Genomic DNA, 288,358 nt, shown 5'->3' with positions numbered 1-288,358 from the left:
TAAGAATAGATATATGTTGCCGAGGATTGATGATTTGTTCAATCAATTGAAGGGAGCAGCAATATTCTCGAAGAATGATATGAGATCCATATATCATCAGGTACACATTAAAGAAGGTGACATTCACAAGACAACTTTTCAGACCAAGTATGGACATTGTGAGTTTGTTGTACTTCCATTTGGTTTGACTAATTCTCCAGGTACTTTTATGTGTTTGATGAATAGTGTGTTTCATCCTTATCTGGACAAGTTTGTTATTGTATTCATTGATGATATATTGGTATATTCTAAGAATCAAGAAGAACATGCCAAACACTTAGCAGTAGTATTGAGATTTCTAAGTGAGCAGCAATTGTATTTTAAGCTTAGAAAATGTAGTTTCTTTTAGACAAAGTTACATTAGTTGGGACATGTGGTTTCCAAGAAAGGCATAGTAGTAGATCCAAAGAAGATAAGGGCTACCATGGAGTGGGAAGCTCCTAGGAATGTGAATGAGGTAAGGTCGTTTATAGGGTTAACAACTTATTACAGGAGGTTCATAAGGAACTTCTCACAGATTTCATATCGCATCACAACATTCCAAAGGAAAGGTAATAAGTTTGAATGGACAAAGGAATGTGCAGAAATTTTTGAGCAGTTGAAACAATTATTAACACATACTCCAGTGTTAGAGATTGCAGATCCAGACAGAGAATCTATGGTATGCACAAATTCTTAAAAAAGATGACTTGGTGGAATTTTTATGTGGGAGGGAGAAGTAGTAAGCTATGAATCATGAAAATTGAATGAGCATGAGTAGAATTATCTGAGACATGATCTTGAGTTGGCAGCGATCATCTATGCATTGAAGATATAGAGGCACTACCTTCTTGCCAGGAGGTTTGTACTGATGAGTTATCATAGTGGATTGAGATATATATTTGAGAAATCGAATCTGAATTCCAAGCAAGCTAGATGGCTGGCCACGATTAGTGAGTTTGACTTTGAGATCACGTACATTAAAGGTAAGGAAAACAGGGTTGCATATGATCTTAGCAAGCGGATACCGGTAAACCATATAGAAGTTATGAGTTCTTATGGGACAGATCTACATGATCAGATCTTACAGGCAGGTTAGTAGTATAACAGGTACATGGAGCTCAAGAACAAATTTTTGTAGAGTACAGGTACAAGTACATATATAGGCACATGTATAGGTACAGGTATAGGTGTAGGTACAGGTGCAGGTACAAGTGCACATGATGTGGACTATCATCTCATAATAGATGACTTGATTAGATTTAGGGATATGATATATGTGCCAGATGATAGCAAGCTCAAGAAGCTTATCTTGAGAGAGTTTCATGTGAAACCATATCCAGGTCACCCGATATATTAGAATACATTAGCAATGGTGAAGACATTCCACTAATGGTCAAACTTGAAGAAAGAAGTGGTAGTGTTTGTGGTGAGATGCTTGGATTGTGAATAGGAAAAGGTAGAGTGTAAGCATCCAAGTTGGTTACTACACTCGATATCGATTCCAGAGTGGAAATGGGAGGGAATTTCCATGGAGTTCATCACAAGTTTTTCGAGAACATATAGACAACATGATTCCATCATGTTTGTGGTGGGCAGGTTGACTAAGGTAGCACATTTCATTCCACTAAAATCTACTTATTCAGCTAGTGATGTATCACAGGCTTTCATCAGAGATGTAGTGAGGTTGCATGGTGTCCCGAAGAAGATTGTGTCTAATAGGGGTGTTAAGTTTACTTTAAGGTCTAGGAAAGAGTTATTTGTAGGTTTGGGTACAGAGTTGGCCTTCAACATAGCTTATCATCCACAGACAAATGGACAAATAGATTGGGCCAAGAATATATTGAAGGATATGTTGAGGATGTATGTGATGCATTAGCAGCGAAAGTGGAAATAGTATCTTCCACTGGTGGAGTTGCTTACAACGAAGGGTATCAAGAGTCCTTGAGGATGAGTCAGTTCAAGGAACTCTATGGTCGGAGTTGTAATACTCCTATTAGTTGGAGTGATCCTATTAATAGGGTATTGATAGGACTATATATGTTGGAAGAAATGGAACAGGAAATGTAGGTAATCAAGAAGAATATAAAGGTAGCACAAGATATATAGAAAATTTATGTAGATCGGAATAGATTGTTTAAGAAGTTTCTGGTTGAGTACCAGGTGTAATTTTTCATCAATCACAAGAAGATATCCTTGTATATTGGGTCATGTACGAAGTTGGCACCTCAGTTTTGTGGACCTTTCAAGATTTTTGAAAGGATTGGACCAGTAGCCTATCGATTTGCACTGCCTCTGACATTGAAATTCCATGATGTTTTCCATGTGTCATTGCTTAAGAAGTATGTTAAAGATGTTGATCATGTGATTGAATGCTCTGTATTGCAGATGGAGCCAAAAGGAGAATTCCAGTCAGAACCTCAGTGCATTTTCAATGAAAGATGTTCATGCTCCAGAACCGAGCAATCGAGTAGGTTAAAGTGTAATGGAAGCACTTTAGGCCCGATGAAGATACATGGGAAATGGCCGATTAGATGTGGGATATGTATCCTTATCTATTCGTTGGTTGAGCGAATGTTTTATTAGATGTTTTGGTATATGTGTTGGTGTGGTCTTTTGGTATATGTACATATGTATATGGATGTAAATACTAACACAAGTTGTGTTATAAAGCTCCAATAAGTGGTATGGGTGTCATGTCATTATGGTTGTCATGTTGCATGTTGTTATGTTGTTTTTCTTCTCAGTAGGTTGATCATTGTAAATACTACAATGAAATAAGTTATAAAGCTTCATGGGCAGTATGTTTTGATTTTAGCAGTCTTGTTGGTTGTAGGTGTCATTGAACATCGAGGCTGGTGTTCCCCCAAGGGGGAGGGTTCTGTAACAACCCTAGTAAAAAATCCATGTAATAAAAGTTAATAAAGGAAAAATAATTACCATGGTCACAAGACATGTATTCCAAGTTGAACGTTGGAAAAAACATCCTAGTCTGTGTGTTTGTTTGGTTTATTAATGGTTATGGAAATTGGAAAAGGTAATGGTTAAGGCTTTGGAAAGGAAAAGTGACATTTATTGGCATTTGTTTATGAATATAATGAACATTAGGAGAAAATGAAGGTGAACGGTCACAGGTCATGTGAAGCGGAAAATGAAGGAAAATAGTGGAAAATGAAGAAATTAGAGACCTCATTAATAAAAAGGCTTATGAGGATTAGTTCACAAAATTTTTTCAGTTCAGTTTTGGAGATCGCATTCTATTCTCTCTCTCTCTCTCATACTCTTGGATACTTAGAGTTTTCTTGGATCACTCTTGGAGGAGTGTGGCATACTTGGGATCTGTAGCAAGAAGGAAAAGGAAGAGCAAGAAAGTGTAAGAGGACATCAGTATCAACAACTACAGTGGATTTTTCTTGTAGGTATCAATTTGTATGTATGATTTCTTTTCTAGTTTTGGCATGCATGGCATCTGCATGCGGTTATTTGGTTATGATTTGTCATTGGCATGGAGGATTTCCTAGATTGACAGTGGTTTTATCTAGCCTTGCCATTTCCTGGATAGCCATGGTGTTGTGGGAGTGTTTCCCTCTCATTTTCTGGTTGGTTCTCATGTTCCTTTGACTGTGGGTTGAATTATTAATTCCTAGAGCCTTGGTTGGACAAACCCTCTAGAGCCCTGTAACAACTTTGGTTGAGTTATTATTCCTAGAGTCTTGGTTGGAAAAGTGCTCTGGAGCCCTTGGTGGGTTGAGTTACTAGTCCTCGATCCTTGGTTAGACAAATGCTCTGGATCCCGACATCAGCTATGGATTGAGTTACTAGTCCTAGAGCCTTGGTTAGACAAATGCTCTAGAGCTCGACAAATGTTCTGGATTGAGTTACTAGTCTTGGAGCCTTCACTGGAACAAACACTCTAGAGCCCTAGACAGCTTGGGTAGAGACCAGTTTGGTGATGGTTACTGATGTTCGAGCGTGAGGTGGAATAATTGATTGAGGGTTGAGGTGGTTTTGCCTTTAGAATCCTTGGTTTGATATTGATGGTTTTGTTCTATGAGATCCCATGTTCATGCTTGGAATATGGCATGGGGGTGATTGGTTGAAGAGAGATTTTGTTCAGCCAATCTATGATCGAGTGGAATGTGGAAGTCCCGAACTTGGTTGGCCTTTGCATCAATCAATAAGATATATCTTTCTCCCTTGTATTTTATGGGTAAATATACTTGTTTATATATGGCTTATATGATCATTATATCCTTGATATTCTTGTTGGTTATATGTTGGTTATGAATGAGTTTTATGACAGTGAAAATGTATGGACCTTATCATGTTTTGGTTAATCACTTATTGTACAATGAATATATGGCTTAATATATGGTAAGTATGATACCCTTATGCTCAGATTTGTTATTTAAACATGTAGAATGCATATTTGTGGCATATTTAAAAAAATGCCTTTCATGGCTAGTAGGGGTCCATTCAAGTCCTTGTTCAAGTATTTAAATTTGTATCATTGTTTCGATGTTACTTTTCATTTTTGTATGTTTCATGGAGTTTTGGGTAGTGGCCTGAGTCCTGACCCTAAAAAAGTGGCATGAAATCAAGATTCACTACCACAAAACTACCTGGAAAAGTTCCTAGTCGCACACATGCCTTGTTGTGGGAGTGACTAGAGGGTCCCAATCACATGAATTCCCATGTAAAGGGAGCAACTAAATATTTAATGCAACAAAATGTCATTTTGTCTTATTGGTTGGTCACCTAGATGGATCGGATGGCTCTAAGGGGTTCAGGTTGGTTGCATTCTATCAATTCCACTTCCTTAACTGATACATAAGGAGTTGAATCATATCATAGTAAATCTTTGTCACGTGTTTATCCCAATTGGCCAGTTACTTGGGCAGATGTGGGAGGAGGTTATTAAACCATGCCTTTATATGTAAATTTGTGGTGGTTCAGTCATCAGAAAGAGACATAGTGAAATGGATTCAAACTCAATGGCAACCTAAGGGATAGATAAATCTGAAACTAGGAGCCAAGTCTTTCTTCATAATGATTTTCCATAGCTTAAAAGACTGCAACAGGGTGCTTGAGAATCATCCTTACTTTTTTGGTATTGTAGGCTTATATATTCACTTATGGGAGGAACGATACAATCCAAAGCAATATAATATTTTGGTCGCCACAATCTGGTTCTGATTATTCTCGTTACCAAAAGAATTATGTTAATTGGCTATTCTTGAAAGCATTGGCAATGTTATTGGATACTTTTTCAAGATTTTTGAGGGTAAAAAGAGGGGATGATATGTCTCATATGCTTGAATTTGTGTATATATAAATATATCCAATCTCTTCGAACATTGATTGAACTCTTCTATCATGATGTGGTTTTGTAGCAACCTACAGATCATGCGCATGTGTCATTCGATTTTTGGCGATGTCATGAGTATGGACATATCTTCAGGGATTTCTCACTCACTAAAGTGGAATAACATTCGATAAATCATCAAGTTGACCCTGATGGATTTCAAATACTTGTCACAAAATGACATAACCCTTGGAATACACAAAATTATCCACAGATTAATCCTTCTGTAGGAGAAAATTGTTATGCAGTACTTAAATGATCCTCGAAGGATATAGCGCTTCCCAAATATATCATGAATTTGGATCCCATGGAGAAGGAAAATCAACAAAATAATCAAGCCAAGTGAAAAGCCACAGGGGATCCGTCAACTAAACCAGAGATGGAAGAAGTACCAGAGTAGGAACCAGAGGTGATGGAAGTCGAGCACAAGGTTTCTGTCATCAGCTAAGATGAACAGGTTTTGGTAGTCCTTCCGAATTAATGGTGAAGCAACGGTGACTTGGAAGTCCCTAAAGTGCAACTGAAACAATTTCAACAAATTTCCTATAGAGTGAAGAAGAAGAGAGGGAAGGAAGTTGTTGTAGCAACTTTGTTTTCTTAGGCTGTGGGAATTCACACTCAAGAAAACTAGAGAAAGGGGTAAGAGCCTAAAGATACTAAGAAAAAATAGATGAAGAGAGCCCAAGAAGGAATTCGACTAGTTGGGGAGAAGATGGTTAACGTTGGACAAGTTGTGACCCTCACAGTAGTGTTTGCCTCCATCAAACAAATTTTACAATGAAAATTATTTCTTGGAATATCCATGACATTAATAGCTAAGGTAAAAAATTATCTGTTTCAAGATAGAATAGCTAAGGAGAAGCCCTTAATTGTCTTGATTCAAGAAACCAAAGTTTTATGTGAGAAACTTAAAATTATTGCTATTCACAGTTGGAGGGGATGCGAAGGTATGGTTGTGTACACCAAAGGTAGGGCCGGAGGGTTGGCTATCTTTTGGAACCCTCTGGAAATAATTTTCTTAGATTGGATGGATTTACCTCGAATTATCTCGTGGTGGTTTTAGTGTATTGGTTTAAAGGAACAGAGGTGCATATCAGTGGTTTAAGAATCCCATATCTTGACAAAGAAGACGGTATTCTTGGAAGACATTCAGACCTTTTGGTCTGTTCATTTGGACAAGTTGTGGATAGTTGGAAATGATTTCAGCATAATTAAATCTTTAGAAGAGAAGACATGGGGGATAAGGCAGATTGAAGTAGAGGCTCAACAATTTAGGGCTTTTATGCAAGATATTTAGTTGGTAGATATCAACACGAATAATGGGATGTTCACTCAGAACAACAGGTGGGGAGGATAGCACCAAGTGGCTAGTAGGTTAGATTTCTTTCTAGTTTCAGAGACTATCATGAACAAGGATCTCTTTATCAAGGCAGTTATTTTACCCATGCTAGGCTCAGACCATTGGCCAATATGACTTAATCTGGACTTAAAGATGACCCCTCGTAATTGCCCATTTAGGTTCAAGAGCTTCTAGTTATAGGATATGAGTTTTAAGGAGAAATATTGTGGTTTGTGGGAGGATATTCAGACTCAAGGGATAAATAGGAAATACATGATTTAGGTTAAGCTAACTGAACTTAAAATAAGGATTAAGGATTGGAATCAATGGGGATTTCAGAATATATTCAGAGATAAGTAAGCTTTTGAAAACAAGATACATTAGATCCAACAACATATCATTCTCAATGGTCAGTCTGAAGAATTGATCCAAGATTATGGGACTACACTTAATCAACATGAGAAATGTTGAAAGCAGGAGGATATTTTATTGAAGTAGATGTCACAGTTTTAGTGGCTTCGGGAGGGTGAACGTAACACCAAATTCTTACATAGGGCCATGATCAAACATTGGTATAATAATAATATTTTCTCACTCTCCTCTAGAGATGGATAGTGTCTGGTATAACACTCTGACATAGACGAGGACTTAGCCTCTTACTACAAATCCCTTTTCTATGATCCTTCACCTGATCGGGAAGTTGTAATTTGACACATTATAGCCCATATTCCTCATGTATTTCTCCTGCAATAGAATGAAGCATTGATACGTGAGTTTACTTATGAGAACGTGGAAGAGATGGTGATGGCAATACCTTCGAATGAGTGTCGAAGTCCTTATGGATTTACCACTAATTTTTTCCAGGCTTGTTTGTCTTTTCTTGGCCATGAAGTTCATACCCTGGTGGAGGAGTCTCTTCACACCAAGTAGGTATGGTCATGAAAATCTGGTAAGTCTAATGATCCAAGTGGTTTCTGCTCCATTTCCCTTTGTAATGTAATATATAAAATCATCTCCTCTATGATTGTCAATTGTCTTCAACTACTCCTTAAGGATATAATTTCTCTCGAGCAAACTTACTTTGTAGAAGTAGGAAAATTTTGTATGGTGTGTAGCCACCCATGAGGTAATCCATTCCTTGAAAAAAGAACCAAAAAGTTGGAATGTTGATCAAGTTCATTCTCTCCAAGGCCTATAACCAACTTAATGTGAAATACCTTTTGTCTTCCCTTAAGGACTTTGGCCTCTCTCCTTCCTAGATTACTTGGATAAAGGCCTTTATTTTTACCTCCTTATACTCTATTTTTGTTAATTTAGATACCCTTTGATCCCCTTTAATCCCTCTAGGGGTCTCTGATAGAGGGATCCATTTCCCCTTCCCTGTTCATTATTGTTGTTGAGGACCCTAGGAGATATCTTAAGTAATTTGGTCATCACTTGAATCTGTAGGGCCTAAGGTTGTATGGAAATGACATTCCCGTCACACACCAACAATTTGTTGATGGTATTTTGTTATTTTCCTTACCTACGGCAAAGGAGGTGCTAGCCTAAGTAATCTAGGGACAAGTCAAATATTTTCTCCTTCAATGAAAATGAGGCAATTTAGCATCATCTAGATTGGCTTCTAGAGTTCAAGATAGGCTCATTACCTTTATCTTATTTGGTAGCTCCCTTAGTGGCCAATTCTCTTTGTTCATCTTGCTGGCAGAATATTCTTCAGAGGATGAGTTCCAAGTTGCACAATTGGGCCTTTTGTACTCTCAAACTAGTTGGTTGTGTTGTTTTGATGGCTCTTCTAATGTATCAACTATGAATGTTGGTGATCCCAAAATGATTTGAAAAATTATTTTCCATTTTCAAAGACATTATTTGGAAGGGAGCAAAGAAGGAAAAGAAATGGTCATTAGTGGCATGGGGTAAGTTATGTCTGCCAAATCTAGAAGGTAGTTTAGGTCTTAGGGATCCAGAGATTCTCAACAATATGTTGGGTGCTAAGATGTGGTGATGATGGTTAAAGGGGGGAACAAAGTTATGGAAGAAAATATGGGTTATAAATATATAAAGTCCTTATCACAAATCAAGTAACTGCATAGAAATGATCTCCCCCTAGGGTCTTCAATATGGAACCTTGCTCGAAACAATCATTAGGGGAATTTTGAGGTATAAAATGGGCCTCCTAAGGAAATTATAAAATAATATTGAAAATAATAAACTAATATTAGATTACGTCATCAAATTTTAGAGGGAAGAAAGAAAAAACTATTTTTTCAATTAATATTTTCAACTTATCTCCCAACAGGTGTACTCAAATTTCAAGGGACAACACTCATTGGATGCAGAATTTGATTCCTCATCCAAGGAGTTCCCATGTTGCATACTTTCGATGGACCTTGATACATGAAAAATGATAAATACATGAAAACATGTGATTTCATTAAATTTTGCATCCAACGAGTACTCCTACTTGAAATTTGAGTGAAAATTTAGGGAGATAAGTCGAAAATGCGAGTTGAAAAAGTAGTTTTATTATTTTATTATTTTTTAATATTTTAGTTTTTTAACTCCAAAAATGGTGAATCATCCCCCATGGTTGACGTCATCATCTTGAATCCTATTGGTTCTTACAAATTTTAATTTAGTTGTACATTTTACGTAGGAGGCCCATTTTAGACCTCAAAATTCCCCTAATGCACCTCTAATTCAATTTAATACCTTTTAGGAAGTAAAGGATGGGAAAAGTTATTCATTTTGGTGGGACACGTTGTAGAAAATTCCATAGTTAAGCAACTACGAGAACCTTAGAGACTTGAAAAGGCTACTCCAATGAACAACAATGTGTGATGGTGCCATATTTTTATAAATAACACCAACCAGCCACTCTGTGGCGCATTTGGAAGAGGAAGGAGTATTGGGATCCCCACACATCCTTGATTTATTGGGTTACCTTGTCATTAGATCTCCAAGATCAGAAAATATATTTCTCTCTAGACCCTGACAAACTTCACAAGGGGTACCACCCATGTGGAATGTTTACCATACAAGAAGGACATACTATTTTTGCAATGTTATCTTATCTTTTATGCAACGACAAATGGAGGAAAATATGGACCAATCACCTAATGCCTAAAGTTCCTTGTTTCCTTTGGCTTATGAGTCAATGACATTTACTAACATGGGACCAACTAAGGGGGAGAGGGTATGAGGGTATGTTATGAAACCAGCTGAAGAAAAGATAGAAAAGATAGATCAACGCCTTAGAATTCAGCCTCTTCGAGGGGGTAACCTCCTTTACATTACATAAATGAACAATTCTTGGATGATACAAATGACAAAACCTCCTTTCTATATATATGAGTCTAAGGAGTCACAATATAATCCAGCCGACCTAACAATAATAATATAAAGCCACAAAAATAACAATAGAGGGATTTTATGGGGCACAGAAATAACAACATGGGGGTAATAGGGGCACAACAATATAAATAAGGGGTATAACTACAATAGTAATGGGGTAATCACTAGTATTATAGGGACCCAACAGGGTATGTCTCTTTTCTAGTTGTGTTGGAATAATGCAAGGAGATAATGGATCATATAATGAACTATTGTTAGTTTGTGGAAAGTTGCAGACTAACTTTGTCTCCTTAGACCGCATAGGAGATAATATAAGAGCAACTCTAGAGCAATAGAGAAAGGGGATGGGTTCAAATTCAGTGATCAATCATGCATGGAACATAGACCCGGGCTTCCTCTTATGGGTCTTATGGAAAGAAAGAAATAGTAGAATTTTCTCATAGGTGTGTTATGAAAGAGAAGTGTTATGGCTTCAAATCAAACAATATATAAAGGAAAGTATCCTCTATGAATCATGGTTACCTGATGATTTAAAAATAGATCCATTGGAGAAAAAAAATCTATCTTTGTTAGAGTTATCTCAAATGATGATATCTTCTTTTTCTTTTACCCCCCCCGCACCCTCCCGAAAGGCATGGCCCCTAAAGGTTTTGTGAAATTACATTTTTATGGGGCCTCTAAAGGAAACCCTGGCCTAGCTGGGTACTATGGCATTTTCTATGATGGTAATGGGAAAGTCCTAAGGGTATATGTTTCCCAGTCTGTTCATTCTAGTAGCAATATGGAAAAACACCTAGGGTTGGATAGAGGTTTGTTGGTGGTGATTAAGATGGCTATTCCTAAACTTTAGATTGATGGGGACTCTCAACTAGTGATTCCCTCTATTAAGAAGCTAATAAATGGAGCACCAATGGAAAAGATATCCAAGAGATGGAGGATGGAATCTATCATTTTGCGTATTAGTTCCTTATTCTGCTCCATCCCCTATATCTTTTCCTCTTATTCTCGGAAATTGCATAACTAGGCACTTAATCTCATAGCCAATGTTAGATGTCAAAATGTTAACTCTACTTATAATGTTTCCTAACTTGAATCTAAGCAATTTTATCGATATGGTTCTTTCTACACCATTGTGGAGGCGGACAAGACTCCATGATCAGGGTGATCTATCTGACAAGATAAGGTATAGGGAGTGGCGCTCACAACCCGATCAACTCCTAAGGGTATTAATGGAAGGGGGTGGCATGGCCTGCACCCCTCAAGACAATTGCATTTATGAGCTACATTTTCACATGCCTATCATCTGGTGTAATAACACCCCCTTGTTCGCGATGGTTAAGGAAATAGGTTTCCATTTCAGTATTTGAGATTTCATCGAGGCGAGGAAGGTGTGGGGAGGCATCCATATCTTACCAATAATATTGGTCTGTTTCTAGTGGATGGCATGGAAATATTCTATTTTGGATATCTTTAGCTTATTATTTGTGGGGAGCATAAAAACTTTCCTCCATTCTTCCCTGTAAATTCCCTATGTATTTTTAGCTTGGTGCTTAACTGGATGTCTTTTTTCTACTGGGGAAGATACTAAGCAGTTTGGGGCTTGATAGTTTTTATTTTGATTCTTTGAGCTCTTATAGAGTAATAATTGGGACTCAATGGAAGAGGGGATTGACTACTAGTCTCTATCTAGTGGACATATTTTTTCCTTTTTATCCTCCTTTCAGGTTATTACTTCTCCTCAATTCCATTTCTTTCTTTTTCCGATGTTGAGTTTTATTCTGTTGCTACCATATTTTGAAGTGGTTAGTGTGCCAAGTAAGAGCCTTGTTGTCTCTCTTGGGGTTTCATGTTTTTTTGGTCTATAGTGTTGGAACTTGGTTAGGCTCTGAGTTATCTCTATATCATGGATGGACTCACCTTTTGAGTCAAATTTTATCTTCTTATAAAATATGTTCTTCGTTTCTAGATTGTGTGGTGAGTTGGATAATGTTGGGGTGGGTTGCGGGTAACAAATTTGGTGCCTTCTGGGTTGTTTGCATTTATTTTCCTATGGAGGAGAGGGTGTTTTGTTTCTATCATCTATGGGTATGTGGATGTGTTTCCTTTTTATTCTGGTTCAACCTCCTTTGGTTCATTGGAAGCATGGCCCATCTTAAAACATGAGGACATTGAGGTGGGGGCTGGGGGGGTCGAGCTAGTCGTGTAGTCTACAAGTAGAGGTGCAAGAGAAAGAGGTTGTTTCTTTCTTCCATTTGGAAAACCCCTATCATGCTAAAAGATATTTAGAAGTGGGAAACTCTCATTGCGAAGGATAATTTTTCTCATTCAGATACTATGGTGTTAGATGAGGTATCCCACTAGCTTCTTGACCCTGGTCACACCAAGGGAATTCAAAACCTATATATGCATTCATTCACTCTCCATTAGCAGTGTAATATGTTGTTAGTTTATGTTCTCAAAGAAAAACATGAAGATATAACTCTTATCATCTCCTTCTTGAACATAAGTCAGAGGAATCAGTGGCATATGTAGGACAGTTTGAATAAAATGGATGCTCACATTGTTCATATGGAAAATCATATATAGTGTGAGGCCAAGCTCCAAGAGCCCCCTAGTTCAAAGGTGGATAACCTCATCCCAATGACTTCTTTAGATTCTTGAACTATTTTCTATGCAATGGCCTTTTATGCATGACTTCTTAATCAATGTTTTTTCTATACAAATGTTGTTGGTTTGGTTTTTAGTAGCCTCATAGACTTATATTATGTTGTTATTCATTTATGGTTTCCAATATGGTGGATTGATACCAGGAAGATTATGACTGGAAACAACTATTTAAGGTGATTTTTGCAGGAAATATAATTTAACTTTTGTGTGCGTGTTGGAATAGGTGAATAAATAACATAAGTGAAAACAAATAATTTAATAGTAATAATAACAATTAATATAATTAACACTTAAAATAAAATGAATGAAGTTTAATATAATTTATATATAGGTTTGGATATATGAAAAAACTCTTTATGTATAGAACCACCACCCATAACTATCCATAAAAGGTGGAAGTAAAATTATCAATGTGAACATAGTCAACTTCATGTGTCATTTCATTGGGTGGTTAACTCCTTCTAATGGTTAGCTTCATATTCTCACAAGGTGAGAGAACACGTTGAACTATTAGTTCCAACAACCCCCACTTAAACTCGTCTTTGGAGGAAAAAGCAAATGATGTATGTTCTCCTTTTCATTTGTTTTGAACGGGAAATGTTGATCACCAAAGAAACAAATCTACCTAGATACAATAAGAAATATCGTCATCTCCAAATAATAACTTGTAAGTAGCTATCATATTGATCAATCTATGGTATAATACCATTTCCTAAATAAAATTCTAAAAAATTAAAACCATTAAGGTCCTTGACCTGATGTACTCTAAAATCAATGAAATAATCCATTATGGTAAGTGAGCGCATATGCAAGTAAGAAAGTATCAATTTTTTTTTTCCAAACTATTATCCAAGCAGCCCTAATTGATAAATGGACTAGAGAAACAATACAATGTCATCTATGTGGATGAGTTGATTGGATAATAATGCATCGACAATAATTAATCCATGTTGCACAGACAAACTCTATTGAAACAATTATCAAATAGCAGCCCAATGTGACACACAATAGTACTCAATCTACATATCCCAATGATCCATAAATAACTCACTTGAACTTAATTAGTTGGTCCAAGAAATGAGTCTCAATCAATTAAATAGCTAGACATATCAAGTTGGGTTTACTCATTAAAACATCAATATCACCTCCCCCCCCCTCCACTCCTCCCCTTAAATACAATTAAGGGAGAAATACAACAGTCCACAAATCAATACAATTCTCAAATATAACCTTCAACAACGTCTTTAGCCAAAACTTGGTTGAAATAATCATCTAGTCAAACCATGGTTGACAATTCCAATGGATAAACAACAAGAAAGAAAACTATATTTCTATATAGTCAATAATACACATATGTAGTTCTCAAACACTTGTTCAAATGTTTCCATGGTTATTCATCAATCCTATCACTATCCACCTTAGTATTAGCACTTGTCCGAAAAAAAATATTCCACATCTCTTTTACAAAGATCGCAAAGAATAATTGTCACCATTGTAAGAATGTTGATTCCTAAGAAAATTCCTTTGATCCTCATGTTGAGGATGTTGATGTGGAAGGGAATTTTATTTCTACTAGACAAGATGTGCAATTTGAGGTTCCTTTATAGTCAAAGGTTAGTGATAATATTGCACACCAATAATAATGTTATCTACAATAATAGTTTCAAATCTTTTCATCTTATGATCAATCAAATCTTTAGTGGAATTAACATAATCAATACACTTAGTTTCCTTTCCTTTAACTCAAAGAAATGGATTATACCTACAACAAATAAGAGTCGTCTAGTCTTTGTAAATCCATACCTATATATCAATAAATTCTCATCATATCTAAGGTCTTTCCTAGATGATTTTAGTGTAATAGTAATGGGAACAACATTACTCTTTCCACTTTTCCCAAATCCAACTTTAGTATAGCCTATCTTGCTTAATGGTTAGGACCCAATCTCTATAGTATGTTTCTCAACACTAGGAGAAAACATGGTGCTAGTAGCCAAAAAAATATGAGAAGGTTACAAAACATCATCATCTTCATTCTTACAATCAACAAGGCTATAAGAAAGAGCATCAAATATAGAAAAAATAATTAGAGAATTGGTAATCTCAACATCATCACATTTCTTCATAGTGGTCTACAATTAACTCATTTCTATTTCTGGACTTTGTTTACAATCTTGTAATCCTTTTTAATAGTCTCATATTTCTTAGTGATTTACAACAACAAGAGATCATATTCTTTCTTTAAATCTCAATGCTCATCAAATAATAAGACATTATTGGATGAAAGAGGAACAAGTTCCTCACAGAGGAGCCTCGTTCTCCCACTAAGTTTTGGCTATCTCCAACAACTAATCTTCTTCTTCAAACCATTAATTTCTATGAGAAAGGATTTAAAAGTCCTCCAAACCAGTAACTGAATCTAACTTATTCCTAAATTCATCCATGATGTCTTCAAAGACATGCTTCAATGTTCTTTCCAGGATATTAATCTTTCTATATTTTTCATCATATCTTTGAAAGAGAGCAATATGTAAGAGGGAAGCCTCATCCTTCAAACTCAATATGGGTTCTCCTATTGATCCTTAAATATTCTATTCTATGATCACAATACAATGATAATAGTTTGCAAGACATTGACATCTCATTGACATGGATCATAAAATTCTTGTAAGGTACAAGTTTTTTCTCACAAATCTATTTTTAAGAAATCATTTCATCTTCATTAAAAAAACCCATTTTCAAATAGACTTTAAAACTCTTTAAAAGTTCACTATAATGATTTACTAATATAATTTTAACTATGTTACAAAAATATTCACACTAATTTAAGAACCATATAAATCCTAACTCTAATACAAACATATTGATCCTAATACTCTTCCCATTAATAATAAGCAACAAACAAGAAAATATGCTACCATCATGGCTCATAAGTATGCAACAACAATATATATCATTTTAATGTGATTGAGATGAAATAGATCATATGTAATAATTAGTACTCATGAAGGGTTCTCTCCAATAATTGAGCATAATAATATAACTGATTGTTCAAAAGAGGTATATAACTACACAATATATCTTCAGCTCAAGGAGGACAATGTGACAAGTATGTCTTTACGCTTAATCATAATGTATGAAGGGATGGGACCTTGATCTCCCATTTCCAAGTAACATGATATAACCAATTGGTCCAAAGGGCCTTTGAGCATAAAAACCAATCCAAACATGTTGGAATTGTAGTCCACTAGTGGCTAGTCAATACTACTATTTTTCTCTAGTCTATCGACAAGTGTGATCAGATCTTTATGGAAGGATATTCTTATTTTGATTGTAGATTCTATTTTGGAAATAATATGTTATCATCTATCAAATTTCAAATATTTTAAAATTTATAATCTAATCCAATTAAATTAAAGTTTTATAAAATAATTCAAATATATTGTTTATTCAACCAAGTGAAATCCAAAAAATGATATGCAATTACTACCAGAGTGAGTTGATGGATAAAATGAACATTCAATAGCACGTATAATATGTAAAAAAATTAGTAGCAAATCATGCACCTAAAAACTTAATAACTAGTGGAATCAGCAAACAAAGACCACCCCAAAACTTATGTAATGAAGAAACAAGAGTAGTTTAAAAATTATTAAAAATGGAATACAATACATAGATATTTTTTCATAGCAATGATATTACAAAGTTTTTAGCACTATAAAAAACCTTGAATATTGAAAGTGACAATAAGTTGAACCCACATTTTTTCAGAGAGTAAATCCATTGTAGGTTGGTGCCACTCAGAGTTGAGATCACTGCAGACGAATTAAATTTTCAATGTACAACAAGTGATGCATACTTTCCAACAAGAAATACATTCTTTTTACCAACTCTTTAACGACAACATTCATTTCATCCAACCTATTGGAAAAATAACCAAAATAGATTGGTGACTGCATGAATCTATAACTTTCATTTTACCTCTCTTTGGTTGCTTTGATGTGCTTTTTCATAGTTGAGTTGTGTTACATGTAACCACAAGGTCTCAAATAGAGCTTGAAACCAATTTATTTCTCTCTGTTTTGAGTATATTCATCATTTTTATTACAGGGTCGATACACACAATTGTTGAAAGAATAGTCACACTAATGGAATGCACACAGTGAGTCCACTATCTATGGGAATTGCATGACCATGGGTCATTTACTCATATGTGTGGAAAATTCTACCTAAACTTAGTGAGAAGCCCAAATCCCATGTCATGATGTACTGGTAACTGTAAGAAGATGAGGAAGGACTTTCCCAAAGATGTGAAGTTGACATGAGTGCCTACTTTCTCATTTTCATATCATTTGTTCAATGGGCTAGTTAAGGCTCTTTGAAAAAGTAATAGGTGAATGGATTCATCAATGATGTTAAAGAGGAGAACTTCAAATGAAAGGTCATGGTGTGAATATCAAAGGGAAGTTTGGTTGGCATGGTTGATGATGTAGGGTCATGTGCAACAGGATCACTTGTAAGCTTCATTAAATTTGGTATATTTAATGATGCTACAAATGGAAAATTTGGGGTTGTACCTAACATTCTATGTATTTAGTGAGTGTTCTTAGGCTAGTGTAAAGGAGGGTTAGTGCTATAGATTTTCTCCCATGTTATTGAGCCAAGTACAATGGTGTTCAAGGATGAATGTTGAGGTGTATATATCAAGTGAAGTAGAAAAACTAAGAATGCCTCCCAATACTAGTGGGAAGCCTTGCACGCATTAAGAGCATCTTGGCTCTAAGGGGCCTCCAATTGTTCTCAATTTGCAATGAAGTCTATGAGTTTCTGTGGAATAGGGCTAAAAATTGCTACAAAACGGCTTGGGTAAATCAATAGTAGTAGAACTAGGGTTTAAAACAAATTAAGTATAATGGACCACACAATTTACATTGTAGAAAGCTTTTTGGTCATATGAAATTCCTTCTCAAACTGATGTGATTAAAATTACACAAGAAAAAGCTAGATCATATTAGACCTAATATCCTTCCACTAAAAAATAATGGGACCTTCTAAAATAATTTAATACTAAGGCATGAATTCACCCAAAGAATCCTCCTGAAGGTTTAGGAGAGGACTATAATGAGGGGTATTGGGAGCACATTTTGAAGTGGTTGGCAAGGTTTCCCTATAGCCATTCAAAATTTCCTGCAAGTGTAATCACAATACATGATCGCTACCTTTGGTAGATGCCCTGTATTTTTGTCATTGGGCCACTTTCATCATTGTAAATAGAGGGGTTGTAGAATATTAGTAATACAATCATGGTTCGTGGACCTCATAAGATATGGGTGGCTCGATAAGGTGCCACATGATCAAATGGATATTCGTCATCTACTCTTCACAAAGATCCCTTTACCTTGGCTTTTTGGCACAATAATGAAGGAATATTTAAATTCCCATATAAGATAACTACTAATTTTCAAATGTATAATGACAAGGGGGATTTATTTGGATGCCTTCCCTAAAATCCCTAACCAAAATATAAAAAAAAAATTGTGAGCCCATGATGGATGGCTTTAGTTTCTTAGCTTAGGGTTGTTTCTACTAAGTCTTTGATTTGGAATGTTGGTCAAACTCGTTTGAATTAATGAGTAATTGAAACAAGATCTACATTTAAGTTAACCTTTTGGTTTCCTGAAGATCACTCTTAGGCACATGGAGAATAGCATACTCATCAATAGTTGCACTAAATAACTTGATGTGTGTGAAAGTGGTTGTGTGCAAGTGTGATGGTGTCAAAATCATATGTAAAAATTATCATAAATGTGTACTGTGAGATTTTTTACTTTGTTGGCTAATTATTATAGCCTTAAAAACCACCCCTATGAACAGTGAAGGATCCACTCATATCATACACTGAGATGCCACATTATTTTCCCTTGTCAGTTTATTTTTAAGCATATTCATTCTCATCCTTCAAAGAAGAGTGTGATTGGCCATAGTCTACACCACTTACAACATGCAACAATCATGGGTTGCACCAGTACCAGACCATGAGCACCTTCTCAACCTTCATAATTGATAATATCAAGGAGAATCTATGTGGGATAAGAATCATGCCTCGTGTGCATCACCCTAAATTATCCTTTTGAATCTATCTTTTTCCAGGTCACTCAATATTTCAAGCTTATCCATCCCAAAATACACCATCCTAGATCTATATAATGAAGGTCATACCAAGGGAAAGAGGAGAAAAAAATATGGTAATTTTATCTTGTTGGAATTCAAAAAGAGGCTCAAGGAAGGACCAAGGTAGGGAGCTAGAGGGTATCTCATCTTGGTTGAGGAAAACTTGATACATGTATTGTACCCTTCATATTTTTAATTTACATGTAAGGGATATGTGCAGTCTCCTCCTCCATTGAATCTTTTTCATTTCATACATGTTAATTTCATAGTTTCATTTTCAACTATTCACCTATATGTTAATGTTCATTTGACAATATTAAGTAGCTTGGAGATTTCTTGTTGCTAACAATTTATTGCTTACAAATTTTAGAATTGTTTTTCATCTCCTTGTGTGCAAGAATGATCTATAAACTACCAAGGATAATCCATTGGACAATTCAATGCAACAAATCCACTAAAATATATTAAAAATTCTAAAATCCACTCTATGAGGGTTTATGTTCTACTTATATTTCCAGATATGTTAATTATTTTTTATTGTTTATGCATGCAAATTATAATTATGCAGAAAATAGAGAACAATGAAAAGAAACTCACAAAATGAAAATTAGCACAAGATATAACCTCAGAAACACTTTCAAGAGAAAACATAGGCTTTGGAAGGTTAGGATGCTCTGCTCTCTTTCTATAAAGAAAAAATGAATGCAAGTCCAAAGAAGTGAGACATATGGCCCATGGGATACTATAGTGCACAAATCCTACCTATTTTATATCTCCCTATCCACTCTCGGCTATTTTTCTCATCTATGGAACAAAATGCACTTGAATAGAATGGAATCCATTTTCCTCCTACTTGCTCGGTTATAACATTGTATGATAGCCTGCTAGTGGTTAAGTTTGACTCCTTCAACTTTTCCTAAAGTTACAATATGAATTATTCTAGAATCTACTTCATCATGATCATGTGGTTAGCCCCTTTTCCATAAATAATGGGGGTTGGCGTGGCATTGTCTTGAATTATGGTGGTAAAAACAGGAAGGTCAACTTCCGAGTGGCATAACATTTGCATATGGTACCTGATTGAGGTGAATCTTTAGCCATTGGAAAAGTATCTATGTGTAGAATAGAAAGGAAAGGTGCATGCTTAAGTGACATCATTTTAACCCCCAAAAAAAATTGATACCTCAAACGACTCCTGTAAAGTTTCAGACCCCAATCTTCTAAACTGGGTCCCACTAGTAAAAATGGTTTTGTAAGTTGATTCCTACCATTGTTCTACTCTAAAAGCATAAATATGTATGGGAAACAATATAATGATCCAATCTGGATCACACCTCCCCATTTTGGGAGACATTTAGTCCCTAAAAGCTTCTACTAAATTAAGTCATGAAGAAGTTTTCCCTCTACCTTCTCTTTAGTGTACCATTTAGCCTTGCCTAGAAGTTGTCCTTTCAACTCAATCTGCCAAAGTACATGTTGCCCCTATCTTGTAGTTTTGGACCTATTATAAAAAACTATATCCTTTGTCAACTATGCATGAGCATCTAGTTCCAAATCCAATATAGAAGGTAGGACATGTTACTCTTGTTGATCTAACATGGAAGGCATATAAAGTTTCAGATTCTCTACATTAACCACTGAGAAAATGCACATGTATAGGGGTAGAATGAGTTTATAGGATTTATCTTCCACATTTTCTGATATCTTAAAGGGACCATATTGTAGATCCTTGATTTTCTTTTCAGGACCCTATAGACTCTCCTTGCTCAATTGTAACCATACTATGTCTCCCACCTTGAACAACCTCTTTGTTCTATGTTGATCATGCATGGAATTGTATTTTTCTTATGACTTTTGTACTGTATCTTATACCTGTAAATGGATTTTACTAATATTCTCAACAATTTTTCCTTCCCTCAAGGCATACCTTGTAAGATCCTCCCTCACTCCTCCATGGTTTCTCTATGCAATATCTAAAGGTGAAGGTGGAAAATATCCAAAACAAATTTCTACCAATAGAAGTGCAGACTACTATGTTATGAGTGTTGTATATGTACCAAGTTCTTGTCCCATGTCTTCAAATTCCTCTGATTGTAACCCATTAAACTTTGCACCAAAGTCTTGTTGACTACTTTTGTTTGCCCATCTATCTCTTAATGGAATGTTGTAGACCTCTTTAACTTCATTTCCATCTTCTTCCACAATGTAGTCCAAAATGCACTAAGAAATATTTTGTCCCTATTTGAAATGATACTCCGTGGTATCCCAAAGTGATCCCAGGCCTATCCAAAGAATAAGTACATTGCTTCTTATCCATTGATGGTATTTTTATAGGGAATTAGAACACACATATTTCTAAACCTATCAACTAGTAGCATGAATAGATATTGTTGTCCCTTCTTGGTTGTTGGTAAATACCCCACAAAGTCCATGGAAATATTTTCTCAAGGATGGGTGGATATAGGTAAGGGAACTATATAGACCATGTCTCCTATTACTAATCTTGTTGATACAATAAAGCATACATCCTCTTATGAACCTAGGTTCTTTTTCTTGCATCTTGGGCCAATACACATACTTCTACAAGTCGACCACTATCTTCCCTACACCAAAGTTCCCCACAAACTTAGAGGTGTGAACCTCTCTAAGCATATGAAATCACTCACTTGTAGGAAAACATAATTTATCCTCCTGTAGAGTAACCCATCTTACAAATGGTATTCAATTGTGTTGTCACCATTGTGCACATTACTTTGTCTCTACAACTATTGAAACACCTCTTTAAATTCCTCATCCCATGAATATGACTCCTTGTATGCATCATGGGTGAATGGTTCTATGTGCATGAGTGTTCCCAAAGTTGTCATATTTGATGTGGGTCTCCTTGAATGCATTCCATCGAACTTGTTTGTGCTTCCCTTCTTATACTTTATTATTAAATGAAACTAATGTAGAAACCCCATCCACTTGTAATCCTTGGCTTGTTGTAGCTTACTCTAGGTCTATAAGTATTGTAGCGTTTGGTGATGTATGTGGATTAATATCTCATTTCCCATCAGATAGTGTTTCCACTTCTTCATGCATAGATCTCCTTATCGTAGGTAAGATAGTTGAGAATTTCCGAATGAAATACTTCAAAATGGTAGCATGCAGGCCTTCCTCCCTGCATCAATATCACTCTCATAGCATACCGATTCGCATATGTCTCCACTTCAAAGATTTATTACAATTTTGGCAATTCCATAATTGGTGCTTGACTAATATTATTTTTTAACTCCTCAAAGGCCCTCTCTTGACCCTTCCCCGCCAGAAGCTCTTGTCACTCACTATTATGTGTGGAGTGGTGTTGTTATTTTTGAAAATGAGGCTAAGAATTTCTTCAAGTATTATGCTACCCCAATGAAACTATTGGCCTTAAAAACAATAGTAGGCATAGACCACTTCATGATGGCCTCCATGTTGGCATGATCTCCCTTTATCTCTCCTCCACCTATCATATACACCAAATACACCAAAGACTATTGCGCAAAGTCACACTTATTGAGATTTTCCAGAAGTTAGTGCTTCTTTAATGTCTCTAGCACCTACGTCAAATGTGAGATGTGCTCCTCTTAGGTAGCACTATATACAAATATATCATCCAAGTAGAGCATAACAAATGAATTTATAAAAGGCCGAAATATATCATTTACTAACCACATGAATGTAGTTGGTGCATTTCATAGGCCAAATGACATGACTAACCACTCACAAAAACCTTGCCTTGTTTTAAATATGTTCTTGTAAGTATCTTCTTCTTTGACTCAAACCTAGTATATCAAGACTTCAAGACCAACTTGGTGAACTATTTGGATTAGAATGAAATTTTTCACAATTCAGGTTTAATTTTGTTATATATATTGTTATCATTATAATAATATCCTTAATTACTCAATAATTATCTAATATTTATTTATGACCTTCCCTTTCTCAGTCTTACCCACGATTATTTCTAATTTATTATTTTATTATTAATTCTTTCTTCCAATTTATTTAAATGTTCAACCTTTAAATTTATTTAAATTATTTATGAATAAATTTTCAAAACATTTTAATTAATTAATTAATTTTTCCTCCAACGACTAATTATAATACTTATGTTTATGTATTTTTATCATTATAATATTCACCTTAATTACTCAAAAATTATTTAATAATTATTTATGACCTTTCCTTTCTTGGTTTTACCCACTCTTATTTCTAATTTATTATTTTATTATTAATTTCTTCTTCTAATTTATTTGAATGTTCAACCTTTAAATTTATTTAAAATTAAATTATTTATAAATAAATATTCAAAACCCTCTTTTAATTAGCAATTAATTTTTCCTCCAATGCCTAATTAACAGTAATCCTTTTTAAAGTAATTGATATTGCTCTCTATTCACCATGAGTTTTCAAGTTTACAATCCCTAAAGATGGATGAAGTGTTCACCCAAAATGTGGAACATTGCAATTTATCCAGAAATTTTGTCTGCAACATGAATTCGAACTATGAGATTTTGCATTCCAAGATTCTTACCCTCTATGGGGAGAAATGTCTCATTGAGACTAATATTTTTGAAAAGCTTTATGAGAAAATGTCAAAGAGAGTAGCATATCTAAATTTCTTGAAGCGTTATCATAACTCCTCAGTCCTTCCATTAATCACTCAATTTCTTGACCAATAACATAGACCAAATCTCAATCTATTCTTCACAATGCTAGCATTGTGCTCCTTGGGAAAAGATCCATCATACTAGGTCTATTCTTGCACACCTCTCCCTTAAAATGTTTAAATTACTTTTACAACTATATTTTTTAATCAACAATGAGCTATGGGACTTGTTAGATTATAGATCATTTATCACCGCATCTAATATATTCAATCATTCTTGTCATAAACTCATTTGAAAATTTGATTCATTATGCTCAAAGCAACTCCCTCACACAGCTCGGCCCCATCCAGCGTCGTTCAATTCTTCCCTTATAAATTTTCCTGTGGCATCCAACTCATCTCCTTTCATTTACCACTCTACTACCAACCCTTCTCCCAGTCTTAATTCTTTCTCTCCTTACCAATCATCAACCCACCATTCTTCTACCACTGAAATCATAAATTTGTATCCCCTTTCTCATACCGATTCTAGCACCATATCTTTCTCTTCTCGTAATTTGGATTCTCCTCGACCTACACCTTTCACCTTGGATTTCTAGTGTTTGACTTATGCTTACCTAATCTCATGTCCCCTTTCTCAAACCGATTCTAACACCTCTACATTGCATTATAGTGTAGAGTTCATCTTGAACCTTTTGTTAAACCTTCACACATGGCTTCTTCCTCCATTATGATATTCCCCCTTAGCAAGGTTACTAAGTGAAATATCAATTTTGACCAATTTTGTTAAATTTTGGATAGCAACTTAGGAAAAGTGGGTTGAGGGGCCCCACTTGCAATTTTGAGGTGAAAGAAGGCTCCAACATAGGAAAAAGGGAAAAATAGATTTGATAGTGGATGGTGGGCACCACCCCAAAGAGGAATACATTTCCCTTGGCTAGTACACTTTCATGGAGGGAAAAGAGAGAGGGAAATCGATGGATGGGACCCACATGGAGAAATTGGAAGCCCAACGACTAAAATAGGAGGAGCACTCATCATTCAGGGATATTTTAATCATTTGATATTCACACTTGACTAGCACGCTGAAGCTAAGGGCAAAGTATGCATGTGCTATTGAGCACACAATATTTTCAAGCGAGAATCTCACCCTACCTTCAGTGGACTTCGAGTACCAGCCCAAGGAGGTGACCTACATCACATTGATTTGATCTGGGAGCTTCTCAAGCATATTTGTGAAGTTGGTTCAGTAGGTGGGACATTGGATGGGGAATACGCAACCTTTGGAGGAGTTGATTGTGAAGCCGAGGATTTGTTGGGATTTCAAGGACAATCTAGTGGCATCATTTTTTGAAGATTTGGAGTGTTTACAGGGCTCTATTTGGTGTGATTTTGTTGTGCCAAACAACCATCATCAGGGACTACATGGTCTTGCATAGTGGTACTTCGTACTGTGCTTGGGTGCTTGGGAGAAGGAGAAATAGAGGGCTGAGGCTTGTGGGTTAATTCCGAGAAGGAATCTGTTGAGTATTGCAGCCATTTTGGGGACCATCAATAGTGATATTTCCAAGGGGTCGATATACCCAATAGCTAGAAACGTAGGTGGAAATTGGGTCGAATTTCAAAGGTAATCATTTGGCCAAACCCTTTATAGGTTTTGGTGGGTTATTGGTGGAGAGACTGGGGTTAATTTCTCATAATGTTCTGAGCACCAAAGGAGGATCTAACAGTCATTTCTTGCAGCCAATAGTGTAGTTTTTTGGGGCCAACGCAGAGCTTTTGTGGGGGTCAATTTCCTAGTGGTTGAGTAGATGATTTCATCACTTAGGTCTTGTTAGCTTGCCTTGGGCAAGCCTAGGTGCAAGCATTTTGATCTCATATTGTACCCATTACTTATCATAATAAAATGACTCATTTGTTTGTAGATTTTAGAGTTTTTCTAGGTGTTTAATATTGTGTGTAAATTTGTGTATGTTTTGTTATGCATGCTTGGTTTATACTGTTAATTTTCCATTGTGATAGTACAGTGGTATCAGAGCAGGGGAAAGAGTGGAGGAGGCTACACACATGGCATTGATTTATAGCGTGTGATGGGGAGGTTATTCCTCCCACCTTTTTAGGGATCACCTAAGAGCTTAGCCAGGGCATGGGTTGAGAGGCTAGATTTTTATTTCCAGCTCAACCATATGACAGAGGGGGAGGTAATCAAAATTTCCACACTGCACTTAGAGGGCGAAGTCCATGATTTGTGGTTCCATGGGTTGACCATGATGGGACATGTGAGAGTTACAACTTATAATGATTTCACTCGAAAGGTACTGGAGGATTTTGAGAGGAGAGACCCAGAGGATCACTTTGGAGAGCTGACATGGCTCAAGAAGAATGGGAGTGTTGAGACCTATATCTCAGAATTTCTGAGATTGTCGGTGATGGTACCATATTTCTCGAAGGCCAAGAGGGTCTTCATGTTTTTGGAGGGGTTATTGGAGCCATTGAGGGGCTTTGTGAGGTACAAAAGACCAGACCCACCACTTTGTAGGATGCAGTTGGTAGAGCCTCGGACTTGCAGAATGCTCTACCAAGGGCTAGAGCACAGATGCCCACTAGGATTGTATTACACCAAAGGGGAAGAGACACGAGACCCCCACCATAGCAAGACATTCAGAGGCATGGGCAGTTGGATGATGAGGCTAGGAGAGACCTCTGACAGAGGAAGTTGTGCTTCACCTACCAGGAACTATGGCCAACTCGACATCGATGTACTAAGGGTAAGGCCCACTTCATAGAAGAATTTTTTGATAGCAAGCGAGAGGATGATGTGGAGTAGGAGGTAGATGTTGGATATGATGGTCCACCTATGGCTGAAGGAGGAGGTAGAGGTCCATCACCCCCACCAGGGGGAGCTCCTTTCTTTCTAGTAGCGGGCGTCATCACTTCATTTCAGGGAGTGTCGAAGTACCTCACTTTGAGGATTAGGGGCATGGTTCAAGGGCAATGTGTTTCAGTACTAGTAGATAGTAGAATGTGACTGAGTTGACGGGTTTTGTGGGAATATGCACTTATTACAAGAATTTTGTGAATGGCTTCTAGCAGTTGACAACTCCCCTCACTGATCTAACTAAGAAGGGGGCATTCACATGGACCGGTAGGGAACAGGAAGCCTATGAGAACCGCAAGGATGTGATGAGTTATTTCCTGGTATTAGCACTTCCTAATTTCACCTAGTCGTTCACATCGGATTGTGATGTGTCAGGTGAAAGCATTGGTTTAGTACTATCATAGGGTGGACATCCCATTGCTTTTGAGAGCCGAAATCTCCTTTCACCCAAAGGGTTGTAGTTGAACTATGACAAGGATATGTTGACCATTATGCATGCCTTAGCTAAATTCTAGCGGTACTTGGTGGGAAACAGGTTTAGAGTGAACACTGATCACAATAACCTTCGTCATTTTCTAGGGAAGAAGGGCCTCAACGATAGACATCACAAGTGGGGCAACAAGATCTAGGTCTATGATTTTGACATAGAGTATGTCAAGTGCAAGCATAATGTGGTAGTGTATGCACTATCCAAGAGGCCCATAAATATTTCACTCATGAGCATCTGCCATGATTGGAAGGCACAATATTTGGTGGAATACTCAAAGGATCGACGGGCATGTGATATCTTGGAGGGCACTCATGGGGATTAGTGTTACTGATTGATAGAAGATGTTTTCTATTACAAGGGGCACATATTCTTGGTACCAGGTTTGCAATTGAGGGATAGGATTCTCCAGGAAGACCATGATTCAACTGTGTTAGGGAATCAAGCATTCCTTAAAACTTATAGGACCATCAGAGAGTGCTTCACATGGAAGGGCCTCAAGGGGGATGTGTTCAGTCATGTACAGGAGAGCGAGGACTTATAGAGGAACAAGGGGGAGTTGAATTATCTAGTAGGGTTATTGCATGCACTTCCTATTCCAGAGGAGAAGTGGGAGAGAATCTCGATGGACTTCATCACAGGCCTTCCCATGGCATAAGGTCATGATTTCATCTATGTCGTGGTGGAAAGATTGACGAAGTCTTCCCATTTCTTCACAACTCATGCCAGGTACTCTACTTCTCAGATTGTAGAGTTGTTTTCTCAGGAGGTTGAATGGTTGTATAGTTTTCCCAAAATGATAGTGAGTGACAAGGACAATCGATTCATGGGGGATTTCTGGCAAGAGCTCTTCAGGTTGGTGGGCATAGAGCTTACACCTAGTACCAACTACCACCAATAGACTGATGGGTAGACCGAGATTATTAAGAAATTGTTGGAGGGTTATATGTGGAACTAGTTGAGAGAGCTAGAACATACTTAAGTCTCTCAAAGATAATTTGCAGACAACCCAGAACCAGTGAAAGATGTATGCAGAAAGGAACGAGTTTGAGAGATACTTTGAGGTGGGGGGTATATTCTTCTTGCACCTTCATCCTTACAAACAAACCATGCTGAAAATAGAAGTGGGTTGATAAGTTCCATTCATGCATTTATGGCCCATACCATGTGACCAGGAGGGTTGGCGAGGTGGCATACGAGTTAGAGCTTCTTCCTGGGAGAAAGGTGCAGAACGTCTTCGACATTTCATGCCTTAAGGCAGTACTTAGAAAACATGTGATAGCCACCGTGGAGTTTCCCCCACTGGATGATGATGGGAGTCTAGTTTTGGAGCCTAAGGCTATTCTAGAGAGTAGGGAGAGGAGATTGAGGAGTAAAGTCATCAAGGAGTTCCTAATCAGGTGGAGGAACCTACCAGATGAGGATGCTACTTGGGAAGGAGAGCATATATTATGTTAGGGTCAAACCCTAACCCTCTTGTTTATGTAAAAGGGTCGATTCATAGTTATAGTTAGTTAAAGAGTCAATAAAGTCCATATTAATAATTGTAAGTTGTTGACCTGCATTTAAAGAAGGGACCACAGTTAGTTGCAAATGGGCCATGGTATTAGATAGATGGTATTAATAAGAACCATGGTACTGACCCATGGTATTACCTGTATGAATTCTATATAAAGGATAGAGACTCCCCTTTAGGAGCGTCGTGTCTTATTTTGTAATCGAGCCTAGCTCTATTGGAGGTTGCCCCATCGAAGAGGCAAGTGAACATCTCTTTCCTTTTTGAATAATACAATACATGTTGTTATTTCTCATTGTTCTATGTTCTGGGTATATTTCTTTGCATATTTGGTATTCTAGTATCTTTTCATAGGTCAAGAGCATAACAAGTGGTATCAGAGCACTTTCTAGGGCTAGTGGGATCTCCATTTTTAGCATAATTTTTTTGTGGCTAGAGACATGTTCCAGCGTCTTTAAACTACGGGATCTGTCATTGAGCGCATAAACCTGCAGATTTAGGGAGGCATGCACGTAGGAAATACAAGAGATGGTCATGCTTGTTGGACTCCCTTGTAACCCCTGTGCGTACCCCTTCTAGTAGTAGCGCATTAAACGGAACCATGCACGGACTGTCTTCCAAGTACCCTTTGGGTATATCGGAAGCCCCCTAGGCTCACCTAAAACCTCACCACAGATAAACTATCAGCCATCTTGCTGCTATAGTAGACCGAGAACAACACTCGGGGAGATTACTTGCACGTACGATAGGGTGGTCGAGTAGTACGACTAAGGGTACAGTTGATCCTCCTTAGTAAGTGCCCTGAAAGATTGGGCCGAGTACTACTATTGGACCCTTATGTATATTGCGATCTGTAGCACCTGGAACTCCTTGGGACCATAGTTCCCTTGTCTCTCTCTAGATCACACCTCATCTTTGCTAGATCAGATCTAGAAGATTGGGTTCTGTTGTAGCTGCAACAATCAGATCCGCCATTCAGATCTAGCAATAGGGGTTTGATCACTGCCACATTCCTACTCATACTCTATAGTTGAGGGTTTCACCGATAGATCTGACTATTTGTGCAGGGAGGCTTGTGGCTCCTATACTTGGGCATGATTCTCGCAGGACATTGGGAATAATTAACTTTTCTGGGAATCGACTACTGTAGTATTCCTAAGCAAGGAGTAAAACTCCTTTCAGAGTAAAAAAAAAAAGTTTGAGACTCTCTTGGGACGCTTGTAGGAGACTTAGCCCATAAGAATCAGGTCAACGGGCTGAGCAAGGTGGTATCATTCACTTGTTAGTGTCAAAATTTCGGGTGGTCCCAATTTTTTTCACATTAATGAAAAGTGCACCAGATTTGTGCATGGTAGAAACCAGAGCTCAAGCTATGGCCAACGAGAAGATAGACACCCTTGAACAAAATTTGGAGGAATTAACAAAGTAGATCTAGTACTTAAATGACACAATCACAAAGGGCAAGTCAGGGGAACAATCAAAGGTGTATGCTTTTAATGAAAATCTTGAGGGTGAATCTAGCCATTCTCTTCACTTATATGGAAACCACTAACAGTCCCAGCCTCAACCACCCAAGCTGGACATGTATAAATTTGATGGCTCTCATCCAGCCATATGGCTATCACAAATGGAGCAATATTTCACATTGAATCACATCATAGATGATGCGACTAAGCTAAGTGTGGGAAGCCTATAGTTGGACCAAGAAAGATGGCAATGGTGGCAGTGGTATCAATGCTGCTATGCAAGGCCAAGGACTTGGAAGATATTCTCAAAAGCCCTTTCTAATCGCTTTGACCATGAATCTAACTTTTTGGGTCATCTTACTAAGCTCTGATAGATAGGCACAGTGAAAGAATATATTAAATCCTTTGAAGCATTAGCCTTTCGTAGAGGAGGTCTAGCAGATGAATTCTACTTGGAATATTTTATCACTAGTCTCAAAGACGCCATACAAGCCCACGTCCAGATGCACTACCCAGTCACATGGCTGACAGCTTACACGACAACTCATGAAGTATAACGTGCGTTAGCGGCCCAGTCGACTTGTCCAAATTTCATAGCCAAGGGATGCCCCACCCAGGCTCTAAGCACTACCCAAACACTTAAGGTTCAAAAGGTGTCACCAGCAGAAATGGCGGAAAGAAAAAAGCAAGGATTGTGTTACTACTGTGATGAGAAATACTCCACAGGGCATAAATGCAAGGAACCCAAATTCTTTCAAATTGATGCTACTGATCACAGTTCATCTGAGGAAGCCCCACCATTTGGGGTACCAGAGGATGAAGATGAGGACAACTAGGCAGACAATGAGCTCCCAGCTACACCAAAAGAACCAGTTATCTCGCTCCATGCTTTGGAGGGAATTTCTTCTCCCCAAACTCTCAAAATCAGAGGTTTTATTAAACATCACCCTATAGTAATCTTGATTGATAGTGATAGTACGCATAACTTTATCCATCAAAGAGTCGTTGAAGCAGTGCATTGTTTTGTTAGAGAAATCTCTAATTTCCAGGTCCAGATTGTTGATCGGGAGATAATGAAATGTGGAGGCCACTGTGAAAATGTAAAACTTTAGATGGGGGATTGTCACCTAAAGACCCACATGTTTGCCATCAACATGGGTGGGTGTGACATTGTCTTTGGTGCTGAATGGCTTCGCACACTTGGCCCAATCACAATGGATTTCTAGGAGTTGTATATGAGCTTTAAGCAGAATGACCACACACATATGCTCCATGGACTCTAGGTAGGTGCTCCTTCTATCATCAACTCACATAAGATGGAAAATTTGTTAAAAAAGGGCCACCATGGAGTTATAGCCCAATTTAATTCCATCTAGGCCTTTGAGCCCACTTCTCTTCATATTCATCCTAAGATGAAATAGGTCTTAAACAACCATCTGTAGGTCTTTGATAAGCTTCATGAGCTTCCACCCTCGAGAGGGGAACATGATCATAGAATTACTTTGGTCCCAGGGGCACAACCACCAAATGTGCACCCATATAGATATCCTTTTACCCAAAATAAGGAAATTGAAAAAATCATCAAGGAACTCCTGGAAGCTGCTGTCATTCGTCCTAGCATTAGTCCTTATTTATTGCCTGTGGTCATGGTGCTCAGGAAAGATGGGGAATGGTATATGTGTCCAGAATTCAAGGCCCTCAACAAGCTGACGGTCAAAGATAAATTTCCCATCCTAGTTGTTGATGATTTTTTGGATGAACTAAATGGGGCTCAATTCTTTACTAAGCTCGACCTTTGCTCGGGCTATCACCAAATTCGTATGAAAGAAGTAGACATTCCAAACACTGCTTTCCAAACTCATGAAGGCCATTATGAATTCGTGGTCATGCCATTTGGTCTCTGTAATGCCCCATCCACTTTTTAGAGCCTCATGAATCACCTTCTCAAACCATATCTCAGAAAATTTGTCCTTGTTTTCTTTGATGACATTCTCATCTATAGCCTCACTTGGGACAAACATCTTCAACCTGTAGACCTGCTCTTGCAACTGCTCTGGAAGCATAAATTATTTATCAAATTGTCCAAGTGCTCTTTTGGCATGAAAGAAGTCGAGTATTTGGGCCACATTGTGGGGCATGAAGGTGTTAGGGTGGATCCCAAAAAGATCCAGGCAATGCAGGATTGGCCTCAACCAAAGACCTTGAAGAGTTTGAGAGGATTTTTGGGTCTCATCAGCTACTATCGCAAATTTGTTCGCAATTATGGTCGCATTGCTAGACCCCTCACTCACCTTCTCAAGAAAAATTCATTCCTCTGGAATGATGAAGCACAACAGGAATTTATAGCTTTCAAAAATGCCATGTGTTCCACTACCTTATTGGCACTACCTGACTTCACCAAATATTTTGTGATTGAATGTGATGCTTCAGGTAGGGGTATTGGGGCTGTCTTAATGTAGGAAGGTAAACCCTTGGCCTTCACCAGCCAACAACTAAGCGGGAAAAATTTGGGATAATCTACCTATAAGAAGGAGATGATGGCCATCTTACATGCAATGGATACCTGGCGACCATACTTATTGGGGCAGTGTTTCCAAATCTGCATAGACCATCAAAGCCTTAAATATTTTTTGGAGCAATGCTTATCCTCACCACAACAAAACAAATGGCTAGCCAAAATGTTGGGATATGATTATGAGATAATTTACAAGAAATGGCATGAAAATGTTGTAGTGGATGCTTTATCATGCCAATTTAAGGAGGAAAGCACCCTGCTAGCAATCTCTCTTCCCATTCTAGGATGGATTGAAGAGGCTCGCAAGGAATGGTTTTCACATCCTTCGCTCTGACAACTCATTAATAAATTGCATGAAGATCCAAATTCCACAGTAGGCTACTCTTCAAAGGATGAGATTCTTCACTACAAGGATAGAGTAGTGATATCACCAACATCCACCCTCAAAAGTCACATTTTGGTAGAGTTGCACTCATCTCCCACTGCAGGCCATTCAGGCTTTCAGAAGACTTATGTTCGCACTCGACATTCATTATTTTTGACAAGCATGAGAAAGGACATTCTTACTTTTGTAGCTAAGTGTGATGTGTGCTAGCACCAAAAAGGACAAGCAGTCAAATCCCTAGGCACCTTACAGCCATTGCCCATCCTTGCCTCAATCTGGATGGAGGTTTCTATGGATTTCATTATTGGTCTTCTGAAGTCAGGCAATAAGTCAGTCATCATGGTGGTTGTGGACAGACTTTCTAAGTATGCTCATTTTTGTACCCTACTCCACCCTTTTACACCTGCTTTGGTGGCTCAATCTTTCCTCGACCATATCTTCAAATTGCATGGCATGCCCACTTCCATTGTCTTTGATCGTGACCCGATCTTCACCAGTAACATTTGGCAGGAACTCTTCAGGGTACAATGTGTCCAACTACAACTCAATACTTCCTATCATCCCCAAAGTGATGGTCAAACTGAAGCAGTCAAGAAATGTCTCGAGACTTACCTCAGATGTTTCACTTCAGAAAAGAAACATCTATAGGTACAGTGGTTATGTCTAGCCGAATGGTGGTATAATACTAACTATCATGCCACCACCAAGATGACTCCATATGAAGCAGTTTATGGTCAACTCCCCCCTTCACCTACTTCTTATATCTAGGGATGCTCTAAGGTACAAGCAGTGGATCAACTCCTATAGAACCGTGCAACCATGCTTGCACACCTCAAAGATAATCTCCATCAAGCTCAAAATTGCATGAAGCAACAGGCAGACCAACATCGTTCAGAGCGCAAATTTCAAGAAGGGGATTAGGTATTCTTGAGGTTGTAGCCATATAAGCAAACATCATTTAAAGACAAGTGTTGTCAAAAACTATCTCCAAAATTCTATGGACCATATCAAATACTTTAGCGCATCAGAGAAGTAGCCTACAAGCTAGCCTTGCCACCCACTGCAAAAATCCATCCCGTCTTCCATGTCTCATGCCTCAAGAAAGTGGTTGGGAAAAATTGTAGAATTCAAAGTAGTCTACCGGAATTGGATGAAGAAGGTTCAATCTGGCTCTAGCCTGAACAGGTTCTTGACACGTGAGAATGGCACCTGTGCAACCACACGATAAAGGAAGTCCTCGTTAAGTGGAAAGACACCTCTCTAGAAGATGCGACTAGGGAACCAATCATTGTTCTTTAGCAGTTTTTGTAGCTTCAGCCTTGAGGGAAAGGCTATTTTTATGGGGGAGGGCATGTTAGGGTCCAACCCTAACCCCCTTATTTATGTAATAGGGTCGAGTCATAGTTATAGTTAGTTAAAGAGTCAATAAATCCCATATTAATAATTGTAAGTGGTTTACCCGTATTTAAAGAAGGGACCACAGTTAGTTGCAAATGGGTCATGGTATTAGATAGATGGTATTAATAAGAACCATGGTACTGACCCATGGTATTGTGTTTATGAATCCTATATAAAGGATAGAGACTCCCCTTGAGGAGTTTCGTGTCTTATTTTGTAATCAAACCTAGCTCTATTGGAGGTTGCCCCCTCGAAGAGGCAAGCGAACATTGCTTTCCTTTTTGAATAATAAAATAAATGCTGTTATTTCTCATTTTTCTGTGTTCTGGGTATATTTCTTTGCATATTTGGTATTCTGGTATTGTATGTATGAGGCCTATATAGAGGCTCGAGACTTCCCATTGAGAGATGTCAAGGATTATTGTATGAACAAGCATATGGCTTGTGGAGTGTTCTCCTTTCTTAAGGAGTGAATGTATGGTGTTGTCCTACCTTAAGGGTTTGATATTAATAAAGTGAAGCATTTCTATCTATTTCTATCTTCTTATTTCTAGGTATATTTGTATTATCATATATTTTCAAGTCAGATCTATAGCAAGTATACCTATGGGCTGAATACCAAATTTGTGAAGAAGATACCAGAATACAAAATATTTCTTCGCATATTTGGTATTCTGGTATCTTCCCTTCGATACCTCCCTCTGTACCCCATACTATCCCCCCTAAGTATACCTATGGGCTGAAGTGGTCACAAATGGATTTTGTGAACATCTACCAAGTAATTGTCTTTGGATAGCATTTAGAATGCAACTAACACCATTGCCATCTTTCTTGGTCCAAATAAATGGCCGCCACACGTAGTTTAGTTTCATCATCTACGATGTGATTCAAAGTGAAATATTGTTCCATTTGTGCTACCCATATTTTTGGTTCAGAGCCATCAAATTTGTACATATTCATCAAATTCTAATCTAGGCAATGGAATTTCATATTTGCGCTTCAGCTGTCCCGTTGTATTTCTGAAAAACGAGCTGATTTTAAATCAGCAAGCTCCCTCATTTGGACTCTAACTCGATTGATTTTTTTTTTTTGAAATTGGGTATTTTTATTGCAAAGAACCCATATCTGCAATTAGATTATGCAAAGTTCGCCACAAAACGTATAGATCTAAACTACAAACTTGCCGCCCCAAAAAATATCTGCAACACAATTGATTTTTAAATCAGCGATATCTCCCTCATCCAGACTCCAATTCGGCTAATTTTTTTTCTCAAATTGAGTATTTTTTCACAAAAAACCTAGATCCGCAATTAGATTATGAAAATGTTTCTCCAAAACGTACATATCTGATCTAAAAATGCGCCACCCCGAAAAATGTCTACAACACAGTTGATTTTTAAATTAGTGATATCTCCCTCATCCGAACTCCTATAAGGTGGGTTGGAATGTAGTATACCTAGGGGAGATAGTATTGGGTATAGAGGAGGTACCCAAGGGAATAATTTAATAATGGGATGGGCCATAGTAATAAATAAGGTCGTTAACCTGTATCATGTAAGGGACCACAAGTAGTTACCAATAATGTAATAAGGCCATGGTATTAGATAGATGGTATTGAGGGAACCATGGTAATGATCCATGGTATTGTATGTATGAGGCCTATATAGAGGCTAGAGACTCCCCATTGAGAGATGTCAATGATTATTGTATGAACAAACATATGGCTTGTGGAGTGTTCTCCTTCCTTAAGGAGCGAATGTATGGTGTTGCCCTTCCTTAAGGGTTTGATCAATAAAGAAGCATTTCTATCTATTCAGATCTTGTTATTAATTGGATATATTTTTATTTTCATATATTTGTGGGTCAGATATATAACAAGTGGTATCATATCACTTTCTTAGGCAAAACGAAGATTTTTTTTAATTTTTTGCAGACATTTTTCGAGGTGACGAGTTTGTGGATCCGATATGTACATTCTGGTGCAAATTTTGTAGAATATAATTGCATATTTGGATTTTTTGTGAAAAAATACCCAATTTGAAAAAAAAAAATTGGCTGAATCGGAGTCCAAATGAGGGAGATATCGCTGATTTAAAAATCAGTTGTGTTGTAGACATTTTTCGAGGCGGCGAGTTTGTAGATCAGATCTGTACGTTTTGGGGAAACATTTGTAGAATCTAATTGTAGATCTAGGTTTTTTGTGAAAAAATACCCAATTTGAATAAAAGAATCGGCCGAATCAGAGTCCAGATTCTAGCTTTGAAGTTGCTTAGGGACAAGCAACATCTTGGCGAGGAGGACTGTAATATTACCACTTAGCAAGGTTGTTAAGTGAAATATCAATTTTGGCCAATTTTATTAATTTTTGGATATAAACTTAGGAAAAGTGGGTGGAGTAGCCCAATGGAAATTGTGAGGTGAAAGATAGCTCAAAATAGGAAAAAGGAGAAAATCGATTTGACAGTGGAAGGTGAGGGCCACCTAAAGTGAAATATGCTCCCCTTGGCTAGCATGCTTTCATGGAGGGAAGAGAGAGAGGGAAATTGATGGATGGGACCCAGATGGGAAATTGGAGCCCCAAAGACTAAAATAGGAGAAGTTCTCATCATTCTTGGATCTTTTGATCATTTGATATTCACACTTGACTAGCACGCTTGAGCTGAGGGCCAAGTCTGCATGTGTTGTTGAGCACACGAGATTTTCAAGTGATAATGTCACCCTACCTTTCGTGGACTTCGAGTTCCATCCCAAGGAGGTAACTTACATCACATTGATTCTATATGGGAGCTTTCCAAGCGTATTTGTGGAGTTGGTTCAGTAGGTGGGATGTTGGAAGGGGAATACGTAGCCTTTGGAGGAGTTGATTGTGGAGCCAGGGATTTGTTAGGCTTTTAGGGACAACCTAGGGTCATTATTTGATGAATATTTGGAGTGTTTTTGGGGCTCTATTTGGTGTGAGTATGTTGTGCTAAACAACCATCACCAGGGACTATGTGGCCCTACGTAATGGTACCTTTTTACCACACGTGGGACTATGTGGCCCTACGTAATGGTACCTTTTTACCACACGTGGTGCTTGAGAAGTAGGAATCGAGGGCTAAGGCTTGTGGGGTAATTCTGCGAGGGAATCTGTTGAGTACTGCTACTAGCCATTTTGGGGACGATCAATAGTGATATTTTTATGTGGGTCGATATACCCAATAGCTAGAGGAGTGGGTGGAAATTGGGTCAAATTTTCGAGGTCAGCATTTGGCCAAACCTTTTATTGGTTTTGGTGGATTAATTGTGGAGAGATCGAGGTTAATTTCCTAGAATTGTCTAAGCACCGAGGGAGGATCTAGCAGCCATATCTTATAGCTAGTAGTGTAGTTTTTTGGTGGAAATGCAAAGATTTTGTGGGGGTTAGTTACCTAGTGTTTGAGAATTGATTTCATCACCTAGGTCTTGTTAGCTTGCCTTGGGAAAGCCCAGGTGCATACATTCTAATCTCATATTGTACCCCTTACTTATCATAATAAAATGGCTCAGTTCTAGGAAGATTTTGGATTTTTTTTGGGCGTTTAATATTGTGTGGAGATTTGTGTGTTTTTTACTATGCATGCTTGGTTTATCACTGCTAATTTTCCTTATGGATATTACATCTACCCAACCTCCCTCATCTCCCCCATCGAATGCTTATCCTCTCAACTGTAATTCTCCTCTAAAGTTGGATTTTAAATTCGTCCATAATGATACACCTCAATGTGATACCTAAAAGTATTCTGACAACACCCTTCCTTCCATTCACAATCCCATGTTTCCCTGTCATTCATGTATTAGTTCTCCCTTACATTGTTCGAACATGGACTCTTCCTCGAATAAGGCATATAATATTCCTCCTTTACCTATATTGATATCTGACCCTCACCCACCCCTTCCCTATTTCTCCTTTCTCTCCAAGGTTTTTAACATTTCCAATAAAACTTTAGATCGAGCTACCTTAAGTATTTTGGAAAAAGTATTTAACATTGCATTGGTCCTTTACTTCATCCCCACAAAAGATATTAGTTGCTCTGTGGAATCAATCACTCACAATTTATCCACGACATTGTTGAAGAGATTAAGCAAGAATGTAGTTGCATTCTACACCAATCCAAGCCCCCCAAACCCAACATCACTAAAAGTGAATCCCAAGTCATCATTCTTAAAACAACCCAAATATCCTCATTCTTAAATCTAACAAAGGCAATGATGCTATCGTTATGATCATGCTAACTATGACCATAAAATTCTTGAAATCCTCTCCTCCTCTTCTTATAAACCTCTTTTCAAGAACCCTCTAACCTCTATAGCCAACCTTGTCACAAAATTAATCAAGTTCTCTTCATTGAATCATGTTACCCAAAGAAAACGTATTCCCCACAATCCTCACACTCCAAGAATCTATGGAAAACCCAAAATCCACAAGAGTGGTATCCCCTTATGGCCCATTATTAGTGTCATTGGTGCTCCAACTCATGCCCTATCTCATCACCTTGATCACAAGCTTCATCCATTCATGGGACAAACTCCTCCTTTATCAAATATTTCTCAGACTTTATCCTAAAACCTAAGCACCTTAAACTTGATGACCATGATATCATGGTAAGATTTGACAGTGTCTCCCTTTTCACCAAAATACATGTTCCTAAGGCCCTTTAACTCATTTCTACCTTAGCTAACTCCAAAATCCTAAAACTCATAAATATATCCCTCTCATCCACCTTCTTCACCTTCAAAGGTGTTTATTATGAAAAAACTTAAGGCCCTACCATGGGATCCCCCCTATCCTTGGTAGTTGCCAACATATTTATGGAACATTTCAAATCTTGAGCCCTATATAGCTTCCATTTAAAACCAAAGTGTTGGCACAAATTTGTAGATGACACCTTCCTAATATAGTGCCACAGCCTCCTTGCATTATACTCTTTCCTACACCATCTTAATCAAATCTTCTCCCATATTCAATTCACTATGGAATTGGAAAATAAAAATTATCTTCCCTTCCATGATTTTCTTGTCTCTAAGCTCCTGGATGATTCTATTTTTCATCAATTCTAATATAAAAATACTCATGCAGATAAATATCTTCATGCTCAATCCCATCACCACCCTGCTAAATTTTTTTCTGTCCTCAAAACATTAATATCCCAAGCCATTCACATTTCCAATCGCCAACAACTTAAAAATGAATGGGCCCACTCTACCAAAACCCTATTATTCAATGGTTACTCCTCCTCTCAAATTAACACAGGATTTCACTAATCCCTTCATCCAAAACTCAAAAGCCTCCCAATGTTTTCTCCCTTAACCACAAATTCTCTTTCCTACATTCATGGCATCACAGATAATATATCCAAAATATTGAGCAAATAAAACATAAAAACTATGTTTAAGCCCCATAAGATCCTTCAATAGTTTTTAGATCCCCTAAATACTACTATCACCTTATGCTTAGCGTCAAGGTCTATGTAATTCCTTATTCATATGGAAAGTCTTATATAGGCCAAACAGGAAGGCCCTTTAAGCCTCGACTAAAAGAACACATTTTTGGCACCTACCATACCATAACCATAGATTTTTTTATTGTGGAGCATTCCCACAATTCAAAACACATTATATTGTTTGACAAAATCAACATTTTATCTTCCAATGCTTTCCAATCTTATCACATCATCAAAGAAGCCATTGAAATCGAAAAGAACCCCAACAACTTTAATCAGGAAGATGGCTTCAAACTTAGTCAATCATGAAAACCCACCATCCACCATCTTTTCCATAAGCCTTCCCCTCAGGCTAATTGATTTCCTTCTCACAATTCTTCAATCATTGATTTCCTTTTATTTTATCATTCATTTGATCCTTTAATTTCCCTCCTTTCATCCATCTATTCTTTATTCTTTGGATCATATGATTGATGGTTCTTTCTCTCCTTATAATCTATACCTATTGAATATAATATTACAATTTATTAATAATATAGTCACTTGATCCTTTGATATTTCTGATATCATTATATTTCTCTTATTTATTCTTTTCATCCTTTAATTTAGAATTATTTATTTCCCTATCTATCAATTATAATATTATTGTATTCTATTAATGATCTGAAATGGGGCACTAAAGGCTTCTTGTTAGCTTACAAGAACCTCTCCCACTCCAACACTTATATATTCCCAAGATCTAGCGTATGATTGATAATTTGCGGAATTAAAAGTGCTTGAAAGAGGTGTATGCTCGTGTTTGTTTTTAACTGTTAAGTGCTTTAAGTTTATTTTGTTGAACTGATATAAGACATATAACAACAATTACAATGCATCAATACACAATCACACATAACAACAATCTAATATGGAGTTCACCCTAATATCTTGGGCTATGTCTCCTTGAGCTCTAATAAACTCGATTAGACTCTTTGGGACTATGGCTGAATTATTTTACAAGTTGCACACTCAATTCCAATAGGTTACAATTGAACCATTAGGCTTAGAATACCATTTTTATCCCTGGCCATTCGGCTCTCTGGCTCTTGTCTCTTGGCTCTGGCTCTCGGCTCTGGCTCTGGCTCTAGCTCTAGCTCTGGCTCTTGGCTCTGGCTTTGGCTCTGACTCTCGGCTTTGGCTTTGGCTTTGGCTCTAGCTCTCGGCTCTGGGTCTAGCGCTTGGCTCTGGCTCTGGCTCTAGATCTTAGCTCTGGCTCTATCAGTTCTTGGCTTTGTGGCCCTTTTGCCCAGTTGTGAGCTCCCTGAAGGGAGACTAACTTCTCTAATGCTACATTTTTTTTTGTGAGCTCCCTGTGAGAGTCATACTCTCTGGCTTTTGAGGAATCCTCCGACACTATATCTTCCATCCTTTCCTCTATCCCCAATCATGAGGAATCATTCCTTCTCGGCTCTTCAGCTTTGCATGCTTCATAAAAAATCCTTGTTACAGAAACATCTTCTTAGCATGGCACAGGTGTGATGGCTGTTTCCAAATGGAAATGAACCGATGGGCACTTTCTAGGACGAAATCTATGAAATAATGCATTCATGTTCGTAACGGAAATACACAAGAAAACTAACGAAAACACATCATGAGCCTTTAACTCGGACTTCAAATAATATGTAGCCGCATTTATAAACCCTTCGGGTCCATCCTTCATCGCTCATCGCAAATTGCATTGCCTATGGCCAAACACCAAATACATATAAATAAATTGAAAATCTTAAAATCTAGATTTCAAAATTTATGCAATCACATTCATAAACCTCATCGGGTCTGTGCCTCGATTTCATATCGCAATTGTACATCGAATATGTCAATGGCCCTTTGTATTGTGCGATCTGATCGCCAATCACCGATCACATCGGTGTATCGTTGTCATTTTATTGGCATATCGCAATCATTGTGTTCATCACACATTGTCACTTGACGCTCTGAAATGTGATTAGCGATTAATTCCTGACCATTGATCTGCTCCTCAATCCGACGGTCGATATTCCATCGCAATTACCTTATCGGCACAAGTCGCAACAGCCCGGGGTTCCGATATCGCATGAAGGCCTTCCTCTAATGCGATATATCAGAGATCACTATCAGGGAGTCCTTCCAGCTTTTCTTAAGTCCTCCCTTTGAACCCTTCTGATGCAATTTTCTTCAATGGGCCTTTAAGTCCATTTTTATAAGAAATTGCCTCATTTTCTAAGGATAATCGGAAATCTTCTTTTTGCAATAACTCTTTCGTCCGGAGTCCATTATGGTCCATTCAAATTGTAGTAGATTTAGATTGAAAAGATCTACATAGTGAGACTATTCCCAAGAGCATCCTTTGACTTTCAGTTTCCTCTATGAGGAATATTTTTGGACTTAGAGTTTATACTAGATCCATTTTGGATCACGCCTTCCCACTAAAATATTTTGGACTCCAAAAGACTGATATACTAATCTAAATAGTAAATGAGAGTACCTCACCCTCTTCTTTTGGTCTCCATACACTTGCCTTGCATAGTTCCTCTGAACCAAAGCCTTTGAACACTTCCTTCCTGGATGTGCTTGTCCTCTTGGGAAGAACTGTCTTCCTCCTTGACTTCCTGCAGAACTCCTGCTGAGAAGGTTACAGAAGGTAGTTTGAACTTCTCTACCTTGATCATTGATCCAAGGTGGCTCAAACCAATGTGAAGTTACATCTACTTCACAAAATTTTCATTTGTACCTATTTGACATACTGTCAACAACAACTGTTAACAACAACAGGATTACAAATAACAACTGGATGGCCTAAACTTCTGCTTTATCAAAAGAAACAGATTTCACATCTTGTGAACACCTCCATGTCTTTACATCTGCATACAAATGATTGACTAGATAACAAGCCAACAAAACATGCCTTTAAAACAATTGACCCTTCAAGTCAAGCATGTAGCAATAGAACTTTAGGATTCTTTTTCAAAGATGAAACACTTCATCATTATCTCCATCTTGGAGAACAAATCAACTTTTTCCAAGTCAACATTAACATTACATGCATGTTTATAACAAAGTTATCAACCCTTCAAGTTAATCACACATATATGTTTAAATATAAGGAAATCATTAACATCCCTGTGTTCATGCATATCATTCTTATGCATGCATTTCATCCTTCAACTTTCTCTTAAGTACATTGTACTTTCGAAGCTGAAATGAACATAAATGTTGGAGCAATAAAGTGAGTCTCCTACTCAAATTTTCCATTCACCTTCTTGGTAAAGCCCTGCAACTTGCATTCCATTAACAAGGAAATACAAATAGATGCAATATATCAATAGACATGCAACCTTTAATTGGATAAGAACTCTAACCATTTCTTACCAATCCTTTTCAAAGGTCCTTCCTTTGTCTGCACATCAACAACAACATGTGAACCGTCTTGAAACACATCATTTATGGAATCTTTCTTTCCATTCCTACCATTCTTTCTTTCCACCTTCTTCAAGTTTTGTGGCAGCATTGTTGGATTCAAAGTTCAACACTTTTCAACAATGTGTCCTTGCTTATGACAATAAGTACAATGCATGTGCATCTTCTTGATAGCATGATTTGCCTCGTCCAATGGACCTTTGTCTTTTTTCTTCCTTTCCTTCAAACGTTTCCTTATGTGGCCATTCTCTTCCAACATCTAGAAACATTATGGTTATTCAAACCACAAAAGGAACATGCAATTCTTTTCCCATGCTTATATGTAAATTTACCATGCTAAACATAATCAAAAGGAATATGATTAGAACCAGATTTATACCTTTATTTTTCACCTTTATTGCCTTCATGAGGAGGTGAATTGAATGAAGAAGTAGCTCCCTTTGGAACACCATCAATCTCTTCTAGGCTATCAGAGTTTCCACAACTCTCTGGTTCAAGTGTACGCTAATATACACCTTCTTTCTCCAAAGTATGCTTCACACTATTTCATTCCCCAAGAATACAATCTTCACACTCTTAAGGTAGAAGCCCTGCAATGAAACTCCTTCTTGGAACTGTTCAATGGCCTTCATGGAAGCTTTGGAACTTTCTCCATAAGACTGTCCATAGCCAAGACCCAAATAATTAGGCCTTTCCTCAACCATTATTGGCTCAACAATACCCTGTGCATGTTTGCCCAATCCTTTTCCTTCATAGCCCATTTTGGACATTAACTTGGACCCTATGCCTCTGGTATGTTTTTCAAAAGAACCAACATAAATATTCTTAGAGGAAATTGAAGACAAACTGGAATTATTTACCTCTTCTTCAAGCTGATACTTGACTAAGGCTTCTTTGGCAATAAAGAGTTGTGTCTCCAACTCATGCATCCTTTCCAAGCTCATATTTGCAATATGAAGTTGTCTTTCTGTTTCCTGCAATTTGTCAGAAAGCAACTGCTTCTCTTCCTTCATTGAATTCAACTACTCTCTAAGTCTGGTGCTCTTCCTTTCATCCTCATACATTTCTCTCACCATATCCATCATGGTGAACAAGTCTTGCTTCATGTCTTCATCAAATAATCTTGTGAAGAAAGAATAATTTGAGGACTCACTTGTAGAAGTTGTCATTATCAAAATGATCAAAATAACTTCAAACAAGATTAACAAAGAGCTTATTCAAGCAACCTTTTGCAATGAACCTCTTGTGTTTCAAGGACTGCTTTGAGGTCCTTTGGGATAAAAAGAATGCCTCCAGCCCTTCTTCCTTCTTGTCGTCTCCCAGACTTAGCTATCAATAGCTTTCCCTTCACCTATGTGAACTCAACCAACAGTCAGTTTACAAACAATCAAATAGAAAAATCCTCGACTATTTAAACACCTTTCAAGTCAAAAAAGCATATATATTTCTCTATCAATCAAGCATTCTGATTTGATACCACTTGCATCATGTTACAACCTGCTTCATAATATAACCTGCTTTGGTATAACTTACTCTGATATAACCAGCTCTGATATAACCTTCTTTGAAGGTGGGGTTAATCAACCTTTGGCTCTGATACCACCTAATCTGAAATGGGGCACTAAAGGCTTCTTTTCAGCTTATAGGAACCTCTCCCACTCCAAAGCTTATATATTCCCAAGATCTAGCATATGATTGAAAATTTGCGGAATTAAAAGTTCTTGAAAGAGGTGTGTGCTTGTGTTTGTTTTTAACTGTTAAGTGCTTTATGTTTATTTTTTGGAACTGATATAAAACATATAATAGCAATTACAATGCAACAATACACAATCACACATAACAGCAATATAATATGGAGTTCACCTTGATATCTTGGGCTATGTCTCCTTAAGCTCTAATCAACTTGATTAGACTCTTTAGGATTATGGCTGAATTCTTTTACAAGTTCCACACTCAAATCTATTAGGTTATGACTGAACCATTGGGCTTAGAATACCATTTTTATCCATGGCCATTCGGCTCTTTGGCTCTCGTCTCTTGGCTCTAGCTCTCAGCTCTGGCTCTAGCTCTTGGCTCTCGCTCTGGCCCTGGCTTTAGCTCTTGGCTCTGGTTCTCGCTCTGGCTCTTGGCTCTGGCTCTAGCTCTGGCTCTAAGCTCTAGCTATAGCTCTTGGCTGTCACTCTAGCTCTGGCTCTCAGCGCTGGCTCTATCAGCTCTCGACTCTATGGCTCTTTTGCCCAGCTATGAGCTCCCTGAAGGGAGACTAACTTCTCTGTTGCTACATTTTTTTTGTGAGCTCCCTGTGAGAGTCATACTCTCTGGCTTTTGAGAAATCCTCCAACTCTGTGGCTTCCATCCATTCCTCTATCCCTAATCATGAGGAATCATTCCTTCCCTGCTCTTCAGCTCTCCGTGCTTCATAATGCGTCCCTATTACAGAAACTCTTGCTCATAGCATGGCACAAGTGTTATGGTTGTTTCCAAATGGAAATGAACCGATGGGCACTTTCTAGGATGAAATCCATGAAATAACGCATTCTTCTTCATAATGGAAATACACAGGAAAACTCATGAAAACACATCATGAGCCATTAACCCGGACTTCAAATAATATGTAGCTGCATTTATAAACCCTTTGGGTCTGTCCTTAATCGCTCATCGTAAATTGCATTGCCTATGGCCAAACACCAAAATACACAAAAATACAATGAAAATATGAAAATCCAGATTTCAAAATTTATGCAATCGCATTCATAAAGCTCATCAGGTTTGTGCCTCGATTACATATCACAATTGCACGTCACATATGTCAATCATCCTTTGTAATGTGCGATCCGATCGTTGATCGTTGATCGCATCAGTGTATCACTACAGCTTTATCGGCATATCACAGTCGTTGTGTTCATCACACGCCATCACTTGACCCTCCAAAATTTGATTGGTGATTAATTCCTGACCGTTGATCTACTCCTCGATCCAATGGTCAATATTCAATCGTAATTGCTTTATCGGCCTGATTGTAATCGCAAGTTGCAATGACACGGGGTTTCGATATCGCATGAAGGCCTTCCTCTGATGTGATATATCAAAGATCGCTATTGGGGAGTCCTTCCACCTTTGCTTAAGTCCTCCCTTTGAACTGTTCCGATGTGATTTTCTTCAATGAGCCTTTAAGTCCATTTTTATAAGAAATTGCTCCTTTTCTAAGGATAATGGGCAACCTTCTTTTTGCAATAACTCCTTCGTCCAGAGTCCATTATGGTCCATTCAAATTGTAGTAGATTCAGATTGAAAATATCTACAAAATGAGACTATTCCCAAGAGCATCCTTTCACTTTCAGTTTCCTCTGTGAGGAATATTTTTAGACTTAGAGTCTGTACTAGATCCATTTTGGATCAATTAATATGATCCAATATTATGAAATATAATATAATACTATGATCTAGTACTAATAATATTAATACTAATACTAATGATTGGTTAAAAATCCTAACGAAATAGAATAATAATGGAATTGGATCAAGGAAATATAGTCATTGCTTCCTCTAAATGTGTTCCTAGTAACTCCTTATAATGGGTTGATCTACGAAAGAAAGAAGGAAAAAATGACCCTCGGAAAAACCCATGATCATTGTTGGGTTTTTTCATCAAGAAAGTAGTAAAGGTATTGGCATTATCAATCATAGGTTGGTTATTTTTCATGTAAATTCAAGTTCAGTTGTCTGTTGATATTGGATTTAGTTGGTTTTCCCTTGGAATTAACTAAACCATGTTTCTCCTTGAACATGTAAGTGATCGATCATAAGGTAATATAATTTTTTAATTCAAAAAATTATATGTGTGTGTGTGTGATATCTTTTATTATTTATTTTTTTGAATGGGACAAATAGCATATATTAATTCAAAGGACTAGTTTCGGAGCCAAAAACCCTTTACATCTTCATGTCACTGGTGTTCAAATTTGTTCATCTTTTCAAAATTCCTACAACGACCCATTTTATGGCTTCCTACATATATATTATACCTATACTGACTATAAATTTTGTAAAAAACCCTTAGAAACAACTTGAATGGACAATACATGGGCGATCATGGGATGGGAGATCAAAGTTGTGTGTCTATACTTAATTCTAATAGCCCATGTTACAACAAAGCTCCACAATTAGCCAGGGAATTGGCTTATTGATTATACATTCTTCTTATATAATAACATTTCGCCACCTCAAAGCCTAAGATAAGTTTGTGAATTTGAAGAAGGATGGAAGAGTGAAAGAAGTGTTGAGAAAACATATCTTTTTAGCAGTGTTGGATGACCAACTTGGAGTCCCAGTAGACATTTAATTTAGAAATGTTTTTCTTCCTAGCTAGTTCGAGCCCTTTCCATAAAGCCCAATATTCAGCTTAGTTATTTATTGTAGTCACTAGCCCCCATGAGAATGTTTCTTCAATTTTCTCATCAGGACAGAGGATCACTCCCCCTCTCTTGTTACTCTTGGATTACCTTTAGCTCCCCATCGAATAATAAATAATGGTGACCATGAGTCTAGCGCCACTGCAAAAAAGATTCATATGAAAGCTTCAAGTAGTAAGATTGTTCTCATCTGGGAGTTTTATGATGCACCTATAATTGTGCTGAAGGTCGTAGAAGTGTAAACCATGCTTTTTATCTAGAAGGGAGTGTGTCTAAGCCTGTCAGTTTATAGCCATTTGTTGCAATTGATTTAAGTAATAATGCAGAGTTTGTTGCTACCGCCCTACTTACTGATGTTTTATTTTCCTTGAATATTTCCTTGTTACAACTTAGAAAGATCACCCAACATATATTTTTATGCAGCGAGGTCTAACAATGCCTTGCTAAGGGAGAGTTTGATAAAGAATTTAGAATAACATTCAGCCAGTGTTCAAAGATGTCTACAAAGGTCATTGGAAAATTCTGAATGGTCCCTATGGGAAAATAGGCCAGCCTCCATACCTCCAAGGTGAATGAACATTGACAGAAAAGGTATGTTAAGGTTTCCGAAGTTTCTTTACATAACGCACGTTGCAAAGGTCCATGGATACTCCTTTTGTAAAGATTCTTCGTCGTAAGCACCTTTTGATGAACCAAGAGCCAACAAAAATTAATAATTTTTGGGATACATTTTGGGTTCCATACCTTACTCTAGATATTTATTCTAGTTGGGAAATGCAAAGTGTTGAGAAGATGTCCAGAGCCCTCTTTGACGGAGTACTAGAAATGAGAGTTAGCATTCTAGACTTGATGGTCTTGCAAATCAATCTTTACTGATGCATTTCCTTTGAGGAGAAAAAGTATTTGTTTCCACATTTTGCCATAGTCTAGAGGAATATTTGGTCGAACCCATCCTCGTCAATTCCCTTGTGCATCCCATATGGACAAGTATTTTAGCTTCTTGTACCCCGTTGTTTTCATCCATGCGACCAAGTCAGCATATTAATTATTGTTTTCTAGTGTCTCACCATCTAAAAGGTTGTATTTCCATAGATTGATTCTAGCACCATTTCTTCGATGCCATCCTAGATTAGTAGTGATGAGAAAATTTGATTTTTGAAAAAAATTCCATACTTTGGAGCCTTTACCAACGCAGTCTACTTTCTCAAGTCTAAGCGCTCTATTTTTTTTGAGGTATTTCTTAAGAGAGGAAATTGCACCACTCATTAGAATAAGAGGCCAAGCACGATACTATTTTGGCACCAAGGGCCAAATTCATAAATAATGGATCCCTCATAGCCAGCACAACATATTCCATTGGGAGACGAACAATGTTCCAATTAATTAAATGAAATTTCCTTTCATTATGTTTACCTCCTTGCGAGAGAAACTTTTTGATCAGAGAGCTAAGGGCATTTAGAATTCTTTTGGGAGCTAAAGCCTTGAGCATAGGTATAATGACAGTGTTGAGAGTATAGATTTGACTAATATTATTCATCCTGCCATGTTGAGCCATTGTGCCCCCCATATGCTGATTTTCCTTTTGATTTTTTGGATAATTTCAGTCCAATCATCTGAAAATGCTGAGCCAATTGAGATGGGTATCCCTAAATACTTGAAAGACTTCTTGTCAAATTCAACTGGAAATTCAAGAAAGGTGGAAATTTCCTAAAGAGTTTAAGGTGAATAGGTCCATCCAATTAATTGACTTTGCCTATTATTGAATAGACCACACAAGAACCCCACATACTAATCTAAAATATTTTTATACCTCTACTAAATTATCTTAGACACTCCACCCGTAAGTAGGGTATCATTAGCAGATTGTGCAAGATCGATTTCCTTAACACCTTGAGCTATATTGATCCTAAGCAGGATTCCATATCGTCAAATGGATTCTAGATTGTGACTAAGACTTTAAGTAACCAAGAGATAAAGGAGATGTGATAAGAAACACCCTTAGCAAAGACCTCAAGATGCTCTCAAAAAAGAAGTTGGCCGACCATTGATTAAAGGGGATATCCATGGTAATCAAATGCATGCCCTTACCAATTGAATAAATTAAGAACACAACTAAATTTTCCCATGATAACATATAAAAAGGAATGGCTCACCCTATCAAAGGCATTTTCCATGTACAATTTTATGACCATACCTGGCTCCCAATTAGTCTTACTGGTGTGAATTTCCTCTTGTACCGGAATAATGTTTTCTAATATCTATCTATTTTGCATTAATCCACCTCAATTCTCAGAGATTAAATTTGGAAGGATCTTCTTTAAATGATTGGCAATGATTTTTGTGAGGATTGTGTATGCAAAATTACATAAAGAAATAGGCTTGAAGCAAAGGAGGTTAGATTTGCCTCTTTCAGAATTAGAGCTGAGAAATAGGAATTGGTGTTGCCTCCCAGCTTATTCTTAATCCAAGAAGAGTTGAGAATTCTTAAAAGATCCATTTTAATGATCGTTCAGAAAGAATGCATTTCCCTTACTAAATATCACATCATAGCCTCTATCCTCCAACATGGCAAGAAAATACAATGCTTTTTCATCTTGAACAATTCTTGCACTAGTACAATCTAACTCTATGCCTCACAAGCCAGCCCAAGCCAAAATTATCCAATTTTGTTGCCTGCTAGGCCCCTACTTCCTTGTGCACTTCCTAGAGGAATCATCCCATATTTAATTAGGAAATCCACTCTCCATAACTGTGTAATTTAAAGATAGGTCCTCAGCTGATTGCATGCACCATCTATACAACTCAGAAAATTATACAACTGATAGTAGATTGTCCCTAAACTCTAATCTCAACTAGGTCTTCATTTGAACTGACATGCATGAATTATTTGTGAGTGAATATTTAGTTAACTAGTTTGGTATTGGTGATTCACTGGTGCACTACTCCGCTACTAGACCTCTACTAGTTCCTCAAACATTTAGAACTAGTTTAACTTACTATAACTCAGTTAGACCTAGTTATCTAATTACAACTCCAAAGAACTTAACTTGGGCCCCTAAAATTTAGGGATCGCTCTACATGACTCTAGATAGACTTCCAACTCGAATTTCCTAAGTCAATTTAACTTAATTAACTATTACAGGTCTCGATGAGAATATAATTACAATTTAATTCAAGGACAAATTAACTTGGAATTTCTTGTTTCTTTTTTTAACACTCCCTCTCAACAACTACCCTGATCCTGTCTTTGTGAAACTCAAGTTTGCACCTTGACAATGCCTTTGTCAAAATATTTGCATCCTACTCCTTTGTGGGAATGTACTCCAACAACATAATTTTCCTCTGCGCACAATCTCGAAGATGATTTTACTAGATATCATTATGCTTGGACCGATCATGAAAAAATGGTTTTTCAAAGAGTTTGATACAACTATAATTGCCACAGTAAATCATAGTTGGATCCATTTGCTAACTAAACAAACCAACTAGAATCTTCCTCATCCAGATAGCTTCACAAGTTGCTTGACTAGCAGCGATGTACTATGCCTTTGCTAAACTGAGTGAAATTGATCTCTGTTTCCTGTTGTACCAAGAAATAGTTGTTGACCCAATATTGAGAATCCCTCCTAATGTGCTCTTCATGTTGGATGGACTTCATGCACAATCTGCATCAGTGATGTTTTGAAGCTTCACTCTCTCTGTTTGTATGTACCATAATCTATACTGAGTGGAGCCTCTGAAGTATTTCAACACATGCTTAGGTGCCTTCCAATATATCTTGGTCAGCTTAACCATCGCTTGACTAATTTGGTTAAATGCATAGCACATGTCAGGTTGTGTGTTCACCAAATACATGAGTGTACCCACAAGTTGTTTGTAAATAGTAGCTTCCACTACTTCACCTGAAGTAGCATCCTCCTTCCTCCAGTTACCTACTAGAGGAGTCTCCATGGGTTTACTGCTCTCCATGTGGAACCTTTTCAGTATCTCATTGGCATACTTTCCTTAAGAGACAAAAAGTTCCTCATCACTTTGCCATACTTCCATGCCTAGAAAGTAGTGTATGAGCCCCAAGTCCTTCATTTTGAACTCCCTTCCAAGGTCCTCTTTGCAGACTTGATCAGTTTATCATCACATGTCATAGTCAAATCATTGACATATAAAACAATAGTCAAAGATTTACCTTCAACCACAATATGGTAAAGGTTCACATCTGCTTCACTTTTTGTGAAGCCCAACCCGGTGAAGTAGTTATCGATCGTGATGTAGCAAGAATGGGGTGCTTGCTTCAGCCCATACAACACTTGCTTGAGTCAACACACATGCGACTCTCGGTCGAAGGTCTCAAAACCTTTAGGCTACTCAATATACACCTCTTCCTCAATCATGACATTAAGGAAGGTTGTCTTTACATCCATCTGATGTATCTTCCATCCCATTTGTGCTTACAATGTTAATATGGATTTGATTGATGAGTACCTTGCAATAGGATCAAAGGTCTCATCGTAATCAATCCCCTCTACTTGAGAAAATCCTCGTGCCACAAACATGGCCTTATGTTTCTCCACACTACCATCTACTACTTTCTTTACCTTGTAAAGCCATCGGGAATTCACCACTGACTTGTCTGCTGGTCTTGAGACCACATCCAAAATATTGTTCCTAATAATGGACCCATACTCCTCAACCATGGCATCAACCCAAACCGGTTGCTACACTGCTTCCTCAAAAGAAGATGGCTATGTCTCAACACATCCGCTCATAAGATCTATGTATCTAGTGTACCTCTCAGATGACCTCCTCTGCATACGATGTGGTGTGGGTGCTCCCACATTCTCTCTCTCATCATGTAATAACATGTTAGCCCCTTTGGTGCACTTTCTCCCATCTTTGGAAGATTCTGCATGAGTGGGTGTCTCCACTCCCTAATACTCTGCATGTGGATGCAACAGATCAATTTGAGGTTCATCCTTAGGAGCTAAAAGCTCCTCAGTTGCATGTAGCTGAAACTCCCTCTTAAGGGAACATCTCATGGCCTTCTCTTAATGGAATTTTACATCCCTGTGAACCACTATCATCTTGTTGGTCGGAAGGTATAGCCGATAGTTGTGAGGTGTATCAGTATACCCCACAAATATCCCTAACTTTGTTTTTGGCTCAACCTTCTTCCATGCATCTTTGGTTACATGGTAATAGACTATTGAACCAAAAATCCTGAAGTGACCCACATCTAGTCTCTACCCTGAAAAAGCCTCTTTCGGTGTACTCATCCCAAGAATTCATCAGGGCTTATGTTCTACAAATAAATAGTTGTGTTGCATTCCTTGGCCCAAAAGTGTAGTGGTAGGCCCTGATCATGAAACATCACTTGCGCTTCCCCTACTATGCTTCTATTCTTCCATTTAGCCACCCCATTCTGCTATGGGTTATGAGGTGTTGCCATCTCTCTTCGAACGCCTTCTGCCACACAGAAGTTTTTAAACTCATTCGACACATACTCTCCATCTTATCACTCCTGAGATCTTTAACCTTCCGGTTAGTATCTTTATTAACCAATGCTTTAAATTCAAAAAACTTTGCAAAAGTATGATATTTATTCTACATGAAGAAGATCCAACATTTACGATAAAAATCATCAACAAATATAACATAATACATGTGCTTGGACATGGATGTTGTCGAGAATAGTCCACACACATCTGAATGGACTCGATCGGGGATCACCTGTGCTCGATTGCCTTTGTTGTCAAAGGAAGCCTTGGTGTATTTTCCCAAAGTACACTCTTTGCATGTGTCAACATGCTCTAGTGTACCTTTGGGAGGACTAGTAGAAATTTGCTACATGATTTTTAAAGCGCCATGATGTAAGTGACCCAACCACTTTTTCCACAACTCACTGATGTCTCAGCTCTTCACCTTCTTTGATTTCGTGCTCAAGGTAGCACAATATTATACCTCCACCTTGTATAGATTCTTCACTTGAACCCCTATCCTCTTTACCTTCCCTGTGGCTATGTGATGAAGGAACGTCTTTCCCTTACTAAATATCACATCATAGCCTCTATCCTCCAACATGGCAAGAGATACCAAGTTATTCTTCAATCCAGGAACATACATAACATATCAATAAGTGAGGGGAGCACTAGACTCCATCTGAAAAGTAATAGTACGAAGCCCAATAGCACTAAACATACCATCATGACCCATGTCGATATGCATCTAGACATCCTTCTCCTCCAAGTTACTGAAGAGATCTTTATTACCAGTCATGTGGAAAGAATCTCCATTATCCAAGTACCATACAATACCCATCATTGATGACACCATACATGCGATGAGGTTAAAGTCTAGTTTGAATTGTGAGGCTAGAGCCTCACCTCCTATTGCTCCTCCTGAGGGATTCTTACCGGCCTTCTTGAGTGGACACTTTGTGGAAAAAAGTCCCATCTCATGACACTGAAAGCACTTGCCTTTTGACATATCCTTATTATTGCCTCCATGATAATAATTTAATATGGAATGGGATGCCTTCCCATTCCCTTTCATTGCCTTACATGCTAAGGAACAATTTTCATCATCATCAATCTTTGATAAGGATTCGTCTCTGGTATTCCTTTGAATCTCTTCCTATACCAAACCTGACCACAACCACTAGCAGGTTCTCCCTTCCATTGATAAAGTCCTAATAATTGTGCCAACTCTTGGGAAGTCTTAGAAGAGCTAGGTTCACCACATCATCCTCGGAAATAGTAATCCTGACAATGGGTGAACTTGGTCAAGTAATTCGGAATGGAGTCTCCCTTCTCCATCTTGATCTTTCTGAGTTTGTCCTTCAGTGCCAATTTCCTATGGTCACTACTATTTTGAAACAGGTCTGTCAATGCCTTCCACATTGAGTATGGAGTATCCTTGCCATGGACACTCGAGACAATGTGGTCTCGAACTCCCTTCAGGATAATCCTTCTCTCTCTTGGCACACACTTTCTCCATTTAGACATATCTTTAGCATCCATTGTTGGAGCCTTATGAATGTCATGATCTATGAATTCCTTGAGGCCATTGTCTTCCAACAATTCCTCCATCCTGTCCTTCCAATCTATGTAATTTGAGCTTCCCTCTAAGGCATACTCAAGTCACAAATCATAGAATGACATATTGTTGCTCTAAAGTATGAACTTTCAAATTTGATTTTCACCTGCACAACAAACTCCAAATATCCTCTTCTATATTGTCTTGACCTCTAATACCATGTATCTTTTTTTGTAGATTCAACAACTTATGTGATTTTCTAAAACACAAGACAACAATCTACTCTAGACCTCTTAGTGGAAACCAGAAATGATTGATGAAAACAATAAGCAGATAGAGGAAGAATATCGATTGCACATAACACAATATTTATCTATGGAAAGAAACTGCTAAAAAACCTAACTATATATATTTCATTAAGCAGAAGAACTAAGAAGAAAATACAGTGCTTGTTCGTCTTGAACAATTCCTGCACTAGTACAATCGAACTCTTTGCCTCACAAGCCAACTCAAGCCAACACTTAGCCAATTTTGCTGCCTGCTAAGCCCCTACTTCCTTTTGAAATTCCTAGAGGAATCATCCCATATTTAGTTTGGAAATCCACTCTCCATAACTGTACAATCCAAAGATAGGTCCTCAATTGATTGCATGCACCATCTGTACAACTCGAAAAATTATACAACTGACAGTACGTTGTTCCTGAACTCTAATATCAATTGGGTCTTCATCTAAACTGACATGCATGAATTTTTTGTGAGTGAATCTTCATTTAATTGGTGTGGTAATGGTGATGCACTGGTGCACTACTCAACCACTAGACCTCTACTAGTTCCCTGAATAGTTAGAACTAGTTTAATTGACTATAACTCAGTTAGATTGAGTTATCTAATTACAACTCCAAAGAACTCAACCTTGTCCGCTAAAATTTAGGGATCAATCTACATGACTCTACGTAGACTTCCAACTCAGATTTCCTAAGCCAATTAAGCCAGTTTAACTTAATTAACTATTACAAGTTGCTATGAGAATAGAATTACAATTTAATTCAAAATTAATTCAAGGAAAAATTAAATTGGAATTTCTTGTTTCTATTTTTAACGTTAGTTTGAAAACAAATATACAAATAATATTTTTTGTGATGTGCAACTCTATGTGTTTTCTTTGTGTTATGACAACTCTTATCATCTTGATCATTATTAGCCCCAACATACTAAAACACTAACTCATTGTTGGCTATATGCAAAGTAGATTTAAGTGAAGTTACTTGGGGCCCTCAAAGGAGAGTGAGGTGGTGGATACCATAGCAACTAGTATACCTACGTGGAAGCTTTGTGGGATCCACACTAAGCCTCATGGAAAGACAAGATCTGAAGATTTGGGCTATTCTGGGGTGTGGGAGGTATTGCACTATGAAAATAGTTGTGTGCCCCATATTTTCCTTCAAAATTGGATATAAGGAGTACCCATGCAAGCACTACGGGGTTGGGTTTGGTGGGAATGGTGGCCTTGAGTCTACATGGACTCCACGTGGTAGTGTGATGCTAATGTGGTGCCATGTGATTAGCCAAACTTTTAACAAGTATATATTTTAAGAGGTGTTAGATTGAGATAAATTGTATATCACAGGAAAGCTCTTGACGAGATAAATATGTTGGTGATATCATAAATTAATTCTACAAGGTATAGAGGAGTATTATATGACCCCATCTTCATAACTCCATAGTGAGACCATGTAGTTTGGGTTAATTAAAAGCAACACCTTCCACAAACCGAGAGGTTCTAAGGGGGTGGAGGGAGCATTACAAAGTGGTATTAGAGAAAGAGTTCAACATTGTACATGAAGAGGCTCATACGCACACACACAGAGGATAAAAAATTTATTACTAATGTGTTGATTTTAAGTTACAGTTGATATGATTGTCAACCTGACATATTATTGATAGGTTATTTTATCTTTCAACCTACATAATAACCTGATATTTGATGTTTCATTTGGTTTCACCTCAACATGCATATTGCAAACATGCCAAGATGATCGATAAATATTTTTATTTGTGCTTTGATTTGACTAACAATTATGTGTGTGTAACAACACATAAGAAGACACCAAGGAACAAAAGAAAATCCAAGAATGAGCAGCAAAATGGTGCAGTATATCACTAATAGATCCATGCATTTTAAAGAAAAAGACTCAATTAGGAAAAGTAGAGAGGAAGACTCTCCTGATTGGATGGACACCCTTAGAAGTTTAAGAGTTGAACTAAGGATTTTCAAAGAAGATAATGAAAGTAATGTTAGAGCATAAGAAATGAAAGTAGAGGTAGATGTAGTAATATTGCAAAGCATGTTAGACCTACAAAGAAAAAAACAATAGGAGCTTTGTGCCAACTATCTAACAAAGCAAAAGTCCAAACCCAATCCATTAAAGTTCCAAAAGTGAAAAATGGACTCCAATATGGAAGAAAACAACAAGTCAAGGAAAAGACATAAGAAAGAAAATGAAAACATAGTAAGAGGAGAAACTCCACTCAGCATTTTGGAAAGAGAGTCAAGCAGTCATGACTGGTCATCAGATACTGCAGTTAAGAGACACCATCATCAGGGGAGAAGTAAGAGGATCTCAATGCTAGAAGAGTTCAAGAAAGCCCCTACCTTCGATGGAGAGATAAAGAATGTTAAAGAGGTAGATACTTGGATGTTGGTGATGAAGAAATACTTCAAGATGTATTACTACTATGAAAACATGTAGGCTCGAGTAGCCACTTTCAGATTGAAAGGAAAAGCTAATATCTAGTGGGAAGACTTGAATAATTTCAAGGACATTAGAGAGAAAGAGCTATCCTGGAGAATAGTTGACAAGTATTTCTAGGAGAATTACTTGTCTAAGAGGTATTATGACATCAAGATTAAATAATTTCATGAGCATAACCTAGGGAAACTTATTTCTATTGAGTATACTAACATATTTTGGAGTTGTTAAGGTATGAACCATATATCATAGATAGAAGGTAAAAATTCAAAGGCACCTTACTAGGTTATCGCGGGCCTATCGAGATAGAAATGAATTTTATGAGCCAAGAAAATTAGAGGACACTATTCAAAAGGCCAAATATTACTACGAGCATTCCAAACATAAAGTTGAGTTATGAATATAGTGGAAAAAGAAGGATAAGAGAATCTTAAAAGGAAAAGGAGTGAAATTTTTTGGATATAAGAAAGGATGGATTAATGGTAAGTTCACCACTCTTGCCAACAATGAATGTCATAAAAAATCCATAACTACTAGTAGAAATAGGCCCACTAAACTTGCAAAAGAATAGGCCTTGGGGTTCAGAAAAGGGCTTCTGTAGTGTTGGATATGTGGAGAGAATCATTTGCAAAGAAATTGCCCTCAACAAATGCAGAGCGATACAAATGTATACAATGTACAAGAGGCAACGATAATAAACAACATGGATCATAACATACCTCTAATATATGTCGCATTAGACAATAGGCAGGGAGACCACCAAGATTTAGTAATCGGGATGGAAGGTATGGTCATTAACCAACTTGTTTCAATTTTAATTGACCTAGGCTCTAATTTTAGTTATATCAACTAGAATATTGCAAAGAAATGTGATCTACAAGAGAAAAATCATGAAAAATTGTAGTTGGTTCAACTGGTCATGGGGACTAAAATATGAGTGACTGGTATGGTGGAGTCATACCCCGTGGAAATGAGTCACATTTTCACTTTAGTTGCTCTCAACTTGATATCGTTGGGATCATATGATGTTTTAATCAACATGGATTGGTTAGTAGCACACAAAACCATGATTGATTGCTATAGAAAATAATTAGAGTGCCTTAGTTACATTGGTGAAAAGATAACACTACAAGGGATAAAGAAACCAATCATGCTCAGGAAAATAACTACACTACAAGTGAAGCGATGTAGTATGAAAGGTTATGTGTTGCAAGAAATCCATGAGACCAACGAATTAGAAAGTAGCGAGGTCAGATTAAGAAATCACCCAGTGTTAAAGTAATTTAGTGATGTGTTTCCATAAGAAAAACTAGGGTTACCACCAAGGAGGGACATTGACTTTACCCTTGAATTGATTCCTAGAACGATGCTAGCAACAAAGGCTCCATATCGCATGAGTACGCCCAAACTTGTGGAATTGAAGATACAACTGAAAGAGATGTTGGATAAACAATATAATCAATGCAGCGTATCACCCTAGGGAGCCCCAACACTATTTTTCAAGAAGAAGGATGGCATGTTGTGACTATGTATTGACTATTGTCATCTAAATAAATATACATTCAATAACAAATACTCATTGCCCAAAATCGAATATGATTTATTCAACCAGTTGAGAGGGGGTGCAATATTTTCTAAAATAGATTTGAGATCTAGATACCATCAGGTTTGGATTAAAGATGAAGATATCCACAAAACAACCTTTAGGACAAGATATGGCCACTATGAGTTTGCAGTGGTGCCATTTGGGCTTACGAATGAACCAGCCATAATAAGTGCTTGATGAACAATTTCCTCATTCCTTATTTGGAAAATTTTGTGTTGGTCTTTGTGGATGACATCATAGTGAATTCGAAAATTGGAGAAGAGCATGAAGCACACATAAGAGAGATATTACAATTACTAAGGAAGCATATGTTGCATGCAAAACTTAGCATGTTGGAAATAATACTGAGAGAGGGGCGGGGGGGGTGGGGGGTGGTGATTGAATTAGTATTAGCAACTTAACAATATTTCATTTTCATAAACAGATTTATATACGCTACTTCTGTTAATGAAACTTATGTATATATGCAATTGTGTTTAGAGAAACTAGCGTATACCTTGTAAACTTATTTTTTTTAGTCTGTTGATCTTTAATCTGTGTATCAGAACCATATAACCAGTAATAGGTATAGTGAAAAGCAGAGAAGACAATCATAGACAAGAACACAAGATATAAGATGGAAACCCAATGTGGGTGAAAACCACCTGCTGCAATTCGTCTCTATCTTCTTTTAATAAGAAACTTCTTTTTACAATATTTCTATACTGGTGCAGTCTTATACCAGTACACAAGCTTCTACCTGCAGAAGGCTACAACCTTCTCTCATTCTCCAGCTTCTCCTGGAAGGGAGCTACAACCCCCTTAGCTCTTGTACTAGCCAATGTACTAGTATGTAGGTACTAACCTACAGAAGGCTACAACCTTCTCTTTTCTCGTAGGGACCACACTTCATAAATTTTCAGACTGGATCCATCAATAGCATCAATCAAACATCAAAATATATCTGAATCAATCAATCTCCCTTGTAATAACAAAATTTGAACCAAAAAATCACCTCTTTGAAAGATGTAACTAGAATACAGTAACAATACCAGAACCCAACCAGAACCTAGAACACTGTAACAGTAAATAGAAGTAGCTAAAACATATTTTATGAGATGTGCGCTACTTCAAAGTGTCAAACACGCATGCATACACTTCTATATGAAGGAAAACTTGCATATACGATGTTTTGTCTTACCGAACCAACGTGTATATGTGCCTTTGCTATACTAAACCTGTGTACAGATCTGTAAAAGATAATTTACCCTTTTCAACTATTTAGACTTAGTTATACCCAAATCATCAGATTTATAGATCAAGACATGAACCAATTATAAAAGATCAAAACCACACAAAGATACTTCTCTTCAAGCCTTAAGATCTTGACCCATCAATAGAACTTATCCTTCTTCAAGCACTCAGGTTCCTCTTTAATTTAGATCCAGCTATGCACCATAACCCAATGACCAATATTCTAGATCATCCCTTTCATAAGATCTTCATTGCTTGAGTGTCTTTGCTGAATGATCTCCTCCTCCTTTTATAGTCTTAGGCCTTACTCAATACCATGGTCCAAAACCACTTAGAAGCAATACCTTGGACCAAATACCTCGGGTCAATACTTCGGTCAAGATACCTTGGATCAATACCATGAGTCAAAATACCAGGGACCAAATACCATGGACCAAAACCAAGTTTTTAACATGTCAGCACCTTTCCTTGTATGAAAGTGTGTGTATACGCATACGCGCCTCTTGGTCGGCTAACTTGTGTGTATACGCGGCTTGGTCAAGGGGAACCTGTGTATATCTCTTTTTCCTTCATTCTGAGAGCCTGAACTATGATCTGTCATCTGAGTGAGTTGCCATCTAGGACAACACCTATATCATAGCGCCAAACCTATGTCATAATACCAACAATCTCCCCCTTTGGACTTGATGGCAACCCCAAGTCCTCTTCCCCTTTGTCATCAAGGGCAAAGGGTTATGCTCCCCCTGAGTACATGTTGAATTCTCTGATATGCTGAAGTGTTTTGTTCATGCTCCCCCTGACTGTAAGCAAGGTCTGAAACAAGTGTTTTTACAAGAAGAACGAGACCCTATACATCATAAATGACCGTCCTCCACCAAGGACTCATACATACATCCATCTGCCAACTAAGTGGGGATATACCAATATTGACTCATCCACCCAACCAAGTGGGGATACACCAAAATTTTATACTTGATAAAGCAAGAAATTTACATCATCCATCCCAGGCATTGTGGAGAAACAAAATAGATCGTTACATGGCCTTGATAATAAAAGATATACATGACATAGAGACAAAATATCTAAAACAATATAGTTAAATTAGCAACTATAATCAGCAGCATCTGTCAATCATCATTAGCAACCATGATCTCCATCTGCACCTGTTCCACTTGAAACAAAAAAAAACTGTGAAATTGTACCAATATCTTCTAAGATAATGCCAAAAATGCATTATTAGAAGTATATGCTTCCCCTAAACCTGTGCCAGATGATCACTGGTAGACCCATATCAGACTCTTTTCATCTGAGTCTATCCCACTGATATTCTTCAAACCAACATATACGCGACTGTATCCACAGCAATTGGCGTATGTACGCGAATATGCTTCATGAAACTCACGTACACCCACTTTTCTTTGAAACATATAAGAATCAATGGAAAGAAGATGCATCAACTACTCTCAGCTTCTGTATAAGGTATTCAAATGTCTCTCTAGGCAATGGTTTTGTGTATATATCAGCAACCTATTCCTTGGAGGGAACATACTCCAATTTGACCTTTTGTTCAAGCACTTGTTCCTGGAGAAAGTGATATTTGATAGGTATGTGCTTGGTCTTGGAATGCATGATAGGATTCTTTGAAATACTAATTGCACTTGTATTATCACATAGAATGAAGATGGGTGGAGTACATGTGATTTGAATGTCTTGCAATGTTTGCATTATCCAAAGAAGTTGTGTGCAACAAGATGCGATAGCCACATATTCTACTTCAGTTGTAGATAATGCAATTGAACTTTGTTTCTTGCTAAACCAAGACACTAATGTGGAACCCATGAAGAATGCACCACCACTAGTGACTTTTCTGTCATCCACACTTCCTACCCAATCTACATCTGTATATGCATGAAGTGTAAGATCTATATCTCTGGGATACCATAAACCAAAGTTTTGTGTCCCTTGAAGATATTTAAAAATTATTTTGACTGCTTGAAGGTGTGCTTCCTTTGGATTTGCTTGGAATATTCCAACTATTCCCACTGCATGCATGATGTCTAGTCGGGTACATGTTAGATAGAGCAGACTACCAATCATAGATCTGTAGGTTGGTTGATGCACTGCTGCTGATTCATCATTTGCGCTGAGGCTGCACCCTATTACCATAGGGGTACATACTGCTTTAGCATCTTCCATTCCATATTTCTTCAAGATCTGCTTGAGGTACTTGGTTTGTGATAGAAAAAAACAATCTTCATTTTGTTGAACTTGTAAACCAAGAAAATATGTGAGCTCACCAAGAAGGGACATTTCAAATTATTTTTGCATTACCAAAGCAAATTTTTTACTCATGGCTTCTTCATTACTCCCAAAGATGATATCATCAACATACACAACAAGTATTAGCAATTTATCATTATCAATTTTTATATATAGATTGCTATCAGCTGATCCTTTTGAAGAACCTTGTCGATGAAGGTATTTGTCAAGACAATAATACCAGGTCCTTGGAGCTTGTTTTAGACCATAGAGCACCTTTCTAAGTCTGCAAACAAGTTTTGGATCACTTCCAGGAATGAATCCGTCTAGTTGCTCAATATATACCTCCTCTTCTAGATGTCCATTAAGAAAGGCAAATTTCACATCCATTTGATATACTTTGAACTTCTGAAAGCTAGAAAGAGCAAGGAACTTTCTTATGGATTCAAGTCTAGCAACAAGTGCAAAATTTTCTTCAAAGTCTATATCTTCTTGTTGAGCATATCCTTTACAAACAAGTCTAGCCTTGTTTCTAATGACTTCCCCATTTTCATTCAACTTGTTTTTGAGTGTCCATTTGGTTCCAATTATATTCTTATCATGAGGTCTAGGAACTAATTCCCAAGTATTATTCTTTTCAATTTTCGCAAGCCCTTCATTCATGGCCTTGACCCAAAATCCATCTTTTCATGCTTCATGTACATTTTGCGGTTCAATGGAGGAAAACAATGCTAGATACCATGAAGCTTATATAATAGTTCGTCTTTCCTGTACACCTGCCTCTTTCTGTCCCAAAATTTGAGTCTCTGGATGATTTTTCTGAACATATCTGGATGGAGTCTTTTCTTCTGCCATTATCTGCTTTTCTAGTGCTTCATTGGCTTCTTCTTCTTCAGCATTAGTCTGATTTGATGTGGAAGGATAATCCTCATCTTCTTCCCATTCTTGGGTTTTCACTTGCTTTGGATTTTCGCCTGCTTCATCAACCACAACATCAATACTTTCAACAATTTTCCCTAGTATTTTATTATAACACTTGTATCCTATACTTTGGGAAGAGTAACCAAGGAGAATGCCTTCATCTACTCTAGGTTCAAACTTGCCATGTTTTTCATCAGTCCTTTTGATGTAACATTTCCTTCCAAAAACTTTGAAGTATTTTACAGTAGGAGTCTTACCATACCAAAGTTCATGAGGAGTTTGAGTGTTGTTTACCTGAACATTCGTTTTGTTGAGAATAGTGACAGCAGCAAATGCAGCTTCACCCCAAAAGGTGGCAGGAGATCCAGACTCATCTAGCATAGCACGACCCATTTGTTGAACAATTCTGTTCATCCTTTCTAGCACTCCATTTTGATGAGGAGTCCTTGTGGTAGAGAATTCCCTTCTTATTCCATGTTCTTCACAGAAGTCGAAGAATTCATCCGAGGTAAATTCCCCTCCTCGATCAGACCTGAGGCATTTGATTTTGTGATCTGATTCATTTTCAACCAATGCTTTGAATGCTTTGAACTTTTCAAATTCTTCGTCTTTATGCTTCAGAAGTCCTATCCAACACATTCTGGAAAAGTCGTCAATGAACAATATTAATTATTCTTCTCCACGAGGTGATTTTTTTCTTGATGGACCACATAAATCAGTATGGACAAGTTCAAGCAGCCTACTAGCTAATCCTTCCTTCTCAGGGAAATTTGTTCTGGTTTTCTTACCAAATTGGCATGATTTGCATATTGTATTTTCTGGAATTATGATGTCAGGAATATTGCGAACAACCTGGTATTTGCATGCTTTCCTTATCTGAGGGAAGCTTAGATGCCTCAATCTTCTGTGCCATAGCCAGTGTTCATCATTTTTGCTTAGATAGACTTGTTCCTGTCCTCCCTTGAGTATGTATAAGTAATTTGGAGTTCTTATGCCTTTGATCACTGTTTCTCTTATATCAAGCTCACGAACAACACTTCCATTTGATCGAAATACTACCTCATTTCCTTGATCAAAAAATTGACTAACACTCAATAGATTATTCTTTAAGCCATCAACATACATAACATTCCCAACTTTGACCTTTTCTGGATTTAAGTCCTCTGTGGTTAGTATCTTGTAACTTAGAAACTGAAGAACCCACAGTAAAAACCATTTTTCCATCAACGTTTCAAATCCCAATAGGCATCCATCATTAGGACCATTTTGAATGTTGATAGTAGAAGAGCTCAATTTCGAGATTCACGACGATTTTTAAGAAATTGAAGATCTGCAACTCTTCTTGCTATCTTCACCCTAAATTTTTCGAGTAAAATGATTTCACTCCATGTATCCCCTCTGTATAGGGAAATGATTCCGGATTTAAGACCTCTGTGGTTAGTATCTTGTAACTTAGTAACCAGAGAACCCACAGTAAAAACCATTTGACCTTTTCTTTTAAGAGAACAGAGCCTTTACCTTTTATGACTGTAGGGGTGTCTTTTCCAAATGAGACCTTCCTTTCCTTTTCTAAGGAACTATATGACTGAAGATTTTCTTTATCACCTGTCATGTGTTTCGAGCATCCACTATCGATGTACCATTGATTTTCTTGTCCTTCTGCATATAAGGCTATACCACATCTTTCGGTTTGCGGTTCTTTCTTTTTCCATGTTTTGGGACCCAATGAAGCTTGATCCTTCTGAGATGTTTGCTGAAATTTGCTCCTGCATTAAGAGTCTTCATGATCGAAGTTGTTACAGATAGAGCATTCTATTTCATTTTCAAGAGCAAAAAATTTATTGTATTTCCTTTTCATGATCCTAGTCATGTTCCATTGATTTAGTGCTTCTCTAGTCATGATGGTCTTGTAAGAAACACAATGAGCAGCTTTGTGTCAAAAGTTATGACATGAAAAACATTGGCCATTAAAGAAATTCCTGCGATTATCGAATCTACTGACCTGATGATTTTAGTTTCCATTGACATTCATTCTTGAAGCAAATTGAGAATGATTTACCTATGGTTTGTTATATCTTTTGTTCATCCTTGAAGTAGATTGAACTCAATTTACCTGGTGATCTGCTTTAAGCCTCTGCTGACGATTGTCAACTTGTTCACTTCTCCTTGCTGCATCAAGATAGCTTTTGGAGGTTGATGGCTTCTGTGATTGAGATGGTTCTTTAGTCTATTCAAGACCTGTCTTTATCAGAGGAGAATGCTGCAATTTGATGATTTCATCTAAAGTTTCTGATCCTTTAGCAAACCTAAGATTCAGAGCTTTTGTTTTCTCAATTTCTTTTCTTAGACCCACAATTTCATATTCTAACTTTTCATTGTGTTTTTCCCTTTACTCTTTCCTTCTAAACAAATTTTAAGTTTAGAAATTTCTTCATAGAGACCATATTCATCTAAAGCATCCAAGAAAGCATCATCTTCAAAAGCCATCATAAGTCCATAATCATTACTATTTTCATCTTCATCACTATTTGATAAAACATCACTATCTTCATGTGTATAGTAGCTCTTTTTATTTAGACTTTGTTTTCTATTCCATTTTTCTGATTCCTTACCTCTATGAAGCTTATCTTTGTGAGGACATTTGGCAGCATAATGACCTACTCTTCCACAAGAGAAACATTTGAAAGGTAGTTTACCTCTGAATCTTCCAGAATCCCGTTGAAGGTTTTTGACAAAGTTTGATTCTTCCTCTCCTTCTGATGTATGTCCAGACTCATTGAGTTCTCCTTTTCCTGAAGCTTTGAATGTGGCTTCTCTCATGTTTGATGGACCCCCTTTTCTCATTTCAAAAGAAATTAGGATTTTGTGTAGCTGTGACATAGTAATACTCTAAAGATCCTGCCTTTCTTCTATGGCAGAAACTTTTGATTCAAACGTAGGAGACAAGGATCTTAGAACCTTTTCAACTAAAGTAACTTCTTTTATCTCTTCACCCAAGTTTTTCATGCAATTAACAATCTCATCTGTACATAAGAAATAATTAGCTACACATTCATCATTGTGCATTCTAAGAGTTTCATATTGAATTCTGAGAGATTGTAGTTTTGCACGTTTTACCTGATCGTCTCCTTCATAGCTTAGAATGATCTTGTCCCATATTTCTTTGGTGGTTTTGAGCTGCACAACCTTAACGAATTCTGATTGTGATAGACTCCCCAATAGAGTATTGACAGCCTTTTCATTTGTTTCATACTACTTTTTACCTGCCATATCTGTAGGAGTTGTTGATGGAAATGTGTATCCTCCTTCCACTATATCCCAAACTTATGTTCCAAGAGATTGAAGATAGGTTGTGGTTCTTACCTTCTAATAGATGAAGTTTCTCCCATCAAATATTGGTGGCCTGATGGATGATTCTTTTTGATAGTTTCTCATGATGATAGATCTTCCTTCAAGCGATCAAGCTTCTTTTGAAGGACCTGCTGCGATACCAATTGTTGGAAATAATACTGAGAGGGGGGGTGAATCAGTATTAGCAACTTAACAATATTTCATTTTCATAAACAGATTTATATACGCTACTTTTGTTAATGAAACTTGCATATATACGCAACTGTGTTTAGAGCAACCAATGTATACCTTGTAAACTTATATTTTTTTAGTCTGCTAATCTTTAATCTATGTATCAGAACCATATAGGAGATAATAGGTAGATTAAAAAGTAGAGCAGACAATCACACACAAGAACACAAGATATAAGGTGGAAACCCAATGTGGGTGAAAACCACCTGCTACAATTCATCTCTATCTTCTTTTAATAAGAAACTCCTTTTTACAATATTTCTGTACTGGTGTAGTCTTATACCAGTACGTAGGCTTCTACCTGTAGAAGGCTACAATCTTCTCTTGTTCTCTAGATTCTCCTAGAAGGGAGCTACCACCCTCTTATCTCTTGTACTAACTGACGTACTAGTATGTAGGTACTGACCTACAGAAGGCTACAACCTTCTCTTTTCTCCCAGGGACCATGTTTCATAAATTTTTAGACTGGATCCATCAATAGTATCAATCAAACATCAAATTATATCTGCATCAATCAATCTCCCTTGCACTAACCAAATCTGAACCAAAAATTAACTTCTTTGAAAGCTGTAACCAGAATACAGTAACAGTACGAGAACCCAACCAGAACCCATAACACTACAACAATAAACAAAAGTAGCTAAAACATATTTTATGAGACGTACACTACTTCAAAGTGTCAAACCTACGTGCATACACTACTATATGAAGGAAAAACTATGCATATGTTGTTTTGTCTTACCGAACCAGCATCTATATGCACCTTTGCTATACTGAACCTGCGTACAGATCTGTAAAAGATAATTTACCCTTTTCAAGTATTCAGACATTAGTTATACCCAGATCATCAGATTTACAGATCAATACATGCACCAATAATAAAAGATCAAAACCACACAAAGATACTTCTCTTCAAGCCTTAAGATCTTGATCGATCAATAGAACTTATCCTTCTTCAAGCGCTCAAGTTCCTCCTTGGTTCAAATCCAACTATGCACCATAACCCAATGACTAGTATCCTAGATCTTCCCTTTCATAAGATCTTCAATGCTTGAGTGCCTTTGCTTAATGATCTCCTCCTCCTTTTATAGTCTTAGGCCTTACTCAATACCATGGTCCAAAACCACTTAGAAGCAATATCTTGGACCGAATACTTGGGATCAATACTTCAGTTAAGATACCTTGGATCAATACCATGGGTAAAAATACCACGGAACAAACCAAGTTTTCAACATGTACACGCCTTTCCTTGCGTGAAAATGCATGTATATGCATACGTGCCTTTTGGTCGGCTAACCCGCGTGTATACGCAGCTTGATCAAGGGGAACTTGCGTATATCTCTTTTTCCTTCATTTTGAGAGCCTGAACCATGATCTATCATCTGAGTGAGTTGCCATCAAGGACAACACTTGTGTCATAGTGCCAAACCTGTGTCATAATGCCAACATAACAAATATGAATTCTTCCAAACCTAGGTTTACTACTTGGGGGCATGTTATTTCAAAATAAGGAGTGGTTGTGGATCCCAAAAAGATAAAGTCCATAATGAAGTGGCCCACTCCCCAGAATGTCATAGAGGTCAGATCCTTTAGGGGAATATCAAGATATTATCAATAGCTCATTCGGAAATTTTCAAAGATCAGGCATCCAATTACTATATTTCAAATGAAAGTAGTGAAATTTTAGTGGGCCCTAGAATGTGTAGCCAGTTTTGAGCATGTTAAGAAATTACTCACATGTGTGCCTATTTTAGGAATAATAAATATAGAGAAGGACTTTGTGGTTTGTACAAATGTTTGTAAGGAAGGACTCGATGGAGTCTTTATGCACGAAGGACATGTGATTTGCTATGAATCAAGGAATTTAAATGAGCATGAGATGAACTATGTCACTCATTATTTGGAACTTGCACCAATAATGCATGCATTAAAAAACTGAAGGCACTACCTATTCGAGAGAAATTTTATATTGATGTCAAATCATGGAGGACGGAGATACTTGTTTGATCGGCTCAAGTTGAATGCTAGAAAATCCAAATGGTTTTCTTTGATCAACGGATTTTATTTGAGATAAAGCACATCAAGGGAAGAGACAATAACGTGGCATATGCACTTAGTAGGAGTCTACAAGTGGTTAATTTGGAAGTTGTGTGCACTTGTGAAGTTGACATCAAGGAAAGGATTAAAGAGGTGTTGCTTCATGATGAGAATTATGAGCATGTGAAGGAATGTTTGCAAAAGGAACCATAGGGATCAATGAGTAAGAACTATCATCTCATTGTTGATGGTATGTTGTTTTTCAAGAACAAAAGGTATATGCTTGATGTAGCTAACTTAAGGAAACTCATCATGGATGAGTTCCATAAGAGACCTTACTCAGGTTATCCTAGTTATCAAGAAATGATAACAACCATGAAGAAAATGTATTATTGGCCAAAATTGAAGAAGGAGGTTGTTGAATACATTGGTTCTTCAGTATATCCAAGACTTGTCTTTATCGGAGGAGAATGCTGCACTTTGATGATTTCATATAATGTTTCTGATCCTTTAGCAAACCTAATATTGAGATCTTTTGTTTTCTCAATTTCTTTTCTTAGACCCATAATTTCACATTCTAACTTTTCATTGTGTTTTTTGCTTTCAGCAAGTTGGAATGTCAGAGTATCTATAATCATACACTTTCCTTCTAAACAGATTTTAAGTTTAGAAATTTCTTCATAGAGACCATCTTCATCTAAAGCATCCAAGAAATCATCATCTTCAAAAGCCATCAGAAGTCTATAATCATTACTATTTTCATCTTTATCACTATTTGATAAACCATCACTATCTTCATGCGTATAGTAGCTCTTTTTATTTACACTTTGTTTTCTATTCCATTTTGTCGATTCCTTACCTCTATCAAGCTTCTCTTTTTGAGGACATTTGGTAGCATAATGACCTACTCTTCCATAAGCGAAACATTTGAAAGGTAGCTTACCTCTGAATCTTCCAGAACCCTGTTGAAGGTTTTTGACAAAGTTTGATTCTTCCTCTCATTCTGTCGTATGTCCAAACTCATTGAGTTCTCCTTTTCCTGAAGCTTTGAATGTGGCTTCTCTCATGTCTGATGGACTCCCTTTTCTCATTTAGAAAGTAGTTAGGATTCCGTGCAGCTGTGACATAGTAATACTCTGAAGATCCTGCTTTTCTTCTATGGTGGAAACTTTTGATTCAAACTTAGGAGACAAGGATATTAGAGCCTTTTCAACTAAAGTAACTTCTTTTATCTCTTCACCCATGTTTTTCATGCGATTAACAATCTCATCTATATGTAAGAAATAATTAGCTACACTTTCATCATTGTGCGTTTTGAGAGTTTCATATTGAATTCTAGGAGATTGTAGTTTTTTACATTTTACCTGATTGTCTCCTTCATAGCTTAGAATGATCTTGTCCCATATTTCTTTAGCTGTTTTGAGCTGCATAACCTTGATGAATTCTAATTGTGATAGACTCCCTAATAGAGTATTGACAACCTTTTCATTTGTTTCATACTACTTTTTACCTGCCGTATCTATAGGATTTGCTTATGGAAATGTGTATCCTCCTTCCATGATATCCCAAAATTATGTTCCAAGAGATTGAAGATAGGTTGTGGTTCTTACCTTCCAATAGGCGAATTTTCTCCCATCACAATTTGGTGGCTTGATGGATGCCTCTTTTTCGTAGTTTCTCATGATGATAGATCTTCCTTCAAGCGATCAAGCTTCTTCTGAAGGACCTTCTCTAATACCAATTGTTGGAAATAATACTGAGAGGGGAGGGGGGGTGAATCAATATTAGCAACTTAACAATATTTCATTTTCATAAACAGATTTATATACACTACTTCTGTTAATGAAACTTGCGTATATATGCAACTGTGTTTAGAGCAACCAGCATATACCTTGTAAACTTATTTTTGTTTTAGTCTGTTGATCTTTAATCTGTGTCTCAAAACCATATAAGTAGTAACAGGTACAGTAAAAATTAGAGAAGACAATCACACACAAGAACACAAGATATAAGGTGGAAACCCAATGTGGGTGAAAACCACCTGCTGCAATTAATATCTATCTTCTTTTAATAAGAAACCTCTTTTTACAATATTTATGTACTGGTGCAGTCTTATACCAGTACGTAGGCTTCTACTTGCAGAAGGCTACAACTTTCTCTCGTTCTCCAACTTCTCCTAGAAGGGAGCTACAACCCCTTTTTTCTTGTACTAGCCGATGTACTAGTACATAGGTACTAACCTACAAAAGGCTACACCCTTCTCTTTTCTCCTAGGGACCAAGTTTCATAAATTTTCAGACTGGATCAATCAATAGCATCAATCAAACATAAAAATATATCTGCATCAATAAATCTCCCTTGCACTAACGAAATATGAGCCAAGCATTCACTTCTTTGAAAGCTTAAACCAGAATACAGTAACAGTACCAGAACCCAACAAAAACCCAGAACACTACAACAGTAAACAGAAGTAGCTAAAACATATTTTATGAGACATATGCTACTTCAAAGTGGAAAACCTGCGTGCATACGCTACTATATGAAGGAAAACCTACGTATATTCTATTTTGTCTTGCCGAACCAACGTTTATACGTTCCTTTGCTATACGGAACCTGTGCATAGATTTGTAAAAGATAATTTACCCTTTTCAACTATTCAGAAATTAGTTATACCTAGATCATCAGATTTACAGATCAAGACATGCGTCAATTATAAAATATCAAAACCACACAAAGATACTTCTCTTCAAGCCTTAAGATCTTGACCCATTAATAGAACTTATCCTTCTTCAAGTGCTCAGGTTCCTCCTTGGTTCAAATCCAACTATGCACCATAACCCAATGACCAGTATTCTAGATCTTCCCTTTCATAAGATCTTCAATGCTTGAGTGCCTTTGCTTAATCATCTCCTCCTCCTTTTATCGTCTTAGGCCTTACTCAATACCATGGTCCAAAACCACTTAGAAGCAATACCTTGGACCAAATACTTGGGGTCAATACTTCGGTCAAGATACCCTGGATCAATACCACGGGTCAAAATACTAGGGACCAAATACCACAGAGCAAAACTAAGTTTTCAACATGTACACGTGTTTCCTTGCATGAAAGTGCGTGTATATGCATACGCGCCTTTTGGTCGGCTAACCCACGTGTATACGCGGCTTGGTCAAGTGGAACCTGCGTATATCTCTTTTTCCTTCATTCTGAGAGCCTGAACTGTGATTTGTCATCTGAGTGAGTTGCCATCAAGGACAACACGTGTTTCATAGTGCCAAACTTGTGTCATAATGCCAACATAGAAAATATGAATTCTTCAACACCTAGGTTTACTACTTGGGGGCATGTTATTTCAAAATAAGGAGTGGTTGTGGATCCCAAAAAGATAAAGGCCATAATGAAGTGGCCCACTCCCCAGAATGTCACAGAAGTCAGATCCTTCAGGGGAATATCTAGATATTATCAACAGTTCATTCATAAACTTTCAAAGATCAAGCATCCCATTACTATATTGCAAACGAAAGTAGTGAAATTTCAGTGGACACTAGAATGTGAAGCTAGTTTTGAGTATGTTAAGAAACTGCTCACATGTGTGCCTATTTTAGGAATAATAAATATAGAGAAGGACTTTGTGGTTTGCACAAATGTTTGTAAGGAAGGACTCGATGGAGTCTTGATGCACGAAGGACATGTGATTTGCTATGAATTAAGGAATTTAAATGAGCATGAGAAGAACTATGTCACTCATTATTTGGAACTTGCACCAATAATGTATGCATTAAAAAAGTGAAGGCACTACCTATTCGAGAGAAATTTTATGTTGATGTCAAATCATGGAGGATTGAGATACTTGTTTGACCAACTCAAGTTGAATGCTAGAAAATCCAAATGGTTTTCTTTGATCAACGAATTTGATTTGAGATAATGCACATCAAGGGAAGAGACAATAACGTGGCATATGCACTTAGTAGGAGTCTACAAGTGGTTAATTTGGAAGTTGTGTGCACTTGTGAAGTTGACATCAAGGAAAGGATTAAAGAGTTGTTGCTTCATGATGAGAATTATGAGCATGTGAAGGAATGTTTGCAAAAGGAACCATAGGGATCAATGAGTAAGAGATATCATCTCATTGATGATGGTGTGTTGTTTTTCAAGAACAAAAAGTATATGCTTGATGTAGCTAACTTAAGGAAACTCATCATGGATGAGTTCCATAAGAGACCTTACTCAGGTCATCCTAGTTATCAGGAAATGATAACAACCATGAAGAAAATGTATTATTGGCAAAAAATGAAGAAGGAGGTTGTTGAATACATTGCCAAGTGCCTGGAATACAAACAATTCAATGTAGAATGTAGGACCCCAACATGATTTTTGAAACCAATCCCAATCCCTCAGTGGAAGTGAGAAGTCATATCTATGGACTTAATTACGAGATTACCAAAAACAACCAAATAACATGATTCCATTATGGTGGTATTGGGAAAGCTAACTAAGGTAGCTCACTTCATAGTTGTCAAGTCCACTCACAAGGCCATTCATATGGTTTAAATGTTCATATTGCATGGTGTACTTAAGAAGATTATCTTAGATAGGGATGCCAAGTTTACTTCCAATTTTTGGAAGGCATTGTTTGCTGGATTTGGAACCTAGCTAGTTTTTAGTGTCACATATCATCCTCAAATAAAGGGCCAAAAAAAAAGAGTGAACAAAATTTTGGAGGAAATTTTGTGAATGTATGTCATGCACCAAACAAATAAGTGGTAATATTTTCTACCACTGGTGGAGTTTGCATAAAATAATGGGTATCAAATTCATTGAATGTGAGTCCTTTTGAGGCACTGTATGGTCAAAAGTGTACCACTCATATCAACTGGGATGATCCAGTAAACATAGTAGTTCTTTTATTTGACATGCTGGAGGAAATGGAATAAGAAGTGACCAAGATCAAGCATAAATTGAAGGTAGCTCAAGATAGGTAGAAGCATTATGCAGACCAGTAGAGGATTCATAAGGAATTCAAAGAGGAAGAGCATGTGTATCTCCACATCAGACCAAGGAAGATCTCACTAAAATTTGGGTCTTGCACTAAGTTGGCACCCAAATTTTGTGGACCATTGTAGATTTTGGAAAGAGTGTGGCCAATGGCCAATATATTGGCCTCGACACCCATAGTGACCAGAAATGGTTTTTTTCACATTTCTTTGCTTAAAACGTATGTAGATGATGCTAATCATATTGTTGACTAATCTGTGATACAAGTGGAACTATGGGAAGAGTTCCAACAAAAACTATTGTGCATCTTGGACTGGAGGTAGACCACACTATAGAATCGAGTAATAGAGCAGGTTAAGGGGCAAATGAAGCCACCTGAGAGATGGAAAAACAAATGAGGGTACTATACTCATTTTTATTTAATGAATAAAAAAAATGTAAGATTTTTATATAAAGCTCATTTTTGTTATTTTGTTTCTAGTTATAGAAAACACTGAGGATGGTGTTCCTTTAAGGGGGTGGGGTTTGTAACACCCCTTATGTACCCCTATTTTTGTAAATATAAAGTGTGACTGTGTAATGCCAACATGGAGGCCATTACTGGCTAAGACATTATGTGTAATATTGAGGTAAAAATATGTTTTTTTTTTAAATTTGTTGGCCTAAGGAGAGGGACACGTGGATCCATGGTTTAGGGGAGACCTGAGAGTGGGAGAAATGGTAACTGTTGGCATAACAAAACACATCACCACCACATAGCTGGAAAGGAGTGATTGTACATGAGGAAGTTCCCATGATTCCCAAATTCAAGTACATGAAGGAAAGGGAAATAAAGAGCCTAAGGAAAAAGGGATATACACATAGAAATAGGGGATAGGGGAGAAGAAGCAAAGGAGTACATAAGGAAAAGTAGTTAAGATTGATGTTCAAAATAATTAGGGTGTAATTTCCCCTATAGCGAGGAATGAAGGTCGTTGGATTGTGGTGTCTAAGTTTGAAGGTTGCTTAGAACATAGATTCATACTCCTGTAACTGTGCAATACCCCAGTCAAGCCTTGTTTGAATTCCTTGAGAAAGCATCCCGTAGAACTGTGGATTTGGCTCAGGGTTTGTTTGCTACAAGTAAGAATATGGTGTATCACACCTATAGTTGGGTGTAGAGTTGAAGTCCCTCCCTTATTTGTCAGTCATTCAAGTTAATTAGATAAGTGTAGTTATTTGTACATATGTTGCATCATCAATGATGAATACTATTTTATGTGTATTATGACAGTGTATGTATCAACACTAGTAATGGAGGAATGTGATATTCTTGTTTTTCTAGGATGAGATTCTTTATGTATTTTTTCTCATGGTTATGAGGGACTTGGAGGCCTTTGCGTTTGGTGATAGTTTCATGAGTTGCAGAGTTGGTTACATGGTTATGTATGCTTTCTTAATATACTTAGCTAAACTATTATAGTGTCTGACTTTCCATTGTTGAATATGTTATGAGAAACATGGATCTTTTTTATTTTAAGATTGTGACTACCTTTCCTAGTAAAGGACTATGAATTGGTGTAATGTATGATATATCAATAGACCTGTTAGTTTTTGCAATATGAGTTTGGTTGGGAATTTATTTTCAGATCCATTACATGAGAGATTTAGATTATTGAAATTTCAAACTTTCTCATGAGGTTCATAATTGGGATGAGAATGTGAGAAAAAATATGATCGTGTCAGGTAGTAATAAATAGGAAATGAAAGGGGGCCTTTTTAGATCTGTCATGACTTTCTATTAAGCCGCATATCTCTTTCTCGTCTATTTTCAAGCCAAATTAATATGGGTTTCTCACACATTCATGCTCACTTCTTAGTTGTTGTTTGTTATCATCTCACTTGTCGCCTTTACAGTTTGACATGCTTTATTGGCCTTCGTTTACACCTTTGGGAGAGAATCACTATGATTATTGGTTTTTCCTTTCTAGTACCATCTTTCACTTTATCTTGCATAGGGTGGTCCCATCATCCTAGTACATAAATGCATTCTAGGATGACATTCATCATAATGATGCACTTTGTCTTACATAGGTTAGTCCCATCATCCTGGGCCATAGATGCATTCCAGGATTCCAGTCATTTTCTCTAACAAGCCTCAATTTCTTATTTTTTCACAGCTATTAAAATACCTAGAGAGAAACACCCACTAGCCTCAGTTTATCTCTATTTAATTCTCATTAAAAAGTTATGAAAAAGAAACCATTGAGTGCAATTTAATATCTTTCTCATTCTTGTTAAAATGGAATGAAAACGACTTTCAAGCTCAGTTTCCAACTCTTGTTCATGCTTGTACTACCATGAAGGAGACTTATACCAAAAAAAATTGTGGGAAATTGTTCATATATGTTTATATTTAATGGTATAACTACCTTAGGGTTTAACAATATAACTCCCTCAGGGTTGATACATATGATATTAACTCAACATTGGTTGTAGGTGCTCTTTGGTTCTAGACTCCTGGCTCCTTCCTTGTGCTACCTCTTGGTATTTGATTCGTAATGTGTTTCAGGGATCAAATCCTATCCTGACCTCAGACATTAGGGGGGATTTTTTATAGCCTTAAAAACTACCCCTATGAGCATTGGAGGATCCACTCATATCATACATTGAGACATCAAATTATTTTTCCTTGTTAGTTGACTTTTTAGCACAATTGTGCCCATCCTTTAGAGTAGAGTGTGACCAATCATAGTTTGCATAACTTACAACATGTGATAGGCATGGGTTGCACCATTTCTAGACTATGACCACCCCCTCAACCTTCATAATTGATCATCCTAAGGAGAATTTTCACTAGATAAGAATCACACCTTGCGCACATCACATTGAACTGGCCTTCCAACTATGGCTTTGTTTAGTTCACTCAAGATTTCAATCTCATCCATTCATCCCAAAATATGCCTTCCTCCATCTATATAACGAAAACCATACCAAGGTAAATAGGAGGAAGAAATATAGTAAGTTTTTATTGTTGGAATTCAGAGAGAAGCTCAAGGAAGGATCAGGGAAAGGAGCCAGAGGATACCTCATCTTCGTTGAGGTAATTTTGATACAAGTATTATATTTTTCATTTTTTTATATACAATGGATATGTGTGGTTACCCCCTCCATTAGTTCTCGTTTATTTCATGCATGTTACTTTCATAGTTTCATTTTAAGCTATCACATGTATGCTAATGCTCATTTGATAATATCAAGTAGCTTGGGGATTTCTTGTTATTAACAATTGGTTGTTTGCAAGTATATGGAAGTGTTTTTTGTCCCCTTATGTGTAGAAAGTGAATCACAGGAGGTACACCAAGTAAGGACATGATAGGAAACTATCGATAAAAGGGTATGCCATAAATCACTTACTTGTTCTTTGCACATTTTAATTGATTGTCTGCTTCTAGTCTCAAAAACAAATAAATGTAAATGAATTTTAACTATGTGTTCCAAATCCTTTCAAAGGTAGCCATCCATGAGGAAAAAGGAAAAAAATTATGGTTCTTTTTACTCCTTATATCCACTAAGTGACTTATCTAAACTTGTGATAATGAACTATCTAGTCAAACAACAAAAGTAAGGAAGTGTGGTTATTTACGGGTTGCAACCTCACTCTCGAAGCATAATGAAAAATTGAAAGGAAAAAATACAATTTTGTGGATCCACATGAGTAAAGGACACATAGTCCTACAACTCCTGTAGACTGTGGAATGGTTGTGTGTGAACTTAGTGTGACTATTCTTTCAAAACTTGCATGTATCGACCATATAATAAAAATGATGAAGATGCTCAAAATGAAAGCAACGAAATTGGTTCCAAGCTTTGTCTAAGACCTTGTGGTTGCATGCATTGCAACTCAATGGTGAGAAAGCACATCCAAGCAACCAAAGAGAGGTAAAATGAAAGTTATAGAATGGTGGAGCCGCTAATATATTTTGGTTATTTTGCTGAAAGGTTAGATAAAATGAAACTTGTTGTTAAGTAAGGTTGCACTATTACAACAAACAACATATGGTTAGATTGGATTTTGATGAGAGAATGTTGCATAAAGAAGGAAAATAGACTAGTATCCATATGGTAAGAAATAAAACAAGATAATGTATGAAAGAGTGATAGGGAAGAAAAATTTTCTTGATATTACAATGGATGAGGCCTTAGGGCCTTCGAATGAGATACACCAAGGAAGATGGAGTAGAACAAGTGGGTCTACTTCAAGCTCCTGAAGGAAGGTCATTTCTTTGATTCTTGGATTTATCCTCCCTAACTATCAAGAAGGTGCCCAAGCTTTTAACAATGAATAAAGCTAAGCTTGCAAGTAAAGCAACACAAGCCAATTGATGCCTCAAAGGCTGATGGGCTCAATAGAAACTTGGGTAGCATAACTTTACTCTTTCCTTATCTTGTCAAATGACTTCCCATGGATATCATTTATAGGCCAAATTCATGCCTCATTGGAGCTAGTTCATAGTACGAATAAATCTCATTCCAATTATGATTTTCCATGCATGAGGATAACTTTGGTTTAGCAAAGGAAGCCTCATCAATGATCTATGAATCTGAATTGCTTGGTGTTAACTTGTAAGTTGAATTTTGAAGGGATGTCATCATTTATTACATCCAAAGTTGGTGAGAATTCTTATATTATGGATACATGCAACTATTAAATAAACAATCATGCAAATCATGCAAAAACCACACTCTAAGTTTTCACAGATGAATGAAAATCCATTTTATATGGTTTTTCTAACTGCTTAATTTCCATGGGTAAACGTTTGACATATTGTGTTGATGATATTCTTGGTGATCACCTGTGTACTTTTGTGAGTGAATTCTAGGTGATAACAAACACAATTGATATATGTGGCTTTTTATCATGGTCAATTACTTCTATTAATGGAATTGTTTAAGCATCAACTAAAATTGTTAATCACTAGCAACACTTTTTGGTAAGTAACAAACCAAATCCTTGATTTAGGTTAGAGTCTATTGTCCATCTCCCATATTTTGCAGTTTCGGTAGATTGAAAGACCCGTCATCCTTATATTGAATTACTAGATTGATAAGATCACATTTTCAAAGTGATGGGATTACATTTAGAATCCAATGGAGAAAACAAGTTTGGACAAAAACACCATTAAAGAGGAATTTTAGCTAACACTTAGCTCATGCCCCAACTACTATCTACAATTCCTAAAATTTGGGATGGCTAGCATGTTAATTGTGTTGGTTGTGGATCCTAATTATTGTTTTGATTCAAAGTTCTTATTTTTAGATTTGTTTCGACCCCAGTTACTCACCACAGGTGTAGGGGGCTTCCCCCCTGCTAGTGTCACTAGGGGGTCTAAGGCTGATGGTGATAATTCTTTGGAGCCCCCTTGGTGGGGGTATGGGGTAGCACCCCTAAACGGAATTTTTTTGGAAAATTTTCCTTGTAAATTTTTTAATTTTCTAGTCCATTTAAGCCATCCATCATTATGTCATAGATATAATGGTAAATTTTAGTTATGTTTCTTTACCCTAGAAGGAAATCATATTTTATAAAGTAATTATTTTGCAATTATTTATTACTAAGAGATCTTTGTAGTTAAGAGAGTGCAGACTAAGAGAGTGTGAAGTGGAGGTTGTTGCAGATGTGTTGCAAGTTATCACTTCATTTTGCTAGATGGAATAAAAGGAAGGAATGCCTATTTCTCCATGGACATAGCCCAAATTAATTAAATAATGTATATTGGTGTCTCCTCTATATTTTTTCATTCTATGTTTTATTTTCATATTAATTTTGATTTTATTTCTCTGTGATTATTCCAAATAAATTGCAATATTATTTTGGCTAGTTCAACTAAAAAATAAGAGTTATGCAATTAGAAATGGTATTTTGTTGGAACAACAGGTTCCTTGGTGAACCTCACCTTGTTAAATAAAGGGATTTGATCATTCTTTGGAGCCAATCATTGACTAAAATAGGATAAATCACATCCACATTCAGATTCTTAGATCCACTTTTATGGATTGTTACAACAAAAGGTCTCATGGGATTTTAGTTTGATCCATATCCAAACATATTTATAGATGGTCCCTTAGTTTGATATATCACCATCACATCATGAATACCATTTTTTCTTCAGTGCAACAATGTATTTAGACATCACCACTACTCTTAGATTCAATATTTTCCTCTACGATTACATGGATGTCCTGACACAGTATTAGAGTTTTTGGGTTTGTGATCTAGGGTTTCGTAGAGAAACATGAGTGAAGTGATATAGTGGTGAAGCCATTATGGATTGATCTCAACTAAGGTTCATAATCTGATTTTTCCAATCATGTGGGTGGTTTGATATGGTAATATGTGCATGTCTTCCATCCAATTTCATAGATATAGAATAATGAATAGTTTCCTTGAAAATTATATGCCCATCAAGGATTGTATGAGCCATGGAAACCCATACTTTTTGTGCACTCTATAGGAATACATACACTCAATTAGTGCATCAATTGAAGAATACCAATGCTTTTGTTGTGCCTATTTGTTCTAGGTTGGGTGTCTCAACTCAAGGGTACCTTGAATTGTTTGACTTCTTATGCCCTGATTAGATACAATTCCACCAACTAAGGAGGTTCATTTAACCAAATATAGGAAAATTAACTAATTGAGGAGGTTCATTTTACTCATTAAAGATAGTTCAGTGGACAAGAGATAGTTCAACTAACTATATAATGGATCATTATTCAACCAATGGAAGACCTTGACTAGAATATTGATTCGACCAACTACAAATTGTTTCTCTAGATTGGAGGGAGCCTCGTAAATCCTACAACAAATCGGAATTTGACGAAGATTGTTTCCCATCATGAATTGTTGAGTTGTGTGATTTCTTTTTTGTGTTCCATAAACCGTCAACTAATCAACTTTCCTCTTGACTTGTCTAAGTAATTTTTTACTTGACTACATATAACATCAATCCTATACATGTCAACTAGCTTAACCTTTACATTAACTACCTTGACGAATTATGGTTTTGACTAGAGTTCCCACATATCAAGATTTAACATGGGTGAAATATTTCAAGTGCTTTGTGAGAAGAATATTGTTGCTTAGCTTCATAATGACATCACTACATTGTAGTCTATTGTTGCCCTATTGTAGGTGGCGAATTCAAGATCAAAGAATCAACTGAAGGCTGAAGATTGACAATCTGGAAGAAAAAGTTAAAACTCTCTCTAATTTTGATAATGTTGGCTTAAATAAGGAAAATCACTAGTTGGAAGAGACTAATTCATCAAACCTTGAAAGAAGATCATGGTTCATGATTCCTATAGTTGATTGAGAAGGATGCAACGATTCAAAACTTGTAGACCTACAACTAGAACCTTGCGTAGGAAGTTAATTGATTACATATTGTTGATAAGAAAATTTGTATTACTATTGAGTTAGAAAGCTCACCTATTATATTTCTTGTAGCACAACTAATTGCAAGAAAATCGATATTGATGTTTTTGTTTCTTTATTGGCTACTAACATTGTTTTTCCTAACTTTGAAAAATATATTACAAGTATTGGGCATTAAGTACTAAGAAAAGTGGGCTATAGTGAAGGAGGACAGGGAAAAATAGACACAGAATTGATATTCCTATTGACCTTTAAATGCAAACATCTAGAGCAGGTCTTGGATATGTTGCTACTATCACTACCTCATTTCCTACATCTCTAATAGTTGAGTCTAGGGAAGTGTTATTTATTGTAGGTGGAGTTTAGACTAAGTTGCTAGAAGAACAAGCCCTTGTTGACTGTGTTGAAGAGATTATTGAAATGGTTGATAGTGTCATTGTAGATGATAATGTTGATGCACCAGGATTTAAGCCTACAAAGTGGAAATCTTAGTCATATCATCACCCTCATAATAATTATAGGAATATACCTACAAATTAGAATCATGGTAATTATGCATTTAGATCATTGCATGAATGACATGAAAGGTAGAACGATGGGCCAATGCTAACTATTAGGATAGAGGGTGGTTAGATTTATGGATGGTCATGAAATCATTTAAATAGATGTTTCAGGATTACATGTCATTGTGTCTCATTGGTTGTAAAATTATATAACATTCCTCTTACTTGTTTTCCATTACTTTGGGAGTGGTTCACCATGGATCGACCACATATGAAAATCAACCAGAATGTTCAATTGGAGTCTTGACTAATGTATTTTTCGACTAGATCTTTCGATTAGGATATTCATCAACTGAGTTTTGATTGAGTTATTTGTTGAGCCTTGACTGTTATTGCTACCTCAATCATCTTTAAAGGGGGGAGGTTTAATGTTATAGAATGTATTTATGGACAAATATTGTGTGTAGTTATTGCTTTGTTATCTAGTTGAATGATAACCTAGATCATGTTGTCTTGTCATTTAGTTGATTATTTAACCAGGACATTGTTTGGACAATATATTTTGCAACTTATTTTGATGAATTGGATGGTTGCCTTGATAGAATCAACATTCATGGTGACATTGTTTCATACTTCTTTACGAGTATTGTTGTATCGTGCTTGAACAACTTTACCATTGGAATAGATTAAGGGGGGAATGGTGTGCTATGTAATTTTTTTCCCCTTCAGGTTCTTTGGTAATCCTCACCTTGTTGAATAAGGGGTGTCAATCATTCTTCGAAGCCAATTTTCGACTAAAATATGGATTAACCACATTCACATTCAAATTATAGATCCACTTTTTATGGACAATTGCAACAAATGTTCCCATCATATTTTGGTGTGATCCATATCCAAACATATTTATAGATGGTCCCTTGGGTCTACCAACATTGGATCATGAAGATAATTTGTGCTTCAGGGAAACAATGTTTTTAAACACCACCACTACTCTCGGATTTATTGTTCTCCATTATAGTCACATGTATATCCCAACACATCTATCGTAAAAAATAATGTATGGATTTGGAGAGAGATGAATGGAAATAATATAATAGTGAAATAATTAAGAAACAAAAATTATGGTTCACTCTAAGGAAAACACCTTCCAATATAGACTTTTGTGGAGTCTTTTAGTGTTATAATATTAGGCAAAATTATTAATAAAAAACTTGTAAGACCTTTGTAATTTGTACCAGACATTTTAATGAATTTCCACTATAACTAAAAACTCTAGGTGGCAAGAGGTTCTAGGGGGAGGTTTTTTAGTGGCACGCTTATATCATCGTGGAACACTGGTGCATCAATTATATATAATATACACTAGTGCGCTACTAGATGATATATATATATATATATATATATATATATATATATATATATATATATATATATATATATATATATATATATATATATATATATATATATATATATATATATATATATATATATATATATATATATATATATATATATATATATATAAGTGCCTCAAAAAGACCTATAATAAGCATTAGTGCATACGACATATTGAATAAGACTCTATGCATATTTTAGATGTTGAAAACATTGGGTTGCTTCTATCATTAAAGAACATTATTACACCACAACTTAATATGCATTGGAGATTTTAATAAATATAATGCACTGAAGTGTATTGTACACATTATAAAGGCTTGATCATAGTTTATATAAGGAAAGACTTGTGCATATTAAATGTGTAAAAACAACAATGCATATATTACTTTGCACGGTACAATTATTAATAATAGTCAAGGTTGGTAGGTGTGGGGGCAATTATCGTTGATATTGAGGGGAAAATAGAAAGTAGCTTTAAATGGGGCCTTAATGTACTAAGTTTTAACCTTGTACAATAATGTAATGCATACACAGAGATTCTTAATAAACATAGAAGTAAAACAATGGAAAACACATATTACACATTATCCTGAAACCCATAATGGGAAAACCAACAAACTATTTAGATTCACATGTCTAAATTTTATCATTAATCAACTTGATAATTTTCAATATAATATATATGATCCCATGGCATCCAAAATCCATAATCCATTAACCTGGATTATATTATAACCTTAATTCCTTAAATGGAATTATAAAATCATGGGGTGGACCATCGTGCACCAAAATATTGCCAAAAATGAAAATTGTGTGCCGAAGACCATAAAACAAATGGATGTAAAAAATTGCCCAACCTTTTTGTTTTTTGGGGGATCCACCCCTAATGTGGCTTCATTACTACACCCAATACATATGAATCATGCATGGGGTTAGTCATGCAAATAATATAACACATACTTAACACTTAAGGATGCTTCTAATAATAAAGTGGAGGCTTTGAACCTATACCAAGGGCTTAAGATCTTTAACCATAGAAAAATCCCACATTTGATAGTTATGAGATATTCTATAATCCTTATGAATGGTAATTTGGCTTAACTCATATCAAGAACAAGGAAGAAGGTAAAATGATTCAGCTTGATTGAATATTACAGTGTTATGAGGACATTAAACCATTAAGAAGACTTAATAGAAAATGGTGATTTGCACTTAGAGGTTAGGAAAAATCAAATAAAAGGTGGGATCCTAACATATCCAATCCCATAGTTTTACAATATAAAGTTTTTATTCTCAGTGGAGGAATGAGAATAATGTTGTCATGCAAAGCCAAGTGGTGGCATGAAATAATATGGATGGGAAGGGACTTAAATTTCCTTAGCCTCAAAGGATGCTCACACTCATTTCCTTTGAATGCAAAGTAATTTTGTATTCCCTCACCATTCAAGATGGTGGCTACAGGTGGGATTTACCTACAACATATTGGTAATTTCACCATATTATTTTTTTGTTTTTCAAAAACCAAGCACATTGGGAATTGTGAATAGTAGAGGGGCATTAGAATGGAACTTGGCTTAGTCCCTTTACTAATGTGTAGAAAATCATGTAGATTCACAAGCTCATGCAATGTAATAAAGCACTAGACAAGAATCTACTTCTACTTTCAACCAGAGGAAGCCAATAGATCGATGAAAACAATATGAACAAGAAGAAGATAAACCAATGGCACATAACACAAGATGTATATGGGGAAAGCCACTACTCAAACCCCGCTATCTGTATTGAATATATTAGAAATATGAGTGAATATACAAATCTTGTTCTCTCTAGAACAATTCCGCACAAGTATTATCAACTCTCTTAGCTCACAAGATAGCTCAAGCCAAATCCTTAGCCTATTCAGCAGCTCCCCAAGCCCCTAATCTCCTGCGTTATTCCTAGGATGAATAGCTCGTATCTAAAGGGATTTGATGCTTCCAAAGTCATGCAATCCAAACATGGGATCAATCTTTGATGCATGCATGATAATTACACTCCAGTAAATAATATCACTGATATTATATTGTCCATGCACTCTAGTCTCAACTCAATCTTTCTCTGAACTGACATGCATGAGTTTCTCATGAGGGAATTTTCAGTTAACTGGAGTAGCACTAGTGGATACATCAGTGTACCAATTGACCGTTAGTCCTCTATTAGTTCCACATACAGTTTGGAACTAATTTTACGGAACTTAACTTAATTTAAACTCATACTGGACCCCTATAATTTAGGGAGAACATATAAATGACTAAAGAAAGACTTCCAACTTGAAATTCCTAAGCTAATTAAGTTAATTAAACTTAATTAATTACTTACAAGTAGCTATGCAAATAGAATTCGATTTTAATTCTCATTTTAATTCAAGGACAAAGTAAACTGTAATTTCCATTTTCCGTTTCTCAACACTCCCTCTCAACAAGAAAGGGATTATCACCTACCTTGATCCTGTCTCTGTGAAACTCAAATTTACATCTTGGCAATACCTTTGTCAAAATTTTAGCATCTTGCTCCTCTGTGGGAATGTACTCTAATAACATAATCCGCCTCAATACACAATCTCTGAGATGATGATATTGGATATCAATATGCTTGGACTGATCATGAAAACTAGGTTTTCAGAGAGTTTGATACAACTCTGATTATCGCAGTAAATCACAAACAGATGCATTTGTTGACCAAAAAAACCAACCAGGATCTTCCTCATTTAGATGACCTCACATGTTTCCTAACTCGCAACCATGTACTCTACCTTTGCCAAACTTAGTGCAACCAATCTATGTTTCCTGTTGTACCAAGAAACTGTCACTGACCCAAGACTAAAGATCCCTCCTAATGTGCTCTTCCTGTCAGATGGACTCCAGGCCCAATTTGCATTGCTAAAGCCTTGAAGCTTCACTCACTCTATCTATCTCTACCATAATGCATACTGAGTAGTGCCCTTGAGGTATCTCAACACATGCATTGTCACCTTCCAATATAACTTGGTAGGCATAGCCATCGCATGAATAAGCTGGTTAATTGCATAGCACATATCAGGTCGTGTGTTCACCAAGTACATGAGTGAACCCACAAGCTTCTTGTAAATAGCAGCTTCCACTACTTCCCCTAACGTAGCATCCTTCTTCCTCCAGTTACCTACTAGAGGGGTCTTCATGGGTTTGTTGCTCTCTACTTAGAATCTCCTGAGTATCTCATTGGCGTACTTGCCCTGCGACACAAACAACTCCCCATCTCCCTGCCATACCTCCATGCCAAGAAAGTAATTCATGAGCCCCATGTCCTTCATCTCAAACTCTCTTGCAAGGCCCACCTTGCAAGACTTGATCAACTGATCATCACCTGTCAGTATGAGATCATCAACATAAAGTACAATGATCAACAGTTTACCTTCCACCACTGTGTGTTACAAGTTCGCATCTGCTTCACTCTTCGTGAAGCCCAACTTGGTAAAGTAGTTATCTATCCTGGTGTACCAAGCATGGGGTTCTTGCTTTAGCCCATACAACGCTCTCTTAGGCTAGGGCACATGCGACTTGTTATTCCCCTATACCAATAGGTGTCATATATCATGTCGAATTGGTTTAGCTTTGAAATATGTTCATACCTTTACTTGTTGCAAAGGTTTTCCACATTTGTAAAAAATAAAAAAATCAAAAATAAAAAAAATGTAAAGAGGGTATACCCTAGAAAAAGAATAAAAGGGTAAAAAGAATAAAAAGAGGTCAAAAAATGAAAGAAAATGAACCCCAACAAAAATAAAAGACCAGGAAAGTGTGCAAGACTAAATGCCACTACTATTTTACTTTGTATAATAATGATTGTGTGCAACTTGTTACCTATGCCACAATCCATGGTAACCAAACAGTTTAAACTTGGTTATTTCATGTTTTCAATTTCATGTTTTAGAAATAGAGAATAAAGATCTGACCAAACAGTGTAAACTTGGCAGATAAGTAGATAGGTAGAGTGAAAAAGGAGCTCAACAGTTTAACCTAAGCCCTTGGATGTAATAAGTGTAGACTTAGATAGGCATCACTATGTAAAAGAAAAGAAAGTTTGACAAGGGTTTGCCAGTCTAAGTGCACCCTAATAAAGAAGTGAAAATTTTAGGGTAAAGTAGGTAAGGTAAGTAGACGATGGTTGTAGAATAAATGTGTGGTGAATGATAAGTTTAAATGTTTAAATCTTTTACTTTCATCACTTGGCAAAGGCATGTATCACATGGAAGGCACATCAACATTCAAAGTCACAATAATTAACTTCCCCACTCATTTTCCCTAAATTTTCACTAATTCCCTAAGTGCTAAAGGTAATTGCCAGAGTTAGAGGGGCTCATAGCATTTCTTTGACTTTTGGAGGGATCGGACCCTCGGCCCAATAATTGGAAATGCCTAAAGTACTTAAGCCCCTTTCATCAACATTACCACCCCCCCCCCCCATAAGATCACTCATTCCTTTGATAAAACTTTTCCTAATTAAAATCCTATTTTACTTAGGAAAATTGAAATAAATCTTCATAAAACTCTTTTATACACTTTAGCCTAAGTCAATATGTTATATGATGAAATACTTTCGGAAAACATTGGGCTTAGCACTTTTCCATTCATTTGGTCATATTAACCACTATTGTCTTATTATATAATTCCTAAATAAAACAAAATTACCCACGCCCGTATTATATTTTTATACAAAACCCCAAATTATTATATATCCCTCCCCTTGGTAAAATATAACCATAAAACAAATAAGTAAATGGGATTAATTAACTAATCTGTAGTTAATTAAGAACTCAACCCCACCATAATTTAAAGAGGATTAATTATGTCATTTAGACTAATTAATAACTTGATAACCAATTAAATCACCCCCGATATGATTAATTTAGATCGGGCCCGCCCTCTGTATCCACCAGTCACTTCATCTTCCTGACCACCGTCTGATCGGATCCCGCAGTTTCAACGGTCATCATGCATATTGCACGGGTCTCTGTGGTCGACTTTTAGCATGCGATGGTGAGCAGTTTCATGAATAGTACTGATGCTACATGTCAAGCAGCGTATGGAATCATGTGGTCCCTCCCAAATACCACTTACCTTCCAATAGTGGTGCGATGAAACCCGCTTACCGCCTCCTACTAACGACAAAGCGTCAAGTCACTTCCCCTTTAACGCCACTTGTCTGTATCATGAAACCCACAAAAAACTTTGACTTTGCATAAAAAACAAAGTTAAACTATTTTCCGTCCTTATTTTGAAAACTCATGCATGCAACAAGAATGTGAATTCAACTAGCTTGTACTCCAACCATCAGCCACCCTGAAATTTGCTGTCCGATGCCGCTCCAGTCCACCATTTGCACCCAGTGAACCTACACTCCATTGTCAATCACTCCATAAATATGTATTTACCAGTTTCCTTCCAAAAACACTATAAATACTTAATTTCCTCTGTGATTACATTGAAAACCCCAAAATTCAGTATAGTTCAGTTGCTAAACTTAAAATTAAAGACTCCCAGGGCCCCTGTTTCACCTATCTCACTCAATAAACCCCATTTTCATGTCTAAATCCACAATAACTAGAAATGGAAACCCCCACGGCCCTCAATGTACCTCCTATCACTACTCCTCATAGAGATTTGGATTATCTGCCCTTAGCAAATAAAGAGTTTCAAATAAAAGACCTTCAATCTGATAAAAACTTCTTGAAAGTATTTTGTCAATGCCGAGACAATTACATGAATGGCTATGATACCATAGGACCATGGGAATCAAATCTCCCATGGTATATTCTCCCTTCTGTGCACAGTTTCCCTAACATTATCCATCAATGTCAAGCCAATTATAATCCCACCCTCAGAGCAATAATGTCCCCCAATAAAATTGTTCTCTTCACAATTACTGCAGGCTCAATCAATGAAATGCTACAGTTTCAGCCCGGTCAAAACCTCACCCCCATTTCCCTTGGGGAGTTGGTTGAAAAGTGCACCAAAATGTCTAGTTTTGAACTCAACTGCCTTTGCCACACTTTCATAGATAGGTATCACATACCCAAAGATCCTCCTCCCTATCTAACATGTTTTTTCACTGATATAGGCCAAAACATTGTTGATATGATTGCTGCTGTAATGGGTTTCAATACTAGTGAGTATGTGGATGAATTGACTCTAGTTTTCATGTCCATTTTTACCCCTAGTCAACCCCCTACAGTCAAATATAACTATGCTACTTTCATTTCGGAGAAAATCCATGACCAGTTCACGAGACTAGAAAATGAAAAGGTATTCAAGTATTCTGCAGTCATAGATCACCTTTTCCTTTACTATTAGTCTAAAAAGTTTCCTTTCTCTATGAATAAGCTTGATACCAGAGGTAATCCCAGATCAGTCATTTTCTGGACTTCCATCTTTCACTACTCGTATACTTGTCCCTATTCATACAATGAATACATTGACTAGTTTGACCACCCTGTGACCACCATGCCGACAGGAAATCCTCCTCCTAGGATTAGTGATGAGATCAAGAAAATTATGCAACTATCAAAGCAATACAAGATAGGAGATTGGAACTTATACCAAAATCACACTGAGATCCGAATCTATGGTTGTGAGCTCCCTCCTTTCAAGCTGCCTAAATATGTCCCTATGAGATTGTTTTCCCTGGAATATTATAGGCAAATACTAAAATCTAACCAAATTCATTTTACCAAGGCAAAGAAGAAAGACTAATTAAGGATCAAAGACCACTTAGGTCCATTTATATGCAACAATAGAGAAGCAGGGAAAAGAGTAGAAGAAATCATTGAAACTACAATGAAACTCAAGAAAATCTTTGCTTGGAGATATGACCCACAAGGTTTCATTTGTGATAGGAGAATGAAACATAAGTTGTCACCCTATATCCATCACATAATCCCTAAGATAGAACGGTATGCAAATATGGATGAATGGAGAGAAGGGATTCTAGTTGAAATGGATAGTGATCAAGTTGAGGTAGAGAATGTGATGAAAGACTTAGGAAAGGGACTTGACCTGGACTCTTTTGAACAGGTACATGTAGAGTCTTCCCAAAGACCAGCATAGAAACCTAGTACTTCTACAGTAGAAACTTCTCAAAAGAAAACACAGGAACTTGGTTCCTCCACAGCAGAGCCATCCCAAAGACAATCTCAAGAAACAAGTACTCCAGCATCAGGACAACCACAAACATCAGGACAAATAGAGATGTCAAAGCAGCCTGAAATCTCTGAAGAACAAGCTCCACCACAAACTCATCCAGCTCAGGTTAATATGGGAAATCCCCCAGTTGTGCAGACTCCTCTGAATGAGGAAAAGAACTTGAAAAGAGACAGGGAAGTAGCTACCCCTGCCAGTGGTCCTCCAGACCAGCCTGGTGCTAAGAGGCATAGGCTAAATCCATATTCAGAGGAAGAATACAACGAAGAAACCACAGAAAGCACGAGAAAAGAAGGTGGAGACAGTTTACATACATTTCCGATAGGTGGGACACCTTCCAGCTCACAAAGACAAGAGCTTGAAAGACAACAGAGTGTAGAAGTTTCATCTTTCAGATCTTCATCTGAGAAGATCATAGACATAAAAGGAAAATTCAAGGAGATAAAGACCAAGAATGAGCAGCTGAAGGCCCAAGCCTACGCTCAATACTTGAAGATGGCCCCTACAAATCAAACCAGACTGATGTCAGCTTTTGACATCAAGGAAGGCAAAATGCAAATGAGCTTTCTAAAGCCCACAGTGTTACAGCCCAAGTCCATGGCAGATTACCTCAAAACTGACTTTGAATTCATGGCTAAAGACATCCACCCCATAGACCAGATAGAACTACACAAACAAACAGGGGAGATGGTCTATTCTACACTAACTAGCAAGGCAATGATGGCACATAGGTTGCAAAATTCACTGAGCAACACTACTGCCCAATTGCAACTTGAAAAGGCCTCCTCACAAGCAAAAGACAATAGAATCAAATCATTGGAGGAATTGATTATTGAGTTGGGCCATGACCCAAAGGATGTCAAGGCAGCAGAGAGCCTAATAAAAAAGAAGAATGAAGATATAGCTGCACTTAGGAAACAATTGAAATTGCCACCACTCATTCACCCTCAGACTGCTGAAGTGATTGAGAAGAAAAATGAAGAAGAGCTTATGGACTTGGTCCTTAAGCTAAATGAGAAATTAAAAGAGATAGAGCATGAATTAGAGAAAGCAGTACAGTCAAGGCAGAGTGAGTCGACCACACAGCCCCAGACTGTAGTGCCTATAGTTTCAACAACAGTCCCTTCTACATTGGCATCAGCTTTAGCACCAAATATTCCTTTGGCAACAGCTGCACCCATAGAAGTAACAGGTACATCATAGACAGGTACACCAACACAAAGTACAGAAGACTTGATTAAGTCCATGGAGGAGATGAAGCTCCAAGTCATAGAGCTATAAAAAGTGAAAGAGAAATTCACTACAATGGAGTAGAAATATGATGTATCAAAAATAAATTTTTTAGAAGAGATGAGGAAAAACAAAGGCTTAACCCAATAGATTAGAGCACTGGAGAAAGACCTTACATTTGAAAAGCCCTTGATAGAGATCAGGAGGATACCGTGGACGAATATCATTGATTCCATCAATGATTTTTGGTCATTAATCCCAATCACTTTTGAGCAAATTCATTTGGTTAAGCCTACTCTTAAAGAAGTTCAAAGAACTAGAGAGGAATTGGGTAGAAAGCCTAAAGAGGAAATCCAACTAATCAACTTTCTAAACAGTAGAAATAGGCAATAGTTGGAGCAATTAAACATTGAGGATAGGACTACTACCATCCTCGAAATAAAGAAAGTATTGACCAAAAGGAATCTAATGCAAGTTCTGGGATGCAAATGTCAAAGTATGCAGGAAGATATCGATGAGTTCATGAGTAAATTTGGAATCTTACAAAATAAAGGACTCCCAAGTCCTTTAGTCATCAATGACAAGCTAATGGTTCAGATAGACTACATCAACAAGTTGCATCAGCAAGCTGACAGTCAGGCTAGTTCATCTGCAGTCAAGGCATTGCCCACAGGGAAAGTTCTCTATGATGGTTTGGAAAACCTTTTTTACATTGAACATGAAGTGAAACACCTATTCCCAGTGCAACCCAATTTTGTGAAATATATTGAAGCAGATGAAATCTACAGGAAGTTGACAAGAACAAGAATACCAAAAGATGACCAGTGGACCAGTATGATTGACATCCTGTAAATTACCATGACTTAAGTGAGGTAAATAGAAATAATTACCACAATTAATTTTGGTAAAAAGGCTGAAAAGGTGAACAGGTAAAGAGTATCAGATACAGGCGAAAGAGTATCAGTGAAAAGATAAAGATCAGATGTCCAACATAGAGTTACTAGCACAATAGCAATATGCATAATCATAGGACCTGCCTCCAGCTCCTTCAACAAAAACAGGGATAGCAACAAGCAGTTCACATTTAGTTTCTACATTCGAGACCATTTGTCTCTATATTAATGTAAAAGATATTTAGTTTCCATAGAATATATCTCTCTTAGTTAGGAGATATTTTGATGTAAACATTTGTATAAATACTTCTTCATTCAAAGTATTAGGGGTCGATTCTTAGACATTTCTATAGACAATTTACTTTTGGAATTGAAGTGTTGTTGAACAAATTTTGTATGGCTAGTTGGAACAAAGTAATAAATCAAAGGACTTTTACAGGATACCTGTATCAAACGAGAAACAAATAAGTATTCCATATCTTGTGTTTTTATAATTTTTCTGGTTTAAAAAATATCCATATGTGTTTCATATCTGAATGATAAACGAAAAGTTATATTTTAGAAAGAGCTTTACTGCATTCTGTCTTTAAAATTGCTTATATTCTTAATGTTTTCTTCCAGGCTATTATAGGTAGGGGAATTCCTAATTCCTCCCTGCTTTCATAGTTTATCACTGTGACCATTTAACAAAGAATTCTGAATTGCTTTTTGTTAATGAGCACTCACTTTCCCTCATCTTGGACCCTGTTGAAGGATTCTTAGTTGCCCTTCCTCCCTGTTCAAGACAATTTCACCCATTTGAAACTATCATTTGTCTTTGGTTGGCTATCTTTCCCTGTGAAATTTATCCTTTGTTAAATCAACCTGATCCAGTTAAGCCATCCTTTAGTAGACTCCATATCCCAATGGCCTGAAATATCTTGTTCTATCCATCTGCTCTCGAATTCCACCACCAAACAAAATCAAAACCCCCCAAGTTTTCATAACTAGGCTAATATCTCACAAAACAAAGCTAAATCACAAAGAGAGAGCCCTCTCTGAGTACATATTGGCCAGATTCTGTACTTAAAAGATTGGTTTATGGTTACCTCGGAGTGTTCGTTCTTTTGATAACTTCTAAGGGAAAATTTGAGTGATAACATAGTGACGACTCCACTAGGGAAACCAATTCCTTAGTCAAAACACATCTTTAAGAAACACAAAGTTTGATTATATGCATCTTAACGAGTTCATAGAAGTTATTTTGATGTCTTTATAAGAAATTGCAAAACAAAAAACCTAAAACCTGGCTTCAGAAAGAATTCGATACACTATGGATAATCCCAACCCTAATCTAGCCCCAGTGTTTGAGAACCCCAATTTGATCCCCAGAATACTTAGAAGACAAGAAAGCTATGTTAGCCCTCGACCCATCTTTAGATCTCAATCTTGTCCTGTTAAGTGGATTCTTATACATTTCTCTAGACAATTTACTTTTGGAATTGAAGTGCTATTGAACAAATTTTGTATGGTTGGATGGAACAAAGTAATAAAGCAAAGGTCTTTTATAGGATACCTATGTCAAAGGAGAAACAAATAAGTATTCTATATCTTGTGTTTTTACAGTTTTTATGGTTTAATAAATATTCATATGTTTTTCATATCTGAATGATAAATGAAAAGTTATATTTTAGAAAGAGCTTTACTACATTTTGTCTTTAAAATCGTTTATATTCTTAATGCTTTCTTCCAGGTTACTATAGGTAGGGAATTCTTAATTGTTCCCTACTTTCATAGTTTATCACTGTGACCATTTAACAAAGAATTCTTAATTTCTTTTTGTTAATGAGCACTTACTTTCCCTCATCGTGGACCCTGTTGAAGGATTCTTAGTTGCCCTTCCTCCTTGTTCAAGACCATTTCACCCATTGGAAACTATCATTTGTATTTTGTTTGGCTATATTGCCCTGTGAAATTTCTCCTTTGTTAAATCAACCTGATCCAGTTAAGCCATCCTTCAGTTGACTCCATAGCCCAATGGCCTGAAATACCTTGTTCTATCCATCTGCTCTCGAATTCCACCACTAAACAAAATCAAAACCCCCCAAACTTTCATAACTAGGCTAATATCTCACAAAAAAAGCTAAATCACAAAGAGAGAGCCCTCTCTGAGTACAGATTGGCTAGATTCTATACTTAAAATATTGGTTTGTGGTTACCTTGGAGTGTCCCTTCTTTTGATAACTTCTAAGGGAAATTTTAAGGGATAACATGACTCACGGTCAAAGGTTTCAAAACCTTCAAGTTGCTCTATGTACACCTCTTCCTCAATCATGCCATTAAGGAAGGTTGTCTTCACATCCATATGATGTATCTTCCAACCCATCTATGCTGATAGTGCCAATATAGATTTGATTGATGAGTACCTTGCAACAGGAGCAAAGGTCTCATCATAGTCAATCCCCTCTACCTGTGAAAAGCCATGGGCCACAAATCTAGCCTTATGCTTCTCCACACTACCATCTACAGCTTGTTTTACCTTGTAAAGCCAACGAGAGCTCACCATTGACTTGTCCTCCGATCTCAAGACCACATCCCAAACATTGTTACAAAGTATGGAGTCATACTCCTTCAACATGGAATCAACCCAAACAGACTGCTGCATTGCTTCCTTAAAGGAAGATGGCTCTATCACAACACATTCGTTCATAAGATCCATGTATCCAGTGTACCTCTCAAGTGACCTCCTCTTCCTACGCTAAGAAGTGGGTACTCCCACATTCTCCTGTGCATCATCCAACAAGCTGTCAACCTTTATGGTGCTTTCTTCCCTCTATGGAAGACTATGCTTGAGTGGATGTCTCCACTCCCGAATCCTCTACATGTGGCTGCTCCACATCAATCTGAGGCTCCTCAACCTTAGGAGCTAAAAACTCCTCATTTGCATGTAGCTCAAGCTCCCTCTTAGGGGAAACTCACATGGCCTTCTCCTCATCAAATCTGATACCCCTCTGAATCACTGTCATCCTATTGGTTGGAAAGTACACCCGATAGTTGTGAGTTGTATTAGTGTACCCAAAAATATCCCCAACTCTGTTGTTGTCTCAAGCTTCTTCCGTGCATATTTCGTCACTTGGTAATATATCAATGACCCAAAAATCCTAAAGTGACCGACATTTGGCCTCTTACCGAAATAAGCCTCCTCTGATGTCTTCATCTCAAATATCCGATGTGGGCTATGGTTCTGAACATAAATTCTTGTGTTGCATGCCTCAGCCCACAAGTGTAGTGGTAGGCCATGATCATGTAACATCACCCTTGCTTCCCCTACTATGATTTTGTTCTTCCTCTCTGCCACCCCATTCTGTTAAGGGTTATGGGGTGTCCTCAACTCCTGTTTAATCCATTCCGATGCACAGAATTTCTTGAACTCTTTTGAGACATACTCACCACTGTTATCACTCCATAGAGATTTAATTTTATTTCCCAACTCTTTCTCCACCAATGCTTTAAACTCACAAAAATTTGAGAAAATTTGATCATTTTTCTGCATGAAAAATATCCAGCGTTTCAAGAAAATTCATCAACAAATATAACATAATACCTGTGTTTGGCCGTGGACGCTGTCAAGAATGGTCCACACACATCTAAGTGGACTCGCTATAGAATAGCCTCTCCTCGACTATCTCTATCGTGAAAGGAATACTTGGTGTATTTTCCCAAAGTACACCCCTTGCATGTATCAACTCACTTAACCTTTGGGAAGACTAGTAAATATCTATTGCAATATCTTGAAATCGCCATGATGCAAGTGGCCCAATCACTTGTGCCACAACTCACCAACATATTTTCTTTGCACCCTTTCTGCTTTTGTGCTCAAAGTAGCACACTCCTCTACCTCTAGCTTATAGAGATTCTTCACCGGAATCCCTATCTTCTTTACTTGACCTGTGGATATGTGTCGAGGGAACGCCTTTCCTTTTGATAAGATCACATCATAGCCTCTATCCTCAAGCATCGCAATGGATACCAAGTTCTTCTTCAGCCCGAGCACATACATAACATTCGTCAAGGTGAGTGGAGCCCCATGCTCCCTCTGCAAAGTAATTGTTCCCAACCCAGTAACACAATACCTCCATCGTCACCCATCTCGATAATCATCTAGAGATATTTCTCCTCTAGGTCATTGAATAACTCTTTATTGCCATGCATGTGAAATGAAGCCCCACTGTCTAAGTGCCATAAACTTCCCATCATTGATGACACCATGCATGCTATGAGGGAAAAGTCTAGCTCGAATTGAGAGGCCAAAGCCTCACCCACTACTCTTCCTGAAGACTTCTTGGACTTCTTGAGTGGATAATTTGTAGCAAAATGGCCCAGCGAATGACAATGAAATCACTTAACTTTCATCATGTCTTTTTTCTTACCTCCATGATAAGAATATGATTTGTAATGGGAAGCTTTCCCTTTCCCCTTCTTCATATTAATTGCTAAGGCATAGTTCTCTTCATCATCAGACTTTGATGAAGAGCCAACCCTGGTGTTCCTCCTTATCTCCCCCTGCATCAAATCTAACCATAGTCGTTTCCAATCTGGTAGCTTATCCCAAATATTGAGAGAGTCTTGATAACTATGCCAAATCTTTGAGAATCCTAGAAGAGAAAGACTCACCATATCATTCTTGGAAACTATGATTCCAACACTTCCAAATTCATCACGACATTGAGTGTACTTGGTCAAGTATTTTGGAATCATCTCGCCTTTCTCCATTTTGATTTTTCTAAGTTTATCCTTAAATTTAATTTTCCTTTGGTCACTATTGTTCTGATACAAGTTTGTCAATGTTTCCACATATCATATGGAGTTTGCTTGCCATGGAGACTTGAGACAATGTGGTCTTGAACTCCCACAAGGATTATCTGCCTCGCCTTCGCCACACACTTCTTCCATTCGTCCAAACTCTATGCATTTGATGTTGTTAGCTTAGGAATTTCTTGATCAACAAATTCCTTCAATCCATTATCCTCTAGAATAGCCTCCATTCTGTCCCTCTAGGCTATAAAATTTGAGCTGCCTTCTAAGGCATACTTGAGCCACAAACTGTAGAACACCATCTGCCGATCCTGAAGTATGTATTGCAAATTCGAATTTCACCTGTAACCCAAAACTAAAAACTTCGAAATATCCTCTAGTATATTGTTCTCAGCTCCGATACCATGTAGAAAATATTGTAGATTCACAAGCTCAATGTACTAAAGCACAGGACAAGAATCTACTTCTACATTCAACCAGCACAAGCTAATAGATCGATGAAAACAATATGAACAAGAGGAAGATAAATCAATGACACATAACACAAGATGTATCTGGGGAAAGCCACTGCTCAAAACCTTGCTATTTGTATTGCATATATTAGAAATATGAGTGAATATACAAATCTTGTTCTCACTAGAACAATTCCGCACAAGTATGCTCAACTCTCTCAACTCACAGACTAGATCAAGATAAATCCTTAGAATATTCAGCATCTCTCCAAGCCCCTAGTCTCTTGCATTATTCCTAGGATTAATAAATGAGGGAATTCGTGCTTCCAAAACTGTGTAATCCAAACATAGGATCAATCTCTGATGCATCCATGATATTTACACTTTAGTGAATAATACCACTGATAGTACATTGTCCCTACACTATAGTCTCAACTGGGTCTTTCTCTACAATGACATGCATGAGTTTCTCATGAGGGAATCTTCAGTTAATTGGAGTAGCACTAGTGGATGCATTATTGCACCAATTGACTGTTAGTCCTCTATTAGTTCCATAAACAGTTTGGAACTAATTTAACTTAACTTAACTCACTAAATTAAGTGATCTAATTTCCAACTCAATTTAAACTCATACTGGACCCCTAAACTTTAAGCAGAACATATACATGACTACAGAAAGACTTCCAACTCGAAATTCCTAAGCTAATTAAGTTAATTAAACTTAATTAAACTATTTACAAGTAGCTATGGGAATAGAATTAGATTTTAATTCTAAGTTTAATTCAAGGACAAATTAAACTGGAATTTCTTGTTCTCATTTTACAACATAATGTGGTATGCTACCTTCAAGCTATTGAATCATGATGGTTGGTCCTTTTCATGCATAACTTAATCATTTTGGAAGACAACAAATATGGGAGAGCATAGTCACCTTGGTCATTGTGTATTTGTGGGTATTGGACAACATGCATGTGTTGAGGAAGCATGTGAGCTTCCTTACAAAAAATCAGTATTTTGTATCCAACTTCATTAACGTAATAAATTCCCATGAGGTGTGTCATATAATGGGGTACATTAATATTTTGGAATTAGTGAGCTAACAAAATAGAAAAATTAACCATTTAGAGGTAGAGTGCATGAATTTTTCCACATGGAGATAGCACTAGTAAGAAGATCTCATTCCAAGCTTATTTAACATAGGATCTTAGTGACTTTGATACTCAAGTAAGATACAGAAGAATAATCAATTATATAAGGGATTGGAAAACTGGAGATGGAGTTGATGGAAGAAGCAAATAACCACCTTTATGATATTTGGAATGAACCCCTATTGAGGCCTCAACCACCCCCCTTAAATTTTTCGAAATTATGGGTCCCTCCTAATAAATTATAAGAATATCTCATTTGATTTCTTTGGTTTGTCATATTTAGGAATGTTTTGTCTACGTTAGTTTTTGCTTTTAACTTCTTCGTTACCTCTGCGTCTCCAAGAACTCTCCAACGATGTATAATTTGCTTGATTTTGATTCCTAGTTTGAAAGTTATCATTATTTGAAGTCAGGTTATTTTCACTAGTTTAGTAACTACACCCATAACATCACATCTACTTAACATGTCCACTTCCTTCTACTTAAAATTCCATGTGTCATTCACATTACGCTTAAAATTAATAAATATGAGTTCTAATTAATATACATGAGTTGTAATAGATAGTAAACAATATTCAATAAAACATAAACCATGTACATTCTTCCCCCATATATATATATATATATATAGATATATTATTTTAACTTTTTAAATATATATTTAAAGATATATACTATATGTTAAAACAATTATATATATATATATATATATATATATATATATATATATATAACAAAACAAAACAAAAGTATAAAACACAAAACACATGACATACATTACATAAGCATGCATTATAAACCATATAAAATTTATATATCTCATAAATAGGATGTAAATACAATATATGATATAAATATAATAGCAATGTGTAAATAAACCTGTACTCAAAAAATGAATAAATAATATGTATTATTATTCTCAGTAGCAGTAGGGTAATAACGTATTCATAATGCATTGATTTTGACATTAAATCTAAATTGACTAAAAAATTAAAATAAGTTTTCTAATGTAAAAAAATAAAAATAAAAATAAATAAAAAATTCTCAATTTTGATTGGATAATTTGCTTGGCCTCTTATTTATGTACTTTGCAACACAGTAAATCGTATTGGCAGATTTCATAACAGTGAATCGTGATTATCCACTGTATTTTTCCCTAGTTGTTATGAATGAAATTTCTACATTCCTTCAATGTTGATAGAGTACAAACAAGTGTTTCCTAATTTGGACCATCTAACACCTGCTGTTGAAGAACTAAAAAATGATTTATTTGTTTCTTTCCTGCTTGTTTCATGATAGTTTGTGGGTCACCAGAAGTGTTGTCTGCTGACATGGAATAGAAAGTTGAGTGTATCATTGGCCCACCACATGCATATGTGTTGTCATGTAATTATTACAAAATGACTAACCACCACAACATGACAAATAAACCACCAGGCCCACCACCAAAACAAGACTTCAAACAAATACATTCGTTGTGAGTCAGTGGATTGGTATGTGTGATAAAGACGACATGGTCATTTTTCAAACGTTGTTTTGTCATGAGCTTCTTTGATGGCAAACAATATTTCCAAGCCTATATATTATTTACTACCCTAAGAGTACATGACGGTGACAATACTCGTTATTGTACTATCTCTATTAGAGGATTTAGGCATTCATACATATAGATGACCATAAACAGATTTTCATAACTTTCGCTTAATGTTAGTCTTTTTATATCATTCTCATTGTTTCTTGTCATGGCAGGGTAATAACGCATTCTGAATGCATTGATTTTGACATTAAATCTAAATTGACTAAAAAATTAAATTAATTTTTCTAATCTAAACATTAGAAAAAAAATAGTTTTTCTCAATTTTGATTGGGTAATTTGCTTGGGCTCTTATTTTTCCATCATTATATTTATGTACTTTGCAACACAGTGAATCGTACTAGCCGATTTCATATTCATGCAGTGAATCGTGATTGTCCTGCTAGTCAATCACGTCATTGTGGAGGTAGAAGTCACGTCGTTGTGGAGGTAGAAGACGTGGAGCCTAAGGTGGAAGGCCGTATGAGTTGAACAGAGCAGTGAAGTCACGTTGTTGTGGAGGTAGAAGACGTGGAGCCTAAGGTGGAAGGCCGTATGAGTTGAACAGAGCAGTGACTGACAAATGTATTTGTTTGATGTCGTACATATGTGTTGCCACTAGAGAGACCCTATGTGGCTGGACAATCCAAAGGAACATGAATTGACTATATATTTTTTTCATAATTACCAATAAATAAGGTTTTGTCGAAAATAGATAAATTTAAATAACAATTACTATTTAATAAAATATTTATAAATATTATTAAAAAAATTAAAATAATTTTATGAAAATATCGAAAGTAGTTTTCATTAGTTAATAATAGTCGCACTAAGACAAGACTTGACTCTTAAAGATAATTTTTTGAAAATATCTAGAAAGTAATTTTCAAGAATTACATTTTAGATTAATACTTTCAAACTATATCTGTGTGATATTATTTTGGAATCTTTATGTATTTCGAACCAAAAGTAATCATGTGCAAAAGAATTTTAGTATTTTACTACATTTTGGATGAATACGTCGAATACCTCTAATCTCTATGTGACATTTTCAAATTTCAATAATATTCTAAGTATATTTATTTTTTTATAATTTTGTTTATTATTTCAATGTAGTTTGATTGTTGTTTTATGTTTGTATTTTTGTTTTAATAAAAATATATTTTTTAATTATTAAATTATATTTTTAATATATAAATAAATTTAATATGGTTAATAATAATTAAATTATATTTTAAATTCTAAGATAATAATAAATACAAATTAATTATATTCTAATATAATAATAAGTACAAAATCAAGTAATTTAATTAGAGGATTAATAATAATCTAATTTCAATGACATAGTTATGTTTTAGAGACTAAACTATTAAAAAATTATAATTTTATCTTCTTCTTTTTTTAAATTGTTTTCTTTAACTAAAATATTCCTATAATGATTTAATTTTGCAAAACACTTTAATAAGGTAAAGAAAATAATATATTTAAAAAAAACAACTATAGAAAATAATATATCTAAAAAAACAACTATAGCTATTGAAAATGTCCATGGAAATATATTTTTATATTATGTGAAGGACTAATAAGACTTGTTGTGTTTGAGTAGGATTAAATTCTCCACTGTCACAATGAAGCATTAGAATTAACAAAATATCTCAATTTACCAATTACTAAAGGCCTAGTCTAACTTATAAACAAAATGGTTTTTTTTTTTTTTATGATGGTTAATTTTAATCAAAATCCGACATTTTTTTTAACTTGAGTTTAAATTGTTTGATATGCATAATTGGAGTACCTGGGGTTTTCACGGTGCTGAATCTATTTATGCATTCAAAAATGTGTTATAAAAAACAACAAATCTTGAAATTGTATTGGTGGATTTTGGTGAATTCCCGTGAACTCTATTTAAACTAAGAGACGAGTACTAGCTACTATATAACATTTGTTTTAATTAAATTTCAAGTAAATTTTAGCTAGTAACTTTTCAATAAACATCAAATTATAAAACAATTATGAGTATAGTATTAAAAAAATACATTGATGTGCTTTTTTTAACAAAAAAAAATCATCAAATACAAATTTCCAATTATATTTGCAAATAAATAATAAAGTTGCCCCTGAGAGAACATGATAAGCACATATAAATTTTCATTAATGATGAAGAACATGAAATAATATGCCGCTCCAATGATTTCAGTAAGTATTAAATAATATGAATAAAAAAAAAGAAAAAAATCTTCATTATTTTTACAGATGATCAACCACTGAAAAATACATTTTAAATTGGAAGTCAAATACCCAAATACATATCACAAATACTTGGTTAATATTTTCAAAATTCAATAATTAAACTGAGTGGCAGGGAATGCTAGCTATGCAGTCTTGTTAATCTCATTCCAACATTTCATAACAGAGGTCACTGCTTCTATAAATTAAATTAACCAGTGACGATTGCTCGGTTTTGGAAAAGCAGTTTCAAAATAACATGTTAATTTCCCCAACCCTGACCTTTGCCCAGTCAGCCTCATTCATGGAGTTTTATTTCTCAGAAGTTTTACCACCACGGCTCATCTCTTTGCATCATTCCAACAGCTGCAAAAAGCTCTCAATTGATGCCAAATTTCAATCAACATTATATCCCAATGGTCAATTCTATCACGAGGACCCACCTTCTATCATGTTTCTCCATCTCACCCCCTGCATCAATGCCCGCCATGTCATTACAGTCTCCAGTATTGATCTCTACGGTGATTTTCACGTTGGCATTTGACCCATAAAATTCGATGGCACAATAATTACAAACCAAGAACTTTTTAAAATAAAATAAGAGCGTATGAGAGCATGCCATTATTGTATAAAAAGAAATATGTCACAATTGTTCATCGAGATAACATAAAAATCGCAGATATGCTAATACAGGTTTTATACGTCTTAAATAAATTATTCACGGTCATCATTATTGCTGTTGGTTTATATAAATCGCATGGTAACTCGTAGGTCAGGATCCACGGGCTGCTTATTGGCGCAACATCTAACCCCAACTAGGGGGTATTATCATAGAAACCCATGGTTAAATTCGACGTGGGTTAGCGATGATGGGTAGGGATTTAGAAATTTGAGTACACATAGTACACAGATTTACACACTAATAATATTTCTTATTGCATATTTTTGCATTCAATTACAATACATTTATATAGCTGGTTTGATATCCAACTAATTCCAAACATGGATATGGAGGTTGAGATATTCTGTTAACAAAATCTCAAACTAACTCTAAACTCTACATGGTACGTTAATGGAAGCATTATTTCTAAGTCCCTCTCTTAATGCTTACATGTCAAATAACAATACAAGAAACAATATAATCCACATTCAAGTCACATTTGTATGGTATGGTCTTCATTAGAACTTATATCCACTCTAGAATCTCTTGAACTACGCTCTTTCTCAACCCAAACTTCAAGTTTACTATTTGACCCATTTAAGATAAAAATGATTTTGACCATAATTGACGTACGTATAATGACTAAAAATATTAACATTCTTCATTTTGCTTAACTACATAGCTTGTTTTATTTGTCGGAAAAAAAGTAATCAAACTGAACCATCCTATAGACATCCTCTCATCTATCGGATGACATAGCTTGTTGTATTTGGTAATGTAACAGTGCAACGATGGTCGCACCATCGTCGACGTGCAGCACCAACAAGGTTCATTGTCATAGCAAGACCAACTTACAATTACTTAACCCTTGGACTATGACTACAAGCCTATATACTCCTTGACGTGTTATAGCTACTTAGACTTGTGGAATAAAGTCTTTCATCTACTACATAAGTTTATAGCTCCTTTTTATATGTTAAGTGTTATGTGTAGCAATGCAAAACAACATAAACTTAAACATCCATATATGCAACAGTGCGTCCAAAATACCCAGAAAACCAATAAAACCATGCAACAACAATTCATCAAGTAAAGGAAACTTCTTTTATTGTTACAGAAGTATTTTTACATCAAATGGGAGGTTGGCCAAGTTGGTCGCAATTCTTCATTAGTACTTCAGAAAATACACAAAACTTGTCTCTTTACAACCATAATGTAGGCATTCTTAAGTTATCCCTTCATAAAGAAAGCCAAGAAAACTTGTCGTATGACCTGCCTGCTTGCCTTGGGTGAGCGCATGTTTCTACACCATTCTCTTGATTGACCTCCTATTTTCATTTATTGCCTCAAAGACTTGTGCACCATAGACTTGATGTTGTTTTTCCATGGCACTAGAGAATCTAGGTTAGGGTCTTAGAATCTCTTGCACTTCCAACTCAAATGCCACAACAAACTACTTTGCACAATGCAATATAAACAATAGTAAATCAACTAGTGCACAAAATAGACAACTTTTAACAATTTTTTAGTAACCCAGCTTGTTTATATCATCAATCTATAATTCAATAGTATAGGTCTCCCATACCATGGATCATGGCCCTTAGACAATCACTAATACAAAAATGCAAAATAGCGTCTGGTGTCAACAACTATGACAACCAATCTACCTTAAACAAGATACAACTGACCATCTAGTTGATGTAACATGCCTCACAGCTTCTCTTGGTCATGCCCTGAGCACAATCGTTGGTCCTTCTACTCCCAATCTCTAGCTCTCCTTATGTTAATGGATCCTTCTCCTTTAGGTCACTGAACACGGCTCACCAATTTTCCCTCTACCTAATCATTTGTCCATCAGTGACTCAACACATAGGGACTCTTCTTGAGTTGTTCATAACTTTGTTTGTGAACAACTCTGTGTCATGCGGAAAGAGTCAATTTTGTGGAGAAAACCGACCTCCCTAGAAGCTAAGGCTTTCTAGTGACAAACAAGATAATCAAGCACTATCTTTCCCTAAATACGCATTTAAAATAAAAGCAACTAGGTGTTTAAAGCATACATTTAGTCCAATGTTGTTTGTAGCAGCCAAGCCTCTCCGATCCAGATGAGCTCCTCCTTCTCTTTGAAACCTGCATTCACTAACAAGAAAACGATTACATAGCACCTAAATAACTCATATAATAAAACATATTCATCATAAAGACCAAGGAGTATATGGAACAAATTATATATAACAACTTGTTGAGAAAAATGAACTTAATTGTATTGATTGGAAACAAAAGAAACCATTACAACCAGTGCCTTGGTGTTGTGCAGGTCCCTCGCAGGGTCCAGCAAGAGTTCTCCTTTACTTTGATCAGTTCACCCACTTCCAAATGAAGCTAAGAAAGGATGGGAATCTCTCCTCTCAAGCTCTATAAGGGAGTCCTAATTTCAGCAGCATCTACCCTTAGGAATGTTCAGCTTTCAACCTCCCCTCCCTCTGGCCCAATGCCTGTATTTATAATGCTTTGGAGGAAGTTAATCAGGTCCATCATCAATGGGATAAGCCCCCCCTTTCAATGGGATAGCTCCCCTCTTTATGGGATAAGTTCCTCTTCTTTGGGATGCATGAACCATCTGGAGGCGCTCAATCCACGTCAAACCATCTTCTAGAATGCTCTAGATTCAACCACAAGTAACTTTTTTGAAGTAAAACTTGCGCCTTTTGACCTTTACAGGAGTACGCACCCACCCCTTTACAGAAAGAGCGTACAAGTACACAGGTATTATGAACTTGAGGTGCGTACACGCAGGTAAGGGTAAGAGAAACTGCGTAACCAGAGTTATATTGACTTTTAAAGACTTTCTCTCTTTTTTGGAGTTTGACATGAGGAGTAGAGGTATAAGACTTGCCAAGGAGGATAGTATGACAATTGATGGGGCCATACTGACTGCAAATAGTCATGGTGACAATTTTTAGTGCAACAGATTGCCCCCTAAAGTGTGAAGCCTGTAGTAGATTAGGGTTTCATATCATCGAGGAAGGGTGAAGCACTTTATCATTTCAAGGATTATCTTGAGGAGAGCCCAGTCGGAACCTGCAAATATTCAACACAAAATACATATATAAGATCATATCATCGCTGAGGTAGGCATTCCCATACTCAGATTGAAAACTTTAATTAACAAACTAACTACTGCTCTGATATAGGAATGATTTTGCAGTACATCATAATCATAGACTCATGTAGACACAGTATGGACGCAGCCATCTGTTTATGATTAGTCTACTGTATAATGAATACAAAACTTCTCGCAGCCTGGATGGTGGAAACTAGATCCAGGGTCTTCATTTCTACTTCCCGAAATAGTACGATTCTATCCATGCGAATAAATGAGTTGATGTCGAACATGGTAGAAACCACTTGATTACCAGTCGATGATGTAAACTGTTAACAAGTGTGAGAGAGACCACCAGTGATGTCAATGGTTCTCAAAGTACCCAGTGCAATCCATGAGATGTGAATGAATGTGTTGATGTCGAACATATCATGGAATCCTTCGATCGAAAGTCAATGATGTAAACTGTCGTCAAAGGCGAGAAACCTGCCATTGAGGCATGCAGATTTCAAGGTACTGATGATTTCTAGGTCATCTTTCTAGATAATATGCTGATGTCAATAGAAAGCGACCCGTTGCAGGCAAGCTCACAACACGAAATCATAGTTCAAGTTGAAGAAATGTAGCTGTAAGGACTAACTCAGGGATGGTCAAGATGGATGACAGGTATTTTGCAAATGAATGGTTTATTTGCAGTGACCTCTTGAACACATAACAACACAACAGATGGCTTGGTGACAATTGACCCAAAGTTAATACCCAGAAATCGGCTGAAGATTTTCAATGTGGTTTGATCAATTGTTAGGCAAAGGATTTCCCAACCCAGGTGAATGAAAAGTGTCGTGTTCAAGAGTGGTGATAAGGTTTTTCTGAGACAAAGGATAACAAATAGGCTCATTTTTCTCTCTTTTCCCCCACCATTTCTGGCAAGTACCTCTTTATTTTTTACAAGCTTGAGGAGGATAACATTTACTTGATTATAAGCTCATCCTTCGGATGAGTCCAACTTAGTTTAGATTCGAACCCTAAGAAGGAGTGGTCCATTCCTGTTTGTAATCGAACAGGTCCTTTACTGTGAAATTTTAACGAGTCCAATATAGGAGAAACTCGGCGTTTTTCAATTTTAGAGAGTCTGAAAAAACTTAAGAAGACTCCAGGGTTGACCTTCTTCATAAATTTGTGTCTCCCAAGCCCGAAGAAGCATAAAATAATACTTGAGAGAACCGCTTGATCTTTACGACCAAGGAGTACTTTCATGATTAGTGTCTCTGACCTGAAAAGTAAAAAGCGATCAAGGACACGTCATTTTATTTCCAATATCGAATTTGAAACGACAAAAATCTGACAATCTTTTCATGTTTTTACGGTCAGAAAAGGGCTATAAGAGGATCATCTTTTAATTCCGTTTTAACGAGTGTAAAAGAAATGCTCGGCAATCTTTTCATGTTTTAGGAGTCAAAAAAGGGCTTAAAGATGACTCTGATGTTTTTGTTTGTAAAAAATGACAATTTTCCTTGAAAATCCTTTATCCTGCACAAAAACCAACACATTACTCATACCTGTTGAAGATAGACAAAAATACTTTGAAAAATACCTTTTCATGGTGAAAAATAAACAAATTTATCATTTATTTACCCAAAAAACCTATAAAAGGGGCTTTTACCAATTCATTTTTACCATTTTACTGTTGAGGAGAGAAAAAGGGCTTTTGGCAAGAAACTTCCCGTGGACATTGCGGAGAATCCGACCGTCGAAATCGAACGCCATCTCTTTCAGGTATTCTACAACATCCTCCTCTCCATTTTCATCCGTTTAGAATTTGTTTTTAGGTCGTAGATTTTATTTTTGGAGACTTTGGGGCTTCAAGATCCGCCTTTCGGGGTACGCAGGTGCCACACTAGGGACCCGCGTACCCCGACATTTTCTCAGTTGGGAAAATGCCGGGTGTACGCACCTTGCCTTAAGGGAACCTACGTACGCACGCTCTGTTCCTAAAGGCGAGGTGCGTACTTCGCGCAAAGAGTTTTCAAACCCCAAATTCTCCAAATTGGACCAAATTTTTTTGATTTCATGGATTCTAATGGATGTTTTCTGGTGTGTAGATTGCTCACCATGCTTGATTGGCGTGAGAGAGAGCACAAAGATGTTGATTTGGCCGCCATTAATCATCAACTGTCAATTGATGCTTTGAAGGCATGCGGCCTTTATAAATACTGGGCCATACCTGGCATGAGGGCCCAAGTGAGATTTCTAGAATGGCTGGTAGAAAGATGGAACGTTCAGGACCAGTGTTTTTATATTGGAGAGCACCATCTCGAGATAGAGCCCTCAGATATCTACTTTCTCACTGGTTTGCCCAAGAGAGGCGAACACTTGACTCTGTTCGGGACTAGGCCAGGTGGCCAGTCCATCGCTAGTCTCCGACTAGAGTGGTGTAACACTCAGACTCAGGAGAAGGGGATAGAGATCAAAACTATATCCCGCCCTGAACTTATGGTGATTGCTTTTACAGTTACCAAACTTTGCGGGGCTGCCACTTTACACATTGCTACTAGATCCCAGATGCGGATGGCGATTGATTGCTATCGAGGTACCATTTTCAACTGGTGTGATGCTGTGTTGGCCAATTTAAAGGGCCAACTGACTAGAGCCAAAAATGGACAGCTAAAGACTTTTGGTTATGGGCCTTTAGTTGTGAGTTTTGGCTTAGAGAGGGTTCCGATGCTGATCCCACAACAGCTCACTGTTGAGGCTGGGCTTCCCCGAGAGCCCAAATTGATGCGATGGGTTGTGGTTATGGCCTGTCATCCTGATGAGGGCACGGTGGTTGTCCGATTTACTCCGGAGTACTTTCACTGGTTAGAGGACCAGGTCTTTTCTATACAAGATTTTCCTTATGCCGGAGTTAATTTTTGTGGAGATCCGGACATGGTTCTTCCACCGGGAGAACAATGGGATGACACAGGTAATTCATTTTTCACAAGTTTTTAAACTATTTATTTTTTTTTGTTTTTATATCGTCTCAAAACTGATAGTAATAATTTTCAAAATGTAGATGTAGGCCCACGTCGTCCAGCCAATCTCCAGTCTTTCGAGAGGAGACTACCAGTTGCAGCAGCACCGGCCCCACAAGACGAGGCCACAGAGACTTTAGCTGAGTTGGAACAGGACCTAGAGCGTCTTACAACAGATATACCGGAGACTACTATAGACGATATTCCTACCAGGCTTCAGCGCTATGTAGTCGCAGTCCTAGGACCTTTTAGAAGGTTCTTGTGTAGGGTAGCCCATGCAGTGGTGTCATATAGAGATCATCACCAGTGATTGGATGGTCGTTTTGTAGACACATGTGACATTTTGGTTTTTTGTACTTATCATTTTTGCCGATCATAAGGTGTTTTTCAACCTATCATCGAAGACGATGTATTTTTTGACACACTCTTATCTATATATATCATTATTACCGGCTTATCTGTTAAACATGTGTGATGAAATGTTTTTAAATTTACATGTATGATTATTGCAAATGTCTATTTAACATTCGAGAAGCAATTGCATTTGCTAATGTATTTAAAGACCTTGGAATATGCTGATATTCAATGTAATCAAATTCACGTTCTAAGAGACGCACTCTCAAAAACAACCTTAATAACACTGGATTTCTAATGGCATACACTCTATTAAGCTGTAATACAACGAGTTCAGAATCTAACCTCACTATCAAACTCTGAATCCCAAATGAAATAGATTCAGACAATAACTCAATCACTGCACTGTACTCGGCAATGTTGTTTGTTGTTTGACCGAGGCTCACCCCATGCATAGAAACTAACTCGTCAGAGGGTGAATAGATAACCCAAGCTTCGGAAGAGATATTCCGTGTACTACGAAAAGCACCATCAGAAAATCCAATGTATGTTTGGAGAGGCATCGACATCTGCAATATCAAGAGTAAAACCAAGATAAGCCAGAATAACGACGAAAAATAATCCGTCTAAACTAACAAACACACCAACTAGAAAGAAAAACTAACCTAACTAAAAATTCTTCATACCTATCATTTAAGCATAATACCTCTTTAGGTAAAATCCATTTCTGGGTTTACCCAAAGAGTCCCCGTCAAAGTCTACCAGCTCATAGGCCCCTTTTGCTAGCTTTCGCTTGACAATATAGGGCCCATGCCACATAGGAACGAATTTTCCAGCACCTAATTTATCATTAGCTTGATCATATAATAACACTAGGTCTCCTTCCGAAAATTTTCGAGGGGTCACATTTCGATCATACTGAGCTTTCATACGTTTTGTGTGAGTCTCGATTGCCAATGTGGCATCACGTTGAGTCTCATCTAATTGAGCTAAGTATAATAAACGCTTTTCCTCTTCAGAAGTAGCTGGTAGTAACTCGATGGCCATTTGCAGTGATAGGATTTCGCATTCAATGGGTAGCACAGCTTCCAAACCATAAACTAGTTGGAAAGGAGTGAACCCTATTGATGTTTTCACTGAGGTTCGGTACGCCCAAAGCGCTGAGAATAACATGTTGTGCCAATTCGACCGATGAATACCAATGATTTGTCGGATCATGATAACTAAAACTTTTTTGATGGACTCAACCAAACCGTTCGCTTGTGGATAATAAGGAGTTGAACTATCGTGACGCAAACCAAGCTGGCTTGTAAGTTCTGTCATCATAATGTTTCTAAAATGGTGCCCATGGTCAGTGGTTATCACTTGTGGGACACCAAACCTAGCAATAATGTGATTGAACACGAAAATTTCAGCTGTCTTGCCATCTGCCTCGATTGTAGGCATCGCCTCGGCCCACTTAGTAAAATAATCTACCGCGAGGATGATATACACATGCCCCCCGGCCGAGTGAGGGTTACATGTAATAAAGTCGATACCCCATTTGGCAAAAAGGACCAACAACAATTATAGGGTGGAGAGGAGCAGGTGGAGCGCGCATCTTTTGATTAAACACTTGACAGTTGTGGCATTTTCGGACCACAGTAATACAGTCTTTAAACAAGGACGGCCAGAAGTAGCCAGCGCGCAATATCTTTTGGGCTGTGGCATACCCAGACATATGACCGCCACACGCTCCAGAGTGACAGTCATTCAGAACCCTTTTGGCTTCTTCGTGAGTTAAGCAACGTCGAAAAACCAAGTCCGCCCCACGGCGATAAAGAGTATCTCCAATAATTTTGTACTGTTGGGACTGGAATCGAATTTTCCGACGTTCCGACTTTGAAACTTCGGGCCAAAAGGATTGGGTTTGGAGATAGACGATGATATCTCCATACCACGGATCTAAAGTGCTGATGAGAAACAAAGATTCGTCCGCAATGGGCTCCTCTGCCACAGTTTTCGTGTCAGCACGCGGGAAGTCACACATTAACTCTACAAAAACTAAAGATTTCTTAGACTTAGATTTTTCAAACTCCAAGTCGAACTCCTACAGGATAACGATCCATTTAGAGTACTTGCCCCCTAGCAATTGTTTAGTCAAAATGTAGATCATAGGGTTGCAATCCGAAATGACTGTAATTTTACGAAGTAAAATGTAGTGACGAAAACGTTGGACAGCTTGAACGATTGCCAATGCCAATTTCTCCACATGTGAATATTTGAGCTCAGTTGGATTTATCGTCGAACTAAGGTAATATATCACATGTTCCGTTCCGAATTCATCTTCCTGTACTAAGACCATTCCAATGGTGGAATGAGCGGCGACGAGGTACAAAAAGTAATCCTGGTTGTAGTTGGGAGGATGCAGCAACGGTGCATGGGTCAACGCGTGCTTGAGTGCATCAAAAGATTTCTGAGCTATCTCATCCAAAGAGAATTGAGCGTTCTGTTTCAACAACCGGGTAAAACCCTTTGTAACCTTGGCGTAGTTAGGAATGAATCGTCGTAAAAAGTTTGCTTTCCCCTGCAAACTTTGGAGTTGGCGAAGACTCGAAGGAGGAGGCAATTTGATGATAGCTTCGACCTTCGAGGGATCGACGCGAATGTCGACTTTCAAAACTACAAACCCCAGTAATCGTCCCACTTCTCTACAGAAGACACATTTATGTGGGTTCAACCGAATACGATAATGCCTACACCTCATGAATATTGCTCGTAAATGGACAAGGTAATCAACTCGATGTAATGAATGAGCGAGAAAATCATCGAGATATGGTTGCACAATGTATTTGATGTCATGAAACGCATAAGACATCGCCCTTTGAAAAGTTGCTCCAGCGTTCTTAAGTCCAAAAGGCAATTTGCAATAAGCAAATGTCCCCCATGGACAAATGAAAGCCGTTTTCGGTTGATCGGCAGGTAGAATATTGATTTGATTGTAACCGGAAAAACCGTCCATAAAGGAAAATATTTCACTGCCGGCACAATCATCAATTATTTGATCGATATAGGGTGTTGGGTAGTTGTCCTTTGGACAAGATCGATTGATGTCCCTATAATCGATGTATATTCTTATTGTTCCCTGTTTTTTGTTAACTGGAACAATATTCGATACCCAATCCGTTAACGGGATCGGATAAATGAAACCTGCTTTCAACAGCTTCTCAACTTCTGCTTTAATTGCAGCCGCTTTTCGTGGGTGAATCTGATGCAAACGTTGCCAGATGGGTTTAGCGTCCAGGTAAGTCTTGATCTCATGAAAAACAATCGCGGGATCAATTCCTGGCATTTCCTCATAGGACCAGGCAAACACGTCGCGGAATTCTTGAAATAGGGCCTTGTATGTCTGAATTTCGTCATCTGTACACAAGGCACCTATATGAATGTTCTCAACAATTCCGGACTTAACTGAAATGTCAATGGGAATAGTTCGAGAGATGTTTCCCAAATTCAGCTCTGAATCAGGATGTTTCATTGGATTCTGAGCTTCTTTGACATATTCAGCTGTAAATATTGATGAGAAATCATTTTCAAAACGATCATCCTCAGGTAAAAATGAAGATCTGTGATAGAGATCTTCCCATGGTAAATCGTCTACACACAGGACTTTACGAAGTTGCTCGTCAGATGAAAAAACTTCGGGAAACGCTATTAACTCCGAGGTTGATGTGAAAAGTGATTCTTCACGGACCACATTCATTTGGTCGATTTTGGTTGAACGCGGGTCAGTAAAAGACTGCACGGCTTCATAGGCAATTTCATATGGACTCAAAGGCATAGCATCACCAAATGAGTCTATCTCAGATTCAGAAGGAACGATCCAAGGATCGCCATAAACAATGGTGCCTGAGGTAATCATATGAATGGATGCAAACGAAGACAATGCGTTGATTGGAGGAAAAGGAAAAGTTCCCAGTAAACCGGCATCTTTAACTAATCCTACTCCAACATCCTTGTATGGGATAGTCGTTTTACCGACATGCTGAATACTCTTGGAAGAGGCTGGGTCGGATGAAAAGTAGGCCAGCTGGTCTATTGTTACGATCTTACCATTATGTGGAAACTTTATTACTCGGAAGATCGACAAAACGACCACTGTCATAGCGTAAGACCAACTTCGACCCAAGAGAAGGTTGTAGTCTAGAGGGGCATCAACCACCTCCACATCTAGACTAACGGTTTTTCATTCAACCCCTATAGGCAAATCCTGTAGAATTCCAAAAGGATGGAACCCACGGCCATGAAAGGCCTTAAGAATTCTCGGGGATTGATTTAGTGAAGGAGAGCCAAGCGATCTCCAACACTGTATCGACATAATACACGTGGAAGCTCCCTCATCAATTGCAGTACGATGAATAGGCCTGTTTTTTACTATCACTGGGATCCGGAAAGCCATTTGATGAGGTAAACGCGGTGTACTATTTTCTAGATCAAAGATTATTAGGTTCAGGTCCTGAACATCAACAACTCCTATAGCCGAAAAAAGTAATTTACACTGTGCTGGGCATGATTGCAGCACTTCCAAAGCCAACAATGTTATAATTCTGGGCCGCTCTCGCATGTGGATTGAAAGTAGACTTTCGAAGTATACCCTTGGCGGGTGGTTTGATTACTAAGTCCGGGTTAGGTTTCTCGATCTGTAGTGGATCGGAACCGGGAGCTGAGGTTGATGGATTAGAATGAGAAGATTCTGCTTCTTTGCCATCAACAGGACTTTTACTACCATAATCTTGCAATCGAGTCGCAATCCTTACATGAGACATCATTAATATGGGTTCTTCACTGGAACTCGAGGAAGAACCTATCATCTTACTCTCCTGATTTGGAAATGGATCTTTCAAAACAACAGGAGTTTGGGAACCTTTAACAATCTTCGTAACCTCTACCCGATGAGGGCAATCTCTTGTAAAATGATCCTCTTCACAAATAAGACAAGGATATTAAGGTTTGCGTTTTTCGTCATTGGTTTCCGATTTTTCAGTTTTCTCCTTTGGAGTTTTGTCTGCTTTATTCTTCTTCTTGCCTTTCTTTTTCCCACCGGATTTTGATTTAGCCGTAGATGTCTCTACAGCGTGAATATCGGTGGAAACTTCAGCAAAAGAATCTCTTGTTGGGGAATCTGGTAAGGTTATAATAGGAGAAGAATTCTTGGAAGACTTCTTCTTACTTTTAGTATTCACCGTACCAATCATGCCATCAGCAGCATGAGATCCCGAAGGAGCAGCAGTGATTTGATTTGACTTAGGAAGATCTGTGATCTTTTCGTGTAACGTACCTGACTGAGTATAAACTAAGTCATGGTACTGCGCTTGAGCAATCACTTGCTCCTCAGTAACTACTCTGGCCTTAGCTACGTCTTCAGTAATCTTCGGTAACAATGATTTAACAAACCATTCAGCTAAGATCTGGTACGGGATAAAAACTTTCACTAACCGCCTTCGACATCTCCATTCATGAATATGATCGGAAATATATGTGGACGTCGATTCTTTTAATGAAGTTAGTAACTCCGTGCCATTATCATATCTGACCGGCAACTGAAAATGAGTTAAAAACGAGGTAGCTAACTGGCTAAAATTATAAAAAGAGGCCCGTGGTAACTCAATGTACCACTTGGCCGCGAGACCAATGTGAGTACGCTGGAAAAGACGTAAGCAGATCGAATCATCCGAGATGGAATTAGAGGCACACCAGAGGTGGTAGGTCATCACATGATTCGACGGGTCCTCTCCAGACTTACCTTCGAACTTGGGAATGTCACTAGGCAACTTATTTGGCATTGGCGGCCAAAATGGAAGATAATTTATTGGATCGTTCGTTAGGCGCAACAAGTCTGGTAAATCCAAAGTTGCGATAAACAGTAACTGCCGATTAGGATCCCTAAAACTCTGGGTCACTAGACCAGTCCCAGGAGGAGGATATCCAGGATAACTTGGAATAGGAATCGCATTTGGGATATTGTATCCTCCTAGAAAACCAGGATTAACCGGACCATACTGGGGTTGTTGTGATTGTTGATAAGTGTACCCAGGATACGGTTGATACAGGTAAACTGGCTGCTAGATAGCAGGACCGAATTGGTACTGTCCCTGGTACGGTTGATAAGTGAATTGTGGTTGACTAGTGACAACCGTACTTAAACCAGGTTGTCCTACAGGCATCTGAACCGTAGTTTGAATCGTGGATCCAGACGATGGTAAAGACGTCTGAGGAGTAGTTATAGAGACAGTAGAAACCGGAGCTGTCGATACTCCAGAAGTAAGTGGGGTAGATTGAACAGATGTTGCGGTAGTTGCAGCAGTCGTTTGGGAAGGAGTACTAGGTGCAATAGGCCCAGACTGAGAAACTACCGAAGGTACAGAAGTTTGAATATTAGGCTGGACTCGTTGTTGGGGTGAACCAGAAACTAAGGGGTGTCCAGTTTGAGATGACAACTGTACACTTGGCTGCAATACCTGTTGAACTTGCGATGGATCTCACACTATGTTCATTCCGGGGTATTGACCCATAACAGGTTGAGGATATTGAGATCCATAACTGGATTGAGGGTAGAATTGATAATTGAAAGGTACATTTCCCGTACCTTGAACATAAGATTGACCTTGGGGTGGTTGGAAACCTTGACTTGAGTACTGACCTTGGGGTAGATACCCTTGAGGTAGGTACTGATACTGGGGTTGACCTTGAGGTATAAACTGATACTGAGGTTGACCTTGGGGTACATATTGAGTCTGGGGTTGACCTTGAGGAATGTATTGTACCGTAGGCACATACTGTCCTTGAGGTTGCCCCCCAGACGCAATTTGTGTACCTTGAGGTTGCCCCCCATGCGTTAATTGAGGCTGACCCCCAGGCGGTAACTGGCCACCTTGAGGTTGAGAACTGGGAATTGAACCTGACATCATGTAAATGTCTCCTACGCTCAACGGTTTATTACCATTGTTTCCAGTTAACAACCCATGTTCAATGGGTTGAGGAGATGCTCCCGCAAAAGTACCAAAAAGTGATTGATACCCAGAGGGAACAGAAGGACTGCCATACAAAAAGGATTCAGGTGATCGAGCAAACATGGACGATTGACCTGACATATTTACAGGACTATAAAGACCTCCAGGTGGATAAGGAGCATGAGGTGGAGATAAATTTAACCCTGAGTTGTCCAAATAATTAGTTAAAGAAAGATACCAAGTAGTACTTCTAGGTGGACTGTAAAAAATGGATTCACGCTCCCTTAGATCAATAGTAGGTTGATTTTCAGGGATAGGGACGCCTATTTCTTCTTCTGGAGCAAGTTCTTCAATAGCTATCAAACCAGAAGGAAGAATTTCAGTGATGACTCTTTCTACCCTAGGTGAATCAGGAGCACTAGAAGTTGGAGAGACCAACCCCAATGTTGGAGTAACAGGTTCAGATATCTCAGGTTCTTCGCCTATATCACTAGTAGATGAAAAACTACCAGCAAGTTCGAAAACCGAAATAGCTTCAGGATTATAACCTATTTCTAGAGTTTGGTAATCAGGATGAACTACCAACGAAGACTCTCCTTCTTCAGGTGAACCTACTTTACTGCCACTAGGAGTTACGAGGACTTTCAAACCTTCGTAATGACCCAGGACATCTTCAGGAGGTTGGCCGCGAAGTCTACAAGACTTCCTCAACAAATCGGCCACGGTTACAACCTCAGGAGACTGGCCCCAAAGTCTACGGGACTGTCTCGGTAATTCAGCCACAGTTAAAACTTTTAACTACTGCACACGCAAACAAAGTAAAATCTCAAAGAAAACCGCCTAAGGTCTCTAAAGAACCAAACAAATTCGAATCACACGCCTAAAGAATCTAGGGCGTCAAACCATACACAAACAGTAACCTTCCGGACTGAAAACACTAGTTGGTGATGAAATCCAACATCGCAGAATTCAGTACAGAAGTGGCGGGTGGAATAGTTACCCCGGCAACCTGCTTAATGAATAGACTGGCACAAGTTCCTCCACTTTAACCGTCTCGAGTGAAGTGAACCCCCCAGAAAATCCAAGTGAGTCTAGCCGACGTTTGCTCCAGGTACAGTGGGATCTTCCCTCCACCGTCACCTTGGGTAGAATCCTAAAGATAATAGTCACTAAGGTTACCAACAGCAACAAATACACCTCGGGGAATAGTCTACGATCCGATAGCACGCAAGGGCAGAGTAACAAGCTCAATCCCCTTGTTGGCTCCTTGACAATAATTCAAGGTTTACCGACAAGTGACCCCAGGCTCCTCGACAATGGTCATTCCGAGGTTTACTGTTTGTAGTACGTGCGTATTTGGCGTCGTTCCCAATGAAGGAGGATTGATCCCCTCACTGGTTCGGACACGATCTCGTGCTTCTCCTTTAAGAGGAGCTTTCCTAGAGCATAAATGTAACAGTTGGATTTATCCTACCACAAGATGAGCTACTTGTTTGGTTTTGCTGTCTTGGAGAGTTAATTACTTTCCTACTCCAAGACACTAACCTGATCTATATTGGTGTTTCAGAGCCCTAGTAAATAAAAAGTTACTAAGTAAATTTTACTTTAAGCGTTAATTTTTATGGCTTTTCTTTAGGACAAAAGGTAGTGGAGATGAAACTGATGGTGTGTAGACTCGACTCAAATCCACTAAAAAGATGCACCTAAGATGATTTAAGCTATCTTTCTTTTCAATGAATTCCCTAGCTAAGAGAGTTGGAGAATGCAAAATTTATAAAGACAACTTTCTTGGCAATGAAAATCAAAGAAACAATCTCTTTATCTTTTCCAAAGCACACAACACATGACCACTAATTATTTGCACGAAAACTTCCTTTCTCTTTTCAAAGACTTCAAACGCTACTTAAAACAAACTTTTTCAAAAGAGATTTTTTGTATTTTTCCTATTTTAACAAAGCATGTAAATCTACTTAACAAAAATCAATTTTAAGATCTATGAAAATCTAAAAGAAATTTATCTCAAAGCAAATCTAAGAGAAATTTACCTAAAAGCAAATCTAATGAGGTAAAAGCCTACAAAATATAATTCCAGGATGTTTTACTCAGTTAAAATTCAACCAAGGACTAATTCATGCAGAATCATAAACCAGTCAAAAACAAAAATAAAAAATCTTTTGTTCTTTTTCTTAAGAATGAAATTCACAGCTTTAACCAACAAGCCTTCTCAAAATTCCGCAAAGAGACAACACAAAGGTAGGTTTCTCACAAAGGTGGATTTTATGAAAGGTCCGACTCCTAAGAAGACTGAAAAGACCAGGGATATCCAAGGTTTTTACAACTTCTAAAGCCAAAGTCACTACAAGACCAATAAAAGAATCAAACCTAGGGCTAGAACTTCTATGAACTTCACTAAAACCCTTGATGCTAATGAAACAAGCTTAGATGAAAACTTTTGACAGGTAACCAGTGGATCTGGGCAGTAAAAAACAAATTATAAACAAAATCTAATGGGTAAAAAAGGAAAAAATGGAATTTTCTCAACTTTTGACAGGGTACGCAGGCAGCCTGTTTGCACAGGTGCGGCCACGCTCTGTGTACAAAGCAGAAGTGCGTACAGGTACGCACTGTGCTTAACGCAGAGGGTGCGTACTGCTCTCAAAACCAAGAAAAATAAAAACTAACTCAACCCTAAGCTATTCCACCCAAATTCACAGTCAATCAGTCAAAAACCAGAAAGAAATCAAATTTTCTCAAATCAAAGTATCAATCAAAAGAGAAATCAATCAAATCCATGGATTCCCCAGCGGAGTCGCCCTTTTGTCATGCGGAAAGAGTCAATTTTGCAGACAAAACTGATCTCCCTAGAAGCTAAGGCTTTCTAGTGACAAACAAGACAATCAAGCACTATCTTTCCCTAAATACACATTTAAAATAAAAGCAACCAGGTGTTTAAAGCATACCTTTAGTCCAACACTGTTTGTAGCAGCCAAGCCTCTCCGATCCAGATGAGCTCCTCCTTCTCTTTGAAACCTGCATTCACTAACAAGCAAACGATTACATAGCACCTGAATAACTCATATAATAAAACATATTCATCATAAAGACCAAGGAGTATATGAAACAAATTTTATATAACAACTTGTTGAGAAAAATGAACTTAATTGTATTGATTGGAAACAAAAGAAACCATTACAACCAGTGCCTTGGTGTTGTGCAGGTCCATCCCAGGGTCTAGCAAGAGTTCTCCTTTACTTTGATCAGCTCACCCACTTCCAAATGAAGCTAAGAAAGGATGGGAATCTCTCCTCTCAAGCTCTATAAGGGAGTCCTAATTTCAGCAGCATCTACCCTTAGGAATGTTTAGCTTTCAACCTCCCCTCCCTCTGGCCCAATGCCTGTATTTATAATGCTTTGGAGGAAGTTAATCAGGTCCACCATCAATGGGATAAGCCCCCCCTTTCAATGGGATAGCTCCCCTCTTGATGGGATAAGTTCCTCTTTCTTTGGGATGCATGAACCATCTGGAGGCGCTCAATCCACGTCAAACCATCTTCTAGAATGCTCTAGATTCGACCACAAGTAACTTTTTTGAAGTAAAACTTGCGCCTTTTGACCTTTACAGGAGTACGCACCCACCCCTTTACAGACATAGCATACAAGTACGCAGGTATTATGAACTTGAGGTGCGTACACGCAGGTAAGGGTAAGAGAAACTGCGTAACCAGAGTTATATTGACTTTTAAAGACTTTCTCTCTTTTTTGGAGTTTGACATGAGGAGCAGAGGTATAAGACTTGCCAAGGAGGATAGTATGACAATTGATGGGGCCATACTGACTGCAAATAGTCATGGTGACAATTTTTAGTGTAACACTCTGGACTGACGATTGTTGCTCCTCATCACTTTGGGACTTCTTCCCACTATTTCCTTCTTGCACTGCTCCAATGAAGACAAACTCAGGGAACGAAGGGCTTCCCTCTATCACTCCAATATCCTTTCTCTTTAGTAAACTTTGATTGATGTAAATGATACATTGACCTCCTTCTTTATTCCTTCAAAGATTAGTCTCTAAGCTATCTGAATCCCTACTTCTCCTAGCAAAACTATACTCCTTCAACATCTATACTTAGGGATACCAATATCACCTACTTTTTCCCTCCAACAACCTCAATATGACCTTCAATAACTGTCCAAATCTAGATCTTCTATCCACTTCGCAACACATCAACAAAAAGAGCGAACATACCTTGTTTCTACTCCTCTTGTCCTTGGCTCCTGTGCACTTTCACTGAGTTCTACCAGATCTGGTTAGGGCACATGTTGACCCTAATACATTGTTTCAAACCATAAATTTTACCCTCCAAAACAAGCCTTACTTGCATGTTGCTTCTTCCTCTGCTTGCAGCCTAGGTTAGGCCTCCTCCTAGGCCTCTCGACTTCCTCCAAAAGAAGATCTGACCTCTGTAATTTACATGGTAGGTATAACACTTGAATTAGAGATAAAATACACCTTTGATATGCACCAAACTTCCATACTTCACCGCTAAAATCTTTTGCCTAAATTCCAAAGAAACTCTCACTAAAAACCAATTCCAAGAAGATACAAAACTCATCCTCCTTGACTTCGACTAGGCTTGCTTTAGGCCTGTGCCTATTTCAGAGATGATACTTGATGTTTTTCACTTAGGATGATGTCAAATGAGGTCTATGACTTGTCTTATTTATATGTCACTTGTGGTGCGACAACTAGCCCTTAAAGGCATCTCCTTACTCTATGCCGACCAGCCACTTTTAATTGCAACTCCACACTTTGACACATAAAAAATATTTTCTCAACATGTAGACCTCCTCTCTCGATGCTTGAAGCTACCCCTTGCTCCCTTGAGGGTGATCTTCCATCTCCAGGTTTCCAATGTCCAAAATCCTCTTTGGTTTCACACCCACAAGCTTGGTTGCAAAGCCCACATGTTGAGTTCTTAACTCACAAAGCACTTTTGTGGTTCCAATTCCTCGACAACCTTGAACCCTAGGGTTGGAGTACCTCCCAGGCTACCAATCTCAACAATCCCCCTTAGCGATGGAGTTACTTCCAAGACTAGGAAGTAACTCGTCATCACTGTCACACCTGGCAATATTAACGCAACTCTCGGTGCGCACAATTGCAACAAACCCTGTGGCATGAACTACGCCCTTCTTAGAAGTATCACTACCACTGGAAGCCTCCTGCTGCTCCATATCCTAAATTGCTTCCAGGCGAATCCATGATTCCCTCTTGGCATCTGTAGAAGCACCCTTGCTTCCCATTGACCAAGTGCTATTTGTTGAGCCATGCAAATGGTATTATTCTTCTCTTTATTTTCATAGTTAATATTATATTTTTGAAAATTTTTATCCTTAGTTAGTAATAATTCAGGAAGAAAAGGATAATTAAAATCAGTTAATGGTATTGTTGTTAATTTGAGTATTTTAGATAACATATAGCTTTAATTTAAGTAAATTGGTGTCCAAAATTATATGATTAACAATTGATGTTCCTTTGGACGAATGCAGAGCATTTAAGCATGAATCGTTTGTTACCTTATTTATGGCAAATTCATCTCAAGTCACGCACATGATCGAGAAGGATAGCTAAAGGTGATGTTAATTACTATTCAACGATCTTATAGTTAGGATGAAAAATCCTAAGAATCTTTTGATTCTCAAGATAGCTCCATTATTAGTAATTTTATGTAATATATATGACTAAAGTAACAAGGAAACATTTACCTCTTCTTCTTTACTAGTAAATTGTGAACAACAAATCAATTTTGAAGTTCTACATATTATTTTGTAAATAATTTTGATATTAATGAAATTGTTGAAGACTCTGTTTTAGTTTTATTTCATTGAATTTCCTCAAGGCAGTGCTTCCGGAAACCTTGGGCCCAGTCCCTGGAGGATATGTTGTTTGTTCTATATCATTACCATCTGGTTATTCGCTATACGGTTGGTTGTGTTATTGGTTGTTCCTTTTCCATAGCAGATAATTGATTGAACTTTATCATTTATGATTCTATTGCGTATTTCTTGAAATTGTTGATTAAATTGCATGAATTAGTTACATAAGTTTAGAGGTTTGATTATGTGAATTTTGTGAATTAATTCGGAAAAGTTAGATTCAGAATAGTAATATGAATTAAGTAATTTTCCTTATGCATGTAATTTGTTGAGAGAATTTTGAAACAGGTAAGGTGATTGGTGAACAAGGATAAATCTCTTTTATGAATCTTGAAACTTTAGTAGTAGGATGTAAGACACTTGTTGTTGTGAACGATTTACTTCTATAATGTTTGGATAAGATTTAGTATTTCCTGTGATTCTTTCATAGCAATAGCCTCATATTCCTTTATAATTTAGAATTATATCCCTTCATAGATTATGCTAATAGCCTTGAGGTAAAATACAAATCTCAGGTAGACAAAATTAATCAAGATAGGTGATCCAGGTGGCTCCAAAGACACACATAGGACAAAGAGGGCTTATGGAAGCTCAAAAATCAAAGTGATTTGAATGCTTTCAAACCAGGACCAGATCATAGATATTGTTTTCCTAATCACAACAGTGTGCATGCTTCATCAGTCCGAGCTCGTATGAGGGAGAACGAGCGAGTTAAAGTTTTGGTCAAAGTTGGGTTGTGGGCCAGGTTTAAGTGTCCTACAATTTGACTGACCCCGGGGCACGAAATATGGCTCCTGAAAGTGAGCGAATTTTATGGATCATTAATTTGTCTAATATCCCCCATATTAGAAAAATTAAAAATAAAAGTGTTATTATTTAATAAAAAATAAAAATATATATAAAATGAAGTGGGGGGCCACCACCTCCACCACCCCAAACTATATTACAAAAAGAAAAACAAAATTATTAAATTGCTGACAGGCCATGACCCCCACTAGCCTAACCGCAACACATAACCAAACTTATGTTTAAATATGAGCTGGCCGCCATGACCCTACCGAACCCTCCAACCACCACCATATACGTTAAAAACAATATTAAAGGGATGGGCGGGCCACCTACAGTGGACCTGGCCCACACCCCAACACCTACAACTGCAATAAAATACATGCCCAAACAAAGTGGAGCCGGTGGGAGTTGAACCCATGGCCGACGGGAGGGTCGGCCCCGCCCATGCGACAGCTCCATGTGTCACACTCCTATTTAAATGCGCAAACCACACCATGTAATGGCTCCCTTTACTTCGCCAACAAACAAAAAATAATGCACCATATTAAGGAGGGGTAGGATTTGATCGTCCGACCCCTCCTCAACCACTCATCTATCTTTACCAATGCACCAATGGCCCAGGGTTGGTAAATCTGCCAGAAAGTTTTTATATAAACCCTTAAATTTACTTGCATGGGGAAAGAGAAAGGACTGAACGACGGATTTGAGAACGGAGGTATGGAATGGAGAACGGAACCATGATGCAGTTCCAGGAGGAAAAATTCAGCACAGAAATCGAGCCCACTTTTTTTAATTAAATTTTGTAGGTGGAACCATGAACCTGGGAAAAGAGCAAGGGGAACCATGATTGAGCCAAATTCTCAAGAGGGCGAAATCTCGCCAATGTCCAAATTGGAAAAAATTTATGTCGATCTTAAACCTCTTAGCGATACGAATCTGATGGCGCAGTCAAACTTTTGATCTGAGCAGGAGATCTTTAGATGACCTGGAGGAGGGAATATTTGAGGAATCTAGGGGAATCTAAAAGATTCCTTAAGCCCCAAATTTTCACTTTCTCAAAATTCAGAAATTTGATAGTCGATTTTGCACTATTTGGCACCAAAAATCTGATGGTGCATTCAGATTTTGCATTTGATCATTCTATTTTTCGGCCAATTTTCAAAGTGGAGTGCAGGTGTACGCATTCAATGTGCGAGTAGTCATTTCCATGAGATTCGATGCCGCAAGATGGATGGTTCAGAAAGCCTCAGCAGTTTGACATCCGTTTCTTCAGATGGCCCCATGATGTGAGGTATATGCAATATGTTGATATACTTATTTTTGCTATTCATTGTGCTACACTGATCCCTGTTTGATGTTTGATTTGGGATCTTATTTTCTTACTTGTTTCATGATTCCTATTTGATGTGATGCAGAATCATCTGTGAGATGTACTTCATGAATGTTTGCATTGAGATCCATTTTATGCCATGTTGGTGGGATGCTCATTATCATCATGCATGAGTTTAGGTCATACTGATAGGATTCCTTTTTGAATGAGAGTTCCTGCAGCAGAACATCTCTTGGAGGCACTCCTGCATGAGTGCATTTTCCTTGTATGATAGTAAGGTCACCACCTATGTACATCATCACTATTGACAACACTTAATGCAGTGGCCTACACCATCTTGACACTGAGGCTCAGAGACATAGTCCCTCCTGGACAAACTCCAATATCAACATCTTGTTATTCTTATGTTGCTGATGATTGTCATGTTCCTTTTTCTTTACAACATTTGGATATGTTCAATTATGCTATTTTAAATGCCATTCTAATCACATCACGAAATTAAAAGATCTTGGTTAAATCCGGGAGCTGAGTTAACTCAGATCAAGTTTGGTATTGGCGCAGTCTTTGCATGGATGTGAATTGCAAGCATGAACAACGGAACGTGCAGCGACGAAGGATGAAAAAGCGATGTATGAGACCATGCTAAAAATTTCCAAAAGGGTGGAAATAATGTATGAAGCTCTACAAAAAGAGACAGAGGAGAAAGAGTGATTACAGCTTCAGTTACGAGCCATGGAAGAGGCCTTGGAAGAACTAAACCACAGCAACCAGAATCTTCAAACAAAGAACACTAAATTGAAGATGCTTCTACATGAAGAGAAAGAGGAAAAACAGAGTTTGCTACAACAGCTGCAAGTTAAGGATGAGGCCTTGGAAAAGCTACAGCGTGACCCATGTGAGGTAAAAAGTAACTCTCCATCTTCATGTACGTGTCCTGATGATGATTTTGATGTTTTTGAAAATCATACCATAGGAATTGGCTCCAAACTGTTGAAGAAAATGAGGTATGAAGGAAAAGGATTTGGCATTAATCGCCAAGGCATTGTGATGAAAGGAGATTTTTGGGTATAGCCAAAATCCCTTTCATTTCAATTTCACACCTGAGGCCTGTGGGTTATGGCCCACAAACCTATCGGAAGAATTTATCGGCTTTAAACCTCGGGACCATTCAACTATTGGGATATAGGAAACACAGGAAAAATGCGCCGAAACACTTCGTCGGATCTCAAATATTTATGCACCCGCATTCATAAATCGTCGAGTTTGCACTCCTGGTCCATCTCCTTCCTGTTGCACTCTCCATTCACCGATCTCTGATCTGCTCGATCTCCGCCATCCATTTCTTTCTCCAATCCAACAGTCAATATTCACTCCAAATATTCAAAACAGTCTGTTGATCTTCCACTGTCGATTTGCACTCAATGATCTAAAGGTTCACAACGAATTTAGATGCACAACTTGCACAAGGATTAACCACTTGATAAAGTGGTTTCCTCTCTCCTTCTCGCTTCTACGTTTCGCTTAGTTAACGGAATCAGGTGACTACCCTTCAATACCACTTACCGCTTAGAGGCCACATGAAATACCATTTCCTGTTTCGAAACCACTTCTTCGTTGATTATCCTCCGCGCTCTTCCACCATGCGATGACTGTTGATCTATAAGATCAAACAGATCCTTTGCGCTCTCATTCATTTTCCATTTTATGGATTTTTCGCTTTAGTCCAGTTCCCCTACCATATTCCCTATCTTCACACAGAACACTCATATATAACAATATTTCATTGGATCGCCATTGATCCTACAGTGATCGATGATCCATCAAATGTGCAACATTGGAAAATTCAGACTATTGGTGAAACAACACACAGACGCAAAATTTCAACATAGAAACACACTTTTCTATTATATATGGCATAGTTACATTCTAAGGCATTTCAACCTTAGAAGAAAGCTCCCCTTTTGGTTACATTTTTGTCACTCTGTTATCAAAAATTTCTATTTGTCACTCTCTATCTATATCTCCCCTGTTTGTCTCATGATATATGTATAGAACATACAAGTTCATCATTATAGGAATATTGGATTAGATCATTGAAAGGATCTGATCAATCCTCTCCTTGATTTCCTCTCACAAAGCACTCAATAATGCATACATGGTAGATAATTACAAATGACAAGTCTTCTAGAGACTCTATTAATTCCATCAAATTAGCTCTATTTTAAAGAAATTTTCCCCTATTTACTTTGATGGTCCACGTCTCCTCCTTCTCAGCTTTGGATGCCTCATTTAATGAAGAATGCGGGATGCTCCTGCATCAGACTCCCGAGGCACAAAAATTTTATGACCTCCTGGTCATATGCTTCTCCTTATCCTTAGCAATTCTACCCACTTCTCAGTAGAACTACCTTCATGATCTTCTGTGAGCTGCAACCAACATCTGCAATAGCAGTCTTCCTCTGCTACATGATACCTCACCAAGCTTTCTCCTCTAAGCTTAGTCTTTCGGCATCCTTTTGGTTCTCTCCTCTAGAACCAATTGAGCACACCTTGCTCTAGGTTGTTGCAAGTCTTCTCACCTTCCATTGCCACTATCTGTATGATAGTAAGACCATAAACTCTCCATACTTCAACAACTATACCTCTTTCTCCTTCTGCTTACACTCTTTCTTCCTTCTCATAGGAAAACTTTCCCGTTAACCTTTCCCTTAATCTTTCCCTACTCTGATACCAAAATTATGAAAGGAGATTTTGGGGTATAGTAAAAAACCCTTTGATATCAATTTCGAACCTGAGGCCTATGGGTTATCCCCACAAACCTATTAGAAGCATTTATCGGCTTTAAACCCTGGGACCATTCAACTATCAGGATACATGAAACACAAGAAAAATGCGTCGAAACACTTAGATGGATCTTAAATATTTATCCACCTGCATTCATAAATCGTCGGGTCCACACTCTCGGTCCATTGCCTTCCCATTGCGCTCTCCATTCATTAATCTCTGATCTGCCTGATTTCCAGTGTCCATTTCTTTCTTTGATCCAACGGTCAATATTCACTCTAAATATTCAAAAAATTCTGTTGATCTTTCACCATCGATCTGAACTCAATGGATCTGACGGTTCACAATGATTTTAGATGCACAACTTGCATAGGGATTAACTGCCTGATAAAGAGGTTTTCTCTCTCCTCCTCACTGCTACGTGTCACTTGGTTAGTGGAATTAGGTGACTACCCTTCAATACCACTTACTTCTCAAAGCCCATGCGAAATACCATTTCCTGTTGTGAAACCACTTCTTCGCTGATTATCCTCTATGCTCTTCCACCATGCGATGACCATTGATTTATGAGATCCAACGGATCTTGTGCACTCTCTCATTCATCTGCCATTTGATGGATTATGTGCTTTAATCCAGTTCCTCTGCCATATACCCTGTCTTCACACAGAACACTCACATATAACAATATTTTGTTGGATCGCCATTGATCCTACAATGATCGATGGTCAATCAAACTTGCAACACTGGAACATTCAAACTATTGGTGAAACAACACACAGATGCACAATTTCAACACAGAAACACATTTTTCTATTATATACAACATAGTTACATGCTAAGGCATTTCAGCCTTAGAAACAAGCTCCCCTTTCGGTTACATTTTGGTCACTCTATTCTCACAAATTTCTATTTGTCACTCTCTATCTATATCTCCCCTATCTGTATCACGATATATATATAGAACATGCAGGTTCATCATTAAAGAAATATTGGATCAGATCACTGAAAGGATCCGATCAATCCTCTCCATGATTTCCTCTCACAAATCACTCAACAATGCATACATGGCAGATAATTACAAATGACAAGTCTTCTAGAGACTCTATTAATTCCATCAAATTAGCTCTATTTTAAAGAAATTTTCCCCGGTTTACTCCAATGGTCCACGTCTCCTCCTTCTCAGCTTTGGATTCCTCCTTTAATGAAGAGTGTTGGATGCTCCTACATCACATTGTCAGCCCCATCAAAAGTAGAATAATTATGCCATCAGGCAAGACTTGGGTATGTCCGAAAGGAAGTTGAGGAATGAGTCGAGACAGCTAGCGAACCACCAGATGATAAGAAGCCCTCATCGGTTCTTTCCTAATTAACAGATGAGGTAAAAGATGTTGATTTTATTCCAGTTTCATATTCACATAGTATGTTTTTTGTTGGAGATTTGGAGATACCAATTATAGGGACAAACATGAGGCTCCTTGCCAGGATGAGGTACAAGGAGGAAAAATAACTTGGAGTTAATAACTAAGGCATAACTCAACCATTGGAGGTTGTGCAGAGACCTCGATTTGCAGGCTTGGGATACATCGAAGGAGAATGCTCAAAGGTGGCAGATTCTTCTAAGACATTGTCGAAATCATCGAGGAAAGAGAATGAGGGGAACACATCCCCATCATCCCATAGGAGTACCCATTGCAAGGAAAGAGTTGAGGCAAGCTCTCATCGACATAATGACACCAGAGAAAATAAGGAAAGGTATAAATAGCCTCAATATTTGAATGTTCATTTCAATTGTAATCGTGTCTTTAAAGATGAACATAAATCATGGAATCGAAAAACATGTGCCTTTTGTGGATTGCATAACCATACATTTTCTAAATGTTGGAAAAGAATAGTAGCAACCAAAAGGAGGAGGAATGAAAGACCCTCTCAACAGCATGTAAGGAAACATGTTAAGTAGATCTGGAGGAAGAAGATGTATTGTAGTCATTGCAACAGAGGTGGCCTTCAAAGAGCCACTTGTTGGAGGCTCCATCCAGAGTAGTGCCTTAAAGACAAAGCGTCAGTGCATGAAGCAGGTGAAGGAGTTATTCGATAAACAAAACCACCACAGGGGGATGACCCACTCACATTGATAAGTGAAAAATGGTTTCTAGATATGTTAGCTTGTCATGGTTGTGCTTTTGTAAATCATTTTTTGCACTGTAAAATGTAGAAGTGATGATGTGTTTTCCATCACTCGTCAAGCAACAATGATTTCTGGTCTTATTTTGTGTTGCCTGATAAACTGTGAAAGTGATGTCATGTTTCCATCACTTGTCAAAACAAAAATAGTGTTTGGCATTATTTTTGTAAATCATGTGTTGCAGTGATGATGTGTTTTCCATCACTTGTTGGAGCAACAATGATATGTTGGCCTTGTTTTCGTAGCTGGGGTATTGTGCCCATATTGATGTAAACTTGACCACCGAGTATGTGTTATAAACTCGTGGCAAGTATGGGATGCTTGGGTCATTAGTTGGTCATGTAAGACAAGCATGTAATTTTCAAAACAATGTACTACAGGTTGCAGAGGTTGTAGGTGTCAGCTCATTGCGTAAGGCTGTGAAGAACAAAGGTGAAGGAGATGGAAGCAAGACCTTTTCAGGATGCTTGTGATGCAGACAAGGTACAAAGAAGTTGCGGATTATTTTTCATGCTTTTAGACGACCAAAAGCTCCTCAGTGGGGGGGATTGATTCAGGTGGCTCCAGGGACACACATAGGACAATGAGGGCTTATGGAAGCTCAAAAACCAAAGTGCTCAGAATGCTTTTTAAATAGGTCAAGAGTGTAGATATTGTCGTTGTGATCACAGCGGTGTCAACGGTTTGTCAATCTGAGCTCGTATGAGGGAGAACGAGCCAATCAAAGTTTTGGTCAAAGTTAGACTATGGGCCACGTTTAAGTGTACTACAATTTGACCGACCCCGGGGCATGAAACCTGGCTCCCGAAAGCGGGAGAATTTGTTGGATCATTAATATGTCTAATATCCCCTATATCAGACAAATTAAAAAAAATGTTATTATTTAATAAAAAATAAATAAATATATATATATATATATATAACGTGGTGGGCCACTACCCCCGCCACCCCAAACTATATTACAAAAAAACCCAAAAATATTAAAGGGCCGATGGGCCATGATCCCCATTGGGCCAACCGCAACACATAACCAAACTTATGTTTAAGTATGGGCCAATGGCCATCACCCCGCCGGACCCTCCAACCACCACCATATACGTTAAAAACAATATTAAAGGGGTGGTCGGGCCACCTATGGTGGACCTAGCCCACACCACAACACCCACAACCACATTTAAATACATGCCCAAACAAAGCGGAGCCAGTGGGAGTTGAACCCATGGCTGGCGGGAGGGTCAGCCCCACCTATGCAACGGCTCCATGTGTCACACTCCCATTTAAACATGCAAACCAAACCATGTAACGACTCCCTTTACTCTTCCAGCAAACAAAACATAATGCGCCATATTAAGGAGGGGCAGGATCTGATCCCCTGACCCCTCCTCAACCACTCATCTATCTTTACCAACATGCCGACAGCCTGTGGTTGGTAAATCCGCTCGGAAATTTTTATATAAACCCTTAAATTTACTTGCATGGGGGAGGAGAAAGGACCAAACGATGGATTTGAGAATGAAGGTGTGGAATGGAGAACGTAACCATGGCATAGTTCTAGGAGGCAGAATGCGGTACGAAAATTGAGGTAGAATTTTTTTATTAATTTTTGCAAGTGGAACCATGAACCTAGGAAAAGATTAGGTGGAACCATGATTGAGCCCATTTCTCAGGAGGGTGAAATTTCGGTAGTGTCCAAATTTGACAAATTTTATGTTGATCTTACACCTCTCAACGACATGAATCTGATGGCGTAGTCATAATTTTAATCTAAGCAGCATATATTCAGATGACACGAAGGAGGGAATCTTTTTGGAATCTAAGGGGAATCTAAAAGATTCGTTAAGCCCCAGATTTTCACATTCTCAAAATTTAGAAATTTGATAGTCGATTTTGCACTATTAGACACCACAAACCTGATGGTGCATTTAGAGTTTCCATTTGATCATTCTATTTTTTGGCCACTTTTCAAAGTGGAGTGCAGGTGTCAACATTCAACATGTGAGCAGTCATTTCCATGAGATTCGGGGCCGCGAGATGGATGGTTCAGCAAGCTTCAACAATTTGGCATCCTTTTCTTCATATGGCCCAAGGATAAGAGGTATATGTAGTGTGTTCATGTACTTCTTTTTGTTATGCATTGTGATGCACCGATCCCTATTTGATGTTTGATGTGGGATATTATTTTCTTAATTGTTTCATGATTCCTACTTGATGTGACGTGGAATCATCTGTGAGATGTACTTCTTGTATGTTTGCATTGAGATCCCTTTTATGCCATGTTGGCGGGATGCTCATTATCATCATGCATGAGTTTAGGTCATACTGATAGGAGTCCTTTTTGAATGAGAGTTCCTACAGCGGAACATCTCTTGGAGCCACTCCTGCGTGAGGGCATTTTCCTTGTATGATAGTGACGTCACCACCTATGTACGTCATCACTATTGATAGCACTTAATGCAGTCGCCTACACCATTTTGACACAGGGGCTCGGAGACGTAGTCCTCATGAATGAACTCAATTATCAACGTCTTGTTATTTTTATGTTGTTGATGATTGTCATGTTCCTTCTTCTTTACAACATGCAGATATGTTCAATTATGCTATTTTAAATGCCATTCTAATCACATCACGAAAGTAAAAGATCTTGGTTAAATCCAACAGCTAAGTCAACTCAGATTAGTAGGATTAAGCTGATTTCTAGGAGTCATCTGATTTCCCAACAATCTTCTTGGCTACACATTCTCCCTCTAAACTTGTGAACTCCCTCTAGAACTCATCTCCCTCTAAACCTCTAGAACTTGGACCTTCTCCTACTTTTTCTTTTCATGATCTATTTTCTTTCCCATCAACTAAGATAGACCATGCTCCCTAACTCCAATGACAACTCCACCAAAGTTAGAGACTTTGGGCTTGAGCTTCACTTTCCCATCTTGGAAAATCATGTCAAACCCCTTTTTCTCTATCTCTTAGACAAATAATATGTTATATTTGAGTTATGGGACCCATAGTACATCTTGAACTTGCATCAACTGACCTAAATCCATCTTGAATGGTACAACACCGGATCCTTCGATATCCTTCTAACTCTTGTCGCCCACCACCATGTGCAACTTTGAGTCCCACTTAGTGAGAGCCTTCAATACATAGTGTGAGCCGACCACATGCTTCGACAGACCATTGTCCATGTACCATGCAGCCTCATCGATGACACCGTTAGAGAAATGATAAATCAAAGAGAAATCATCACTCTTGAATCTCCTAGAGAGGTCATCTATCTTGGTAGAAGTGGTGACACTTGCAACCTGCTTCCCCTTCTTCTTCTCATCATCTCCTTGATTCTTCACACACTTCGTCAAATAATTACCATACTCGTCATAGTTCAAACACTTCAAATTACTCAAGTCCTCCTTTTTCTTTCCCTTCATTCTTGTTGCAATTTCCATGTCATCATCATAGTCCTTCTTTAGATGAAGATCCCCGTCTCACAAATTCTCCTGAAGGAAGTCATCCAACATCATCTTCCATTCTGGTAGATTCTCTCTAGAATTATATCCCTTCATAGATTATGCTGATAGCCTTGAGGTAAAATACAAATCTCAGGTAGACAAATTAATCAAGATAGGTGATCTAGGTGGCTCCAAAGACACACATAGGACAAAGAGGGCTTATGGAAGCTCAAAAATCAAAGTGATTTGAATGCTTTCAAACCAGGACCATATCATAGATATTGTTTTCCTAATCACAACAGTGTGCATGCTTCATCAGTCCGAGCTCGTATGAGGGAGAACGAGCGAGTTAAAGTTTTGGTCAAAGTTGGGTTGTGGGCCAGGTTTAAGTGTCCTACAATTTGACTGACCCCGGGGCACGAAATATGGCTCCTGAAAGTGAGCGAATTTTATGGATCATTAATTTGTCTAATATCCCCCATATTAGAAAAATTAAAAATAAAAGTGTTATTATTTAATAAAAAATAAAAATATATATAAAATGAAGTGGGGGGCCACCACCTCCACCAGCCCAAACTATATTACAAAAAGAAAAACAAAATTATTAAATTGCTGACAGGCCATGACCCCCACTAGCCTAACCGCAACACATAACCAAACTTATGTTTAAATATGAGCTGGCCGCCATGACCCTACCGAACCCTCCAACCACCACCATATACGTTAAAAACAATATTAAAGGGATGGGCGGGCCACCTACGGTGGACCTGGCCCACACCCCAACACCTACAACTGCAATAAAATACATGCCCAAACAAAGTGGAGCCGGTGGGAGTTGAACCCATGGCCGACGGGAGGGTCGGCCCCGCCCATGCGACAGCTCCATGTGTCACACTCCTATTTAAATGCGCAAACCAAACCATGTAATGGCTCCCTTTACTTCGCCAACAAACAAAAAATAATGCACCATATTAAGGAGGGGTAGGATTTGATCGTCCGACCCCTCCTCAACCACTCATCTATCTTTACCAATGCACCAATGGCCCAGGGTTGGTAAATCTGCCAGAAAGTTTTAATATAAACCCTTAAATTTACTTGCATGGGGAAAGAGAAAGGACTGAACGACGGATTTGAAAACGGAGGTATGGAATGGAGAACGAAACCATGATGCAGTTCCAGGAGGAAAAATTCAGCACAAAAATCGAGCCCACTTTTTTTAATTAAATTTTGTAGGTGGAACCATGAACCTGGGAAAAGAGCAAGGGGAACCATGATTGAGCCAAATTCTCAAGAGGGCGAAATCTCGCCAATGTCCAAATTGGAAAAATTTTATGTCGATCTTAAACCTCTTAGCGATACGAATCTGATGGCGCAATCAAACTTTTGATCTGAGCAGGAGATCTTTAGATGACCTGGAGGAGGGAATATTTGAGGAATCTAGGGGAATCTAAAAGATTCCTTAAGCCCCAAATTTTCACTTTCTCAAAATTCAGAAATTTGATATTCGATTTTGCACTATTTGGCACCAAAAATCTGATGGTGCATTCAGATTTTGCATTTGATCATTCTATTTTTCGGCCAATTTTCAAAGTGGAGTGCAGGTGTACGCATTCAATGTGCGAGTAGTCATTTCCATGAGATTCGATGCCACAAGATGGATGGTTCAGAAAGCCTCAGCAGTTTGACATCCGTTTCTTCAGATGGCCCCATGATGTGAGGTATATGCAATATATTGATATACTTATTTTTGCTATTCATTGTGCTACACTGATCCCTGTTTGATGTTTGATTTGGGATCTTATTTTCTTACTTGTTTCATGATTCCTATTTGATGTGATGCAGAATCATCTGTGAGATGTACTTCATGAATGTTTGCATTGAGATCCATTTTATGCCATGTTGGTGGGATGCTCATTATCATCATGCGTGAGTTTAGGTCATACTAATAGGATTCCTTTTTGAATGAGAGTTCCTGCAGCGGAACATCTCTTGGAGGCACTCCTGCATGAGTGCATTTTCCTTGTATGATAGTAAGGTCACCACCTATGTACATCATCACTATTGACAACACTTAATGCAGTGGCCTACACCATCTTGACACTGAGGCTCGGAGACATAGTCCCTCCTGGACAAACTCCAATATCAACATCTTGTTATTCTTATGTTGCTGATGATTGTCATGTTCCTTTTTCTTTACAACATTTGGATATGTTCAATTATGCTATTTTAAATGCCATTCTAATCACATCACGAAATTAAAAGATCTTGGTTAAATCCGGGCGCTGAGTTAACTCAGATCAAGTTTGGTATTGGCGCAGTCTTTGCATGGATGTGAATTGCAAGCATGAACAACGGAACGTGCAGCGACGAAGGATGAAAAAGCGATGTATGAGACCATGCTAAAAATTTCCAAAAGGGTGGAAATAATGTATGAAGCTCTACAAAAAGAGACAGAGGAGAAAGAGTGATTACAGCTTCAGTTACGAGCCATGGAAGAGGCCTTGGAAGAACTAAACCACAGCAACCAGAATCTTCAAACAAAGAACACTAAATTGAAGATGCTTCTACATGAAGAGAAAGAGGAAAAACAGAGTTTGCTACAACAGCTGCAAGTTAAGGACGAGGCCTTGGAAAAGCTACAGCGTGACCCATGTGAGGTAAAAAGTAACTCTCCATCTTCATGTACGTGTCCTGATGATGATTTTGATGTTTTTGAAAATCATACCATAGGAATTGGCTCCAAACTGTTGAAGAAAATGAGGTATGAAGGAAAAGGATTTGGCATTAATCGCCAAGGCATTGTGATGAAAGGAGATTTTTGGGTATAGCCAAAATCCCTTTCATTTCAATTTCACACCTGAGGCCTGTGGGTTATGGCCCACAAACCTATCGGAAGAATTTATCGGCTTTAAACCTCGGGACCATTCAACTATTGGGATATAGGAAACACAGGAAAAATGCGCCGAAACACTTCGTCGGATCTCAAATATTTATGCACCCGCATTCATAAATCGTCGAGTTTGCACTCCTGGTCCATCTCCTTCCTGTTGCACTCTCCATTCACCGATCTCTGATCTGCTCGATCTCCGCCATCCATTTCTTTCTCCAATCCAACAGTCAATATTCACTCCAAATATTCAAAACAGTCTGTTGATCTTCCACTGTCGATTTGCACTCAATGATCTAAAGGTTCACAACGAATTTAGATGCACAACTTGCACAAGGATTAACCACTTGATAAAGTGGTTTCCTCTCTCCTTCTCGCTTCTACGTTTCGCTTAGTTAACGGAATCAGGTGACTACCCTTCAATACCACTTACCGCTTAGAGGCCACATGAAATACCATTTCCTGTTTCGAAACCACTTCTTCGTTGATTATCCTCCGCGCTCTTCCACCATGCGATGACTGTTGATCTATAAGATCAAACAGATCCTTTGCGCTCTCATTCATTTTCCATTTTATGGATTTTTCGCTTTAGTCCAGTTCCCCTACCATATTCCCTATCTTCACACAGAACACTCATATATAACAATATTTCATTGGATCGCCATTGATCCTACAGTGATCGATGATCCATCAAATGTGCAACATTGGAAAATTCAGACTATTGGTGAAACAACACACAGACGCAAAATTTCAACATAGAAACACACTTTTCTATTATATATGGCATAGTTACATTCTAAGGCATTTCAACCTTAGAAGAAATCTCCCCTTTTGGTTACATTTTTGTCACTCTGTTATCAGAAATTTCTATTTGTCACTCTCTATCTATATCTCCCCTGTTTGTCTCATGATATATGTATAGAACATACAAGTTCATCATTATAGGAATATTGGATTAGATCATTGAAAGGATCTGATCAATCCTCTCCTTGATTTCCTCTCACAAAGCACTCAATAATGCATACATGGTAGATAATTACAAATGACAAGTCTTCTAGAGACTCTATTAATTCCATCAAATTAGCTCTATTTTAAAGAAATTTTCCCCTATTTACTTTGATGGTCCACGTCTCCTCCTTCTCAGCTTTGGATGCCTCATTTAATGAAGAATGCGGGATGCTCCTGCATCAGACTCCCGAGGCACAAAAATTTTATGACCTCCTGGTCATATGCTTCTCCTTATCCTTAGCAATTCTACCCACTTCTCAGTAGAACTACCTTCATGATCTTCTGTGAGCTGCAACCAACATCTGCAATAGCAGTCTTCCTCTGCTACATGATACCTCACCAAGCTTTCTCCTCTAAGCTTAGTCTTTTGGCATCCTTTTGGTTCTCTCCTCTAGAACCAATTGAGCACACCTTGCTCTAGGTTGTTGCAAGTCTTCTCACCTTCCATTGCCACTATCTGTATGATAGTAAGACCATAAACTCTCCATACTTCAACAACTATACCTCTTTCTCCTTCTGCTTACACTCTTTCTTCCTTCTCATAGGAAAACTTTCCCGTTAACCTTTCCCTTAATCTTTCCCTACTCTGATACCAAAATTATGAAAGGAGATTTTGGGGTATAGTAAAAAACCCTTTGATATCAATTTCGAACCTGAGGCCTATGGGTTATCCCCACAAACCTATTAGAAGCATTTATCGGCTTTAAACCCTGGGACCATTCAACTATCAGGATACATGAAACACAAGAAAAATGCGTCGAAACACTTAGATGGATCTTAAATATTTATCCACCTGCATTCATAAATCGTCGGGTCCACACTCTCGGTCCATTGCCTTCCCATTGCGCTCTCCATTCATTAATCTCTGATCTGCCTGATTTCCAGTGTCCATTTCTTTCTTTGATCCAACGGTCAATATTCACTCTAAATATTCAAAAAATTCTGTTGATCTTTCACCATCGATCTGAACTCAATGGATCTGACGGTTCACAATGATTTTAGATGCACAACTTGCATAGGGATTAACTGCCTGATAAAGAGGTTTTCTCTCTCCTCCTCACTGCTACGTGTCACTTGGTTAGTGGAATTAGGTGACTACCCTTCAATACCACTTACTTCTCAAAGCCCATGCGAAATACCATTTCCTGTTGTGAAACCACTTCTTCGCTGATTATCCTCTATGCTCTTCCACCATGCGATGACCATTGATTTATGAGATCCAACGGATCTTGTGCACTCTCTCATTCATCTGCCATTTGATGGATTATGTGCTTTAATCCAGTTCCTCTGCCATATACCCTGTCTTCACACAGAACACTCACATATAACAATATTTTGTTGGATCGCCATTGATCCTACAATGATCGATGGTCAATCAAACTTGCAACACTGGAACATTCAAACTATTGGTGAAACAACACACAGATGCACAATTTCAACACAGAAACACATTTTTCTATTATATACAACATAGTTACATGCTAAGGCATTTCAGCCTTAGAAACAAGCTCCCCTTTCGGTTACATTTTGGTCACTCTATTCTCACAAATTTCTATTTGTCACTCTCTATCTATATCTCCCCTATCTGTATCACGATATATATATAGAACATGCAGGTTCATCATTAAAGAAATATTCGATCAGATCACTGAAAGGATCCGATCAATCCTCTCCATGATTTCCTCTCACAAATCACTCAACAATGCATACATGGCAGATAATTACAAATGACAAGTCTTCTAGAGACTCTATTAATTCCATCAAATTAGCTCTATTTTAAAGAAATTTTCCCCGGTTTACTCCAATGGTCCACGTCTCCTCCTTCTCAGCTTTGGATTCCTCCTTTAATGAAGAGTGTTGGATGCTCCTACATCACATTATCAGCCCCATCAAAAGTAGAATAATTATGCCATCAGGCAAGACTTGGGTATGTCCGAAAGGAAGTTGAGGAATGAGTCGAGACAGCTAGCGAACCACCAGATGATAAGAAGCCCTCATCGGTTCTTTCCTAATTAACAGATGAGGTAAAAGATGTTCATTTTATTCCAGTTTCATATTCACATAGTATGTTTTTTGTTGGAGATTTGGAGATACCAATTATAGGGACAAACATGAGGCTCCTTGCCAGGATGAGGTACAAGGAGGAAAAATAACTTGGAGTTAATAACTAAGGCATAACTCAACCATTGGAGGTTGTGCAGAGACCTCGATTTGCAGGCTTGGGATACATCGAAGGAGAATGCTCAAAGGTGGCAGATTCTTCTGAGACATTGTCGAAATCATCGAGGAAAGAGAATGAGGGGAACACATCCCCATCATCCCATAGGAGTACCCATTGCAAGGAAAGAGTTGAGGCAAGCTCTCATCGACATAATGACACCATAGAAAATAAGGAAAGGTATAACTAGCCTCAATATTTGAATGTTCATTTCAATTGTAATCGTGTCTTTAAAGATGAACATAAATCATGGAATCGAAAAACATGTGCCTTTTGTGGATTGCATAACCATACATTTTCTAAATGTTGGAAAAGAATAGTAGCAACCAAAAGGAGGAGGAATGAAAGACCCTCTCAACAGCATGTAAGGAAACATGTTAAGTAGATCTGGAGGAAGAATATGTATTGTAGTCATTGCAACAGAGGTGGCCTTCAAAGAGCCACTTGTTGGAGGCTCCATCCAGAGTAGTGCCTTAAAGACAAAGCGTCAGTGCATGAAGTAGGTGAAGCAGTTATTCGATAAACAAAACCACCACAGGGGGATGACCCACTCACATTGATAAGTGAAAAATGGTTTCTAGATATGTTAGCTTGTCATGGTTGTGCTTTTGTAAATCATTTTTTGCACTGTAAAATGTAGAAGTGATGATGTGTTTTCCATCACCCGTCAAGCAACAATGATTTCTGGTCTTATTTTGTGTTGCCTGATAAACTGTGAAAGTGATGTCATGTTTCCATCACTTGTCAAAACAAAAATAGTGTTTGGCATTATTTTTGTAAATCATGTGTTGCAGTGATGATGTGTTTTCCATCACTTGTTGGAGCAACAATGATATGTTGGCCTTGTTTACGTAGCTGGGGTATTGTGCCCATATTGATGTAAACTTGACCACCGAGTATGTGTTATAAACTCGTGGCAAGTATGGGATGCTTGGGTCATTAGTTGGTCATGTAAGACAAGCATGTAATTTTCAAAACAATGTACTACAGGTTGCAGAGGTTGTAGGTGTCAGCTCATTGCGTAAGGCTGTGAAGAACAAAGGTGAAGGAGATGGAAGCAAGACCTTTTCAGGATGCTTGTGATGCAGAGAAGGTACAAAGAAGTTGCAGATTATTTTTCATGCTTTTAGACGACCAAAAGCTCCTCAGTGGGGGGGATTGATTCAGGTGGCTCCAGGGACACACATAGGACAATGAGGGCTTATGGAAGCTCAAAAACCAAAGTGCTCAGAATGCTTTTTAAATAGGTCAAGAGTGTAGATATTGTCGTTGTGATCACAGCGGTGTCAACGGTTTGTCAATCTGAGCTCGTATGAGGGAGAACGAGCCAGTCAAAGTTAGACTATGGGCCACGTTTAAGTGTACTACAATTTGACCGACCCCGGGGCATGAAACCTGGCTCCCGAAAGCGGGAGAATTTGTTGGATCATTAATATGTCTAATATCCCCTATATCAGACAAATTAAAAAAAATGTTATTATTTAATAAAAATATATATATATATATATATAATGTGGTGGGCCACTACCCCCGCCACCCCAAACTATATTACAAAAAAACCCAAAAATATTAAAGGGCCGATGGGCCATGATCCCCATTGGGCCAACCGCAACACATAACCAAACTTATGTTTAAGTATGGGCCAATGGCCATCACCCCGCCGGACCCTCCAACCACCACCATATACGTTAAAAACAATATTAAAGGGGCGGTCGGGCCACCTATGGTGGACCTAGCCCACACCACAACACCCACAACCACATTTAAATACATGCCCAAACAAAGCGGAGCCAGTGGGAGTTGAACCCATGGCTGGCGAGAGGGTCAGCCCCACCTATGCAACGGCTCCATGTGTCACACTCCCATTTAAACATGCAAACCAAACCATGTAACGACTCCCTTTACTCCTCCAACAAACAAAACATAATGCGCCATATTAAGGAGGGGCAGGATCTGATCCCCTGACCCCTCCTCAACCACTCATCTATCTTTACCAACATGCCGACAGCCTGTGGTTGGTAAATCCGCTCGGAAATTTTTATATAAACCCTTAAATTTACTTGCATGGGGGAGGAGAAAGGACCAAAAGATGGATTTGAGAATGAAGGTGTGGAATGGAGAACGTAACCATGGCATAGTTCTAGGAGGCAGAATGCGGTACGAAAATTGAGGTAGAATTTTTTTATTAATTTTTGCAAGTGGAACCATGAACCTAGGAAAAGATTAGGTGGAACCATGATTGAGCCCATTTCTCAGGAGGGTGAAATTTCGGTAGTGTCCAAATTTGACAAATTTTATGTTGATCTTACACCTCTCAACGACATGAATCTACTGGCGTAGTCATAATTTTAATCTAAGCAGCAGATATTCAGATGACACGAAGGATGGAATCTTTTTGGAATCTAAGGGGAATCTAAAAGATTCGTTAAGCCCCAGATTTTCACATTCTCAAAATTTAGAAATTTGATAGTCGATTTTGCACTATTAGACACCACAAACCTGATGGTGCATTTAGAGTTTCCATTTGATCATTCTATTTTTTGGCCACTTTTCAAAGTGGAGTGCAGGTGTCAACATTCAACGTGTGAGCAGTCATTTCCATGAGATTCGGGGCCGCGAGATGGATGGTTCAGCAAGCTTCAACAATTTGACATCCTTTTCTTCATATGGCCCAAGGATAAGAGGTATATGTAGTGTGTTCATGTACTTCTTTTTGTTATGCATTGTGATGCACTGATCCCTATTTGATGTTTGATGTGGGATATTATTTTCTTAATTGTTTCATGATTCCTGCTTGATGTGACGTGGAATCATCTGTGAGATGTACTTCTTGTATGTTTGCATTGAGATCCCTTTTATGCCATGTTGGCGGGATGCTCATTATCATCATGCATGAGTTTAGGTCATACTGATAGGAGTCCTTTTTGAATGAGAGTTCCTACAGCAGAACATCTCTTGGAGCCACTCCTGCGTGAGGGCATTTTCCTTGTATGATAGAGACGTCACCACCTATGTACGTCATCACTATTGATAGCACTTAATGCAGTCGCCTACACCATTTTGACATAGGGGCTCGGAGACGTAGTCCTCATGAATGAACTCAATTATCAACGTCTTGTTATTTTTATGTTGTTGATGATTGTCATGTTCCTTCTTCTTTACAACATGCAGATATGTTCAATTATGCTATTTTAAATGCCATTCTAATCACATCACGAAAGTAAAAGATCTTGGTTAAATCCAACAGCTAAGTCAACTCAGATTAGTAGGATTAAGCTGATTTCTAGGAGTCATCTTATTTCCCAACAATCTTCTTGGCTACACATTCTCCCTCTAAACTTGTGAACTCCCTCTAGAACTCATCTCCCTCTAAACCTCTAGAACTTGGACCTTCTCCTACTTTTTCTTTTCATGATCTATTTTCTTTCCCATCAACTAAGATAGACCATGCTCCCTAACTCCAATGACAACTCCACCAAAGTTAGAGACTTTGGGCTTGAGCTTCACTTTCCCATCTTGGAAAATCATGTCAAACCCCTTTTTCTCTATCTCTTAGACAAATAATTTGTTATATTTGAGTTATGGGACCCATAGTACATCTTGAACTTGCATCAACTGACCTAAATCCATCTTGAATGGTACAACACCGGATCCTTCGATATCCTTCTAACTCTTGTCGCCCACCACCATGTGCAACTTTGAGTCCCACTTAGTGAGAGCCTTCAATACATAGTGTGAGCCAACCACATGCTTCGACAGACCATTGTCCATGTACCATGCAGCCTCATCGATGACACCGTTAGAGAAATGATAAATCAAAGAGAAATCATCACTCTTGAATCTCCTAGAGAGGTCATCTATCTTGGTAGAAGTGGTGACACTTGCAACCTGCTTCCCCTTCTTCTTCTCATCATCTCCTTGATTCTTCGCACACTTCGTCAAATAATTACCATACTCGTCATAGTTCAAACACTTCAAATTACTCAAGTCCTTCTTTTTCTTTCCCTTCATTCTTGTTGCAATTTCCATGTCATCATCATAGTCCTTCTTTAGATGAAGATCCCTGTCTCACAAATTCTCCTGAATGAAGTCATCCAACATCATCTTCCATTCTGGTAGATTCTCTCTAGAAACTTTCCCTTTGATGAACAAATTCCATTCTAGAGTAAACCCGTTCAAAGAAACCCGCACCATCTAAGAATTTTTAATAGTCACCCCTATGGTGGCATGCTTATCTTGAACTAAGACAATCTTCTCATATTTGATGCTTCTGTGATTCGTGATATAAGACAATCTTGTCAGATACAATGTCACCCCTTCACCCTCTGTAATAATGGTGGCCTTCAACTTATCCTACAATACCAAATTTTGGTTCTCGTTCTTATTCTAGAAAAAAACTTAAAGAACTTTCCACATCTCATAGGAAATGTTCTTCTCAGATATATGAGGTATCAAAAGATCTGTGACACCATCTAGGATGATCAACTTGGCCCTCGTATCCATCTCTTCATACACTTCCAGCTCCTTAGGGTCATTCGTCTTCATGATCTCTTTCTCTGCATAGCCCCAAATCTTGTTCACCATCAGAACCAACTTGATTCTTTCCTTCTAAGGACTATAGTTGGATGACCCTTCCAGCTTGTCCTCAAATTGTAGACCAACCATCATCTTTGACATTGTTTTGAGTCCTTCAACAACAATGTTACCAACTCCCTCTTAAGGTGTAACCATTCTGCACACTTTGATTCACTGGCCCTTCAAAGTAGCTCTAATACCATGTTGTTTTTCCATGACAGTTGAGAATCTAGGTTAGGGTCTTAGAATCTCTAACACAACCGACTCAAATGCCACAAAAAACTACTTTTCACAGTCGAATATAAACAACAATAAATCAACTAGTGCACAAAAAAGACAACTTTTTACAATTTTTCAATAACCCATATTCATTATATTATCAATCTATAATACAACAGTTTAGGGAACTCGTACCAGGGATAATGGCCCTCATAAAATCATTGATACAAGAATGCAAACTAGCGTTTGGTGTCAACAATTATGAGAACCAATCTACCCTAAACAAGATACAGCTGACCATCTAGCTGATGTAACAAACATCACAACTTCTCTTGGTCATACTCTGAACACAATTGTTGGTCCTTCTGCTCCTAATATATATCTTTGGCTCTATCAATGTATCCTACTCCTTCAGGTCACTAAAAATTAGTCACCAATCTTCCCTCTAGCTGATCATTCATCGATCAATGACTCAAAACATAGGGACTCTTGTTCAGTTGTTGACAACTTCATTTTTGAACAACTCTATACTACCCACTACTACTTCTCATCTCTTTGGGACTTCTTCCCACTATTTCCTTCCTACATTGCTCCAACGAAAACAAAATTAGGGCACAAATTGATTCTCTCTATCACTGCAAGATTTCCTTCTCTTCAGTAAACTTGGGTTGATATAACTACTACCTTGACCTCCTTATTTAGGCCTTCAAAGATCAATCTATAAGCTCTCCAAATACCTACCTCTCTTAGCATACCTATTCTCCTTTAAGGTTTGTACTTATGTATCCCAATATCACCTACTTGCTTCACTCCAACAGCCTCAAGATGACTTTCAACACCTATCCAAAACCTTCTATCCACTTAGAAACACATCAACAAAAAGAGACAAACATACCTTGTTTTTTGCTCCTCTTGTCCTTCGATCCCATGCACTTTCACTAAGTTTTTTTAGACATTGTTAGGGCACACGTCATCCCTAATACACTATTGCAAACCTTGTGTTTTACCCTCTAAAAAAAGTCTTACTTTCTCGTTTCTTCTTCTTGTGCTTGCAGCCTAGGTTAAGCCTCCTCCTGGGCCTCTCTGCTTCCTCCAAAAGAATATATGACCTCTGCAATTTACATAGTAGGTTTTTGGCCTGAATTAGAGATAAAATGCACTTCATATATGTGCCAAACTACTAGAATTCACCTCCAAAATCTTTGTCTTGCACTCCAAAGAAACTCATACTAAAAACAAGTCCCAAGAAGATACAAAACTCATCCTCCTTGACTTCGCCTAGGGCTACATCAAGTCTACTTCGATTTTAGAGATGATCCTTGATGTGTTGCACTTAGGATGATGCCAAAATAGATCCATGACTTTTCATATTTACATGTCACTTTTGGTGTGACAACTAGCCCTTAAGGGCATCTACTTACTCTAGGATGACTTCTCACTTTTAACTGCAACTCCACACTTTGACCATAATTGATGTATGTGCAATGATTAACAATATTAACATACTTCACTCTTCCAAATTACACAGCTTGTTGTATTTGTTAGAAAAAAATAATCAATTAACTGAACCATTATATGGATATACTCCGATCTATCAAATGACATAGCTCATTGTATATGTTAATATAATGGCCCCACGATGGTCGCACCATTATGGGCATGCAGAAACAACAAGGTTCATTGTAATAGCAAGACCAACTTACAATGCTCAGGTGCTCAGTATTTAGCTGAAAATTTGAAGTTCTCATATTGGCTCAAAAACTATATGATGTGTATGTCTCATCAAGACGATCACAACGCAATTCGTTTCATCAAAAACAGAGTCTGGATGAAGGAGAACAGACCTGTTGTTCATTTTCCTAAACAGCTAAAAAAATTGCAGAATGGGATAGAATGATGACATGGAAGTCTAGTCAGCAAGGGGAATCTTCTTCAATTTTCACCCAATGGCGTTGTGACAAGTGTCACCTCCAGATTCATCAGTTTGTCTCAGGGAAGGTGAAATTGCCTAATTGGCCTTTAAGGTGGAATTTGATATATATATATATATATATATATATATATATATATATATATATATATATATATATATATATATATATATATATATATATATATATAATTTAAAAAATCATATAATATAGCATTATATATATATATATATATATATATATGATATTAATTTAAATATTAAATCAAATCCGAAACCAACGAAATCTCAAATGCGCTTATGTAATTGTTATTATATGATCAAATGTAATAAAAATTATGCTGGCATATATTAATGCATATGGTGGCATATGTTAATGGTTATGGAAAAAGCGTATGGGTTGGGCAGAGGTGGGTTTTGGATTCGTGACCTCCCCCACCCAATTTTCATGCCAAACCAATGAACCATAGTTGGTACATTTAAAAATCACTACCGCAAATTTTTATTAAAGGTGTTTTTGTTGCCGACAGCGGGGGCTGGCTCCCACCACCCCTGCCATTGACAACAAACACGTATTTAATAAAAATATGCAGCAAGGATTTTTAAATGAACCGACTATGGTTCATTGGTTTTTGCCAAAGCAAAGTTGTAAAAAGAGGTCAGTGCAAGAATATACATAACACCAAACAAGAAAGGTTTGTATGGCTTTTAATGTTGTATGTTCTTTGTAGCACTTCTACTACATACATGTATTTGAATTATTGCAAAAAGGAGACTTTTCTTGAAGAAATTTTCCACTTGGGTGACATAAACATGTTTAGAAAGTTTTCTTACGCGCATGTCATCTATGAAGGGAAATTGTTTGATGTTTTGAAGATATCAAAGTACAAGTTGGGTTTCACTTCTTTGATGCATTTGGGTCGTGATATTGGAGGAGGTAAGTTGAAGGCAAGCCTCTCCAAGTTGGATGCAATTTTTGATTGGTGAACGCCCAAGATCATCATTTTGATAAGAGGTTTGTTGGGAGTAGCCCAATGTTGGAGGAGGGTTTTTCTTGACATTTCTTCTTTCTAAGCTCCTTGGCATGCATTGTCATGTGTGTACAAAGTCTTCCAGTGGGGAGGAAAAAAAAAAGAGGTATGTGTTTCTTCAAACCAAAAGATCAGATCAATTCTTTTTTATTCTCTTTCAAACTTGAAAGGTTCGTTTGAGTTTCAGGTTTATGCAAGCAACTTCACCATCTTATTTCATTTAAACTATTATCATGGTGTAAAGATTAAGTTGTAGTGATCCATGGACTTTCATTGGATGGATACTTGTTAAAACTTTCACTTGGTTCAAAGGTACAAAAGAGGTATAAGAAGCAAGTTCATTGTTAAGCCTTTTAGGCGTAGTGGTTATGTAACCATTTTATTCATGCGTCATCATTTTTTACATGAAAGTTATGTTCAGAAAATTTCATACATTCAAGATGTACAGTCAGGCTTGAGTCATGTAAACCAAGTAGTGGAATTTATCATCCATTTGCATTACATTTTGTTATGTCATCTTGGTAAGAAGGATGTTTCTTTTGATGGCGACATGGACAAAACCATGAGTTTTTACGAGCGACTGAAAACGGTGCAACAAACAGTGTAAGATTAGCTTGAAAGGGGCAAAGACAAGTACGATTATAGAATGGGGTCTTCAAGGCAAGTGAATGTTGATTTCCTTAGAGAGGAGCTAAAGGAAAAAAATTTGTCAAAATCTAATTGGATCGAGCCGTAAAGGTGAGGGGGCTATACCCTCATCTACTTCTCAGATAATAGTATCTTTTGGGGTCCAAAAGGCTTCTAGTGGGGAGTAATGATCAGGTCATCAGTATTATATCAAAATTCAAAGTTCTCAGATTGGCTCAAAAATTATATGGTTGCTTCCATCTAGTCAAGTAAATCGCAACACAATTCTTTTCATCGAAAATGGAGTCTAGATGAAGGAGAAAAGGCCTGTAGTTCATTTTCCTAAACAGTGAAAAAATTTGCAGAATGGGACAAAATGATGACATGGTAGTCCAGTCAACAAGGGGAATCTTCTTCAATTTTCACCCAATGGGGCTATTACAAGTGTCACCTCTGGATTCGCGAGTTTGTCTTAGGGAAGGTGAAATTTCCTAATTGGCCTTTAAGGTGGAATTTGATTTTTATTTATTTATTTAAATATCATTATATATATATATATATATATATATATATATATATATATATATATATATATATATATATATATATATATATATATATATATATCTATATATATATATATATATATATATATATATATATATATATATATATATATATTATGTTATTTATATGATTTTTTAAATTATATATTATAATATATATATAATATATTAATTTAAATATTAAATCAAATCCCAAACCAACGAAATCTCAAATGTGCATATGTAATTGTCATTATATGATCAAATGTAATACAATGTATGGTGGCATCTATTAATGGTTATGGCGCATATATTAATGGTTATGGAAAACGCATATGGGTTGGGTGGAGGGGGATTTTTGAACCCATTGTTGGAATATAATCCTAACATCTACATTTATTTCTTAGCCTAAGTATCCTTGACTTAGCCACATGCACTAAAAATCATGTTCACACTTGGTTTTTGGTAAACTAGCTCGGTGGACCAAATTTCTCTTGTTATTTTCCTTTAAAGGCTTAATATTATGAAAATATTGGTCCAACCACTTTCCTAAACCATTTAGACATCTAAGTTCATGTTCACACCTAACCACACCTCATCCACTTGAGTTATTTGAGGATTGGCGCCCCACATGAAGATTCCCCCTTAAATCAAGGGATTTGGTCCCGCAAACCATTTTAGCATGTTTTAAAGTTGCCTTCCTTGGGAAACACGCACCTCCTCATGCTTTCCTTGTGGCTGATGGTTGGCATATGTTTTCTTGAGTCATTTTTGCTATTTTAGGCCTCCCTTTAGCTTTTCTTAGCCTTTTCCACTTTTTTAGTAGTTTTTTCCTAGTTTTCTAGATTCAACAATTTCTATATAACCACCTCCCTTTGGTATTAGAGGTTTGGTTCCTCATGTATTACTATTGTTCATTAATTTAATACATTTTTTTTATGGAGAAAATTATTTCTCTCCTCTCTTGAATATCAGCGAATTACTTGTGTTTAATTTAACTAGAATTCTAGATCTATTGGAGTTTCTGCAGGAATTCTACATTGTATCAAAGCTAGTTCGAATCTAGTGGATTGTACACAATTTTATTTGTAGGTATAGATCATCAAGAGGCATAGAAAGTAGAAAAGGATCATCTCTCTCAGCCTATAAAACTCGTTCTAAATACTTTCAATTACTTCGAATGGAAGACAGAGATCACTCTGCTCCTCCGAAGCAAAGGGCTTTACAAGGTAACAATGGGAACAGAGATTGAACCGACTTCTACAGCGAAGAAGATAAAGTATTTCAATAAATTAGATGAAGCAATTGGGCTGATATGGCTATCAATTTCCACATAACTCCTCTTTCATGTCAGCGAAGCCACTACTCTCGATGCGGTCTGGACCACATTCGAAGGACTATTCGGCAAGTAGGATGAAATGAGAGTGCATCAACTGGAGAATGAACTCATATCCCTTAGTCCAACTCATTTCAGCAACATGCAAGAATACTTCACCAAATTTAAATCCCTCCTCATTGAACTTGATGCCTGTGGAGTCAATAAAGAGGAAGATCAACTCATCCTTTTGATTCTCTCGAAATTAGGCCCTGAATATTCCGTATTTGTCTCATCTTTTCAAGCATCCAAATTGACTCAGGAAAAATAGAAAATGCCTCCAATGAATGATTTCATTGTAAAATTAACTCAAGATGAAGATAAGTTAGTCCAAATGGGTGCCATCAAGCATTCAAAGAACCAAGCACTTGTGGCCACTAATGCTCCAAAGAGCAGTGGAAGAGACAAGAAAAAAGGGAAGGGTAAATTTAATGAATCGAAGAAGGAGAGACGCATACAATCTTCAGAGAGATCTTCTTTGCCTAAGAGTAAGAAGAAGAAGGAAATAACACTTTGCAACTACTGTTCCAAAGGTTTTCATCCCGAAAAAAATTGCATGAGGAAAACAATTGATGAGATGGCTAAGCAATTGTAGCGACACAATCTCACCATGCCCTAGAATGCAAAGAAGAAGGATGATAACAGAATGGGAGATGGTTGAGGGAGAGCATAAGATGGTCATGCTTTAATGGTTGCCACATATACTCCATTAGCTTGGATCCTTGTTCAAGTGCATAAAACCATATGGCTGCATCAAAAGATAAATTTTCCTCCATCGAAGAAAGCACCAAATCCCCAATTTACTTGGGATATGCCACACCCGCAAGGGTGTGTGGAGAAGGAATTGTAGACCTTGAAGGGGGATACTTCTCAAATGTGCTTCATGTTCCCTCGCTGTCCAAAAATATTCTCTCAATATATCAAATCAATCATTCGAACTCTGGAAGGAAGGTGGAGTTCACTCCGGACTTCGCAGTGATTACCGACATTTCCACGGGCCCACAGCTTGCACATGGAATTGCAAATCACGGTTCTCATTTGTATTTCTTCTCCCACTTTGTTCCTAAATCTATTAGCACTGTATTTCTATCATGATATAATGATATTAGTAGGTTATGGCATGAAATATTTGGCCATCTAAACTATAAGTACTTGCATAAACTCAACAAGGAAAACATGGTAGAAAGATTGCCCGCTATTAGATTCACAAGCATTGTATGTCAAGGATGCATTCTTGGCAAGCATCCGGAGAAAAAGTTTGACAAAGGGAAGGCATAAAGACATTCTTCACCTCTTGGGCTGATTCACAGTGGCATCACAGGCCCATTCCCGCAGCCTTCAATTAGTAAGGCTCGATATGTACTCGCGTTCATAGATGATTTCTCTTGCTTTACTTGGGTATTTTTTCTGAAATTAAAATCGGAAATATTTGAATTCCTTATAGAATTTAAAGCACTTGATGAGAATGAGTCTGGGTGTAAGATTAAGATACTCCATATTGATAATGGGGGGAGTATGTCAACAAATATGTGCAACAAGTTTGTATTGATGTAGGCATACAACTACAAAACACAATGCCATATACACCACAACAGAATGGTGTCGCGGAGAGGAAAAGTCGGTCATTAAAAGAGATGGCCAATTGTATGCTACAGTGCAAATAATTAGCTCCTAAGCTATGGGCTGAAGCTATTAATTTTGTAGCATACATTCAGAACTACATTCCTCACAAAGCACTCAAAGGCACCACTCCATTTGAATGTTGGACCGGTAAGAAATCGAAAGTGTCACACTTTTGCATTTTTGGTTCACGAGCATGGGCTCACATTTCAAAAGATAAGAGGAAGGCTTTGGAGCCTCAAAGTGTTGAATGTATCTTTTTTGGATATCCTAATAGTGTCAAAGGATATATATTGTTGGACTCTCACACTGAAAATTTCCTTGTAGCTCGAAGTGTGAAGTTTGAAGAAGAATCACTGCATGATATTTTAGCAGACCCTGCCGAGGAACCACTTGCTGCCACTGATGAGGAGGAGTACAAAACATCTTCAAGCACTTTAAAGTAGCCATCAGAGAAGCCTCTTGGATTTGATTCAGAGGATAAGGAGCAGGTCATGGCTTCTCCAACTTAGCTGCCAACTTGGGCAAAGAAAACCCTGCAAGATGCGGGTGAACTAGTCGATGATCCTATGGATGCGAGAAGAGCTAGATCATAGTTTTTTGGGGCTCCTCAAGCCCTGGCTGCCACCAAACCATTGCTTCCAATACATTGCTATATTACACTTAGTTCAGATCCATAGTCACACTTTGAGGCTACTGGAAATCAGTTTTAGGGGGCTGCTATGGATGAGGAGTACTTTGCTCTCATGGAAAACAACACATGGGACTTGGTTCCATTTCCAAAAGGAAGAAAGCTTGTTCGATGTCAATGGATCTATCGAAAAAATGTTGTTGCAGATGGTGAGATAAGCAGGTACAAAGCTTGACTTGTTGCAAAAGGATACTCACAGGTACATGGCATAGACTACACAAAGACATTTGCACCTATTGCAAAAATGGACTCCATTCGACTAGTTTTAGCCATTGCTACTTCTCGCAGATGGGAAGTTCATCACCTGGATGTGAAGAGTGCTTTCCTTCATGGAGATATCAAGGAGGAGATATATATGGAGTAGCCATAGGGATACATTCAAAACTCTTCCCTCATTTGTAGATTAAAGAAATCTTTGTATGGCCTAAAACAATGTCCCAGAGCTTGGTATGCAAAGATGGATTCTTTCCTGCTTTCCATTGGATTCATTCGATGCAAATCTGATCCGAATGTTTATTTTATCCAACATGATGATTCCCTTTTGCTGATAGTACTTTATGCAGATGATTTACTGATGACAGGTAACCTTACCTCAGCTATCGATTCGGTAAAATCAACATTGCACAATCGATTTTCCATGACAGATTTGGGACTGTTGCACTACTTTCTTGGTCTTGAAGTTTCTCAGTCTACTTCAGGGATCAATATGGAACAACCTAAGTATGCATTAGATCTACTTGTCTGTTTTCATATGAGAGAATGCAAGCCAACAACATCTCCCTTTCTTTCGGGGATCAGATTTGAGGATGTGGGTACTACACCTTTGGTGGACAGTACACTGTATCGACAGTTGGTTGGGAGTTTGTCATATCTTACTTACACCCGACCTAATATATCTTTTGCATTAGGAGTTTGTTCCAGGTATATGCAAGAGCCCCATGAGCTTCAATAGAAATCTGCAAAGAGAATCCTTAGATATGTGAAAGGTACTTCTAGTTTTGATATCTTTTATGTTGTAGATTGCCTACATTCACTGATTGGGTGCACATATTCTAATTGGGCTAGTGATGGTACAGAATGCAAGTCCACCTCTGGTTATGTTTTTAGCTTTGGTTTAGGGCCTTTTTGTTGTTCTAACAAGAAGCAATCCACAATTTATTTATCTACAACTGAGGCAGAGTATAGAGGTGTAGTGAATGAAACTACACAGGTTGTTTGGTTACAGGGGCTTCTCTCTAAGTTTGGTATTCAATATCCACTTCTGACTATAATATTTTGTGACAATCATGAGTCCATTCAGATATTGATTGATCCAGTTTAGAGGCAGAGGACAAAGCACATCGATATTCACATGCATTACATCCATGAGCTAATATGTGACTGAGTCATATCACTGTAGTACTGCCCCAATGAGCAACATGTTGCAAACATCTTCACCAAGTCTTTCACTGAAAAGAAATTTTCAAAACTTAGAGCTATGCTTGCAGTGTTGGAGATAGTTGAGTAGGTCCTTCTAGCCACTTAGCCCTTTTTTCCTCTTTGTGGTGTGGGGGGGGGGCGGGGGGGGCGCTTTTTCCCATGAGCTTTTCCCTCTTTCTTCATTTTATGAGGATCTTTTATTTATTGTACTTGAGTACCTAACATGGCATCTTGGCCAGGACTCAGTTTAGATAAGTGAGTTAGGATGAAGGGGAGGTGTTGGAATATAATCCTAAAATCTACATTTATTTCTTAGCCTATGTATCCTTGACTTAGCCACATGCACTAAAAATCATGTTCACACTTTGTTTTTGGTAATTTAGCTCGGTGGACCAACTTTCCCTTGTTTTTTGCCTTTAAAGACTTAATATTATGGAAATATTGATCCAACCACTTTCCTGAACCATTTAGACATCTAAGTGCATGTTCACACCTAACCACACCTCATCCACTTGAGTTATTTGAGGATTGGTGCCCCACATGAAAATTACCCCTTAAATCAAGGGATTTGGTCCCCCAAACCACTTTAGCATGTTTTAAAATTTCCTCCCTTTGGAAATGAGACCCTCCTCATGCTTTCCTCATGGATGATAGTTGGCATCGGTTTTTTTTAGTCATTTTTGCTATTTTAGGCCCCCCTTTAGCTTTTCTTAGCGTTTTCTAGTTTTTTACTAGTTTTTTCCTTGTTTTCTCCTAGTTTTCTATATTCGACAATTTCTATATCACCACCTCCCTTTGGGATTATAGGTTTGGTTGCTCACGTATTACTAATGTTCACTAATTTAATACATTTATTTTTATGGAGAAAATTATTTCTCTCCTCTCTTGAATATCAGCAAATTACTTGTGTTTAATTTAACTAGAATTCTAGATCTATCGGAGTTTCTACAGGAATTCTACACCCATGACCTCCCCCACCTGATTTTTGTACCAAACCAAAAAACCATGATCGGTATATTTAAATATCCTTGCTGCGACTTTTTATTAAATGCGTGTTTGTTGCTGACAGTGGGAGTGGTGGGAATTAGCTCTGCAGGCCAGCCCCCACCGCATGTGACCACAAGTGTGCGATCGAGGGCCAGAACAAAAGCACAATTAGCGCCTAATTAGGATTAGCCTTAATTTGTTGATTAATTTGGTGGAATTTATGGTGGAGCCACCAAATATGGAACTTCCACCAAACTTGGCGGACTTAACTGGAGTCTCTCCAGATTTAGCAGAGGTTTTCTAGGAAAAACTGCTTGAGTCATAACTTACTCAATTTTCGACCAAATTGAGATAAAAAAGAAGTGTTCTTAGCTAATTTGGACGTTATGAACACATTGATGTAGGTATTAGGAGCCATAGATATTTGTAAAAATCATTTTTTCTACTTTGAGATAATATAGAGGCCCAAGCCATGGAAGTTGGACCAAGGAGATGTAGCACAAGAGGGGTGAAATCCTTCATCAAAACACTATGTTAATGTGTCTCTTTGAAGGTTTGCTACACTGTATATGTTTGTTGTTCATTATTCATTTTTGAAGCTATTTTCTCATGAATGTCTTGTTTAACTTGAGGGAATTTACCTATTTGTAATCACCAACAACTAAGGAAACCTCAGCACAAAAAGAAAGAAGCAAGCACATGTTTATAAATCTGTAATTGTTATTAGCATAGTAAAACTAATCATATAAAAATATATCATGTAATTACATAACTCTTGGACTATGACTACAATCCTATACATTCCTTAACATGTTATAGCTACTTAGCCTTGTAGAATAAAGTCTTTCATCTACTAGGCAAGTTTATAGCTTATTTTTATATGTTATGTGTTATGTGTAGCAACGAAAAACAACATAAACTTAAACATCCATATATGCAATAGTGTGTCCAAAATACCCATAAAACCAATAACATCGTGCAACAACAATTCATCAAGTAAAGGAAACTTCTTTTATTATTCCAGAAGTATTTTTACGTCAAATGGGAGGTTGGCCAAGTTGGTCGCAGTTATCCAGCAATACTTCAGAAAATACACAAAACTTGTCTCTTTACAAGCATAATGTAGGCATTCTTAAGCTATCCCTTCATAGAGAAAGCTAAGAAAACTTGTCATATGACATGTCCACTTACCTTGGGCGAGTGCATGTATGTTCTTCTCTCACCCGACCTCCTATTTTCGTTTGTTGCCTCAAAGACTCGTGCGCCATAGATTTCGTGTTTCTATTCCATGACACTGGAGAATCTAGGTTAGGTTCTTATAATTTTTGGCACTACCAACTCAAATTCCACAACAAACTACTTTTCACAATGAAATATAAACAATATTAAATCAACTAGTGCATAAAATAAACAACTTTTTACAATTTTTCAACAACCCAACTTTGTTATATCATCAATCTATAATACAACAGTGTAGGGCTCTTGTACTAGGGATCATGGCCCTCATACAATAATTGATACAATAAAGAAAAATAGGGTCTAATGTCAACAAATATGACAACAAACCTACTCTAAACAAGATACAAATGACCATCTAGTTGATGTAACATGCCTCACAGCTTCTCTTGGTCGTGCCCTGAACACTATTGTTGGTCCCTCTACTCCCAATCTGTAGCTCTACCTCTGTCAATGGATCCTACTCCTTTAGGTCACTGAACACAGCTCACCAGTCTGCCCTCTACATAATCATTTGTATATCAATGACTCAACACATGGGCACTCTTGTTGAGTTTTTCATAACTTTTTTTGTGAATAACTCTAGATTGCCCACTGTTGCTCCTCATCTCTCTAGGACTTCTTCCCACTATTACCTTCATACACTGATCCAATGAAGACAAACTTAGTGCATGGAGGGCTTCCCTATATCACTGCAAGATGTCCTTCTCTTTAGTAAACTTTGGTTGATATAATTTCTACCTTGACCTCGTTATTTATTCCTTCAAATATTAGTCTCTAAGCTCTCCAAATCCCTGCCTCTCCTAGCACAACTATGCTCCTTCAACATCTGTACTTAGGGATACCAAGATCACCTACTTTCCTCCCTCCAATAGCCTCAATATGACCTTCAACAATTGTCCAAATTTGGACCTCCTATCCACTTAGAAACACATCAGAAAAAAGAGATAAGCATACCTTGTATTCTACTCCTTTTGTCCTTGCTCCTGTACACTTTCACTAATTTCTACCAGATCTGGTTAGGGCACATGTCAGCCTTAATATGACCTTAGGGATACTAAGATCACCTACTTTCTTCCCTCCAACAGCCTCAATATGACCTTCAACAATTGTCCAAATTTGGACCTTCTATCCACTTAGAAACACATCAACAAAAAGAGATAAACATACCTTGTATTCTACTCCTTTTGTCCTTGCTCCTGTACACTTTCACTGATTTCTACCAGATCTGGTTAGGGCACTATTGCAGAACATAAATTTTAGCTTCCAAAACAAGCCTTACTTTCTCATTTCTTCTTCATGTGCTTGCAACCTAGGTTAGGCCTCCTCTTAGGCCTCTCGACTTTCTCCAAAAGAAGATTCAACCTCTGTAATTTACACAATAGGTCTATGACTTGAATTAGAGATAAAATACACCTTAGATATGAACCAAAATTCCATACTTCACCAACAAAATATTCAGCCTCCACTCCAAAGAAACTCTCACTAAAAATGAGTCCCAAGAAGATACAAAACTCTTCCTCGTTGACTTCGACTAGGGTTGCTTCAGGTCGACGTCTATTTCAGAGATGATACTTTATATGTTGCACTTAAGATGATGTCAAATGAGTTCTATGACTTTTCTTATTTATATGTCACTTGCGATGTGACAATTATCCCTTAAGGGCATCTCCTTACTCTATGCCGACTTGTTAGTTTTAATTGCAACTCCACACTTTGACACATAAAAATTATTTTCTTAACTTGTAGACCTCCTCTCTCAGTGCTTGAATCTAACCCTTGCTTCTTTAAGGGTGTTCTTCCATCTCCAAGTTTCCAATGTCCAAATTCCTCTTTGATTTCACACCCACAAGCTTGGCTGCAAAGCCCACATATTGGGTTCTGTTGTGCTCTACAACAACCCCCCATTTCATATCATTTTTATTCACAAAACTATCATATGAAATGGGTCCCTTTTAGTTTTGATTGGTATCAACTTTGTATTATTCAAATAGGTTCGAAAACAAAATGAAAACATTACAAAAAACCTCTTTGACAAACCAATTTTGGTCTTATAATATAAATAATCAATCTTTTATCATTGCGATAAAGTGATCGCAAGATCGCATATCACAATGGCAAAGGAGGCATAGCTTTAAAAAACATTGGTTTGCCCCGACACGATAACGTGCAATAGCCTATCGAACATCTGCAATCATAAGTTCCCATAATTAAAGTGCATTTCGACCCGATGCGATGCGATATCGCTATCGGCGATCAGCGATACACTATGCATGCTTTTTAAAGTGCCTTTCGATCCGATGTGATGCGATATCGCTATCGGTGATCGGTGATATACCATGCATGCTTTTCAAAGTGCCCATACTCCCAATGCGATGCGATGCGATATCGCTATCCGCGATCGGGGATTTCAAAAGGTGTCAATATAATGATTTAAGTTTTTCCCCGACGCCTGATTGCGATAAAGCCAAAAGCGCAAACTTCAAAAAAGCCGTTAAAGCAGAGGGATATTACGATTAATTCATATTAAAGGCCTTATCTTTCGAACAGTGATTTACCTGCGCTCAACCGCCAAAACATCCAAGGCACGCTTAAACAAATCATTCGGCCGATTAATGATATGATGGGCATTTAAAGGATTGGCAGGTTTTAACGGCCATTTAATGTAATAGTAAGTCTTAAAATCTTCTCATAGATTGTATCCGCGGCCACTTTAAAGTTAATCCCTCATCAGGCATTGATCAATATATCTCATTCGTATTTGGTTTTCACTATCAATTCTCTGTGTTACGCTTATTTCCACTACTGTGCAGAATTCTTCCGAAGTAATAGATTCAAGCAGAATGGGGAAGAAGTCTAAGAAAACCACAGTCGCTTCCACTGCACCAGCCACAGGACAAGCCGTCACTGATCCAGCAAATAAAAAGAAGGGATTAATATCTGATACTACATGCTTAGGACTCACCAAGACCACTTGGCAAAGTACCTATAATTTGATCAAAGCCGAAGAACCAAAGCTGATGGAGTACAAGCTACAGCGGGTTCCAGTAGAAAATCTGATGGTACTTTGAAAGACTTGGCCGACTCTTTCCTTCATCGGATAGCAGCTAGGGAGCAAATTCTCCCATATACGGATGTAGTAAAGTGGGCAATTGAGGAAATCCCAATTACAGATAGAACTTTCTGCACCAAATATGGGAGAATCTTCAGTTCATTCAAGGCTGATGATTTAAGGCAAATGTATCATTTGCCTGAGCCAGAGAAGAAATACAACAAGGCATTTCGGGAGAAATTCTGAAATGAGAACGAAACTGAATCCGAACCCATTCGGGAATGGAGGCAAAGTCCGGTGAAACACAAGCATGAAACTTCCAGTAAGTACTCTGTGGATTCTCTTTGTTCTCCGTATTGTTATGCTGGGATAATGATGTGTAGATTGTGGGGGTTGCATGATTCTGTTAATTTCACTATAGAAATGGTTCCCTTGATGGAAGCGGCATGTAATAGCAAGATAATGGATTGGGCAACCATACTGTCAGATAAGCTAGCGAAATCAGTTCTTAGTTTTAGAACTAAAACTTCCATCTCAGAAAGGATTATTCCCCCATTCTACTATAGTGCCTATATTCTAGATACCCTGTGTTTTAATTCTGAGTTTCCTGTACTCGGCTGGAGGTGGATTCCACAAGACCCCACACCTATTCACATATACCACCAGAAATTGTGGAAGACTTCCTACAAGCACCATTTGTACCAAGTCTGTAATGGCTTCATGTTACCCATTCATTATTCTATTTTTAATAAACCTGCTCCAAAAATTTCTTACCAAGAAGGGATGGATTTAACATCAATAGGAAGATGGTTCGGAGAGGAGAAATTTACTTATGTAAGAATTTTCGGCAGCCAAGCCGAACCTCATGTCCTTCCTTTGTACATACCTGACAAACTGCTAGCAAGGGAGATAGCCTATCAGATCATTGCTGAGGGAGTTACACAGACTCTCAAGAAAAATAAGAAGCAGGTCTGGCCCTCCTTTCCTCTGAGATGTGGTGTCTACACTTTGCATGATTTCAAACATGCAGAAAAAGAAGCTACAAAAATCAAATCATTAACTCTGGCAACTCTCCCAAGTAGGCGATTTGATCCCAACAAAGTCGCCTATAATGCACTTGAACAGGCCAAATTAACAAAGTTTGATCATGTAGAAGACGAGTTTGATGACCTGCTCTCTTCAGCTGAATCAATGTATCAGGTTAGATCGCTGGCCATAATGCGATACAAAGATGAAGGGTTAACTGAATTCAACAGACTTAGAGAACAAAGGTTGCAAACTCTGCCTCTAGATCTGTTAGCAACAACCCCAGCAACAAAACCAAGCGAGCCTGAACAACAACATTCAAGGGAACCTCCGGTTACAACAAAAGAACAAGAGAAAGCGCAGGAGGAAACCCAGACTAAAGAGCAGGAAAAAGTGTGGGAGGAGACCCAGACTAAAGAGGAGAAACAGAGCAACATAGAAGTAAATGTGGATACTCATATTGATCCAAAATTGCTCCAGGAATGGCAGCAATTTGATTCTATTATCAGTAGTCTGGAATGTTCAAAGGACACCGAAACTTCGAAAGCAACAAATACATAGGAAACCACTTCACAACAGGTTCCAAGTGGAACCAGCAGCCTACCCAGTTCAAAGGAAGTAGAAATAATACCAAAGGACCCCTCCAATCAAATTATTTTGCAGATAGAAGAAATTCCTCCCTTGGATGTCTTCTATAGCCCAAAGCACAAAGCTGTGGTAAAACGACAGAGGAAGAGAAGAAGGACTAATCAACCTTCCCTTTTCCCAGAACAGACGGTCACGGGCAATGTGGTTTGGAAGGAGGAATTTGACCCCTCTGATGACCTAACAAAACTATCACAATATGCTGGAGCCTATTCGGCAGCAACAATAGACAAAGCATCAAAGGTGAGTCTTTTATTGAAAACAAAAGACCAGGAAATATTTTTATTGCAGGCAAAGCTAACAGAAGCACAGCAGAAAGTGGAGCAAGCAGAACAACAATTGTTATCACAACAAAAAATAAATAATCAATTAACTCAACAATTGCAGGCAGAGAAACAAAGGATTGATCATAGCGCAATCCAGAGGCAGAAAGAGTTGTCTGAAGCCTTGCACAACTAAGGGCAGCAAATGAACAAATGTTGAAGACAAAAGATGAGCAGATTGCTCAACTATCAGCACAGTTTGAGAAGACAAAGGGCGCCCCACAAATAACCAAATTCAAATTAGAAGCATTACAGGTAAATAAGGCATTAATAGCCCAAATCAAGCTTCTATGTCAACAAATCGCCCAGGCGGAACCACTATGTCAATTGACAGCATCAATAAGTGAAAAAACAGAAAAGGCTAGAACAGAATTGGATCAAGTTGAAGAAACATTAACTGAATTTCTTGACTGGCAAGATACCGGTCATGGACAAACAACAAATTTACCAAGAATTTTAGAGTCGCATAAAGATATCTTGCTTACAGAATGGTAGTCCCAGTTAATGAAAGCAGAGAGGGCAATTTCAAGGTGCAAATCAACTACAAGTAATTTGGTTGAATTGGTTAATAATACTCTCTACTTGTCAAACATGATTTCCCAATGCACTCCAGGTAAATTGACAGTGGTCAAAACGTTGGAGCAGTCATGCTACCCAGATCTAGAGGAAAAGGGGAGATTAATTGCTGGAATTAATAGCTTAACATGGGTTACCTATTGGTTCTTCTTGGTAAAACCACACATTCAAAGAGCCGCCCTCAAATGCCTTACAGATGCAATCGGGTATATTATCCCCGATATTTAGGATGCCACCTATGCCGCCCAGCTTAACTCTCGCCTCAACAGACCGCCCGAAGTGGAGCCGATGCTTGCGATAAGTCAGCTCAGGTTTAAAGGCAAACAGCCTACTTGATGATTCATGCCGCCGATTGCCAGGTTGCTGAGAAGAATATGTTCAAGATCATTTGATACCAATTAAGTAGGATTTCAGTTTCATAGATAGTTAGTTCAATTTAGTATTTATAGACCCTTTCATTGTTTTGGAAAGGGTCGTAAAGTTTTGTACTTGACTTAAAACCTGAAGTTGCACTACTGTACTTCAGGCATATTCTTTTATAAAATTGGACCAATCATTCTGATTTTGGCAAAGAAGCTTTTATGCAAATGTGCACTATTGTCTTTGTTTGAAAGTATTTCTGCGTTAGAGGAAGAATTTCAAATAGTGATTGATGTTGGAGAGTGACTCGCAGCTCATATGGTACTATTATCTATGTCTGAATCCATTCTTTTTATATGAATTGTTATTTGATCGCCTTTGCTATTATCAAATATATATATGTGTTTTAACAACATTTCTTTATTCTCTCCACTATTGGATGTTTATGGTAATGCTTTTCTTTTAATCATATATGTATTGATGATATAAATGATGAGTGTAGCAATATTGCATTAATCACCTTGTTTAACTATTTAAGCAAAGTAATCCTTGAATGAGTAAATGTCCGTGTTTATTAGATGGAGTCATCTACATGCCTGTTAATAAACATAGATCATCAAGCGCTACACCTCAAAGTACAATAGTTCTCGGGATTAGTAGTAATTCTTTTTATTTCGCTAATAAATTAATTTATTCGCCTATCATTAGATTAGTCAATCAATCATTCATTCATTCCATTTATTCATTGCTAGGAAACTCGTCCCATTATCCCCAGTCAGAGGCACCATTCCAAACGGAAAAGGAGCTGTATTAAGGTCCGGACCGGGTGGTTATTCCCCAATGTTGATACAATGATTTTCGGGGCATCAACATTTTTGGCGCTAGAAGGAGGGCCTCAACTGTGAATGGCAAGCAAACCCAAATCTGCAGGGCATTCTAAGAGTAATTCTCCCTCCGTATCACCTCGTACTTCTCAATTGCATGCTGGTTCTCTAATATCCAAACAAGAAGAAGAGGAATCAACTACCACTGCTCAAACCCATCATACTCCAGAACAGCTAAGTCTTGAATCCCCTGAAGTTCAGTCTCTTATCCACAAACTTCAGAGCTTCTCGATTTCACCATAGAAATCTGAGGTATCGCAAAGCAGTGCGACTTCGCAATTTAATTTACCTCACCCTCTCACTAGACTTCAGAACGGAAAGCTCGGTATTGAACCCACTGAGTTCCCTTTACCCAAAAAGAAAAAGGCGAAGAAATATACTGAAGGATCTAAAAGTGAAGAGCTTTCATCCACGTCCTCCATCTCACCTTCCCCCGTGCGAAGTCAACCATCCACTCCCCCATTACATATTGTAGTTCATTAGGGATTAGGAACTTCAATATCCCAACCTGCTCACTCCGCAACATCATTTCCTTCCCAGGCATTTGGAATTTCAACTGTAGTATCATCTACTATTGTTGTTATATTGGCAGATCCATGGACCAGGCCTGGAGCAGTCAACATTCCTGCACCATTGCATGCATTACCTGATGCTCCTGAAAAATGGCTACCCAAGTTTAACCCAGATGATGGAACGCAAGCTGAGGAACATATTAATAACTTCATGTTGGCAGTCAACTTGAAGGGAGTAACAGAGCAAGATGTTGTTGTTAGGCTTTTCCCTTATACTTTGCAAGGATCAGTAGGATCCTGGTATTTTTCTTTACCTTCTGGTTCCATTACCAGTTGGATGACTTGCCAAGAACAGTTTCTTACTAAGTATGGAGATGATAGGTCTTTGGCTACACTAATAAACGATCTCTCCAATCTTAGGATAGAGCATAGGGAACCAATTAAGGAATTTAACGCCCGATTCAATAAACTCTTGAATAAAATCGCAACGGCCTCCGAACCAAGCGAGCAAATCCGAAGCGAATGGTATATAACTGCCCTACCTGCCAATATAGCTATTTTTGTAGACAGGGCTGGAAAACCTACTTTAGCTGAAAACATGAAAGAAGCACTTGCTGTGGAGAAATGTATTAATGCTCTAGAAAAGAAAGCTGCTCTGGAAGACAGAAAAGCCAAAAAAGTTTCTTTTAAAGATGATTCAAAGAAGAAAACCCCTAAAGATCCATATGACATGGAAGGCCTTCAAAAGGTCCTCAAGACTATGTCAAATGAAATGGTTGAAATCAAAAAACAAGTAGCTGAAACCTCAACCAAAAGACCCTTTAGAAATTATAAGAAAACTGAATCAAAACCACCAAATGTTATATCAAATGCAGATTCAGATCTTGAAGAAGGAGAAGAAGAAACAGCTACACCAACTGATGAAGAAGAGGAAGTTGTTGAATGTCATGGAATGTGGGATTTTATATTGCCTAACTCCGATACAGAAAATGAAGAAGAAGCGTTTCCTGTCACTACCAGGAGTAAAGGTACCTCTGAACCTGTTCAGACAACTTCGAAGAAAAGAAGTGCAGGTGCTACTACAACAAAGGAAAAGGTACCCCCGAAGAATTCACCTGTAACAATTCCACAAAACCAACCTTCAACCTCAACAATCCCATGAACATCTAAGACACTGGTAGTGTCTGATTCAATGGATTACAATATTGTTGATGACATGAAAAAGACCAAGGCAAACATTACCATGTTTGAACTTAGTAAATTGAAACATCAGCAAAAATTGCTTCTCAAAGAATTAATTGTTGTTCCTCCTTCACCTCTTCCCAGTGCTAAAGCTGCAAATGATACAGGTCAACCACCTTCTGGTATGGTCGAAGCTACTGATGCAGTCCTAATAGGAGATAGATCAAACTCTCATACTCCACCTTTCCTTCTAACCTATGAGATCTACAATAGAAACTTGCACAACTGCTTGATTGACTCAGGGGCATCTTCTAACATAATGCCAGCTTCAGTTTGTTCCAAACTGAACATTGAACCCCAGAAGTCTGCTATTCATATTGTACAGTTGGACAGGACTAAAGTACAGGTTTTGGGAGAGATCAATTTTGTAACTATCAGGTTATCTGCTGATCCCAGAATAGTACAAAGGATTGATATCCTAATCGCCGATATACCTGAATTTTATGGTTTGATCTTGAGTAGGGATTGGTCTGAGAAACTACATGGGTATATTTCTACTGATTGGTCACATATGTGGCTTCCCTATAAGGGTAAGCCAAATCAAATAAGGATCGATCGGGAAAAGCATATGACCCATACAGTTACTGAATTTGAACAAGAAAACCAACCAATAGCATTTAATAACAACATTTTGGGGAATTATTCATCTGAGTCATTCTTTGGCAACTTCACTGCCCAACCATCCCCTTTCTCAGTAAATCATTCTACATCTCAGATCGCAAATTATTCACAAACAGATAGGTCAAGATGTTTCAATGATACTGAGAAAATTGTAAATAAAATTGTTAATACTTCTTTATTTTGGTTGTTATATTTCGATGGGTCCAAATCTAGTGAGGGCTCAGGAGCAAGATGTATTTTGATTAGCCCACAAGGGGAAAAAACAATGCTGTCCTGTAGGTTAGAATTTGAATGCACAAATAACACAGCAGAGTACGAAGCCTTAGTCCAAGGACTATATAAAGCTATTGGCCTCAAGATCCAATATTTGAAAGTGTTTGGAGATTCTGAAATTATTATCAAACAGGTAAGGAATACAATTCATTGTCTTTCCACCCATGTCAAACATTATCAATCGCTGATACAGGAACTCACCTCCCACTTTTTGGCATTCAATATTTCTTCTATTCCCAGGTCTCAAAATTTGGCAGCGGACCTGCTAGCCAATGTTGCTTCCAAGCTCCTACCTTTTGAAGACTACAACCCAGATAGATTTTCGGTAGAATTGCTTTTTAGGCCATCAATTCTTGACAACGTCACTAATTGGAGAATATTCAACCATGATGAAGACATTTTACAGTTCTTAACTTCTGAAAAGTCCTATGATGATCAAATCATCGAGGAAAATGAGCATGACCTTCAAATGAGAGGTAAACCCGAGGAAAATTCAATCCCTAAGCCTGTGGTGAAGCTTGAGGATCTTTATGATATTAAAGACAGGTTTAAACCTGTGACTAATGCAAAGCTCCAAAGTTCTACCCTAAGGTTTGAGTTGATAAACCTTGGCACTGAGCAAACTTCTCAAAACATTAATTTAGGATTAGGACTTTCCTTGGAAGAAAAGGAAGCATTCATTAGACTGTTAAGGAAAAATAAACAGGTTTTTGCTTGGAAATATGATGATTTAAAGACATATGATACATCCATCATCCAGCATACCATTCCAATTCTTCCCGAACAAAAACCAATTCAGCAGAAGTTGAGAAAAATACATCTGAACTTAGAGAGTCAAATAAAATTTGAACTTAATAAACTCTTGAAAGCTAAGATTAATTTTCCCGTTCGGCACTCAAACTGGGTCTCCAATATGGTGCCAGTTAGAAAGAAAAATGGCGACATTAGGATTTGTATCGATTTCAGAAATTTTAACAAGGCGAGCTTAAAATATAATTTCCCATTACCTACCATGGAGCAGATACTCCAATCAGTAGCAGGCTCTGAGTTAATGTCCTTTCTAGATGGTTTCTCAGGATATAACCAAGTTTTGGTCCATCCTGATGACCAGCTCAAAACCACATTCAAAACAAAATGGGGAACATATGCGTATCAGAAAATGCCTTTCGGACTTATTAATGCAGGAGCGATGTTCCAAAGAGCGATGGATATAGATTTTAAAGGGTTGATTAATAGAATAGTAGTCGTCTACCTAGACGATATTACTATATTTTCTAAGGAGAAGTCCAATCATTTGCATGATTTAAATCAAATCTTTCAACACTGCAAAAGAGATGGTATTTCTCTTAACCCTAAAAAATCTTTCTTCGCTCTTGACCAAGGAAAGCTCTTAGGCTTTATTGTGTCTAAAGATGGCATTTATATTGATCCTGACAGGATCAAAGAAATCTCTGAAATCCCTTTCCCTCATAATAAAAAATCCATGCAGTCATTTTTAGGCCAAATCAATTTTGTCAAAAGATTTGTTCCAGACTTTTCTCAAATCATTTTGCCACTTCAAAATATGATTAAGAAAAATTCAGTCTTTAAGTGGGGATCAGTAGAAAAGGAAGTGTTTGATTTAATCAAACAATCAATAATCAATGCCCCAGCCTTAAATACTCCTAATTTTTCTAATCATTTCACATTGTATACTATCGCATCCAACTTGTCTTATGCAGCAGTACTCACACAGCTTAATGATCACAATTTGGAAGCACCCATTTCATTCTATAGTTCAAATCTTCATGGTGCTGAATTGAATTACTCCAAAGTAGAAAAACAAGCCTTTGTTGTATATAAAGTTGTCAAACATTACAAACCCTTCCTTTTAAAAGCCCACACAAAAGTTATAGTTCCTTTCCCTGCAGTAAGGCAACTATTAATCCAAAGAGAACTAGGTGAAAAAAGGGAAAACTGGGTTACAACACTTCAAGAATATGATTTAGAAATTAAACCAGCAAAGATTGTTAGAAGACAAGGTTTTTGCAGGTTATTGGCAGGAGCATCCAACATTCCGGAATCAGGTGATACAGATCAAACCGAAGAAATCAACCAGATAAGTATTACTGATTCTGAATCACAATATGCTGACTTAATCTTTTATTTGAAAAATGGATATGCACCTCCTAACCTATCTTACAAAAACAAAAGGGTCATTAGATTGAAAGCAAAAAATTTCACAATTATTGATGATGTGCTTTTTAGGCAAAATTATGATTCAATCTTATTAAGATGCCTAGAAAAACCTGAAGCACAAAAGGTTTTGCAGGAATTACGTGATGGACCAGCAGGAGGAAATTTTGGAGCTGACACAACAGCCCACAAAATCATTCATGCTGGATATTATTGGCCCACTCTGCTTAGATATGCTTATGAATATGTAAGGAAATGCCGAAATTGTCAAACTTCTAGTGGAAGGCAAAGAAAACCAGCTTTCCCTTTGCAATCGGTCAACATTGAACAACCATTTGAGCAATGGGGATTGGATATCATTGGGGAAATTACTCCTCATGCTTCCAAACAGCATAAGTATATCCTTACTGCCACTGATTATTTTACTAAATGGGTTGAAGCAATTCCTTTGAAGACAACAAATTCTGAGGCAATAATTGAATTCATAGATCAATTCATCATTACCAGGTTTGGTGTCCCAAATGCTCTTGTATTCGATAATGCATCTTACTTTTCGGGTAATGCTATGTTTGATTTTGTTATTAAGAGAGGATTTAAATTAAAATATTCTGCTAATTACTATCCCCAGGGTAATGGTTTAGCAGAGTCTACAAAGAAAAATTTGATTAAAATTATTAAGCGAACTATCGAACAGAACCATAAAACATGGCACAAATCCTTAATATTCGCACTATGAGCTAATAGGATAACACATTGGCTTCCACAGGATCTTCTCCGTTCAACCTTGTATATGGAAAAGAAGCAGTACTACCCACAAATCTTGTTCTTCCTTCCCTAGCCCTAGTTCAGTTTATTGAGGAAAGCCCTTCTTCTTCTATTCAACTTAGACATGACCAAATTCTAAAATTAGAAGAGGAAAGAGAAAAAACCAAGGTTATTCATGCAAAACATCAGCAAATCATCAAGTCATCCTTTGATTCAGTCTCATCCGGTTCAAAACAATTTCAAGTCGGTGATTTAGTTCTGAAATGGGACAAAGCCCATGAAGATAAGGGAAAACACACCAAGTTCCAGAAGATGTGGCTTGGGCCATTTCAGATCTGTGAGAAGATAGGTCATTCGACCTTCATATTACAAGATTTATCAGGTTTGAGAGATTCTCTCCATGTTAATGGCCTTATCTTAAAGAAATTCTTTGATTGAGAAGGTAACCCCTTCTCCTTTTTAATAGAATTTTGTAGTTTGTAGGACCATTAGAAAATAAAGTTGTAAGGGATCTTCCATTGACCTTTGCTGTACTTAAAATTTTCTCAACAGAAGTAGTGATGATATTTACTTTCAAAATAATAGAAGTCTTAGATAAGAGGAACAATTTCTAGGAAACTAGGTATAATTGCATTTCGAAAACATACTTCAATTTTTGTAAAATCTTCTCAAAGTTTAGAAGTATTGTAAATCATTTTCTGTTTTCAAATTGGTCACAAAAAGGTTATCAATATCAAAACAGAAACTAATCCAATTTTAGCATCTTCAACTCTTACCCTGTCATCCATTTACTCTTAAGGAGAAAATTGTCCATCCCATTCACCAAGGTTTATGGTGACTCAGAGTGTAATTCTAAAATATTTGATATAAAAGATAAGAGGTCTTATTACAAGCCTGCTTACCATGATCATCGGGAAATAGTTTAACCGACATTACCAATACTGCATACCAAAACAGGGTAATGGCTTAGAATTATAAGACAAGAGGTCTCATCACGAGCCATCTTGTTCGGTTAGATTACTACCAGTGAATGGCATTGTCAACAGCTGGCCACCAAACCAAGACAATGGCTTTTTATCTTAGCAATAACAGAAAAAGAAAGGAAATACAAAATATGAAAACATGTTTTGAATTCATTATGTTAATCACACTCTTAAATGGATCGGATAATGGACAATAATATGGTTAAAAGGTATCCCTGTCGAAACTATGAATGTTTGCTGGCAGCAGAGGTTCTACCTGTGACAGACGATTTAACTATAAAAGCTGATTTGGAAAGGTTTTCTATTTTATTATTATAAACCAATAGAGGCCTATTTAAAACTTAGAATGTATCTAATTTTAAATAAGAGAGGAAATTAGCAAAGATAGTTTCCTTTTACTCGGAATGCATATATACCTAGTTATATTAGAATTTTCCCCTTTGATTAGAACTATATTTTGAAAAGGTTTAAGTACTTCCACACTTTTCAGAGATAACTATTTCTTCCAGCGAATCACCAATTTTTGTGCTCTACAACAACCCCCCATTTCATATCATTTTTATTCACAAAACTATCATATGAAATGGGTCCCTTTTAGTTTTGATTGGTATCAACTTTGTATTATTCAAATAGGTTTGAAAACAAAATGAAAACATTACAAAAAAATCTCTTTGACAAACCAATTTTGGTCTTATAATATAAATAATCAATCTTTTATCATTGCGATAAAGCAATCACAAGATCGCATATCGCAATGGCAAAGGAGGCATAACTTTAAAAAACAATGGTTTGCCCCGACGCGATAACGTGCAATAGCCTATCGAACATCTGCAATCATAAGTTCCCATAATTAAAGTGCCTTTCGACCCGATGCGATGCGATATCGCTATCTGCGATCAGCGATACACTATGCATGCTTTTTAAAGTGCCTTTCGATCCGATGTGATGCGATATCACTATCGACGATTGGTGATATACCATGCATGCTTTTCAAAGTGCCCATACTCCCAATGCGATGCGATGCGATATCGCTATCGGCGATCGAGGATTTCAAAAGGTGTCAATATAATGATTTAAGTTTTTCCCCGATGCCCGATTGCGATAAAGCAAAAAGCGCAAACTTCAAAAAAGCCGTTAAAGCAGAGGGATATTACGATTAATTCATATTAAAGGCCTTATCTTTCAAACAGTGATTTACTTGCGCTCAACCGCCAAAACATCCAAGGCACTCTTGAACAAATCATTCGGCTGATTAATGATATGATGGGCATTTAAAGGATTGGCAGGTTTTAACGGCCATTTAATGTAATAGTAAGTCTTAAAATCTTCTCATATATTGTATCTGCGGCCACTTTAAAGTTAATCCCTCATCAAGTATTGATCAATATATCTCATTCGTATTTGGTTTTCACTATCAATTCTCTGTGTTACGCTTATTTCCACTACTGTGCAAAATTCTTTCGAAGTAATAGATTCAAGCAGAATGGGGAAGAAGTCTAAGAAAACCACAATCGCTTCCACTGCACCAGCCACAGGACAAGCCGTCGCTGATCCAGCAAATAAAAACAAGGGATTAATATCTGATACTACATGCTTAGGACTCGCCAAGACCACTTGGCAAAGTACCTATAATTTGATCGAAGCCGAAGAACCAAAGGTGACGGGAGTACAAGCTACAGCGGATTCCAGTAGAAAATCTGATGGTACTTTGAAAGACTTGGCCGACTCTTTCCTTCATCGGATAGCGGCTAGGGAGAAAATTCTCCCATATACGGATGTAGTAAAGTGGGCAATTGAGGAAATCCCAATTACAGATAGAACTTTCTGCACCAAAGATGGGAGAATCTTCGGTTCATTCAAGGCTGATGATTTAGGGAAAATGTATCATTTTCCTGAGCCAGAGAAGAAATACAACAAGGCATTTCTGGAGAAATTCCGAAATGAGAACGAAACTGAATCCGAACCCATTCGGGAATGGAGGAAAAATCTGACGAAACACAAGCATGAAACTTCCGGTAAGTACTCTGTGGATTCTCTTTGTTCTCCGTATTGTTATGCTGGGATAATGATGTGTAGATTGTGGGGGTTGCATGATTCTACTAATTTCACTATAGAAATGGTTCCCTTGATGGAAGTGGCACGTAATACCGAGATAATGGATTGGGCAACCATACTGTCAGATAAGCTAGCGAAATCAGTTCTTAGTTTTAGAACTAAAACTTTCATCTCAGAAAGGATTATTCCCCCATTCTACTACAGTGCCTATATTCTAGATACCCTTTGTTTTAATTCTGAGTTTCCTGTACTCGGCTGGAGGTGGATTCCACAAGACCCCACACCTATTCACATATACCACCAGAAATTGTGGAAGACTTCCTACAAGCACCATTTGTACCAAATCTGTAACGGCTTCATGTTACCCATTCATTATTCTATTTCTAATAAACCTGCTCCCAAAATTTCTTACCAAGCAGGGATTGATTTAACATCAATAGGAAGATGGTTCAGAGAGGAGAAATTTACTTATGTAAGAATTTTAGGCAGCCAAGCCGAACCTCATGTCCTTCCTTTGTACATACCTGACAAACTGCTGGCAAGGGAGATAGCCTATCAGATCATTGCCGAGGGAGTTACACAGACTCTCAAGAAAAATAAGAAGCAGGTCTGGCCCTCCTTTCCTCTGAGATGTGGTGTCTACACTTTGCATGATTTCAAACATACAGAAAAAGAAGCTGCAAAAATCAAATCATTAACTCTGGAAACTCTCCCAAGTAGGCGATTTGATCCCAACAAAGTCGCCTATAATGCACTTGAACAGGCCAAATTAACAAAGTTTGATCATGTAGAAGACCAGTTTGACGACCTGTTCTCTTCAACTGAATCAATATATCAGGTTAGATCGCTGGCCATAATGCGATACAAAGATAAAGGGTTAACTGAATTCAACAAACTTAGAGAATAGAGGTTGCAAACTCTGCCTCTAGATCTGTTAGCAACAACCCCAGCAACAAAACCAAGCGAGCCTGAACAGCAACATTCAAAGGAACCTCCGGTTACAACAAAAGAACAAGAGAAAGCGCAGGAGGAAACCCAGACTAAAGAGCAGGAGAAAGTGCAGGAGGAGACCCAGACTAAAGAGCAGAAACAGAGCAACATAGAAGTAAATGTGGATACTCATATTGATCCAAAATTTCTCCAGGAATGGTAGAAATTTGATTCTATTATCAGTAGTCTGGAATGTTCAAAGGACACCGAAACTTCGAAAGCAGCAGATACACAGGAAACCACTTCACAACAGGTTCCAAGTGGAACCAGCGGCCTACCCAGTTCAAAGGAAGTAGAAATAATACCAAAGGACCCCTCCGATCAAATTATTTTGCAGATAGAAGAAATTCCTCCCTTGGATGTCTTCTATAGCCCAAAGCACAAAGCTGTGGTAAAACGACAGAGGAAGAGAAGAAGGACTGATCAACCTTCCCTTTTCCCAGAACAGTCGGTCACGGGCAATGTGGTTTGGAAGGAGGAATTTGACCCCTCTGATGACATAACAAAACTATCACAATATGGTGGAGCCTATTCGGCAGCAACAATAGACAAAGCATCAGAGGTGAGTCTTTTATTGAAAACAAAAGACCAGGAAATCTTTTTATTGCAGGAACAGCTAACAGATGCACAGCAGAAAGCGGAGCAAGCAGAACAGCAATTGTTAACACAACAACAAATAAATAATCAATTAACTCAACAATTGCAGGCAGAGAAACAAAGGATTGATCACAGCGCAATCTAGAAGCGGAAAGAGTTGTCTGAAGCCTTGGCACAACTGAGGGCAGCAAATGAACAAATGGTGAAGACAAAAGATGAGCAGATTGCTCAACTATCAGCACAACTTGAGAAGAAAAAGGGCATCCCACAAATAACAGAATTCAAATTAGAAGCATTACAGGTAAATAAGGCATTAATAGCCCAAATCAAGCTTCTATGTCAACAAATTGCCTAGGCGGAACCACTATGCGAATTGACGACATCAATAAGTGAAAAAACAGAAAAGGCTAGAACAGAATTGGATCAAGCTGAAGAAACATTAACTGAATTTCTTGACTGGCAAGATACCGATCGGGGACAAGCGACAAATTTACCAAGAATTTTAGAGTCGCATAAAGTTATATTGTTTACAGAATGGTAGTCCCGGTTAATGAAAGCAGAGAGGGCAATTTCAAGGTGCAAATCAACTACAAGTAATTTGGTTGAATTGGTTAATAATACTCTCTACTTGTCAAACATGATTTTTAAATGCACTCCAGGTAAATTGACAGCGATCAAAACGTTGGAGCAGTCATGCTACCCATATCTAGAGGAAAAGGGGAGATTAATTGCTGGAATTAACAACTTAACATGGGATACCTATTGGTTCTTCTTGGTAAAACCACACAGTCAAAGAGCCATCCTCAAATGCATTACATATGCAATCGGGTATATTATCCCCGATATTCAAGATGCCACCTATGCCGCCCAGCTTAACTCTCGCCTCAACAGACCGCCCAAAGTGGAGCTGATGCTTGCGATAAGTCAGCTCAGGTTTAAAGGCAAATAGCCTACTTGATGACTCATGCCACCGACTGCCAGGTTGCTGAGAAGAATATGTTCAAGATCATTTGATACCAATTAAGTAGGATTTCAGTTTCATAGATAGTTAGTTTAATTTAATATTTATAGACCCTTTCATTGTTTTGGAAAGGGTCGTAAAGTTTTGTGCTTGACTTAAAACCTGAAGTTGCACTACTGTACTTCATGCATATTCTTTTATAAAACTGGACCAATCATTCTGATTTTGGCAAAGAAGCTTTTATGCAAATGTGCACTACTGTCTTTGTTTGAAAGTATTTCTGCTTTAGAGGAAGAATTTCAAATAGCGATTGATGTTGGAGAGTGACTCGCAGCTCATATGGTACTATTATCTATGTCTGAATCCATTCTTTTTATATGAATTGTTATTTGATCGCCTTTGCTATTATCAAATATATATATATATATATATATATATATATATATATATGTGTGTGTGTGTGTGTGTGTGTGTGTGTGTGTGTGTTTTAACAGCATTTCTTTATTCTCTCCACTATTGGATGTTTATGGTAATGCTTTTCTTTTAATCATATATGTATTGATGATATAAATGATGAGTGTAGCAATATTGCATTAATCACCTTGTTTAACTATTTAAGCAAAGTAATCCTTGAATGAGTAAATGTTCGTGTTTATTAGATGGAGTCATCTACATGCCTGTTAATAAACATAGATCATCAAGCGCTACACCTCAAAGTACAATAGTTCCTGGGATTAGTAGTAATTCTTTTTATTTCGCTAATAAATTAAGTTATTCACCTATCATTAGATTAGTCAATCAATCATTCATTCATTCCTTTTATTCATTGCTGGGAAACTGGTCCCATTATTCCCAGTCAGAGCCACCATTCCAAACGAAAAAGGAGTTGTATTAAGGTCCGGACTGAGTGGTTATTCCCCAATGTTGATACAACGATTTTCGGGGCATCAACGGGTTCTTAAACCACAAAGAACTTTTGTGGTGCCAATTCCTCCATAACCTTGAACCCTAGGGTTGGCGCACCTCCCAAGCTACCAATATCAATAATCCCTCTTAGCAGTGGAGGTACTTCCAAGACTAGGAAGTAACTCATCATCATTGTCACTAATGGTGATACTAACCCAAGTCCTAGTGCTCACAACTTTAGCAAACCCTATAGCATGAACTAATCCCTTTTCGGAAGTATCACTATGAATGGAAGCCTCCTTCATCTTCTTCTCCTAAAGTGCTTCCAGGCCCATCCATGATTCCCTATTTCCATCTGTATAAGCACCCTTTCTCCCCATTGACCAAGCGCTCTTCTTGGGTTACACATTATCCCTCTAAACTTGCAAACTCCCTCTAGAACTCAACTCCCTCTAAACCTCTAGAACTTGGATCTTCTTCTACTTCTACTTCTCATGATTTATATTCTTTCCCATCAGCTAATATAGACCATGATTCCTAACTCCAATTACCACTCCACCAAAGCTAGAGACTTTGGGCTTGACCTTCACTTTCGCATCCTGGAATATCATGTCAAACCCCTTTTTCTTGATCACTGAGACAAATAATATGATACATTTGACTTAAGGTACCCATAGTACATCTTGAACTTAGATCAACTGACCTAAATCCCTCTTTAATGGTACAATACATGATCCTCTAATCTCCTTTTGACTCTTGTCACCCACCACCATGTGCAACTTCAAGTCCCACTCAGCGAGAGTCTTGAATACATAGTGTGAACCTTCCATATGCTTCGACACACCATTTTCCATGTACCATGCAGCCTCATCGATGACACCCTCATAGAAATGAGAAATAAAAGAAAAATACTCACTCTCCAATCTCCTAGAGAGGTCATCTATCTTGGTAGAAGTGGAAACACTTGCAACCTGCTTCCCCTTCTTCTTCTCTTCATCTCCTTGCCTCTTTTGACACTTTGTCAAATAATTACCATACTCACCATAATTCAAACACTTCAACTTACTCAAGTCCTTCTTTAACTTGAGCTTCATTATCAGTGCAAGTTTCATTTCATCATCAAAGGCCTTCTTCTTTGGATGAAGTCCTCTTCTCACAACTCCTCCTGAATGAAATCATCCCACATCCTCTTCCGATCTAGTATCTTCTCTCTGGAAACAATCCCTTTGAAGGACGAATTCCATTATGGAGTAAACATCTTCAAAGAAATACTCACCGTCTCATAATTTGTAATAGTCACCCCTATGGTTGCATGCTTATCTCCAACCTAAGGCAATCTTGTTAGATATGAAGTCACCCCTTCACCCTCTGTCATAATGTGGCCTTCAACTTATCCTACAATACCAACTTTTGGTTCTCATTCTTATTCTAGAACAAATCTTAAAGAGCTTTTCACATCTCATGGGAATTTTCTTCTTGGACAGATGAGGTATTAAAGGATCTGTGTCACCATCTAGGATGATCAACTCTTCCCTCGTATCCATCTCTTCATACACTTCTAGCTCCTTAGGGTCATTCGACTTCGTTATTTCTTTCTCTGCAAAGTACCAAATCTTGTTCACAATCAGAACCAACTTGATAATTTCCTTCCAAGGACTATAGTTGGATAACTGATTTAATTTAGAATATTAGTTTGCAGTGCTAATATCTTCCTCACATTGTAAACAAAATGCTTTCATAGTGCTTAAGGTTTCATCAATTTTTGCAAGCAAAATGAAGAGTTTTTATGTTAATTTTATGAGAAATTTAACATAAATCATAAATTGAATAGCAGCATAAACATATATAGAACATCATCAAAAAATCATTACAACAAGCACATGATAAAGGAATTCACCCTTCCTGGGCTATGTCTCCTTGGTCCAGCTTCCAGTGGCTTAGGCCTCTCTATTATGATCAAAAGTGTAAAATTGTGTGTTTATAATGCTCAAATGCTTCTAAAACCTACTCCAATCAATTTAGAATGTCCAATATCCAGCCTCTTTTTGCATCCAATTTTGTGAAAAATTGAAGAAATTATGACTTCTCCTACTTCTCCCAATATTCGCTCCACAAAATGCCCCATTTCTTGCATTATCCTACAAATTAGCCCAAAAAATGCGCTAACTAGGCAAAAATTTCGCCGCTCAATGGGCCATAATCTATCAGCCAATTTTCTTATCGAAAATCATAGTTAGTGTGAAATCCTAGCATCTTATGGTCTTTTGAACATGACGGGTGATGTGTGATTGTGATGTGGCAAACCCGACATGAGTATTAACGAGGACCTAAAGTCGCATCGCATCCAAGAACCTATCAAATTTTGCAATCAATGAAGAATCCGTGGAAAATATAATGTCGGACTCTATTTTCTGTGAAGTGTGGTTGCGATCTTCGATCCATCGCATCACAACTCCATGTTTGATCCTTTAACACCTTTCCACATGTCTTATCGCATCGCACCTTGGCTGTTCTCGGGCTGATTTTTAACACTGACCCACCTGCGATTGAAATTTGTGATATGTGGGGACTAATGGTGGCTTGGCACCTCGTCATTCGCTGAAGGGCCTTGCCACATCATCCAATCCTACTATGTGTCCAAGTCAAACCTGAACTTTGACTTTCTCTAACTTCTACATATGATCTTGGATTTGAGTGTCGCTCATGCCGTTGGAATCACAATTAAAAGCTTTTCGATTTGAAGCTAAGTTTATCAATATTCTGACACTTTGATTTTTGAGCCTAATTTTGAGCACTTGGTCACTCCTCCCCACTAGAAGTCTTTTGGACCCAAAAATATCACTTTCAATTGACCAGCAGGTGAAGGTATAGTTCCTTCACCTTTCCAATCTCGATCCATTGATCACTGAATTGGAACTTTTGATCTCCACGATTCTTATCATGCCTTTTTGTGTGCTTGCCTTTAACCTTTTCAAGTTGTTCTTGCATTGTTTGATGTACCATTTTGATTCGTTCAATGAACTCTTTGGCCTTGTCCATGTTACTATCAGTAGAAACATCCTTATTCCCAAGATGATATAATGCATTATGATGCAAATGGTAAATAAATTCCTCCACTTGATTCCTTTGACTCAATATTGAATATACATCTTGAAAGTATGTACTTTTTTTAACATAACTTTCATGTAAAACAAAATGATGCTTGAGGAAAGTACTTATACAAACTATAGGCCTAGAAATTACATCAACAAACTTGTCACTTATACGTTTCTTATACCTTTTGACCAAGTGGAATAGTAGAAGAAAACCCATCCAATGGAAGTGTCTTTGTCACTACAACTTAAACACTTTATCATTGAAAATTTATGATTGAAAAGGAATGGTCTTACCACATTGGAAAAATACTTCGCCCATGGCATCGTCACATATAGAAACCTGAAACTTAAATGACTATCTTAAGATTGGAAAAGCGAGTACTGGAGCTGTATTGATCTTTTGTTTTAAAGCATAAAATGCCTCTCGTTTTCTACCTCCCCACTAGAAGATCTTTTTCACAGCTGACAATGAATGAAAATGAACTACAATAAAAGAAAAATTAACAAAATTTCTCCTCCAACATTGAGCTACTCCAACAAAACCTCTTATCCAAATGATTATCTTGAGCTTTCCTGTGTAAATTGCGAGCAGAGAAAAGGCATTTGTGGCTTCATGGGGATGTATGATTCCTTCCCCTGTGTCTATAGGAATGGAGCCAATACCACCACAGACTGTTACGGCATCAATCTTGGAGAGGTCTAGCTTCAGCTCACCTTCTCCAAGTCCCCCGCAGACTGCAAAAAATCCTTTGGGAACTTGAACATGCTTGGAAGAACCAATTTCATGGCTCAAGTACATCAAAGAAGTTTTATCCAACATATAATTTGACATCTTCAAAAACAAATGTTCTTAACATATGAAATCAAGTATTTTTTCTCACACGTGACATGTTCATAATGAAATTTTCTAAAAATGAAAATGTCATCCAAATAGACTATCCTCTCTAGAAATGGCTTCAACACATCTTTCTTCATATGTGTAAAGGTAGTATGAGCATGGAAAACAATCCATTTAAACAAACCTTGCTTTGTTTTGAATGTCATATTCCCTATATCTCCTTCAACAACTCTACTTTGATGAAAACCACTTCTTTAAACCCATTCAAGTAAATGCTTACCATTTTTGTCAGGCCCCAAAACAAGAGGTGCACCACACGTTAAAGGATTAGGCTGAATTATCCTTTTATTCAACAATCCCTAGATTTGCATCTTAATTTTTACGATTTCCATCACTAACATCCTCTACATGCCAATGTTAGGAATAAGGCACTTTTTCTACAACTGTATCTCGTGTTGGATTCCCCTCTTGGGAAGTAATCCCTTTGATTCCTAAAACATTTCATCAGATCGGTTAACAACACCAACTAGATCAGTTTTCATATTTGAATTACAACCATCAAATGCTTCATAATCAATATCATTAAGGAATTTAGACTTCTGTGATCCATAACATTGTTTAGATAATCTTCGGCAAAATCACATAATCAATCTTTTGTCGACGCGTTTCGAACCAACCAGTGTGGTTCATCGTCATTCTTGGGTTTGATCATGAGAAGCACAAGATTCTTTCTCAAATTCACTAGTCCTTTCATCTGCCCTGCATTAACAATCAAAAGATTTGTTTTTTTTGTTGTGAGCTCTCACAATATATTCTACTCCATTTTTGAATATGTGATATTTGTCTTCATGTCGATGGAAGATAGCTTTTCTGTCATAAAGGTATGGGCTTCCAGAAATGATGCCACGGATATCTAACGAGACAACGTCAAGCTCCACTTCATCTATGAATTTTGTAGTGATAGCAAATTTCAGTTTACACATTCTCATAACCTAGAATTGCGCATTGTCACATACCCATCCAAGTGGATATAATTTATGATGTGGAACAGTTTCCAGATTTAAACTCTTGACAATGTTTTCTGAGATAAGATTGGCTTGAGAGTGGCTATCAAACAATGTATCAATCTTGTTATGTTTTGAGATCACTCTTATGTGAAACAATTCTATTCTCCTCTCTTCATTTGGAGTTTCTTTATGTGAGTTTGAAGAACTAGTGTTGGAAATGGATTCCTTTCCTTTTAACCCCATGGTTGTGATTTTTTCTTCATCGCCTGATTCGAATCCCAAATCCTCTTCTTGAGTGATTGCAACTGTCTTTTCTTTTCCTTTGTTGTTGAATTTCTTTGGTTTCATTTCGGGATGAAGCTTCCAATAGTGAGCTTCATCATGACCCTCTCTGGAACAATGTTTACATATTGTTTCCTCTCCTTTTTTAATGGATGCATTTTTCTTTCCCCTGAAACCCTTTTTTTCTCTTTACCCTTAAACAGATTTTTACTACCTTCTTCTCGGGTGTTTTTCCCTCTTGCTTCAAGATCAGTAGCTTGCACACACACATCATCTATATTATTGGGATTAAACATTAAGATAGTATGCCTAAGGTAACTGTGTAAACCCCATATTTACTTTAGAAATGTGTCCTATGTTTGCAAATCTAGACCTAACATCAAAGACCTTTTTATGAATTCTTGGGTGTAATATTGAACATTTTGACCTTTAAGTTGTCTAAAGTTCTTCCAATTCATGATGGTTTTCTGCATATAATCTAGAGGGTAGAATTGTCTTTTGATTGCAGCAATGAAATCATTCCAAGAAATTGAGATCTTACCATGTTATTTAATCTCTTCTTGGGTCTTTGATTCCCACCATACTAGTGTTGCACCCTCCATTCTCAAGGAAGCTAATTGAATATTTATGTCATCCTCTTGAAGGTTTTGAATCATGCAATAGACCTCCAACTAACAAATCCAATTATTAAGTTTCTCTACATTCACTTCACCATTATACATGAGCAACTTGAATTTAACATCAAGTTTTAAAAAAGGTGATTTACCAGTTCCTTCTGAAGAATGATAATGAGTATGAGTAAGGATTGTATTAGTGGAAGAGTCTGAAAATGCTTGTGAAGAATAAGATGAAGAAGATGGTCGAGCGGGTGGAGGTTTTTCTCCATTTCTATTACCTCCTTTTCCAGTACCTCCTCCTGAAGAGCCTTCTTCGTTGGGAGGTTCAGAACTTTATCCTTGCAACCTGGTATTCCTCTCTTCATCAAGGACATTCACCATCCATGTCATATCAAAGAAAGCCTTTCTGAAGGTCTTCTCATCTTCTGTCATGTTTGTAGGTTCTCCTTCATGAGACATGATCTCGGGAATCTTAAATACAACTTTTTTGGGCATGGAATCCCCCCAAGGCATGTTTTGCGGCTTAAAGTCTAAGTTTTGATTGAATTGTGTTGTAAAGCTCCATGAACTACGAGCACGAAGAGTATGATAAAGTCACAGGGTTATCCGCCCTATTTTTGTAATGTATTGTTGTCCTACCCATGGTCCACGGCCCATGGGATTATATAGATAGAGCTAGGGTCTAAGTGTAAAAGATAGCGAAGTAGTAGAAAGAAGCAAGAATCTAAGTGACTAAGTGCAAATTGTGTGTTTGGGTCGTAGGGTAGGAGAAGGTTCTGCATATGAGTGTGAAGAGGCCTAGTAGTCCACAGAAGAGTGCGCGGACCCCTACAGCTGAGTGTGTAGGGCGGAGTTGAGTCTGTAACCAAGGAAGGGATTAATAAAGAGAATTTTTATCATAATTCTATGTATCTATCCTTGGGTTAATGCATGTTTGATATAATTTGCATATATATTGTTTATTTACTGCATACACCTGTATGAATGTTTTATATTGTTAAGTATAACTTAAAGAATGCAATTAGGCTAAGATAATCAACTAACATTGGAATATCAGTAATGTCTTGGGTAATAATGCAGAAGAACAACATTCACGTAGGGCTAAGGGAAGCCAATATCTCAGGTTGTGAGGTACAATAAAGTTCACAAAGCGACTTGCGCGCAGGGTCGAACCACGGACCACTTGAACTCATCAGATGTCTCCAAGGTGCAGAAACCTAGTTCTAGCACCCTCCTATACTACTTCAGGTGAGACCTCAGTCCACACTCCACAGATTATTACCAAAAGGGCCAGTAGTACCGAGATTTGTTTGGCTAAATCACCTATGAACCTGCGTCAAACCCCAACGAGCCAACAAATGGTTTTGTTGCTGGGACTGGGATTTGCAGAAGAGATGTCTAATGTCGTATCATTGGAATCCAACAAAGAAGGGAATTGAAGAGTGGATGGACAGGAAGATTCAAGAGTTCGCGGCGCAGAAAAATAGGAATTCGTGAGTATCAAAGGAAGAGTGGTTAGAGTGCTACTTATATACGGAAATCCACAAAATTTTATTTGCATCCTTCCCCTCTGAGTTGTACGAGTGAATCGTGAAATTAGCAGATAATCAGGAAAGGTGTAGGCTTGAAAAACTGATTATGTGGACTCCAGATCTGGTGCACAGACTAGAAGCATCGGAAGATAAAATCACATGTGCTGTAGACCATTCACTCAATCGAATTATAGGAGGGTTTATCACAGAGTTCATGGTAGATACTTCAGTCAGCTACAGCGAGGCAGAATGACGCTTCCTCAAAGGACCACAAGGTAAGTACATTAAATCTTTGAATACTTGGATTAAGATGCTACTGTGTGAAAAGCGGGTTATGTGAATAAATTGATGTTTGGGGCTACGCAAAGTGGGAGGATCTACAGAAATGAAGGTAGCGCAGAGATAGAAACTAGCCCCTTGATTTCACCTCCACGAGAAGGTGAGGAAGAGCTCGCGAAGGTTTCACCAAGAAGTGCGATCAGTTTCATAAGGTAGCGAATTTCGCACCTACCACCTCCATCGACACCACCGCCAGTCTCACCATCTTGACCCCCATCTTTGCCCACACCAACTCCACCTTCACCACAAATCAATATGGCAAGCATAATAAAATTGTGGGTGTTCAAAGGAGTAGGGAATGAAGATCCAAACCAATTTTGGTTCGTGGTAAAGGTTGTATGGGAAGCGCAGGGAGTCACGAATGACAACATAAAGAAAGCAATGCTGGTCAGTTCTCTGCAAGATTGCGCACTGACATCGTACATTGAGCATTCCAATGACAATACAAATGCATGGATCATGGATATCCAAGCTATGCTAAATAGGGAATTTAGAAGGCCAAAATTAGAGATACAGTCGATTAACAGATTTAAGGAAATCGTGATGCTTCCAGGCGAGACTCCCTCGGAGCTAGATTAAAGACTAAAGGGCATGATTCGTGAAGCCAACATGACCTTGACGGATGGGAAACACTGCGCTTGGTTTGTAGTGTCGCTAACATCGCATATAAGGACTGTGTTGTCACAATAGAAGCTATCCACTCAGGCTGAGGCCTTGGAGATCACAATGAGATTGTACGAGACCCTAATAAAAGATCCTAACGTAGGAGTCCAGCAGATCCACGCGTAGTTGAAAAACTTGTGTCTTGAGATGTAGAGTTTGAAGCAAGATAGGACGACTCACCCAGAAGCACGCGAGGAAGTATGGTGCGTAAAGTGCAAAGGCCAAGGACATGACAAGAACCATTGTCCATTTTTCGTGAACTACCTGGTAGGAGGAGGGCCAATTCCATTGAGACCAGAGGCACAAGCAGGACCGAGCACGACACTTGCATTATGATGCACGATTTGTTAGATTTGATGGAAGCATGCTATAGATAATTGCAATCTATTATAGAAGTATACACAGATGTCCCAACAATTGTTCTATAATTTTTGCAAGTCAGTAGGCCACGATGAGTGTACCTGTAGAAGTTATTAACTGATGATGGATCAGACTCCTACATACAGAGTTCAGACCGAAACATGAGATCAAAATGTAGGGATGGCGCGCACTATATTTCAGGGACATAGACGAGGTCGAGGTGGAATGGAGCTAGGAAGGGGTTGTAGACAGCTGATTTGTTACAATTGCAGAGGGCCAGGTCATTATGCCCACGATTGTACAAATCTGATGAGAGCATCATGTTTATGTTGTACCTAGTTTGATCATGAGACAAAGGACTGTCGCATGTTGTTAGCAAGGTTGCGCGATGAAGGAACACTCCAACCTCCCCCAACTCAGAACCTGCAAATGATGAGGTCTGAGCCATGTGAGGAAGACCTGAATGTAAATATCGTGCTCCGAAGTGGTATCACGAAAAAATATGACAAAGGCAAGAAGCTCGAAGAGAGTGCCTAGGTTCACAAGGCTCCAATGAAGGAACCAAAATTTGATTTGGAGTGCGCTAAGGAGACATTCATGGAAGCTAAGAAGAGCTTCACAGAGGCCTCCACATCAGGTAGTAAACACAAACTGGAACTAGAAATGGACCCATAAATGCTCACTACCTTTCTGGAGACATGTATGAAGCTACTGCGTGACAACAATGATGTGAAGGGACTGCAAGAACTCATCACTAGATGTCTTGGGTCAAGAGAACTGCGCATAGTCCAGAACCTTGGGAAGCACACAACGCGAATAGGAAGAGAGATGAGATTGACTGTGAAGATCGGGGAATATGAAATGGATCAAGTGATTTTGGATCTAGGATCAGATGCGAACATTTTTCCAAAGTAGACATGGGAGCGCATGGGTAGGCCTCCGTTGCAATGGTCTCCTATTCAATTGCGAATGGCGAACCAGCAAAATATCATACCGATGGGAAGATTGCAGGGAATAACAGTAGATATCGAAGGTGCAAGTGTGCTTGCAGATTTTGAAGTAATAGAGATTGTTGATGACAGAAATCCCCATCCTGTGCTACTAGGAATAGATTGGGCCACTAACATGAATGGAGTGATAAATCTAAAGAAGCGCAAGATGATTTTTGAGAAAAGGTCACTATGCATAGTGGTACCTTTAGACCCTGCGAAAGGATCACGCTACACAAAGGTAGTGCGCGACTGTGACAACAATGAAGATCTAGACTGTATCTACAAGATAACCTTGTGAGAGCAGGACTGGGTGAATCCAACAGTAGATGGCAGGATTTCATGGGAGCACGAAAGCTCCTACACCTCAGATTCAAATGAGGAAATAGAACGATGGCAGAAGTAGTTACATGAGGTAACCATGCTCAACTGCAACATGATTATAAGGTCACTACTCTGCATGACAATAGAGGTAAGAGATCTTCCTATGTATGACGAGTTGAGAAATGTGGTTGATTTCCTGAACAAATTTGAAAGAGAAGTGCCGGAACAGCAGCAGTTCGATGCTCTAAAATGGGTATTGTGTGCTACACCCACAAGGTGGTGGGGTACACACCAGAAAAATTTTGACTGGCGGGAATGTAGAAGGATGATGCACCTACGATTTGGGAAACATCAGATGCAGCTAATAGACAAGTATGACGGACAGGATGATCCACGTGCACACCTTGCGAAATGGAACAAGGTTTATGGGGAAGAGCCACACCCTGAATGGGTGCATCTGTTGTGTCATACCTTGGATATCATACCTATGAATTTGTATACTAAGGCGAAGCTCCGCCATGGCATGAGTGAATGGGATATCTTGGGTGAATGATTCCTGTTAACCTTCACATTTGAGTATCGTTGGTGGGATACTATTGATGATGCACTAGAAGCAGTAAAAGCAACTATCTTCAAAATACCCCAGGAGCCAATGGAAGTGCCTCAACCAGAATGGGCGACCCACCTGAGCTACGCGCTGGAGTGTTACAATGTAAATATTGAGGAGGATGATGAGGATCCATGGAAAATTAACACTCCAGAAACTGAAGGTTGTTGCGAGGTTCGAGGACCATTGATTAAAGATCCTGATATCACCGCGTCACTAAAAATGAAGCAGGTAAACATAGGGACAGATGCTGAACCAAAGTATGCAACACTCGATGATTATTGGGATGATGCCACAATGGATAAGGTCATTGAGTTACTCCATGAGTACCAAGACTTATTCCTGACCAAGATTACGGACTTAAAAGGGATCGTTGGTGACTTAGGGATGATGAGTATCACCCTAAAACTTGACGTGAAGCCAATTAAGAAGAGGCCTTACCACTCGAATCCAAAGTATAAGGAAAAGGTCTGTGTAGAACTAAAAAAAATGCTCGCAGTCAAAATTATTGAGCTGGTGGAAGAATCTGACTGGGTGAGCCCTATGGTAGTGCAGGAGAAAAAGTATAAGTGCGAGATAAGAATATTTGGGGACCTCAATTAGTTTAATGACACCTGTGTACACGACCCATTCCCAACACCGTTCACAGATGAAGTATTAGAAAATTTTGGCAGGCAAGAAGCATATTGTTTCACCGCTGGGTTCTCAGGGTACCACTAGGTCAAAATTGCGCCAGAAGACAGGAGCAAGACCACCTTCGCCACTGAATGGGGATGTTTGCAGTACACCGTCATGCCATTTGGGTTAAAGAATGTGCTAGCCATCTTTTCGCGCATAGTTGTTGTCAGGTTCAAAGAATATATCCACAAATTCCTAGAGGTCTATCTGGATAATTGTACTATCTTTGGATTGGTTAAGTACCACATAGCAAGCTTACACTTGATGTTGGATACTTTTCGACGACACCAGATTGCGCTAAACCTTAAGAAGTGTATGTTACTCATTCCCTTTGGGAACCTACTGGGACATGTGGTTTGCAAATAGGGACTAATGCTAAACCCCACGAAGATTGCAGTAATTCTAAATTTGGAAGCACATCGAAGTGTTAAGTAGTTGAGCGCTACCTTGGGACACACAAGGTACTATAGGAAGTTCATCAAAAGCTATGCCCAAGTCACCGCGCCGATGGAGAAACTATTGAAAAAGGATGTCACATTTTGCTGGAATGATGATTGCATGAAGAGCCTGGGTGTCCTGAAGGGGAAATTGGTCTCCGCTCCAATCCTAGTCTTCCCAAAAAGGGATGTGGAGTTTCATGTCCATGTTGATGCATCATGTGTCACGTTGGGAGTAGTGCTCACACAAGAGGGTGGAGAGGGCTTGGATCACCCTATCATTTTTGCAAGTCGTAGATTTTCCAAAGCCGAGAAGAACTATTCCACAACCGAGCACGATGGGTTGGCGATGGTGTATGCGCTCCAAAAATACTAGCACTATTTACTAGGAGGAAATTTCAAGATGTATATAGACCATTCAACAATAAGGCACTTGGTCAATAAGCCTGTGTTGGGGGGCGGCACATATGTAGGTGGCTCTTACTGTTCCAAGAATATGACTTTGAGGTCATGGTAAAACCTGGATGCCTGAACGCAGGACTGGATCACTTGTCACATATTGAGACAGGTGAGGAACCTAGTAGTTTGGAGGAAGGATTACCTGATGCATGACTCCTTATTGTGCGCGTTGTAGATGAACACTTTGAAGATATAATCCACTTTCTGACAACAGGGACCGCTCCGAAGGAATATTCCATCCAACACAAGAAGGAATTGGTAGTGCACATGGTGGATTTTTCTGTCATCACTGGGCACTTATATTAAATGGGAAATGATGAGATATTGTGAAGGTACATACCTGAATTTTAATGAATTCAGATCCTCACGGAAGCACATGGGGGCGCTGCAGGAGGACACTATGCAGGATGAGCGACCGCACAAAAGATTCTTTGCGTAGGTTTGTGGTGGCCAACCCTTCACCAGGATTCGAAAGCACACTGTAAGGCCTGCGATATATGTCAAAGCACTGGAAAACCATCGTTAATGGATGAGATGTCATTGAATCCACAAATTATGCTACAACTGTTTGAGAAATGGGCAATCGACTTTGTGGGACCTATCAAACCTCAGGTAAAAATTGGCGCGCACTACAATGTCACCACGATGGAATACCTAACACGATGGGCGGAAGCGCAGCTGGTCAAAGGCTGCATGGCTGCCACGGCTGTGAATTTTTTGTTTGAACATGTGTTGACTCGATTTGGCTGTCCGAAAATCTTAATGATTGATCGTGGTAAACATTTCCTGAGCGAAACCATCAATGCGTTGACAGAAGAGTTCCAAGTGTATCATCAAAAAAGCACACCGTATCACCCACAAGCCAATGGGACAGTAGAATCATTCAAAAAAATACTAGAGACTACACTGACCAAAGTATGCAACGCACAACGAAGCGATTGGGACCTACGCATACCTGCAGTGTTATGGGCTTACAGGACAACATGCAAGAAACTAATGGGACAAACACCTTTCCAATTAGTTTATGGCTTGTAAGTTGTCATGTCGATGGAATATATCATACCTAGTTTGTGCATAATAGTGCTCACAGGGATGACGGACTGCAAAGATCTAGAGGAAAGGCTCGTGCAATTGGAAGAACTTGAGGAATAGTTCTTGGCTAGTTTTCATTAGCAGGTACAAAAGCAGCGTGAAAAGGCCTATCATGATCACCATATTAGTTATGCACCTTCAAGGTAAATGACTTAGTGCTTCTATATAACAGTACGTTTGAAAAATTTCTGGGAAAATTCAGAATGCATTGGCTGGGACCATACGTGGTTAAGGAGGTCACAAATGGAGGCATGGTCCAGCTAGTCAAACTAAATGGAGAACCCTTCCCAAGCAAAGTGAATGGTAGCCACTTGAAGCCCTACATGAGTGGGCCCCCTATTAGACTAGTCGAAAGAAGTACAATCTTTGCGCTCCAAGGATCCAAAAAAGGGTGTGGGACTGTAAACATGTGCAATAGATACTGGTACAGATGTATGGAAGTAGTTCGGATACAGAAGTCTCAGAACAACATATGTAGCAGATCTAGCAAGCAAAAGCTCAGTGTGCTACTGATCTCCACAAAGTTTGAGAACAGTTGGAGGGACTCCATGCAAATATCGCCGCGTAGACCAAGTGACTCGAGGGCAAGTCATGATGTTTGTGTTGGGGGCTTCTTGGGCATGGAACCCCCCTAAGGCATGTTTTGGGGCTCAAAGCCTAAGTTTTGACTGAATTGTGTTGTAAAGCTCCGCGAACTGCGGGCGCGAAGAGTATGATAGAGTCACAGGGTTATCTGCCCTAGTTTGAAATGTAATGTTGGCCTACCCATGGTCCAAAGACCATGGGATTGGATAAATAGAGCGAGGCTCTAAATGTAAAAGACAGCGAAGTAGTAGAAAGAAGCAAGAGTCTAAGTGACTAAGTACAATGTGTGTCTTTAGGTCATAGGGTAGGAGAAGACTTTGTAGTTAAGTGTGCAGAGGCCTAGTAGTCTACAGCTGAGTGCGTGAACCCCTGTAGTTGAGTGCACAGGGCAGAGTTGAGTCTGTAACTTAGGAAGGGAATAATAAAGAGATGTTTTATCATAATTTTGTGTATCTGTTCTTGGGTTAATGCATGTTTTATATAATTTGCAAATATACTATTTATTTACTGTGCACATCTGTATTAATGGTTTATATTGTTAAGTATAACTTAAAGCATGCAAGTAGGCTAAGATAATCAACTAACATTGGAATATCAATAAAGTCTTGGGTAATAACGCAAAAGCGCAGTGTTCATTCGTTGAGTAGGGTTGCACGAACAAAGTATCTTAGGCTGCAAGGTAAAAGAAAGTGCGCGAAGTGACTTGAACATAGGGTTGAACCGCGGACCACTTGAAATCATTAGACATCTCCAGGGCATGGAAACCTGGTTTTGGCACCCTCCCATACTACTTCGGGTGAGACCTCAGTCTGCACTCCATGGAATGTTGTCGAAAGGGCTGGTAGTACTAGGATTTGTTTGGGTAAATCACCTATGAACCTGGGTTAGGCCCCAACAAGCCAACAAATTTGAAGCTATATTAGTGTTGGAGATTGTGGCAACCTTGCTCTTCTTCCCCTTGACCCAACTTCAGGGCTTCCAACTAGATTTCCTTCACCTCTTTTGAGTTTTAACCTTGTAAGAATGAAATGAATTTGCAAACAATCAAATCCTTCTTTCACGAAACAAAACCTAGTTCTCTCATACCAAATTGATCTAATTTAGAATATTAGTTTGCAATGCTAAGATCTTCCTCAGATTATAAACAAAATTATTTCATTGCAGGCTTAAGGATTCATCAATTTTTGCAAGTAAAATAAAGAGTTTTTATGTTAATTTTATGACAAATTTAACATAAATAAAAGATTTAGTAGCAACATAAACATATATAGAACATCATCAAAAACAAATTACAACAAGCACATGATAAAGGAGTTCACCCCTCATGTGCTACCTCTCCGTGGTCCAGCTTCCAATGGCTTGGGGCCTCTCTATTATGCTCAAAAGTGTAAAATTATGTGTTTACAATGCTCATATTCTTCTTAAGCATGCTCCAATTAGTTGAGAATGTCCAAAAATGGTTAACCAACCTCTTTTTGCACCCAATTTGGTGAAAAAATGAAGAAGTTATGACTTCTCCTAGTTCTCCCAATATTCGCTCCACAAAATGCCCCATTTCCAACATGATCCTATAAATTAGCCCCAAAAGTGCACTAACTGTGCAAAAATTTCACTGCGCAGTAGGCCATAATTTGTTAGTCGACTGTCTTATCACAAATCACAGTTGGTATAAAAACCTGGTGGTCTTATGGTCTTGTGAACACAACAGGTGATGTGTGACTGCGATGTAGTGGACTCAACGGGAGTATTAACGGGAACCTAAAGGCACATCGCATCTGAGGAACCTATCAAATTTCGCAATTAGCAGAGAACTGGCGGGCAATATAATGCGGGACTCTATTTTCTGCGACATGCGATTATGATCCGCAATCCATCACATTACAACTCCGAGCCGATCCATCACAACACAACTCTGGGGTCAATCCTTTAACACCTTTCTGCCTGTCTTATCTCATCGCACCTTAGTTGTTCTAGGGCCGATTTTTAACACCGGCCCACTTGCGATTACGATTTATGATATGTGGGGGTTAATGGTGGCCTGCCACTTGGTGCCTCCTCATTTGCTAAAGGGCCTTGCCACATCATCCAATGCTACCATGTGTCCATGTCAAACCTTCACTTTGACTTGCTCTAACTTCTGCATATGAGCTCAAATTTGAGCTTCATTCACACCATTGGAATCAGAATGATGAGCTCTTCGATCTAAAGTTAATTTTATCAAGGTTCTGACACTTTCATTTTTGAGCCTAATTTTGAGCACCTAATCAATAAATCTTCCAACCTATCCTCAAATAGTAGACCAACCGACATCTTTGACATTGTTGTGAGTCCTTCAACAACAATGTGACCAACTCCCTCTTACGTTGTGTTAGGTTCCTATACCAATAGGTTTCATTTTTCATGATTGACTGTAGAAGGGCCAAATATGTTCATCCTTGCATGCTGCAAAGGTTCCATATTCTGTAAACAAAGAAAGAAAATTAAAAAATGAAAAGAGGGTATGCCCTAAAATAAAAATCAAAGGGCAAAAAGAATGGATTGGTCAGAAAAAATGATAAAAATGAACCCCAAACCAAAAGACCAAGAAAGTGTGCTAGTTGAAATGCCACTACTGTTCCATTGTTGCAGAATTTCATTGTGTATAGGTGGTCCATTTTGCATACAGTTGGTGAATAGCCAGACAGTTCAATCCTGGTTAGATCATGTTTCAATTTACATGTCATTAGAATAGAGAATAAAGATCTGTCCAAACAGTGTAAGCTTGGGAGATGAGTAAATAGGTAGAGAAACAAAGGAGCGCAACTGCTTAATCTAGGCCCTTGGAAGAGATAAGGGTAGACTTAGATAGGAATACATTCAAAAGAAAAAGAGGAAAATCAGGGTTTGCTAGTCCAAATGCACCCAATCAAAAGGAAGAAAAAATGTTAGGTGTATTAGGCTGGGTAGGCAGTTTGGGGTTGCAGAAGCAAGTTTGTGATCACCTTTCTGTCTTGTCAAGAAAGACTCATCTCATCAATGACACAAGTACCATGGAAATTATTTGGTTGCAGAATAGTTGAAGCATGACTAATTTCCCCTGTTGGATACCTATAGTAATAGGTTTCATATTTCATGATTGGCAAGAGAAAAGCCAAATATGCTCTGCTCTGGTATCCCAAAGATCCCATATTTCCTAGAAAGCAAGAGCTGGGTAAAGTGTTTCAAGTATTGAGGACCTTATTTCAAATTTTGTGGATGATTCAACAGTCTAATCTGGATCATGCCATGTTTCAATTTTGAGTTGTAGAATAGAGAAAGAGGTCTGTCCAAATAGCTTAATCTTGGCAGACAAGTAGTTCAGGTAGAGAAGCAAAGGTTCCCAAAAGTTTAATCTGGGACCTTGGAAGACATAAGGGTAGAAGTAGATAGAGAGAAAAGGAAAAAGCCAAAGAAAAGAAAAGGCAATTGAGGGTTGCAAGTCCAAGTGCCCCTCCAAGAAGAAACAAAAAATGCTAGGCAAATAGTTGGGTAGGCAGTTGTGGTTGCAGAAAGAATATGATCACCATTACATAGGCATCAATAGGTCTCTTGCCAAGGCAATAAATCTATCAGCAAACAAAGTGGTGAATTCCATGAACTCACAGCAAAGAGCATCACTAACTTCTTTTCTTTCCCTCTCTAGTCTATCACTAACACCCCCTTTCTAATTCCCCTCCTTCATTCATATTAACTCCTAATTCTACTATATAACCTCCCTTATCTTACTCCCACCCCTAATATTATTAACACTAAGGTGTATAAAACCCCAAATCTTATGTATATTCCCTCCCCTAGGCATAATAGCCGTGTATTGTTCAAAAGGGACCAAAATGGCATCTGGCCACTTTGGTGAACCTATTCCACCCTATTTCCCCTTTGCTGCAAGTCAATTTGCCCTCAAATCACCTCTGCACTGATAAAACCCCTCTCCAAACCCCTTTGGCATATAAAACCTTTGCAAAGGCTAATACCCGCCTCTGGCACGTTTCCCAATCCTACCGCATGGTTGGTTAATCAAAACATTTGAAAAAACCCATAAAACCCACAAAGTTTGATTTTTCCGCCCGCACTATCAAACGCGCCTTTTTCTCCTCCGCCAGCCGTCGGATCAAGCCCATCAGATCCGACGGCCCACATCAATATCGGAGCGCTTCCTGTGGTGGCACGTTAACCTCCGGGAAAGTGACGTTGCGCCTTGTCACGCCTCCTCCACGCGTCAACCGATGGACCATCTCGGAGCCCGCTCTGACAGCCTCTGCGCCGTACCTAAACCGCCCCGAGAAACCGCGGCGGTTAAGGCCTTAACCGTGACCGCTGCAGTTTGACCGCCACCTACCCGCCGCTGACTCACCGCCACGTCATTGCCTGCTCGTACCTGCCTCTCGTATGGGTCCACCTCACTGCTGACTGGACTGCCACCTCGCCGCCCCTTGACCAGTCACCCACTGCCACGTCGCCCAATGACGTCATGCTGACGTCAGCAGAAAAAAGCGCCAAATTGGTAAAATAACCCATATTTACCAATTTTCCCGTGTTTTTACCATTTTCACTGTGATTTCTGCTGAATGCTCTGCATGACCGTTTGAACTCAAATTTTCGCCAACCAGTCAATTAGCCCGGGCGATCTCCTCAAACAGCAACTGTGCACCTGTGTTTCAACCTCTGCTCGTCGAATTACAGGTATTTAGACCGTCTCGCCCTCCATACGACCTTCATTAAGCTTAAAATTGCTCAGAGGGATAATAGAACCATAAAAACGATATTTGCACCGTTCATTTCCATTTGTTCATCCACCATTGTCATTGTGAGGGCCAAGAAGTACCTGCAGAGCTTTAGAAACCTGCAATCCTCATAAAACCTCTGTAATTCTGCGTTTTCCCGGCAGAGCTCCTAATAGACATAATTCACCCGATTGGAGAGTTCAGTTAGGCCACAGAGAAGTTCTGTCACTAGACTCCAGTAGTATTTCAATTGCTATTGAGAGAATTCCCCTTGAATACTCAAAACCTCAACTGTTTCCACAGAAAACTGCCTCCAGACTGTGTTTTACTATTCCACCTGTCTACCTACAATTATTGCAACTTGAAGAGCTATGGAGACCCCTATTGCACTGAATATTAAGCCCATCAATGCCCCTCACCAGGAATTAGCATGGAAAGCCCTGGGGGACATGGACTACCAAATGTTGGATTGGTTCCCCATGGGAACCAAGTACAATGTGCTAATGTTGAATGAATTAAGAGCCCAGCACCTCAGTGGGGCAGATATCTTGGGGATTTGGGAGTCAAATTTGCCCATATACAACCTTCCCCAAGTCAATCCAATGCCAGAGCTTATTTATAGCTGCCAGGAATGCTATGACCCCAGCCAAAGAGCAGTCATGAGCCCCACAGGCCTAGTCCTGTTCCAGATCACCCCAGAGAGCATAAACCAGATGCTGTGCTTCAATACAGCCAAGAAATTGACCCCTCTGTCCATGCAGAATCTGATTAACACAGGGATCAAGCTGTCCAGTGACCAGATTGTCAAAATCAACCAACTGTTTGTCACACCAGGCTCTGAAACAGTCAGAACCCCTCCTATTGGGTACCATTGTCTGAATGAGTTGGGCAGAATGTTGGTGGATCTAATTGGCTATGTCCTAGGATTCAGGGGGCTGGAAGATGTAGATGAAAGCATAATGGCAATGCTGTCCATATTTGCCCCTGGTAAGCCTCCAGCTGTGCAGTATGATTATGCAACTTACATAGCAGAGAAAATCCATGATCAGTTCATGAATTTGAAAAGGGAGAGACTGTTCAGGTACTCCTCCTATATATATCATTTATTCCTTTTCTATCAGCCAGCTACCTTCTCTGTTCCTTTGAGGCCACTCAATGCCCAAGGAAGCCCAAGATCAGTTGTTTTCTGGACCTCTGTTTTTCATTTTACCTCAGTATCACCCTATACATACTGTGAGTTTATTGATTTATTTGTTCATCCGGCCCTAACAGCTCTGCAAGGTACTCCTCCTCCTAGATTAACCGATGAAATGAAGAGGATTCTACATTTGAACAAATCTTACAATATTGGCAACTGGTACTTCTACCAGAACCACACAGTCATTAGGATATATGGCTGTGAATTGAACCCATTTAGATTGCCAAGGTATGTCCCCATGAGGCTTTTTGCCTTAGAGTATTTCAGGCAGTTTGGGAACTCAGATTACCTTCACTTTCAGAGTAGAAACAAGAAGTCACAATTGAAGGTAAGAAGTCAGCTAGGTTCCTTCCTGTATAACAAGAAAGAGGAAGGGTGGAAAGAGGCACACAGCATCCTGGAAGGCCTCAGATTGCAGACCAGTTTTGAATGGATTCCCTATGACCCCAATCATTCTATCTCCCTCAGGAGAATTAGATACAAATTGGGCAACTATGCACATAAAAGACAACCTGAAATTGAACAGTATGCCAATGCACTAGATTGGGAAGAGGGTACACTAGTAGAACAAGTCACTGAGGTAGAATTACTTGAGAAAGAAGCTAGGAATGTGCAAAAAGAAGCTGACTTGGAAACTTGTGGACAGGTGCCCCTCTCCTACAGAAGGCAAATTGGAACAGCTGCTAGATCTTCAGCAGCACAGCAGCAAACCACTGAGAAGACATCCCAGGCAGCAGGCAAAGACAAAGGTAAACAGGTGGAACAGCCACCTGTATTGACAGAGGAACAAGTTGACACCTTGCTACAGCAGCAAGAAGAAATGGAACAGCAAGAACTGGGGCAGCAACAAGAAAAAGCACAGTCCAGTGAACAGCAGCCCTTGCAGCAGGAAAAGGGGACAGATTTACCTAGTAACACTGAGCAGCAGCCCCAAACAGAGGTGCCTCCCAGGACAGACACCAATGTAGACACCTCAGTCCTCCAAACACCACAGAAGGAGGATGTGACCAGGAAAAGGGAGAGAGAGACCCCCCACACCTCATCCTTCATCAGAGGAGAGAAGAGACAAAGACTGAATGACTCCCAAGAGGAGGACATAGCAGTAAGGCAAGCCATGGGCATGGGCCCACCCAGTGGAGAACTTTCGGCCAGCTCATCTCAGCGTGGACATGACATGACTATGGGTGGAGAGGTCAGCTCCTCCGGTCAACATAGAAAGGGGCAGTCAAGTATAAAGCAGCAATTCATTGACATCAAAAGGAGGAGTGATCCCATAAAAGTGCAGCTGTATGATCACTTGTTAAACCTAGCTCCTAGCAACCAGCAGAGACTCATGTCTGCTTTCGATGTGAGCGAAGGCAAAATGGTAATGAGCCACTTCATGCCCACAACTTTGCAGCCTCAGTCCACCTCGGACTATCTAAGAACCAACATGGAGGTTCTTGCCAAAGACATACACCCTATGGACAAGATTGAATTACATAAACAAACTGGTGAAATGGTGTATGCCTCCCTGGCAGATGAGACATTGGAGAATTATAAACTAAAGAGCAGCCTGGATAACACAGCTTCTCAGCTGGAGTTAGAAAGAGCATCATCACAAGCCAAGGACAATAGGATCAAGTCCTTGGAAGAGGTAATTATAGAGATAGGGCATGATCCTAAAGATGTCAAAGGCATCCAAGAACTTCTGAAGATAAGGGATGCAGACATGGCAGCCCTAAGAAAGAAAATCAAACTCCCGGCCACCATCCATCCACAAACAGATGAAGTTGCCCAGCAAAGGCAAGAGAAGGATGCTACAGATCTGCTGGTATCCCTATACAAAGAGCTGGTTAGGACTCAAGACCAGCTAGGACAAACTGAAGCTGCAAAGGCAGCACTACAAGAAACACTGAAGCAAAGAGAAGGGGGCCAACCCTCCCAGCCTCCTCCTGTGATAATAAATCTTGAGGAAATCCCTCCAAAGACCACTCCTCCTCCTCAGCAAACAGAAGCTACAGCACCAACTACAGCGCCATCCACAGCAACAACATCTACAACATCAGAACAGGCTACTAGTTTAGACATGCAAAAGCTGCAAGCTGAGATCCAAGCTATGGAATCTCAAATGAAAGAGCTGGATGAACTTAAGAAAACCTTGACCAAGGTAAATGAAAAGTTTGACAAGAGCAAACAGAATGAAGCAGCCAAGGAGAGAGAGGTAAAAGCTCTTAAGAGGAGAATTGCTGAACTAGAGAAAGAGCTTGCACTAGAAAAGGTGACAGCTGAAATGAAAGCAGTGCTATGGAGCAACATTGGGCGGTCCATCGCCAACCAGTGGCAATATATTGAGACCATGGATGAGCAAATGGTGCTCATCACTAAAGCAAACAGAGAAATACAGAGGGCCAGGGCAAGCCTTGGACACATGCCAGAAGCTGCTACTAGGATAATCAATACTCTGAACTATAAGACTAGCTCTCAATTAGCTGTCATGGGAATCACCAACAGGACAGAAACAATTGCTGTAGCCAAGAGAGTCATAACATTGAGGAACCTGGTTGGAACACTGGAGAGGAGGACACAGGATATGCAAACTGAAATCAACAGATTCCTGGAAAAGTTCGTGGCACTACAAAACAGAGGCCTCCCCAGCATTTTAAGCAGTGTAGGAAGACTGCTCACCCTGGACAATTACAATAAGAGAATTGATGCCCAGGCAGTAGCAGAGATTGCACAACCGCCCAGCACTTCAGCAGAACCAGGGCCAGCCACCGGGCAGAGTATGTATGACAGAGTGGAGAACCTGTTTTTCCTCATGAATGAAGTTGACCATCTGTTTGATACACCACCTAACTTCTTCAAATTCACAGAAGCAGATGAAACTCTAGGGGCAATCTTAGCACACCAACTGCCCACACAGGATGCCTGGAGAAATTTGACACAGACAGTTTTGTCAGGCCAGAATCAGTAGCGCCAATTCTCCAGGCAAATGAGCATACATGCGCAGGCACAATTTTGAAGAAAGATATCTACAGAGAAGAGGCAGAGGCTGAGCCAACTCAGCAGGACCATTGACTCACCACAAGCAACAGTCACAATCACAGGTGACAAGTCCAGGATACAGCGTACAAAGCCTTAAAGACAGATCTTCCAGCATTTATTCAGAATATCTCGACCGACTTAGCTGTCTCCAAAGGCTAAAATATCTTCTGACAGAGCATTAAAATGCCTGTACTCTGTAATCAATGCTGCATTAAATTTTGATCATAATATCTTAAGTAGTTGGTAAGAATGTAAAATCTGAGATAACTCAGAACTCAGATATTTTGTAAATCACCGCAAGTATATATTCACCCTTCACAGCAGTTGAAGGGGTTGTTGTAATTTTCCTTTGAAGAGCTCTCGCTCGTTGTAATATTTTCAGAGAAGTAATACAAAGGAAGAATGGAATTTCCAAGGCTTGGTGTTCTTTGATGTATTGTGGTGAAAGATGAATGTTACAGGATTCCAGGGTGTTGCATAAAACAATAAGTATTCTCAAATCTCTTTGTTATATGTTTTCGAGTCTTTTGTTCTCTTTTGTTGTTCAAATGTTTTACACTTGATAGCAAGGTGAAAGGATAGTTCCAGGATTTAACCATGTTTACCCTGGACTCAAACTGAGCTATTATACATGTTTTCCTCAGATACAGTGACAGAATTGTAATTCTTAATTGCTGCATTTCAAAACTGTGTCTTTTACTGTGATAGGCATTCTCAGGGATTCAATTTTTGCCCCTGAGACCTCTGTCTTTTCCTCTTAAAGCTGTCTGTTGGAAATATATAGACAATAAGTGAAAATTCTTAAATGCTTTCACTGTTTGTGTTACCTGTTTCCAGTCATTTAATCAAAAATCTGTTCTATTAAACACTCAAATGGCCCTGTAAGTTCCATCTTTCATCTCAAAATTTCAAACACATATAGCCACAGACTCCATTGCCCAATGGTACTCAACCTCTCTGAAAACTACATCACTAGAATCTAAAAGGAGTTTCATCAACCAAAACATAAACAAAACCAGTGCATAATAGCTAGCCTAAAACCCTATCATAAACAGTTACAAATCATAAAGAGAGAGCCCTCTCTGATCACAGTTTGGCTAGAAACAGTGATCCAAAGATTGGTTAGTGGTTACCCCGGCCGTATTCCCTTGGGAGTCATAGGGAACAACCTGGGTGTTAACATAAATGGCGACTCCGCTGGGGACTTAAGATTTTTTCAATTACTATCTATTTTCAAAAGCTACCATCAAGCCTGAAACTAGCCAAGAGGCCTTAGGACTGTTTCTGTAAACACAGGGACAGCTTTAGGGAAGAGCTAACTAGGGAATCTTCATCTTAGCTTTGAAAAATATATAGTCATTCCAGAATTCTTACCTAGTCCTTGTACATACAAAACCTTCTGTATAAAGTTCTAAAAGAATACTTAGAAGCTGGCTCCCAAAAGAAACCCAAGGCACACTAGGGCAAACCCTGACCCTAATCAACCCATCATTGTCGATAACCCAAATATCATACCAAAGAACATAAGGAGACAGCAAAAGCAGGAAAAGCTTGCTGATTCAGATATAAGTTTAGACCAACCTATCCTCATTCCAACTCCTTGCAAAGTTCTTTTCCGTTCCACACCCAATTCCCCCAGTTCACCATCAACCTCTCAAAGTCCTCTCCTTCCATCTTCACCATCTGCACACACTCCCTCAACCAGTTCCCCACTTATTACCCATCCTCTTAACCCGGTTACACCTGTAATCCCTGTTGTCCCATTTGTTCCTATTAACCCTATAAACCCCATAAATATGGCTAACAGATATGCACCTCTGCAGATACCAGCCAATGCTCCAGCTCTACCCCAAGACTACCAAACTAGACTCTCATTTTTTGACTCCCATGGCCCTTTGACAGCCATCCAGCATGCTAAAAAGATGCAAGACCACTTTGAGACCTATGAAATAGATGATGACAGTGTTAGGATGAGAATTTTTGTTCAAAGCTTAACTGGGGATGTCAGAACTTGGTTTAGATCCTTAAATGCAAATTCCATTGCAACCCCTGAAGTTCTATACCAGGAATTTACCAACAGATGGGAGAAAAAGAGAGATCCGCACCATATACTTGGTGAATATAACACTATTAAAAGAGGTCCCCAAGAAACGGTTTTGGAGTATTGTGCTAGGTTTAACAACATATACAATGCTATCCCCCAGAACTTAAGGCCCCCTCCTGATTTGGCCCTTTATAACTTCCCTGATGGTTTTGATTCTGATATGGCCTATCAGTTGAGAGAGAGAGACCCTCCAACCCTTGCAGAAGCCCAAAGGGTTGCAGTCACTGTAGAGGCCAACCTAATTGCCAAAAGAAACAGGGCAAAGCTGGAAAAGAAGACTGGTTTCAAAGAAGAACCCTCGGGTTTTGATCAAAAGTTAGATGCAATTCTAAATAGCATGAAGAGATTGGGAGAGAGAGTGGAATCAGTAGAAAGGAAATCATCATGGGAGGCACCACAAAACAACCCTCCTAGAAACCCAAATTTTAGGAGAGTCCAGAACCCCAATATAGGAAAAACAAGTGCAGACCAAGATATCAGACCCCCTTTTCAAGAAAATTATGCAGAAACTTCCTCAGCTAATCAGCTCAATGAAGATCCTGAGATCAACTTAATAGGTCTGGATGGTAAAAGCCAGGTTTTCTTAACACAAGAAGACCATGAGGAGGATGAAAGCAAAACATTCCAAACTCAATCAGGAGAATCCTTTGACTTTAAACAAGGATATGATACTGCTGTCTATGAAGTCCATAAGCAATACAAACTAAGGAGTAGGACTGTGAACGTGAATCAGCCCGAAAAGATAAAGGAGAAACAACAATCTAAAGAAACCTTAGTCACTGAACCTAATGACAGAACAAACTTACCTACAAAAGAAGTAGTGGTTGAGGAAGTCACTGAATTACTGTCCACACCAAAACAGCCCACGGCAACCTCATCCTCCCACCCAAATCCGAACATTACCCCTCAAGACATCAATATAAGGGGCAGGTTCCAAAATCAGGATGAAATCCACCAAGAAGATCTAATGAACAGAGAAAGAACTGCTACCCGTGACTCCAAAATCCAAATTGATAAACCCTTTGACCTAGGAACAGAGATTGGCAAGTTAAAGGTAGCAATTCCCCTTTCAGAGCTAGCCAAGCATGACATATACAAACAACAGATCAAAAAATCCCTTCAGCTCACCAATAGCAAAGATGATGTAAATGTGTTAGATGACACTCCAGAATTACTGTTTGGCCCAGAGGTAGATGGAAAAACAGTAGTCACAGGGGTTTTACCTTTTTATGTCAGCTTGCATATTCATGATAAAATACTGCATAATGCAATGTTTGACTCAGGTGCCTCTCACAACCTTATGCCAAAAGCGGTCATGGAAAGGTTAAACTTAGACATCACAAGACCATACAAAGACCTGTTTTCTTTTGATTCTAGTCAAGTCAAATGCTTGGGCCTAATTAAGGATTTATGTGTGTCCTTGGTTCAATTTCCCAACAAAACCATTTTAATGGATGTTGTTGTTGCTGATATCCCACCCAAATATGGGATGCTCTTATCAAGATCATGGGGAGCCAAACTCCAAGGCTCCCTGCAATTGGACATGTCATATGCAACCATTTCTGTATTTGGGCAACCAAAAAGACTTTATAGGGAAACACTCATGAAATATATGGTCAGCAGTGAAGAAAAGCCTCAAAATTTCCCAATATATGCTGTCCATTCAGACATAGACTCCTTCATCCTCTTCAATGACAGCGCAAGCTTCTCAAACAATGACATTAAAACCGAAACACCCATACAAGAACAAAACATTGATCAAACAAGTGGCACCTGCCAAATTTCAATCAGCCCAACAATACCCATTAACCCTCCTCTAGTTGTCAAAGATTGTCAAACAAATGATGAAATTATCCTAGGAGACAAATGGGAAAAGAAACCTCAACTCATGCTCACATTGCCATCCCATGAAAAGAATTTAAAATCTCCTGACCAGCAAGATAGTCTGTGGGTCCTAGAGTTTGATGGCTCAGTTAACAAGTTAGGGGCAGGAGCTGGAGTATGGATACATAACAAAGAGAAAGGCTGTGCAGAAGGCCGGGCTTATAGATTGAACTTTAAATGCACTAACAACATGGCAGAATATGAAGCTCTGCTACTAGGTCTCAAGATTGCAAAATCATTACAAGCACATAGCCTCTCAATCATGGGGGACTCTGATCTAGTAATTCAACAAGTAAAAGGGGATTTTGTCACCAATGACAAAAGATTAAGGTCCTATAGGTCTGCTGTAATTGAAATACTAGAAACTTTCTCCGAGTTTGTTCTCACAAAGATTCCAAGGGGCCACAATCTCCATGCTCACAGCTTGGCAACATTTGCCAGCACCTTCAAATTCCCACTACAACCCAACAATTGTTTCACAGCAGAGGTCAAATATAGGCCTTCTATTCCAAACAATGTCAAAGAGTGGCAAGTATTTGAGAATGACAGGCAAATAAACAACTTTTTAACCTTGCAACAAGAGTTTACAGGATTAAATATTGACCTTGAGACAGCAAGTCAATCTCAAATAGTTGATGGAGCAAGTCAATCACAATTACAGTTTCAACAATCTGCTCACCCAATGTCACCTAGGACAGCAAAACAATTACTCAGTCCAACCATTTTCAACAAAGAAAACATTCAGCAAATTCACCAAATTGACTGTGAAGAGCTGAGCAACGCTGAAGATGAAATCATACAACTCAAAGACAATCTTCTTCCAGCAGGTCTTACCCCACTAGAGGATATTTTTGACTCAAATGATGTCCCCAGGAAACCAAAGATGCAGCCATTAGATGCAACAATTGAAGAATGTAACATTGGTACCACTGACAAGCCTAAAATAATAAAGCTATCTGCTGCTTTGCCCCCTGACCAAAAACCCAAATATATTGATCTCTTTAAAGAGTTCCAAGATGTCTTTGCCTGGGGTTATGAGGACTTGAAGTCTTATGATACCTCTGTTATCCAGCACACCATTCCCCTCAAGCCTAATCAAAAACCATTCAAACAGAAATTGAGAAGAATCAATCCTGTGCTTCTTCCTTCCATTGAAAAGGAATTACAAAAAATGTTCAAAGCTGGTATCATAGCACCAATCAGGTTTTCTGAATGGATTTCAAATTTGGTCCCTACAAGAAAGAAAACTGGTGAGATTAGACTTTGTGTAGACTTAAGGAATTTGAACCTAGTGTCACTCAAAGACAACTACCCCTTGCCCAAAATGGACCACATCCTTCAAAGAGTAGTAGGAGCCTCAAGGATATCATTGTTGGATGGTTTCTCAGGTTTCAATCAAATCCTGGTGCACCCTGATGATCAAGACAAGACTGCATTTACTACCCCATGGGGCACTTTCAAGTATGTGAAGATGCCCTTTGGATTGAAAAATGCAGGGGCAACATTTCAGAGAGCAATGGACATTGCTTTTGCAAAGCAAATTCATGATTTCTTGGTCATTTACTTAGATGATCTTACACCCTTTTCAAAATCTGACCAAGAACACTTGAAACATTTAAGACAAATCTTCATAACATGCAGGAAATATGGTATTTCCTTAAACCCCAAGAAGTCATTATTTGGCTTGGAAGAAGGGAAACTTTTAGGACACATCATTTCGAAAGATGGCATAAGAATTGATCCAGATAGGATACAAGCTATCCTACAAATGCCTCACCCAAGGAATATCAAGGAGCTGCAAGGATTCTTAGGAAAAATCAACTTTTTGAGAAGGTTTATCCCAAATTTAGCAGAGTTAATCAGATTACTAAACAATATGCTAAAGAAAGATTCAAAGGTCAAATGGACTGTTGAAGCAAAACAAGCTTTTGAAAGTATAAAATTGGCCTTGACTCAAACCCCAGTGTTAACTAACCCTCAGTTTGACAGAGACTTCATCATTTTCTCCTTTGCCTCCCAACATACTATTGCTGCTGTTTTATTACAGAAAGATGACCAAGGGAATGAAAAGCCCATTGCTTTTTTCAGCAGAGCTCTTAGAGATGCCCCCCTAAAGTACCAAATAATGGAGAAACAAGCCTATGCCTTAATCAAAGCTATCAAAGACTTTAGGATTTACATCCTTTACTCCCATGTTGTGGCTTATGTACCAAGTCCTATTGTCAAAGACATCCTCACACAAGAAAACTTAGAGGGTAGAAGAGGAAAATGGATTGCAAACATACTTGAATTTGACATTGAAATAAAGCCTACAAAGCTGATAAAAGGGCAAGGTTTGGCCAAGTTAATGACAGAAGCAAATTTCCAAGCCTTAGATATTAACCAACTGGACAGTGAAACAGAGCTGGCGACTCCAAAGATCAATGTAGCCTTTGAACAATCTCCTTGGTATTCTGATGTCTGTTATGTGTTACAAAACCTGTGTGCTCCCCCAGGACTGTCCAGAACTAAGTCTAGGTTCCTAAAAATGAAAACATCTAAATTTTGTGTGATAGATGAGAATCTACTCTGGAAAAACCATGAAGGTATTTTGCTGCACTGTCTTCTTGAGAGTGAAACTGACAATATCATGCAAGAATTCCATGCTGGAGACTGTGGTGGACATTTGTACTGGAAGTCCACCGTAGACAAGATATTAAGGGCTGGTTATTACTGGCCCACTATGTTCTCTGATGTGAAGAAATTCACAACATCATGCCACAAGTGCCAACTGTTTGAAGGCAAAAGACAGTTGCTGCCACTTCCTTTGAGGCCCATTGCAACAGAGAGACCTTTTCAACAATGGGGCTTGGATTTCATTGGAGAAATTCATCCCTCATCTTCAGGACAACACAGATGGATCTTGACAGCAACAGACTACTTCACCAAGTGGATTGAAGCTGTCCCATGCAGACAAGCAAATGATTCAGTAATCATTCAATTTTTGGAAAACAATATACTGGCTAGATTTGGCTGCCCAGACAAGATAATAACAGACAATGCTGCTGCCTTCAGATCCAAGAAGATGGTGAACTTCTGCCATAAATTTCACATTACTTTGGGCCATTCTACAGCTTACTATCCTCAAGGAAATGGCCTTGCTGAATCATCAAACAAAAGCCTGATAAACATCATAAAGAAAGTGCTGGAAGAGAACAAAAAGAACTGGCATAAGAAACTAGTAAATGCTTTATGGGCAGACAGATTAACCACTAAAAGATCAATTGGGACCAGCCCATATGAGTTAGTCTATGGATTAGAGGCCAGATTTCCTTCATCACTAGGAGTGCCGGTTATGAAACTCCTACAAGAAAGCCAAGCAGAGCCAAATGACATGCAAAGAAGGATTAACCAGATAATTTGTCTACAGCAGACCAGAGAACAAGTTTTCAGCAGAGTGCAGATACTACAAGAGAAACTGAAAAAGGCCTTTGATAGACGAACTAAAGCAGAAGATTTCAATGTAGGGGACAAAGTTTTAAAGTGGGATGCAAGAAGAGAAGAGAAAGGAAAACATGGGAAGTTTGATTCTTTATGGAAAGGACCATTTTCTGTCCAAGCAGTACAAGGTAATAACACCTACTTCCTAAAAAGTTTGACTGTAACTGAAATGGATGAAGGTCCTGTCAATGGCAGGATGCTGAAGCACTATTTTGACTGTTCACTATGATAGAAATTCAGAGGTTCATTGTATATATGCAGTTGTACATATTCCTTTTTGATTTAAATTGTATAAAGAGGTTTTCCCAAATGCTGCACCTAGCAGCAACAGGCAGATAGAATCAGAGGTTCTCCAAGAAAACGCACACAATTTTGACAGATTATATGCAGCAGATTTCAAAGACAAAATGGGCAGTCAAGGAATAAGGCAATCTGACCTGCTGTTCTTGGTCTTTCAAAAGAAAAACCATCCCCATGTGGAGCCACTGTTGGATACCTATAGTAATAGGTTTCATATTTCATGATTGGCAAGAGAAAAGCCAAATATGCTCTGCTCTGGTATCCCAAAGATCCCATATTTCCTAGAAAGCAAGAGCTGGGTAAAGTGTTTCAAGTATTGAGGACCTTATTTCAAATTTTGTGGATGATTCAACAGTCTAATCTGGATCATGCCATGTTTCAATTTTGAGTTGTAGAATAGAGAAAGAGGTCTGTCCAAACAGCTTAATCTTGGCAGACAAGTAGTTCAGGTAGAGAAGCAAAGGTTCCCAAAAGTTTAATCTGGGACCTTGGAAGACATAAGGGTAGAAGTAGATAGAGAGAAAAGGAAAAAGCCAAAGAAAAGAAAAGGCAATTGAGGGTTGCAAGTCCAAGTGCCCCTCCAAGAAGAAACAAAAAATGCTAGGCAAATAGTTGGGTAGGCAGTTGTGGTTGCAGAAAGAATATGATCACCATTACACAGGCATCAATAGGTCTCTTGCCAAGGCAATAAATCTATCAGCAAACAAAGTGGTGAATTCCATGAACTCACAGCAAAGAGCATCACTAACTTCTTTTCTTTCCCTCTCTAGTCTATCACTAACACCCCCTTTCTAATTCCCCTCCTTCATTCATATTAACTCCTAATTCTACTATATAACCTCCCTTATCTTACCCCCACCCCTAATATTATTAACACTAAGGTGTATAAAACCCCAAATCTTATGTATATTCCCTCCCCTAGGCATAATAGCCGTGTATTGTTCAAAAGGGACCAAAATGGCATCTGGCCACTTTGGTGAACCTATTCCACCCTATTTCCCCTTTGCTGCAAGTCAATTTGCCCTCAAATCACCTCTGCACTGATAAAACCCCTCTCCAAACCCCTTTGGCATATAAAACCTTTGCAAAGGCTAATACCCGCCTCTGGCACGTTTCCCAATCCTACCGCATGGTTGGTTAATCAAAACATTTGAAAAAACCCATAAAACCCACAAAGTTTGATTTTTCCGCCCGCACTATCAAACGCGCCTTTTTCTCCTCCGCCAGCCGTCGGATCAAGCCCATCAGATCCGACGGCCCACATCAATATCGGAGCGCTTCCTGTGGCGGCACGTTAACCTCCGGGAAAGTGACGTTGCGCCTTGTCACGCCTCCTCCACGCGTCAACCGATGGACCATCTCGGAGCCCGCTCTGACAGCCTCTGCGCCGTACCTAAACCGCCCCGAGAAACCGCGGCGGTTAAGGCCTTAACCGTGACCGCTGCAGTTTGACCGCCACCTACCCGCCGCTGACTCGCCGCCACGTCATTGCCTGCTCGTACCTGCCTCTCGTATGGGTCCACCTCACTGCTGACTGGACTGCCACCTCGCCGCCCCTTGACCAGTCACCCACTGCCACGTCGCCCAATGACGTCATGCTGACGTCAGCAGAAAAAAGCGCCAAATTGGTAAAATAACCCATATTTACCAATTTTCCCGTGTTTTTACCATTTTCACTGTGATTTCTGCTGAATGCTCTGCATGACCGTTTGAACTCAAATTTTCGCCAACCAGTCAATTAGCCCGGGCGACCTCCTCAAACAGCAACTGTGCACCTGTGTTTCAACCTCTGCTCGTCGAATTACAGGTATTTAGACCGTCTCGCCCTCCATACGACCTTCATTAAGCTTAAAATTGCTCAGAGGGATAATAGAACCATAAAAACGATATTTGCACCGTTCATTTCCATTTGTTCATCCACCATTGTCATTGTGAGGGCCAAGAAGTACCTGCAGAGCTTTAGAAACCTGCAATCCTCATAAAACCTCTGTAATTCTGCGTTTTCCCGGCAGAGCTCCTAATAGACATAATTCACCCGATTGGAGAGTTCAGTTAGGCCACAGAGAAGTTCTGTCACTAGACTCCAGTAGTATTTCAATTGCTATTGAGAGAATTCCCCTTGAATACTCAAAACCTCAACTGTTTCCACAGAAAACTGCCTCCAGACTGTGTTTTACCATTCCACCTGTCTACCTACAATTATTGCAACTTGAAGAGCTATGGAGACCCCTATTGCACTGAATATTAAGCCCATCAATGCCCCTCACCAGGAATTAGCATGGAAAGCCCTGGGGGACATGGACTACCAAATGCTGGATTGGTTCCCCATGGGAACCAAGTACAATGTGCTAATGTTGAATGAATTAAGAGCCCAGCACCTCAGTGGGGCAGATATCTTGGGGATTTGGGAGTCAAATTTGCCCATATACAACCTTCCCCAAGTCAATCCAATGCCAGAGCTTATTTATAGCTGCCAGGAATGCTATGACCCCAGCCAAAGAGCAGTCATGAGCCCCACAGGCCTAGTCCTGTTCCAGATCACCCCAGAGAGCATAAACCAGATGCTGTGCTTCAATACAGCCAAGAAATTGACCCCTCTGTCCATGCAGAATCTGATTAACACAGGGATCAAGCTGTCCAGTGACCAGATTGTCAAAATCAACCAACTGTTTGTCACACCAGGCTCTGAAACAGTCAGAACCCCTCCTATTGGGTACCATTGTCTGAATGAGTTGGGCAGAATGTTGGTGGATCTAATTGGCTATGTCCTAGGATTCAGGGGGCTGGAAGATGTAGATGAAAGCATAATGGCAATGCTGTCCATATTTGCCCCTGGTAAGCCTCCAGCTGTGCAGTATGATTATGCAACTTACATAGCAGAGAAAATCCATGATCAGTTCATGAATTTGAAAAGGGAGAGACTGTTCAGGTACTCCTCCTATATATATCATTTATTCCTTTTCTATCAGCCAGCTACCTTCTCTGTTCCTTTGAGGCCACTCAATGCCCAAGGAAGCCCAAGATCAGTTGTTTTCTGGACCTCTGTTTTTCATTTTACCTCAGTATCACCCTATACATACTGTGAGTTTATTGATTTATTTGTTCATCCGGCCCTAACAGCTCTGCAAGGTACTCCTCCTCCTAGATTAACCGATGAAATGAAGAGGATTCTACATTTGAACAAATCTTACAATATTGGCAACTGGTACTTCTACCAGAACCACACAGTCATTAGGATATATGGCTGTGAATTGAAACCATTTAGATTGCCAAGGTATGTCCCCATGAGGCTTTTTGCCTTAGAGTATTTCAGGCAGTTTGGGAACTCAGATTACCTTCACTTTCAGAGTAGAAACAAGAAGTCACAATTGAAGGTAAGAAGTCAGCTAGGTTCCTTCCTGTATAACAAGAAAGAGGAAGGGTGGAAAGAGGCACACAGCATCCTGGAAGGCCTCAGATTGCAGACCAGTTTTGAATGGATTCCCTATGACCCCAATCATTCTATCTCCCTCAGGAGAATTAGATACAAATTGGGCAACTATGCACATAAAAGACAACCTGAAATTGAACAGTATGCCAATGCACTAGATTGGGAAGAGGGTACACTAGTAGAACAAGTCACTGAGGTAGAATTACTTGAGAAAGAAGCTAGGAATGTGCAAAAAGAAGCTGACTTGGAAACTTGTGGACAGGTGCCCCTCTCCTACAGAAGGCAAATTGGAACAGCTGCTAGATCTTCAGCAGCACAGCAGCAAACCACTGAGAAGACATCCCAGGCAGCAGGCAAAGACAAAGGTAAACAGGTGGAACAGCCACCTGTATTGACAGAGGAACAAGTTGACACCTTGCTACAGCAGCAAGAAGAAATGGAACAGCAAGAACTGGGGCAGCAACAAGAAAAAGCACAGTCCAGTGAACAGCAGCCCTTGCAGCAGGAAAAGGGGACAGATTTACCTAGTAACACTGAGCAGCAGCCCCAAACAGAGGTGCCTCCCAGGACAGACACCAATGTAGACACCTCAGTCCTCCAAACACCACAGAAGGAGGATGTGACCAGGAAAAGGGAGAGAGAGACCCCCCACACCTCATCCTTCATCAGAGGAGAGAAGAGACAAAGACTGAATGACTCCCAAGAGGAGGACATAGCAGTAAGGCAAGCCATGGGCATGGGCCCACCCAGTGGAGAACTTTCGGCCAGCTCATCTCAGCGTGGACATGACATGACTATGGGTGGAGAGGTCAGCTCCTCCGGTCAACATAGAAAGGGCAGTCAAGTATAAAGCAGCAATTCATTGACATCAAAAGGAGGAGTGATCCCATAAAAGTGCAGCAGTATGATCACTTGTTAAACCTAGCTCCTAGCAACCAGCAGAGACTCATGTCTGCTTTCGATGTGAGCGAAGGCAAAATGGTAATGAGCCACTTCATGCCCACAACTTTGCAGCCTCAGTCCACCTCGGACTATCTAAGAACCAACATGGAGGTTCTTGCCAAAGACATACACCCTATGGACAAGATTGAATTACATAAACAAACTGGTGAAATGGTGTATGCCTCCCTGGCAGATGAGACATTGGAGAATTATAAACTAAAGAGCAGCCTGGATAACACAGCTTCTCAGCTGGAGTTAGAAAGAGCATCATCACAAGCCAAGGACAATAGGATCAAGTCCTTGGAAGAGGTAATTATAGAGATAGGGCATGATCCTAAAGATGTCAAAGGCATCCAAGAACTTCTGAAGATAAGGGATGCAGACATGGCAGCCCTAAGAAAGAAAATCAAACTCCCGGCCACCATCCATCCACAAACAGATGAAGTTGCCCAGCAAAGGCAAGAGAAGGATGCTACAGATCTGCTGGTATCCCTATACAAAGAGCTGGTTAGGACTCAAGACCAGCTAGGACAAACTGAAGCTGCAAAGGCAGCACTACAAGAAACACTGAAGCAAAGAGAAGGGGGCCAACCCTCCCAGCCTCCTCCTGTGATAATAAATCTTGAGGAAATCCCTCCAAAGACCACTCCTCCTCCTCAGCAAACAGAAGCTACAGCACCAACTACAGCGCCATCCACAGCAACAACATCTACAACATCAGAACAGGCTACTAGTTTAGACATGCAAAAGCTGCAAGCTGAGATCCAAGCTATGGAATCTCAAATGAAAGAGCTAGATGAACTTAAGAAAACCTTGACCAAGGTAAATGAAAAGTTTGACAAGAGCAAACAGAATGAAGCAGCCAAGGAGAGAGAGGTAAAAGCTCTTAAGAGGAGAATTGCTGAACTAGAGAAAGAGCTTGCACTAGAAAAGGTGACAGCTGAAATGAAAGCAGTGCTATGGAGCAACATTGGGCGGTCCATCGCCAACCAGTGGCAATATATTGAGACCATGGATGAGCAAATGGTGCTCATCACTAAAGCAAACAGAGAAATACAGAGGGCCAGGGCAAGCCTTGGACACATGCCAGAAGCTGCTACTAGGATAATCAATACTCTGAACTATAAGACTAGCTCTCAATTAGCTGTCATGGGAATCACCAACAGGACAGAAACAATTGCTGTAGCCAAGAGAGTCATAACATTGAGGAACCTGGTTGGAACACTGGAGAGGAGGACACAGGATATGCAAACTGAAATCAACAGATTCCTGGAAAAGTTCGTGGCACTACAAAACAGAGGCCTCCCCAGCATTTTAAGCAGTGTAGGAAGACTGCTCACCCTGGACAATTACAATAAGAGAATTGATGCCCAGGCAGTAACAGAGATTGCACAACCGCCCAGCACTTCAGCAGAACCAGGGCCAGCCACCGGGCAGAGTATGTATGACAGAGTGGAGAACCTGTTTTTCCTCATGAATGAAGTTGACCATCTGTTTGATACACCACCTAACTTCTTCAAATTCACAGAAGCAGATGAAACTCTAGGGGCAATCTTAGCACACCAACTGCCCACACAGGATGCCTGGAGAAATTTGACACAGACAGTTTTGTCAGGCCAGAATCAGTAGCGCCAATTCTCCAGGCAAATGAGCATACATGCGCAGGCACAATTTTGAAGAAAGATATCTACAGAGAAGAGGCAGAGGCTGAGCCAACTCAGCAGGACCATTGACTCACCACAAGCAACAGTCACAATCACAGGTGACAAGTCCAGGATACAGCGTACAAAGCCTTAAAGACAGATCTTCCAGCATTTATTCAGAATATCTCGACCGACTTAGCTGTCTCCAAAGGCTAAAATATCTTCTGACAGAGCATTAAAATGCCTGTACTCTGTAATCAATGCTGCATTAAATTTTGATCATAATATCTTAAGTAGTTGGTAAGAATGTAAAATCTGAGATAACTCAGAACTCAGATATTTTGTAAATCACCGCAAGTATATATTCACCCTTCACAGCAGTTGAAGGGGTTGTTGTAATTTTCCTTTGAAGAGCTCTCGCTCGTTGTAATATTTTCAGAGAAGTAATACAAAGGAAGAATGGAATTTCCAAGGCTTGGTGTTCTTTGATGTATTGTGGTGAAAGATGAAGGTCACAGGATTCCAGGGTGTTGCATAAAACAATAAGTATTCTCAAATCTCTTTGTTATATGTTTTCGAGTCTTTTGTTCTCTTTTGTTGTTCAAATGTTTTACACTTGATAGCAAGGTGAAAGGATAGTTCCAGGACTTAACCATGATTACCCTGGACTCAAACTGAGCTATTATACATGTTTTCCTCAGATACAGTGACAGAATTGTAATTCTTAATTGCTGCATTTCAAAACTGTGTCTTTTACTGTGATAGGCATTCTCAGGGATTCAATTTTTGCCCCTGAGACCTCTGTCTTTTCCTCTTAAAGCTGTCTGTTGGAAATATATAGACAATAAGTGAAAATTCTTAAATGCTTTCACTGTTTGTGTTACCTGTTTCCAGTCATTTAATCAAAAATCTGTTCTATTAAACACTCAAATGGCCCTGTAAGTTCCATCTTTCATCTCAAAATTTCAAAAACATATAGCCACAGACTCCATTGCCCAATGGTACTCAACCTCTCTGAAAACTACATCACTAGAATCTAAAAGGAGTTTCATCAACCAAAACATAAACAAAACCAGTGCATAATAGCTAGCCTAAAAACCCTATCATAAACAGTTACAAATCATAAAGAGAGAGCCCTCTCTGATCACAGTTTGGCTAGAAACAGTGATCCAAAGATTGGTTAGTGGTTACCCCGGCCGTATTCCCTTGGGAGTCATAGGGAACAACCTGGGTGTTAACATCCCCTATCATTCCCCCAGAAATCATTTGCTAACATCCCCTCAAGGATATTGGGATCTGCCCAGTAGTCCTACTTCACTTCATTTTATGAGAGATGCTAAGTTGAACTCTGAGTTTTCTTAGTTAAAGCAAGCCACATTTCTTGTGTAAAAGATCTTACCATTTTACTTCATTTCCCTAAAAACATAAGTTATTACCTCATAAACTTAGCGTTACCTATCCATAAAATCATATTAACCTTAACCCTATTATATAGCTCCTTTATCATTTTTCCCACCCCTATTTTACAAAAAGCTATATAAAAAACCCAAAAAATACCTATGTATCCTTACCCTTGGCAACTATAGCCATATAACACAAGTTCGGGAATTATTAGTCCATTTGGGACCTTAATAATAAACCCTTCTACGTTCAAAACACATTAGGGGTTGATTTGACATCTGGTTAAATTAACAACCGCACTGAACCCCTCACATGAACCATATATTAAACCTAGCATGCATGTAAATACTGGGTTTTGTTTAACATTTGGTTAAACAAATAACCGTGGCTGCCCGCATAAACTGCATAAAACCCATAATCCAAAGTTCTTTACCCCGCAAATATTAAAAACATTAAAATATCACGGCGGGTCCCGTATCATAAACCCCCTGTCATCTACATTGCCTATCGACTGTCTGATCCCGCGTCGTAGATTCAACGACTGGCGACGATATCGGAAGCTCCCATCTGCCGAGAGTTAGCGTCTGGGGGATGGGGCGGTATTTCTGTCGTACCCCCGCCACGCGTCGGCTTCTCGGCATGATCGGAGCCCCCTCCTCCAGAACCACCATGGGCCAAAGGCGGTGCGGGGAATACCGCTTACCGCCCGGTTGCCTACCCCCTCATGTCATCCCCATGTCACCTCATGACGTTGCATCCACGTTTCCCACCACTATTTCGCGGCAGTGCCATATCATCTGCTGACATCACCACCCCGCCACCGTGTCGTCCGCCACATCACCCGACACGTCAGCTGCCATGTCACCCTCCGTACCCGCTACACGACAAAAATGCGTCATGATGATGTCATCATAAAAAACAACAAAAGCACAAAAAGGCCCAAATTTCGTTAAAAGTCGCAAAAATGACGGTTTTTTGTTTATTTCTATTTGTGCGCTAGTGGAGACATCTACATGCAATTTTATGACCAATCCGCCACCAAAGGTGCACAGTCCATCACCCTGCAAATTTGCTCCGTAGCTCGACCCCGCAGCTCGAGTTGCCCCTGCTAATCGCTCGCCGCGCCATCAAAACAGGTATTTACTCATAGTCGTGCCTAAACCTTGTGTTTTTCACATTCCTCTGCTAAAATTTCTTATCAACTCCGAAATCGAAGTTAAAACCAATCAAAACGCCCGCAGAAAGTGCACCATAACCACAATTTTCTCCAACATTTCACCAAGAAACCCTGTTAAAACAGCCTCCCTTTGCAAAGTTTCCCCGTGGACTCGAACTCGACTTTACTCCATTTTGTGAACGTCGAAGGAAAAAGCCCAGAGCTGCCCATATCCAGTTTCCGCTAAAGAAAACTCAACAGACTATCTTCTTCACTATGATTTTCACCTCATCAGTTCATCTAGCCCAATTTAATCTGTAAAATTCCACAGAAACAGGCCCAAAACTGTTGTTCCACTCATTTCATCCACACAGACCCCAATTTCAAAATTCACATTCATAAAATTGAGCCATGGAGACTCCAGCAGATTTAAACAATACTCCTCTCAATGCACCCCACAGAGAATTATAAGCACTACCTTTGGCTGATAGGGACTACCTAATCCAAGACTTGGTTGGTGACAGAAACCACCTGCAGAAATTTTGTGAGCTGAGAAACAGTTATTTGAACAACAGTGATATTTATGGCATATGGGAATCAAATTTTCCCATATACTTCCTACCCTCTGTCAATATCTTCGCTGAGATAATTCACCTATGCTGTGAAAACTATGAACCAAATCAAAGGGCAGTTAAGTCTCCATCTAGGATCATCCTCTTTCATATAACTCCTGACTCCATCAATCAAATGCTAAACTTCAAGGCAAGTCAGCTTCTGGTCCCTCTCTCTATGAAATTCTTGCTTGACGAAGGTCCCAAACTCTCCAACTCAGAGATAGCCCGAATTTCCCAAGTATTCATGAGAGCAGATCGCCAGCCTACAGGGCCACCTCCTTTTCTCTATGTATGTTTCAATGAAGTGGGTAAATTACTTGTTGACATGATATCCTATGTTCTAGGTTTCAAGACAAGTGAACATATTGATGAAACTATATTGGTCTTACTATCTGCATTTACCCCAGGACAGCCCCCTGCTGTCAAATACAATTATGCCAAATTCATTGCCAACAAGATACATGACCAACTACTGAAGCTAGATAGGGAGGGAGTCTTCAAGTATTCATCCTACATCTATCATCTATTCCTGTATTATCAGCCAGACTGTTTCCAATGCCCCATCAAAAAATTGGACTCTAAAGGAGAAAAGAGGTCTGTGATTTTTTGGACCTCAGTCTTTCATGAAGTCCATAGCTCTCCCTACTCTTACTGTGAGTTCATTGACATGTTTTTCTATCCAGTCTCTTCTCTCCTAATGAGAACTCCTCCTGCTAGGCTATCTTATGACATGCATAAAATATTGCAGCTGTCAAAAAACTACAAAATAGGTGACTGGTACTTTTACCAGAATCACACTGTCATCAGGATATATGGCTGTGAGCTATGTCCCTACAGACTGCCAAGATATGTGCCAATGAGACTGTTTGCCTTGGAATATTACAAGCAATTTATCAATTCAGATTTAACACATTTCCATAGGACCAAGAAAAAGGCTCAATTGAAATTCAGAGACCAACTAGGCCCCTTTGTCATGAACAAAAAGGAAGGATGGCAAGATGCTGATCAAATATTGGGGGAGAAATTCAGGTTAAAAAGAAGTTTTTGGTGGGTACCTTATGATCCAAATGGATTTATCAATGCTAGAAAAATAAAATATAGGCTGTCAACTTATGAACATTGCAAAATTCCACAGATAGAACAATTTGCCAACCAAGATGAGTGGGTGGAAAGCACACTAGTTGAAGAGTTCCCCCAAGAAGAAATAATGGAGCAAAATGAGAAAGATTTGGAAAAGACTCTTGACCTGGATTCTTTTGAGTGGGTGTCATTCAAACTGCCACAACAAGTCGGAGAAGGCATATCAACCACTGCAGCTTCACAAGCTGCCCAAGGAAGGACTACACCAATAGCAGGTACAGAAAAGGGCAAGGAGGTAGTAGGTATAGAGTAAGAAACAATGACAGACCAGCCAACTACCTCAAAGGAACAGAGTCAAGGGCAAGCCCCTCTGCTGCAGACAGAGGCACCACAGATTCCAGCATTGCAAACTCCTCTCAATGAGGAAAGAAGAAAGAAACGAGACAGGGAAGAGACCACACCTGCAAGTGGGTCAACACAGCAGCCAGAGGCTAAAAGGCAGAGAATAGATCCTCAAATTGAAGAGGAAATTAGTGAAGGAATCATAGAGAGTCCAAGGAGGGAGAGGGAAACCAGCCAGCAAACATCCACCAGCTCTCACAGACAAGAAACAAAGAGGCATAATGGTATGGAGGTATCCTCCTCAAGACAGCAAGGTGCACAACCATCTGGTATTAAAGGAACTTTCATGGAAATCAAGGCCCAAAATGAGTTATTGAGAATACAGTTGTATGATCAATTTCTTAAGACAACACCCTCCAAACAGCAGAGATTAATGGTAGCTTATGACATTAAGGAGGAGAAAATGATCTTAAGTCATTTCAAGCCTAAGGTACCACAGCCACAAACAGCTGCAGATTACATAAAGACAAACGTAGAGGTCCTCGCCAAGGACATACACCCAATGGACCAAATTGAGCTACATAAGCAAACAGGTGAAATGGTCTATGCTACACTAGCAGACAAGGCAACGTTGGCTCACCAATTGAAGGAATCATTGAGAAATACATCTGCCCAATTGGATTTGGAAATAATATCTTCATTGGCTAAAGACAACCAAATAAAGACCCTGGAGGAAATTATTGTTGAGCTAGGACATGATCCTAAGGATGCCAAGGGCATCAAAGCCCTCATAAGAAAAAAGGAAGAAGATATTGCTGCACTTAGAAAGCAACTGAGGCTGCCTGCAACCATGCACCCACAAACTACAGAACTTGCAGAAGAGAAGGCAGAAGGAGATACAATGGATTTGCTGATGAGGATGAACCAAAGAATAATTCAAATGGAGCAAGAACTGGAGAAAGCATTGCAAGGCAAGCAGGGAGAGTCGACCTCCCAGCCACCTGTAACAGCTCCAACAATCCCCACTGCCCTTCCCACAGTAGCAGCAGCAATTCCTCCTATCATTCCAGCATCAACAACAGGTACATCAACCACGGATGCTTCAGCAGTAGCAACAACAGCAGCATCCGAATCTAGAATGAGTATGGAAGAAATGATGAGAGTAGTCAAAGAGCTAGAAGTTCAAATGACAGAGCTGAAAGAGGCCAAAGAAAAGTTGGCCAAGCTAGAAGTAAGCTATGACAAGTCCAAGATAATAGTGGCTGAGAAAACAAGGGAAATAAAGGCCTTGGACAATAAAATAAAGTCCTTAGAAAAAGAGCTTACTCTAGATAAAACTCTAGCTGAAATCAAGAAAATTTTGTGGGCCAAAATTGGCTAGTCTATCACTAACCAATGGCAATCAATTCAGACTATACATGATCAAATAGAATTAATAGGCATAGCTCAATTTGAGACTCAAAAGGCTAGAGCATCATTGGGAAATATGCCTGAGCAAGCCAATAGAATGATTCAATTTTTGAACACTCATATGAAAGAGCAGCTGGTAGCTCTAGATATCAGGAACATGACAGATACCATTTTGATAGTGAAAAAGGTGCTGACCCTGAGGAATTTTGTACAGACTTTAGAAAGAAAGTGCCAAGAAATGTAAGCAGAAATAAATGCCTTCAAACTAAAGTTTGCAACATTGCAGAGCAAAGGATTACCCAACTTGTTAACCAGCAGTGGAAGACTGCTAACACATGAATAGTATGCCAACAGGGTAAATAATTATGTTTCCAATCAAATTACAGCATCCTCAAGCACCTCAGAAGAAACAGGGCCTCCCTCTGGACAGAGTCTATATGACAAATTAGAAAATCTGTTCTACATTGAACATGAGATAAATCACCTTTTTGAGGTCCAGCCCAACTTCTATAGATATACTGAAGCTGATGAAACACTAATAAAAATACAAAGACATCAGTTTCCAACAGAAGAATGGTGGCAAGGAATGCTGGAGATTTTACCAAGGTAATTTTCGGTTCTTTTTCCTTTTTTGATCAGCTACAGGTCAGCAAATTCAAAATACACAAGCCACCTGTCAAAGAATGAAGACAGCAGAAGGAGGAAGTCAGACTGTGACTGCAGCTCATTAATGCAAGACCAAGCACCGATGACAAGGCCAGGACAGCAACACAACAAAACAGCAAGGCAGCAAATGCAGTAATGCAGAGTAAAGACGCAGCTACCAGCCGACTCACTCAGTCCAAAAGTCAAATATCTCTGACAAATTAAACAACCAGCACACCAACATTTACTGTGGCATTCATTTCTCTCATTTACTTCTTCTGAAGAGTTGGTGAAGGAAGTTATTGCTCAAATAGCTTATCTACATGATATTTTGTATCTCCTTTTTGTATAAATACCTCCCCATAAGATGTATTTAGGGTTGGTGATTTTCTCTCTAGACTGCGTTGTAAATTCTAAGACTGTCTAATACAAAGGCTATTGAAGTTCACAGTTGCCGGACTGTCTGAATGTGGATTTGATGATTTTGGGACCTGCTACAGAATTCCTGTGTCTTTCTATGGATCAATAAGTTGTTCTAAACTGCGTTTTCTGTGTTTGCAAATTTCATATTTGTGTTTTCTGTGTTTGCAAATTTCATATATGTTTCATAATCTTAGTAACAGAGAAAAAGAATAGCCTAGAATTTGTTTAAATACACTTTGTGTTCAATCTCTGGTATTAATTATGTTTTCTTCCGGATTAGTCATAAACAGGAATTCTTAGCTGCTCCTATTTCCACTGGTTCTTTCATTTTGAATATTACTTAGGAATTCTTTACTGCTCCTTGATAATATTCAAGCACCTTCCCTCTGCTAGCATGATGAAGGATTCTTGACTGCCCTTCATCCACTGGCTTTCATTCCACCAATTTCTAGATTCAAAATTGTTCCAAGATCTACTATCTTGCTCTGTAGCATTGCCCTTTATCAAAGAAAACACTCTCAACAGTTCGTCCTCATTGACCCCATTTTCCCAATGGTATAAACTATTTTGGACTTGCATCCCAGCTTTATTTAAGACCACCATCCAACAAACTTAAAACCAAACTCTGTGCATCATAACTAGCCTAAAAATACTTCAAAACAAAGCTAAATTACAAAGAGAGAGCCCTCTCTAGTTGTAGATCAGCTAGAATCTGCAGCTAAAAGACTGGTTAGTGGTTACCTCGGTCGTATTCCCCCATTAGAGCTTTCCTGGGGAACAACCTGAGTGATAACATCTAGCAACTCCACTGGGGATTTGAATGACTGTTTGTTATTGTTGTCTATCTTCTAAAGCTACAAATGGAGCCTGAAGTGAGCCAGGTAGCCTTTGAAATTGTTCTTGTTGTGCATTTATAGGAGTAAGTAAAAGTTGCTTCAGTCAATCTCTAGTCCAGTTTTAGGCCTTAAACAATTGTCCCAAAGATTTGATCAGTTTCCCTGTTTCAACATATTCAAAGGAAAGCCCAAGGCCTCCTATATTTCAAAGAACTTCATGTAGAATATTGTCAAAAACTGTGATCTATAAACATTTCCAGAAAATACCAAAAATAGATTTAGAAGCTGGCTCCAAAGAAGAAAACTCGTTACACCAGGTCAAACCCTGACCGAAATCCTCCAACTGTTTTTGAAAATCCTAACTTTATTTCTAAGACCCTTAGAAAAAAAGAAAAACTAGAAAAATCTGTTTATTTACACCTTGATATACTTCAGCAAAATCCTACAACATCTGATATTACTCTTGGGAGAGAAGCAGTCCTTTCTACAGCCTCTCCTAGTTCTTCATCCATGCCTCAAAGTATTCTCTCCACTCCCCCATCCACTGCACAAATTTCCATTGTTGTCCCTGCTATTCCAGTTGTCTTATTTCTTCCTGTCGTCCCATTTATCCTTGTAAATATGGCAAACCGTTATGCTCCTCTACAGTTACCTGGAAATCCAGGGGCTATGCCTCAAGATTATCAGAGAAAAATCACATATTTTGATGGTACTGGCTCCTATACAACCTAGCAACACACTAAGAAAATGATGGACTACTTTGAGAACTATGAGATTGATAACAACGATGTTAGAATGAAAATTTTTGTTGAAAGCTTAACCGGTGAAGTGAGGACCTGGTTTAGAGCACTTGGTGCAAACACAATTGCTGATCCAGATGCTCTTTACCAAACCTTTCTCAACCGATGGGAAAAGAAGAAGGACCCATTGCACATTCTATCAAAGTATGACAGTTTAAAAAGAGTCCCACAAGAAACTGTCCAAGACTATTGTGCTAGATTCAACAATGTATACAATGCTATCCCGCAAAACCTTAGACCTCCACCTGATCTAGCCTTGATCAAATTCCCTGATGGATTTGATTCCGACATGGCATACAGCTAAGGGAAAGAGATCCTCCTACCTTAGCAGACATGCAAAGCATAACAGTTAGTGTAGATGCCAACTTGATATCTAAGAGAAATCAAGCTAGAAATGAAAGGAGAACAACTTTCAAAGAAGAGCCTTCTGCATTTGAGCAAAAACTAGATGCAATCATCAAAGGCATGGACAGATTGGGTGATAGAGTGGAAACCATTGAAAGGAAATCTTCTTGGGATGGCCAACCAAGTAACACCACCCGTAATCCAAACTTTAGAAAAAATCAAAATCCTAACACTGGGAAAGCTGGCCCTGATCAGAATATCAGACCTCCATTTCAAGAGAACTATGTTGAAGCCTCAACCTATAGTGACCCAATAGAGGATACTCAAATCAACCTAATGGGTTTGAACAATGAACAACAAATCTTTTTAACCTAAGATGACCAAGAAGCTCATAATTTCAACCAATTTCAAACCAAATCCGAAGAGTCATTTGATTTCAAAGAAGGCTATGATGCAGTGGTCTATGAGTTTCATAAACAATATAAGTTAAGAAGCAGAACTATAGATGTGCCTGAACCTACCAAGCTAAAAGACACCAAGCAGCCAAAGAAAACAAAAGATAAATCTGTCTTGATAGAACCCTCTACTAAAATAGACCTCGACCCAAAGGAAGCCACTGGGGCAAACATACCAGACTTATAGCCCTCAAAAAATAGTCATCTACATCCCTTCCCTCAAAAGAAAATTTGAACTACCCTCCTAAAAATAGTTTCAAAACAGATTTACCTCAAAACAACACTAATGATGAAGAGAAGATCATTGAAAATACAACAAAAAAGGAAAACCTTGCTGCTTACAATAGAAAAATTCAAGTGGAAAAACCTTTTAGCTTAGAAACTAAAATAGGCAAACTGAAAATAGCCATACCTCTATCTGAATGGCTAAACATGAAGTTTATAGGGAACAAATCAATAGGTCACTCCAAATATCAGAGAATAGGGATGCAGTCAATGTTTTGGATGACCAACCAAAACTAATTTTTGGTCCTGAAGTCAATGGTAAAATAGTAGATGGAGGAGTTCTTCCATTCTATGTGAGCTTAAACATTCATGACAAGGTGCTACATAATGCAATGTTTGATTCAGGAGCTTCCCATAACCTAATGCCTAAGTCTGTGATGGAAAGACTGGACCTAGATATCACAAGGCCATACAAAGACTTGTTCTCATTTGATTCTAGCCAGGTCAGGTGTCTAGGCCTAATTAAAGACCTTTGTGTATCTTTGGTCCAATATCCAGCCAAAACAATCTTGATGGATGTGGTGGTAGCTGATATTCCACCTAAATATGGCATGCTTTTGTCCAGATCTTGGGGTGCAAAACTCCAAGGGTCTTTGCAACTAGACATGTCCTATGCCACCATTTCGGTCTTTGGCCAGCCAAAGAGATTGTACCAGGAAACATTGATGAAATATGTGGTTAGCAGTCAAGAGAAACCCCAAAACTTCCCCATCTATTCTATGCATTCCGATATGGATTCATTCATTTTATACAATGCTGAGATGTGTCTCAAAACTGATGTCAAAATCCTGGAAACAACACAAACAAAAAGCATAAATGAACAGTCTAGTGCCCAAGATCAAAAAATTATTGATGTGTTTGATGCCACAAATGAACAAGACATAGAATATGAGCTACAAAATCCAAATCTTCCCACTGAGCAAGTCTCCAAAACTCCTAAGACTAGTCACAATCAAGAAATCTTATGGTACTTAGAGTTTGATGGGTCAGTGAACAAATTAGGAGCAGGGGCAGGGGTTTGGATACACAACATGCAAAATGACCATGCTCAAGGTCATGCATATAGGCTAAATTTCAGATGTACAAACAATATGGCCGAGTATGAGGCCCTTTTATTGGGTCTCAAACTGATTAAAAGTCTTAGGGCGGCTAGGATTTCAATTCTAGGGGACTCATATTTGATTATACAGTAGATGAAGGGAAACTTTGTTACCAATGATCTTAGGTTAAGAGCTTACAGAGCGGCAGCCATTGAAATACTGAACACCTTCTTAGAATCTCAGCTCACCAAAATTCCAAGAAAGCACAATTTACATGCACATAGTTTGGCCACTTTTTCCAGCACTTGCAAGCTACCATTTGAGCCCAACCACCACTTCACTGATGAAATCAAACACAGACCTGTTGTTCTAGATAATGTCAAAAATTGGCAGGTGTTTGAAAATGATACACAAATAAATAATTTCCTGACTTTGAAAAAGGAATTCTCAAGTATAAACATTGACACAAGCACCATTGATGATCAACAGCAAATAGACAAAAGTGAGCATAGTATATCAGCTGAAACAGCAAATTTAATTTTGCATCCAACAACTTTTGATGACAAAAATTTACAAGAGCTGAAGCAAATGGACCTTGATGAAATGGCTGAGGGAGAATCTGAAGTAATTGAACTAAAGGATAATTTTCTGCCCACAGGATTAACTCCTTTAGAGGATATATTTGATTCAAATGATATTCCAAGAAAGCCAAAAATGCAACCATTGAATGCAGAAATTGAGGACTGCAACATTGGAACCACAGAAAATCCCAAAATGGTAAAACTGTCCAAAACATTGCCTCCTGATCAAAAGCTGAAATACATTGAGTTGTTTAAGGAGTTCCAAGATGTCTTTGCTTGGAGCTATGAGGACCTCAAGTCCTATGATACTTATATCATCCAACATACTATACCTTTGAAAGAGAATCAAAAACTTTTTAAACAAAAGCTTAGAAGGGTGAATCCTGCCCTCCTTCCCCTTATTGAAAAGGAATTTAAACGAATGTATGAAGCTGGAATCATTGCACCTATCAGGTTCTCAGAGTGGATTTCAAATCTAGTGCCTACTAGGAAGAAAATGGGAGAAATAAGACTGTGTGTTGACCTAAGAAATTTGAATAAAGTCTCTCTCAAAGACCATTACCCATTACCAAAAATGGATCATATCCTACAAAGAGTAGTAGGAGCTTCTAGGAGCTCACTGTTAGATGGATTCTTAGGATTCAATCAGATTTTGGTTCACCCAGATGATCAAGATAAAACTGCTTTTACAACACCTTGGGGGAACCTTCAAATATGTGAAAATTCCTTTTGGACTCAAAAATGCAGGGGCCACATTTCAGAGAGCAATGGCCATAGCCTTTGCCAAAGAGATCCATGATTTCTTAGTCATATACCTTGATGACCTCACTGCTTTTTCAAAATCAGGCCAAGAACATTTAGAGCATTTGAGACAAGTGTTCCTAATTTGCAGAAAATATGGCATATCATTGAACCCAAAGAAATCATTGTTTGGCCTAGAAGAAGGCAAACTCCTAGGTCACATAATTTCAAAAGATGGCATTAGAACTGACCCGGACAAAATACAAGCTATCCTCCAAGTCCCTCACCCAAGAAACATCAAAGAACTACAAGCTTTTTTAGGAAAGATCAATTTCCTAAGGATATTTATTTCCAATTTGGCCGAACTGATAAGACTATTAAATAATATGCTGAAGAAAGGTTCTAAAGTCAAATGGACAATAGAAGCTAAACAAGCCTTTGAGGAAATTAAAATGGCTTTGACTAAAGCACCTGTTCTAACAAGCCCCAAGTTTGATAGAGGCTTCATGGTTTTTTCCTTTGCATTTGAGCATACTATCACTGTTATCCTATTGCAAAAAGATGACCAAGGGTGTGAGAAGCCCATTGCTTTTTTCAGCAAAGCCCTTAGAGATGCTCCACTCAAATATCAGATCATGGAAAAACAAGCTTATGCCCTTGTAAAATCCATTAAAGATTTCAGAGTTTATATATTGTATTCCGATGTAATAGCTTATGTCCCTAATGCCGTGGTCAAAGAGATTTTAACTCAAGAATGAATTGAGGGTAAAAGGGGCAAATGGATAGCTAACATTTTAGAATATGACATTGAAATTAAGCCAACCAAACTGATAGAAGGACAAGGACTAGCCAAGCTGATGACCGAAACCAATTTTCAAGCCCTTGACATCAATGAACTAGATAACGAACAGGAGATGGTGACTCCACAGATCAATCAAGCCTTTTTACAATCACCTTGGTATGCTGACATATGTTATATATTGTTAAACCTGCAAGCTCCTCCAGGGTTATCCAGGACTAAAAAGAGATTCTTGAAAATGAAGGCATCAAAGTTTTGTATTATAGACAATGTTTTATTTTGGAAAAATCATGAAGGTATTCTGCTAAATTTCCTAATACAGGATGAAACTAACAAAATACTCAAGGAATTTCATGCAGGAGACTGTGGTGGACACTTGTATTGGAAATCAACAGCTGATAAAATCCTAAGGGCTGGATTTTATTGGCCCACCCTCTTTGCTGATGTAAAGAAATATGTAACTTCTTGCCACAAATGCCAAATTTTTGAAGGCAAGAAAAAGCTGCTGCCTCTGCCCCTCAAACCCATTTCAACTGAAAGGCCATTTCAACAATGGGGTTTATACTTCATAGGGGAAATCCACCCTTCATCATCAGGCCAACATAAGTGGATTTTGATAGCCACAGACTATTTTACCAAGTGGATAGAGGCTATCCCTTGTAGGCAAGCCAATGACTCAATCATCATGCAATTCTTAGAAACCAACACCTTGTCTAGGTTTGGCTGTCCAGAGAAGATTATTACTGACAATGCTGTTGCCTTTAAATCCAAAAGAATAATCAAATTTTGTCATAAGTACCACATTACCTTGGGCCACTCCACAGCCTATTACCCCCAAGGTAATGGTCTAGCTGAGTCATCCAACAAGAGCTTGATCAATATCATAAAGAAAGTACTGGAGGAAAACAAGAAAAATTGGCATAAAAAACTGGTGAATGCACTATGGGCAGATAGATTGACCACCAAAATATCTATTGGAACAAGCCCATATGAATTGGTTTATGGAATGGAGGCAAGATTCCCTTCATCTTTGGGAATCCTAGTGATAAAGTTGCTGCAAGAAATACAAGCAGAACCTAATGATATTCAAAGAAGGATCAATCAAACTATTCACTTGCAGCAGACTAGAGAAGAAGTATGTTATATACCTAGGGGGGATAATATGGGGTACCAAGGGAGGTACCCAAGGTAATAATGTAATAATGGGATGGGCCATAGTAATAAATAAGGTGGTTAACCCATGTCATGTAAGGGACCACAAGTAGTTAATAATAATGTAATGGGCCCATGGTATTAGTTGATGGTATGAAGAAACCATGGTATTGTATGTATGAGGCCTATATAGAGGCTAGAGACTCCATGTGGAGATATAGTGAAGGAATATTGTATGAACATGCATATGGCTTGTGGAGTGTTTTCCTTCCTCAAGGAGTGAATGTATGGTGTTGCCCTACCTTAAGGGTTTGATATCAATAAAGAAGCATTTCTATCTATTTCTATCTTGTTATTCTTGGGTTATTTATGTTATCATAATATTTCTGGGTTAGATCTACAACAATTGGTATCAGAGCACTTTCTTGGGCACAAAAGTGGAGATTTTTTTTAATTTTTTTGCAGGGTTTCGGGGGAGGCAACTTTGCAGGTCAGGTCTGTACATTTTGATGAAATATATGTAAAATATAATTACATATCTGGATTCTTTGTGCAAAAATAGTCGAATTCAAAAAAAAAATCAGTTGAATCGGAGTCCAGATGAAGGAGATATCACTGATCTAAAAATCAGTGGGGTTGCAGACAATTTTCAGGGCAGCGATTTTGCGGCGTAGATCTAGACGTCCTGGTACAAGATCTAAAAAATATAATTGCAGATCTGGATTCTTTGGGAAAAAATACCCAATTTCAAAAAAGAAATCAGTTTAATCAGAGTCCGGATGAGGGAGATATCGGTGATTTAAAATCAGCTCTTTTTTGCAGAATTTTTGGTGACGGTGGGAGAGTTGCAGCACAGATCTGAAATTCTAGTGCCTGTATCAATATTTCTATCACATGGGCAGATGCAGAATGATTGTTCCATTTCTAAAAACATGTTATAATAGGGATTCTAAGCAATATTGACAGAATTGTGACCATTTCAAATTTTCACCAATTTTTTTGTGATGGCGAGCCTAGATCTGAATTTGAGTGACTTGTATCCATTTGATGGCTCTCATCCAGCCAAATGGCTAGCACAAATGGAGCATGAATTACATCATGGATGATGAGACTCAGCTGAGTGTGGCAACAATGTACTTAGACAATGAAAGATTCCAATGGTGGAAAAGGCATCAACGTGGCTATCGAAGGCCCTTGACTTGGGACAAACTCACAAAAGCTCTTATGGACCACTTTAACCGTAAAGCTAATCTTGTGGATAAGCTCACACAGACAGACACACAGCCTAGCAAAGATTTTATTTTTACAGGAAAGAAGGAAACCAAGGAACCTAAAGGGTTATTTCCTACTGGTATATCTTTATTGCAGGTTCATGGATTGATTCAGAAGGAGAAAATCGTTGTGTCTATAAATCCTAGTTGCATGCAAAATATTATAAGTATTAAATTGGAAAAAATATTACAAGTTCCAGCAAAACACATTGAAACTGTACAGATTGATAATTAGGATGTTCAAGTGTATAAGGATTTGAAGATTTCTATGGATAAGTATGTGTTGCATGGTGATTTTTATGCTTCAGAGACAGATAATATGGATGTTGTTTTGGGATATCCTTAGATGGAATCTGTGGGTACTATCAATATTAATGTGCAGAAGAAATTCCTGAAGCTCTGGTATAAAAAGAAGAAAATTACATTACAGGATATTTCCATCAATAAATAGGTAGAGTCCACAGAGGTTGACGCAGAAGATGTTCTAGGGTTTGACATATTAGATGATGAGCCATTGATGATAGACAATCAAACACAAACAGAGGCTGAAGCAGAAAAGGTTACATGTGTTGATACATCAGAGGAGGGCTCAGTGGTTGAAGTCATATTGGAAAAGAAGACACCACAACGGGCACCACAGCAGGATGAATTAAAGAAAAAGACACCGTGGGTTAAAACTTCAACATATCCTCACCGACATCACCCCGCAAGACAACAACCAACAAGATGGCAACCAATTAGCCACAAGGACAACAACCCCCGTATGACGGATAGCGAGGAGCAACAATCCACCTACTATACACAGAAGCGCTGCCACGGTCAACTTCCATCTCAAGCGAGCAAGGCACCAACGAGATCGAGGGTTCACCTTTCTCTTGGATGGCTAGATGCACGTGCATGGTACCAGTGGATTACTCTTTTGAGTAGATCTTATTATTTATGTTCTTCCCATGTTTCGGGGACGAAATATGCTTAGGGGGGTGGAATGTTATATACCTAGGGGGGATAATATGGGGTACCAAGGGAGGTACCCAAGGTAATAATGTAATAATGGGATGGGCCATAGTAATAAATAAGGTGGTTAACCCATGTCATGTAAGGGACCACAAGTAGTTAATAATAATGTAATGGGCCCATGGTATTAGTTTATGGTATGAGGGAACCATGGTAATGACCCATGGTATTGTACGTATGAGGCCTATATAGAGGCTAGAGATTGCATGTGGAGATATAGTGAAGGAATATTGTATGAACAAGCATATGGCTTGTGGAGTGTTCTCCTTCCTTAAGGAGTGAATGTATGGTGTTGCCCTACCTTAAGGGTTTGATATCAATAAAGAAGCATTTCTATCTATTTCTATCTTGTTATTCTTGGGTTATTTATATTATCATAATATTTCTGGGTTAGATCTACAACAAAGTATATCAGAGAAGTCAGGTTCTACAAGAAAAACTGAAAAAGATGTTTGATAAAAGAACCAAAGGAGAGGACTTCTTCATTGGGGATAAAGTTATAAAGTGGGATTCCAGAAGAGAAGATAAAGGAAAACATGGAAAATTTGGTTTTCTTTGGAAAGGACCTTTTGTTATCCAAACTATACAAGGAAACAACACCTATTTTCTGAAAAACTTGGATGGCACACAGGCAGATCATGGGGCAATAAATGGTCGAATGCTGAAGCATTATTTTGATCAGGTTTTTTGAAGAAATTAGCACTTTAGTTTGTACATAATAGTGTTTATTTTCTGCAATTTACTACAGCAATATGATAGGAAATGAGCTGCAGCAAATTTTGAGGGAAAGACAAGGAATTCTACCACCTTATGGTATTATACTTGGAGATTATCAGAAGAAGTTAAAAGGGAGACATGGGAACTGTGAAAATGATGGCAAATATTTAGACAAAGTAACCTAAACAAAGATGCAACTAAGTAAATGAATTCATGAGAGCCACTCAAATTTTGCAGAGGTACTATTTTGTCTACAACAGAAGGAATTTTCAGATTACATCAAGAATTGAACATAAGGCCCTCTGACCTGTTGTTCTTGACTTTTCACCAGGAAAAGCCATCCCCAAGTGGAGCCACTATTAGGTTCCTATACCAATAGGTTTCATTTTTCATGATTGACTGTAGAAGGGCCAAATATGTTCATCCTTGCATGCTGCAAAGGTTCCATATTTTGTAAACAAAGCAAGAAAATTAAAAAATGAAAAGAGGGTATGCCCTAAAAGAAAAATCAAAGGGCAAAAAGAATGGATTGGTCAGAAAAAATGATAAAAATAAACCCCAAAACAAAATACCAAGAAAGTGTGCTAGTTGAAATGCCACTACTGTTCCATTGTTGCAGAATTTCATTGTGTACAGGTGGTTGATTCTGCATACAGTTGATGAATAGCCAGACAGTTCAATCCTGGTTAGATCATGTTTGAATTTACTTGTCTTTAGAATAGAGAATAAAGACCTGTCCAAGCAATGTAAGCTTGGCAGATGAGTAAATAGGTAGAGAAAAAAAGGAGCCCAACTGCTTAATCTGGGCCCTTGGAAGAGATAAGGGTAGACTTAGATAGGAAGACATTCAAAAGAAAAAGAGGAAAATCAGGGTTTGCTAGTCCAAATGCACCCAATCAAAAGGAAGAAAAAATGCTAGGTGTATTAGGCTGGGTAGGCAGTTTGGGGTTGCAGAAGCAAGTTTGTGATCACCTTTTTGTCTTGTCAAGAAAGACTCATCTCATCAATGACACAAGTACCATGGCAGTTATTTGGTTGCAGAACAGTGGAAGCATGACTAATTTCCCCTATCATTCCCCCAGAAATCATTTGCTAACATCCCCTCAAGGATATTGGGATCTGCCCAGTAGTCCTACTTCACTTCATTTTATGAGAGATGCTAAGTTGAACTCCAAGTTTACTTAGTTAAAGCAAGCCACATTTCTTATGTTAAAGAGCTTACCATTTTACTTCATCTCCCTAAAAGCCTAAGTTATTACCTCATAAACTTAGCGTTACCTATCCATAAAATCATATTAACCTTAACCCTATTGTATAGCTCCTTTATCATTTTTCCCACCCCTATTTTACAAAAAACTATATAAAAAACCCAAAAAATACCTAAGTATCCTTACCCTTGGCAACTATAGCCATATAACACAAGTTCAGGAATTATTAATCCATTTGGGATCTTAATAATAAACCCTTCCGTGTTCAAAACACATTAGGGGTTGATTTGACATCTGGTTAAATTAACAACCGCGTTGAACCCCTCACATGAACCATATATTAAACCTGGCACGCATGTAAATACTGGGTTTTGTTTAACATTTGGTTAAACAAATAACCGTGGCTGCCCGCATAAACTGCATAAAACCCATAATCCAAAGTTCTTTACCCCGCAAATATTAAAAACATTAAAATATTACGGCGGGTCCCGTATCATAAACCCTCTGTCATCTACATTGCCCGTCGACCGTCCGATCCGACGCCGTAGATCCAACGGCTGGTGGTGATATCAGAAGCTCCCATCTGCCGAGAGTTAGCTTCCAGGGGATGGGTGGTATTTCTTCCGTACCCCTACCACGCGTCAGCTTCCTGGCGTGATCGGAGCCCCCTCCTCCAAAACCACCATGGGCCAAAGGCGGTGCGGGGAATATCGCTTACCGCCTGGCTGCCTACCCCCTGACGTCATCCCCACGTCACCTCATGACGTTGCATCCACGTTGCCTGCCACTGTTTCGCGCTAGTGCCATATCATCTGCTGACATCACCACCCCGCCACCGTGTTGTCTGCCACGTCACCCGACACGTCAGCTGCCACGTCACCCTCCGTACCCGCTACACGACAAAAATGCGTCATGATGACATCATCATAAAAAAGTGCCAAAAGCCCAAAAAGGCCCAAATTTTGTTAAAAGTCACGAAAACGACGGTTTTTTGTTTATTTCTATTTGTGCGCTAGTGGAGACATCTGCATGCGATTTTACGACCAATCCACCACCAAAGGTGCACAGTCCATCACCCTGCAAATTTGCTCTGTAGCTCGACCCCGCAGCTCGAGTTGCCCCTGCTAATCGCTCGTCGCACCATCAAAACAGGTATTTACTCACAGTCATGCCTAAACCCTGTGTTTTTCACTTTCCTCTGCTAAAATTGCTTATCAACTCCAAAATCTAAGTTAAAACCAATCAAAACGCCCGCAGAAAGTGCACCATAACCACAATTTTCTCCAACGTTTCACCAAGAAACCCTGTTAAAACAGTCTCCCTTTGCAAAGTTTCCCCGTGGACTTGAACTCGAGTTTACTCCATTCTGTGAATGCCGAAGGAAAAAGCCTAGAGCTGCCCATATCCAGTTTCCACTAAAGAAAACTCAACAGACTATCTTCTTCACTGTCATTTTCACCTCATCAGTTCATCCAACCCAATTTAATCTGTAAAAGTCCACAGAAACAGGCCCAAAACTGCTGTTCCACTCATTTCATCCACATAGACCCTAGTTTCAAAATTCACACTCATAGAATTGAGCCATGGAGACTCCAGTAACTTTAAACATTACTCCTCTCAATGCACCCCATAGGGAATTAGAAGCACTACCTTTGGCTAATAGGGACTACCTAATCCAAGACTTGGTTGGTGACAGAAACCACCTGCAGAAATTTTGTGAGCTGAGAAACAGTTATTTGAACAACAGTGATATTTATGGCATATGGGAATCAAATTTTCCCATATACTTCCTACCCTCTGCCAATATCTTCCCTGAGATAATTCACCTCTATTGTGAAAACTATGAACCAAATCAAAGGGTAGTTAAGTCTCCATATGGGAGCATCCTCTTTCATATAACTCCTGACTCCATCAATCAAATGCTAAACTTCAAGCCAAGTCAGCTTCTGGTCCCTCTCTCTATGAAATTCTTGCTTGATGAAGGTCCCTAACTCTCCAGCTCAGAGATAGCCCGAATTGCCCAAGTATTCATGAGAGTAGATCACCAGCCTATAGGGCCACCTCCTTTTCTCTATGTATGTTTCAATGAAGTGGGTAAATTACTTGTTGACATGATTTTTGGGCCGTTAATATGCCATTATTATTATCACTTTTGAACACTTATTCCACCCATTTCTACTATTCTTCATCATGTCATTTATTATAATTTATTATATAAATCCATTTTATGATGATTTATGCCTCTATGGATGAATATTATTAATTCTCCTTTATTTCTAATAAATTGATGATTATGCATGATTTTATCAATGATAGTTTTAATAAATCAGTTGTAACATTATTCACCATTTTTAGCCTCCAAGATAATTTCCAGATTGAAGATTTGATCATTAAAAGTGCCAACTCAGAAATTCGCTGGAATAAGAAGTGACAGTTTTGCGGTTGAGATTCTGAGCAAATGAAGATGAATCTGGAAAATTCGGAACATGGGTTTTGTCCAGAACAGACCCAGTTAACTTTTTTGAAGAATGGTTTGCCCAAATTCAGCTTGTATTGATAGAAACGCAGGGTTCTTTGAGCACGATTTTCTACGATTTGTTGTTGCGGCCGTCCTCCAAATCTCAACTACAAAGCCAAATTCGTCTTGCTCTTGTTGAAAGCTGGATGGAAATATATCTTCTTGTTTATCAATTGGTTGGAAACAATCCAATTTTTTAATGTAAATCATGTTGTAGTTATCTCTATTGTAACTGCTCTCTGATCTCTCTCTATTTAAATGAAAATAGAGATCAGAGATGGGGGGATTTATGGGATGATTTGGGGAGATGAAAAATGATGGGAAAATGATGAAGAATGATGGTGGATTATTCATGATAGGATAGGGATTGTTGCATGCTGTAATTCTCAAGCTTTTGTTGTTGTAATGATTCCACAATTGACTGATTAATAAATGATTTGGGAGTTGCTATTCATTCTTCTCATTCTGAAGTAACCCAGCAGCATCCGCTGGTGGCTAAGGGCCCAGCCTCTGGTGGAGTATGCTGCTGCTGTGTACCATATCTTTACGATTGCTTTTGTGTGATGGTTTGATTTCCTTTTCATTTCTTTAAATTGTTTGTTCAATAATCTTTTGTTTATGAACATTTCGTTGAAATCATAATTGGATTGTGTCAGTGATAGAATTATTAATTATAACTTGAAATGTCCTGCTGATAATTCTGATCTAATGATGTGCTATCTAATTAAGACTATGGTGCATTTAATTGCTGCTCATTTATAATTGCAATGGCTGTTCAATTAAGTTACTATTCAATTACAACTACGATTGTTGTTGCTTCAATAACTGCGATTAATGTTCATGCTGATAGGTTGCTGATTCAATTACATTTATAGTTGTTGTGTCTTTCTAATTACTTAGTTTTGCTGTTCAGTTCCATCTAAGATTGCTGTTTAATTCTAGTATTTTAGCATTTCTATTCCATTTCAATTGCTGGTCTATTTCAAAATTTCTGATTTGTTGTTTCATTTACTTGCCATTTCTTAAGGACAGACTCAGGCTATAGTGAGTGTCAACTTCTGCTATTTGGCTCCCAGACCTCTAATCTACTCCCATCAGTTATGAAAGGGATAGGTTATTGCCACCAAACCCTTGGCTGATGTGTTGTTCTATTTCATCGTTATTTCCTTTACTTGCTGTTTCATTTATATTCATCAAGGATGATCTCAGGCTGTAGTGAGCCCCAGCATCTGCTACCTAGCTCCCAGACCTCGGATATGTTCTCATCAGTTATGGAAAGGATGGGTTATTGCTACCGAACCTTCGACTGATGCAATGCTTGGTGTGATTTAGCCTTTTGAAGTAGTTAAGTTATAGACATGCAGCCATTTACTTTTGTAGCTTTTAATCACTATACTACAAAACATTACTCTTGAGTAAATAGCCGCCTCAGACTGAGTACAGTCTTGAAATAAAAAGTCGTCCCTGGGTTGATAATTAATGTGAAGGTAATTAGGAGTTCAAAGGACACCTTTTTATCACTCCACATTTTGGCGCCGTTGTCGGGGAGAGTGTAGCCATATCTAAAGAGTAGTGTGAATCTAATGAGTGCCTGCTAGGGAAGAGTTGGATCTTAAAAACGGAAGGTAAGAACCTGCGTGCGGAGCATGTAAAATCCCTGCTCCATTGTCCACTTTCCTAACAGATTTGTTGTTGCTTTGTTGGGTAGAAATAGATGTCTGAATTTTTGTGTGAATGAATTAAAAGAAAAAAATAGAAATTTTGAAAAACAAATCTCATGATTTCTCTCAAGTGGTGATGTAAGCACCACCCATTTCACTAACCAATTGACAGGAACATTTGAAGAAGGGGCCTCGAAGAAACACATGAAGAACATCTTCTATTATGGTAAGAAATGGATCACATTTTTACTTTTGAATTTCCTATCAAAGATCTAGGAGGAGTGACACAAATGCACATAATTCCCCCATTGTCTCTACCAAATTTTCATGGCTTGACAAATGAAGATCCAGATACATTCTTATTTGAGTTCGAAATACTTTGTAGAGGATATGATTATTGTACTAATGATCAAAGATTGAAAGTGTTTCCTCTTACTCTAAAAGGAGCAGCTCTTCGATGGTTCATGAGCCTAGGCGGGAATTGCATCCAAACATGGGAGGACATGAAGAACATATTCTTGAAGAAGTACCAAGACTATTGCAAATCCAATGAAGATATTTTCGGTATGATACAAGGAGAAGATGAAAGTTTGGAGGATTATGTAGATCGATTTCATTATAACCTTCAAAAATCAAAGCACAAGCATTTGGAAAAAGAGATCTTAAAAACACTCCTTCTTAAAGGAATCAAAGATGAATTTTTAGAGCTCTTAAACCTGATAGGAAAAGGCGATGTTTTTCAGTTATCGTATGATGATGTTTGTGAATTGTGCATAAGGTATTCAAGAGGAATCTCCAAGGCTGGTAAGAATTCTAGAGATGTTTGTTCGTTCTTTTCCAAATCTGCTACAAGAATAGGAGACATAAGAGCAGAAATCAATACTTTATTTGAAAATTTTAAAGTTGATTTTATTAGCTCTCTAAGTTCAAAATTGGATGCTTTGCAGGTTCGGAAAAATCAAGAATTTTATGAAGTGTTTTCCACTCATGACCGAAAAGAGCAGTCCATAGATAGTTGTTCTTCCTTATCTAGGATGGAAGTAGCATATCGAAGAGATGAGGAAGATGCAACAAAGTCAAAACCATGGAAATCATGGCCTACAAGTATGGTTCAAAACACTTCCTCTTCATTCTCTTACTTGCATAATCTATTATGGAATACTAATGTGTTAGGGCAGCCATGTCAATTTCAATATAACCACCAATCTTGTTTACAAGTTGGGCATGGCTCATCTTATAATGGCATGACTACTCTCCCTCATCTTGTAGCACAAACATATTCTCCATATTTTTCGTCAGCTCTTCCACAACATCCTGCTTGCATACCAAATTCATCCACTCAACCCAATCAACCACATCATCACAATGCTCCATTCCTTACACATTTTCCTGCTCAACTAATTCCACACCCTCACCATAATAAGCCAGTACAACATGCTTACAATGTTGAACTGCCAAATTTACCCACCCTTCCCACCCATTCTATCTCACATGCACCATTAGAGAAAACTTACAATGAGATTTAGAATGTTTCAAATTCAAAAACTGTAGAAGCTATGGAAGAAAATGAGGTTTCTTATAGTATGTATCTACAAGCTATTTTAAAAGCTCAAGAACTTCATGATCTGATGGATATGAGAAATCAAGAAAGTAACGGATACATTTAAGATTGGTTTCACTCCATCATTTGTTTGCAACATCACTCTATGCTTCAACAATTTTTGATATCATTTTTTCAAGGGAATTTGGCTTCTCATACCCTAATTTCGATTAATATGCATTTTTCAAACTTGGGTATGTGTATATGGTGAGCTCCAGTATTGTAGCAATAATGCTACAACTCCTGGGGCTTCCTGTCTCTTAATTTTATCAACCCGGTAGTTCGTACAAACTTGTAAGCGGCGGTGCTGTATGCACAAGTACTAGCTCTTGTCGCAGCTGTCACTTGGTCAGCTGGCACAAGTCCACTAGGGCTCAAGCCAACTTCTATAGGCTCTCAGAAGAAGCTTGCTAAAAGATGGACGAAAGCTATCTCAAAGAAAACTGATCTACTTGACAAAAATGAACTGAAAGCAAATCAAAGCATGTAAACCTAGGAAACACTAATTTGACTAGTCTAACCTCTATAATGCAAAGAATGTGAATGAAACTTCTACCAATGATGCCATTACTTCTAATAAGGTAAAATGCATGTGTCTAAGTTATCACTATCTGAAGAAAACATCTTTTTGTATTTTTGATTAAAGTGTTGGAATTATCATGCATGTGATTCTAACTAGTTTTCACTGTGCAGGGATGGATCAAGGGATGAAATGCATGGAAGAGGTCAGGCAGGTACAGAGAGGGTCTAAGGGATCCCTAGCATTCTTTCTGAGAGTTTCACAAAGTCTGGAGGCCATGCAACCGTGTTTATGAACTTCTACAGGAAGTCTGCAGGGGTTTCTACAGGATAGTCCTGTAAGTCTTCTACAGGATGTTCTGTAATTCTTCTACAGGATGTTTACGAATTGGATTTTTGAGGATGGATGGTTGATGGAAGATGCATGGATGGTTATGGAGGTAGGATGGGGGTCTGAAGTGACCTAGGAACTGATGGATGGAGTGATGAGATGATATGTGGAAGGCTGATTTGGCTTTAAGGTAGTTGAGGCAACAATGGAGAAGAAGGTAGGGTAACGTGGCAAAAGAGCAGATGGGAGATAAGGAAACAGACTTGGTGATGGAGGAGCTGATCTGAACGAGGCTCAAATGAATGAGGAGGTGATGAAGATGCCCTGCACAATGCTTATTCAAACAAATCAATGAATTCTTGCAAACAAACCAAGTCCTAGCTAACTCAATCCAATTGTTAATGAATGAGTAAACAACAGCCTTGTTTGAAAGGAGAACCATATACATCACATGAGAAAGAACATGCCAAAGGATCTAAATGCATACAAACTCCTACCAATCTATTATGAACATGAGAAGCTACTTGAACCATCAAAAGAAACCTAAGTAACAAAGCATGAATTAAATCTAAAGAGCAGATTTTATTTCAAGAACACAACAAACACATGAAGATAAACAAGGGAGGTACTGGACGCTTGAGATGGGCCCAACCCCAAGAACTACAGCCTCCCAAGAGCGATTTATAGCTGGTGCAAAGTTGGATCCGTCTTTATTAATCAAGAAATGAAAAGTACATCAAAACTGTCCATAAGGAGAGCTTGAGAATGAGCTGAAAGCAAAGCTAATCCATGGCCTAAAAATCGAACTACAAGCTAGCTAACTAATGGCTAAAACAAAATGACTAACTAGCTACAAAAATGACTACCAACTAGCTAACCCAAAATGAGGCCCCAAGCCTTCTTATTTATACAATTTGAGGACCCAACAGTCCTCCTAAAAGTTAGGGACTTGGCTGCCCAAGACTTGGAGTTAACAGCAGTCCAACTTGACTTGCTTGGCTGCCCTTGAGCTGATTGATTCAGTGGCCCTTGAACTCCGAGATGATGGTGGAAAATTCGAGGTAAGGGCCCATAAATGAGGGGGACACCTTCCTACAAATCCTCTAGCTTGTTCTCCCACGAATTTGGCTGCCAAGTGCTCATTAAGACCTTCAAATTTGTCTCCAAGTTGACCAACAAGGCTACACAAAGCACCCATTAGACTTGTTGGCATAATGACTAACCAAATTCACTCTATTAATATAAAAATAATCAAAAACATGCAATAAACAAATGAGAATGGTGGACTAAGCCAAATTAGGAAGTTGAATGAGCCCAAATAATTGTACATTTTTGGGGCTCATCATCACCCCCATACTGAAAGTGTTGCTCATCCTATGAGCAACCAATCTCTCTCCTTGTCTTTGATGGCCCTGGTGACGTCCTTGGCTAGCATCTTGGCCGATTTCTCCCTTGGCTTCCCTCTTTTCAAACTTTCCTGTAGAAACTGTTCTGTCTTCCTGTAGAAACAGACTCTGTCTTCCTGTAGAAATAGTCTGCTAGCTTCCTGTAGACCCAATTTCACTGATTTTGCCTGCGGTATTGTCTCAACTTGTCCTGTTTTAGTGGCTTGTTGAAGGCTTACATTCACATGTACACTGATAGTTTCACCAGATGGATTGGACTCGGACACTACATCATTCAAATTTGAAACTGCTTTTTCCTCTTCTCTGAAAATTTACTTGCTCTGCAATGCTGTTTGTTAATACATCCTTTGTCTCGGAAGCTTCAAAATTTTCAGTCTCCTTTAGATATGCAGAATCATTTGCCAAGACACCCTCCATTTCTGCTGCTTTTCTTAGTGCCCTCAGCCTTGGTATGAGTGTGCAAGTATATTCTTGTAGAAGGCTGAACCATGATCAGATTATGTCCAAATCTTGAAATTTAAACGGCCCCTCTGAAAAATGGTAGCTGCATGCAGAGCCTCAGTCAATCTTCACTGATAAGTACATTGTCCGCACAAACCAAAGGCATGCATAGGAATCTATTGTACCGGTCAGAACAACAAGTGAGTATGACATGATGGGCATGTAGCCAAAATATGAAATTCTAGAAACAAGTTTTGTCATCTCCAGCTTGGTGAATAAATAGAATGTGGCATAGAGAAACAAGTAGAATGCGGAGGAGCCTGCAGCCAAATAAGATCTCCACCACCGGTTGTAATCTTCACTGCACATTTCAACGTAGCACAAGATAACAGTGATTTCTGCACATGTAACCATGAGGATCACAAAGATAATGAACAGGAACCCAAATATACAGTAGGACTGATGCAGCCATATTGAAGTTAATCTGAAGAACAATCCAATGGATACAATTCCAAACCATAAAAGGACTGAGGCAAACATAGTCTCGAAAGGAACTATACCAACTGATTTTTTCATAGCAGTGCAAAAGAAAATGAAAAAGGAAATGCATGGAAACGAGAATGTGGCCTTCAACATCTTCCTCCTTTCTCTTCGTTTTGAGCTTGAATTTTTCTAGAAATCCCGTGGTCAGCGAACGGAAGCATCAACCCACAGAAGCTCCTCATGTTTTCTTTCTGCAGGACTGTTTTCTGCCTTTCCTGTAGACGACATCCTGTAGAAACGCCTGTAGAGCGTGATTCGGCCTCCGAATGATCTTTGCATGCGGGAGAATTGTTAACAAGCCCAAAAACTTGATGAAGGACGTGAGTTTAACCTTTGCAAGTGTAAATGCACAACAGTTACCAAGTGTTCCTGACCCACAATTAACGTGAGTCTTCAGCCGAGCGTTCCTTTATTGACTGCATGATTTGTGGTGATGTGGCAAAACACATGCACGCTGGCTTCTTCGAACTGAAGTGATTTTATGAACTGCATGTCTTCTATTTGTTAATCAACTACACTAGAGTTAAACTTCTGATCACTGTTTTTTTTTCTTTTACAATTTTTTTTTAATTTTTTTACGTGAGTCCATTGTCCACGTGCACTACGTGGCTGCCGGCGGAGTTCTGAAGCAAACAATCAGTTGAGCCTTGCTACATTCGTGGCTTAATCTCTCATCCCATTCGTTTATGCAGTTCCCAATTAAATCTATGCAATAGAGGAATGAGATTAGTCACATACCTCGAAGTTGGATGGTTGCCGTGAGCTGCTGTGGCTGCCCTTGCTGCATGCATTGATTTTATGATTGCATGATGGCTTGGCTACTAATTATGGATTGTGTTTTTCATGTGCAGGTGTCCTCTGGCCGGATCCAAGCTCCAGACAATTGTTCCCACGTTCAAATCTGCACATTCACGCTGCTGTTGCTGCATCTTCCCCGAACCAGAACTTGTTTTCGACATTTATCCCAAACGCCAAAGTGGATCGATCTGAAACTTGTTGAGCATGTTACCACCATCATTATGCATCTCCCATAGCAAATTCGTGATCAATGGATGCACAGATTTCGAGAAAAATGGAAAATGGCTGAAGATTTCAGAGGTCGATTTCTCGGAAACCGTGCATCGGAATCGGCTGAAACTGCTTGGGTAGGCTACTATCATCCATGTGCATCTCCCCATGAAACAGGTTTTGAAACGGATGCACGGATATGGAGAAAATGCAAAAATGGCGGATGGTGATGGAGGCTGATTCCTTGGACACCGTGCACCAGAATTGCATGAAACTGCTCAGGCATGTTGTCATCAACCTTGTACAATTCCCCATGAAACGGTTTGTCAAATGGATGCATGGTTTTCAAGTTATGGCAAAAACAAATTCTGCTTTATGGATTTTTGCTTCAAGGTACTTTGCATGTGCTTGCATGGTATGACAAAATGAATTTTGGCTGTGATGCAGGTATGGAGATGATGGAGGAGGAGTTGGAAGATTGCATGAGGCTTCTGAACCCTTGAGGAAGCTACCATGCTCGCCAAACCAATTTTTGAAATGCATGCCTAGTTTCCCACAATTTCTACAGGAAGATCCTGTAGAAGCACAATGAGAAGCACAAGGAGGTGAAAAAATGATGGATGAAGGCAAGGGATGGACACACAAGTGCTTGTAGGCCTAATCAACAGATTCCCACCATTAGATTCACTTTTGAAATTGGATTTGGCTCGTCCAAAGGTTCTACAGGATGTTTCCTGTAGAAATTCAGAGCATCCTGTAGAAAACACAGTTTTGAGGAAAGAAGCATAATGGCATGAAAAGAATGATGGAAAAGGGGTGAGGAGTGGAAACATAGATGAGTGTAGGCCTCATGGACATATTCCAAGCCTTCAGGTCCTCTTTGGAGATCAATTTGGCTTTTTTGTAAGCTTCCTGTAGAAGATACGAAACTTCCTGTAGAAGGCACAAAAACTCCTTTGTCTTTGATCTGAGTGCTCCTCCTGTCATGACACGTCCTCCTTTAACCTGCAATGTCATTGCTGCAACATGAACTTATTCAATGATGATTAGCTTTATTTTTCTTTTTCTTTTTTTTTTCTCTTTTTTTTTGAAAAACAACTAGGGCGCCTCATGGAGGTTTTCACCCTAATTTCTTACCTTGGGCGCCTCCAAGGGAGGTTTTCACCCAAAGATCTTTTTCTCTTTTATTTTCTTTTCTTTCCAACCCATTGACCGCCTCATGGAGGTTTTCAATCAATGAGCCAATCTAAGGCGCCTCCGAGGGGGTTTTCACCTTAGATTTTTATTTTTCTCTTATTCTCATTTTTTCATTTCTTTATTTTTTCTGTTTTTTTTTTCATTTTTTCTACCCTACCCTACTTGAAAAACAAAATCATTTTCAAGTATAAGAATACTTCCAATGGAGCCATGTGCACATCGAGATTAGAGACAAGATGATGTAAAGGCTCGGAATGCATGCTTTGACAACTATCCAAGTTTCAGAGACAAAATGATCTGACTTTGAAAGTACAAAACATAGCTGAGGAAGAGAGTACTGGTGCAACTGAGTGACCTTCTGAAACCATATCTCAATATAGCTTTGATATCCTTGGTTATTTTGCTGATCTGGATCATTCTTCATGTCACCTTCCATCATGACCTTCTGATCTTCCTCTTTTTGTTGATCTTCCTCTTGAGTACATGGAAGATTTGATGGTAACCATGAGGGATCTCTCTCGATCTCTGATTTAGATCTCTTTTCTTCATCAAGTGCAGCCCATGGTTCTTTGATCTCCTCTTTGGAATCTTCTTTTACTTTTGGTCCTTCAATGTTGTCAATAGATTCTCTCTTTTGCAACACTCTTCCTGAGCTTTGGTGAACATCATTGAGCTCAAAAGGAGTCATTTGCACATGTTGTGCCTCAGCTTTGCAATTAGGTTGAGCTGCTCCATTGCATGGTTTTGGAAATGGAGGTACGGGTAGATGAGTGGAGGTGTGAGTTTGAGATGGAGATGGATGGCATTGTGGTTGGGTAGGCATTTGGGGTTGCCTTGGTGGAGGAGGAGGCGATGGTTGTGGATGAGCAGGTGGTGGAGGAAAATGAGCGGGATGAGAGTTGTACTGGGGCATCCACTCCTGATAAGGTGCATTCCACTGAGGCTGAGGCTGAGCATAAGAGTGAAACGAATGAGCAGCTGGTTGGGCATAATATGGATCTGTGAAGGAATAAGGAGGAGGTGTGAACCAGGAAGGATGAGCAGGGGGACCCCAAGAAGGCATGAAGGTGGCTTGGTAAGGGTCATAATAGGTCTCGGGTGTCCCTTGTAGTTCCTGCTGGTAGGGTATGGGTCCATGTGGCCTCCTTTGGTCCATATAACAAAGTGATTCAGTGGCTCCCTTGGCTCTTTGATATGTAGCTTTGATTCTAGGCAAGGAAGGGCACTGATCTGTAGGATGGTATTCTTCACAGATGAAACACACTTCTAGAGAGTGCATTGGACATTCGTTCCAAGGATGCTTTCTAGTGCACCTAGGAAAAAAAATGGCCAAAGCCCTCTTGGCTTCTTCTTGCTTCTTTTGGATCCGCAAGGTATCCAGTTGCATGGCAAGAAACTGCCTCATATCACTCTTGAAACCTTCGATCTGATTTTCAAATTCATCTTTAGACAAGGGACTGCTCCAATCATTTCTGCTTGTAGCCATTTGCGTCAGAGGAGTGTTTCCTTCTTCTTCTCCCCTATAGGTTCTTCAGATATGTCTTGATGTCCACCCAGGGGTTCTTTCATCACAGCCATCGAAGAAGAACGTTGGCTGTGTGAAGCAGTGGGGGTGTTGTGCAATCATTTTTCTAACTTATCTCTACTCCTACAAGGCATGAAATAGATTGAACTGCAACTAACTATCTTGCGAAATTGAAATGAAAGCAGGAAAGGACTAATCTATTTTGCTCAAATCAAATTGCAAGAATGAAATGCTAGGCTACGCTTGCGAAATTGAAACACTAATCTCACGCTTGCAGAATTGAAATGCGGAATTGAAAGGCTATTCTAGGAAAGCAGGAAATGCTAATCTATGAAAGCAGGAAATACTAATCTAGGAAAGCAAGAAAGGCTAATCTACTTTTGCATAAATGAAATTGCATAATGGAAATGAAATAAACTACTTAGAAGAAGGTTGTAGTAGAAAATAGAAGAATAGCAACAATCACCAATACTCTGCCGCTTCCCCGGCAACGGCGCCAAAAAGATGGTGAGCTCCGGTATTGTAGCAATAATGCTACAACTCCTGGGGCTTCCTGTCTCTTAATTTTATCAACCCGGTAGTTCGTACAAACTTGGAAGCGGCGGTGTTGTATGCACAAGTACTAGCTCTTGTCGCAGCTGTCACTTGGTCAGCTGGCACAAGTCCACTAGGGCTCAAGCCAACTTCTATAGGCTCTCAGAAGAAGCTTGCTAAATGATGGACGAAAGCTATCTCAAAGAAAACTGATCTACTTGACAAAAATGAACTGAAAGCAAATCAAAGCATGTAAACCTAGGAAACCCTAATTTGACTAGTCTAACCTCTATAATGCAAAGAATGTGAATGAAACTTCTACCAATGATGCCATTACTTCTAATAAGGTAAAATGCATGTGTCTAAGTTATCACTATCTGAAGAAAACATCTTTTTGTATTTTTGATTAAAGTGTTGGAATTATCATGCATGTGATTCTAACTAGTTTTCCACTGTGCAGGGATGGATCAAGGGATGAAATGCATGGAAGAGGTCAGGCAGGTACAGAGAGGGTCTAAGGGATCCCTAGCATTCTTTCTGATAGTTTCACAAAGTCTGGAGGCCATGCAACCGTGTTTATGAACTTCTACAGGAAGTCTGCAGGGGTTTCTACAGGATAGTCCTGTAAGTCTTCTACAGGATGTTCTGTAATTCTTCTACAGGATGTTTACGAATTGGATTTTTGAGGATGGATGGTTGATGGAAGATGCATGGATGGTTATGGAGGTAGGATGGGGGTCTGAAGTGACCTAGGAACTGATGGATGGAGTGATGAGATGATATGTGGAAGGCTGATTTGGCTTTAAGGTAGTTGAGGCAACAATGGAGAAGAAGGTAGGGTAACGTGGCAAAAGAGCAGATGGGAGATAAGGAAACAGACTTGGTGATGGAGGAGCTGATCTGAACGAGGCTCAAATGAATGAGGAGGTGATGAAGATGCCCTGCACAATGCTTATTCAAACAAATCAATGAATTCTTGCAAACAAACCAAGTCCTAGCTAACTCAATCCAACTGTTAATGAATGAGTAAACAGCAGCCTTGTTTGAAAGGAGAACCATATACATCACATGAGAAAGAACATGCCAAAGGATCTAAATGCATACAAACTCCTACCAATCTATTATGAACATGAGAAGCTACTTGAACCATCAAAAGAAACCTAAGTAACAAAGCATGAATTAAATCTAAAGAGCAGATTTTATTTCAAGAACGCAGCAAACACATGAAGATAAACAAGGGAGGTACTGGACGCTTGAGATGGGCCCAACCCCAAGAACTACAGCCTCCCAAGAGCGATTTATAGCTGGTGCAAAGCTGGATCCATCTTTATTAATCAAGAAATGAAAAGTACATCAAAACTGTCCATAAGGAGAGCTTGAGAATGAGCTGAAAGCAAAGCTAATCCATGGCCTAAAAATCGAACTACAAGCTAGCTAACTAATGGCTAAAACAAAATGACTAACTAGCTACAAAAATGACTACCAACTAGCTAACCCAAAATGAGGCCCCAAGCCTTCTTATTTATACAATTTGAGGACCCAACAGTCCTCCTAAAAGTTAGGGACTTGGCTGCCCAAGACTTGGAGTTAACAGCAGTCCAACTTGACTTGCTTGGCTGCCCTTGAGCTGATTGATTCGGTGGCCCTTGAACTCCGAGATGATGGTGGAGAATTCAAGGTAAGGGCCCATAAATGAGGGGGACACCTTCCTACAAATCCTCTAGCTTGTTCTCCCACGAATTTGGCTGCCAAGTGCTCATTAAGACCTTCAAATTTGTCTCCAAGTTGACCAACAAGGCTACACAAAGCACCCATTAGACGTGTTGGCATAATGACTAACCAAATTCACTCTATTAACATAAAAATAATCAAAAACATGCAATAAACAAATGAGAATGGTGGACTAAGCCAAATTAGGAAGTTGAATGAGCCCAAATAATTGTACATTTTTGGGGCTCATCAGTATACATGAAGCCTTATTTCGAATATGGCTCCACTGGAAGTACTCATATATGTAGTCATATTCATTTTTCAAATCAAAATAGGTTAGTGTAGAAAATAAAATAAATAAGGGAATAAATAAATGCATTTTGTTTTTCCATGTAAAACTAGCGTTTTTGTTGCAACATGCTATGCAAATCAACATTGGTGATAATTTTTTTAATTCATTTGTGTATGTAGATGACTTATAATGGAAATAATAGCTCTAAAAACACTCATATTCACTTTTATCAACAATTTGAAAAAATGCTTGAATATCATATTTTTTTGGCTTGTGGGCTCGATGGAATTTCTGCAAAAACAGTCGGGACAGTCATGTTTTGAGGGACCAAAAGGGAATATTTTTAAAACCTGTTTCCATCCTAGGTAGCCCTTTATGTCTACTTTCTAATCCAATTTTAACCACTCAATTTGATTTGAAACGAAAAAGTTAGAGCCAAAACATTGACCGGATGTCTAGCGGGCAGCTCAGGAACATAGTTGGGACAGTCAGTTTTTGAAGGCCTAAATGAATGAATTTTTAAAACTTGTTTCTATGGTATATTTCCCTATGAATATAGTTTACAATGCAATTGGAATCACTCATTTTCGATATTGTATGGGGAAGTTATGATCAAAATACTGACTGTTTATCGTAAATCAACACTCTTAAAACTTTGTCTTTCCAGATGTTCCTTAAAGTATTTGACCTATCAATTATTCTTGTATTCAAAACCTGTTTCTATTGGAGATAAATAAATGAATCTATTTTCATTTCCAATTTGAATCATTCGAATCCGACATCAAACGAAAAAGTTACGCTTGAAATATCAACTGTTGGTCTAAGGTAGGTAATCAACAATGACTCTATTATGCAGGTTGTTCTAACTAAAATTGACATATCATATCATTGAATCTTTAAAACCTGCTTCTACTGGAGATAAACCTTTGAATTAGCTCTCATTTGGCTTTGGAATCACTCAATTTCGACGAAAAACAAAGAAGTTGTGATTAAAACACTGCAGGTTAGTATGATTGGCCACTGCTCTCCCGCAGGTAACAAATAAATTTAACTTTGTTATTTTCTCTGTGGATTTGTTCTACAGAAAAACTGTTGTTGGGAAAAGTATCTATTCAGAACGCCCCTATCCCAGTCTAAGGTGTGATAGTGCTTTAGCAACAAACAAGGAAAACTATTTGAGTATTCTTCTTTATGAAATGTAAATGAGGAGAAAGGATGTAACTAACCTGTGTCTTTCGCTAGTTTGTTGATCCAATCGCTCCTCTCTTCAATAGCTCCCAGCTCTCTGCTCTCTTACCGGCCCAGCTTCACCGAATTCCTGCAAGATCACAAGAGAGAGAAACTACACGAAGATATATATATACATTCATAAAAAGCTCAAGATCAGATTAAGCTAAGCATGCAAATATAACAAAAGATCATTGATACACATCATGTAGGAGAAACTCAAATAGTTTTATTGATATGATAAGAAAGTCCAAGAGAAGATACAACCAAATGAGTCCCGATCCAGCATCTACCTCCCAGCAAAGGAATCCCTTCCTCTCCTCCAACAAAGCATAAATCACCCAATGTACTAACCTCAATCTAAAACCAACAACAATTCTCTGCAAAGTACAAAATTCCAGCCTCTGGATCTCTGGGATGAGGGATCCATATATAGATTTAAGCAGAGAAGATGAGTCAGCTTATGTTTTGACTTGTGGCTTCTCTCTGTCAGTTCTTGCTTCCACTTGGAGACTGAGAGCCTCTTACTCATCACTTGGTCGAATTCAGTGAGGCAAGTGTCATTGGAGAAGATTCTGGAAGCTTCCATGGTCTTTCCACCTCGTTGAATGACTCTGCCACTTGTCATTTCCCGCTCAACGCACCTTGGTAGTGCATTCAAGTGCATTGCAACGCACCTAGCCAGTGTATTTGGGTGCTTTGCAACGCAGGCAGCTAGTGGAGCTTCTGAATTGATCCTGATTTGACTAGTTTTGAGCAGTTTCTGGTGGAGAACTTCTGGGAGGAGCTGTCATTGGTTGACCTTGTTCCTTTAGGAGCTGTAACAACATCTTTAGGGACTTTGGAGCCCTTGGATTATGGAAATTTCACGCTTATAGCTGTAAGGCACAAAAATGTCTATAAAAGTTTCCCCTAAAGTATGAGGCCATTTATCGGGTGAAATGCTTTATTAGGAGGATTCGGAGTTCTTTCAATGCTGGGAGGAGACCTGTAATAAGATACAATACAATACATTATTTTTCATATTGTTTTCATGATCTAGCAGAGGCGGGCATTCCCATGCTCAACTTTATAAATTCATTTTATGTACATAGGACAGACAATCGTCTGATGGTAGACTGATGATTCTGATGAAATCATCATCCTTTTGGTAGGATGATTATCTGTTCTGCAATGCTGTACATGTCAATGTCTTTATTTTTCCTGAATATATATCGCAGCCCGGATGGATTAAACTAGATCCGAGGTCTTCAATCTCGTCCGATCTTCACTCTAAGTACAAGTCGATCCATGTGAGAAATGTTTTGAAGTCGAACATGGAAAGACATCGCTTGATTACCAGTCAATGATGTAAACTGTTAACAAGCGCGAGAGGAATCACCGATAATGATAATGACCCTCAAGGTACTGTAGTAAAATTCATGTGGTGTGAATAAAGGACTTGGCATCGAACACCACGCAAAATCTTTCAGTCGAAGGTCATTGATGTATACCTGTCGCCGGAAGTGAGAAACTTGCCATTGAGGCATGCAAGCTTCAAAGTACTGAAGGGGGTGCTCCTAGATCAACTTCTTGGATAATGAGCTGATGTCGACAAGAAGCGATCCGTCAAAGGAGGGCCTTAATGAATCCCACATCAATGACACGGAATGGAGCAAATGATTTTGATGGAGGTGAAAACGATCTGATGATATATGGTTCAGGGTGGCGGTCATGAAAGGATGAAGTATAATGTATGGTAGTGGATGGGACACGGTTGACTTCTCTGGATGACTTCTCTTGAACATATCGATGACACTTATATGATGGATTGGTAGCATTTACCCCAAAAGTGGATGGTATGGCAAGACCATGGTGATGTGACCGGTGAATGAAACAACCCAACCCGACTCAGGCACGGAGTGGAAGTGTCATGTTCAAGAGCGACTTGCTACCAATAAAGGTTCTTTGAGTTTCTTCCCAATTTTTCCCAGTCATTGTTGACCAGTACCTCTTTATTTTTGTCAAGCTTGAGGAGGATAACATATGCTTGTTCTATAATTTTCCCTTCGGGCAAACCCATCGCCATGTTTTAACGAGCCTAGCGATAGTGAAACTCGTTCTCGTCTAAAGACAAGTTTGTCGCTATTAATGTTTTTAACGAGTCTAACGACAAAGATAACTCGGTCCTTTTCATTTTTAGAGAGTCTGAAAAGGTACGTAAAGTTAACTCCGAATGTCCTTTTTCGTCATCTAATCCCTTAGGTCTGAAAAAGTATAAAACAATATAGAAGGGATGAATTTTCGATAGTTTTAACGAGCCGAACAAAACAAGCGCTCGATCTTTTTGTGCAATAATCCCTCAGGTCCAAAAAGATTAAAATCTAGAGGAGGGATAGCACTTCCGGTCGCTTTAACGAGCTGGAAGGCCAAAACTCGGCAATCTTTTCATATTTTACGAGTCAGATGAAAAGAGCTTAAAGAAGACTCGTCTTTTGAGGAACGAGTGATAAAATGGGTAGCAACTGATTCCAGGTAAGGGTTGGAATTTTCCAAGCACGACAGTGTCACAAGGATGGCTAGTGAAATCACTCTTCGCAGCTGTTCCTCAAAATGGTTAAACAATCAAATGGAGGTGAATGATCGGCCAAATGAAAAAGTGGAGGTGACGGTGCAAACATGACCAAGGCTTTAATGGCTGATAATGTTACATTCACGGTGGTTATTTACCGGAGGATAGTTCATTTTTTAACGAGCTTAAACGCGGGTTGAAACACTTGCTCGATCTTATGTTTATTTTTTAACGAGCATGAACTATGTGCTAAAACTGCTCGATCTTATGTTTATTTTTTAACGAGCATGAACTATGTGCTAAAACTGCTCGATTATCCAGTCATATGATAAGAATGTCTCATGTAAGATGCCATTTTTTATGGAGCTTGTGCCTTACAAAGCTATGCCCCGCATCCTTTCGTTATGCAAGTTCGGAAACAACTAATCCTACGAGTTTAAAGGGTTAGACCTACGGGTTTAAAGGGAGGACCTAAAAATTTAAAAAAATAAATAGCTGCCCCTTGCTTGCACTCCAAAAGGTTTGCATGCCCCCAGGTATAAAACAGAGTTTCAAGGTTACCTCTACTTCACTTCGGCCAAAACAATTGTTTTACCGAGAGAGGCCTACCTCTTTCAGGTCACCCAAAGATTGTTCTATTAATCTTTCAAAGAAAACACTTCTTCGGCGATGTCTACCGAGATAGACAAAGGTGAGTGACAACGAGCGCCAAACACATAACTTTGACAAAAGAATCTTATTCTAGAACAACCCCTCTTCCAATCACGGACGGAGTATGGACTAGTCATATTCTCCCGCGGAAACCTACCCTATACCCAAAGTTTTCCTGCCGAAGCAGACCAGGACGCATGCCCCTTGGGTTCCAGTCATATCCCTCTGAATTACTCGCGCTCATCGGGAGGACGGACCGTAGGTTGAGACATTTCTTGCGTGAAGAGACCATTTAGGGATGGTATATGACTATTTGCGATGCGTGATCTGGGAAATGAAATCTGGTCCACGAGCTTGACCACTCTTCCTTCGTGCGGAAAACACATTACTCTAAAGAGTGAGGAGACGATGGCTCCCATGCAATATATATAGTCTCGTCCAAGGAGTAGGTTATAATCCAAGGGTCCTTGAACGACCATCACGTTCATTTGAACGGTCTTCCCTTTCAATGTTATGGGCACATTGGGGAGGATCCCTAAAGGTTGACTGGTTCCTTTATCAAAGCCTGTCAGATTTCTCATTTCAGGAAAAAGCGATGGCGAACCAAGCGCTTTCCAAGCAGTAGAGGAAAGGATACTCACAGATGCCCCCTCATCAATGATGGTGCCAGCCATGACCATTCTATATATTTGGACGATAATTCTGAATGGTATGTTTGTTGGTAGACGGGGTCTGCCTAGTTGATTCCAGTCGAAGGAGACAACTAGGTTGCTTGGAGGTGGGACCGAGTAAATGGTCGGGTACGGCTCTGACGAACTTCCTTCCTGCGATAAAGGAATGGGTAGGTTTCCCCCGTGTTCGTCGGAGTCTGTGTTGATGAAGAGAATTTGGATGGTGTCATCCTTTTTCTCTTCAGTGACTGTGTCATTCAAAGATAAATCTTCTGAAGGCAAGACCGGGTCAACTGCCGCCTCGACCTTTTGACTTTCGTCGGGTATGGATTCAGCTGGTTCATCTTCAATGACCGGTGCTTCAGCTGACCACTTGAGCGGGCCAGCTGGATTTTCAACTAACGAAGGACTCGGAAAGAGTTTTTTATATCCAGGAGGAAGTCGTAACAGTGAAACCGGACGATCATCCAAAACTCTTTTAGCTTCATCTAAGAAGGGACAATGGTGGATGGCGTGATTGCCTTCGCACAGTTTACAAGGAGATCTAGCTCTCCCTTTCTGTCCTGGGACTTCACTTTCACTAGTTGACGGTGTGCTTTCAACATGGCAATCAAAGGTTGACACCACCGGATTGTGCAAACGGGGAGACCAGTCCCTTAGTATCTGAGGGATGCAGGGACAATCTCTGTGAAAGTGGTCTCCCTTGCAAATGACACATGGCGATTTAGGCCTGGTCAGTGTAGTGTGTGGATTTTCATTAGACGACACTCGTTTGTCCCCAGTTGCCTTTGGCTCTTTCTTCTTCTTCTCTTTCTTCTTCTTTTCCTTCTTCTCCTTAGGAACTTGGTTTTTAGCTTTGCCAGTCCCGTCAAGCGAAGAGGAAGGAGGAGAGGAAGAATTAGAGGAAGTAGAAGGCTGGTGGGTAACTCTGGACTGGTCGAACTGCTGATTCGACTGTTCAAGAATAGTGGTGTTCTAAACGACATTGGTTGAGAAGAGCCAGACCGGTAAACCAATTGCCAGTCCTGGAAGCGACAATGTGGCCATATGGGGCGCACCAACATCTCCCCAAGAGGAGAAGGGACTAGGATTTCCACCAAGGGGAATTCCTTGGTTGGTAGGCTCCATTTTCTCAACCTAAAGATCAACACAGGAAAAAGGGTATGAATATTCCGTTTAAAATAAATTTTAACGACGCTTGGACACAACTTGCTTTTTCAATTTTAAAGAGTCGAGAAAAAGCAAAAGATGACTCTAGTCTCCTTCGATTTTTAATGAGCCTGAAGTGACAAGTGCTTAGATGGACCTTTTCCATTAAGGAGTCTGAAAAGGAACGAAAGGGACTGCTCTGGAGTTCTAGGTAGAGGGTGTGCCAAACCAATCGCAAAACCGCAGAATACTTTTTAAGGTATGGGCGGTCAATCTTCCCGAATGCTGTGTTCAGTGCATTGCGATCAGTAGGGAGGCCGCCACGGCTTCCTATGGATAAAGGTTTTATGCCTATAGGGGTCTCCCAATATATACTCGACGGTACGTGGGAGCACAATCCGTACTGGCGCTTATCGTCTCTCAGGAGGAATCACCCAACCATCAGTGAGGCCGACAGTCACCAGGTTTTACGACGCCGGAACACGTCTCTAGCCTAGACCTCTATTTTGTGCGTTAAGTTACAAAGCGTTGTTAAGTTCATTCAATTTATTTTAGGTTGATCTTTCTTAGAATTTTGCCTTTTTGGATCACCACGAGATGTAGGTACAATTCCTAAATGCAGTCTAAAGATGATAAGCAAGCTTTTATCTCTTTTCAACAATGAAAATCCTAGCTACAAGGGGAAAAGAAAGACACAATCTTTTCTCAAAGAGCATAGAGCACATTGTAAATGCACTTTTCCTAAATCAAAGCATGCAAACTATCAAAATGCAAATGCACAAATGCATGTATTTGTTTTCACTTTCTTAATATTGATGCCTAAAAAGAAAGTTGTTGTACAAATTTTAATTTGATTTCAAGTGAAAACACAAACAAGTTTCTTTTTGAAATCAAAAAGACGATTACGACACTTTATTATTTTGAAGTAAACACTTGTTTCGACACTAGAAATTCACAAATTCAAACCAAAAAACAAAAGTAAAAGTGCAATCAACTGTTAACAGCAAACAAATTTACTCCTAAGATCAAAACGACACTTACGACAGGTCTAGATCTAAGGGCGACAGTATGACTAGTTTACTTTCGTATTGGGAAACTGCAAATGATGTAACAAATACACAAAAACAAATACAGTTTCTTTTATACAACTGAGGTGGAATTAAGGTAGAGAAAAGGGGTTTTCAGATAGGTACACACACTGATAACAGGCTGCAAAAAACAGAGATAAAACTGAACACAAGGATGCAAAGAACCACAACTACACAGGGCAAAGGCTGATCAGCGCACCTGTTGCACAGAGAAACTGAATTGCAGCGCAGGTAGCCCTCTCAGGACCTGCGTTGAAATGCAGAACCTCTTCACAGAGCCTGCGCTGAAGCAGAAATGAGAATTGTCTCTGGGTTCTGGGTCACGGTTTGCAGTTTAATCTATGGTTTTTGGTCGGATAAAAGCTATCAATAAGGTACAATTAGAAGGATGATTTAAAGGAGGACTAAGAGCTATCACAAAGGGCAGTTAGAGAATTTGTGGATCAGCTTGTTCAGATCATAAACAGGCCCAGTGAGTGGACTAGAGTGGCAGATCTCTACTTTGCATTTGTAAATGGCAAATGCAGTTCGATTCGCCACTCCTAGGTTTATGAGAAGAACAACAATAGAAACACAAATAAACTAACTAGATACGATCCCAAGCAGAGTCGCCAATTTTTTGTTGGGAAAAGTATCTATTCAGAACACCCCTATCCCACTCTAAGGTGTGATAGTGCCTTAGCAACAAACAAGGAAAACTATTTGAGTATTCTCATTTATGAAATGTAAATGAGGAGAAAGGATGTAACTAACCTGTGTCTTTCGCTAGTTTGTTGATCCAATCACTCCTCTCTTCAATAGCTCCCAGCTCTCTGCTCCCTTACCGGCCCAGCTTCACCAAATTCCTGCAAGATCACAAGAGAGAGAAACTACACAAAGATATAGATATACATTCATAAAAAGCTCAAGATCAGATTAAGCTAAGCATGCAAATATAACAAAACATCATTGATACATAGCATGTAGGAGAAACTCAAATTGTTTTATTGATATGATAAGAAAGTCCAAGAGGAGATACAACCAAATGAGTCCCGATCCATCATCTACCTCCCAGCAAAGGAATCCCTTCCTCTCCTCCAACAAAGCATAAATCACCCAATGTACTAATCTCAATCTCAAACCAACAGCAATTCTCTGCAAAGTACAAAATTCCAGCCTCTGGATCTCTGGGATGAGGGATCCATATATAGATTTAAGCAGAGAAGATGAGTCAGCTTGTGTTTTGACTTGTGGCTTCTCTCTATCAGTTCTTTCTTCCACTTGGAGACTGAGAGCCTCTTACTCATCACTTGGTCGAATTCAGTGAGGCAAGTGTCATTGGAGAAGATTCTGGAAGCTTCCATGGTCTTTCCACCTCGTTGAATGACTCTGCCACTTGTCATTTCCCGCTCAACGCACCTTGGTAGTGCATTCAAGTGCGTTGCAACGCACCTAGCCAGTGTATTTGGGTGCTTTGCAATGCAAGCAGCTAGTGGAGCTTCTGAATTGATCCTGATTTGACTAGTTTTGAGCAGTTTCTGGTGGAGAACTTCTGGGAGGAGCTGTCATTGGTTGACCTTGTTCCTTTAGGAGTTGTAACAACATCTTTACAGACTTTGGAGCCCTTGGATTATGGACATTTCATGCTTATAGCTGTAAGGCACAAAAATGTCGATAACAATAACTACTTGTTAGTTTTTTTTTACATAATTCTTAGATTAGGGGAGCCCACGCACCTCTCTTTCTCCATGATTTAATGTTTTATTGCAGGTAGATACTCGTTTTTTGCAGGTCTTGGGAAAATAAAGAAGGTCAATTTATGAACGAGTGATTTTTGAAAGAAATTTTAAATGAAACAAAGGAATTTCATCCAACTCATTACCCAATGGATTCATAATAGAAGAAAGGAAGAATTGATTTCCATTTGAAGATTCATGTCTTGTCACTGTTGCCAAAACATTTTTCAAAGAGATCATTTTTTTTACAGAACATCATAGCTGTTGTAACTTAATTTACTTATTTACATACTGTTTTTTAAAAATAAAATGTTGTTTCCTTTCTGATTTCTCTTATATTTTGTGTTTCAGGTGTTGCTTCATTCAAATTGTAACATATCTTTAGCATCAATGTCGTGAACAACTAATTTGTTTTTTTGCATGTTCGCATTTTATGATTGTCCATTTTGCTGTTCCTTTTTGAATGGAATAGCACTTCTCCACTTTCACATTTTTCTGTTCCTTTTCGAATGGAACAACACTTCTGCACTTTCACATTTTGTTGTTCCTTTTCGAATGGAACAACACTTCTGCACTTTCACGTTTTGCTGTTCCTTTCCGAATGGAACAACACTTTCACATTTTGCTGTTCCTTTTCGAATGGAACATCACTTCTGCACTTTCACATTTTTTTGTTCCTTTTCGAATGGAACAGCACTTCTGCACTTTCACGTTTTGTTGTTCCTTTTCGAATAGAACAACACTTCTGCACTTTCACGTTTTGTTGTTCTTTTCCGAATGGAACAACACTTCTGCACTTTCACGTTTTGCTGTTCCTTTTCAAATGGAACAACACTTCTGTACTTTCACGTTTTGTTGTTCCTTTCTGAATGGAACAGCACTTCTGCACTTTTACATTTTGTTGTTCCTTTTCGAATGGAACAACACTTCTGCACTTTCACGTTTTGTTGTTCCTTTCCGAATGGAACAACACTTTCACATTTTGCTGTTCCTTTTCGAATGGAACAACACTTCTGCACTTTCACATTTTGTTGTTCCTTTTCGAATGGAACAACACTTCTGCACTTTCACGTTTTGTTGTTCCTTTTCGAATGGAACAACACTTCTGCACTTTCACGTTTTGTTGTTCCTTTTCGAATGGAACAACACTTCTGCACTTTCACGTTTTGCTGTTCCTTTTCGAATGGAACAACACTTTTGCACTTTCATGTTTTGTTGTTCCTTTTCGAATGGAACAACACTTCTGCACTTTCACGTTTTGCTGTTCCTTTCTAAATAGAACAACACTTCTGCACTTTCACGTTTTGTTGTTCCTTTTCTAATGGAACAACACTTCTGCACTTTTCATTTTTGCTGTTCCTTTTCCAAAGGAACGACACTTGCGTTTTTGCTGTTCCTTTTCCAAAGGAACGACACTTTTCATTTTTGCTGTTCCTTTTCCAAAGGAACGACACTTTTTGTTTTTGTTGTTCCTTTTCTAAAAGAACAACACTTTTAGTTTTTTCTGTTCCTTTTTCCAAAGGAACGACATTTCCATTTTCACACTTTTTTGTGTGTATTTTTGCTTTTTTTGTGTGCATTTCCTTTGTTGTTCCCTACACGGAACACCACTTTTTGAGTGTTTTTGCTGTTCATTCAAAAGAGCAACACTTTGGGATTATTTTCGAGAGCAACCCTTCCTTCCTCTTGTGGGATTATTCCTAATTCATCTCAACCACATTTTAACTGATTCCATTTTATGGCATGAAGTACACTACTTTTATGAGGACAAGAATTATGGATTCTTTTGAAACGAGTTAATATAATTCACGTTATGATCTTTAACAGGACAGATCCTTGATAAAAGGGACACAATTATTTATATATTACTTTACTGCATTGTTTCCTGTTGTACATGATACTGATTGATCATCTTAATACCATGCTGGTTCCACCCTTCCTGGTTATAATCTTCTCTGTCTGTAATAAATGAGATTATGGGTATATTTTTTTATATTGACATGTTCAACTTCTTCTGCCATCCCTGCTCTTAAGGAGTACTGAGCCTCCCTCTTTTTATCATAAAAATGTGTAATAACAACAAAATTTTGTTCACAGATGGAGGATAGGGGGTCTCATTACGAGCCAGCCTACCATGTTCATAAGGTTGTAAGAAAGTGAAATTCCCATTATGGCCACCACACCAGGGTTATGATCCATTAGATAGCCAAATTATCCTTGGAACAGGAGGTCTCATCACGAGCCGGCCTGATCACTTTTGCTACATCCCAGTGAATGGCAGTGTGGTTATCTGGTTACCACGTCAGCACACTGATCTCTTCTGTAGAACGGCATTGTAACTCTCCATTTATAAATTGAGGATCCTGGCTCATATGGGTTAAAAAGCAACCCTACCGAGGCTATGGACGCCTGCTGGCAGCAGCGGCTCTGCTTATGGTATTGAAGTTATATCTTATCGTCAATTATTATTATAATACCCTTTTCTTATTTTTTCTTTTTATCAGAGAAGTTATTTCCTTAACTTTTTCCCTGTTTTGAACCTTTATGCATGAGAAATTGTTTTATGATCAATCACATCATTTTCAGCTAGAATACCGTCAGCAAAGCATCTTTTTAGCATATTGTTGTCCTTTTTCGTTTTGCATAAACTATCATCAATCCAAAGCGTCCTATCTCTTATTCATAACTATCTTTACACACTTTGCTCTCAATATAACCATAACTTTCACCGTCCTATCATTGATAAGTGTACTCTGCTTCATTTACTGATATATTGTTCATTCCATTGCCTTGCCGTTAGCACCACCCCTTTCATATGCTTTATGGTTATGGAACCCATTTTCGAATTGGAGGGGGGAATGTATGCATTATGGGATTGCATGCGATATGATTACTACACTTTGTCATACCTTGTTGATTTGACAACATATTAGTATTGCATTTATACATAAGTTTTTCTAATTGAAATTTTGCATGCATCTTATCTGTTGCTATTCAAAGCTAACACTATGGATTCAAGAACATTGTATGCAAAATAGTGCTTTGTTTACAGGAGAACAACAAGTATGGGCATAATTCTATTCATAGCATGACCACACTATTGCACTTAACAGAAGAGGCTCGCAAACGTGAACAATTCCTCAGACATGATGTGCTTACCTGGATTCCACCTTTTGCATCACTTTCCGCACCAACTCAGCTTCAACAACTGCCAATCCATATATGTCATTTCACATTTTTCGTTTTGGAGGTAAAACTCGAGGTAAAATATCATAATTTTCTAATTTATTACGAATTTAGGAGAATTGAATGAAAATCCATTTTGAGCATTATTTATCATCCTTCATTCCACATCTTTATCACTTCCCCTTTTTCAGCAGCATATCATTTTCGAGTGTAGGGGAGTGTTCCTTCATTTCTTTCTTATGACCATGCCATTCATATTCTTTATCATCCATTGCTATTCTTATTCATTCTCAACACCTCCCTTATTCCATGTTGTTTTACACCAAGCAGAGAATTCAACAGATAGTAGCAACCACCTCTATCTGTTTTCTAGCATCGCATGAGGGCATGCTAATTTTTCAAAGAGGGGGAGGAATTGCTACGCATGATGAATATTTTCTATTTTCTTTCTCATGTAAGGAATACAATTTCAGTGTAGAAATTGATTTCCATAATATTTTTAAAACTATGAACTCAATTCTTGTGATCTCTAGGAAACACAGACATACTATTAAAATACACATACCTAGATAATTTCAAGATAAATTGGTTCATAAAATTTCGGAAATCATGCACTCTCACCTACAGCCATTTTGTTTATATCTCATGATCCATGCATCAAAACAGTCCAATTTTTGGATCATAAAGGCATTAATATATTATAAATCTACTTGCCAAATTTCAACAAAAGCTGGTTTGTAGTTTTTGAGAGAATGGTTAATGAAGTTTGCTGTTACTTATATCATATTTTGTTGCAACTTCATTTATACATATAGTTGAATGTCAATGTAAAAATTGTTATGCCTTCATCAAGTTTACTAAAAGTGAATATTCATTAATTAAGGAAGAATTCATTTGTTCTATCCATTTCATGAGCTGAGATGAACATATTTTTTATTGCTTGGTTAACACATGGGTTTTTGTCTTTGGGTTGCATGAGGACATGCAATATATTCAGTTTTCGTTGCATGAGGACATGCAACATATTGAGTGTGGGGGTATGTTGGGCCGTTAATATGCCATTATTATTATCACTTTTGAACACTTATTCCACCCATTTCTACTATTCTTCATCATGTCATTTATTATAATTTATTATATAAATCCATTTTATGATGATTTATGCTTCTATGGATGAATATTATTTATTCTCCTTTATTTCTAATAAATTGATGATTATGCATGATTTTATCAATGATAGTTTTAATAAATCAGTTGTAACATTATTCACCATTTTTAGCCTCCAAGAATATTTCCAGACTGAAGATTTGATCATTAAAAGTGCCAACTCAGAAATTCGCTAGAATAAGAAGTGACAGTTTTGCGGTTGAGATTCTGAGCAAATGAAGATGAATCTGGAAAATCCGGAACATGGGTTTTGTCCAAAACGGATCCAATTAACTTTATTAAAAAATGGTTTGCCCAAATTCGGCTTGTATTGAGAGAAACGCAGGGTTCTTTGAGCACGATTTTCTGAGATTTGTTGTTGCAGCCATCCTCCAAATCTCAGCTGCAAAGCCAAATTTGTCTTGCTCTTGTTGAAAGTTGGATGGAAATATATCTTCTTGTTTATTAATTGGTTGGAAACAATCCAATTTTTTAATGTAAATCATGTTGTAGTTATCTCTATTGTAACTGCTCTCTAATCTCTCTCTATTTAAATGAAAACAGAGATCAAAGATGGGGGGATTTATGGGATGATTTGGGGAGATGAAAAATGATGGAAAAATGATGAAGAATGATGGTAGATTATTCATGATAGGATAGGGATTGTTGCATGCTGTAATTCTCAAGCTTTTGCTGTTGTAATGATTCCAGAATTGACTGATTAATAAATGATTTGGGAGTTGCTGTTCATTCTTCTCATTCTGAAGTAACCCAACAGCATCTGCTGGCGGCTAAGGGCCCAACCTCTGGTGGAGTACGCTGTTGCTGTGTACCACATCTTTACAATTGCTTTCGTGTGATGGTTTGATTTACTTTTCATTTCTTTAAATTGTTTGTTCAGTAATCTTTTGTTTATGAACATTTCGTTGAAATCATAATTGGATTGTGTCAGTGATAGAATTATTAATTATAACTTGAAATGTCCTGCTGCACTATCTAATTAAGACTATGGTTCATTTAATTGCTGCTCATTTATAATTGCAATGGCTGTTCAATTAAGTTACTATTCAATTACAACTACGATTGTTGTTGCTTCAATAACTGCGATTAATGTTCATGCTGATAGGTTGTTGATTCAATTACATTTATAGTTGTTGTGTCTTTCTAATTACTTAGTTTTGTTGTTCAGTTCCATTTAAGATTGCTGTTTAATTCTAGTATTTTAGCATTGCTATTCCATTTCAATTGCTGGTCTATTTCAAGATTGCTGATTTGTTGTTTCATTTACTTGCCATTTCTTAAGGACAGACTCAGGCTATAGTGAGTTTCAACTTCTGCTATTTGGCTCCCAGACCTCTGATCTGCTCCCATCAGTTATGAAAGGGATAGGTTATTGCCACCAAACGATTGGCTGATGTGTTGTTCTATTTCATCGTTATTTCCTTTACTTGCTGTTTCATTTATATTCATCAAGGACGATCTCAGGCTGTAGTGAGCCCCAGCATCTGCTACCTAGCTCCCAGACCTCGGATTTGTTCTCATCATTTATGGAAAGGATGGGTTATTGCTACCGAACCTTCGACTGATGCAATGCTTGGTGTGATTTAGCCTTTTGAAGTAGTTAAGTTATAGACATGCAGCCATTTACTTTTGTAGCTTTTAAGCACTATACTACAAAACATTACTCTTGAGTAAATAGCCGCCTCAGACTGAGTACACTCTTGAAATAAAAAGTCGTCCTTGGGTTGATAATTAATGTGAAGGTAATTAGGAGTTCAAAATACACCTTTTTATCACTCCACAATGATATCCTATGTTCTAGGTTCCAAGACTAGTGAACATATTGATGAAACTATATTGGTCTTACTATCTACATTTACCCCAGGACAACCCCCTGCTGTCAAATACAATTATGCCAAATTCATTGCCAACAAGATACATGACCAACTACTGAAGCTAGATAGGGAGGGAGTCTTCAAGTATTCATCCTACATCTATCATCTATTCCTGTATTATCAGCCAGACTGTTTCCAATGCCCCATCAAAAAATTGGACTCTAAAGGAGAAAAGAGGTCTGTGATTTTTTGGACCTCAGTCTTTCATGAAGTCCGCAACTCTCCCTACTCTTACTGTGAGTTCATTGACATGTTTGTCTATCCAGTCTCTTCTGTCCTAATGAGAACTCCTCCTATTAGGCTATGCTATGACATGCAGAAAATATTGCAGCTCTCAAAAAACTACAAAATAGGTGACTGGTACTTTTACCAGAATCACACTGTCATCAGGATATATGGCTGTGAGCTATGTCCCTACAGACTACCAAGATATGTGCCAATGAGAATGTTTTCCTTGGAATATTACTGGAAATTTATCAATTCAGATTTAACTCATTTCCATAGCACCAAGAAAAATGCTCAGTTGAAATTCAGAGACCAACTAGGCCCCTTTGTCATGAATGAAAAGGAAGGATGGCAAGATGCTGATCAAATATTGGGGGAGAAATTCAGGTTAAAAAGAAGTTTTTTGTGGGTACCTTATGACCCAAATGGCTTCATCAATGCCAGAAAAGGAAAATATAGGCTATCAGCCTATGAACATTGCAAAATCCCACAGATAGAACAATTTGCCAACCAAGATGAGTGGGTGGAAGGCACACTAGTTGAAGAGTTCACCCAAGAAGAAATAATGGAGCAAAATGTGAAATATTTGGAAAAGACTCTTGACTTGGATTCTTTTGAGTAGGTGTCATTCAAACTGCCACAACAAGTTAGAGAAGGCATATCAACCGCTGCAGCTTCGCAAGCTACCCAAGAAAGGACTACACCAGCAGCAGGTACAACAAAGGGCAAGGAGGTAGTAGATACAGAGCAAGAAACAATGACAGACTATCCAACTACCTCAAAGGAATAGAGTCAAGGGCAAGCCCCTCCACTGCAGACAGAGGCACCACAGGTTCTAGCACTGCAAACTCCTCCCAATGAGGAAAGAAGCAAGAAACAAGACAGGGAAGAGACCACACCTGCAAGTGGGTCAACACAACAGCCAGAGGCTAAAAGGCAGAGAATAGATCCTCAAATTGAAGAGGAAATTAGTGAAGGAATCATAGAGAGTCCAAGGAGGGAGAGGGAAACCAGCTAGCAAACATCGACCAGCTCTCACAGACAAGAAACAGAGAGGCAACATGGTATGGAGGTATCCTCCTTAAGACAACAAGGTGCACAACCATCTGGTATTAAAGGAACTTTCGTGGAAATCAAGGCCCAAAATCAGTTATTGATAATACGGTTGTATGATCAATTTCTTAAGACAACACCCTCCAAACAGCAGAGATTAATGGTAGCTTATGATATTAAGGAGGAGAAAATGATCTTAAGTCATTTCAAGCCTAAGGTACCACAGCAACAGACAGCTACAGATTACATAACGACAGTCTTAGAGGTCCTCGTCAAGGACATACACCTAATGGAGAAAATTGAGCTACACAAGCAAACATGTGAAATGGTCTATGCTACACTATTAGAAAAGGCAATGCTGGCCCACCAATTGAAGGAATCATTGAGAAATACATTTGCCAAATTGGATTTGGAAAGAATATCTTCCTTGGCTAAAGACAACTGAATAAAGACCCTGGAGGAAATTATTGTTGAGCTAGGGCATGATCCTAAGGATGCCAAGGGCATCAAAGACCTCATAAGAAAAAAGGAAGAATATATTGCTGCACTTAGAAAGCAACTGAGGCTGCCTGCAACCATGTACCCAAAAACTACAAAACTTGTAGAAGAGAAGGCAGAAGGATATACAATGGATTTGCTGATGAGGATGAACCAAAGAATAATTCAAATGGAGCAAGAACTAGAGAAAGCTTTGCAAGGAAAGCAGGGAGAGTTGACCTCCTAGCCACCTGTAACAGCTCCAACAGTCCCCACTTCCCTTCCCATAGTAGCAGCAGCAATTCCTCCTATCATTCCAGCATCAACAACAGGTACATCAACCACAAATGCTTCAGCAGCAGCAGCAACAACAGCATCAGAATCTAGCATGAGTATGGAAGAAATGATGAGAGCAGTCAAAGAGCTAGAAGTTCAAATGACAGAGCTGAAAGAGGCCAAAGAAAAGTTGGCCAAGCTAGAAGTAAGCTATGACAAGTCCAAGATAACAGTGGCTGAGAAAACAAGGGAAATAAAGGCCTTGGACAATAAAATAAAGTCCTTAGAAAAAGAGCTTACTCTAGATAAAACTCTAGCTGAAATCAAGAAAATTTTGTGGGCCAAAATTGGCCAGTCTATCACTGACCAATGGCAATCAATTCAGACTATACATGAGCAAATAGAATTAATAGGCATAGCTCAATTTGAGACTCAAAAGGCTAGAGCATCATTGGGAAATATGCCTGAGCAAGCCAATAGAATGATTCAATTTTTGAACACTCATACCAAAGAGCAGCTGGCAGCTCTAGATATCAGGAACATGACAGATACCATTTTGATAGTGTTGACACCTAATCTGAAACGGATGAGGTGAAGCTGGACAGTCATCTAGAAGATGAACTGATCCGTTTTGTATATGTATAAATAATAATTGTCTAATGAATAAAATCACCAGCTGTTTCTTGCGCTCATTAATTTTCTGTGTTAACCTGGCCTGACATGGTATCAGAGCACAGGTCCCAGAAATAACTCCTACCTCTGCTAGGTTTTTGCTGCCTCATGAAACCTCTGTCCTGAGACTGCGTGCTTCTGGCAGTGTTCTGAGCGCCTCTGGCATGACAGAATATGGTGCGGTGAGCGTGGAATGCGCTGTTGAATGTAAGCTCTGATAGCTATACGTTGATGCGTTTCTGCTGTCACAACTATGGTAAAAGTCTATCCCATTCCATTCAAACAAAACTGATATCAAGTAGTCTATACATGGTGACTGCGTTTTTTTTTTGGAAAATAACTACGTTGTATTGAGGTCTGAGAAGAACGGAATGGCGGAGTGAAGGGAGGCATCACTACCTTCTCTGCATACGGAGATTACAGCCGTCTGGCCAAGGAAATCAGACGGGGCTGCCAGAATACCGGCATCAATCTCATTGATGTCCCCAGTGGGTATAAAGATGCGGCCGACAAGGCCATACTGATTGACATGTTTTTGTTTGCTCTGGACAATAGGCCTCCTGCTCTGATTCTTTTGATTTCTGACATGAAGACTGCGTTATATGAAGACTGCGTTTTTGGTGAAAATGCGACTGCGTTTTTGTAATGGTGACTGCCTGAAAACTGTGGTATCGCTCAGTTTTTACCTCAGTCTTATTCTTCGCTCAGTCTTTATTCGCTCAGTCTTTTATTCGCTGCGTTTTTATTACAAGAACCATGGTATCGGTTTTATTGTAAGAACTGCTCCTTGTGGGACAATTCCTTGTGTCCAATTCATTTGTTTTTAAGAGGAATTTTGCACGCAACAAGCACCCGTAACCAAGGATTCACACCCATTGTATGCACAACGGTTTGAGAACCCGTGATAACTGTTTATTGTAAGAACTGCTCCTCATCGTCCATATTGACAATTCCGCGACATCTTGGGAACCCACAGTAGCAAGCTAATTGTTCATCTATTGAGAAAAACCTGTAATCATATGTTAGCTCTTCCCATTGCTCTATATCCCTTTTGGCATATATAATGATATGATCTTCTCCACTGGAAATTGCGAGGTTCATTGTATTGATAAACTGTATTAAAATTAATGTCGTGCCATAGAATTATGCCGAGGTTATATAAACTGTATTGAAGAACTGAGATTCTAAAGGTAGATACATAGAATACTGCAATGAGCCGAGAACAGTAAAATGTATAGAATTACTCAGTAGCATGTGACAGTCTTTGGCTATAAAGGAACGAGTGTCTTAAACATCTAAAGATTGATATTTTTTTGGAATATGAGGCGTAAGATTTTTTTTCCAGCAGAAGTCTTGCTGTGGCGTAAGAAATTTTTTTTTTTCCAGCAGAAGTCTTTTATCAACAGAAGTTTTTTTTTAGCAGAGATATCTTTTACAGAATGCATTCAATCATTTCTATGGTCGGAATAGTTCTCACTGGCAAGGAGAACTATTCTGAATGGTCTCGGATGGTAAAACACACCCTCATCTACAATGAGCTGTGGAAAGGAGTGTGTGTCGGAGAAGAAGACAGAGACCCTGTGTAGCCCACATCAGACAAAGAACTCGCCATTTGGGAAAACAAGAACAACAAAGCCTATGCATTGATCACAGCATCAGTAAATGAGGAAGTAAGTCATCATATTTCATCCTATTCCACTACCTTTGAAGCTTTACAAAAGCTGAAAGAAATCTATGATACACATTCTGCACTTGAAGTTGTTTAGCTCATGATTAAACTCTTCACTCTTGAACTGAAAAATAATGATCCTCTTGCTCTTGCATCTGAAATAAAGTCTATAATGCATGATATTAAATCCACTAAGGTTGAGCTGGATATCTCTCTTATTGCCTTTCTCAAAGCACTCAATCCTACCTACTAGAATTATCTTGAGTCTTTACAAGCAAATGGAAATCTTAAAGATATAACCTTTGACTCTCTTGTGAAAAAGTTTGCTGAAAGAGAGAAAGCCTTTGGAAAGAAAACAGTCCCTGAATCTTCTGAAGAGACTGTTTACCTTGCTCACAAAGAAAAGCATCCTGCTCAAGATTCTACAAGAGGAAGAGGTGGACGAAGAGGAAGAGGAAGATACTTTAGAGGCAGGGGGGGCAGACATCCTCAAGCAGAAAAGGCAAATCTGCATTGCATTCGCTGCAAACGAAATGGATCACATGATGCTTCTACATGCAAGCTACCATGGGACAAGGTTGAGCAGAGAAGAAATCAGCAGAAAGGTAAAACTGATGACACAGACAAAGGTAAAGCACCTGAATCCGCTCACTATATTGAGGCACAATGTAACATTGGAGTAAATGAAGACTTGTTTAATACTTCACTTGCTTCTTCGAAAAATGACTGGTTGCTTGATTCAGGAGCAACCTGTCATATGACCCATAGGAAAGAATTTTTTGAAGATTTCACTGACAATGTTGATGGAGCAGTATACTTTGCAGATCAGTCAAAAATCAAGCCATCAGGGCTTGGCACAATCAGGCTTAAACTGCCTGGTCTTCCAGATTTTCTTCTGGATCATGTTCTATATCTCCCATAGCTCAAGAGAAACTTGCTGTCCCTGGTCCACATCCGCCAGCAAGGTCACTCCATTCATATGTTTGATGGAAAGCTTGAGGTAAGAAAGGCATCTGACCATTCACTTGTCATGAGAGGTATAGAAGAAGAAAGACTTCTTAAACTGCAAGGAACCTCTGCTCATGCACAACATTTTTCATATATTTCTCATCATGATGAAGGTACACTTCCATCAAGTTTATTATGGCATGCTAGATTTGGACATCTAAACTATGATAGTCTCCACTTGTTGAAGAAAAATGGTGTTGCTGGTTTGCCTACAATTCCTAGAAAACATAAACAATGTGATGTTTGCATTCTAGGAAAGCATAGCAAACAATCTTTTCATGATTCACATTCAAGAGCACATAGGAAGCTTGAACTTATTCATTCAGATTTATGTGGTCCAATGCCTGTTTCTTCTGCAAATGGAAATAAATATATCATGACATTTATTGATGATTACACCAGAATGTGTTGGGTTTATTTTTTGAAGAACAAATCTGATGCTTTTCAAACATTCAAGAATTTTCATAAGTGGATTGAAAATGATGCACAATCTCATATTGGGTCTATTCGCACTGATAATGGAAAAGAATATACATCAAATGAATTTGAACACTATCTTCGCCAACATGGGATTAAACATCAAACAACTGTGCCTTATAATCCTCAACAGAATGGTGTAGCTGAAAGAATGAACAGAACAAGTTTGAATATGGTACGATCCATGCTTTTCTTCAAAAATGTAAAGACAATGTTTTGGGCTGATGCTGTTCTATGTGCTGCATATATAAAGAATAGATGTCCATCTAGTGCTATAACAAACAAGACTCCTTATGAATTGTGGTATGGACATGTTCCTTCGGTAAAACATCTCAGGATTTTTGGTTCCACCTGTTATGCTTTAATACCAAATGTACATAGAAACAAACTTGGTGCTAGAAGTCGTAAGTGTATCTTCCTGGGGTATTCAAACACATCCAAAGCATACCGCCTTTATGATGAAGTAAATAAAAAGTTTGTTTTATCTAGAGATGTCATTTTTCTTGAATCATCCAAATCTGACAGTGTTGTTGAGCGGCAACTTGATCGCTTGGATAGATTCACAAAACCGAAATCATTCCAAGAGTTTGATAATAAGATTCCACATCTTGAAGGGGGGATTCCTATACTAGATCAACATGTGGAATCTCCTTCTGAAGAACAATCTCCCCTGCATGACACTCCAACAACGGATGATGCTTTAAGTGATGTAATTGATAGAATTGGGAGACTTAATCTTTCAGTCCCAACTCAATCAACAGAACAGCCTCGACCATCTCAGAAAGGTCCCCCAAAGTGGCTGACAAAGACACTTGAAAGTGTTCATCCTGATGAAATTGGAAAAACAGGAACCAGAAATACAAACCGACAAGATGGAGGTGATGTAGATAACTCTAATTCACCTGTTGATATGGATGTTACTTATGATTGTGAATTGAACTTGTCTACAGATTTTGAACCAACTTCCTTCAAAGAAGCTGCTTCTCATGATAAATGGAAAGAAGCGATGCAGAAGGAGTATGATGCCCTCATAAAGAATGGCACTTGGAAGCTGGTTGATCCTCCATTTGGAACCAAACCAATTAGCTGCAAGTGGGTCTACAAGAACAAGTACAAAGTTGATGGCTCACTTGACAAGCACAAAGCTAGGCTTGTGGCAAAAGGTTTTGCACAGAAGGAAGGGGTCGATTATGAGGAAACTTTTGCTCCCACAGCAAAATGGGCCACCATCCGGACACTCTTTGCACTAGCTGCTCAGAACGGTTGGAAAGTCCATCAAATGGATGTAAAAACTGCATTCTTGAATGGAGATCTAAAAGAGAATGTTTTTATGTCCCAGCCTGAAGGATTTGCTGTGAAAGGACATGAACACAAAGTATGCAAACTTGTGAAGTCCTTGTATGGCCTCAAACAAGCACCACGAGCCTGGTATGAAAAACTAACTGAGCATCTTCTGAAACTCAACTTCAATCATTTTGATCTTGATGATGCAACTTTATTTGTCAAGAAAGTTGGCAAAACAGTTGTATATCTTGTGGTATATGTAGATGATCTTTTAATGACAGGGAACAATGAAAGCTATATTGCATCCATAAAGAAAGAATTAGGAAAAATTTTTGAAATGACTGATTTGGGCTATGTTCATTACTATCTTGGCATTGAGGTAACCCAACACCCAAAGTCCATATTTCTTTCTCAAAAGAAATACATTGGAGATTTGTTAAACAGATTTGGCATGACAGAGTGCAATCCCCTTTCTACTCCAATGGAACAAAACTTGAAGCTCACATCTATTGAAGGAAAGGAATTTGAGGATGCAACAAAGTATAGACAGCTTGTAGGAAGTCTCATCTACCTCACTACTACCAGACCAGACATTTCATTTGCTGTTGGAATCCTCTCCAGGTTTATGAAAAAGCCTTGTGAGGGACATTGGTATGCTGCAAAAAGAGTTCTAAGGTACTTGAAGGGAACTCAAGACCTTGGAATCAAGTATACACAGGTGGACGACTTCAACTTGATTGGATACTCTGATTCAGACTTCGATGGAGACAAAGAAACTGGGGTATCTACTTCAGGATATGCTATGAGTCTTGGATCGGGAGCTGTCTCCTGGAGATCACGCAAACAATCAGTACTAGCAGATTCCACAACAGAAGCAGAATATGTGGCAGCAGCTGAAGCAACGAAAGAAATTGTGTGGCTCAGGAAAATTCTTGAAGATTTGCAGGTAAAACAAATACAATCAACTCCACTCATGATTGATAACACCTCTGCAATAAAGTTGGCCAAGAACCGAAAGTTCCATGATCGTACTAAGCACATCAATACTAAATATCATCTGATCTGATATCATGTTGAGGCCAAAACAATCCATCTCCGTCATTGTTCCACAAACGAGCAAATTGCAGACATCTTCACCAAAGCACTTGGAAGAGAAAAGCTTGAAAGATTCAGAACGATGCTTGGACTCACCAACATCCCTTCAGATTAAGGGGGGGAATGTTGACACCTAATCTGAAACGGATGAGGTGAAGCTGGACAGTCATCTAGAAGATGAACTGATCCGTTTTGTATATCTATAAATAATAATTGTCTAATGAATAAAATCACCAGTTGCTTCTTGCACTGATTAATTTTCTGTGTTAACCTGGCCTGACAGATAGTGAAAAAGGTGCTGACCCTGAGGAATTTTGTACAGACTTTAGAAAGAAAGTGCCAAGAAATGCAGGCAGAAATAAATGCCTGCAAACTAAAGTTTTCAACATTGCAGAGCAAAGGATTACCCAGCTTGTTAACCAGTAGCGGAAGACTGCTAACACATGAACAGTATGCCAACAGGGTAAATAATTATGTTTCCAATCAAATTACAGCATCCTCAAGCACCTCAGAAGAAACAGGGCCTCCCTCCGGACAAAGTCTATATGACAAATTAGAAAATCTGTTCTACATTGAACATGAGATAAATCACCTTTTTGAGGTCCAACCCAACTTCTATAGATATACTGAAGCTGATGAAACAATAATAAAAATTCAAAGACATCAGTTGCCAACAGAAGAATGGTGGCAAGGAATGTTGGAGATTTTACCAAGGTGATTTTCGGTTCTTTTTCCTTTTTTGATCAGCTACAGGTTAGCAAATTCAAAATACACAAGCCACCTATCAAAAAATGAACACAGCAGAAGGAGGAAGTCAGACTGTGACTGCAGCTCATTAATGCAAGACGAAGCACCGATGACAAGGCCAGGATAGCAACACAGCAAAACAGAAAGGTAGCAAACACAGCTACCAGCCGACTCACTCAGTCCAAAAGTCAAATATCTCTAACAAATTAAATAGCTAGCACACCAACCTTTACTGCGGCGTTCATTTCTCTCATTTACTTATTCTTAAGAGTTGGTGAAGGAATTTATTGCTCAAATAGCTTATCTACATGATATTTTGTATTTCCTTTTTGTATAAATACCTCCCCATAAGAGGTATTTGGGGTTGGTGATTTTCTCTCTAGATTGCGCTGTAAATTCTGAGACTGTCTAATACAAAGGCTCTTGAAGTTCACTGTTGCTGGACCATCTGAATGTGGATTTGATGATTCTGGGACCTGCTACAGATTCCACTATCTTTCTATGGATCAATAAGTTGTTCTAAACTGTGTTTTGTGTTTTCTGTGTTTTCAAATTTCATATATGTTTCACAATCTTAGTAACAGAGAAAAAGATCAGCCCAGAATTTGTTTAAATACACTCTGTGTTCAATCTCCGGTATTAATTATGCTTTCTTCAGGATTATTCATAAATAGGAATTCTTATCTGCTCCTATTTCCGCTAGTCCTTTCATTTTGAATATTACTTAGGAATTCTTTACTGCTCCTTGATAATATTCAAGCACCTTCCCTCTGCCAGCATGATGAAGGATTCTTGACTGCCCTTCATCCACTGGATTTCATTCCACCAATTTCTATATTCAAAATTGTTCCAAGATCTACTATCTTGCTCTGTAGCATTGCCCTTTATCAAAGAAAACACTCTCAGCAGTTCGTCCTCATTGACCCCATTTTCCCAATGGTATAAACTGTTTTGGACTTGCATCCCAACTTTATTTAAGAACAAACTTAAAACCAAACTCTGTGCATCATAACTAGCCTAAAAATACTTCAAAACAAAGCTAAATTACAAAGTGAGAGCCCTCTCTGGTTGCAGATTGGCTACAATCTGCAGCTAAAAGACTGGTTGGTGGTTACCTTGGCTGTATTCCCCCATTAGAGCTTTCCTGGGGAACAACCTGAGTGATAACACATTGTACCCATTGTGCACACTTTGATTCATTGGCCCTTCAAGGTAGCTTTGATACCATGTTTTTTTTCCATGACACTAGAGAATCTAGGTAAGAGTCTTATAATATCTGACACTACCAACTCAAATGCCACAATAAACTACTTTTCACAGTTGAATATAAATAACAGTAAATCAACTAGTTCACAAAATACGCAAATTTTTACAATTTTTCAATAACCCAACTTCATTATATTACCAATCTATAATACAACAGTCTAGGGATATTGTACCAGGGATCATGGCCCTTATACAATCATTGATACAAGAATGAAAACTAGGGTTTGGTGTCAACAATTATGAGAATCAATCTACCCTAAACAAGATACAACTGACCATCTAGTTGATGAAACAATCCTCACAACTTCTCTTGGCCATACGGTGAACACAACTATTGGTCCTTCTACTCCTAATCTATAGATTTTCCTCTATCAATGGATCCTACTCCTTTAGGTCACTAAAAATGAATCACCAGTCTGCCCTCTAGCTGATCATTCATCCATCAATGACTCAAAACATAGGGACTCATGTTGAGTTGTTCACAACTTCATTTGTGAACAACTTTAGATTTCTCGCTACTACTTCTTAGTTCTTTAGGACTTCTTCCCACTATTTCCTTCCTGTGTTTCTCCAATGAAGAAAAGCTTAGGGAACATAGGGTTGCCCTCTTTCACTTCAAGATTTCCTTCTCTTCAGTAAACTTGGGTTGATATAACTACTACCTTGACCTCCTTCTTTAGTCCTTCAACGATCATTCTATAAGCTCTCCAAATCCTTGTCTCTCCTAGAAAACCTATGCTCCTTTAAGGTTTATAATTAGGGATCCCAATATCACCTACTTGCTTCCCTCCAACAACCTCAAGACAAATTTCAACAATTGTCCAAATCTGGACCTTCTATCCACTTAGCAACACATCAACAAAAGAGACAAACATTCATTGTTTTTTTGTCCTCTTGTCCTTGGCTCCCATGCACTTTCACTAAGTTTTGTTAGAGCTCGTTAGGGCACACATCATCCCTAATACACTATTGCAAACCATTTTTTTTACCCTCTAAAACAAACCTTACTTTATCATTGCTTCTTCATGTGCTTGTGGCCTAGGTTAGGCCTCTATGCTTCCTCCAAAAGAAGATCTTACCTTTACAATTTACACAATAGGCTTGTGGCCTAAATCAGAGATAAAATGCACCTCATATATGTACCAAACTGCCAGAATTCACCTCCAAAATCTTCGGCTTTCACTCCAAATAAACGAGCACTAAAAACTAGTCCCAATAAGATACAAAACTCATCCTCCTTGACTTCGGCTAGGGCTGCTTCAGGTCTGCTTCTATTTTAGAGATGATCCTTGATATGTTACACTTAGGATGATGCCAAATTAGGTCTATGGCTTGTCTTATTTACATGTCACTTGTGGTGTGACAACTAAACCTTAAGGGCATCTCCTTACGCTAGGTTGACTTGTCACTTTTAATTCCAACTCCACACTTTGACACATAAAAAATATTTTCTCAACTTATAGAACTCCTCTCATGGTGCTTGAAGATTTTGCTTGATCCTTTAAGCGTGCTCTTCCATATCCAAGTATCTAATGTCAAAAATCCTTTGGTTTCACAGCCATAGGCTTGGTTGCAAATTCCACATGTTGGTTTCTTAGCCCACAAAGAACTTTTGTGGTGTCAATTCCTCCATAACCTTGAAACCTAGGGTTTGGAGTACCCCACAAGCTACCAATATCAACACTTTGCCCTTCAAGTATGTGAACATCATGTGATGATCCTCTCCATCTTTCATTCATTTTATTTATATGTAACTTTCCATATGGTTGGGACTCCCAATCCATTGGTCGATGCCCATCAAACTCACCAAGTCAATTTGTGTGTGGGTACACCCACCCATCGCACTAGTGCACATTCCAAGCTAACTCCATCACACAGTGCTTGGGTGGATCACCTTCATGTGAGTGAATCTAGGGCGCATTCATTCATGACATGCTCTCCATGTGATGTACCACAAGACCACTTGTCTACCTAACTCGTTCATCTCATGCGCGCACTTGGCTCATGCATCAAACGTGTGCCACCCATGCTCCAAGCCCTTCGTTCTACACAATTCGTTCATGCATATCTATAAAGTCATAAATGTGTCTCATGGGCGCCTGATTGGGCACTCATCTCACCTTGGGGTGATGGTGTCGAATAAAGGTCCTGACATCCTCCCCTATGTCGAGTCATTGGCATCCTTGTAAATCCCACACTCTAAGCTAACTTTGCAAAAAACTCAACAATCTCCTTATTCCATCTCGATAGAAAATCCTCCATTTCCTAGACACTTTCCTCAGATGCATTGTTCCCATTCACAAAGTATTCCTTCTTCATGTCACTCTTGGATCCAGTAGTCTTTAGGTCCAAAATATTCTCCAAAACTAAGTCTATTCGATCTACAATCAAGGTTAGCCCTTGTGGTGGTGTTTCTCTCTTACGATTATCTGTATCAAGTCTTCCTTTCTTCAACTAACTCACATGGAACACAGGATGCTTGGAACGCATGTGATTTGACAGCACAAGTTCATAAGCAACCTCTCTAGTTATTTTCTTTACTCTAGTCACAACCTAAAATTTCCTTGTCAAAGACTTCAATGTCCTCTTCGGTGGTGGAAACTAATGTTTTGACATCCTCAGAAAAACCATATCTCCAACTGTAAAATGTGCATCCCTCCTATCCTTATCTACCCATCTCTTCATCCTATCTATTGCATCTGTCAGGTTAACTCATGCTAACTCCAAGGACTCCTCTCATGCTTTAAATAACCTCTTTGCATGCATACTCTTCACATATCCTCATGGTAACACAGTTTGAGGTGCGATTGACATTTGTCCATTCACCAACTCACGCAGACTATACCTTGTCACAAAACTCTTCTGTAAGTTATAACTGAATTATTATTTGTCCAACAACTCCGACCAGTTCTTCTGATCAACTCTCACATAATGTCTCAAGTAGTCCTCTAATAATGATTTTATGTGTTTATATTTCCCATCTATCTGTGGATGGTAACTCGAACTATGTAACAAATTTTTCCCAAACAACTTGAACAACATGGTCCAAACCTTCCCTGTGAACCTCGTATCTCTGTTAAACACAATATTTAATGACATTCCTCAAAACTTAACAACATTATTTAAGAATAAGTCTATTGTCTTGTTTTATCCACATGACATCTTCATCTAAACGAAAATGACATACTTAGAAAAATTATCTACGACGACCATGATCCCATTATACCCATATACTTGTGGAAGATGAGTGATGAAGTCCATCAAAACACTCGTCCAAGGTATATCTGGAATCAACAAAGGATATAATAAACCTCTCTATCGTCTAGTGCCCAATTTTTCTTGCTAACGATGATGTAAATCTACATGTACTCCTCCACATGCTCTCTCATCCTCTCCTAGAAGTATCCTGTCTCCAGTAACACCAAAGTTTGACACTGCCCTAGATGGCCAAGACAAGGAGAATTGTGGCATTTCTTCAAGAGGTGTTTCCTAAGTCATGATGACTTCATAACATAGAAACTGTGACCATAGAATAAGAGTTCATCTCGCACAATTTTTTCCTTCCTTTACTTACTTTATCATTCTCTTCACCTTAATATATGTCTCTAGAATTGCATGAAGTATAATTTGTGACTCATCATTCATAAAAATCTAAATCTCACTTATTTGAACACAATATTCTTCCTCCTAAATCACAATCAATTGTGCCTTTCTACTGTGGGCATCTGCCATGACATTGAGTCTTTCTGGCCTGTACTCAATTGTCATATCAAATCTTGCTAAGAAATATTTCCAATGAGCCTGCTTCACTAGAAAATTCAACTGAGATGCAAAGTAACTTGCTTCAATGTCATTATCCTTGACAACAAATGGTTTCCAAATGAAATAGTTTCTCCACACTTGAATACAATGGATTATTGTAGTCATCTCCTTCTCATGAACTAGATATCTTCGGTCTCTTTCTTTCAATTTCTGACTTTCGTATGCCATTAGATGCTCGTCCTACATGAGCACTCCTCCAATCACAAATTTAGAAGCATTCATTTGCACCTCAAATGCTCACTTAAATTTAGGAAGCTCTAGTATCAGTGTTGTCACCATTTTCTTCTTTAATTCTTCAAAGGCTTCACGACATCTCTCGGTCAAATTCCATTTCATGTGTTTCTTCAACAAGTTTCCAACAATGTTGTTGTCCTAGAATAGTCCTCTAAAAGATTCCTTTGGTAGTTCGCCATCCCCAAGAAAACTCTCACATCATGGACATTCTTCAAATCCTCCCAATCCTCAATTGCATGAACCTTCTCTGGGTCAATCTATATGCACCCTCGGCCTATCCAATGTCCAAGGAATGGAATCTTCGATTTGGAAAACATGCACTTCAACTTCTTCAAGTACAACTAACTCTTCATTGATGCCTTCATTACCAACACCAAGTGCCTCTTATGATCCTCCTTGTTTCCATTGTATACCACTATGCCATCTAGGTTTACCACCATGAATGAATCCAAGAATGGATGTAATACATTTTTCATCAAAGTACAAAATGTCGCAGGAGCATTACATAATCTAAATGGCATGATAATTAGGAACTCAAAACTACTATACCTCGTCAATGTCATTGTCTTCTCCTTATCATCCTCTGTTATTCACACTTGATAATATTCATGCCTTTAGTCAAGCTTCGAAAACACTCTATCCTTCACAATCTTATCAAGACAATCCATCACAAGTGGAAGGGGATATATGTTCTTTATCGTTTACTTGTTGAAGACATGGTAGTCGCATTACATCGACAACTCACTTGTCTCCTTCTTCTTTTGAAAAAGCACTATAGCACCATAAAGAGACTGTGTAGGAAATATGAAGCCTACATCCACTAATTCCTTCAATTGACACTTTAATTCCTCCAAATTTCATCCATACAATCTATAATGAGCTTTTGCTAGCAGTTGCTTCCCTGGCTCTAGATTAATGTAATGGTCTATTGCACGTCTTAGTGGAGTACTTTTGACAATTCCTTAGGCATTTAATCTACATATCTATCCAATAAATTAGAAATCTTGATCAGAATAGGCACCCCATCCCATCATCTTCCCCAATCTCTTTGATTACAACTACATATGCCTTAACATCTAATTTCCAGATCTCCCTACTCATACTTAGCATAGAAATGAGTTACACCTTTGCCTTCCTTTCCTGTTGATGGGTAGGCAAAGTCTAGGTCTGTGTGTCACCAACCAAAAAAAACTCATTTTGTATGGTATTACCACAACTTTGTTACCTTTCAATAAGTATTTCCCCTATATTGCATCAAATTCATTCATCTCCATCACTGTGAAGTCTAAACATCCCTTCTAATCTACAATTCAAACTAGTACACCACTTTACAATCTCGACACTCTAGCCCTTGAGCTCACTACCTTGAACTCCACCTTCTTGCAAGTAAGTTGCAGCCCAAATCCTTTTTCCAAACCTATCTTCTTAAATTTATGTGTGGCACCTATGTCCAAAAGAGCTTGGATGACCCTCCCTTAAATCTCTAAGTCAATAAACCAAAACTATGCAACCAACCATCCTTTCTCCCAAGAACACCAATGTGCATACATGCCTCATGTATATTGCACTTCATCACACTTGCATCTTTATGGTCTCTAGTACCTTTTATCATAATCTCACGATGGTCACACCACCGTGGGTGTGTAACACTGGTGAGGTTCACTATAATGGCGAGACAAACTTACACAAGTTTATATCTTCTTTTTATATGTTAAGTGTTATGTGAAACAATGCAAAACAACATAAGTTTAAATATCCATATATACAATAGTGCATCCAAAATAACCAAGAAACCAATAGAACCACACAACAACAATTCATCAAGTTAATGAAAATTCTTTTGTTATTATAGAAGTATTCATCAATTATCAAATGGGAGGTTAGCTTAGTTGGTCGAAACTCTCTATTAATACTTCATAAAATTCACAAAACTTGTCACTCTACAACCATAATGTAGGCAACATTAAGCTATGCCTTCATACAGAAAGCCAAGAACCACGACCTGCCCACTCGCCCTAGGCAAGCACATGCTTCTCTGCCCTTGTCCTTCCCGACCTCCTATTTTCATTCTTTGCCCTTCAAGTATGTGAACTTCATGTGATGATCCTCTCCATCATTTGTTCATTTTATTTATTTGCGACTTGCCATATAGTTGGGGCACCCAAGCCATGGGTTGGTGCCTATCCAACTCACGAAGTCGACTTGAGTGTGGGCATGTCTGGCCGTCGCGCTTTTGTACATGCCATGCTAACTCCATTGCATAGTTCATGGGCATCTTGCCTTCATGCAGGTGCATCCAAGGTATGTGCCTTCATGTCGTGCACTCCATGCAATGTCCCACGAGATCGCTCGTCTGCCTAACTTAGTCATCTTGCGTGCACACTTTACATGTACGTCCAACGTGTCACCGATGTGATCCACACCCATCATTTCACATGAATCAAGCATGCACAACTATAAAGTCATCAATGTGTCTTGTGGGTGCCTGGTTGGACACTCAACTCACCTTGGGGAAATGGTTCTGACTTGGTGTCCTGATAGGTATATGTCTACGATAGTTTTCTAGGTAATTAATGTATTAAGAAGTCAATAATACAACTTGACCTCTTCACACACACACTTAGTAACATATAAGGATAACATGTAGTTGATGTTCCTTGCTTCACACGAACCATCGACTCCATAACAGAAGGTAAACATAACCAAATCAACACTATGTTCTCGTGGAACCATATACAGTGAGAACCACCAATTTGAATTATGTTACTTTGTTCTATAATTCATTTTGCATATCTCATAAACCAATTTAAATAAAATGGAAAAACAAATTGCTCAATAGATCGTATTTCTCTACCAAAATACAACTTGTTCTTCATATGAAACCATTACCACAAAATCTAAAAACAATAACCAACTAGGACAACATTTCAAAATCAAGAAAGTAAACAAAACTATGTTGCATGAAAGGAGCTTGTCTAGATTCATGCATATGGTTACTATCGTGATGCTTCATTCACACATTGTCGGCAAAGGTTTCTATTTATTTATCATAGTTTACGTCTAGTGAGCTTTGTCATCTGCTTGATGTTAACAGGGAAATAAACCCACTTGAGACATGTCAGGTCACATGCTGCTACCAAAAACAAAGGAATTGATGTTAGAAACTCTGGTGGTTGTTGACATGGCCGCAGACTCACTCAAAATTCACCCGTCAGATTGCCAATCCCTTAAAGACATGAAAACAAATTCATGGCGGATAAAAAAATATGTGTATGCTCTTCCACCATCTATTGCAACAAACAAAGAATTAAACCAGATAATGCAGTCTCAGTTGGGTTCAAGCAAAAAAAATAATGGCATCGGTCAAAATATTAGTTTCCAATGTAGAGGTTATGAACATCTGCTGAGAGAGTTATTTAAAGGATTAATACAACCTAGCCAAAATCAATATTTCATTTAAGGTTCCTACTCTTATGCTTCCTTAAGCACTACCATTGGGTTGACCTACACAGAGACCTAAAAAGAAACAAAAAATCAACATTTTTTTAAAACAACAAGAAAATGAATTTTAAAAACAAATGGAGATAGAAACTACCTTGACACTAGTTCACTTTGAATACATCACGATTGTCCCATGAGCTTTCCAATCAATCTACTGACTGATTTCAAAGAAGCGAATCTCCTCCTCCACATTCACAACTCTCAATTCATCTCCACCATATTGTGTAATACGTGCATGTTCATGGTTTATTTCTTCAATGTGAAATCCCCACCTTAATATGTCAATGATTTCAAACAAAAAAAAAAAATCCAACTCCAACGTGACACGTATTGCTATGATTATGTGCAACATATCTCAATGCAACTAGTGCGTTTGTGTACAAAAAATCTCAATGCATACTCATCATTATGGACATGGATTAGAATATCACCTCCACCTCAGTTCTATAGCTATCAATGGCTCATGGATTGGATACATTCTGCATAGAAAAACAAAGCTTCTCACACAAAACACACAGAATTATCTTCTTACACACCAAAAATCTACACACAACTATACTAATATGTGTATAGAGTATCAATCCTCATATCTCTTCCATTCCCCTGACCTGTCACAATAGGGAGTCAAGCTTACATGCCCTTTGATACCAATTTAGAAATTTGAGGAGAAAAGGTAATACAAAACTTATGCATGAATAATATTTCTTATTGAAGATTTTTGCACTCAATTACAACACATTTATATAGATGTTTTAGATCCAACTAATTCCAAACATGAATATGGAGGTTGAGATATTCTCTCAACAAAATCTCAAATCAACTCTAAAATCAGCACAGTGCATTAATATAAGCATTATATGTTGAAATATGGCAACAAGAATATTCCAATTTAATTTTTCCTCGAATTAAATTGTGAATTAAAATCGAATTTAATCTTAAAAACTACTTGGAAATAATTAATTTATTTATTTTAAATTAATTAGTTGGAGAAATTCAAGTTAGAAGTCATTCTGAAGTCATGCAAGAGTTATCCCTTAAATTAAGGAGATAAGATGGAGTTATATTTGAGTTGTAATTAGTTAACTCAGTTTATTGAGTTAAGTCCAGTTGTTCCAAACTGTTTGAGGAACTAGTAGCGAGTTAACAGTCAGTTGATGCATTAATGCACTCAACTAGTGCTACTCCAGTTAACTAAAGATTCCCTCATCATAAACTCATGCATGTCTATTTTTAGAAAGACCTAGTTGAGATTAAATGTCAAGGATAATGTACTATTAGTTGCATGTGTTTTCTCATGGAGAAAACTCATGCATGCAGTCAAGGATATATCCTTGAGGACTGTGCAGTTTTGAAGCAGGTTTTCCTCTTGGTAGAAGGAAAATCATCCACAAGGAACAATGCAAGGAAATAGGAGCTTGGAGGGAAGATAGGAAGGCCGGAGAGAAGCCAAGATTGCCTCTGAGCATCTGTGAGGATTGTACTGAGAGCTAGCTAGTTGTGAGAGCTAAGGCTTTGTATAATTCCTATGTATTTCCACCATGTATGACAATACAATAGTGTTGGGTTTTTAGCTGAAGCTTTCCCCAAAGTATTTTCATGTGTATTGTTCCATTGATTCTTCTTCTTCTAGTAGTATTCTGCTTTGATTTATATTGCATTATCAGATTAACCTACAAAGATTTTCTACATTATCTCTAAGTCAAGGAACGTGAATATTCATGTCTCGCCCTGCGACCTCACCTTATATGCACTATATTTGATAATTTGTGAGGATGTCATCCTGGGCTTACATTAGTCAACAAAGTTATGGGCACAAAGGTCTCAATTTCATTATAAACCCTGAAATAGTTTCCTTCCCAAGTGCATGAGCAATATCTTCCTATGAAGGTGTACAATTTTAACATCGCATGATTTCTTGTTCCCTATTTTTTGCTCGAAATTCCTTGTTAATTCGGGTGAGATAATGTCAATGATAATGAACAGATCTCGATCATCAAGGCATTGAAACATGACCTTAATTTATGTTGGAAGATTCAAAGTGAAAGTAGGAAAATGAGAAACCCTTTATCCATTGATGAAATTAAACCATAACAAGAAAATCTCCTTAAACTTAAACTTTCTAGTCTATTGAAATTTTGATTGAATATGGGTTTTCTGAGGGTTTTCAATAGAATCAAGACAATTTTCATTTTAAAACATTTTTTTTCTATGTAATCTATTAGAGTCATATAGTGATAGGATTCATAATTTTGAATTCGCTAAGGTTAAGCCTTGTAAAATTGTACATACCTTTTCTTTCTGCAAATGTTTTCCATATTAAAAATTTTAAAAATGTAAAGAGAGTATGTCCTAAAAGAAATATCAAAGGACAAAAAGAATAAGAAAAGGTCAAAAAATGAAAATATATGAACCCCAAAAACATAAACAAGTCATGAAAGTGTGCAAGTCTAAATGCCACTACTATTTTATTGCTTTACTTTCTTAAAAAATGGTTGTGTGCAGCTTGTCATACATGCCACAACTCATGGTAGTCACACTACTTAATCTAAACTATTTCATGCTTTGAATTTTATGTTTATAGTTAGAAAATAAAATCTGACCAAATAGCTTAATCTTGGCAGATCATTAGATAGGTAGAGAAAATAAAAGGAGCTTATCAATTTAATCTAAGCCCTTGGAAGATATAAGGTTAGAAGTAGATAGTTTAATTTTCAAAAGAAAAATGAACGATAAGGGTCTGCTAGCCTAAATGCACCCAAAAAAATGAAGAAAAAATGTTAGGGTAAGTAACAAGTAAGTAGAAGAAAAGTTGTTAAAGTATAAAGTTGATTGGATAAAAGCACATTTATCATGCCTAATTATATGTTTCAATGTGCATGAGCAGTTAAGAAAGAAAAAACAATGGTTTACAAGTTGATTTAATTAACTCCCCTTTATTCATTTCATTCATATACTTACTAATTTACCCATCCACAAGTAAGTTCTAGTACTAAAAATCTTTCAAATCATAAAGGCTCATATCATTTCTCTAACTTTTGGTGGGACTAGACCCTCGGCTTAACGACTTATGGACATAAAGTGTTAGAATTCCCTTCATAAAATTCATTTCCCTTCATTACCCTAATAAAACCCCTTTTCCTAAGGTTAAACTCCATTTTCCTATGAAAAGTAAGCAACCCCAAGTTAAAATTCCATTTCATTCAAGATACCCACAAAAAGATTTTATCCTAAGTATAAAGTGTAGGTGAATAAAATGCACAAATATTACATTATGCTCAGTGTTATATTCACTCTACTCATTTCATTTCATATTAATTTTTTTTAACATAATAAAATAGCTCCCTATATACCTTTTTCCATATATAAATAAATCCCTTATGTAATACCCCAACCCTTAGTTTAACTATAAACTATACTTTTATCCCATATCTCTGACAAAACCCTCTTAACTCACCAATTTTTGGTAAAGTTAAGATAATCCCATCATTAGACCCCACCTGATCATTTAATCCCATGATTAAATCCTAAGTAATCTCAAACCGCCAAGGATTAAACGCCCCCCAAAACCTCCACCCATTTCATCCATTCACATCTATCACCCGATTGTCGTCCGATCGTCGGTGCCCAAATCCAATGGTCCACAGTCATATCAGGTTCACCCAATATACAACCTTTTCCGCTAGATATAGTGGGTTTTCCTGGTCCCCCATATGCTACATGTCAAGTGCTAACATAGATCGGGTGACCCCTCCAAAATACTGCCTACTCCATGAAAGTGATGTGATGGCTTAGGAAACAACCTCCCCGCCCAACCCAAAAAACTGCCCACTCTTCATTTGTAATTTACCTGCTAAAATGTGACTTTTGTTCAATAAAAATGGCGAGAAGCCCTTTTTTGCCTTTTTCACTCACCTTCTTTGTGAACCTCTGCAAACCATTGCAACACCTGCAAATGTTGAAATCACCAATTAACCACAATTTCACTCATGAAGAAGTTGCAGAGACCCCAATCAAGCTCTCAATCCATACAAGAACCTATTCAACCTTCTACAGTTGCCAAGAACACCAAATTTGAAGTTAATTCACCCAAATTCCAAGTATTTGAGACAAATTATCAGACACCCTTTCAATTTGAAAACTTCAGTATTTAAAGTGTTTTAATTAAGTAAAATTAATTGGAATTACTTTAAATTTAAAGTGTGTGCCCAAACCCTTATGAAAGATTCTGAATCGCCTTCAAAACCTCTGAATAAACATGTATTGTCAAATTAAAATCCATAAGAACTGAATTATGGATGTCCCCATTGCCACGGATGTCAGACCTATCACGACCCCCCATTTGGACCTTGACTACCTTACCTTGGAGGACAGGGATTTTCAAATCAAAGACACAAGTGCCTACGAAGTCCTGCTCAAAATTCATTATTTGATTAAGGAGAGATATCTAAACCATATTGATGACATTGGCCTTTGGGACTCCAATTTTCCCAATGACCAGTTTCCACAAGTACATATCTTTCCTGAGATTGTCCATATGTGCCATGCCTACTACATTCCTAGCGAGAGAGCTATAATGTCCCTAGACCAAAAAGTCTTGTTTATTGTTACAGCTGAATAAATCAATGAAATGTTGCAAGTCCAGCCAGGTCCAAACCTGACCCCACTCTCCATTGGGGATTTGTTAGACCAGTACACCAAATTGAGTCCATATAGACTAGCCCAAATATTCCAAACTTTCATTATAGAAGAGCATCACATTCGTAAATATGTCGCTCCATATTTTTTTTTCATTTTCTCTGAAAGGGGCAAGCAAAATGTAACTACGATATCATGTATTTTGGGATATACTACAGATGAATTTTTTGATCAGCTCATCCTAGCCTTCATGTCCATTCTCACCCCATGAAATCCTCCTGCTACTTTGTACAATTAGGCCCAGTTCATAGCTGAAAGGATGCACGAAAAATTTACCAGAATGCATAATGAAAGAGTACTCAAGTACTCATCTGTACTATACCACATGTTTTTGTTTGATCAGTCAGATAGATTTCCTTTCACCATCCAGAAGTTGGATACGAAAGGCTGGCCTAGGTCTATCGTATTTTGGACACAATTATTCCATAGATATTCATCACCATACACCTACATAGACTTCATTGAATCTTTTGTCCATCCAGTCATGACCATGCTGACAGGAAGCCCTCCACCCAAGATAAGCCAAGAAATCAAAAGAGTGCTCCAATTTTCCAAGAAAAGTAAGGTGGGAGATTGGTACCTTTACCAAAATCACACTGAAATAATAATCTATGGTTGCTAGCTTGCCCCATACAAACTGCCCAAATACATCCCCATGAGGTTATTTTCTCTAGAGTATTATAGGAAGATAATGAACTTTGATAATGTCAAATTTGTCTCAGCCAAGAAAATAACTTAATTCATGGTCAAAAATTACGTAGGCCCTTTCATTTGCAATTCTAGGGAAGCAGGAGAGGAAACAGATCAAATTCTGCAACAAATGAAGTTTCAAAACAGTTTCATGTGGAGGTATGACCCTCAAGGATTTATGACCAAACTAAGACAAAAGGTCAAATTGGGACCTTACATTCATCACCCCATACCAGAAATAGAAATATATGCCAACCAATCTGAGTGGTTGGAAAACACTCTCATAGATAGGGATAGTATAAAGGTAGATGTTGAAAATACCTTGTTTTATTTAGAGAAATAGCTTGATGAAAGCTCATTCCTGTAGGTACCAGAGCAAGAAGGAACCATGAGTACGCCTGCTATTTTTCATACTACTCAGAATGAGGAAAAGAATCCCAAAATGAACAGAGAGGGAGCCTCCAGTTCAGGTATGGACACATCCAGTGTACAATATGAACGAAGATAGAGAAAAAGGACAGGGTTCAATGTTGTTTCAGAACATGAAGACATAGAAGGCTCAATAGAAATAACTAATACTGAGCTAGAAATGAGAAAGCGAACAACTCCATCTCGAGAAACACAAGAGCCATGTACATCACAGACTCAAATGTTAGAAAGGAAACTCAATGTAGAAGTCTTGTCAGTTAGTAAACTTGCTAATAGAGATAGAGACATTAAGGACAGGTTCAAGGAAATCAAAATTAGAAATGAGAAACTGAAGGCACAATCCCATGCACAATATCTCAAACTTACACCCACCAATCAAACTAGGTTGATGTCAGCTTTTGACATCAATGAAGGAAAGATGCAAATGTCCTTCACAAAGCCAACTGTGCAACAACCAAGAACATCACTAGATTTCAAGAAGATTGATTTCGAGGTATTGGCAAGGGATATTCATCCCATTGACCAAATTGAATTTGACAAATAGGCTAGAGAAATGATTTACTCCACCCTTACAGGAAAAGCCATAGCTGCCCATCAATTGCAGAATTCATTGAATAACATCTCAGCTCAGTGTCAGTTGGAAAAGGCCTCCTCACAGGCCAAAGACACCATAATCAAGTCTTTGGAAGACTTGTTAATTGAGTTGGGACATGATCCCAAAGACATCAAGGCCACTGAACAATTAATCAAAAGGAAGAATGATGACATTGTAGTGCTCAAGAAGCAGTTGAAGATGCCTCAACTACAACACCCCCAGACACAGGAAGTCTTGCAAAACCAAACAAGGCATGAAGAGTTGATGGACTTAGTCCTTAAACTGAATGATTAGTTGAAGGAGATAGAAAAGGAATTGGATAGCCTAATCCAATTAAATCAAACTGATATTGGCACTAACTCGGTGAATGTCATCCTAGTAGTTACCATGACTATTCCTTGCACATTCACAGCCTCATTGTCTCCCACATCTCCAATGGCCACAACACAACCGATTTCTACAAAATATACATCAACAATAGGTACATCATGTGAAGAAGTAGCAATATTGGTTAAAGCTATGGAAGAAATGTCCATACAGACAACAGAGATGAATAAGCTCAAAGATAAAGTGACAAGCTTGGAAACTGATTACAAGCTTGCCAAAATCATGCACAAAGAAGAAGTGCAGAAGGCCACCAGGATGAGTGAGAGATTGAAAGCCATGGAAAAGGACCTAACATTAAATATCCCCTTGGGCAGGCTAAGGAACTACTATGGGCCAATATCATTGACTCTGCCAATGATATTTGGCCATCTATTCAAGTGATTTTTGAACAAGTAGACTTGATAAAGATGGCTACAGAGGCCATCCAAAAAGTAAAGGAAGAATTAGGACAAATTATAGAAGAGGCCACCAGAATTATCCAATTCCTTAACAACAAGAATAAGTATGAGCTTTAGGAATTGGAGATAGAGGACAGAATAGAGACAATTTTGGAGGTCAGAAAGGTCCTCTCCAAGAGGAACTTGATGCAAAATTTGGAGGAAAAGTGTCAAAATATGCAGATAGCATCGATATATTTATGGCTAAGTTCCAAATTTTGAGAGAGAAGGGATTACCCAGTCCCTTAGTGATAAATGACAAGCTCATGACATAGGAGTATTACAATAAGAAAATCATAGAAGTAGCAAAATATCAGGTCAATACATCATCAATAAAGGCATTGCCAATAGGTAAATTACTCTACTAGACATTTGCAAACTTGTTTTACCTCCAGAATGAGGTAAAACACTTGTTTATCAATAAGCCTAATTTTTCCAAATACACTGAGGCAGATGAAATATATAGGAGGATGCTCAAAACCCAATTACCTGATGCTGAAACATGGGAGAAATTAACTGATTTATTGTAGAAATATGCACTAAAAAGGTTAATGTATAGTAAAAGTGAAACAACATGGTAAAAGGATGAAGACAGATCAACATAGTCAAAGTGTATCAGATGAAAGCCTAAAGTAAATGAAGCTTCTAGCGTGAAAGATCAAACAACAAAGCATCATAAAGGGCTAAAAATCATACCATAAAAGCCAACAGTACCAAAATAAAAGGAATAGCCTGAAGCAGTTCAATAGTTGTCTCTATCTTCTTGCAAGAAGATATTTTCTTTCCTAGATTAAAAATCAAATTAGTTTGAGATATTTTGTAATAAAATTTTGTATAAATACTTCATAATTCGAAGTATCTAGGGTGGATTCTATTAGACATTTCCCTAGACTTTTTGATCAGGAAGACCTAGAAGGTTATTATATCAATTGATGAGCCAACAAGCTGGATTGATTAATAAAGATCAGAATTTTCCATGGATTCATGTGTTGAGCGAATTTCAAACAAGTATTTTCATGTTTTATTTTCATTTTTCTCAAAGTTATTAATAATCTTATATGTGTTTCAATCTAAATGTTATAACTGGAATAATATTTTAGAACTTGTTTAAATCACACTATGTCTTAACAGTTAAGCATTTGAATGTTTTCTTCTTATATTTAAATTAAAGAATTGTTAATTTCTCTTGGTTTAGATTGATTTCATGAATAATCCAGGTTAAAGGATTCTTAACTGCCCTTTGATTTTGATTATCCCTTCCTTCCTCATTCATTATCTGGGTCTGAGAACCCCTAACTGCTCTCTCACCTCAAGTGAAACCCTTTCACCCCTCTATCTCAAACATCTGAAATACACTTTTCTATCTTGCCCTTGGAACATCCCCTTTAGTGAGTTAATCCAATTTTTCTTCCTTATTAGTTGACTCCATAGCCCAATGGTCTAAAAGACATCAATTTATCCATCTGTCTAAGCAGATCCCACCACCAAATCTGAAATACAAATCAAAACCCCTTGAACAATCATAGCTAGCCTAAAACATATTAACTAAAACAAAGTTAAATTTTAAACAGATATCCCTCTCTGAGCATAATGAAGGCTAGGTCCTTATCTCCAAAAGCAGATTGTGGTTACCCTTGGTTTTTCCTTCTTATTACTTCAAAGGAATTATCAGAGTGATAACATTTATGGCGACCATATTGGGGACTTCAATCCTCAGTCTCATAAAATTTTAAGGAAACCTTAAAATTAAATCTTGAGCCCCTTAAGGTCATCGCCTGAAGTAAGTTTTCAGAAAATTTCATAAAAATAGTTTAAAAACTTAAAATTCTGGCTCCTAAAAAGATTCACTACACTAGGGCCAAACCAGATCCAAACACTGCAACTATAGTGGATGACCCTGAGAGGATTTTAAGACAACCTGGAACAATAGAAACTCAAGCCAGTAGTAGCCATCTACACAGAGACAGTTCACTCCCTAAGGAGTTTTCAACTTTAGAAGACATCCCTTTTGATTTGTCATTTGACTTCTTATTATTTAGAACTAAATCTAAGAATGATATCCATGAAACATTTTTAGACCCTGAGTTTACTCAACTCATTGAATCAAAAAGGGTTGTTCATCCATATTTAGATAATTTTTTCTTAAATTCTTTTGACAAATTACAAGCCTTGACCTCTACGTTAATTAGTAGTATAGATAGTTGTTATCTTTATCAAATTTGTAGAGCTAGCTGCCCTTACTGTTGTTGCCTCTCAAATTTGTTCACAATCTTCACTCACTGTAAATCCACCTTCCTTTACCACAACTTCAACAATTGTATCTACTACAATTCAATCACCTAAACCACTTATTAATTAGTAATATTCATCATCATCCAATTCACCTCCATCAGTTTCAAGCCCTTCTTCAAACACCACAACTTTTCCCCCAAGTCAAACCAGAATTATAGGAATGGAAAATAGATATGCTCCTCTTGTTTTACCTACCCAATTCCATCCCATGCTTGCATATTATTAGAGTAATATTTTCTTGTTTGATGCTACTGGTCATTACACTGCCTAGAAACATGTAAACAAGATGTCTGACTTTTTTTAATTTCATGAAATAGATGAGGCAGATGTCCAAATGAGACTATTTGCCCAAACTTTAACCGGTGATGTCAAGAAGTGGTTCAAATCCTTCCCTGCGAACCATATTGTAGACATAGCAAATTTTCAAAGATTAATTATTGATCGATGGGAAAGAAAGAAGAACATGTTAGTTCCATTCTTCACAACCTGTCACCAGGGATCAACATGAGCCCTTACTAGGTTTGGTTTGGTTAGATGTTTTGCACATGATATTCAGCACAAAACATGTCACAAATGTTTCCATCAGAAGAATCTTGGAAAAATATTTCCAACGGTATATCACACTCCCATAACCGGTTTCTGGATCAGAATATATGATCGAAATGAATGAGTGATTCTTGGTTATGCATGTTTTGAGGTCAGTTGCTGCACACAATGACAAGTTTAGTACAAAATCAGTTTTTGAAATAATGGCAAGGAATTTTTCAAGTGAAAGAGGTTTTTGTTCATCACATACCAAGTAACAAAAACCTCCTTCAGTTTATGCACAGGTG

The sequence above is a fragment of the Pinus tabuliformis genome, chromosome Q (assembly GCF_031772625.1).
Source record: "Pinus tabuliformis cultivar Carrire ecotype Pingquan chromosome Q, CPIR1, whole genome shotgun sequence".
Lineage (NCBI taxonomy): Eukaryota > Viridiplantae > Streptophyta > Pinopsida > Pinales > Pinaceae > Pinus > Pinus tabuliformis.
The sequence above is the reverse complement of the archived record's forward strand: the minus strand, read 5'-3'. Positions refer to the sequence as shown.